Here is a 229,737-nt window from a genome sequence, read left to right as displayed (position 1 = left end):
GCTTTAAAACGTGACCTTCAAGTAATAAAGTCACTATTTCATTTGTCCACAAGGTGTCCTCAGAGAGCTGACTGTGTTGCTTGCTATAACTAAGCTGCTCTTAAATAACTACACTTTTTGAAAATTATTGACTTGCGCTGTCAGATGTTAATTATACACGTGCAAGCGAAGCACACTTGTGAGTTGGGAATTTTTAAATATGGCCAAACTGAAAAATTATCCCAGCTGGGATCATTTTGTGGTTTTAAGTTCAGGCAGCACTCATTTCATCTTAACAAATATGAAAACATGTTTAGTGTTCCGACTGTAGACAATGTGTATTAACAGATCACACAGACACAGAGATTTGTTTTAAGTAACAATGTAAAACATGTCATGTGTGTACAACTCGGTGGCTATGAACAAAAATTAAACCAGATCTAAAAGACGACAGAAGTGTGTCATTTCACCTTTGTTTAAAATGTGAAACATCACATTTTAAGTTTGGGTCTGATCTGTGAAGGTGTATATATGTATGGTCTTTAACTCAGCTTCTCAAGATGTGGTGACTGCTACACTGGCCCACAAACCAACTGGCAAGGAGACTATTTTTACAAGCACAAACTGTCCAATCACATGATAGTCTGTCCAGTTACATGTTTTGGCCCTTCATGGAAAAGAATTTGGCTCTAACTATTTTAGTTAAGACCTTTAAGAAGTACTCTTTAACTGTAAGTCTTGCAGTCATTGGAAGTAGTTCTGAGACAAAATACACAATACAAAGAGCTTTTTGTTCAGTTTTTTAATAACCATACAGCCACTTTTCATACAAGAATGCCTTCCACTTATTTCTATCTTCTATCCTCTCCAAACAATCCTTTCATTATTTAAATTCTGAGCATAACTTACAGTTTCCTTCTTCATTCTTGTCTTATTTTGTAGTAGTAATAAATATTACACTGCAGTAACCAGCAGATTCCAATGCTAGGGAAATAGTTTTACTAATACTAACATTTTGACCTTCATAAATACAATGATGATTCCTGGGAAACAGTAAAACATTCAGTTTTATTTATTTACTATGCTTTGCATCCAAACTTTATGTTTCAGGGTATCATCCCATCCCTCCTATTTGGCTTTCTGGGTATTTTGAAACTGGTACAGTGGAATAAGGAACTTCCACGATTCGTCCCAACCTATGAGTTTCTTGAAGTATCTCTGCCTTTTCAAAGTACTGGGCCCAACCAAAAACCTCCAAGATTCTGCCCACTCTTCAAAGAACATGGCATCGGCATTGTCTTCAGGCTTGAGCTTCTTTGCAGAACCAGGGCCCTTCTTGGGACGTGGTTGGGTTTTACCCAGAAGGTGGCATCCTGCCCACTTTTTTTCAAATTGTTTGTCCTTTTCAGTGTTGGAGTGCAAATGTTGCATTCGTTTGGGCGTTTGGTGCTTAGTCATAATCACCCTCGGGTCAGTGGACTCTCTGGACTTACCTTTGTTGCTCTGTGTAAAGGCCTGCTGCAGAAAATGATGAGAGTTTCCCCAAAGCTTGAGGGTTGCAGGGTTGCCAAAGTTGGTTATGGCAGTGTTTTGCTTTCTCTCTCTTTTTGACCACATGCCTGAATAGAAACAGGGATTAGCATAGGACTCCACCCAGGGTTGATCCATTTTGGGCATGGGGTTGGCAAGCCTGAAGGACCTTCCCCACCTGGATCCATACTCATTTGCAAGTTGATGCTGAATAGTGTTTTTGAAGCTCTGTCCAGTTGCTCCTGAAGATCCATGTTGATTTGATTGGTGTTTGAGAAGCGACCCAGCTCTCCATGAACTACTCCACTCTTTCTCAGGGTATCTTTCCCTGAACATGTGGTGGTCAAAAGACCGGCTCATTTTAGCATTGGCTCTCTGCAAGGAAAACTTCTCTTTCATAGGCCGGAGCTCCATTAATTCATTCACCCAGTTCTCTCTTTGCATCACCCAGTTCTCTCTTTGCATCTGTTCAGTCCATGGCTGTGTGTGGTAGACAGACCACTTCCAGGATTCCCACCACTGAATCAGGGAGGGTTTGTCATGGTGGAACTGAGTTTCTGAGACCATCCAGGCTGCCTGCCAGTCTGTAGTGCGCCTATAATGTCTTCTTTGTGCCCAGGAAAATTCATTGTCCTGAGAGACAACACCTAAGTTTCCCTGGCTCATTTGGGTCTTTCCTACTCCAGCTTCTGATCTATGCTTCTTTCTTGAAAATCTCCATGATTCTCCCCAACTCTGCTCTGCAGTTGGCCCATTTTTAGGGAAAGGTGCAACATGGTTCTGGACCCTTGCCCCATTTTCACGAGTTTGAGCTATGATGGCCCAATCCTGCTGCCACTGGTCAGGCTCCTGATGCAAAGGCTTGCAAGTGAATTTCCATGAGTCTTTCCATTCTGAGACATTGGGCTTTAAGTCCTTATCTGATTCTCTGAACGGCTTCAAAGGGTTTGGCCTCATTTGTCTTTTCTCCATCCTCATTCTATGCTTTATCATCTTCCACGAGTCTCTCCATTCTGAGAGAGGCATGGTTTTTTCCAGGTGTTTCAAAAGAAACAGCTTAGACTGAGGGAATTCTCTCTTTGGTCGATATATTATGTCATGTTTTAGCTTCTCGTAGCGTGGGTCTGCTTTCTCTGGTGTTGAATTTTGCATCTTGGGGATCTTCTCAACTTCCTGAGCCTCTGAAGAAGTCTCTATCTTTGGCAGTGGTGCCTTCAGGACTTTTTCTATTTCTGCACTTGGTTTGGAGTTGTTTTTAGTCATTTGCCATGACTTGTTCCACTCAGAGAGCCCCTTAAATTCAGAGCAGAGCTGCATGTACAGTTGTCTGAACTTCTCCTCACGAGACACAGGCATGTTTTGAAAAGAGGACTGTTTGTGCTGACTGCGATCACCATAGGTATTCATATGATCTTCCTGCAGAGAGGGATCTGTATCCTCCCGGTTACTAAGGACCATAGTGGCTGCTTTCCATGAACAGGCCCACTCTGGACTGAGAGATTTTTTAGGTTGAGTGACCTCAAATGTGTTGCCACTGTGGTGATTGACGAACCTCCAACTTTCTTCCCATTTGGAGCTCATCTCATTATCCATACTTTGGTTGTTAGTAACAGACTGACTCATCGAACTGTCGTTTGAATCTGTAAAATGACCCTGCTGATTGGCAGGCTTTGTGGCTCTCCAACCCTCGCTCCACTCTGATGAACACCGGACTTCATTGTGGTGCTGAGACTCCACAAGCATGGTGAAGAACCCTGGATGGAAGCCATTTTCTCCTTTGTTGTCCTTGTTTTGGTTTTCAGATTTTTTCCAGGACACCTCCCACTCATTATTAGGAAGAACTAAGTCTAGCTCCTGTGATTCCACCTCCCTGTAATCAGGCTTTCTCCAGAGATGAAGGTTGTGATGATCAATCATGTTGGGCTCATTTGACCAAGGCTGACCTGCTTCTGAGCAAGGCTGCTGGGTAGCGAACATCCAGCACCGGCCCCAGTCTGTGGGGGCCTCTGCAAGTGGAGGCAAAGACTTGTTGTACTTCCATGACTTTCCCCACACCATAGCTGATGGTTGAGTTTGGGAGATGTACATGAGTAACTGTTGCTTGATGAGATTCTTGTCCTGTACTGGTTTTTCCTTGTCAGTACGAGCTGGAGTGGGCAAACCTCTGCTCTGACCTACCGGTCTGCCAAATTGACCTGAACCTCCTACACGAGGAGGACGAGGAGCTGGAGGTTGCTTACTCTTCCAGGTGGTGTTGTCTGTTGGAGTCTCAGGAGGTTTGGCCTTCCTCTCTACTCTTTTGTATCCCCCCAATTTGGCAGCTAAGCGACCTGCCCAGTCCTTGTTAATGCTGTGAAAACAAATGCAAGACAAAACATATATATAAGAATCACTTTTCACACAGTATTTTTTTAATGATGATGAGATTGTCACGTAAAATGTTTAAATCATGGGCAGTCCTCCAGGTAAGGTTCCCCAGGATTAGACCCCTAATCCTAACCAAAACTCTAGCAGAACATGAGCTGACACAGGAGACCAGATGATATCCCATCTCCATTCATGACAGCTGAGGCGGTACTGAGCAGAGGATAAAAATGATGGCCCGGTTCCTCTGCCTCACTGCCAAAGTCCTCTCTGAAGAGATATTTATGTCTGTGTCAACGCAGCTCTACTCAAAGGAGGCGATAGATGCCACTGCATTGAGGGTTACACCCAAAGTCCAGCACCCTGACACCACAAGCAATGAAATGAGGGTGTAAGGATTAGAGCAGCTATTCAAAATAAAACAAGGTGCGTCCTTAGATACATCTGGACAGTGCTTAAAATCCTAAGAGAGCGCCTCAGTCAGTAGGAGACAGGAGGAGGAGGATATTTGTAAAAAAAAAAAAAAAAAGGCGAAATGCCATAATGCATTTTCAGCCAAATGACTAACACCAAGACATAACCCTAACCCAGGGCCCAGAAAAGGCCACCAGGAGGCAGACTGGCACATAGTAACTGGGTGTATGAGCACAGGAACATTTTGGCTGAACATGAGTCGGGAGTCAGAAGTCTCTATTCCAATGGGATAAATCATTCAAAGTGGTTCAGAATAAAGTTCCAAGGATTCTGCTGGAGTGCAAATTCTAGAGCAGCAACATGACATAGTGTCCAACAGCAAAGATACTGAAAATACCCCCATACTCTTTGGGCTCTAGTTAAGGACACCCATCGGCATTCAGCAGCTAATACTGGCCACACCCTCATATGTACACTGTATTACATAACAGCGGATGTATGGTAGCTATACTAGAGTTTGCCACTGTGATTTATTCCTACTCAGTTTAGGAGTGGTTACAGGATGGCTGTACGGTTTATATTTAGACCTGAAGGGACACTTGCTGTAGGGTGAGGTAATGTTACTGAGTGATGCACTGATAAAAATAAGGTGCTAGCACTTTATTAACACCACAGTATTTATGTGAAAGTAGGTCAATACTACTGCAATGGATCGCACTGCTTCTTCCTCCCATCTACAATGACATCTACCCATCTCCCATCTACTGGACATTGCCAGTCTATTGCAGGGCTAACATATGGTTCAGTAAAATGGATTGGACCTTAAGATGGAAAACAATGAGATCAACTGTCATCATTATGCAAAAGACCCTTTGATACAGTCATGGCCTGAAGAGTTTGAGTCTGCTTTTTGATGAACTCCACCCCTGAACTAAATGCTCTATTTATGTGACTTTGTTCAATATTCATTACATCTCCCACCAAATCTGTTCATCTATCCAAGCAACTAAAAGGTTGTGACCTCCGCTGCATTCTAACACATGTATCTCCTGTCTGTGCTCTGGTGTCAAAGTTAACTGCTGACCTTTTAGTGTGCTGATAGATCCAATTCCCTTTACAGGACACCTTCATTTACACCTCTTTGGGTGTAAGGCTTTGACTTTATTGCAGAATAAACAGTAAAAGAGGTGTTTCTATTCATAAATTATCAAAATTCAAACACACCTCATAAAGAACAAACCACATGTGACTCTTTTATTTCTGTCAGTCATTGTCCTATCCTTATCACAGATGGATGAAGTCCTGGTTCTGTGTTTGACACATATTGATCCTTACAGCCAACCTCTTCAATACAAGATTAAAGAGGACACAAGTCACAGAATGCAAGGTGGTTCTGTGATTTATTCTTGATTGAATTGTGATTTTTATGAGCAGTTGGAATTCTTTATTCAATTATAGTTAAACTACAGTATAAAAGGTTAGCAGAAGTAGTAGGACGGAACACGAAGGAGAAAAAACTCACTGTCAACCTCTTAATGTCAGGAAAACTACTCCTGATTCAGAGAGCACACAGAATGGCATGCACACTGCAGTGTCTACTTAGCACATATGTGTTATGTTGGTAAGTTTGGCGACTGGTTGCAATGTTGTATAGGTACCACCCCCTTCCCAATATGATGGATGGGAGATAACCCTACCATGCACTGTAGTAAACTGGTAATTTATCCAGGGTCAAGTCGCTGAGACAGCAGCCTAAACAGGGAAGCCCAGACCTCCCTCTTCCCAGCTACCCCCTCTAGCTCCCCTTGGAGACTACAGAGGAATTCCCAGTCTAGCCAAATTTTGGCTGATTATACTTGATAAAACTTCAAATTAAGTTTTGTTAGATAGCTTTGCAAACAGACAGCTGCCAAAACAATGAACTTTTAGTTGTTTTACTACTTTTCTTGCTTGGATTCCACTTGAAGGAAGCATGCACGGTGGACTGGGATGTATCGCCTAACACACACAAAAGCCACATGGTTGTCTGCACTCACTCTCACTTATTTCCATGAAGACATGGAAGTTATACAGACAATAAAGTATTATTATTATTATTTTGGACATACTGACATTAGTCATTACCAGTAGGTGGCAGTAATGCATCTATAATTGTTTGCTAATTGCCTGGTGAAGAAGAAGAACATGCTGCTTCTACCAGATGCAAGTTAAGAGATCACATTGTTTTGGAAATAGATGCCATGCACAAAGTTTGGTGTAAAAGTAATGTAAATAAGGTCAAAGCGAGCATCTAATCATTCTCCCACAGCAATACACAGTTATTTTGGACCAAAGGTCTGTCCACAGATCAGCATGATTAGCCTGTCACCAAACCAAGTAAAGTTAAATGTTTTACATGCAGAGCAACTCAGCTGCACTCAAGTCAATGATAACTCACAAGTTTTGTTGATGGGAAGGGTGAGTGCATTCAAAGAGGTTTACAGACGGGCCGTGCACAGACAGACAGTTTAGTCCTTACGAGGGCAAAGCACTCTTCTCCAGCCTTTCCAGCTCCAGCTGAATCTTCAGTGCATACTCTCGCTCCCTGATCTCCCAGACATTCTTCATGATGGAGGCATCGCAGCCAACCACCTCTGGGTTCTTCTCAGAAGACATCTTGAAATGACTTCAAAGTCCCTGCACACACAGAAAAAAAAGACCCACTGAAGACTTATTACATCCACGCGTTTTTACCCCGAGCCCTGCAAAGATTGAGTTGCTGTACCTTGGTGATAATCTGTGTCCTGTGTGGAGGCGTCCGCTGACAGCTCTGCTTTTATATGTCACTGCAAGAGCCATTAACCTGCTGTTAGATATTTTAGGGGCTGTCCTATCTAAAAATATAACACCCTCCAACACACAGCAAATTCTGCTGTCCACCGACTACATGCACACATGCCTGCTGCATAACTGGAAGAGGTGGTACCCTGCAACTGTAACCAAGATTTTATTTATTAAATAATCTATACTTGTGCATCCTGAAAATGTGGTTTAAAACTGTGCCACAAGTTACACATATGAAGACACTCTTGACAGTGACAACCCTTTTGGTGATGGTGACGTATAGTAGCCTATATAAGGCTAAATAGTTTACTGTCAGTTTCTGTATGTGCAAAAAAATAAAGTGCATATCTTTAATTTATGATTGAAACATTGACTAAGATTCATAGTTTTTCCAAAATGATGAAATTGTTAATTCTACTTTGCAGGAAATGTAATGCTAATGTAACGCTATTGATGTCAGTCATATGCTGTTAAATGTCATCATATTTGATTGTAAAACAGATGATATTGTGTGTGATTTTCTTTAGTTTTTAACACTAAAATCTTCAGGTCTGTATCCAATTCTATTGAAATAGGTAATGAAACCTGCAGTTCCTAAAATGGCCACTTGAGGCTGTCTCTAAAAGTGAGTCAGTCGCCGTGGATCTACATGTGAAAATGTCCAACTTCACAGCAGAAATAAACATCATTATAGCCTGACTGTAATGTTCTGGTGTCTTTTATATATACCATATATATATATTGCAAAATAAATGCTAATGCTATTAGTGACAGATGGGTACCTATTCAGATAACAAGCTATGTATTTAGCTATATATAGCATACAAATAAAATTTAATTAATATAAAAATGATGACACTGATATTTTTTCTCAACATTTTTCCTGTCATGCCTCATCTCAGCATCTTTACATGCACACTAGGCCCTCACCCTACCCTAAGTGGCATAAACCATATTTATTTAGACAAGCATTGAAAAAATGCCAAACTATTCACTTGCTAAATATAACTGAAGATGATGCAAAGCTGTTGTTATTTTACTCAAACTGTAACTAAACACTGCATGGCTCTGTGGTCACATGTTCACAGATGCCCTCAGTGTTTTATTACAGCACAGTGGGCATGCCTTTGTCATTGTCATGTGATATCATGTCGCACAGATCCCTGTAACAGTCCCAGCACTAGTCGCATGGGTAGTATGTGTACTGCTGAAGTGAATTAAAAGTAAAAATCAAGCACATAAATAAATAAAAAAAGTACAAGTCCCTATCTTTAAGAGATCATATTGTTTTAAAGACCTGACTCTAAGAGTCTGATGGCTGGATGGGGATCGTCTTCACTAACTGAGCGGGTCTAAATGATTCCTTCAGCTCAGTCATCTTTGGTTGCCTGTGCTGCTCTGCTGCTGCTGGTCTGTATAAGGAGGATATAAGGAGGATATATCCAGCTCACACTCTGAAGCTCACTCCTTCAGCCATAAATGATCATGCAGTTCAGCACGCTAGGAATATCAGCCAACTAAAACGTCCACCTGTGACTGCCTCATTTCACTTTTGGCAGAATAATAGAACATTTTTAGAGTACAACCTGTGGTTTTGTGTGTTTGTGATGCACATACCTCTTTCTTTGGGTGTCTCTAAAGCACCACCTCTTGTCGGAGTACTCTGACCTCTGACCCCCGAAGTGTGACTGTATGTTCAGTATGCAGGTCTGTCATGGGAACAGCATTTTAGGAATTTATTGTCTGAAAATAAAGTAGCACTACAATAGAAAAAATAACTTCTTTACAGCTGACTCTAGTAATACTTTATATGGATTCAAACACAAATATGAGGCCTATTTTTTTCTCACTGTTACTGCACAAAGAATCTGAAAGAATCAAGGTGACCTGATACATCCTGGACAAACATGACAGATTCAAATATGGAGACCAGGTCAGTTAGGCTGCAGCCTCTGCATTTGATATTTCTACCTCTTCCTATCACAACCAAGAGAAATAATAAATAAATAATAAAATGTTTTATTATATATGACCTATATCAGACAGTTTAATAGTACAGCATGCGTGCATGAGGGACATGATATGCACCTCTATTTATATAACAGCCCCACTTGCTGTCAGTATATCTGTCATTACAGATAAATATGTGTGCTGTCATTGTAATGTATATCTATGTTGGGGGTCATAAAACGGTACATACTGTTCAGTTTCTGTTCCAACTGCACTCCGTCTTCCCATAGTTTCTCAAACAGACTTAATAATATTAATAATAAATATCTATAATAATTGGGAAATACAATAATTTAACTGAACATCAGTGACATAACACGTAAACTGTGTATGCACCTGACAATAAAGCTAATTCTGATTCCAACAATAAAGTGCACTATCTCACACCTACTACATTTAAACTAAAATTTGAGGTCATTACTGCTGAATTAAATACTTTTGTAAAAGTGTATCTTCAATCAGATTAATTTTCCTTGTGGTACTAAGCTTTCATGCCCTAAAAATTCAGCAAACAGAAAGCGCACTGTTGTCAAATATTTAGTGTGTTTACTGCAAAGCCCACAAGAGGGCGACAGATGTGTCGCTGTGCTGCCGAGTGTCACGTCATCCTTCAGCATTCCCTCCATGGCTGACGCTCCAAAACGGTAGGTGGCGGTACTGAGCCCTCCCTCACGCTGCATCATTAAATACGTAGTAGAAGAAGAAGACTCGCCTCCAGAGTTGGCAACAGAGCGGTAGAGATGGCTGCGCGCACGGAGCGGGGCCACGGTGGAGGTGGAGGGCTCGCAGGGTGTCCGCGGACGGCGAGGTCTACGTGGCGGTTCGCGGTGCTCCTGCTCTCCCTGTCCTCCCTGCCGGCGGTCACGGCGCTGGTGGAGGGTCTGTACTGCGGCAGGGAGGTGTGCTACGATGTGCTTGGTGTCGACAGGGAGGCCTCCAAAGCTGAGATAGCTCGGGCTTACCGGCAGCTGGCCCGCCGGTACCACCCGGACCGGTACAGGCCGGGAGAGCCCGGCTGGGAAGGAGAGACCCAGGAGTCCTTACACAAGAAGTTTCTGCTTATAGCGACCGCCTATGAGACGTTAAAGGTCGGTCAAAGAAGTCAGACTGTGTAAAGTTTTAGTGCTAACTGTTCTTAGAGTTATAGTTCTTATGTTGTTATAACTTCTTTTAAAGCTGAAGAAATGTCCTTTATGACGCCACAATGTCCTCATTCAGTACACACCTAGCTGATGGTCCTAGCATGTGAACTGTTGGTTCATAAAATGATGTACCAATATAATCTATTTAGGGGACCATGAAGGCAGCACATGATGCGTTCCAGTGATATGTATTGTATTATACAGCATTATTGGCTTAATGACAGTTTTAACACACAATACCTCAGCCAGCCTTATAAAGATGTCATTAGGAGTTTCTGTTTTGCTTCCTTATTAATACACATAATACATACATGGCTAAAACAAGTAATCAGTCATTACATTAAATGTCCGATGGCATTTGAAAGCCTCTTATAAAACCACTATTCTGTGTGCAGGATGAGGACACGCGGCGGGACTATGACTACATGCTGGACCACCCTGAGGAATATTACCAGCACTACTATGCCTACTACCGCCGACAGCTAACCCCCAAAGTGGACGTCAGGGTCGTCATCCTTGTCACCATCTGTGCCATCTCCATTTTCCAGGTACAACTGTGCATTCTGCATGGTCAGACACTATTCTGAGCTGCAGATTAACCATAGTACCACTTTCTCCTGCAGTACTACAGCTGGCACAGCAGCTACAACGAGGCTATCAACTACCTGGTGACTGTGCCCAAGTACAGAATCCAGGCCACAGAGATTGCCAAGCAGCAGGGCCTCCTCAACCGCACCAAGGAAAAGGGCAAGAACCGCCGCTCCAAAGAGGAGATCAGGGAGCAGGAGGAGGAGGTGATCCGCGATATAATCAAAAACAAGATCGACATCAAAGGAGGTTACCAGAAGCCCAACCTGTCGGACATCCTGCTGTGTCAGATCGTCCTGTTTCCCTACTACCTGACAAACTATGTGACCTGGTACGTCTCCTGGGTTTACCGATTCACCATTCGCAGGGAGGAGTATGGAGACGAGGAGAAGCTGTACCTCATCAGGTCAGTTCCTGCACAAAGCATGACAGCTGTTTATTTTGTACGTGTTCCTGACCTCAGTGTTTTAAATTCTAAGGAGATACATGAAGATGTCTCAGTCTCAGTTTGACAGTCTGGAAGAAAACACCAAACAGACCTTCCTAGAGAAACATCTCTGGATCAAAGACAACTTTGAGGTTTGTCACATCAGATCTCTGTAGATTATCTTATTATTAGATATTATATATACAGGCACATGCTCGCATAGATTTACTTATGTTATACAACACAAAGACATGTTTTAGTCCTCTCTATAATTAATTAAAGTGCAGAATTTGGTAATTTGGTTATTTTGAAAATATAATACTGTCATTCTTCTAACATATTTTGGCCGTGTCTTTCAGCTTTACAGAAAACAGCAGGAAGAAGAGATGAAGGTGAAGATGGCGACTGACCCGAGGATGAAGAGGTACCGCCGCTGGATGAAGAATGAAGGACCAGGTCGCCTGACCTTCGTCGATGACTGATGGTGGCGGAATCCATCCATAGTAAACACATCTGCCTCAGTGCCAACACACACGGACGATGCACGCGTGCTGTGTGGAGAAGTACCTGTTCAGACTGATTAACTATGCCTGTTTATATAATGAGAGAGAGATATTTTCACAGCAATCAGGCCTCAGAAAAGTGGGGACTGAAATGATCTGGGAGCTGAAGTGTCAGACTTTTGAGTAATTCATGCCATTTTATTTTTTTTTGATTTCGAAGTCTATTCACCTTTAATGCAAATGATGAATCTGTCATTTCTTCCAGCTGTGTTCTCCTGCTGGTAACAACAGATTGATCAGTTCTGTGCCTGAGTCCTTGTGAGATGATCTCTGCTGGATCAGTGACCAGACCTTTGGTGAGACAGTGACGCACAGGGTGCTGCTATAAAACTGGTTCAGTACATAATAGATGGTTAACACTGGTACTTTCCTCCAGAGCTTTTCTGCTCGCATCTGCGTTGTTGCTTTCATTTCCGAAAAGGAACACATTTCTGCTTTTTGATCAGTCTTGTTGAAGCCAAAGTAACAGCTGTTCATCTATAAATTGCACAGCCACAGATGTATATCACGCTGGGACTATTATCGTGGTTTCCGCTGTCTCTTTAGAAGCTCAGGAGGCTGCTGACTGCATTTAAAAAAAACTTGGCTGGTATTTTCACCTTGTGTGTGTGTGTGTGTGTGTGTCATCTTGGCAAAATGTGTTGGAAGTACCACAACAGGCATTTTGACAGAAGGCATTTATACTGTACGTCTGTTTTGATGCGTGTGGAAATGACATTTTTTATGTGATGGCATTGCAACTGTGCAAGATAAAAGTCACAATGCTACAAATTTTGATAGTGTAATAGTGGCTGATTTGTTTTTGTTTGTAGTCATCACAATGACAAGTTGAAATACTACAGTGTGTGCAAGTGGAGGCAAACCCAGCATTTTTAATGCTGTATCTTGTTTTCCGTAAGGGAGCTATTTGTAATAATGTGAGTTTAATAAATTAAGACTTTAAAAATAACTTAAGTTATCAACAAAATGTGAAGAAGTAACAGCTATGCCATTATGCCTAAGGCCTCAGTGTTCTTTGCAAAGATATATATATTGAAGCTAGCATGCTAACCAGAGCGTTGGACAGTACAGTGGGTTAATACTACTACCGGTACATGGTTTCGCAAATTAGCCTCTTGCCCTAAAAAAAAAAAAAAACATGATGTCACCTGCAGGTTTGTTTTTTTCAGCCTCAGCATCTGAGCCCACCTTGTCTCCTGGTTAATCCACATACAGGCAAATAGGTGGATGGGCAAGTGGAGCAGAGCTGAGAGGGCAGGCAAATAATTACAAGAGCGTCTTACTTCCAAAACCTGAAAAAGAATCAAGATGGAAAAAAGACGCTACACTCCTTGTGAGGATTTCCATTAATAAAAATTATTAACATATATTTTTAAACATACAAAAACAAACAATACAAGGCAGAAGGATGATAGAAGGCCCATGTCATTCCAACATTAACCACAATAATCTGGTATCATAATAGCAAAATGAACTGGACATTACCTGGCTGGGAATCAAGTCTTAGTAACAACGCATGATTTTGTTAACTGCCTGCTGAGATGATCACAATCATACTTCTCTTTAATGACAAACAAAACAGATACACAAGTGCAGAGACGTACAGATCTCAGGGAGAGTCTGCCTTTTTTTTTTTGTTTGAGAACGGTTATAATAAGAGCTGCAATCTGCCGCGCCAACTAACTACATCACAGGATGTGCACACACTGAAGGTTTTACATGGACGATTCTGTACCGTAAACCTCATAATTGGCTTTATTCAGTTTTCTTTTTTAATTCTTACGTATGTTCAATTGTTTGAGAACATAAACGAAAAACAATAATGCATGGATCGCTTAACCTTCAGAACCTGAAGCAATGCTTTGAGTCCAGTGTTAGTAGATGTGGGCTCATTGTTCACTGCTGCATAAAGTCTTACACCTGTACGGAAACAGTGCAATCACGGCTAGAGAGAACTATAGCGCAGTAAAATAAAAACTAAAAGTTAAATATCTGATTTTACAAACTTGAATATAAACTGGAATCTGTATGTATAACATATTTTTAAGTGCCCATAATTATCAGCAGTCTTGGAGGAAACAACCTGGGAACTCCACATGTTCTAGGAATTTTAACTATATACGGAGGAATTATTATTTATTCTGCTCTATTCTGCACAAAAACATGCAGACTAGTCAAAAAGTATATATATTCTTTGTCACATAACTGCTGGACATGTGAGTGAATCAAATATTCCTTGCTGCAGTGAGGAGTGCAGAATTGTTTTGTGCATCCTGTTGATACAAATGGTTGAACTAAATTTGTAATGCTGCATTCTAGCAAAGCATTCTTACAATAGACTCTGTTCGGTCAACTTTGGTGTGCAGACAGCGAAAGCCCAAATAATTGAAGTTAAATTTGATGCTGGATGGTGAAATACTGAGAGCACAGTGCAAATTGAATACTTTAAGTCAAATCAGAACAGAATACAGGTGTGTGGAAAACCTTCAGTGTGGAGTACATCCAAAGAAAATAAAGGTACATCTGTGAAAACCGAAATTCAAACCTTCACTGGTTGTTAATCTCTTCATATACTAAGCACAACCTTTCTTACTGCATACATGCTATGGAACGGAGCTAATTATCTCATGAGCTCATCTTCTGATACCCAGGAGAACATTAGATCCACCCCATGAGGAGTCTATAACCTTTGTGGGAGAGTTTAGTGAAACACAATCAGGCTCCCAACACAGGCTGAAAGCTCGAGTGAAGAGCTACAGCAGATTTGTTTTGTTCTCTTTGTCGGTCCCACAAAAACAGTCCAAGGAGAATTCTTCCTGTCGCTCCATGTGGATTTTTAAGCCACGTTTTCCCCCTCCACATATCCACCAATTGCGACATCACTGTGTTCACTGGGTTCCAAATAATCACAGATCCAGGTGTCCACCGTTTGTAACCAGGTATTAAAACAAATCTCATAAGGACAGAAAGGACTTTAGCCAAGGTTTCAGTTTTGTTTTCTCCGCCCTGTACCTCCTTCATAGACCACTTAGAAAAGACAACACGAGAATAAATCCAAAGGCTTCAGTGAAATCACAAGAAAAAGCTGTCCGATCGTCTTTTTAACATCAAACAACTTCACAACAGGAAGGGGTTTTGGCAATGGTTAAAGCAAAATGCAAAAAAGCCCTGTCTTTTTTCTTCTTTTTCTTCAGTCACAGTTTTGATCTGCAGATGAGGACTGTTGACCTTCATGAATGCTGATATGGAGCGTGTATAAGAAGCACACTACGTGATGAGAAAAATCTTCTTTGCTCTGTACAACAACCAGAAGTTCCGCTCTGTACCAACACCAATCAGGTTTTTCATGTTTCCCATAGTTCCTCTTTCAGAGAGGTAAAACCCTTATGTGTTTTTCTTTTTTGAGCCAACAGTATTTTTGATGAGCTTCAGAGAGTCCAACTTTAACCGAAAACTGCAAAATTATTTTGCTTATCGCCTACTGGATCTCTGTTAAAAAGGAAGCCCATTTTTACAGAGGAGAAAAACAGATAAAAAGTCAGGAATGGGGACCATTGTATATTCTGGCTTAGCCAGAATGACCAGATATGACCCTGTTTCTACAGGACTTAACGATTAAATATAGAGATGCCATAAGTGGCCTAAAAAAGTGCCTTAAAATTGTAGAAGTACGATGTGTAACACAAAATTTAAAGAAAAAAAACTAAGAGAATTATGCTACAATTCTAAATTCTGACATGATATACAGTAAGTGCCAACATATAAGCACTAAATCCCCAAAACTGTATACATTATCAATATATCATAATACTGATTTACCTTGATTTTGTGTTATTATCATTCCTAACTGATCATCAGCTTTTTCCCTTTTTGTGGCACAAATGGGCTTCCATACTGCTGTTGCTGCCGGTCCATAGGGACCTGACAGCTTATATAAGATTATCATCTACACTGAGCTGAGACCATTTGATCTTGTCTATCTGTCCCAACATATGCTGTTTCAGGAATCCTTCTTCTTCTTGTAATTGTTTTGAGTTGTAGTTTCAAATTAGGCCCCATCCACCATCTGGCTCCAGGCTACATATCTTCACTGGGAGTTTGCTCATTTTTCTGTGGTCAGATTTGTTGACGGCTACTCCAGTAATGTTCCAGGATTGTAGTGACCACTTGTTCTTTCTTGTCTTCAGCAGAAAGGAAGAGGAGTTGGCAACAATGAATCTGTTCACTAATTCACATATCAACTTTTTGTAAAACTTCTTACTGCAAAAAGTTGGACACCCTTACTTTAGAAATGTATTATCGGGTCTAAAATGTTTTGGACCTGTTAAAGGTGACATACAACCGTTTTTTAAGGGTTTATAGAAAGTCTTTTTTCTCTTAAACATTCCAGTAGATCCTTTCTTTATCTGCTGTGATTTTTTTCGAGTGTTTATTTTCTGTCTTTGATGGTCTGAGGAACAAGTGCTGGGTTAAGTGCTTCAGATGTTTCAACATGTGCTGCGTTTTGTTTCTGTCACACACGGGGGAGGGCCTCAGGACGTCCACAGAGTCTTATGAAGTTTTGACCAGATCATACACGTAAATGAGGAAGTCGTCGTCAAACTTGATGAAGTAGACGGACGGTTTGGCCTCCACCTGGTGGATGACCATGCCCGTCCGTTTGCCGCCGTCTTCTTTGGCGTACTCAACCTGTTTGCCCACCAGGCTGTCCACCACTTCACCCGGTTCCCTTTCCGCCGGGACGCTGTCATCTGCAGGCAGCAGAAGCTGGTATCAGCATGATATATATCTTTTCATAATTTTTCGCCAAACTGTGCAGGGACAAATGTAAACAACTACAATTTCACATTACTCACTTGAGTCAGGCATGATACGCAGGTCTCCTTCTTTATAGTCGTCCAGCAGCTGGTACATGTAAAGGACGGGCTCTTTCTCATAGGTGATATAAAACCAGGTTGTCATGATGGGAGCTCGGGCCAGAACCATCCCCCTCCACTCCTCCTTTGGACCCTCCTCTGTCTCGAACATGTGCTCCACCGCTTTTCCTATCATGGCATCTGCCAGGTTGACGTCTGTCAGGCGGGATTTAGCTGCGGCGATAATTCACAACAGATGATTAAAATGCTAATTAACATTAAATTTTAGTACACTGTAGCATGTTTGTGTATTCACTAGAATGCCACACAATTTGCTACATGTTATCATCATGCATCAGTCTTACCCAGTCTGTCCGGGAGAACCTCCAGTCCCTGAACCCTCTCATCTTTATGAAGCTCTAAGCCATAAACACAGTCGAAGCCATCATATTTTATCAGATACAGAGAGGGGTTCACTGGCACCTAGTGGACAGAAATACACTTTACACTACTTATTTTGACAAAGATACCCAGATCAACACACAGGATGAGCAGACAAATGAACAGTGTGTGTAGTACATGTGAATATACATGTGCCAGTTGGTGGGTTCTTGGCCCTCGGGTTACCTGGTCAAGCACCGTTCCTTTCCAGACCACATGCCCTCCTCCTTCCTTCCAGACATGTTGGATCCTGCAGCCCACTATGTTGCGCCGTGGCTGTGACAGTACTTTGGTTGTCGGGCCGAGACTGCTCTTATGTTTTCTTTATAAGGACATAAAAACAGTCAATGCTCTTGATTTCCTCCTGTGGGTGTAATTATTTAGCCCATAACAAAATCAATAAAACCCAAAGCATCGTAACTCACTTGTGTGGATTCTTTTTCTTCATCATATTTGCAGAAACACCTGCATGCCCTGTTAAAACAAAAGTACACTGTGTGCAAAATGACAACAAAGCTTCACTACTAGACTGTGTAAGTAAAGTGAAGTGTAAATAATGCTGTTAGCATGCTGCAAATAATACAGAATGTATGAGCACTGAAGTATAAATGGTTTATGTTATTGCTTTAAAATGTGAGATGGCAAATCCTGTTGTGAGAAAGTTTTTTTTTTGTCTTTTATATCCATAGCTCTGTGTGTTTGTTGGTGTCCTCTGACCTGTATCAGCTGTGTCTCTGTGTCCCGGAGTGCTCTTCATTCATCTGGAGGCAGGGGGGCAGCCAGGCTGCCCGGCCACACAGCTACAATACGGACCTGTCCAGGGCTGGAACACATTGTACACGTTATCTTCAAAATTACCACTGCACACAAATAGAATCTTTAACCTTTACTGACGTCTGCTGGTGGCAAATGTGCTCTACAGCACATAACCATTAAGACATTATGTCAGCGTCCAAGACACGCTTTGCATAGGTAAGCACAAAGAATGCAAGCAGAAGAAAAACAGACCGCCAAACAGGAAAGAATATACCTTTTTTTTCCTGTGAATTATATTTAACTGCAACATTGCCAACAACTAAGCACCAGCATACTAGATTGTGACACTGGACAACATTACCATGCAGGTAGAATTACATATTATGGAAATGTGAGTATTGTTTACATTTTGTGAAACTGATATCTAGCTCTATTCAAAGGGCAGGATCACTGTTGATTCTGATACACCCATTATACACACATTGGTCTTTATGACAGTGATAGTCAAATGGTCATTACAACGACAATTATCAAAACATGGTGACATGCTTACCCAGTCTCCAGAAGAAGTGTTGATGAGATATTTGCAGTTTTCTGTCTAGCTCTGTGCTGCTATGACAAAAGCAGTATCAAACCTGTAAAAAAACACAAAAGTATTTAAAAAAACTGAACAATTATTATCACAGGCGCAACATTATACTATTATATTATTGAGAAGATGACAAATATTGTGTCTACTGTTCAATTCTGCCCTGAATGCTGGCTCCACGATTCATCAGACATCTTTGTGTTTCATTTATGTAACCGAGTTTGTGACCCAGCACATCTGTCAGTTTGGGACAGTGGCCACCGGCATTTTAAATACATATACTTCAGAGGAAGAAGAAGCACATAGTAAGTGTGTCCAATAACAACACAAATATGTGGGCCTCTACCCACACTACAATGAGCCAAAATGTCACAAAATTTACAAGTCAGAGATAATAAACTAAAGATAATATGTAACCAGCACCAGAACACACAGTATCCTCTAGGTCAAGTGCCAAAAACAAGCAAGAGTACAGCGTCATTTTAACCAAAAGCATCCAAAAGGTTCAACACCCTGAACATGAGATTTTAATTATTGATCAGTGGAGCCTGTGAGAAAGGCCTGCAGTGTATTATTTATCTGCAGGCAAGGTGTTATGTAACACATCTGACCCTCTGAGTGCTCAAAGTCTGTTCCGCTCAAGGACTTGGAAGCAGGAAGTGTAAGAAGCATAAAGGAACACTGAAAACTACAGAACAGCGTGGGTTCTCGAGGACCTTGCAGCTGTTTTGATAACCCAGCCTAAGATCAGAGTGTGTTTCATTAAAGCACTGCTATGGGTAGCAATAACATGTCAGCTGAGCAGCAGACATTCTAACCTAAAACACTCGCATTCACTTTTGCTCACCTGCAGAGGAAACTAACCAGAAACACAAGAGTTTGGCTGCAGCTGGTGGTGATTTTCTTCTTGTTGCCCAGAGCAACACATGATTAGTCATCTGTAGGCCTGAGGGGCCAGCGACTCTGGACAGCAAAAACTCTACGTCATCCTGCCCTTCTTATAACTTCAACATGCCTAACCCAGACAGGCGGAGCGCAGCTGGAACTGAGAGTAGAACTACAGTGCATCCTCCTTTGCACAGAGTCATGGTTGCACCAATTTATAACATTACTCTGGCCTACATCTATAGAGAGCGTTATCTGCATGTTAGCATCATACTTAACCAAGGTTTCAACTGAAAATGAATATTTTAGCTAATGGGACCTGGTTTTTGTCTCAAGAAGAAACAGGGTATGTAGACACATTTACCATTAACCACAAACACACACACACTGTAATAAACCCGGACTGAAAAAATAAAAGTCACCGAAACGTTCTCTCTGTCCTCCCCCAAACATCTGGATTACATAAAGCACTGCCCAAGTGTTCTTCTGGTCCGTCATTCAGTGAGCATGAAAAAACTAGTTCATCCTCAGTTAAGGAAGAAGTTAATTTACACATTAATACATAAACACTGAAACCAATGGAGCAGATGGATTTATTAATCCCTGTTAATCTGGCACTTTGCCAAGGATACTTAGGTCTATGAAGCATCTGTCAATCAATCACACATCACCAAAGAAGAAACACCAAATGCCACAAAGCTAGAAAATTGGTGGACAATCAATGCAGTCTTTGCAGAACAATATGGGGGAAAATAAGCAATTAAACTATTAACCAATGGAAACAAAGTGTTGATGTACTAAACAGCCACTTCTCGCTGTCATCACGCTCATAGCTGCCAGTCCTTCCTCGCTGCAAAGACAAAACCTGTCACAGAGGTGCCGAATACTGCAGATCTCCACAGACCTCCACCTTAAAAATGTCCAAATACACAGCACATGTTTACAGCCTGTTTACACTGTTTCGGTTTGTGTTGATAATTTCTACATTTATGCTTTTTTTTTTTTGGTCATACAGGTCGCAACAAGTGATAGAATTGTTTATGCTCTGAAAGGTGCCAATATTAACATTAGCATCATGGCTAATCATGTATTGATACTGTAATACACAAGTTAGCATTTGTTGTAATAACTGAGCTATCATCTTTTTTCTCTTTGTAGTCTTTGTTGTGGAAAGACAAGTGCGCTGCAGATGTGGTGACATTCACTGGCAGTGGTGCAGATTATTATTACTCCACATCTTTTAATGTGTTTAGTGGGACAGGAGCATCAAGCAGGTGAGCAGGATCAGACCACAGACGGCTTCTGCTTTGATTTGGTTACACCATTGATAAAGGGGGGCGGGGGTGTAGAGCTGGAGCATCCAGATCAGCATTCTACAACAAACATGCATACAATAGATTTCTATTCATTTCTTGGCTGCATGTGAATGAGACAGTGCATCAAATGCTGCTGTGAGAAGCTGTGCCAAAACCAGACCATGAGTTCAAAACACAGGTTTTTTCAGTCCACAGCCTGACAGCCTGTCGTTCTCCAACCCCACTACTACCAGTAGAAGGGGCTGCTAGGCTGACCTCCATGTAAAAACTACCTACATGTAAAATAATAATATACAGTCAAAACGACCAAGCAGGTTCTGCAGGGCCAGCGTCAGCCATATTGCTCGCTTTTCCCCCCTTACTATTATTTACCCGATTACAGAAGGAAGGAGCGGGCAGGAGCCTCAGACCAGCAGACCAGGGAGGGTCGGAACGACAGCATTTCTGCGGAAAGGGCAGAAATGTCCCAGACAGAAAGACAGCAGCAGACTGGGTTCGGTCCTTGCCTGTCTGCTGCTGCTGCTTCCCCCGCCCCTCCCCCTCGGCGGGAGAACGCAACTGACAAAACGAACGCTCAGTGTGTGTTGCTTTTGGTTGTTTACCTGCGGACTGACGAGCTAGCTAGCAGGCAGGTGCATGTTCGCTTCTGTCTTACCGTTCTTATATTTTGTAAAAATGGAGGCTGAAGCGGACCGTGAAGGGGTTTCTCGGCTCCTGCTGTCTGTCCACAGAGCTCGTTTCGACTTCACAGGAACCACAGAGACTCTACGGCCATCTCCCCATGAAAAGTCAAGCTGCAGCTAACGAGATTATACACGTCGCTCAACCCTTTCACAATAAAAGCGCAAAGAGTAATTTACTACATCTTATATATACATAGTACATTAAGCAAAGCGGGTAAATTATTCAAGTAAATAATAATGCTAATTATTAATATATTACTATTATATAACCTTAAACCAGTAAATATAAAATATCCAATGTCCAAATAAAAGAAATGGCTCTGAGATCCTTGTTTTTTAAATAGCTATCACATTTCTTTTAATATATACAATGTATGAAAAGTAAACAATGAACCTTGTTTTTTATATGTTGATATGTCTGTTGTGTTTATTTAAACAAATATTTTACACAAAGTTTATTAGGGTGCCTTTATTCATCATTTATTAACCTCAATATTCATTATCTATTCTTTTTTTCTTTTTTTAAAATAAAATATCTGAATCATTAACTATATCAAGTATTGTTTTTTTACGTTTTTAGAGTCCATGGCTGAAAACTTACAACTTTTATTTTCGCTTTATTGCCACACTTCCGGCCGTATTGCCGCAACCTTGACGCTCATCGGTTCCTCTCCCCGCCCCTGCCTCTCTTTGCCAAATACTGCAACCGAGAGGAAATACAAGGACACCGACTGGCGCATTACGCTGTTTTTCCTTGCTTAATAGTGATCTGTCCTTCTGTTGAATGCGACAGTGGAGGAGACAGACAGAGGGAACTGTGCTGCTGTCAATAACTGGACTTTACTGTGCACTCTTCAGTGGCTTTGAGAAATCGGTGCCAATTGATGTTTCTTTCAGTCCAAATACAGTGCTAACATGAAGCCATGCTGTTTTTGATGAAGTGCTGTCATCTGAAAATTAGAAAAATGTAGTAACCTAAGCAACGTGCATTGTGTTGATCAGATACACACCAGCAGGTTTGGTTGGTGCATGCACCAAGTCAAATAAAATAGATAGTCTGACCATAGGTGTATATTGACTGCAGGAACTACAAGGTAGTCCTGTTTTAGAGCAGGCTGCCTATTTGTGCAGGCTCCCAGAACTGGAACTTTCCCTATAGGGGCTCTTTCTGGGTCATTTTAGGGGACAGCAGTGAGGGTAAGCATTTCCTTTGAAAAACAAGGCTTGGTTGTCTCCTGTGTTCTCTTTTATTTTTTTTATTATTATTTTGGAGGCAACCCTAACCCTCAGAAAAGTCTCTGCTCAGGAACTGAACCCAGTGTGTGTTACACTGGGACCCGATACTGGATGACATTCCATCAGATAAATAATGTGAATGATCTTATTCTGCTTTTTGCTGTGACTTAAGGAGGTGGTGTTGCCTGCAGCTGCTGCACTTCATGGTTCAGTGAAGTGAATGGTTTAAAAAAAGCAAACATCACATCTTATTGTTAGCTCAACTGGAAATAATTTGCAAACAGACAAACAAGAAAATACATAAATCTCATAGTGAGACTTCATTACCCATAATGCACTGCGGAACAACAGTACAAATGTGGATGATGATAACAAAGTACACCATGTCACCAGCGTCTTAGTGGTAACCATGGTAACAACATCAATCCTGTTTTCTTCACATTTTTAAAAACATTTTTTGAACAAAAGGAACAACATAATTCTATCTATCTATCTATCTATCACATTCCTTTGAACTGCTGCATGATGGACAGGAGATGCTCGCTGCGTTTCTGGATGCTACTCTGCTCTTCCTTCAGCTTCTCCTGCTCCTGCAACATCTCCTCCTGTGGACGAAAACCCATCCAATAGACAAACTGTTATACAATTTGAACCCTATTGATCATCTCTGTAAATTAAGAAGTCTGTGTTTTTTGAGAAATAAATGCACAGTTGAATAACAAATCTGTATAGGGAGCAGGCTGTAAGTGAAGCGCTAATTACTGACAACTTGCTCAACAGCAGTAAAGGACCCTCTCCCTTTTACAGGTGTGTTGTTGATGTCTGCATGTGTGTGTTCCTTGAAGGTGTGTGTGTGTGTGTGTGTGTTTACTGACTCGAAGTCTGCAGAGTTCCCGTCTCTCTCTGTCGTTCTCCTCAGCTCTTGCACGGAGCCATGCTTCATTCTGAGATCGATGCCTGTCCAGCATCTCCTGCAGCTCCTGACACACACACACACACACACACAGACACACAGACACACACGTAGATCATTATACTGTCAATACTACTACATAACAAATGAAGTCCATGACTTAAAGAAGCTTAATACTATTGGTATATCAGATATGAGCAAAATGTCTATATTGTGCATCATTGGATATTTAGGTCCACCTGTTGCTGTTGTTGTCTGCGTGCTTCGTAACTTTCTTTCTCTCTTTGCAGCAGAGCAGCAGCTTTAGCCAGCTCTGACTTCTCTCTGGAATAAAAGAGTGCATCAGTATTTTACAGGAGTTAAAACGATGGTGTAATGACATGAAGCAAACTAAACAAAGGTAAATACAAGTAAGCAAAAATGTACAAGTACCGATCCAGTTTCTGGAACTCCTGGTCCAGCAGAGTGAACGCTGTCTGGATCATCTTCATGGCCTGATCTCGTACTGCACTGAAGTCTCTGTGGACAAATACCTGAGGCAGGAAATATAAGACTGAATATGTTAGTGACTAGTATTCTAACCCCTCTTCCCTCTAGAGGTCCCCTACCTGCCATTTTCAAAGTAGGAAACTTGACTTTCATCTAATGCAATATGAGTGCAATTACATTTGCTCAAGCACCCTGCTGTACTGTAAGTGTGTGTTGTCACCTCATGTGCATTAGCTGCAGTGTTTCTTGGCAGGTTGAATGGAGCAGAATGACTCAGCTCATAGCGGACGTTGGGAACCTTTGTAGGAGTGAAGCTGTTGACAGTCAAAACCAAAATGAAACCCATGTGTTAAAACTGAGAGATGAGGCTCAAACGGAGCATGACTACAGACAGAAACTGCAGACCACGCGTATGAAATGATAAACACAGGTGTGTAGACCAGCTGCTGACCTGTGGCTGACACCCTGGAGGCCAAACTCTGACAGAATCTCCTTCATCACTGCAGAGAAAAAGTTGACTCACACAGTCAAGTGCTTTGTGTTAAGAACTAATTAAAGATGAAATGCAGTATTGGTTCATTCTTAGTCATATTCACCTTAAAGGTAGGGTAGGAGATTTCATTCTGATGCACTTTTTTGTTAAATTAGTGTAACTTCTCTTTACAATCCGATAGCAACCAATTAGGCAGTTTCGCGACGAAGAATATGAATCATCTGTGGAAGCTATAAAACACTAAAAACATCAGCCAATCCTGCGAGGCGCACCTGCGCGGAGGATTGGCTGGTTGTTACTCTCTTCCTGCTCTGCACGCACCAAAGAGGTACGTGCATGATGGCCGAAGTCACAGACTGGTTGGGAGGCGTGGCTTCGGGGTGAGCTCCGAGAGAAAGGGGCGTGTGTTTACTTTCACTTACTGGCTGACTGAGTTTTCAAAATCTCCTACCCTGCCTTTAAAGACCCTGTGACCTGTCCTCTGACAGGACAAACTTCACATACAGCTCTACCACCGTATGCTGCATCCATGAGACAGCTACACACCTGCTGTATTTCTCATACTAACTTGAAGTCCGCCTGCACTGCTGCACAGTGGATGGATGTTTGAGTAAACAGTCCAACTGACATTAAATTCCCTTTCCTCCAACCTCCGCTACAGATGTGGGCTCCAAATGTTATCTTGACATAGTTTCTTTCCAGAGTTCGTGGTTACATTTGTGCATGCACAGATGGTGCTTTTGCAGCAAGTGTAACCACGCAGACACCTGCGATCATCTTCTGATGACATTCACGCAGATGCAGGAAGTATTGATTGAGCTTTAGAATGAAGGAAATGTATATGTATGTATACCTTAGAGTAATATTCTGTATTCTGTACCTGGTTGTCTCTCTGAAGGGTTAATAAGTTTCATCACTTTCAGGTCATTAAAATCCTGTTCTTCGTTCTTCCCTCCAAACACATACAACTGTCAACAAGTCAAATACACAAGTATGTTATATAATTTATGACATGACCTTACATGAAAAAATCATAAAATGTTAATAGGTGTTCGGCAGCATGCTAACATGACTGTGGAGGATGAAGGCGGTGTGTCCGTGTCGGCGGGTTGGAGGAATCCCAACGTACAGCGGGAGCTTCCATTTCATCTTAGCTGGTGAGAATAAGACACACATGTGAGAAATATTTGGTCTGCAAACACGTGTAGACAAATCTGCAGCAACACACTCACCAATACTGAGCTTATGGATTTCATTGGATGATGTCACTGTGCCGTCTTCATTTACGCTTTTGCCTCCAAACAGGTAAATGTCCTGTATAGAAATTGAGAGCACTCGGGAAAATCATGAGAACAGCACATACATGCATAAAGACTTTTCTTCATGTCTTTTGGACATTATTTTTTGGATGTCTCATAGTCCTCTATCCCAGATATTTGTCTAAATTTCTTTTCTGGATGCCTTATAACTCACTTTTCCAGACATCTTATAGATGTATTTTTGACATCATATAGATGGAGTTTAACAGATGTTTTTATTTGGACATCAAAAAGAAATCTTTTCCAAGCGACTAAAAGACTTTTATTTTCTTGACAATGTGTGTGTACCTTATCATGGTGTGCAGTGAGTGTTTGTCCGCTGCAGGCTGCAGGTGATTCTCCTTTTACCTCCCATTGCTGCCACAGCAGGTTTTCTAAAAGCAAAATTAAATAAATAAATACATAGAAATTCAAAGGCATAACTGTCTGATGTTGGCATTTGTTCATTTTAAGTAAGGAACTTATTATATACCATTTACATAACACTTCACACTTCATTGTTGTTGATTGTATTAATGTGCTTTTGTTTTGTGTAACATGAACACAACATAATGTTGTTGTACAATTGTTTAAATTATGTTGTATTGCAAGCACAGGTCACATATTGGTGTATTTACCTGTATTAAGAACATACAGGTCTTTACAGAAGTCTCCTTCAGCTCCATAACCACCAAACATAAACACCTGCTGGTCAGCAACCTGAGCAAAACTCTGACCCCATCTACACACAAGGCAGAATCATGTGGTGCATGTCATACTTTGAAACAATAAAAAATCGGCCTCACAGGCTGTAATGTAAAACATAAAGACTAAAGAAGAAAGTGACTCACAAGGCAGGAGGCAAAGCTCCACTTGTTCTGACAGGCGTCCAGGTGAGGGAAACTAAAACAGAGCAGAGAGGAAGTCCACATCCGAATCTTGAGGCACAGTGCGGAACATTTTGACATAAATGAATAAACATTGTAACACTGATGTGTGCATTTGACCTGTGTTGAAGACCATGAGGTCATCTATCGGATTTCCCTCCAGAAAGCCTCCGTACACATAGATGTTGTCTCCGACAGCTACAGAGCTGTGTCTGAGGGCTCTGAGGGCCACACCACCGACTGAAAGGCTTTCCCAGGTCAGAGACACTGTTTTAAAATGGATCGGATTATTGTTTGGCTTTCAGTCAAAGAACAGCCAGAAAAACTACATACGACATTCTCACCTATATCAAAACTGTGGACCCCTGGGAGACATTCGGTGGCATCGCGGCTGGAGGCTCCTCCGAACAGATACAGCCTCCCTTTCACAACACTGAGAAGGAAATAAAACACAGCAGCGTGTCAGGTGTTCTTGTGTTATCTGCGGATACAAAAACATGCCTGCAAATGTGTGTTCAATGTTTTATGTCATATTATGTAAAGCACTCAGAGATGCATTCGTTTACCAGAGCGTATGTCCTTCTCTGGCAGGAGGAACCTCACCACTCTGAGGAATCTCCTCCCACATTACATCATCAGGAGTGACTGCAGACAAAAATACCAGATATGACTGTAAGTCACAACATCATGGATGTAAAACATGGACGATTCTGTGCACTTGTACCTGTTAGCATGTAGAAGTCATTGTAGTAAACACAACTGTCCTACATACATCAGAGGAGAAAGAAAATTAAAGATGACAAACACCCAGATTCCAATAAAAATCCACTGGTTGAAAATCACCTCTTGATTGATGGAGCAGGCTCCTCCGAAGAGAAAGGCAACGTTTCCTGCTACAGCTAAAGCATGGCCATGTCTGTAAGATGAAAAAAGGAGCGCAAACACATCTGTTGGAGTTTGATTCCTTAATGGCATAATGTAAAGGCAACAAAGCTGTTGACGAGGAGCAAACACCAAAGTAAGGGGCAGCAGTGGCTCAGTGGTAGAGCAGGGTTGTCCAATAACCGGAAGGTTGGTGGTTCGATCTCAACTCCTCCCTAGTCACTGTTGTGTGTCCTTGGGCAAGGCACTTTACCCGCATAGCTTCCAGTGTACTCACTGGTGTATGGCGCTCTTTGCGATTTCCCCATTGTGGGACTAATAAAGGTTTCTTAAGTAACAAAATCAGTGGGAGCATTAAAAACATCTTAAAAACAACACAACTCACCTGGGACTCGGACTCTCCCCCCTCATCTCTTTTTCCAGCCAGTGACCACTGGCTAATGCCATCTTCACGTCTGACTCCACACCACACACACAAACATACACACAGTGTGAATGGATCATTTCACCTGTAGGTGACGCTACAGCAGCACAATAACACAACTTCAGGATAACGTGAGCCGGATAGAGTCTACCTGTTGGAATTTATCTCCGTCAGGAAGTTGGCGTCTTTGTTTCCTACTGCTGATGTGGTTTTATTGAAGCAGCATTAGGCAGCAGATGAGTCATCTCAGCTCTCAGCTACGAGTGCTGTCCTCTGTGTCTCAGCTTACAGGTAAGCTACACGCCTCCCTCTCTGTAGGTACAGCTGTTTCCAGGCAACACCTCCAAACACAGCGGCTCATTTGACATGGCACAGCTGAATACACCGAATAAAATCATCACCATCACCGACACAACCTATGCTATATACAGATATAATGATAAGGCCATTAAATCCTGTACTATCATGTGATGCGTTCACCAGTGCATTTTTTTCCTTTTATTTAAGGATGGGGCTTTACTGACACCATCTTCATCAATCACTGTCATTTACTTAAAATGTATTGCAGTACAAAACCCATCAGCTGCAATGAAACTATGTAATGTGGTGTGTGGCTGAAAATAGACACACAGGCATGCAGTTATTAGCAAGGACAACAGAGGGCGACAAACTCACAGTGTAAAGGAAACAGGACAGAGAGCCAAGAGAGAGGAGGCTTGCTTGTGTGTGTGTGTGTGTGTGTGCTTTTTTTTTTTTTTTTTTTTTTTACAGATAACATGTAGACCACTGATACTCACCATGTCCCCAGTGCAGGCATCAAAAATGAAGTCACTACAGTGCTTAGCAAGTGTCTAGAGTGTGGACACATTTCCACTTAATTTCATAGACCATCAAAAATTGAAAAAATAAATGTATTTTTATGGCTTAATGTGGTGGTGCTGAGAGATGGAGAAATAAAATACAATGATTTTCATGTGAATATAAGAAAAGGGATCCTACATGTTGACAATGGTCAGTGTCAACACATTGCCTGCCAGTGAATATGTTTCAGGAGATACCAGATTTTTGTGCCAATACGACGAATCAATGACTGCATAATATGTTAAAGATGGTCTAAAAGTGTTTTTATTTGTGAATCTCAGAATTCTGGGAGGAGAAAAAGAGATTTAAGTCAGAAGTTTATATTATAGTGATGCTCTGAGAAGCGAGACCCCGCGTCCTCTGAGAGACCACAGAAAGGTCAAATCTTTCTTTTTATGACCCACACAGGATGAAACGGTGGCAGCTTCAAAGATCAACTCTGGTTCTGTGAACTGAGTCTCTCCTGATTGATGATGTAAGGAAGACGGTGGGTCACGTTTCCCTGTCACCACTCTGATTTAATATCATGTTTTATTCACACACACACACACACACACACACACACACACACACACACACACACACACACACACACACACACACACGTGCACGTGCACGCATTACCACAGCCGCCCACACGTGATCTTCCTGTCCTCGTGCCACCGTCAAACCACCGGAATGAAGAATTATTTTCAAAATAAAAACCCACCATGTTGGCTAAACCTTGAATAGGCTGCAATTATTTTCAGTCTGATTGTGAAAGTCTCTGAGTCAAGCCTTTGGGCAGATTTCGAATTATCTATGAGGAATAAAGGTTGTTCCACAGTGTTTTTGTTTTGTTTTGTTTTGTTTTGTTTTGCATTAAATACTTTTACTGCGAAGGCGGGATTTCAGGCGGGAAGTGAATGCGTCGGGTACCTGCGAAAGGGATGTTGTGAGTCCGCTGTATGTGATGTCATCTTTATAAATCAAACGCACCCTGTCTGGACTGGTCTATGGTCCATGTTCTGCATCATGGACGGTCATTTCAGACCGGTTCGGTTCTGTAAAAGCCGTATGGGATCGAAGCACACAGCGAAAAGAGTGCATCAAGCTCAGCTGATGAGACCGGAAGAACGAGTTGGCTTTCAAAATAAATAGTAAAAGCACGTTTCTATAAAAAGAGAATATTTCAGGTTATTGTCAGACTGTGGCAGATTAAATTTACGCGGTAACGTCATTTTGTAACCAAACCATAAACTGCTGAAGTTGGCTGTATAGATGAATAAAATCTACTCAGCTCAACAAATATGTAACAAAGAGTATAAACTAAGACAATACGTGTAAATGTGGGTTTTAAATATATTAGGGTACACTAGCCTATGTTATTGTTGACCTATGAAAGACAAAACACCAATACCTGGGATCTTGAATAATGATTAATTGAATAAAATATATATTCACAGAACCTTTCACAACAAAGAAATTAGTATTGATGAGAACTGAGAGCCTGTTCAGCTAACAAGCTCGTTCATCTACAGATGACGTGTTGTTAGGCAAAATAAATCAACGTAAACGTTTTCTCTTTAAAAATATTGCGACAATAATAATCGAGTTATTAATGTAAAGCTGAGGACAAATATTTCTGGCAGTGCAGGTTAAGCATGTCGGATTTGCGCACATCACCCTTTTATTCTGAAAAGAACCAAAGCCGGAAGTTCCTCCCTGCCTCAGTCTAACTTGACGGTGTCAGGGAGCTTAGGGTCCAAGCTGCGGACTGTGTGACTGAACCTGACGGCGGATCTACCGGGAGACAGAGTGGATGTTATCTATCACGGTTTATATTTTTGTTATTACCCGTTAGCTCGGTTCAGCCTCTTCGAGGCTTTATCAAGGAGGCATCCTGGAAGCAGCCGGAGAACCGCGGATATCTACGCGGCATGGATGCTTCGTGACCCGCGGCAGATGTGAAGAGATGGCGGGGGAGCCTCCGGCGACCACCGGCCGAGTGGTGCTGGTCAAGAAGATCATCATGAAGGACGGGGCAGCGGTGGGTGGACAGCCCGCCATTTTATTATACACTTTTCAACATGTAGCCTACCAATGTTTGTTTAATTATGGGGAATTATACTTTTTTTTTGTACTAAATTGTGCGCGTTGAATGGCTGCATTCATTTGAGTTCAACCACACACTGTAAAACTATGGTACACACGTTATATACGCGGTAATTTCCGTATATAAATAAATAAAACGGGCCCTTATGTGTATGACATAACAGTGTAGGCCTGTTAATACATGTGACGTACGCCTCTATAATAAATTCTGCGTTGCTTGAAAAGCGGACATTTTGTAATTTACAAACAAAAACGTATAGCTAGACCTTTAAAGCCGTTACAATATATTTATGTGAAGGACACTGTGATAGAACTGCGATGATGTCACATATGATTAAAAAAAAGAATGAATCCATCGAAAGTAACGAGCCCGAACAGAGCAGGTCTGGTCCAAAATGGCTGAGCGGTTCTGCTGGAGGTGAGCACCGTGTAATGGAGCCGCAGCAGAGCCGCAGACGGCTCGGCTTAGTGCGATGCTGATGTGGTCAGGATGGATCCATTATCTGTTACATAACAGCTCCCTGCCTGGAACACAGCCAGGGCGGCAGAGACTGCAGATTCAACAGCGTCCATTTTAACATCCTTCATCAAAACAAAAAACAAAAACACATTTAGATGGCGACGATTGAAAAACACCCGGCAGAAATATAATATCAGAAAAACAGAAATTTAAAGGAACTTTATCTATAAGGTTGATAAACGTGTTGCTGCATTTTCTGATTACATTGTTTATTGTTTTATTGTAAAGTTTTTAATCTTTAGATTTTCAAGTGAAATATTTTTTTTAAATAATCTGAATTAGGGTATTGATCAGTAAATTAATGTTTTTCCTCTGGTAAATCGGGGTGACTACAGAAAGCCGATAGGCCTTTATGATCAGACCTCAACCATTCATTCAGCAAGACAAACATGGTGACTCACTGAGATACAACAGATTTGTGTAGTCTCTGACCCAAAGCAGGACTCAAAGGCCTGGTATACATCACAGGTATATTGGTGTTTGAGTTAGGCCAATCTAAAAACATGTTTTATGGATCATAATACAGAACAATACAGAACGATGGGTATGTTGTAATCACACTGTTTGATGGTGAGTTGCTAAGCTGGAAAGTCAATTAGCAGTGACATCATCATTTTTTTTCCTTTTCAGTACAGTAACTATAACAACCATCCCAGCATGGCAGCTTTTATGTTTCTTATGCTGTCATCAGCTGATCAATATGCTCATTGCTAGGTTTGTCATATCAGTCATCACTATTAAACAAAGCAGTTTCCCTCATTTTTAAGTACTGAATTTGGCAAATGTGCCTTTATCCAGATTCATTTTTGTACCTTAGTAAATGCTGCTAACAGAGTCAGTAATTGTCTGCCAACCAACAGAACATGATGTCTTGCTCATAATACACCAGTCAAAAAGCAAAAATGGGAAAAAAATTATGATGAAAAATTATGGTCCAAAAAAATCTGAAAGTGAAACTAGTCTGAAGCCCTGCAATGACCCTCTTTTAATATGAGAGTGAAATTAAGGGTGCAGAAGAGCAGCAAAGGTCAACTCATTATCTAACTAGATTTAAATCTGTGTTAGTAGAACCTGTTATTATTCGGGCTAAAGATAGAAAATGGTCCTAAATCCTGTGTATGTGTGTCAGTAGGTTGATTATCATTTCACATGCTCCACTTTTGATAATTGCTCTGTTTTCAGAAGATGTCTGTTCATATCTGTTCTGTGCATTCTCCTATGAAATGGTCTCAGCTACAGGTTGAATAGACACGGCTGGTACTTCATGGCAAGAAGCAACAGAAGTACAAATATGATCAAAAAATAAATCCAGATGTCATCTCTGAAAGTCATCTCTGCTCTTAATAACATCTATATGTGGCCCACTGCAATGTAGTATTTATGAGAAATAAACTATGTTGCTGCTGGTCTCTCTGTCAGTAGAAGAAAAGCGTCAGGAGTGGAAGCTGATTCTAAATAATCTGATTTTCCTAATGCTTGGAAGTGCTTTGTTATCATAACACTAGCTCACCTCATCCTCTGCCTGAGCAGCAGGTTTCATAAATGACTATTTACAAACACCCTCTGGAGCCACATCTTTGCATGTCATGTGATGATTTAGTTTCAATTTATGTAGTAGTTTATGAAAAGTGAGCCCAAGCAAAGATAATCCTTTAAATGTTACAGTTTTACAATTTCAGTTAAAAATGGAGACCAACAACTACTTACTATGATTAAGTGTATGTTTTATTGATGTTCATTTCAAAATGCAACTGTGTTTATAACGTGTGTGCTGTGTTTTGTTTTTCAGCTCCAGCAGGGCATTGGCAGGCCCAGCGTGTATCATGCAGTGGTGGTCATCTTCCTGGAGTTCTTTGCTTGGGGTTTACTCACCACGCCTATGCTCACTGTGAGTAACACTGTATGCTGGTGGGAATGTGATGTTTTATGTCATTCTAAGCTACTAAATGAGTTCTGAAAATCCAATCCAAAGAGATTTTGCACGGAATTCCTTTGTATTAAAAGGGGATTCACTGGCATTTAATCCACAATTTAATCTGTTGAGGTGTAATTTGAAATTTTATTACATTATGGTAGATCTCAGTGACTGGAACAACATGCACCTGTTATGTTTTGATTTTACAGATAATATTGCTCCTTTTTTGTAGGTTTTACATGAAACCTTTCCACAGCACACATTCCTAATGAACGGACTCATCCAGGGTGTGAAGGTAAGAACTTCAGCTGCTCACCAGTGACTCAGATCTAGAATTTATTAATCATCTTTCATTTAATGTTAGATGCTGTTTCGTGTAAAATTGAATGGCATAGCTATTGTATTTCACTGTTGCAGACACATTTTACATCAGTTATGGTTATTTATATCGTCACTTACTCTGCCTCTTTTTCTAAAGGGTCTGCTGTCCTTCATGTCTGCTCCTCTGATTGGTGCGTTATCGGACGTATGGGGCAGGCGGTCCTTCCTTTTGGTCACTGTATTCTTCACCTGTGCTCCAATCCCTCTGATGAGGCTCAGCCCCTGGTGGGTATCATCATTCTATCAAAATAGAGAGATACAGGCAAAACATTAACATGAAGTCCAATTTTCAGTCTTCCTTCAATTAAAGTACCTGAACAGAACAGTTAGAGTAATCTAAGTTCTCCTCAAATTCAACCAAACTGCCTATAACAGATGTTGTTTTCACCCTTTCGTCGCCCAGGTGGTACTTCGCCATGATCTCCATGTCTGGCGCTTTTTCTGTCACCTTCTCAGTCATCTTTGCCTATGTGGCTGATGTGACGGAGGAAAGAGAGAGGAGTACAGCCTATGGTCTGGTAAGGACCCCTGATTGTAACCAGAATATTGTATGACATCACTTAGTGTTCTAATCGTCTCAAAATGACCTCAAACTGTCAGACAGACAGCTGTAGTGATGATGGTGGTGTTGAATTGCTGACACAGAATCGGGAACCTAAGAAGAAGAAAAAGAAATGGACATGTCAGCTTAATTGCAGCGGAGACATCAGATCAGAACAGAGAAATACATTTCTTATGTATTAATCCTTGGAAAAAGATTTAACATCCTTTAGATGAAAAAGTGATACAATAACAATATCCCCTTTATACATTCTGACAAACAGTAGCTGGCCAGCACTAGGCCTCTTTCTTTGACTTCCTTTTGAAAAAGACAAGATAGCATCATGAGAAATGGTTCACATTGTTGATACAGTTACGTATCTACCATGTGACTAGTCTGGCTGAAATTCATCCTTTCTGTCTTCCTAACTCTCTAGGTGTCGGCCACCTTTGCAGCCAGTCTGGTGACGAGTCCAGCTATCGGTGCTTACTTGTCGGCCTGGTATGGAGACAACCTGGTGGTCCTGGTGGCTACGCTGATTGCTTTGGCTGACATCTGTTTCATCCTGCTTGCTGTCCCTGAATCTCTGCCAGACAAAATGAGGCTCAACACCTGGGGAGCACCCATCTCCTGGGAGCAGGCTGACCCTTTTGCTGTCAGTACCTTATCATTTACATCACAGTATCTGAATAGGTGGTGAGATAATGAGCTCGTAGCAGATCGCTCTGTTTCTCTTAAGTATTTGATTCTCTTCTCTGTTTTTGGACACAGTATGTAGAGTAGAGACATGGGCGTAGGCGCCTCAGTGTTCCTCAACACAGTAACATTACTTTAATAATGCTATAAGATTGCTGTCTAAATGGAAGCCTACTATTAGGAAATTAGATATGAGTCATTTGCACTTTACAGACGTTTGCCCTTTGTGTCACACTGTCTGACAGAGCTGGTGTTGTATTTTCTGTCTGTCTTTTCTCCTCCAGTCTCTGAGGAAGGTGGGTCAGGACCCAACAGTCTTGCTGATCTGTATCACCGTTTTCCTGTCTTACCTGCCTGAGGCTGGCCAGTACTCCAGCTTCTTCCTTTACCTGAGACAGGTGAGACACACTGCCGCCTAATGCACCATTTTCCCAGGAATACTAGCAGTATGCTTGTAGGATCACTATGTTTGCTATGACTGCCTTTTGAGATTTGCAAAAGAAGTTGTATCCATAGATTGCCAGATGATGGTAGTTATTTCTTCAGACTGCCCACAAGGGTGAGCAAACAGGATTTTATGTTTATGTAGGAGAATACTGATGGATTGAGTTGTGTGAAAGGCCATGGGTTGCGGTATGGATCCTTGATCTGCCATAGCTTCCTGGCAGATTCTGAGGGAAAGCCCTGCTATGAAGAGCATGGTGACAGAAGTTTTGAAGGTTGTTACAGATGTTTAAATAGTTTGTATGTGTCAGCATTCTATGACTTGATTAGTCGGTCTTGGTCTTCTATGGTTGAAGCAGAGGAAATGATCAGATAGGTTCTGGACTTGTTAGAGGGCTGAGGTGGCATGTGATGAGGAGGTAAACCTTCAAGCACAGTGGACTAACACTGATTCTTGGGTATTTTCCAAGTGGTTGGACATACTTTGTAGAAGGAATCAACTATAACAAGATTGTTGTTGCGGATTTGAATGTAGTCGACAGGGTAGCACAGCAGGGCACATGGTGATCCTCTGTCTAAGGATGGATAGTTTAGGTTTATGTTGGCCAATTTCAGGAAGTTAAATGACTAACTGCAGTGTAATGAGCCACTACATTTTATTCATGGTTACTGAGCCTGTGTATCTACAGATTCTCCTCCCTGAGTGGAGTTCACAAGAAGAGAATCATTGTTTGTACCGGTAACTTCTACAGGTGGTCGATCTACCATGGGAGAAACATCCAAAGGTTGTAATTGCGGGGGAAGGTGAGCGATCAGAATCGAATGGTGTAGAAAGAATAATGTTTGGAAATAGATGGGACTACAAGATGTTCTGCTGGAGTCATGCTGAAGAAATCCTCATCAGATGGGGTGAGGGACAAGAGATCCATGTTAAACACAACTGAGGACAGGTGAGCCGTTTTATTCTACCATGTATGTGCAGATACATATTTGGTTTGCAAAAAGGCATTCTGGGGATCCATACACGGGAAACAAAAGATGTGGCAGGAAGGAGTGAGTGAGGTGTGGTCCTGCTTTTGACCATTGTTCATATTTACGCTGATGATGCCATCTTGTCTTAGTAATGCAAAAAAATAAGGCTGTTAGATAATCAGATAGATATTCCTGGGAAAAATGTATTTTTAACAACCTACATACTAAAACGCTATGTGTTGTCTTGAAAAGAAACAGTAATAAAAATATTTTCTGTCTCTTTCTCCAGGTCATAAACTTCTCATCCACAACCATTGCAGTTTTTATAGGAGTGGTGGGCATCTTGTCCATTGTAGCACAGGTAACTCATACAAATGCTTTATAGGGCATTTAGATCTTTTTTCAGCTATTTAAATGCATTTTATCATTAATGAAACATTTTCAGAATGTAACACCTTTTTCTCTTCTCTGTTCCTAGACACTCTTTCTCACTCTGCTGATGAGGACTCTAGGTAATAAAAATACTGTCCTGCTGGGTTTGGGCTTCCAGATCCTTCAGCTTGCCTGGTATGGCTTCGGATCAGATCCATGGTGAGACCTCAGTGTGTCTGTGTGCGTAGCAACACAGTTAGTCGTGTGCTTTCTGATTTTTTTTTTGTTGATTTATTGGCAGAAGTTGAAAATTTTAAGCCACATTTCATGTCCTCTGAACAGGATATAAAGAGTAGAATACTAAGAAAGTCCAAAGGTTCCCAGCCTAAGGCTTTCTTTGTAATGTTATTTCTTTCAGTTCACTGTCATACATACTCACCTTTATCATATGTGTGTCTGTGTATGTGAACAGGATGATGTGGGCGGCTGGTGCTGTAGCAGCAATGTCCTCCATCACCTTCCCAGCAGTCTCTGCTCTGGTGTCTCAGTCTGCTGATCCCGATAAACAAGGTGACAAATTAAACTTCTTTCTTTGCTTAATCGGATCAATAGATCCGTGTGATGATTTTTCAGATAGAACTCACCCAACCAGGCAGTGGATCCACTTCCAGTGAAACTTATTAGCAGATCAGTGTTCACATTTTGTCAGCAGTAACGCTGTGTCTTCAGTACCCTGACCTGCATCTTCTCCCTGCAGGTGTGGTCCAGGGGATGATCACAGGGATCAGAGGTCTGTGTAATGGTCTGGGTCCGGCTCTGTATGGATTTGTCTTCTTCCTGTTCAACGTTGAGCTTAACACCATGGACCCCATCCAGGGAGACTACAACATCGACCCCCTGCCTCAGCACAGTCCCACTGAGGTAGCGAACATTTGATTCATTTTACACCATATTTGCATACAGCAGAAACAAATGGCTTTACGATAGATATGTAGGATGTAAATTTACCTGCAGAATGTTTTATCTCTCCGCCTCCTGCTGGGGTGCACCTTGTGTCTGGTCAATGAAAACTAAAACAAGTGATCTCTCCTCTTTCTCAGCATGCACTCATTCCCGGCCCGCCCTTCCTACTGGGGGCGTGCACCGTGGTCATCGCCTTTCTTGTCGCCCTTTTTATTCCTGAGAAGCCCTCTTGCTCCTCCTCTTCCTCCCAGCTGTCCCTTAGTGACAAGCCTCGCCCAGACAGCAAAGACTCAATGTCCTCATTGGCCGGCGTCCACATTAACACGCCCCTCCCAGGCAGCGATGAGGAAAGCCCTCCAACCGCCAGTGACGAGGACTTTGAGCCACTGCTGCAGGACAGCATCGTTTGATTGATTGACAGTTTGTGTCAAAAACAAAGAACACATTTTTGTTGCCACACGGCAGAACTAAGTGTACTTTTATTGTCAGAAGATTGTGAGAAGCAGCAAGAAGCTCTGACTGCATCGTGTCTTTGCTAGAAGGTGGGACTTGTCTTCACTGACCAGGGGAAGAAGACGTAACATCTTCTGACCAATAAGGTTGTTTCTTTAATGAGAGGAGAGAGCAAAGAGCTGCAAATAAGATGTCATCGGACTGAAGAGGAGGGGCTCGTCCACCAACTTTAAAGGAACCCATCATTTGACTGACAAGAGAAGGAGCCAAAAGGGTTTTTTTTTTTTAAACTGAAGGGTGGTGCTGGGACTTAACAGATTTTCATGGAAGGATTTTGTTCATCTTTAAGCTTGAAGTTGTTGATTGTTTCACAAAAAAAGGTGTTTTTGCCTTCAGCTGTATCATTTTAAAGCTGTATTTTAATGCTGTGTTCTATTGGGTTATTGTACATGTCTGCAACAGTTTTATGGCAGCCAAAACATCATATTGATTTATACTCTTGTATTGTTGTTTAAGAAAAGTATTTTTATTCTTTTAAAGTGCACAGTATCTATGAGCTAACTAGGTATGAATGTGACAAACCGAGGGATGCATCAACCACCTGAAATCCAACATAATAAAACTTTTTTTATTTTCTTAACAGAACTACAAAGCGGACAAAAATTAAGAAGAACAAAATAATCTATACAGAGAACCACCTCACCTTTTTATTATACCAGTTAGTATGTGTTTGTCACTCTACCTCACATGAGTGTTGTTTTTTTTTTCTTAACAAAACCACAACCTGAATTTACTGTCCATCGTTTGTGTTTTATTTTTATATCAAAGTCACTTTATGAAAGTGCTGCTGGCAGTGGGGAATCCTCACAGCACCAATAGAAGTTTTATGTTTAATAAAAATCACATCGCCTTTTTGGCCCTTCTTCTATTTAAAGTCAAGCTGGGTGCTCGGACCTCAGTATACATTCTTGCAAATATTCATTTTATTACAAAAATGTTGCTGATGTGAGTTTTTTTCCTGTCAGCAGCAATACTCCTGTGAATGAACGTATACTTAAAGCAGGAGACAGATTTTATGAGAGTTTTAGCAAATACTTAGAATTATGCTGAAGATGTTTAAAAGTATATAACTGGCACAGAGTGTACATAGTTACTTGCTTTATGACCTTAAAATGTAAATGTACATGTGAATGATATTATGGTTTGTAAATAATGTAAGTGAAGTGTGGGATTGGCTTGCTTGTTGTTGTTATTATCAAGGTTGTTGTTTGTGTAGCTCAGTGACACGGGTACAGCTCATTTTCATGTTTTCATGACTATGAGACAGACAGCCCCTCTTCACATGCACACTCTTATCCTGGTAACCAGTATTATTCTGACATGACTTCATACAGAACATCATCTTTAAATGAAATTCAGTGGTGCTGAAATAAAATCTACTTATCCATTACAGGTTCTGATTTCTCCTATTTTCTAGGTGGTTCATCAAGAAATTTCATTTCATGATGACTGATAATGTATTTTTTGTAGTATGTTTGCAGATTACATGGAGGATATTAGTGTGTGTGAATAATCTGAGCTGCACCTGCTCAGCACAGCAACAGCAGCAAAATCTGACTCAGTACAGTGTAAATATTGTACATGGATTGGATGTCTACATGTGAAGAAATGAGATGTACATGCAGTTCACTGTAAATATATGTTGTCTGTTGTCTTGTCTGGAAGACAATTGTTGGTTATTAGAAATTAAAACAGTACAACACTTGATATCTGCATAAATAATGTAATTTTTTTGCCCAAAGCTCGATGGTGGTGGAAACATATTGTATACTAGTGTAATCACCAAGATCATCTCAAAACAGATGCGTTTGTGCTCATTGAAGTTTGTCACTATCCGACAGTGACATCTACCGGGCAATATGGGTTATTGTTTGGGAATTTCTTGGATTCATCCAATCACGATTCTGTATTCTGGGTCATGTGACCTGCAGCCAAATAGAAGAGGGACGAAATGGCTACAACAAACATGGAGGTTTGTCCGTTCAGCTTCACCCCGGAGAGGTACTGGACGGAGGAGAAAGAGAGGGCACTCATATCGTTTTTCTCCAGTAAGTCACACACTGTAAAGTGATGACGTTTCATTTCCAAGTTTGAAGTATTTAAAAAGTTGCCGTTTTCCCCGATGTGTTGTCGGAAACGGCAACATTTGAGGGCAACCGTTGCTCGATGAGACCAATGGCTGCTAGCAATGAGCAATAGTGACATATAACACCAATGGCGACTAGCAACTGAAGTCAAGTTAGCTACTTTCTCCTAAAATACGCCAGATATCATTTGACAGCGTCTCTTATGTTTTAAGAACTTTTAAACTGTACGTCTGCACACAAACGGATGAAATAACCCAGGTTTATCAGCTTTATAATTTAATTGATGTAAATTTGGAAACGAAGAGAAAGTAAAAAAAATACGTAACTGTTTTTTTTCTTATACAACTACAAATGTATGCTATATTTTTTTAATGACAGTAGTGTTTATGCTATACAGTGAGTGTTTATAATTAGGTATGTCGTATGAGTTTAGTTGTAAGAGATTAGTTGTAAACCTGACCTTTCACCTTTCTGTATTGTTGTTTTACAAGTGTTGTGGTCATTTTACTTCACTTTTGTTTTAATTGATTTCATGGCTGCATTTTTCCAAAAAACATATATAGAAAGTGAAATTAGTATAAAATGTGTTGTATCAGTGGTGACACAACTAAAGCCTAATTCAAAAAGAAATAGACTGGACAGTTTATGATGTCTTGTCATACTCTCAGAGCACAGTTGTCTGTGGAACCACAAGTCAGAGAGCTACAAGAACAGACAGCTACGATGGAAAACACTGGAACGCTTGAGAATCCTTCTGTCAGCTCACCCACCTCCTGTTCCTTTCACAGGTGAGCTCCTGACATCCAACACCACAGCCTTTGTATGTATTTATTTGAGCATTAGTATTCCGCTTAATTATCTTATCCTGGATTTGATCATAGCATTATGTCATAACATGACATCAGTGGTTTCTCCACTGGGTATGCAGGTAGAAAAACTTAATAAAAAAAATTAATTTCACAGGAAAGTTTGTTGTGTGTAGGCTACAGAGCTGCTTACAAGCTGTGGTCCAATTCAGAGACCGCATCATTTGAGGAATGCCATCTACTGAGGTGTGTGCTTTGTAGACTGCAGGCATAGCCCTCGAAGGTCACATCAACAGTTGTTAAATGGGACAGTCTAGACTTCCTGTGATCACGCTGTGCTTCTCCTGTCACCTAGCAACTTATATACAAATGCCATCTTTGAACGATTGGAACGCTGCTTCTGATTGGAAGTACAAAAGTCACGTTATACTGTTTTTCTCTCTAGTGGAAGACATCAAGAACAAATTCAAGAACCTGCGGACCACCTTTCAGCGTCAGTACAAAATGGTCAAAGCGAGCAAAGTGTGCAATTCTGATGACGTGTTCGTGCCGCAGTGGAAGCATTACCAGCAGCTGATGTTCCTGCAGGGCTGCTGCGACCAGGACGACAGTGCCGATGGCCCTCCGCTGTCTCCATTGATTGTTTCACAGGAGGAGAGCCAGTCTGTCCTCCCCTCCTCAGGACTGATCATCTCCTTCCTCCCCACACCATCCACCTCAACAACCTCCACCACGTCCTCCTCAGTCCCCTCCAGCATCCTGGTTAAATGTTACTGGACTGAAGAGAGGGAGCGTGCACTGATATCTTTCTATGCCGGTAAGCAAAAAATGGATTTAATCTTCAACTTAAAAACACATAATAGTTTGTATTCTGAAGTGTTTCATAGCTGATGGGAGTTCCTATGGTGTGTTTGTGTGCGCAGAGCACAGCTGTTTATGGAGCAAGAAGTCTGAAAACCACAACAACCGTCAACTCAGAATGAGGCTGCTGGAGGCGCTGAGGAGCCAGCTGTCTGACCACACGGTGTCTTTCTCAGGTAAACATCACACATCCAACACAGACATAGCTCCAGTATTTAAAATACTGCAACAACCACTAACATCTGGCCATTTGTGTTTAGTGGGAACGGGTGTAATGAGCATGTATTTATCAGCTCCAGCTCTGATTAACAGTGATGCTGAAGTGACTCCTTTGTTGCTATTTTGCAGTTGAAGACATAAAGTGCAAATTCAAGAACCTGCGAACAGTTTTTAACCGTGAATACAAGGCGGTCCAGGCCAGCAGGAGCTCTGACAAACCCTACACGTCTAAGTGGAAACACTACCAGCAGCTGCTCTTTATCTGCGAGTCCTGTGATGAAGACGACGGCACAGACGATGTGCAGATTATCATTCCACAAGAAAACAAGGATCTGGAACATGTGAACCAGACTCTGTCTTCCACTCTGAGCAACCTTTCTAGACCACCCAACAGCACCAAGCTCTCCAACACCTCTGTTCCCTGCAGCTCCAGTCAGAGCGACACCAAAACCAGCAGTAGCACTGTGTACCAAATCTTCCTTTCTGATAATCACGTGCTGTCTGGCCAAACAGCCATTTCCACACTGCCGGCCTCACCATCCAGTTCACTGCCAGACACAAAATCAAGTGCCAATCCCTCCCCTTTAAACGTCTCCGCAACTGGTTCAGTTCAGTCAGACAGCAGGCTAAGCACAGACTCCCGCTGCCTTTGGAATGAAGCCAAAGTTCAGCAGCTCATATCATTTTACTCTGGTTAGTGGAATCATCATGTCATGTTAGTTCACAAAACGGTTTTTAACCACATTTTAACAGGTGTTCTATATTTAGTAATTCCTCTTTCTGTTCCAGAGCACACCTGTCTGTGGAACCACAAGTCCGAGGGTTACCGGAACCGTCTGCTGAGACAGAGCTTGTTGGAGACTCTGAGCAACCTCCTGTCACCCAATGAGCCAGTCCCATTCACAGGTAATGCTTCATTGTAAGCTTGTACTTATAGTATGAACACATCAGTAACTGCAAGTAAGTCGTCACAAACCTGTGATTTAGAAGAGCAGGTTTGAAAGCTTTTGAAAGTGTTGGAGATTCTGGGCGTCACGTCTTGGCTGTGCTGGCAGTCTGTCCTCTCCTGGTTATTCTGTTTTAAATTAAGGAGATCTTTTCTAGAGGAACTGCACTTATCTCCACTTCCACATTACTCTCTCAGCCCCTGAATATATGTATTATTAATACTAAGGGGCAACATCTGAAGAACTAGTGCTCAAATCAACACACATCACACCATCTATGCAGATGTTTCATATATGTCGAGGCTAACGGGTTCTGTTATTTCTTATTCTTCAGTGGAGGACATAAAGACAAAGTTCAGGAACTTGCGAACCATCTTCCAACGTGAGCACAAAGCGGTGAGCTCCAACAAAACCTGTGGTTCAGAGGACTTCTACCTCCCAAAGTGGAAACACTACAGGGAGCTGATGTTCCTCTGCGACTCCTGCGACGAGGATGAGCCTGATGACGTCCACTTCCATGAACCACAGGAGTCCAGCCTCCTCCACCTGGACAGCCAAAGCCCTCTCTCTTCCTCTCTGCACTACCGTGCTGCCAACCAAACTGCTACCAAACTGAACATCAGATCGCGTTTCCTCGAGGCCCCGCCCTCACCTACTCCCCCAGACTCCCAGCACTCTTCCCCCTCCTCGTCCCCTTCCACATCATCTTCTCTCACAGACGGCAGACTGTCCGGGCGCAAGAGGGCTGGCGGCCGGGCGGCGTCCACCACCAGCGAGGTGCTGGACTTAATGAGGACGCTCTGTAAAAACCAAACAGAGTCACCTCATGCAGGGTTCCTGAAGTACATAGAGGAGTGTTTGAATGAGACGCCACAGGACAAGGTGAAGAAACTGAAGAAGAAAATAATAGAGACGATCCATACCATGGCAGAGGATGTTTAGTGTGCGGCGTATTGATTTTCTCCAGTCTGCATCATTCACTTTATATAGACCCCTGTGCTCTATTAGTCCAATACACATGATGTTTTTACTGTAATTATCCCTCCTGTTTTCAGAACAGCTTCAGATGGGCTTTTGGTCGAAACAAAAGCCAGACCCAGATGTGTGCTGTCAGATCACAGAACTGCACTTTTTCAGCCTTTGCTAGGCTTCGACTTTGATATGAGGGGTCATGGTAACATTAGATGCTAGTGAACATTGACAGACCTCTAAAATATATGTAACATTTGTACATAGTTTAAAAATTGTTGTAAAAAGAAATCCTGTATCGTATGAATATAACAAGCTGCAGATAACTAATTTGCCAAAGGTTGCACCTTAAAGACATCCTGTCAATTTGGGATGTATTTTTAAACACTAAAATATAAAAAAACCTGACAATAGTTGTTGCCAAAGCACCGTCCAAAGCCTTCACAAAACAACATGAGACTAGTAAGGACAGTCGTTTACAGGTGGCTTCTGTAAACTTTTTATACTTTTTAAGGACAAATCTGTCAGAGAATTCAGCCACAGTCTCTGTGCTACATTTGAAAGAATAAAAGGATGTCACAACTTGTAAAGAAAGGACAGATCCTGTAACAATGTAATCAGATTTTTAAAGTGCACCTTCATTATTTAACGTTATAAATGAAAATATGTAGGTACTGTATGTCTTTGTCTTCTATATGTTACATGTACATAATTTGTTTTTGTTATATAGCCATCGGAAATTTTCACATCACTTTTTCTTTGTTAACTTTGAATTTATTTTTCTCGTTTCAGTTGTGTAATGAAATAATTACTGTGCTACAGGAATTAAGATGTGTTGCTGCGGAGCACTGTTGTAGTTTGTTGTCATGTGTTAGGCTAATTATGTTCTTAAACATTCTTTCATGACTGTGTCTTGCTGTCATATTTTGTTTGCAAACTGAGGGTACATTTACTACATGTGTAAGCACGACTAGTAATTAAAGTTATTTTAAAAAACCACAAACACAAAAAAGTGTTGTTTTTTTTTATAAATGTGTATGTAGTTTGCATTACCTGAAAAAAGTGTTTAGCTCGCCTTATCAGAATCACAATAAAAAAAGATTGCATATTGTTTACTTATGGTTAAAACACTTACACGTGTAAGTGTTCTGATAAAACATCCTGTCAGCTAAGGAAGAGCACAGAAAATCTATTCACACCTGAAGGGAAAAGGAGGCTGCCTTTTCCTGTTTCCTCTAAGCTCTCTGGTCTGGCAGGTTGTCCTGTATGCATGCTTTAATTAATCTACAATACCGGGGTAGTTTTAACTAAAAACAAAAAATAAAGAATTTCACAAGTGTGTTTTATTCACAGCTGATCCCTCAGTTACAAATTGGAACAATTCAGTCCAAACTTCCACCAGGCATAAAACAAATACCAAATTAGTAAAAATATATATAGTGAAGTGTATGGACTGACACCTTTGTCTGAATATCAAATGAACAAAAGATTATGAACACACAAGAACAATGAGACGACAGCATTTAAAGATCTTCATGGTACATAAACTATGCAAACAGGAAGAAATCATCTTTTTATTCTAAAACTAAAATCAGTTTCTCAGACTGATGTTCCTGTTGCAGGCAGTGTGATAAACCAGGTCCCATTTTCAGATCACAACAAATAAAAATGTAAAACTGTGAAGTGCATTAAAAGGATCTCTTTGGGTTTCAGCCAATTAAAAGGCGTTTTTTTTTATCTAATTCAGATGATTCAGTCTGTTGTAAACAGGAATGATTCAAAAAATTCAAGAGTCTGTGTGTGTGTGTGTGTGTGTGTAATCATGTATGCTTATAATTACCATGCTGACCTTTTTGCCTAACTGATACAGTTTTTTAAGCCACAAAAAACACAAAATATAAATATGTTTATATCAATGTTTCATTGGACACAAATATAACAAAGATAAATGAAACAGAAAATGTGTCAGCTGTTTTTTATAAAAATCATGTGAATTTTGTGAATTTAATCTCTTTTTTCAAGTGCTGTTGTCGTACTGCAGCTTTGGGTTTATTAGACAGAATAATGAAACCAGGATGCAGAATGTGCTGAAAGTGTGATGCAGGAAGTAAAAACATGCAAAACCACCCGTGTGGTCCTATGAGGCTGTACGATCTTCACAGTGTTATCAACATTCACCCACTCAGAAGTGTCAACGTTTGACCTGGAATCCAGGCAGCTTCACCCTGTGCACCAAGAGTTAAACTCTGCACTGTGTGGGCCCCTGCGTACCTCCTTGTCACAGGCTCTGTGACTCCTCCACCTCCTCGCGGATGGTGCGGTAGTGCTGAGGTTTATTCTGAGCCAGGGGGGAGTCTGTTTGAGTGAACAGGACCTGTCTCTTCAGGGGTCGCTTCAGCAGGAACTTTCGAGACGTCACCAGATCACCATAGCCCTGGGAGTGGGAGAAGGCGTAGCCTGACCTGCGGGTGCTGATGCGCCTGGCAGGGCGGCGAGGAGCGGGTGCAGGCAGTGCCTCCTTTCCTACCTTATGCCTCACCTTAACCGAAGAAACAGGGACAGGATTGTAGACTTGTTGCCGACACTTATTAATGACTTTACGTGTGATTCCTCTGCCTACCTTGTCATTGATGGTGGGCCGAAGCTGTATGAAGATGAAGCGGAACGCCACCACGGGCAGAATACAGAGGAGGGTTGTCAGGAAAATGGTCAGCCACACATTCGGCTGGTTCAAAGAGTTCCTTGCTGTGCCTGAAATCAAATAAAATCCCCAGCAGCTGTCAGACACACTAATGCACAATGGAAACAAATGGAATCTAGTTTTGGTCAAGTATGGAAAGTAGATTTTTCACACTTGAATAGATTTATGATGTGTAAAAAAAACTCTCTCGAATCTTACATCTCATCCTTGCATTTTGTGTAATACAACGCTAACTTTAACTCAGCCTGGAATACTTGGTTGCTTAGTAACTCACTTATGCATGCGCACACAGCTATCTTTGTGAGGACATTCATTGATATAATACATTCCCGAGCCCCTTACCCTAACTTTATTCATCACAACTAAGTCCCTCACCCTGATCTAAATCCAATTCATAAGTCATATCCCTCAAATAGCTACTTGAAAGGGAAGGGGTTTAAAAAAGATTGAGGACTGGACAAAATGTCCTCACTGCAGTCGTCTAACGCTCAATGTGTTTCTCACAAAGATAGCTAGAGCGAGCGCACACACACACACACACGCAAAAGGGTGATTTTGTAAATCTGTGACATCTGTCGTGAGTAAGACACACCAACAACCGACCAACAACATTTGTGCCTCCATAAATCTACCTACCAATGAAGGGGAAAGCGGAGGTGAAGATCAGAAACATGCCGTTGCTATACATGGTGAATGTGATGGCAAAGTATGCGGCCAGGCTGCCCCACACAAAGAACTGGTTGATTGCTGTCCAGTAATGAGTGTCCAGACACAGCTGACGATTGGAAAACAAAATCAGAGGTTGTACATATTGTTTTTTTCTGATTGTGAACATCATTTATGCCACAAGTGAGCATCACCTGCATGTTCACCACGATGAGCAGGCAGGTCTGTGCCAGCAGAGCGAAGGACTGATAGTCTGCGATGTCTTTGCCGTCGTCTCTGACCGTGTCGTGCATGGCAGCCCACGGGATGAAGAAGAGGATGAGGGAGCTGTAGCAGCTGTGCATCATGCAGCGCACAAAGGCCCTTTTACTGAAGTACATGTTCTGCTGGCCTGGAGAGTAGAGCTGAGGGTACTGGAAACTCCAGCGGTCATTTACATCCTGCAAAAACACGAGAGGTTGAATATATGATGAGATAAAAAAAAGTTTCCATCAGTGCATACCTGGTCGAAGATGCTGAGGCCGAGGACAGGAAGAGACGTGTACACCAGGTTGTACAAGGTGATGAACCACTCGTCGTACACGGTCTATAAACAACATGAACACATTTCTTTTTTCCATCATGCATGAAAGCCCAGAAAATGACATGATATGACTGTGATGCATGTCTCCTCACCTGTGCGGAGAAACCACAAAAGAAGGCATACCAGAAATGCACAAAGGTGAAGGTGAAGTTCTTGTAAAAAAAGTAGCACAGGAACTTGCACATGCGCAGGTAGGACCAGCGGCCGTGCACCAGCAGGAGGCGCTGGAGGTAACGGAACTGTGCGAAGGAGAAGTCACTAGAGAGGACTGCCTGCATGCCCTCCTGACCGCTGATACCCACACCGATGTGAGCGGCTGGACAGCAAAAACAATCAATGCACAATATGGATCAGTGAACAGACACAGATGTATTTTCTGAGGTGCCACAGGTATGTCGATGTCCTAAATATGTCTTCTTTTTCCTCACCCTTGATCATGCTGACATCATTGGCCCCATCACCAATGGCGAGAGTGATGGCCTGCTTGTATTTCTTAACCAGCTCCACCACCTGGGCCTTTTGGAGAGGGGTGACCCGGCAGCAGATCACCGTCTGACACATGCACGCCGTCCGGAGGAGCTCCAGCTCCAAGTCCTTCTCCAGTCCAAAGGCCTGAAGAAGAACGGGAAGAAGAAGAAGAGGTGATTACAGGGTTGTACAGTGAGATCGGTCAGGACATGAGAGATTGTAGACAAATGTTCTTCTTTGTTCAAATTCTCACCAAACTGTGTCCGTTTATAACGAGGCCGTACTCTCCGTCCACTTTCTCATCCTGCACTGTCTCGGTCTTCTTGAGCCAGAACAGGCCAGCACGGGACCTCATCACCACTGGTTCCTCTGCTCCTTCTGGACACATTTTCCTTCTAGCATTCCTGAAACACGAACAGGAACACATACATTTTGTGTAGAAGGCTTAATAGGTTTTATAAACCAGGACGGAGACGAGGCGAGACGGACTTACTGCAGCTCCTCTTTGACTCCTTCTGCTGTGTTGGCCGCCACGATGAAAATGTCTTTCATCTCCTCTCTCAGCATGTTGCAGGAATAGCCGATATTTTCTGCTGTCTCTACAGAGGGGACATGAGTTTGCAGAATCCTGAACCATTTCCCTTTCAAATGTGATTTCAAATACGAACTGACAGCCACACTAACCTTGTTTATCTCCGGTTAACACCCAGATTTTAATATCAGCTTTTGCCAGTTGCTCTATGGTCTGTGGAACTCCATCTTGCAACTTGTCCTCCACAGCTGAGGCCCCCAACAGCTAAAAGGAGATTACAATTTGTGAAGCGACCACATGTGATGCTACTTTAACTGGAGATGCATTCTTTGGACTCACCACCATGTCTTTCTCTATCTCCTCATAAAGCTGGTCTAGCCTCTCCTCGCGTCCCTCCATGGCGGTGCTGGCCTCGTGGTGGCGCTGTCTCCACTCCTCCAAGTAGCCTTCGTCTAAGTTCTTGTAGGCTAGAACCAGTGTGCGGAGGCCGTCGCCGGCATACTCCTGTTTCAGTTCAATTTAATGCAGTTAGAAAACATGTAACAGAGAACAGTGGTAGAATGTAGCTATAATAAAACATCCTTACATTGAGGTGCCCGGTGGTGACTTTCTTCAGTTTGTCACAGGAGGGGTGCAGCCGTTCGTAGATGATGGTGTCCGCTCCTTTGCAGAACAGAGTTATCTTCCCCTGTGGGCTGCGGACTGCAAATCACAGCTGTGATGTGTGTGTTGTTGAAAATATCTAAACATCAAACTCACACCTCTTCCTCTCTCTCACCTATCACTGACATCCTCTTCCTCACATTATTGAAATCCAGCACAGCCACCAGCTCATAGACGACCTGTCTGCCCATCTCCATGACAGTGATGGTCTCTGGTGTGCGCGAGCGGAATACAAAGCCAAAGTTTCTTGCTGCAGTCACCAGAGCGCCCTCATCAGGAGACTGAGCCTGGTAGTAGAGCTCTCCTACACCAGAATAAAAGAGAGGAACTATATTATTATGCTTCCAGTGAAGACATCATCTTGAGGCTGGGAGGCAAACGCTAGATAAGAACTTGGACATGCTATGGAGTAATATAGTAACATTAACTGTTACACTCTGCATTTTTTATACTATCATTCTGATCTAGATGTGTTGTACTGCCTGTTACCACCTCCATGTGGTAATGCTGATGTCCGTAAGGGGACGCTCACCTTCTTTCTTTTCCTCCGACATGACAGTGTGGCACAGAGCGAGCAGGCGGAAGAAGGCCTCAGCCTCCGGGTTTCCCTCCTTCATCGTCTCCTGCAGACTGTGGTCATGAAAAACGAACTTCGGATCTGCCAGCGGGTTCCGGGAAAAGTCCACTTTCTGTGTCTTCTGTGAAGATCAATAAAAACCATACATGAACATACACTGAATTCACATACAAAAACACGGGGGAACTGGTTCTCCTCTCACCTCTGTTATTTCCACCCTCTGTCCAGAGAAGTCATACAGGTCCCCTGTTTGACAGAGAATCACATCAGTCATCCAGTCTATATGCATGGGTTCATTGTTCTACAAAAGTTTAGCTGCTCACCGTACGCTTGGCCGTTAATGGAGCACTTGTTGAAAGTCATGATGTTCTGTGTCAGTGTGCCGGTCTTGTCGCTGAAGATGTATTTGATCTGGCCGAGCTCCTCGTTGAGGGTGGTGGTCCTGGCCTGGGCTGGAGTGTCATTCTTCGGGTAATACATTTTCCTGTCCCAGTCTATGAAGAAGCTGTTTCCCAGACGGATGATCTCCACACTGACATTATAAAGCGCACAAAGTGTCAGAGCTAGAAACACTGAAATACTCCCTTTTCTGATCATTCTCCTGTGTTTGGAACTTCACCTGACATAGAGGGAGATGGGCACCACAGTGTTCAGGACGATGATGTAGGACCAGAAGGACAGGAAGGATGAAAGAGTAGCATTCACGCCGGCTTCATATGGAAGAAACGCTAGGAACACAGAACCCTCCCTTGCCTCCCAGATGGCATTGCCGATGGCCATGACGGAGCACATGAATGCCAGGAAACCAAAGATCTGACAGAACACAGATACTCAGGTATGACGAACACTATGCCCTGTATCTGTGAATTTGTGTGTGTGTGTAAACTCACACACAACACCAGCACGTTCATCAGGTGATCAATGCTTGTCCGCTTGAATGTCGTCTTTCCACTGTTCTGCATCAGCTTGGTGTCAGGACCTGGAGAAGTTCAATAAATACTTAGCACCAATGCAGGCTAGGCAGGCACAGACCATCAGGATAGAATACCTCCAAAGATAACCAGGCCGAAGCACCACTCCGTGTTTCTGAGTGTACATCCTCTGAGCAGCACTTTGTCATTGTCCAGGGCGTAGGTCTGCTCCTTCAGAGTCAGGGTCCCTTTGAATTTGTCCAAGCGGTTGTTGGGAGGCTCACATCGCACTTCACCTGAAAAAACAAAGAGGTCAGAGGTCACCAACATGCAAGTCGCAAGAAGTCTTTGTGTCTCTGTCACACAGCAGGTTGCTGCATTCACTTCTCACCATCAAAGGCAGCCAGTTCATCGATGTTGTCTCCCATTTCTCCAGTTACAGTCAGAGCCTGCTTCACCTTCAGATTGGTTTCACTGAGGGAGACCAAGAGGACATGTGAAGGATGTGACTGACGGGAAATCCAAGATGAGTGTGAGCCAATAGCTGCCAGTCTCTCTCTCTCCTTCACACACACACACAGAGACACACACACACACACACACAGACACAAACAGACACACACACACAGACACACACAGACACACACACAGACACACACACACAGACACACACACACACACAGACACACACAGACACACACACACACAGACACACACACAGAGACACACACACGCTGCACACTCACCCATCTAATTCAGCTGTTTCCACATAGACCAGATTGAGAGGTTCACTGCTGGACAGCAGCAGAAGGTCGGCCTAGGATGAACACATTAAGCACAGAGCAGAGACGCACAGATGAGACGATTAGATAAGACAGACTTTATTATACACGTGGGGACTTTGAATTGACATCTTCTTACTTACTGTGACAAACTGATTATTCTCCAGTCTGATTATGTCCCCAACCTGCACATTCATCCATTTTTCTTTTCTAAGTCTGCCAAAAAAATCATCATGAAATCAAAACACTGCAGATTATGTACACTTATAATTCATTTAAATGTTAACTAACTCACTCTCCATCGATGAGGACCTCCACCTTCCTGTTATTCACCTGATTGTCGCTTTTGTGTCTGTTCTACTCAGTTGATATGAGAAAAAAAAAACATGTTATAAGTGAGACTCCTCTTTAGCTTTGTAAAGACAACCTTTTATTTTTGATCACTACAGCTTACTATATCATCGGTGGCATCTTTGACCGCTGTAATGGACAACACAAGCACCAGAGGGACGGCTGTGGTGTACCAGGACAGAGAGGAGACTTGTGGGATCAGCTGTCCAGACAAAAACAGAAGCAGTTTCAGATACAAAATTGTGTGTGTGTTTGTGTGTTGATTGATCAAATTTAGATGTTTCTTTTCTTGTTATGTGTATTTGAGCTACCAGGACACTGTGGTGACATGCATGGCAACAGTTGATGGTAGCAAAACGCACAAGAGAAATGCTTACCTGGAGAAAAAACAGGAAGAGGAAGTAGGCATTGGCGAGCCTCCTGAACTGCTCAAAGAGGTTCAGTGGCAGGAAAGTGAAAATGTTGTATTTGGAGGTCCTGATGGCATTGTTCTGAAGAGGGGGACAGATTACATGCATGTGCAGTTTAATAATAACCACAAGGTAAAAATGCTTTAATATACTTACAACATAGTGGTAAGAAAGGTTAAATTGTCGGTCATTCGCTCGCAGGAGCCTCTCCTCCTCTGAGGACAAAAGAAAGAAGCAAACGCAGGGTTATGTATGGCGTTGTTTATATACGTGTATCTATTGGATCTCACCTTTCTTTTTCTCTTCCACACACAAGCGGCGAAAACACGACACGACTGATCCCATCTTCAGCTCAGTTTCTCCATATTTCACAGCTGAGGAAAATGTGAGTTTATTGTGCAATGATCCTTTATAGAAACAGAAAGAGGAAAGTGGCAGGGGTAAGAAGGGAACCAGGAAATATTTCAGACAACAATTAGCAGACATAAAAGTTGTAAACGACAAGCAAATATCAAAACTGTACACTACTTCCTGTTTAGTGGTGTGATACTGTGACTAGAAATGTCTGACAGAGGGCATGGCTACAAATGTCATTGATGATTTTAAGGTACCGTATGTTTGTGTTTTTCTTCTTACAACATTTGCCATCTCCTTCAAACATAATCTGTACTCCAAAGCTGTAAAGACATGGAGCCGCTCCTTTCTTAACCCTTTGTACCACTGTAAAATGTTAGGCAGTTAATCCATAAACACAAAGATTAAGAAGGTGATACCACGCTGACGGCTATTGATCCTCAACTGATCATTTATCATCAGCATTTGGTGCAATATAGTAATTAGTAAAGAATTAAACTTCCACAACTATAGCACCATGACACTATTCTGCTGCTGCATAAAAGAAAGCTATGAAAACCACAGTGTCTTTTACTGTGACGCTGAGGAATCGGATCAAATGTGTATCAAATTTTAAAGGTAAACTTCTTTGTCCACAAAAACACTGAACATCAATATATTTAGTGTCTTAAGGCTAATGAAACTCAGCCACATACCTCAGTTCTAAAAGTGATTTCTGGAGTCCTCTTTTGTTCAGAGCACACAGACAAGGATCAAACACAGGAGCCGGAAAATGCTGCAGCCCTCTCTGTGCTTCCCGTTCAGATAAGGCAAAGCCAGGCCTCTGCTCTGCTCGGTGTGGCCGGCCAGGTGCCGATCTAATCCCAGACAGAGAAAGAGGGTTCGACTGGGGCCTCCAGCCGGATGAAAGACAGCATGGACGACAGGTGAAGTGTTGTAGTGCTGAGAGAGGTGCCTGATGTGGAGGTTTCAGGTTCAGGCTGGAAAAGCAGGAGTCCCCCCCCAGCACCTAACAGCTCAGGCCTTGAGCAAACAGTGCAGTGCTCTTTGGACCTGGATGGTGAGGCGGTGCAGGAGTGGAAGAGCAGTAAAATAACAGTTGAGGTGAAGAGCTCCAGCCAATCAGAGCCAACATGATGGCTGTGATCAGGGCGGTCAGGTATGGAACACACCCTGTGATGGATGCGCATGCTCACACTCAGGAGTTTTCCTTAAATTCAATTCACATTGTTAAATTGTTAAAAGAAGAACATGTGAGTTATGACAGCTCGGAACATGCTGACTTTGTGACTGAGGTGCTTTTACAAATGGAATTTAATACCTTTGCTCGGACACAAAGGAACCCTCTGTAGTCCAGGTGACCTCAGCATGAACTGCTTACTAAATTAGTTATTGTGTTAATGTGTGTGTGTGCTCTCTGTGTGCAGACACACAGGCATGGATGCATGCACACATCTGCACAAATTTCTACCCGATGAAGTGCATGAAAACATGTATATGCAATGGTTTAAATTAAAACAAAGTATGTTGTGATTCAGCAGCATGGGGGACCTGCCCCTCGGGGAGGAAGTAATCTGTTCATTAAAAGTCTGTTCTAAAGTCACTGTTCTCTTATGTTTATAGGTTTAAAGTAGGTTTACCCTTTTCTTAGGTTTTGTTGTTGTAATGCTCTATTTGGCCACAAGAGGCTGAAGTGTACCACCACTTCTGGTCTGAAGGATTCATGATTAAAATGTCCAGCATTTGTACAATGTGTTGCTGTAAACTTGTAAAAATCATTTATAGCTCAACTCAACAAGTGTTGGCAGTGTCAACATCAATTGTCTGTGGGCACCACAGAGTCAGAGTTTGCACAAATAAAATTACAGTCTGTGTACAGATTTATTTTTGAGAATTTTGCTGGAAGTTGTCTGATGTTTAAATGGCTGTGAGTGAAAGAAATATAGTATTATAGTAATCAGACACACAGTCTAGACATTGTTAATGTGGTAAATGAGTATTCTAGTTAGCAAAGGCTGTTTTTAATAGAATATATACAAAGGTATACAGAGGCCCTTTTCCAGCAACCATCACATTATGTTCTAATGGTACATTGTGTTAGCTAATCGTGTTAAAAAGGCTGATTGATGATTAGAAAACTCCTGTGAAATGATGTTAGCACAGCTGAACTGTTAAGCTGATCAGAGAAGCTGTAGAACTGGCCTGGTGAACCCAGACTTTTGAACGGTAGTGTGTATATTAAATAATAGATATTACATTGAACTTCTACAAACTATTTTTCCAGCTTTACTCTGGACATTAACTGCTGAGAGACGACCAGGAACTTGCTAATTTGTTTGTTGTTGTCTTTTTTGCAGAATTGTGTGAGATAGACAATAATTAATAATAATTTTAATTTTTTGGTATATCAAGTGTATTGAACCATAGGTCACATTCTGCCTTCTTTTGTCATTTCTTGATTTGTTTTAATGAACATGCACTGGTAGGTTTGGGGGTTCAGAGGGTTCAACTTAATTTGGCTATTATGAATTCATTTTATGTGAATGGGATTTATGTGAAAAAAGTTGTGCTTAATGATAATATTTTTAACATTAAACTCCCATTTCATCACCAGTGAACCTTAACACTATATGAAGTCTAACCATCACCACTAGCCACCAAAGTGCTGATTAACAAACTCTACTCTTTACTTACAGGTGGCCTCTTCTTGCTGAACTGGGCGACAGCTTCCTACTGTAGCAGAAAAAAGGCAGATAAGCACATTTATAGATACTTCTCAAATACTTTATACAAAATTCATTCATTGGAGTTTACATAGTGACACAAACGTTTCAAAGTAGTGACAAAACGAAGAAAACGCCACAAAAACTCTGTTACTGTGACTGTTGTACTCTTCTTGTTAACTATTGCAGTGATTTTAGTGATAGTGCAAGGGTTAACAAACTTAGAAAATATACAATGATAATAAAAAAAAGTGAACAATTGCAACTTGGCACAAGGAACATGTATCGTACAGGATGGCTATGAAACATCTGCCCTCATAAATCAATAACATTCACAGGGGCTAGTAACAGAGAGGAGCCTGATTCAGTGGTTTCCATAATACAGCAATATTCATCCTTCATCAATACGTTTAATATTTCTTCGATCAGTTAAGATAAATTCACAGACATTGAACTCCAATATCATGTCAAACTGTTAAAAGAGGAAACATTAACAAAACATCAGGAGAACAGGTAAATATAACTGATTACAAAGAAAACAGCCTAGATAAACTTACAATGTCCTCAGAGATATGAAATATAAAACTATAAGGAACATCACCTGGAAAACATTTGTTGATATTACTGTGGGTAAAGTTCATAAGGTGGGAATTACAAAAAAAAAAGTTTTTTTCATCAAAGTAAGGCCACTCATACGAAGAAGAAAACTGAGCAGGAAGATGTGTAAACCTTATTACTGCTCTCCTTATCAGCTGAGGAGCTGGTGTCCAAATATTATTTTTGGAACATAGTATGTAATATGTCTTTACTACTAATGAACAATCCTCATTTATTCTGAGGGTCCGCATCTCATTGTATGAAGATGCTGCAGTTTATTCCCACCTTGACTGTGCAAATTTAAAACACACACACACACACACTATCCAAGCAAACACTTCTGATCCCAGCAGTAAACAACATTTTACATCGCAAAATAAATATGTATAAAAAATAAATAAAATGCTTACACAGCCCAACAACAGCTGTTAGCGGAGGTTTTAAATAAATATGGCCAGAGACTCTCCTTTAACACACAGTCAGTATTTCATGCTGTTTGTGGGAACACAAGAGTGAAAACACGACATGGCAAGGCACGCTGACCGATCCTTAAATTAAGCGGTACAATGACGAGTTGTTACTTCAAGTACCTGCTTCACTTAGAACCTTTGAAAACCTCCTAGCTATGTGCCATTCATTCATAAAAAAAGAAACATCACATTTACTCACAGTGGAGCTATAGAACAGGGTTAACTACTTCACACATTCACAGTTCGCAGAGTGTAAGGCTGAAACACTTGGCCACAGGTAGAGGGGGGAGGTGAGGTTATTGCACAATGACACGGGGGGTGGTGGTGGGGAGGTGAGGGGGTGAGGATACAGCGTGCGCACTGTGCCACTCCGGCTGATGAGTAATAGGCTAAAAAAAACAGTTAAATAGAGAAAGTGATAAAACAGCTGGTGAGTATGAGGCCTGACTGAACAGGAGGCTGTGTGCTGTACAGTAGCTTGGTGATTAATATGTGTTTGAGGAACATGAAATACCCAGAGTGAGCTTGTGACAGTGTGCCGGTGAGCTTGGCAAGGCGCCACCAAACAGTCAACAGCAGCTAAGACACATTAAAAGGTCTAAGAAAGAATCCACATAGAATCCACACGTTTATGGTAAAATCCCCTCCATCGTTTTTTTCCTGGTGTCCTCATCTGCCCTCCTCCACTGATCGAGTCTCTGACTTCAGCCTCACAAACTCCTTGGCGACGTCATCGTTGGAGCGCTGGGAGAGGATCCGCATGGCGGTGAGGCCCGTGTCGTCCATGTGGATGCGCTGGCCCAGTGGGCACCAGCAGGCGCAGTTGCCCTTTTCCATGATGTCTCTCAATTGAATGACAGCCAAACCAACCACCCGGTCGGCCCGGCCGAAACAGTAGTCTTTGACGCAGACTTGCAGCTCGTAGCACTCAAAGCCATCCTGGTTACCCAGCACGCTGTGGAGAGAGAGAACACAGTGTGAGGGAGGCGAGTATGCTGGTTGTTTTTGTTTCCATTCATTAAAAAAGGGCGGGTTGTTATGCTTACAAGTGGAAGGTTTCGTTGAACTTCGGGGACCAGCTGTTGTTTTTAGATTTGGTCTGGAATTTGCGCTTCTTGTCGCTGAGGTGAGGCCCGATCATGGTGATCTCAATGAAGGGCCGGAACATGCCAGACGTCTGCCATTTCAAGTCACTGGCTCCCACAACTGTAGTAATACACATGGAAAAAATGACGATGATGTAACCAGACGAGTCAACGCTGACCTTTGACGGTAACAACAAACTGACCTTTGACGTTAACTTTCCGCTCCCCGTTGGAAGGATGAGTGTACAGCTCAATCTGGACAGACACTTCCCCGATTGGCTTGTCTACACCTGAGCCTGGTTTAATACAGACACATACAGTAAGCTTACATCATATTGGATATAATAATGATAATGCGTCAGAACGAGAGGGGAATGCAGGTGATGACCTGTTTCACACAGAGACAAAACTAAAATGTAGAGAGGTGAATGTGGACGGGGGAGAAGAGGAGGGGAAACCTACCCCTGCTGGGCTGTATTTTTTCATTGGGAGTTAACCTAATACCCTTTCCATTGTGCACTGGCACAGAGGCAGCACAGGAGATAAAGAGAAGACAGCAGAATAATATGTCAACAAATCCCAATATTAAAAACACTGAACACACAAAAAAATACAGATTTCATGTAGAGGTCAGGTCATACAGTGCCCTCTACTGGTCTACTTTGAGAAAGGACTTCTGTCCAGAAAGTACATTTAGTCATAACTACCTTGTGCGTGTTGTGTGGTCACAAAGGTCTTGATGAGTGTGTCTGTAGTCTGTGTGTAGAGGGACAGAGCGTGGCGTAGGGAGGACAGCTCGGGACTCTTCTCAAGGAAGGCCTTCTTCAGCCCGTTCCCTCCTGCATGGAAATATTGCTGCAAAGCAAAGACAGTAGTATATAAATGGCAGAATGAACAACTTTTCTGGGTACAATATCATTCAATGTTTCAGGCTATGTATTCTCTAAGTGTTAATGATCTTTAAAGTTAGGGTAAAACCATTATTACCCTTTACCTGTAGCCCGTTTAACAAGGTTATACACACAGATCACTCACTCTACTGTGCCTGGTTTAAATGTTGTAGTGTCTGTATTTTTGTATTTTTAAATACAAATGAATGGATCCTATTAGATAAGAGGCATGGACACAGAATACAAGGCCTGAAAATTATTTGTTTAAAGTTGCATATGTTTGAACCAGCCAAAGACGGGGCTCATCCTTTTTGTGATGTCACATGGGGATAGGCATGGCTGAATGTTCTTAGACAAACTTTTTTTAATGATCTAGAGGTGGTCTAAATATAAAAAGAAAGAATGAAAAAAAGGAAACACTTTGCACCACATGTGCCCTTTAAAAACATCTGATTTTTTCCTTGTCCATGTTATTCCTCGTGGCCTGTTCAAATCAAAACCTTTGGGCACAACCTGCCTACATAACCTTCCTGGGCAGCTGATTAATTGATGAATAGTTGATGAAGCTAATTCGACCCCCATCCTAATGAAACCAAAACCTGCTGTATAAACTGACCTTGATAGTGTCCAGTGCCACATCCATGACAGCGCACTGCCTGGGAGACAGGCTTTTAGCCTCCCCTGCCATGTGATCCTGCACAACCCAAAGAGATGAGTTGAGAAAAATAGACCCACACACTCTTGACTGAATACATCCATGGTCACTTTTTTATGCAGGTAATGAGGCGTTAGCATACCTTAAGTTTGGAGAGCTGGCCCAGTTCTTTAGCAGCTGAGAGGATCTGTGCTCCCTGGAATAAAAAGCAGTTACTATTCCCTCTCTCTCCCTCTCTTATATGTGGAACCACTTTACAAAACAGTCAAAATAACTCACAAAGGTGTCATTGCCCTGTGGCAGGACTATAGTCTTTTCCAGGCTGCTCATTACGATCCTCCACAGCTCCTTGAGCACGCGCTTCAATACCGTCTTCTCACACACAGTGGCAAACAGCGTCAGTCTGCATTCACACACAAATAGAGTTATGGAGACACAAATACCAAGAAGATCATTTGAATTCATATGTCAAAAGTGTCAACTCAAACATCATCAAAAAACAAAGGATTTGTCTCTTGCCATTGACCACCATTACTCATTTGCTTAAATAAAGTTGCACTGAAAGATCCGTAACTTTGGGTATGTAATAACAAGAACCATGTAAGGAGACAAACAGCTCTCTACTAGCCATTTCACCAAACAAAACCCTGTCTTGAAAGTCCTATTAGTGCCACCTACTTTCCATCCAGGAAGTCCATGAGTGGCCGCAGCATGTTGTCAGAGTCGCCCTCCACCAGGTTTTTGTTGTTGGCATTAAGTGGTCCTTTGATCTGGTACAGCAAAGATGCCATCTGCCGCATACAGTCGTTGATACGGCTCTGGAAACTGGGAATAAAAAAAAAAAAAAAACAGTCAGTGCAATCAGTGCTGTCCAAAAGAATGTGAGGTTACAGAAAAGGTGTACACTATAGTGTATTTACCTGTTCCCAAATGTACTGCTGAGCTCATCCAGCACGTTGTTTAGCCTCACCTGCAGGTCGTTCAGTAAGTCGCTGGCTTCTGTGTCCATCTGTAGAAAAGAAGACAGACAGAGGGAGAGGGAGAGTTCAGGTAAAATTAGAGAGAGGACCATTTGTTGCAGGAGTACATTTATATGAACCTTTTAGAAAAAAAACATTGTTTTTGTCAAAGACTATTTTCTAAAAAGTTGCACTTTACAGCAAAACTAGGAGCTACAGAATGAAGAACATGTTATTTTTATCAAGACCCACCTTTTCCTCCACCGTCTCCAACTTTCAAAGGGAGAACATTGAAAAAAGTTAAATACTGTAGTGTGTCTTACAAGTAGTGAGACTCACACGCACAATGAAAGGGAACAACTGGGAAAGATCCATCAATTACCTCCAGTATACCTAACCCAGGTATACTTAGGCATCATCTAAATAAGCACTGCCTAGAGGGGAGTGGAGGACATATGGATGAAGCCACGGTGTGTCTCATTAAGTCAATGATCCAATGGCCTTTGGATTCATGGCCTGTCAGAGTTACCACAACTGAGGAGGAACCCAGAGGTTTGTGCTGCGCAGCACAAACGGAAAGCTTGAGGGCGGAAAAGGCGATCAAGGATGGATTGTGTTCTGTTTGTAATGTGCCGTGCGAGGTGTTTCTTTTGTTTGTGTGCACATAAATATTAATAAGCATGTGTCTGTGCACCCGGACTTTTTGTTTTCATATAAACTTTCAGTCTGAGGTGGTGACACAGAGAGGTAGGAGGATAACACGGGATAAACATATTTAAATATTATGAATTAGGTGATGGAGGCAGCGCATAGAACAGATGTCTACCTTTTTTACAGGTGAATCCATCTTTGTGTGATTGGAGAGATAAATTAAAAAAAAAAATCAAATAAAGCTACTCTGTTGTTAAAAAGACCACAACAAAATCTAGTCAACTCAGGGTTATTGAAAAAGGACTTAACATGAGCAATATGAACACCCACCTTTTCTTTTTCATTTTCCTTTTCACGGAAATCAAAGGGAACAAAAGACAAATTAAAGAAAAGGCACAAAAAAAAAACTAATTTCAAGGAAAATGATTTTTAGGAGGACCAGGAAAAATGCCACTGATCGAGGGTGTATATTGGATGCAGAAATCCCCACAGATGACAAGAAAATGAGACGCAATGAGCTCCACCAAGGATGTCTTGTGTTAGTCGGTGTGAGTATGACTGTGATGTTGCTGGGAGAAGGTAGAACAGGGAAACTGCGTACGAGAATGGTTTGGACATTGGGATTCAACAAACCTCAACCTCTATTTTCTCCCCTTCCTCCCCTATTTCCTCATCTTCCTCACTCTCCTGGGAGTGGCAGGAAAAAGATACAACAGTTTTTAATCACCAAAAACAGATTAAGATTTCTCTTTTAGTTGCTCTTGTTGTCTTTATTGTTGAAATTCTGGATTTGAGTATATGCAGTCATGCATGAGAACATGCATGCATATACAGTGAACTTGCCTGCCATGCTAGTATTTTGTTGTTGAGCTAGAAAAGAGGAAAAATATCAACTTCAATAAACGATTTTTGTTCCAGCCTCCCACTTCTTCTGCATCAGGACATGGCACTTTACCGCTCACTTTACACATCACTCAGATCAAAGATAAATTAATGGTTAACAAAATAATTACCATGATCAACAATATTAACTCTGGTATCTGGTAGTGTATCATTTTGCAGAGGAATCGCAACTCATGAAAAAATGTTTTTCCATTACAAAACAACATACAAAAGAACAACCTTGGTGAAGATGCAGGCCCCATGAGCCTACTTTGATAGGAGGAAGATAAGAACCTAACAACCAACCTGCCATATCTCAGACAATACACAGTGTTACATACTATGTGGCCACACTACGCAAGCTACATCCGCAGTACTTGTATCTGGAAAGCACTAGAGCAGTTCAGATAATGTGTACACTAAATAGGGGCTGTCTATGTTAGTCCTACATTTTATTCATAGTACCCACCACAGGCTTTGTTTCCTCATCCTTGGTTACAACCTTCTGTCCAAGCCAGAGGAAGAAGGAAATGATCACTGCACACCAGGAATATCTACTGTACTTTCATATTTGCCTTAAACAACCCATGGAAACCTACCTCCTCCCCTGCCTCTTCCTCCTCCTCCTCCTCCTCTTCTTCTACCAATTCATTTTGCTTTAATGGTAAAGTGAACACTGGTTGAAAATTAATCCTAAAATCCACCAAAAACTACACACAAATACCGCACTACAGCTACTAGGTCTATAATAAATAACAACCAGTGTGGGAGGGGTTATAAAAAAACTATAGATTATCATTCCTGTAAACTAAAACGCTGATAGAGAGGTCTCTGCATCAATAAGCTCTTTTAGGCAGCACAGGACTGAATCACCATTACTACCACTGTACAACTACAGCTGCATTTTTCATCACAACATCCCTTGACTCACATTCATTCATAAATAACATCCATTTAAGCCCAGTCTAGACTACCAGCAACCATCTACTTCAGTCTAAACTATCAAGACTGTACAAACCTGTGCTTCCTCTATTGCGATCTGATACACAAGAGACACAAATACAACTGTTGTACAAGCAGTTACCAAGCTGATGGATACCGTCACGCACACAGTGTGACAGTTTAGCTTGTCTTCAGGCCACACCTTATGTCCTCAGACTCACCTGTTTGGCACCCATCGACTCAAACATCTTCTCAAGCTGGATTCTTAGCTGCTGCACATTATTCATCAGGACACACGGCTGCAAGAGGGCACAAGAAAAAGAGTGTGAGACACATTACCACCTTTGGCAAAGCAGGGGCTAGCAAGGCTAGATGCTACACAGGTGAGTACAAATTGCCAGTGCTGAAAAACAAAGTGTAGCTACTCACAATCTTCTCTTTGTCGATATAAGAAGGAAAACTCTTGGTCAGGATGGCACTGTACTGCACAAGAACTTTGGCAATAGTCTGCAAAAGAGAAAAGGACAATGAAAATGTATACATATTGATTCATGAGAATGACAGGAAAAAATTCTTTTGTGAAATGATATAAGATGTCCTTGTATGTATTCTTCCCTAACATGAAACTGGACTGACTACTTTTTCCACAAGAGGTAAGAGCAAACATGATTACTGAAACTTCTTTCATGGGCAATCATTTCAATATATTTGTGTTTAATATATTGAGATTAAACACAAACTTAAACTTGAACTATAGCCAGTTTTTACATCTAGGTTGCAATGTCGAGTACAGCAGGTTACCTTGGAGAAACGCCGGCTGTACTGAGCCATGACGTTTGGATCAGGACATTCCAGTTTCCTGATGATCTCAAAGCTCTGGTTGAGCTGGGTGAAGATGTCCACCACAGAGCAGGAGAACAGAGCATGCTCAGAGGTCTGCTGGAACTGAGGGGAGCACAAAAACAATGGATAGATATGATCATTTCACAGTCATATACAGGAAGAGCAGTCAGTCACAGCATTTAGCAGACATAATCACATAAGGAGGTGAAATTGAAATGTTCTTACTCCATCTTTTTTGTCCCTCTCCAGGGCTCCATGCATAAACTCCATAGATACGTCTTCGTTTTCATCCAACCACTGCAGCACAAACTGTACAAACCATCTAAAAGAGAAATGAAGAGGTTTTTTTTTTCTTTTCCCAAAGCAATAACGGGGTTAATACTCAATTAACTACATGAATACAATGAAATGAAATTTTTTTTCAATACGAGATTTAAGATTTACTTCCCCTGAGTTGTCAAATGTACTTACGATGGGTAGTCGGGAACAATGCCCTTAAAGGTCTGCAGGTCCTTGACATATTCATTGTAGAGCCACTTGACCTTGAAGTGCAGGTTCATGTAGTCAGTGCTCTTACACAGTCTGTGCTTCTCGTGCTCTGCAGGTATAAAGACATAATGAGCTGTGGGGTTTTTCCAACCCTTGCTGAAGTCATTGTTCTGAGAGCGCTGTACAAAGTTGTTGTACTGTAAAGTACAATATAGACAACTTTCGAGGGAGTTGGTAACATTGCTATGGTTGTCTCTGTTTCTGTGTGCATCATAAAATGTATAGGGTCAAGACGTTTGGGAGTGTATGGCTCATACTAGGCACTGAAGTCCTGTCTCTCCTCATTCCAAACACAAAACACCTTTTCCTCTGATTAATAGTCTGTTTAATACTCAGTACACTAATAATTTCATGTGTGTATCTGATGGAAGTGGCTTGACAGTGATGCTACTCTTTAAGTTTTTAACGTGTTTACACATACTTTAAAATCATACAGTTGCTCAAATACCTCTGCACTCACATGGGTTCACTCACTGAGCATTAATACATTTGTGTATGAATCCTAAATGATCTAACAGAAGCCACCAAGAACACTTTGGTAGAATCAGAATGGAGCTAAATGTCCTCATTTTCAGTAACTCTATTCATTCAGATTGAAATTGAAGGGGTTTCTGTATTCTGTGAAACAGATATTACACATTGCTAGTCTCTGCAGGGGATTCATCTTGAGGACAAGCACTAGAATAAAAGGCCAACTGCCTCTGGGGACCAGTGGTGTTACACTACAGCACAGGAAAAAGTGCTGAAATGCTCTTGGGAGACATAAGCAGCTTTAAAACCCTTCACAGTTATTTGAACTCTTCAGTTCCACTGTATCACTTCTACCCACAAAATGCTCTTCTCTTCTGATCATTTACAGTTTCTCTTCTCATCTACTGATTTTTAGCTTATAAAACTTTTTTTTCCTTCACATCAAATGTAAGAATAATAGCTATAACTATAAAGAACTTGTGGGAAAAAAAAGATACAGACATGACACCAGGACCTACCTTCCATAGCATACTTCATATCTTGGGCAAACAAAGTCCACATGACCTCTGCTGACACCTTTCCTACATTCAGTTCTTGAGGAAACCTAAGACAGAGGACACATTGTGATGTGAAGGTCCCGTTTAAACATCTGATGTTGATGATGTATTTGATATAAACTGCAGGATTACTAACTGGTTGAGCACTGGTGTGTAGGAGTTCCTGTCTTCTTCAATGATGGAGACTATAAGCATGATGAGTTTGGGCCAAAAGTCCAAATTCTTGACACTGGGCCCTTGCTCCTCCAAAGGGAGCTCCTCCTTGTTCTGAAAAACAAAAAACAAAAACACAAAACAAAATCCAATTTAATAGAAATTATGTCGCTTTATCAAGTGTCTGAAATTGTCTAAAAAAAGCAAAGATATCAGTCGATAAGTATTCTCTAAGTATTAGCTACGACATACAATATACTGTATACTAGAGGTGTTAATTGTAAAAACTTCAATCAAGTTTTTCTATTTATTTATCCTATACTTACTAAAACAGTAAAAAAACACAATGTACCCTACCAATCCCTAGTATGACAACAGCTGTATGTGACTCACCGTGTCGACAGGTTGGTACTGTCTGCTGTACAGCTCGTGGCAGTTATTGAAGATGTAGTCGTATGTGGAGTTGAGGCAGGCCTTGACACAGTCCCTCACCACCTGGCTGGCTCTGGGTGGAGACTGCAACTCCTGCACCTGAACATCAGATGAAGCAAACAATCAATGGGCCATCAGTGCTGAGTTTAACATATAAAGAATAAATAAATAGCTATGGCTAAGACTGATATAGTACATAAAACATTTGTTGGCTACCTTCATCCTGAAGAAGGTGATGCTGGTCAGAAGGTCCACAGTGGATTTCAAATCTTGTAGGCGATCCTTGCTGCTGGCAGGGAAATGATTCTAGAGAAGACAGACGGGTTTCATTTCAAACGTGCCAGGAAAGAATTTGAAGTATCAATGTAATATTTGAGAAAAGCATTACTTGCAGTAATGAAATATGAGAATCTTACCCTATAGGTTGACAGGTCTATGCGCAAAGAATTGTGTAACTGGTCCAAGAGCTTGACAAAGCGTTCTTTCTGTATTGGGAGGGGTGAAAGGAGTATATATTGCATTATATTAACACATACTGAAGGAAAAATACAGAAATGACTGCATGTGTATATGCATGTGTATATATATATAGATATATATATATATCTATCTGTGTGTGTGTATATTTTTATGTGTGTCTGTGTCAGTACAAACCCCAAAATTGGAAGCAGCGAAACGATCAGAGGCGGACACATTGGTGGATGCAGTTGTGTGGGCGTAGAAGGCATTGATGTTGGCCAGCAGGGTGCTCATCACTGCAGGAACTCCAGGACACATGTACTTAGATGACAAACAGGCAAAGTGCCTGGAAAGAGAAGCAGGAGTACAGTTTGGTAGAGATTTGGGCAGCATGTGTCCTCTCTGGGGTCTTGTTTTCCCTTAATGCTCCCTTAATGTTCATTTCACCTTATTATCAGCTACCTGGCACATATAGGTTAAAGTATGGCCCAGTAAGTGTGCTTCCTGAGAAACAAAGGTCCAGATAACAGACATGTTTATGGGTTATGGGGTCTTATATATCACACACTCACGTCATGGCCTGGTAGATTGACTCAATCCCATAGCGCATGGCAAACTCATCGACTACTTCCTGCGCCACATCGTCATAGTAGACTTTCCAGGAATCGTCTCCACGAGGCTCGGGGATTTTCACCACACCTTGACCGAGCACATCAGTCGAATGGTGGAAAAGGTTCTGTTATAAGCAGAGCAAATGTGATTCAAATGGACTGTAGAGCTCAGTGGAGAGGAACAAAATGATGAGGATGTGGGAATTTCTGCTCAATTGTACTTTAACACAGGATTTGTGTGGTATAGACATTGAGGGGTTAAAACCTTGTGGCTTTTCCGATTATAGGATTTTCTGTTTTATAAGCTGGGGTTAAGTGCTTTGAGCCACATTCAAAATTCAATTTGGATAGGTTTTTTAGGAGAGAGGTGGGATTATGAAGAAAGTATCTCTGCGATTTTAATCCTGTCCAAATCAGTCACATCTGCAGTCAATCTGCACCACATGTTACAAATAATAGCCATTTCTTTATTGTCTTGAAATGTGCTGAATATGCTGTATATTTAAGATACTGACACAACAGCAATGACTGATATACCTCATGCAAACAGGTGTACTGCACGTGATATGGCGCCACTTTCTCCTCTCCCTTGATTTCCACGCTGATCTGGAGACGAATGGCACCTGACACCGCTGACTTGTCTGTTCTTTTCTCTGTAATTAAAACACAAACATGGTCATGCAGAGAACACGGCGAACGCAAACATCTCAATTCATATCTCCAATCCCAACCTGTGACAGGCAGGCACATATAGCCAGGTCTGATAACCCAACACTAATTACAGACTATTTAACGTGGCAGTTCTATTGTAGGGGGTTCTGTTTCTACAGTCTGATGGCAGTGTAGAGGCGCCAACACTAATATAAGTCCTCCAGCTGATAGTGAGCGAAACAATGGCAGTGGGCTGTATGGATCTGCGCCAGAGGCAAAGACATTTAAGCTGGAGCTTCTCTGGAGGTGGAGTGCCTTGGCAGCTCGGCCTTGCTATTTGCCATGACAGGCACATCATTAGGGGTAATTTGTACATGTCAGTGGGGCAGTCGATTTCCGACTGGAGTGCTGCTACTTGATAATCAGAAGGGAAAAGATAAGAGTGGAGAGCAAAAGGAGACAGAGGAACAGTCTGAAATGGACCAGATTGCTCATTTTGCATTTGCTGGTCAGCAATGACACCCATCCAGATGATATAGCAAGCAGACAAGTATATTTCATATTCTTATATTTAAAAGAAACAGCAGATGTATAGGTCCACTCATATTCAGTAGCATTTTGTCCTAGAGGAAAATTTAGTATAACTACAGTGAAGCCAGTTTTAATCAAGTAAATAACTTACACATATTGCACGTGCAAAGATAGATGCAAAAATGAAAACTGCTTTATAGTTTTTATAGAGAAGTCTCTAATGTCATTTCACTTTTGAGGTATTTACACAATAACAGTTGATCAAACTGAGATATTAACTAAAAAATGTGATTCCAAAGACAATGTGATTCTGCAAGATCCGCATCTATTTATACAGTGCAACCAGGGCTCACGCAACTGAGCAACAGAGACTGACAAATCCCCACTTGTGTGCATGTAAATTACAGTATTCAGGCCCCATCTTCATGGAATGCTCTCTGCACACCAGGGGATAGTACGAGGGATTATCATTACACATTTTTTAGATGAGTGCAACTGTTAGCTAGTGCAAAAGTAAATTTAGAGGAAGCTCATCAGGGAAAGGTGGTGCAGACCACTATACGCCCTGAGGCAGCTCTGGGCCTGTGTTTGAAAAAAGAAAGAAAGAAAGTAATAACAGGACAGAAATTGTTAAGGAAGGTTTCACTAGGGGTAACACTAAATGACCCAGACAGTAGAAAACTGTCAGACTTGTGGTTTCTCATGTGCTGTACTTTATAAGGACAGAAAGGCACACTGACCTAGATTGTACCAGACGTCCATTTCTCCACTCAGCGTTCGGACTTCGATGATGCTCTGGCCCAGGAAATCATCCGACTCTCTCTTCAGACGCTGCTTCACCCTGGACTTGATGTCGTCGTCTTCATCCCATACGCGCACTTTGATTCGATCTGAAGAATTGTGGCACTCACTAGTGATGAACAAAAATACACATATGAGCTATGGAATAATACACTGTTTATAGACAATAATAGAATTAGAGATATTGAGACATATTTTATAATTGAGACGTTTTGGCGACTTACAAGTGGTACTTCTCGTCCCAGACTGGATTAAGGTTGCCATAAATCGTCTTGGTTCTCTTCTTGGTCTTGCCCACCTGAACAGTGACATAAGGATCACTGGATCCTGTCTTGTCCTTTGCCTGAAGTCCTTGAGCACAAACAACTTGTGGTGACAGAAAAACAGGACATAACAAGACCAAGGATCATTACAAATGAACAGGTTGCACAGGTGAGACTGATGCTGCGGAGTGAAGTTGTGGCTGAGTTGATTTGATCAGTGGTATACCTGTGATGGTGATCTTGGCTGACCACTTTGAGGTACCATCCAATACGCTCTGTTTGATGGTCTTCATCTGCTGCGCATGAATGGCTTTGCTGATGACAAATACTTCTCTGATTAGCTCAAAGATTTCTGGTTTGTTCCTTTCTCTGATCTTCATTCTGTCCTTCATGGCCATGATGATGTTTTGAGTTCGGTCCTCAGCTCCATGCTTGGAGCTCTTCTCCGCGGCACCTAAACAATAAACATTAAAATGTTAAATTATGGTGGTGCTGCGGCTATCCGTGATTTACGACATTACTCACGTTGCAGGCAGTCTGCATTTAGGAGTTCTTGGCACTTTTCGTGGCACTTCACCCCACACTCGGAGCAACGCATGCCTTGGCGGGCAATTCCCCACAGCAGCCCCTCACACTCATAGCAGTATGTGGGTGTAGTGGCAGTCCACACCTCAAAGTTGTGTGGTGTAGTGCAAGATATGGGGTATATTAAAGCCTGCAGAGTCTTCTTGTACACATGGTTTTTCTACAGAAGAAAAGTTTTAGTGTGAGAAACTCCTCAGTTATCAAAAGATAGATCACAGATTTTTTTTTCAAAGGGAGGGTGGAGAAGATTAAATGTGCCATACTCACCAGCTCCTCGTCCTTGATTGAGGACCTTGCAGCCATAGCAGATGCAATTCCTGCCTTTCTGGCTTGGACAAGGGACTAAACAACAGACAAGAACTTTTTTTAGCTATCTCTGCATTTCATAAACAGATATATGTACAACCCACAACCAAGCACACCGCCAAAGTATTACCATAACAGTGGAGGTCAGGGGGGGGGCTTATAATGGTAGGTAGTAGGGGTTAGGCTTGTTTTCCGTTTTGGTAGAGTCTTACCAAAAGATCAGAAAACCCATGTGAGTAGTGTTAGTTTAAAGCAATTTAAACCAATGTAAACATTATAAAAGACTAACAGGATGTTGTTAGTAGTGGATGTGCATCTCTTTTTATTATTTGTGTGTTAGTGGCCCAGAAAGTGAGGATGCTATCCAAAAAAGTAGGGAGCGGGTGAATTTTCAAATACTATGTTTAAATGGTTATACAAAGTAGGAAAGAAAGCTACCCAGGAACCAGAGGATGCATGCAAATGTTATTTGTGTGATCAAAATGATCCACATGCTATATAGACATACAACTACTGCTTTATATTGGTCCTACTTGATATTTTGCACTTTAGCGGAAAGGGAGTGGCAACTCGTTTCTAGAACTTACCATAGCCTGACCAAGGAGAGTGAATGCATTCAAGAGAGTTGTGGGGAATAGTTTCAGGTTTAAGAGAGGAGGGAGAGAGAAATTAGCAGTCTTGATTTCATTATATGTCTCCATTTCCTGATAACAAATCTCATCCCAAATTCTGATAAAAGAATAACTGTAACTTCTGTGATGGTCTCACACACAGAAAGACATGCGTACACAAAGAAAGTACAAAACATACAGCATGTAGCAATGACAGGTTAGTACTGACCACATCGCTGACCAATGGGATGGGCTTCTTTTTACGTAGGTCTGGCATGCTGTCAATTCCATACAGACCCGAACCGCCACTACACACCAAGAAAACAGTGTTAGAGTGAATCAAAAGCCCTCATATACAAAAGTACAGCATGCACAAGAGGGATCAGAAAACAAAGTAATGCAACACAAACCATCACTTCACTACTTACCCTGGTTTGACCCAGGCTTGTCTAACATTGGGCTCCTCATCGCGAACCTGTAAGATTCCAAATGTGTGAATTTAGGCAGACATATACAGGGGTATATGATAAGAAGTGTGGAAAGAAATCTGGTTGAGTTTCACCTCTCTGATGTCACAGAACATGCAAAGTCAAATAAAGCAAAATGTTATAATACCTTTCAAATAAGGCTGTATTTAATACAGATGTTCCTTTTAACTCTACAAGTTATGTGAAATGAAATGATGGCCCACAATTTTAGTACTGACACACAAAACCACAACGAGACACTTCAGATGGCTTAAAAAAAGGATAAAAACAAAACTTTGAAAGGATTTTCCAAAAGAGAACTGGTAAAGAAAAACACATGCACACAAAGTCTTTTTCTTCCTCCATGAGGACCAAGTCTTTCATCCTTTCAAGAACTGAGAGTGTGGATCCACCTGGGATTTACTCTCAGAGTGTGAGGTTTGCTACGAGTCTGAAAAACTTCTGGGGCAAATATAGGGCAGCTGCATTAGAAGTAGCACTAGAAACAAAAGAATCTCAAAGCAAAGCTCAAACAAGCCAATAATGAACAACAGAAATGTAATGAATGGATGAGATTAACATCCTCTCCCTGCTGACTAAATCATCTTTTCAATAAATACACACATTCATTCTGAAATTGCATTTATATAGCAATATATAATAGCCCTTTGTTGATTTATGAGCACTGTCCCCATGAAATAAATGCATAAATCAATTGAGATCTGTATTAATAAATACTGGGGGAAAACAGAAATGGGAGACAAAAACTACAAACAATTATTTAACAACAATTAAAATGGAATTAACAAAAAAGACAAATGAGGAAAAAATAAAAATGGAGCTAATATTATATGAATAACCTGGTTATCTTCTCTCCCAAACTCTGCAAAGAGAACACAGAACAATCAGCAGATTGATCATACATAAGCTATTGCTGTACATTATATTATAACTAGATATAAGGTTTATTTTTTGCTGTTATCACTGGGCTTGCTAGAAATAAAATTTATAATAAAAGATCCTAGAAAATACCTGGGATAAACTCGTCTTGAGATTGGGATCCCTGAGATCCTTGAGAGCCATGTGACCCCACCGATCCCTGAGTAGATCTGGACAGTCTGTGACGGGTCTGCCTCTTTTCTCTCAGAATGCGTTGGAAATTTGCGATACGTTCTTTGTGACTGGGATCGGTCGACTTTGCTTGGCATTCCTCATCAAGATCGTGGTTTTCTCTAATAGGACTTAACCGCACCTCGTCTGTGCTGAGCACTGGAACCAGCAGACTTTCACTCTGCCTCGTTGGACAGTGGTCAGGTGTTGAATCCAGGTCGGAAAGCTCCCCTTCTTTTGGATATTCTTTTTCTTGTGTGATTTCTACAGAGGGGCAGTCAGCTGGGGTGCAGGGAGAGTGATCTTCTTTGTGAGGAGATGCCTGAAGGGAGCACGACAGACTCTCATGTGTTTTGTCACAATCCACATAAACGGAATCCTCACTTTCCTCCTTTGGAGTGACAAACTGAGTATGACTTTCTGTCAAACTAACCTCTTCCTCTGTGCACTCTGTGCTGCCCGGCTCCTCCTTGGGATCACTTGTTTGTCTGATTGGAGATTTAGATGCTTCAGTCCCACTGTCATCTGTCACACCTTCAAGGTTTGAGCCTTCTAACTTCTTAAAAGCCCCTTTCAGAGCTGACCTGAAAGTGAGTACAGCCTTGCTGATTGTTGTTACATCAAAACCCACATTGGGGGTTTTGGGTGGGGTTTCAGTGCCTATTTCAGATGACTGCTGGGAGAAAGGTTCTCCCAGATCCTCCCTGGAAATGCTGGGATCTGTCCACTCCCTGTCCAAACTTTCAGCAGACCCCAGATCAAGAGTGTCCCCTGATGAAGGACAATCATCGCAAGGTGATTGTGGCTCTAGGTAAACATCATCACAGTCTGTCAGCAGCACAGTGGAGCAGCTCAGGCTCCTGGAAGGTTCACTGCCAAGATCATTTCCACAGGCATCCATGGTGTGGTAACCAGAACTACGTGAAAACGGGCAGTTTGCAGCACAGTCGCAGTCACAGTTCTCTTCCTCGGTTTGATGTCTGAGGGGCCTCCAATCCCTCATACTGGAAGAACTGGAAGAAGAATTGTAATGCTGTCCAAACAACAATGAGAGGTGCTCTGAACTAGTGTGTGACGAATGACCCGGTGTGCTGCTTTGCAGTTCCTCTGTGACACACCTGTTCCACACATCTAGACGATTTTCCAGCTCTTCTCCACTGTTTGTACAAGAGGAGATGTCTTCCTCACTCCATCCTCCTCCACTTATACTGTGCAGCATATCAGTAGAAGGCCACGTGTCATACTCTGTGTCACCGGAAAGAAAGCCTGCTTCTGGACAGTTGGAGCTGTGACATGATGACAAAGAGCTGGTGCTTTGGTAGTTGTGACCAGAATGAAGCTCTGGGTAGCAAAGGTCAGGATGTCTATGGCTTAGCATATGCATGTTTAAACTCTGCTCTGACTTCTCTTGGTCTGCTTGGTGAACTGATCTGGGAGCAGCTTCATCAGCTTGCCATTGTTTGGCTGATCTATGAGATGACACAGATCCTGAATCTTTTCCAGAATCTTTGCGATCTAGCAGTGGACTCGGGTGAAGAGAGGAAACAGCGTTCTGTCTACCCAGGCTTCCACGTCTGGTCTGTGGTGTTTGAGAGACAGGGCTAGGATGAGGTGCAGCTGAAGCCCCGCAATACAGCTCCCCTATTTCACTGAGTACTGCATCAACGCAACAAGATACTTCATCCACTGAGCCTCGCACAGAGGTCAGGTACTGCCTCAGGTCAGATATTTCCTCCTGGATCTTGTTGATGCCTTTCAGCTCTTTAAGGATATGTTCCACTATGTTACTCGAGCCTTGCTCTGTTTCCTCATCCTCCGTGTTCTCCTTCTTTTCATCATTTCTGATCCTTTCAGGAAGCCTAGGCATAGCATTCTCTGTAACTGCCCCTCCATCCTGGCAAGGAGAACATCTGTTTTCCCCAGATGGAGCAAGGTTAACTGTGGTGCTGGTAATGTCAGCTGGTGACAGATCATTATGGGGATCATCTTCTGCCCCCTGTAGGCACTTCTGCAGCTTTCTGCGAAGGCTTTTTGCCACATTGGGGCTCTGCGATCGGTTCTTCTGCAGATCTGGCCGTTTGGGTGAGGGTAGCTCTGCCTTGTGGGGTTCATCCTGTCCACTGAGGTGTCCTCTGGGGATCATCCCTGAGAAGTGGCACTCTTTAACAGCTGTTCCAACACATGGGCCAACCACTGCCTCTGACTCCTCTTTAGTGTGGCCTATGCATGACCCAGCCTCTTAAACAGCCTTTATGTGTGTACCTGCACCATAACTGAGAGGAGAAAAACTTGATGTGGCTGCATGTGCACTTTCATTTATCACATCCCAATATGAATAAGGCATTTGCTGTGTTGTTACATTTATATTTCTCTGTTTAATTATTTTTTTGGAAGTGGAATGAACACTGAGATAAATACACATACACTATCCAACTTAAACCATCTGCTTTTTTTTTTTTTACTTATTCCTGTATGAGCAAATGACCAGACATTATAAGAAAGAGGGGATTTCTAACCTCTGACACTGTGCTTAGACGGTAGAAGATAAAAAAAAAAAATTCTATAGTACAGAGATGAGACGGACATAGAAAAGTGACCTTCTCTTAGAGTGGCAGAATAAAGACAATGCATCCGCTTAGATCTCTGTAATTAGGATGCTTTGGAAAGACAGCATGGTAATTAGATGGCAGGTCATTTCTTTCCTTTAAGGCCATGCCATTCCTTCACACCCATACCAGCTGCAAGTCTTGATGGCTCTGACCCATGGCCTTCAGTGTACACACTACAGAGATTTTCGAATACCATTAAAAGCCATCTTTTTATGTTATTAACAACATGACATGATTCTGATAACATACTTAACACAGCTCGCAAATGTCATTTTGTCGACTAAGCATTATTGTTATTGTTGTGTATACATAATTTACATATACACATCAGAAAAATTGAGATTTTCTACATAAGAGACAATATATGCAGATCACAATGTAGATCTCATTCTAATTTCGCATGTTTGACTTGGTAGGATTTCTTTTTGTAACACCTTTAAAATAAATAAAATAAAATAACTTCTTTTTTTAATATCTGTACGGCTACAGCTGTACAGATGTACTCACTGTACAGGAAAGTTTGAATTACCAAAGACCAAAGAATAATGTATGCTAAATCATTTTTTCCTATTCCATTAACTTTTGCAGAGACTATGTAATTGCTAACTGCATTAACTCCCTCTGCACTTGGGGTCTCCAATAATACTTGAGCACTGAAGGTGTGTGCTAGCCTGATAAGGGTTGTGTGGGAACTATAAGTATAATCAAGCCGATCAGAACAGAATGTTTTAACCACTGTTCTGAATATGAAAATAAGCTGATGAATGCATCAGCTACATAGAATCAGCCTGTAGTTGTGCTTTCCATTAAAATATCATATATATATCTTATGTATTTTGGCACTCTTCTGCGTTTTTTACTCCAATATTAACATCAATATTATCTGGAATTAATTTTAATGTATGACACAAATAATATAATGATTTAGCAACTCATGTTAGAGAGAAAGCCGTAATAGGTGATTTGTTCATTAACTCTCCTGGATAGAAAAAAAGTTGAGGGGTTTAATGGAATTGTGCCTATTTTCCAGGCACATCGTGGTAATAACCTGCAGCAAACATCCTCAGTTTCTTCTGTTCTGAATAAATGGTCTGTGGCCTAAATAAAAAAGGACATTTTGGTCTTGAAAATTTGAATTTGGCAAAAATTATAACACGCGCAGCTGTGGTTCACTGTACAAACATTCAACAACAATTGCAGTTAATGCACCACTTAATACTGAAACACACCAAAATCAAGTAGCAACATATTACAGCACAAGATGTTTCATTAAATTATTTTTAAGTCAAACGTAACTTGTATTAACACATATCTTTAGTCCAAGTCTGCCTGACTTTGAAGTACTTGTGTATGTATAATATCTACTATAGCCTTACCTTAATTGAGTAAACAACAACCTGTAGATATCATCCTGACAAAGACTGATTACATCCACATGAGGGTTGTTTAGTAGCTCCGCAATAGCAATTTCCCTTTCTTTTATCAAAATATAATCCCAGGTGTATTTACAGAATGTGTCAAGAAGATACGCTCTAAACTGACTAAACACAAAAAAGCCAGACCCTTCATTTCTACTCCTGGAATGCCAATCATGATAGGAGTAGACTACAGCATCACACAGCGGTTCACCCTTGGTTAAGTAGCCATCCCTACTTCCCTCCCACCCTCTTGTATGCTTTCTCTGCCCCTTCTCTCTCTCTCTCTCTCTCTCTCTCTCTCTCCTTGTCCTCTGACAATGTATTCCAGCACAAAGCTAATCCGACGTTGTAAGACTTCCAGCTTTCACACCCATTCAGCCGTTTCCACATCTGTCTGCTGAAATGCAATGAATCTCTTATAATGTTCACTGTTTGGGAAAGTGAGGAATCTTAGTCAGATTTGCTCTCTTTTTCAAGAACACTAAGCACACATTTCATGCCGTGCTATTCCTTGGATGTAAACAAGCATGTGAAAAATATTACTGAATGGCGTCTCCCACTCTTATTATGCTGTCACTGCAACAGCTTGACAGATTAACAACCAATTCTTAATCATTACAGCCTTTTCAGCATTCAACCTTGTGTCATAAGTGTTTCCCTATGTCCGGTAATAAATGGCAGTTAGACAGCTTTCACCTTCAGGTTTAATACTGGTGTTTTTAATCAGCCATTTACAGTTCATGTTCATCTCAACTGGTCCATGCAAGCCAATCATCATAATGGAGCCATGCCAAGGCTACATGTGCTACTCCTGTACTGCGATGCTGTAAACACCTAATCAAGAGGGTGGACACCAGTTAGGACTGATAGACTTTGATGCTTTCATCACAAACAGTTTCTAAAGTCCAAAGCACACCCCCCCTCCATCAAAAAAAATTTGGATTACATACACTAGGGATCAATGGAAAATGTATATCTACCATCTGTTTTTTTAACAAAGGACACTGGCAGACAAATGTGCCTCAGTGTGAGAGCTCGTACCTATTGACATGAAATTGATATGCGATTAACAGCTCTAATGACGAAACTGCCACACATTCTAATCCTCTCATTAGATCATTAAAACACTGAGATAATAGCTTAAAGGTAAGGTTTCTTATGTTTGCATGGAATCTAATCAAATGCAGTGATGACCTTTCAACAAATAAATAAAATGTTGACCACCAACAGGGACACTATTAATACAAATTATGCCTTCCTTAAGCACTGAGTGATGGACCTATGTCAACAGAGGGATGCTATACTTTAACCTTATAATTACAGGGGCACATGAAGAGATTACCCACTAAAGACAGAGGTCGAGAGAAAGCAGAGAGTGACTCTGAAATGAGCTGAAATTACAACAATAATAATAAAAAAGCATGATCTCACCTTTCTTGATCACCTGTATCACAAAGGAACCATCTGGCAGCATATACTCACCTCTACTTTATATAAGGCACTGAATCTCAAGCAGTTCTACAAGCACTACTTGTTTGTGTTTGTTGAACTGCTTGTTTGTTTTAGTGTTGCATTTTTAAAATTCTGTTTAAACATTCAGAGAGGTTAAACTCAACCAGTGTTAAAAAGAAGTGTTTGCACGCAAGGTGATGAGGAGATGTGGAGAAAGGTTACAGGCTGCCTACCTCACGGAGTTGAACCCTGACTTTATTGATGGCCTTTAACCAGCGGACTCTAGATGGAGAAAAGGGTAGCGGTGGTCCATCATCGTGGAACCTGAGTTAACACAGAAATGCAAACATTCTCTCAGTTCCTATGCATTTTTATTATAGCACAAAACAGAGTTGATTTTAAGCAAAAATTGTACCTTTGGAGTTTAGAGGATCCCCTCTCTGCCGGAGTATCATTTTTCAAGCCCCGTCCTCCTTCAGGGGACAGCCTATGTATCTCCTGATCATCGACCTTTGAGTGTGCATTCGTGGACAGATGCCCATTTGTACGTAGATGCCCATTGGTGGAGGGGTGGAATCCAGTACTATGGTAGGAGTGGAAGGACTCCTCCAGCTCTGAACCAGCGGTGCTCTCGTGGCCAGTCTCACTAAGCTGGGAGCTGGTCTGGCTCAGGTTTCCTGATGACCCAAAGCGACTACTTTCCACTGGACTACAATGGTGAAAGAGGAAAGTATTTAGATTCAGAAATAGGGTAAAACAACATTAGTTCACATGTTTTCTACTACAGAGTACCAGCTGAGTGGGAACGGGTTTTTAGTCATTCTTAAAAATAGCGTCAGCTTTATTGAAATATATTGAAATAAAAATATAGCAAAACAATGTTGTTTATGCTAAAATAAAATGCAGCTATTTGATAAATTATATATCGTTTAAGTATTTAAAATAGTCTAATCAATAATCTCTCCTAAGGATTATTTGGAATCATATGCGCACACCACTTTATGACCTAAGATACTCAACCTTGCAAGGAGGCTGCTGCATGTTGAAAAATAATTAAAATATGAAAACTGTAATCATGCATCTGCTTTTCTACTTGCAGTTCCAGCACAGAATTTGAAAGTAGATCTGCATATTTTACAGTCATTTTTAGGTTTGTACAAGACAGAACACATGAACACTGTGGACAATGGCAGTAAATTTACAGAGACACATGGACAAATGTATGATGACAATAAAATATGCAGAGTTAATATGTATGAAATCAAAAAAGGAGTCAATTAACATTTTTAGAGAGAAGAATACAGATAAACTACATTTATAAAATTGGAATGTGGATTTTTGGGTTCAAATCTAACACTTAAAATAATGTAAAATCAAATCAGAATTCCATTCTCAAATCGAATTTGCATTATTTATATAACTGCAGAGAGACATGCTTATGTTTATTCCTGTCCACACAAAATAGAAAATAATTTGTCAAACAGCTTTGATTAAACATTTTTGGAATTCTGCTTTGAAGTGAAGCATGGATTTAGAAAAAGCTACACACAAACAACACACACGTACACACATAGGCTAAACTAATGAGAGTGGACTGCAGAACTGGACAGAAAAGGTATGTTTTAAACTGTCATTGCATTATAAATGGTGCAAGGGGTGGCCATTTATTATGCTTTTACTAGCCTTTTTGCATTCAATAGCTCCTTCTGGGACTGGTTGTCCAGCTGCACTCCAGAGGTAGGACCTGCAGGGGAGTATGTTTCTACAAGCCCTTCCTTCTCCTTTGGGGTCAGGGATGCTGAAGGATCTACTTCAGGAGTGGTGATGCATATCTGGGGTTTTTCTAGATCATCGGTGGAACCTACCGGTTGAGTTTTTTGGGCATCAGATGTTACAACCTTTTGTACAGTATGTGTTTGACCAGTAGTTGTCGTGCTGTTTGTTTTTGGTTGAGATGTTATAACTGGGGCAGCTTGTGGTGTGGGTGACTCTGTCTGCCAGGGAAAGCTTATTTTTGTCCCAAATAATGAAGTGGTAGGTGGCTCTTGTTTTCCAGCAATAGGTTTTTCCTCTTGAAATAGGCCTCCAGACAGGGTTTTTAATCCTGAAAGTAGTCCACTGCTTGCCTCTGTTTGAGGCAAAGATGAAGCAACTGATGGCATTGTTGAAAACAGGGATCCAAGAGATTTTCCAGCATCACTCTGTGCTGATACAAAACCAAACAGAGACTTTGCCTGAGACTGTTCTGTACTATTGGGCAACTGATCAGCTGGGGAAGCTACACCCACACCACCAGTGTCTATGATATCAGGTGGGACTGATTTGTCATTTTCTTTACTCTCTGGGTCTCCTTTAATGACCATGGGCTTCTCATGTATCACCTCTTCCTCAGCAACTGACCTTTCTTTTTCAGTGTTGTCTCCCTGTTTGGTAAGGTCATTGGTCGCGCTTACTGGCTCACCTGTGACGTTAGAGGTTTTTGGACAAGCAGACTCGGATTCCAGAGCACTATTACTAAGGGTTAGGTTCCCAGATTTTACTTGTTCATTATCTGGTGGTTTTGAGTCCACAGATGTTCCTGTAGCGACACAGCTAGATGGAAGTACTTTTGGTAACACACTTTCATTTTTCACTTGTGACTGTGGAGTAATGGTGGGTGTTGATTTAGGTACAGGTGGCTCTGATTCAGATTGCTTAGGTGGTGGTCCCATACCCCCAAATAAAGATCCACCTATTCCACCAAGTATGGATGCTCCAGTTTGTGGTCCTGTGGTCTGGCCAGTAGCTCCTCCAAACACTCCTCCAAGTAAAGAACCACCAGGCTGTTGTGTTACTCCCACTCCTCCAAACATCCCACCCAATAATGATCCACCACTTTGGGAACCCGCAGACTTGGCAGCGGATCCTCCTCCAAACATGCCTCCCAATATTGACCCTGCGGCAGCAGGGGTGGCAGGTTGAGGACCAGACTGAGGGGCAGCACTTTTGAATAAACCTCCTAGTAATGATCCGCCTGTTTGGGGTGTTGCTGAGGGTGCATTTGACCCTCCAAAAATGCCTCCTAATAGTGATGGTCCAGTCTGACTGGTAGCGGCTTGGGGTGCTGTTCCTCCTAGCCCAAACAACGAAGAGTTCTGCTGTTGTTGTTGAGGACCTTCAGTAGGACCTGGTGTTGGTTTGAAAAGAGAAGACATGAAGCCTGTAACTGCATCTGCTGCTGAATCAATAGCAGCTTTGTTTGGCTCTGGAGGCTTCTCTTGCAGTTGTGAAACAGGACTTGCAGACTGAGTAGGCAGTGTTTCCCCTTCTAATTTAGGCGGTGTTGTACCCCGATTCAACTGATCACTCACAATCTCTGGTCTTGCAGGTTGTTGTGCACCTGCACATATGTCAGATTCTTTAGCCTTAAGATCTTCAGCTAAAGCAGTTGGCTTGTCAGGTTCTTGGCAACTAACGTCTTTGACAAGACTGCAATCAGGCTTGGACAAGCATGCCTCAACACTATGAACTGTGATATCAGATTGCTGTAGAGTATCCACCTGCTCTTTGGTTTTGGTAGAGGTATCAACTACACCTGTTTCAGCAGCAGCTGGGGCAGATGTACTATTATCAGTGGGTTTTGGTAAAACAGTTAAATCTGATGTAGTGTCAGAAAGGGATGTAGTTAATGTTTTCTTGTCATTATCAGATGTTGGTGCAGCTGTTGCAGTTGGTGCTGTAGGTGGAACAGATCCTCCAAACATTGAAAGCAATCCTTTGCTAGAGCTCTCAGCAGAAGTAGAAGCTCCAGGTAAAATGCCACCCAGAAGAGATGCACCTGTAGTTTGAGATCCACCCAATATTCCCCCCAATATAGAGCTGCTATTTTGAGTTGTAGCAGATTGGGTGGGGGCACTTGCCTGAGGTACTGCTGACGAAGCTGCTGGTCCTCCAAAAATCCCACCCAAAATAGACGGTCCGGTCTGAGACCCAGCAGCCTGTGGAGCAGATCCTCCAAATAAACCTCCAAGTATTGAGGTCCCCACCTGAGGTCCAGCAGTTTGAGCAGAACCTCCAGTTTTGGTGGAACCATCTTGTGAAGAAGTCATAGGTGCAGATCCTCCAAACAACCCACCCAACAATGATCCTCCTGTTTGTGAAGCTGGCGTTTGGGGTGGTCCTCCAAACACTGCCCCTAATAGAGAGCTTCCAGGCTGTGAAGAGGGCTGTGGGGAGGAACCTCCAAACACAGAGAACAATCCTTTTCCTGGTTGGTCCTTGGGGCCAGATGATACAGGTGTAGGTCCTGTAGGTGAAGGACCCTGCTGGCTAGAACTTGCCTCTGTGATGGGTGAGAATAAAGAAAGGAAACCTTTTCCTGGACCATCTCCAGTTGAAGAGGACTGTGGGCCTGATCCACTGAGCATAGATAACAGACTAGAAGCTGGAGATTCTATAGGCGGAGCAGGTTGTTTGGGTGCATTATCTGTGATAGTTTCCTTATGCACACTTCCTGAATTAAGGTCCACAGATGTAGTATCAGAGCCTTTAATTGTGACATCCTCTTTGTTTGATGTAGCAACAGAAGCATCAGTAGATGAGGCTGGATGCACTTCACTTGAATTACTTTGAGCTTTGGTCTCTGAGGTGTCACATGAGATTTCACTGGTAGTTGCCGGCTCTGAAACATGGCTCATAGGAACAGATTTTTGGGAAGAACTTTGTTGTAAAGAAGTAGTAAGTGGCTCTTTGGTAGTGGTACCAATAACAGATGATGAATTAGGGCTTTGTTGTGGAGGTGACACAGCGTCATTAAAAACAGAAAGCACACTTTTAGCAGGTGGTTTGGGTGATGCTGTCCCTGTTGCAGAAGATGTATTTGCACTTCCACCAGCTTCTGGTGTTTGAGGAGTACTGGGGCCACTAAACATGGAGAACAAAGATTTTCTTGGACTTTCACTAGAGGCAGACAAGCCACCCAATATACCCCCAAGAACAGAGGGGGCAGTCTGTCCTTGTGGTTGAGACTGTTCTTGTGGTTTAGATTGCATCTGAATTTCACTTTGTTGTTGTGTTTGTGACTGAGATACTCGTTGAGGTGGGACTGTTGGTGGCTGAGACTGTGGAGGACTGGGATCAGTAAAGGCTGAAAACAGTCCCTTCATCGGGCTTTCAGTTGAACTTGATGTCCCAGCTAATATTCCTCCAAGAAAAGATCCTGTTTGGCCTTGAGGCTGTTGGGTGCTGGGACCTCCAAAGATAGAAAGGAATCCTGTAGATGGAGGATCCTTTGGAGGAACAGTTTCTTGTTGTGGGGCCTGGGCAGTTGGCTTTGTTTGATTAGAAGGCTGAGGGGGACTTGGTCCTCCAAACATTGATAACAAACTTTTACCAAGTGTTTCCTGTTGAGGGGCTTGTTGAGCAGTACTTGGGGGATGTGTTTGAGTTGGTGGCCCAGTTTTAGGTGCAGCTTGTTGAGGACCTGGGCCAGTAAACATTGAAAGTATACTTTTACCAAGTGATTCTTCTTGTGGAGCGGTAGCTGGTGTCTGAGGAATAGGACCAGGCTGAGCAGAAGGTGTTGGACCTGAAAGCATCTCTCCAATTGAAAATCCAAACAGTCCACCAGATGGTTTAGTCCCTGCTTCAGGTTTTGTTTGTTCTGCAAGAGGCTTAGTTTCTGACTGGCCTACTGCAGGGCCTGTGGTTAAATTGGGAGAAGATGCTTGAGGTATATTTTTGTTCAAAGACTGGCCTTGTGTAGATTGAATCGTACCACTTTGGTCCATGGTTTGCCTCTGAGATCTTGATGCTGATGTCAGTGAACTGTCTGTAACGCTAGTTTTCATTTGTTGTGGTGGTGGGGAGGGCTCAGTGCTAAATAAGCTGCTAAAGGATCCAAAGAGATTTGACACTCCTGTAGCCTCTTTATTTGCAGTGGTGTTGCCTGGTAAGGAAGAGGTGCTGCCAGATTTGCTCTGTTGATTGGTGTATGTCTGTGGAGATCTCTGTGCATCAGGTTTGGGTTCTTCCATTCCTACTGCAGATTTAAGAATGTTCATGAAGCCTGTCTGTGGTTGTTCAGTTGGCTTATCCACTGGTTTATCTACTGGCTTCTCCACTGGTTTATCTGTTGCAAGGTGTCCAGGTGGTGCAGGTTTTACAAGAGATTCTTTTGGTCCTATTGGTACTTTGGCAGTGGGCATTGTTGGGGGAGCTGCTTGTTGAACCATGGTGCTCTGACGTGACAGTCTAGGCTTTTGTGAAGTTGTATGTGAATAAGCTGATGGTGTTGTCACTTGAGTTGTCGGTACTGTGGGCAGAATTCTTCCCTGTGTAGTAGCTGGCCTCTGAATTTGTTGTTTAACATTATCTGGCTGTGTCACAACTACAGAAGAGTCTTCTTTAATAATCTTAGACTTCAGACTTTGGAAACCTGATGAGAGAATGTTCTTGGTATGTTTGTCAGAGGACTGATCAGTAGATGAAGTGCTAGCTTTGCTCGATTCTACCTGTGTTGATTTGCCAACAAAGGAGGATATTAATGAAGAAATCTTTTTCACTTGACGGTTAGGCTGTTCTTCTCCTGGAGAGACTAGTTTTCTCCATTCATCCTCTGATACATCATCTACATGTTTTACAGTGACAACAGATGATGAACGCCGTCGTTGGTTGGGTCGGTAGCAGTTAGGAATTAGCTGCTGATTTAAATAAGCAGTTGGAGTAGTGTTTAAGGAAACTGCAACTTTTCGAGCAAGAAATGACTTGATTTCCTGGTTATTCCAATAAGGACTAACGGGGTCTCTGTTATGACATGAAAGGTCAATGACATCATTGTAGTAATTATCATATACATAACTAGGTTGTCTTGGATCCATCCTGACTTTATTTAGTCTGTAAGATGTTAAATCGACACCCTGTTGCCCTTCTGACAAAAAGGAATTTTCAAACATTTGAGAGAACTGCTCAAGATTTAAATTCATGATCTGATTTCCTTTTCTATATGCAGCTGACAAATCTAAGGGTGCATTCAATAGTTGAGAATTACATTGATCTTGCCCAGGAAGCCAAAGCAGCTCATCCTCATTGTAAAGTGGAATTTTAAATCCACAGACTAAAACCATTTCGTTGTGCAGCCAAGCACTTGGAAAACTACCGAGTTTCTGTGCATCACCTGAGGGTTCGCCCTCAGGGGCACATGCATACACATATTCGCCTGCTGCATCTGTAAGCAAGGCATAAATGTACTCATGATCTGTGTAAACAAAGTAGCCACAGTCACCATCGTCTGCAGGCCACCACATTCCTTGCTCTAATAGTGCAAGCCACTGCTGATACCATTCACTGTCTTCCAGGAACAGTGAGTCTTCTGTCTCAGTATTGGCAACAGGAGGACAGTGTGAATCTGTTGGTCTGTTAAAATGAAACTGGCTCTGATGAATCATACCAGATGAATCATCTGTATATAAATGTTGTACACCTGCATTATCCATTCCGTACTGCCAGTTTGCTGAATAAGATAAGCTTGGTGCAGTCTCCTCATAATAACCTTCATGATATGAAACACCATTCAAGCTGTAAGTACTGCCCTCATTAAATGAATTACATGTTCCAAATGTAGTATTATTCTCTTTAGTTGTTAAGTTCAACACACATTCCTCATTAGGTGAATATTCTACATTTCCCAAGTCTTCATAACTGTTCCATAATTGCCTCTTGGGATATGGATCAACACTGAAGTTTTCCTCAAACTGATAGGGTGTAATTTGCTCTTGGTGGCAAACAGCACCTTGCCATGGTGTACTGCTAATTGTCTCATTGAGATTTGATGGGGTGCAGTGAAGAGCAGATGCTTGTATTGATGCACCTTCACAGCTCTGTCTATAACCTTCATCCTCTCCCTGCAAATGACAATTCAGTGATTCATTCTGAAACTGCTGCCATATAGCACTTGCACGGATCCACTGGTTTTCGTCATAAGAGGGACTCATTCCATAAGGGGACAACTGACTTTGGTAAAAGGTTTGACTTGTGTCTCTATACAAAGTGGGACTGCTTCCACTAATATATGGCTGCATGGTCATGGTTGGCAGAGTTGCATGACTCTGTAGAAGGGAATGAATGTTTCCTGTACTATAAGCCATTGGCTTAACTGACTGAAGTGAACCAGAATAGTGTAACTGTGATAAATCACCTGTGCTTATGGAGGAGTAGGTTGCTTGACTCTGAAGTGATCTTGCAAAAGTAGCTGATGTTCGCAAGTCTAAACTCTCCCTATCAATTGACACAGGTGCTCTAATTAAAGCATGTCTGCTAGGTCCTGGACCTAGAGAATCTGGAACAACATTTCGTAAACTCTCTCTTCCAAAGTCTGAAGTTGCACTTTTCAATACACCAGCATGCATCTCTGTGAAGTTCTTTGAGACTGTCTGTTCTGTAATCTGACCTGAAATCTCTGCTTGTTTAGGAGAAGGGTCCTCAGTTATATTTTTGCTAAATAATCCAGATATAAATCCGTGCTGGGCAGTCCGTGGATTCCTCTTGTCTTGCTCTAAATGTTCTTGTGAAAACTGTTGGTTTGCATGTTGTTGCTTTTGCAATGGTGCCTTCATTGTGTGTATATGACTCACATTCTGTTGTGGTGATTGTATTGATGATGTATTGGAGGTTGACTGAATGCCTTCAGAAGGTTTTGTCAGCTTGTTAAACAATCCTGAGAGCACTCCGGATTGATTAACTGTCTCAGATTGTGTTTGACCAGTCTGACTACATGATGCTCTGATTTGTTGTTGAGGCTCATAGATGTTTTCACACTGCTGCTGTTGGTGCTGTGGTTGTGCTACTTTATCTGATGAGGATTTGAATAGCCCAGAAAACAGCCCACCTGCTTCGGTTGTTTTTTGTGTTGAGCTATTTTGTGGTGGATTTTGGTTGGAATTTGGGACAATCTTTGGCCTTGTTTGCTCATAGCTGGATTTACTTTGGGTCATTTCAGGCTGTTGAGATGTTGGTTGGATTTCTGTGTTTATATTGTCTGCTGAAGAAAACTTAAAAAGACCAGACAAGAGTCCACTTTTGTGGGATGGTGGATGTTGAAGTGGAACAGTTTGTTGCCGAGTAAAGCCTGGTTTACTTGTCTCCTGTTGGACACCATGCTGACTTGTGGTTCTGTTCCTGAGAGGTGGACCTCGGTTTGGACCTTGGGTATTCTGTTGATTAAAACCTGGGGGATTATGCTGAATATTGCCATGTTGAGGAACAGTTTGACTGCTTGAAATGCTGTCAGAGGATGTGAATTTAAGAAAGCCAGACAATATCCCTTTCTGCTGTCCTTGCGTTTCATCTGAGGTCTCTTTCTGACCAGAGTAACAACCAGGAATGTTCTTCTGCCTTTCACTTTGAGAAGGTTGGACATTTTGTTGTAAATTTTCTGTTGATGAGAATTTCAACAGTCCTGAGAGAAGGCCCCCAGTCTGTGGTGTTGAAGAATTTTGTTGAGGGGGAGGGTGATGAGGAAACTGTGAGGGATTGTTGCTCTTAGGTGGTTGATTGTTGTTGTGCTGTGGCACACTACCAGACAGGTCACCGGTAGAGCCAAATTTAAGGAGTCCAGACAGCACTCCTCCTTGTTTGGGTTGATTTGAACCCATATGAGAGACATCATCAGTCGAGCTGCCTTTAAACAAACCTGTCAAAAAACCTTGTGATTCAGGCTGATTGGGAATTTGATGCTGCGTTCCATGTGGGGCTGCTGATTTTTTATTTGATGCATGCTGCACATTTGAGCTGGGGGGCACTTTGCTGATGTGAGATTGTTGATTGCTGACAAGATTCTGATTTGAACCAGAGGGAGAGGCAGGGTTAAATATGCTGGAGAACCATCCTTTCTCAGTGTTTTCTTGTGGCACAGCAGTATTCCGAGTTGCTGAGGCAGTTGCTTGCTGAGGATTAGGTGTGTTCACGGAGGCACTAACATCTTCACTGGATGCAAACTTTAAAAAACCAGAAAGCAAGCCTCCCTCTGCTTTAGGATTTTGCTGAGTGGAGATGTTTTCAGAGGACTGGAAAGGTATTTTAAGTATACTACCTGAGGGGTCCTCCACTGGTTTCTCTAGTTTAGGATCTTCTGTGGTTCTAAAAACTGGATAAACAGCCACAGGAGGGGGTCCTTGAGGTGGAATGTGAGCAGTAGGTGCGATTAGTGAACTCAAAGACTTTTTAAAAGGGCTAAAGAATCCAGTATTTGTGGATTGTGTGGATTGTGCTTGGCTAGTTGATCTATCTGGCTGTGGAACAGGCACATTTTCTTGTTTGTGAGTCACTGGATTTTGTCTTCCATATAAATTGTTGTCATAATTTTGTCTCAACTGATTCTCTTGTGATAAGCTTCTTAATTTTTCTGATTTTCTACCTGCTTCTGCTGTCCATTTGTCCTGTACACAGTTTTCAACCCACTTCTCATCCCACTGTGTATGAGAATTTGTGCACTCTGATGCTTGTTTGTATTCAGCAGAGCTCCCATTATCTCCTGCCGAAAACATCTTTAAAGGATTCAATTTACCTAAGACTGAATTTGCTGGAGCACTTTGAGGTTTGGTAACAAACTCTGGTACATGTTCTTTTGTATGTGTTTGGGTCTGACTCCTAATGGGTTTTTTTGATTCTTGATAATGTGCTTGAGTTTTGGCATCACATGATGGCTGAGAAGGCAAAGAATGGAATGATTTTTCAGGAGATGCTTCTACTGGGGATACAACAGCTACAGGAGCTGGGCTATTTGACTTAGGAATAAAGGACAACAGTTTTGTTAGTCCAGATTGAGAAGGTTGTGCAGATGGTGCTGGTGGAGATGAGCCAGGCTGTTTGGGACCTCCTCCAACTTTGTCACTGAGAGAACTAAACAATGAAGTCATGGCATTTTTTACACCAGAGATACTTTGATCAGAAGGAGTGTGCGATTGAGATTCTCTAGGATCCTTTGAGGAACTATTTTGGTCTTCTCCGATAGAATCTGTTCTATAGCTACCCTGAGAAGAAAGCCTAGATTTGCTTGTTTTAGGAAGGGAACCATACTTGCTAATTTCCTCTTCTTTTTCAGCAAGGTATTCAGAAACTGTTTCTACTAGACACTGCAGCTCATCCATGGGGTCTACATATTCATCACTTGGTTCCTCTACAGGAGAAAGCATTGCTTCTGAAACCCATCCTCCACTTTTAGATTTTCCACACTTCTTCTCTCGCAGGCCCTGAGAATTTTCTATGTGGCCTTCACAGGAAAAATACCTGTCATTGTAATGTTTTGCATTCCCTGAGTGAAAATCTTCAGCCATAAAGGCAAAATCATCAATCCCCTCCTCTGCTCTTATGGGGTAGTGTATATCCTGAGGAGACTCAAATTCAAAATCAAACCGTGCCCTCATTCTTGCCTCTTGCTCTTTTTTGTATGCCACGTAATTCTCCAAAGTGTGGTCCAGCTCAGTTTTAGCCCACATCCTTGTTTTGTAGAGAAGCCCATTTTTGTATGGCCTAAGGCATGGTGTCATACGCTCCTCCTCTTCCTGCATCTCTGCTACCTGCCGCAGAAACAGCTCTCCTCTCTTTTCACGAAGAACTGCAAGATCAGAAGGAAAGGTCTCCTCTCTCATTTTGTCTTCCTCTGAACTAAACATCCCTCCTGGATCTGTTATCTTTTTCTTTCGTCGCCGATCAATAGTGTCGTAGCCTTCTGGATAGGTGGCAGGCAGACATCCACTGCGTTTTGTATTTGGATGGATAGGTGTGTGGGATGGCTCAGCGTAGGGTCTTCCCATTTGATAGAGAACACTGTCTTCCTCACCATCTAAGAAGTCACTCAACTGAGGTTTACTCCTCCCTTTGTATTTTTTTTCCCAGTCTTCCACCCCCATGCCAGAATCTACAGGTATAATTCTGACTCTTCCTTTTTGGTTTAAAGATCTAATATAGTTAAAAAATATATATATTTAAATAAGAATGGGAATGGAAAGAGGGACAGGAAAGAAGCAAGCAAAAAGAAAAAAATACAAACAAAAAACACAAGTTAAGCAGAATGAAAAATGGCAAAATTAAGACAGAAATAGTTTCATGCAAATGTATAGAAACACTTATGTTCTTTGGCTAACCTCTGTTAAAAAAGATTAAAAAGAAACAAAAAGACATGCGAATTATTTGTAAGCAATGACTGATGATCAACATAAAGCCAAGCTAAAAAAATACCTTATACATTAGAGTGGCACAAGTTGAAATGTTGAAATGTGAGATGGTGTGTGTCCTCCTATGTTTGCACGTTCAGTGAAATTAGATCTTTGTAACACCCCACAGCAACAGTCATGCTTATCAGCACGTCAACACACAGCCTACATAATGTTCAAATGAAACGGATGCTAAATCACAAGCTTTTGGTGTGAAGATGTCTCTAATCACCAGAGAAAGGCATGTGTCTTCCACTGACCAACATCCTCCAGAGGTTTGACAGATGGATTTCATTTGTGATTGCAAAGGGCTAAAAAAAATTCTGACTACCAGGAACTTTACACAACACAACAGACCTTCAAGACAAAAAGAAACATGAACAATAAGCTTTTCCTGGCTGTAATCCCATTTTTTTTCTGATGTAGAATTATCCGGATAAACTCCCTATCAGTCAACACAGGCAGAATTGTAGCAGTCCCAATGCTGCACATTCTCTCTATGACAAGTGCACAGGATTAAAGTCCATGCACCAAGAACATTTGTCCAATGGAACAAATATAGCCTGTAAACACTAGACTTTAACATAATACATGTATAAAAGAACCCCCCTTAATGTAAATGTATATTATACACAGAGACTTATAGTCACTTCTAACTGACTGTTGCAGTGGGAGAACAGTTTCCCTCACATAAATCTGTGAAACTGTGAGAACCTTTACTTGAAAATGAGTGAAAAACATTTGTACTCCACAGTCTACCTGCTTCCTCTCTGGTCCCTGTAGTCCAGCTCAAAACTGTGGACAGAGTCTGTGCAGCAGTCTGGGTGGTGCTGTGGTCGATGTCCCATGGGATACTGGTGCATGGAGGAGTTGGGTTGAGCTGTTGTGTGGTAACGTGGGGGCAGACTGTTGCTCGTCTCACTGCGGTAGTCACTATCCCTGTCATCCACAGCACTGTCCTGGTCATCCAAAGCTGCATTAGGAAAAGAACACAAGATGAATTATTGATCATTCTTGAAACACTGCAAGAATATAGTAGTTAGCATGTTTCATATGATGGCAAGCCTTTAACCAATCCTTGTTTGTACGAGGAGGATGCATCTTTGTTTGAATTCTTTTATCCCTAAAAAATGAGATAAGCTGATGCAAGGTTCAAGGGTGGTTAGAAATGCAAGCTTCGTGCACTTCTTAAACATTTTTTTTTACTGTGACAATCATATCAAAGCACCCCACAATATATGAAAATAGCTTTACTTTAAATTAACTTTAAATTATTTAGTTGTCTGTATAGTGCAGAGCAGCATGACCTAAACACAAAAGAACACAAGTGTTCCTTTTCAGCTCTACTTCCACTGTATCTATAACATTATAAGCGTCTCTTCTGACATGGCAAACTGTGACACTTTAATTACTTTTGGATATATGCAGAACTGTATTGTGATTTACTATGAAAACCACCAAGGGGGGAAGACCATGCATATGGGCATTGCAATCTAGCATAGCCCTGCAAAATACTAACAGTAATCTATGTTTAGACTTATACATTACTTTGTGGAAAATAACCACACAAGAGATTCAGAGAGGGAGATATAGTGCAGGTTTCTTGAATATTTTATATATGCCAACCATTATTGTAATGATATATAATGTATGTTATTAAACTATTGGATAAAGCTCACTGTAGAACACAAGAAAACACAACAATAAAAGGGATTCAAGGAAAGCAGTAAGGAAGTTAGAATGAAATAATGTGAATAAAATGCATGGAGACTTTATTGATTACATTATACTAGGGGATATGGGACCGAGTGACATGCAGAAGAAACGGAGGGTTGGCCAGGGGGAGAATTTTATCAAAGTGTGTTACATACTTAGTGGGTCGGCCCATCCGAAATAGTTGCCTGGTGAAAGTGCAGACGTTACAAGTGAGAGGTAAGACAGAAGAGGCAGGGTTTGTGCAAACAAACAAAAAAAGAGTCCGTGTGTTGTAACAGTGGGAAAACAGGTGAATCTGTTCAGTAGTTGTCAGAGTGAAAAATGAACTGTTGAGTGAGAAAAGATTTTAGATGCATATGGGCTCAGACGGCCCGAATTTGAAATGAACAGTACTTCATTTTCAACTCTGAGTCAACTATTGCCACATCGTGCAGCAGAGCAACAGGATAAAGGAGGAGAAAATAAGTCAGCCAGAAAGCTAGGAAGGTGGAGATTTGGCTCCATCTAGAGGGCGAAAGGAGTATGAGCAGGCGGGCACACTCACAGCACTGGGAAGCTGCAAACGGCAGTGGGCGACTCTGAACATCATCCTGAAGAGAATACTACAGAAACAGAAGAAAACAGCAGGTATGTCTTTTCGTCATGCTTCATGTATTTCATATTGTTGGCGATTTTGATCATCGACTTTGATAGACAGAGGCTAAAACTGGGATATGAAGGCATGTTTTTATAGACCCTCTCTCATATACAAAGCAGATTAAATGGCATTATACCTCATCGTGGATCCCCATGGTGTTGATGCGTTCCAGCTTGCCTGTCCAATACTGCGCCTCGTCATCTGGGATGTCTAGTGGCAAAACAAAACAAACCTTTTAAGCATCATATTCCAGGATGTCATCATAATACATTTATGTCTGATAAATGTTTAAAAGGCTGCATGGGAATACAGAAATAAAAATAGTTATAACAATACAGAATGTCTGTTTGTTAGAGCGAAATGCAGCTGGGAAAATTTTTTCTGCCTTGTCCCGACTTCCATTAAATATCTATTACCTGAGACATGATTACTGTTCTGTGTGAGACCAGGCACTCTTAATTTTCCCACTTTTAAGGGGGATTTGTGCTGCACAGCAGACGGATGCACATTAAAGGCCACACACACAAAGGCCAGAGCTTCAAAGACACACCGACCCACAGCTTTAATGAACAGCTTTGGTGGCAGAGTCATGACGGGCTCCTGCAACCTTGAAAGGGCTCCTTTTTAAAACACAGAAAAAGTCTCTCTCTCTCCCACTCGACACAGTCACGCAGCTTTAACTTTGATGCCCTTTCATCACAAGGCTTCAGCTGTATATATTACACTATACAGTGCCCAAATAATAATCCTGTAGGGAGAGCAATGGTCAAGGACAGAAAGGGCTTGAAGAGAACAAAGGGCACTTTACCTTGTACTATTGCATGAATTAACTCTTAATTATGAGAGAGACATTTATTTTGAAAATGTTATAATTGTTATTGGTAATTAGTCAGACACATTTTATGCTGCCTGTTAACAAGCTGGCCGACTTGTTTTCACAAATTGTCAAAGCTTATTATGCTCTTTATCTGTTAGATATAAACCGGTAAGTCTGAACATATTAGCACTGATGTACACTGTATGTCAGAGTTATAGGTGTAGTGCTGTCAGAGTGCACCGGTAAGGCACTCTACTAAGTGTGGAATAAAGACTATTGGCATTTTTGCATGGGACAGCTTAAACTGATTCAAATTCTAGCAGTAAAGTCCTATAAATACAGTTGCTGCAGATGTTGTGGGGCATGTGCACAACTGTGTTCCTTAGAAAGTGCTGGTATGATCCTGCTGCTGCAACCGTCTAAACCTTTGAAAACTGATGATGTTATGAGCGCTTCATAAATTTAGACAAACATCTGATTGTGTGATCTGGTTGAGTATGTACCTAAACCTGCCACAAAAAGACTACTGTGCCTGCATATAGGTACAAACAGCATTTGGTTATTTTCTGCCCCTAAGCAGGTGTGGATGTTTCCAGAACAATGACTAAGCGGCTAATGGGTCTCACAGTCATACTATTCTCTTCTTCAAGTAGAAGCATTCTTAATGGTTTCTTAATCCTGTTGGCCACAGTGAAATACCCTAGACAAAGACGAAATGATATTTACTGAACCTTAAGTTAATAAAGAAGAGCCCTCAGTGCCCTCAATTTCTGCAGGACAAGAATTGGTGGAAGAATCCCCAGTGGTACTACAAAATCCTACAGTTTAACGTTTTTGCATTTTATAAGCATTAATTGCTACTTCTTGCAATAAAATAATTTTATGTATGGTATGGTTCAATTTCATATAGGCGAAATGTCTCTTTGTTCATGTGTATGTCATATGATCAATGCCAGCTACAGTATGCTTGCACACCAGGTCACACAGTGTCACCAGTTTTTTTACACAGTGCCGCGGGCTGGATGGTTCTTCCTGTGTAGCCTCAGAAATCGACTGCTGACATTTCAGCTGTAAACACTTGTGGCCTCTGTAACTCAGTGGATCAAGGTTTGATTTGCCCCAAGGTATCCAGGATCACCAATGTACTGTCTGCAGGACATTGGTGTACAGGATTGCAGAACATCTTACATAAACACCCTTTGTGCATTTTAATCGTACAGTTAAAATCTCACCGAACGGCAGCTCGAAGCGGGTATCCAGCAGGACTCGGTGAGGCGTTGGGTTCTTTGTGCCATATATCTCATCTGCTTTCATCAGGACCTCTGCATCCAAGAAAATCCAATCACCCGAGCCCTCCTGCAATCAGATAGTTATATCTATCAATCCATTTTCTTTTTTTTTGTACATAACATGTTTGCCTTGGAGAATATTCAGACCTCCTCTGATTGTTGGACACTCTTTAGAGGGATCCAGGCAGTCCCAACCATAGTGTCCCAGATGAGGCCTTTGTTCCACACCTCAACAATGAGGCCGAGATCCAGCCGGTTGATCTCACTAGGAAAAAAGGCAAATAATTTATTCAAGTATTAAGTAATATCACTTAAAATCATCCATCCTAGAAAATGTTAGTGGATTTAAAAAAAATGACAGTACAGTTAGAAACTTTGCTGCCAGAATGAAAAAAAAACAAGAAAATGTCCAGTTTGACATCCTGTTCATATTCATTGAACCAGACATTTCTACATAATTACTGAACCTACAACAGCGTGCTAACAAAAGCTACTTCCTCTTTTGTTGTGTATGAGCTGTCATAATTCATTCCAGCCTTGTTTTGTCATACAACACAGTATTCAAAGGGCTCAAAAACAGCTTGATGACAGCAATAAAATGGCATATCAATTCTGAAAGGAGCAGTGTGACAAGGGCATTTGCATATTCTCATCTGTGGCAGTTTACAACTATCGACAGGCCAGACAAAAGGAAGATGAGAGAAAAGATAATCAAAGAGAGCAGATAACTGAGAGAAGAGCAGCGCTGAGTAGCCAGGGTGTCCAGGTGCAGAGATAAAGGCTTCCCAAATCATCTGCTCATACAAAAATGGCACTGAATGAACACAGGCACCAAAAGGTGGATCATTTTAACAAACTCCTGTTGTTTATGTTGCTATTTTTGTAGATTCCATCTGTCAGATTTGTCAAATTTAATTTCATAATCATCATTCATGCTTTTTAAAGAGCATACTATGTAAGCAGTAGCAGTATAAAAGATTTCCACATCACTTAATGCAATTCAGAAATGCATTAAGCTTAATTATGGGCCCATTCTATTCTAGAGCAAATAGAGCAATTTCAGGGCACATTTCCTAAAGAAACAAGGCTTTAATATATATAGTAGGAACAGATCGGCATGAAATTTAACAACAAAATATAACATTTTCAAAAATATTTTAAGGAACCCGTCAGTTATTTATATCAAAAACATATTAACAGGTTTTGAGCCGTTTACAGTACCATTGTAAATTATATATATATAAAAATCTAAATGCTTCAGCTCTAAGCTGACCACTAAGATTAGAAACAGCCAGCCTAGATTTTGTTTCCAGGATGAGCAGTATCCCCCTACCAGAAATTGTAAAGTTTAGTTATTAACACTAAATCTAGCTACAAATTTGTAATTGATTTTCCTTGAGCCACATCATTGTAACAGGTGGAGGTGAGCATTGGCTGGAAATGCTGATGAAAGACCATGTTTTATGTTAAATTACACTTCATCATTAATGGACAGTAGAAGGATGAAGGTCTGGAAAAACAAACACTGTCGCAATGAACGAGTTCACAAAAGACAAACAATGACACACATGCAACAACATGTTGGCTCTCTTGTCACCATAGATACCTTTCAAAGGGAAAGAGAAATGGGCCAATTAAACCAACGGATTACAAAGAGGAAATGAACAACAGCTGTGGAAGAAAGGAGTTTCTTAGAAAGACTTCCACAGGTAAAGTCAATTTAAATAATTTGGCCTTCTTTGAACAGGTTAGACATCACAATATGGATATGTTGTTGGGTCACAAGATACACCAAATGTCTGTAAGTGAGCAATAACTTACAACATGAAATCTTGTTCCCAGCAGGGCTGGTCCCCACGCACGGTGATCGTTGTGCTTTTAACATTCTGCACCTTCAGCGTCACATAGGTGTTGAACTTATCTGAAACACAGGAGAAGGGAGACTACACTCAGGACATATTAAAATCCACATAAATGAGTCAGTGAGTGGAAGAGATGATATTCACAGCAGAAATATTGGCAGTAACCAGGACACTTCTACAGCAGCTTTATAGAGAATAAGACATTAAGAGTGCCAGTGAGAGTGAAAGCAGATAAGACTCCTCCCTCCCATCCATGTCAAGCCAAGCCAGGCCAGCAAACTGACCCTGTTAATCTCCAGTGAGAGCAGATACAACTACAGGATCCAACTGCCTGATACGTCTCTCCTGCACTTGTATTTAACCTTCTCATATTTGCCCCATAGTGTGTAACAAAGGGAGCTGATGATGTAATTTATTGGAAGTCTCTCTTAACCTGTGAGGATTACAGAAAAGGTCTCTGTCAGCACCGATACCATCAATACAGGAATTTATATAATTTAGCCAGTTCAAAGGTGTCATTGAATTTTTCTGTTTGCGACTACCACTGCAAACCATGTGATTTTCAAGTGAATCTGACAGGTGGCCATTTTTTTTTTATAGAGCAACCACTGGCTGTTGAAACTGTCAGCGGAGACATGAATTCAAGGGCCTGTCTGTCAGCGTGATACTACTTTCACACCCAGTGATCTCCGTCAGCCTCCTCGCAGCCAGTTGTGCCGGACAGTGGAGTCACAACTGTCTGCACCAGCTGTCATCGTTGGAGGGGTGAGAGGTGGTGGTGGCAGTGGAAAGGGATTAGAAGGCCCATGTCACAACCACCAGCTTTTCATTTGCTGCAGTAGGATAAGGGAGATACAACACGTGCCAGCTGATGTGCTTAGTTTTTGCCTGAGAAGTCAACAGTGCAGCAAAACTGAAGTCCTTCCTACAAACACACCATTCAAGAGCATGTTTCATTTTCCCTGTAGGGGCCACTCAGCACACACTAGCTAGCACTACCATCCTCTTTTAGACTATGGGAAACAAAAGCAAGGAATCAGCTGTTCGTTTGTAGACTGATCACCTGACCACACTAAACAAAGATTTCCCTTGGTCACCCCAGCAACATACTGAAACATTTACCCTGCACATAGCTTTTCACATAGCAGCCAGATAAGTAAACTCACACACACACACACAATGAGACCGTAAAGAGTTGACACAGGACAACATTTGAACGACATGCAACACAAATCAGAAACCTGAAAGTACACAGAAAAAAACCCTGCTATGACCCCTGAAAGTGCGATCAATCCCACAATCACCATGATTGACAAGACACAAACCTTGTTAGTGTAGCAACAAAACACAGACAATATTACAAAGGAGCCTGGGGGATGCTCAAGCCTTTCCCTAATTAGATAGGCTATGCCTTGTGCCACACTTGGGCCAGCTCCCATGAATAGCAGAGATGAGATAAGGGAAGAGGATGTATGGATTAGATAAGAGCCACTTAGTGGATGTGGGCCCTTTATAGCAGACGCTGATGGCTATATGCCTGATACAATCTGCACCGTTAAGGAAGAAGCACTCTGTAAAAACACAAAATATGCATCGGCACACAAATGCCAACCCTTTACTGGATTTGTAAGGCTAATACCAATATTGCTATTTGAGGAAAATCAAAATCCAATGGGTCAATATTCCATTAAAAATACAGACACAATAAAAAACTATAGCTTGGTGCTGATGAACTAGCCTTTATTAGCTTGGTGAGGTTTAAGGATAATAACTGAAGTATGCAGGCTGATGATGAGAAGATGGAGTAGAGCGAAAACAACCTGATTTTCCACCTTTAAAAAGTACTGCTTAGCAATTAATCCAGCACCTAGTGCCTAAGTTCAAGTTAATGAGTTTAGAGGAGATTGGTGCTAAACCGTAGGATGTGTTGTCACTAATACTGTTGTCCGTGTAAATGATTTTGTCTCATGAGGCTGTAGTATGTTTGTATGTGGGTTCATAAAACCAAAACAAAACAAAAAAAACTTTTGTAAGATTTCTCCATCCTCTAGCTTGGTCACTCTTTCTTTGGTCTCTCATATGTTCCTTGCATTGTTGGCCATGTGTGACATATTACTGGGAAACTGAAATGGGATGATATACACGACCCCTGCCTGTGAACCACCCACTCACTGTGATCTCAGTCAAATGTCTTCATTCGTTATTGATTGAAGATGAGTTTTTTTCAGTAAATTAGTCAGGAAAACGCATGCAGTTGGAAGGTTGACATTTCAAATTCAGACCACTCATTAATGTTGCATGCAACCGAAGACATAAATCTATTGGAAGACTTTCCCTACCAATGCTGTGAGATTGCTTCTACAACACAGACTTCTTAACTGAATACAACATGTACAATAAAACTTGGAGGCTTGGTCTTGTAGAAAAAAAATAAATACAATTTCACTGTCAGGCTAAACACACCCACAAATCCAGCAATGCAGAGTCATTATCCAGCCCCGGTTTCCTGTGGTAATCGGTTGAAAACATGACAGCTGGCCGCTGGCCCATCCAAGGTCACCTTCAGTTCAGCTCCACAAAACTTAAATACAAGGCCTAAAACTATCCAGCTGCAGGTGTGGTGAAAACACAATGGAAACACCCGTCCTGGACCAGCCTTATGTAAACTCTGATGTCTCTTCCACGCACTTCTTCCTATGCAGGCCAGGCTAATCATGAGGAAAGAGAAGTGATAAATAATATGCTCAGCAAATAAACCTGAATAAACAGATCTAACCAAGCCTGTTCCTTCCTGCACGGAAGAGTGGGAAAAAGGGTGATAAAATGGACATAAAGTGCAAACATCTGACCTCATAATGCCACTACAGCAAGTTAAAGGAAGTTAAAGAGCTGTACAGCAGAATATATAGCTCAAGTTATATTGAGTGTGTGTGTGTGAGTTCTGAGCAGATGTAGCATCTAAGTTTGGAAAATTAGATATTATCTCAAAGACATTAAATTTGAAAGCTACTACTGGAGTTGTGATATACTGACTTTACATATGCACAACAGAAACATCATATATATCTTATTTTGTCATCTTTTAATAACAGTTTGTCAGAACATATTTATAAAGTGTAATATAATATACTGAAGAAGTCACTGCTGCCCACACACTAAGCTGAAAGCGAAATTACAGCGTGCAATTACTATGTCCTGTCATTTCAACACACTGTATACTGTATACTGTGACTGGCCTGAAAATGTTTTTTAAGCTTCTATCACACAGAGATTCTACCCTAGCTGTTCTGAAACTAGCCGATTTGCTTCTTCGATCACAGCTGCTGGCTCAGAGGCACAACAAAATGTGCCTATTCCCTGCCTTTCACAGACAGGCAAAGGCACAACAGCCCCATTTTAAACACGCTGTGTACATTTTCTAAATTTACACACTTAGTTCAGAGGTTGTGCAGCATATGGGACCCTTCTATGTAGAAGTTTGTATGTCAGGGAAGTGGCAGTACCCATCACCACAGTAGACTGGTAATTTTCTTAATGAAAGGGCTTGTGTGATGTCAGCTGTCCTTATCAAGTCTTCTGATTTTTTTTAGCAGAGCTCAGTATAGAAGGCCCCTGCATTAATATGACTAATCCAGGGAGTCTACATAAAACAACAGAAGCCATCACCTTGAAAACCAGAGACTCTCAGTATTCACACAGTTCCCATTGTCATGTTACATCCTGGCTGCACTCCCTCACTACAAATGGAATCATCTAAAAGAGTTCAACCTGCACATAAAAGCCGTACAACGTATCTCCTTCTCCCTTAGGTCCAAAACTTATCAATAACTGCTTGAGGGTCATTTATTTTGTGACACAATGCAGCAGCATCGTGTGAAATTAACCAATGTCTACAGTATTATAATATTTGGCATTGTAAATCTTTTACAGGACAGTGTCTGATAAATCTCTCTTTGCCCAGTAGCAAAACAAAAACACAAGGAAAGAAGTGACTGATGTTTACATTTCCCCTCAGAGAGACGACTGACTTAACTGAGTTATCTCTATGTTTGCTCTGGGACAGGTGTCACATGTGGTGCAGAGAGGAGGGAGGAGGTCACAGAGAGGGCCAGCAAAGCCTTACAATTAAAATCCAATATATCAGAGTACCAGAGCAACACAATCACACCATACAGAAACCCCACTGAGTGTGACGTTTTATCACAAGTGACAGACGAAGGTGGAGGAAAATGCAGAGTAATTAACTTTACAGGGGTCAGCTAGGGACAGGGAATGAGAGCAAATAATCACCGTCACCACCAAAGTCGGAGGTGACTTTCTAAGAGTGCTCCTGTCTGCTTCTTGCCAGAAATGTCACAGGGCTTAAAAGTAGGCGTGAGTCTGAACACTAGAGGGATTTGCAAAGGTAGAGAGCATGGGGATTTGGACTTAGCCACCGATCTAAGCTTACCTGTGTAGGGCCTGGCAAAGAAGGACTCGGAGTTACATAACGCAGAATCAACCCCAACTTTTAGTGACTTGCCAGAATGTAAGTGATTAACCCACATGGGAAAATGCGGCATGTTTCCAACAACTACAACATAAATTGAATTAGCATTTACAAGAAAGCTTCTAAGTGAGCTGGAGTCGTAAGTTACAGATGGTCTGATAACTGGGTTACTGGAGCAGAGTTAATTTACCTACAGCTCAGCCTTGTATCTTTGTAATACCACATACAATAAACAATTATACAACAACCACCCTGAAGATTCCATGGGATATGAAGTTTCCAAAGTCTATGTTAACATGTAACTTGATAATTATAGGCGATACTGGTTAAGTAGGTAGATGAATAAAGTGCTTACCTGGTGGTCCCTGAAGCTTGGCTTTTTTCACTGCAAGACAAAAAAAAGAATAATGATTAGGCTACTGACATTTAATCTTTGTTGACTACTTCTTTTAAGATAAAGGAGTGAAAATATGCGCACAATCCTGGGTTTATAAAATTGAACAGGGAAGCAGAGGAAATCCCACAAGTGATAAGGCTAAAAAGATGTGATAGTCATGAACTCCAGACAGGTTTCTCTAGAGGGAACCACTACATGGGCTAGGCAGGATTAATGGAATCTAATCTATTGTCAGTGAACACGGTTTGCCTCTGCATCCACAGATGCGAGGGGAAACTCAACAACACAACAGAGTAAAAAAAAAAAAAGAACCTATGCATGAAAAATAGTCATGATTTGTTTATGCGTCTCGTGACACTTGAATCGTGCGAACACGTCATGTTGTCTGCAAGAACTGGAACACATGAGCTATTAATGTGTTTTGGTGTGCTGCTGTGGATCATAATAACATTAAAACACAAAAAGATCCCAGCGTTGAGGCTAAATACATGCGTCATCCTGCCAGACTTTTGATTATTTCCCACTTTAACTCTTCCATATGAAGTACCACTGGAGAGCTTATTCCTATTAAACTTCCTGATATGTCATTCATCCTTACAGAGCACTAAAGCAGGGCGAGTACTCTCCATAACCATATTTCCATAACTATCTTCAACATTATGCCATTCAAGCTTCATTATCAGCTTTCATGTGTAAATGTTTTTGGCTATAAAAAGTTTATGTTTTGATGCATAGCATCAATGACAAATACTAATTAACACGCAGATAATCTCTGAATTATATCAGTGAAAAATAAGATACTAAAGATAAGCAATGCCCTTTTATTGGAGCTGCAATTACATTTTATTTGATTGCACAGCACCAGCTTTAATATAATCATGAACCTTCAGCCTAGACAGATGCACCACAAAGCACAACATCTGGTAAACAAACTCACTAGTAACAATGGAAAAGGGGAGTGAAGCAGATGGACATTAAAACAAAACAAAACACTTTTAAAACCTCTAACAATTATTTAAAGGGGGGGAAAACACGCTTGCTGCTGTCTTTTCGTTTATTTTTAGCACTGACATGTCTAGTCCCTTGATGCATCTATATACAATAATGTTTATGGGATTGTGAAGCGCTTTGGAGGGGATTAATTGCGATTGCTGTGGCGGGGTTATGTGTTCAGGCATACAACCTACTAAACCTCTGGAGCCTGAGATGGCAGATGGGCAGGACGGGATGATGGAGGCACCACCGACGTTTTCATTTTTTCATGTGACACGCCCTCTCTCTCTCTCTCTCTCTCTCTCTCGCTTCGCTGTTTGTGCACTCAAAACAGCAATAAGGATAAAATTTTGTTGCGTTTTCTGTTTTGGACATAACCACCAGTGGAGATGGAAAGTAACCAGCAGTTTGATTCCTGGCTTTGCACTGAGCTGGCACAGTGGCCTTATGTTCTAATTTGCATGACGCTATTCATGACAGTGGTGCACAGGGCAGGGGGGGGGGGCATTATAGTGGAAACTGATGCTTATCATTTTCTCTCTGTGACTTTAGAGGCCATTTAGCTTTCTGTTAGGGACACATAAGCAATTACCCTGTTAACCTACTGGTTTCTTTCTTTTCCTTTCCTTCTATTTTTAACCTTTTATCTTGCTTACTTTATTCTGAACATGTCAGTTTTGAAATATAGGTCAGCAAGTGTAAAGTTTACATTTTTCATGTCTCCATTGGTGGTAATTCCTTGCTAACGCATTGCTACTTGGCATTTAATGATACACATATCCAAGGTAACACAGTACCTCACTGTGGTTTGACGCAACAAATCACACTAAGAGTTAAAAATGTAAATCTGCTAATCTGCTCCAATAGCAGCATGTGCCTGTTTGTGGCTTGATTTAATCAGATTTATACACAAAAGCTCTGTAACTGATTTAGTTTAAAATAATAAACTCTGGTTGGTGTACAGGTGAAAAATATATATTTAATCTTGCCTTGTATGTTTCAAGCCAGAGATAAAACTGAAACTATGTTCCAAATAACAGGACATCATCATTGGAAGGCTGTGCAGAAAACAGGATAGTAAGAACAGGAAGTGACACGGGAATCTCGTAGTGCTGCAAGCAGCGGTTTACTTCCGTTTTGTGTTGCCTGTTGGATCTGATCAGGTGAAGTCAGTGTAAGAGGGAGAGAGAGAGAGAGAGAGAGCGAGCAACAGATGGCCAGGGGATTACTCCCACAATCTCTAAAGCGCTGTCTCTCTGCCTCACTCTGCCTCTTTCTCTCATAATTCCACTACTCTGCTGCTCACCACACTCAACCACTCAGCTCCATCACTGTCTCTCATCCTTTAAAAAATGTTTTTCCTTTAATGCCTAGTTGGTCTCTGACTCAAAGCGTGTTGTGTTGATGCAATTTTTGTTTAACAAATGTGCTCTTTACCTGTGGTTTGAATACTTACATGAATGTGTTGGGACAAAGAACTGCTGCTGAGTTCAACTGCCTTACGATGCATGAATCAAGCGTCACTTACTGCATATTGTTCAATATAAAGGGGACATTGCAAGAAGCCATCTTACCAAGCACTAAATGAGCAGCTTTTTATTGATAATTAGAGCTACTACAACAGAACGTGAATCATCACCTGAATCAGCTCCTTAGATGTTTAAATCTGAATCATGAATCCGAATCCGAAGACAAAGGGTGTCATATGTTGCACAGGTTATATGCCGCTATGAGGCAAATGTTTCATTTGTGGTATCATATATTTATATAAATAAAAAAACTACCTTGATTTGATTTGAAATAAAAAACTGCCTTGATTTGAAACAGCAAAGACCCATATTTGCCTGTCTATTAATCCCATCTAACTGCATTAGTTGCTTAAATGTCACATCCAAACAGCCTCCAACAGTGCTGGGTTATTGTCTGCCTCCTGTTATTCCAAGCAGATCATTGTCTGTCAGCTGATTGACAGCAAAGCAAATAGTGCTAAGAAAACAGTCGACAGTCACGTCGCTCATCAACTTGTGGTAGACCACACAACTCTCTCTAGAGCAGGATCTGCCGATGCCACAAATGCTTTATTCTACAGTTTTTCAGAACGATAAAGACTTGGCTACAGAGTTGCCAGGTATTATGCGTTTGCGGCATCGGTGCATCTCCAGTGGTGCTACATCATGGTGTCCATGTGAGCCATTGTTTTTTTTCACTCAACCCTGCTCTGATCCACAGCAGGAGTCTCCCCCACATGTCCACTTGTAAGGACAACCACTTATCTGTTGTGTAAAGACATCACCATGGAGATGAAGCATCTCAACTAGCAATAAATAGGCAACACTGTCAAGCTGTGCTATCAGGGGATGAGTCACAACATCAGCTAATCACAGAACCCCTGCCTGAGCACCCCTTATTCTGTCATTTATTGGCTGCACAACTCCTACTGGCTTTAATTTCACTAATCAATGAATGGATAGTCTGAAAGCTCTGGAGTAAAATGCTCCCTTTTAGTTAAAATAAGTCATGATTGCGAGGGCCATTGATCTCAACTTTTTTTTAGTGGCAGCAAAGTGACTTGCTTCTTTGTGACCTTTCCCGTGCCAAGAGCCTTTCTCTTTCTCAGCTTGGTGCATTGATTGCTGAATCCCTCCGGAGGCTAATTGTTTTTGATTGAACAACACTTCATGAAAACACCTCTTTTTACTTTTACATCTCTCTCACACAAAAAGTTATTTTCCCTGCTGCTTTTGTAGCAGTAAAAGGAGGATGTGAGAGGGTGGTTTGAAATTTTCGATCTACAAAAAATATTAATTAAAGGTTGAATATGTTATGATATATATATCCTTCTGTTTTATCGTGAAGCCACCACATCAAAGCTGGATGAAAGTGTAGGTATAATAATAGTATTTGACGAAACAATAAAATGATGATGAGCCATTTTCATTGTCATTTCCTGGAAAATGATGACTCATCCTGCACTAAGGGGCATGTACTACTGTCTACTGAAACCCTCCCTGCCCCGCTCCTCTCCTGCTATATTGAAAGTTGTGAGTAAGTTGCCACTTGTTGACACAAGGTTGCTAGGTTCATCCAGTCATTCAGCTGCTAGTGAATCCTACTGGGTGATGTAACGGCAGGTTTGGTTTTTGCTTCATCATGGAGGATGATTCCTGCTCTAATGTACGACTTGAGGTGAGGGTTGTGACCTAGATAGATTTACAAAGGCATTAAAGTAACTTAAGATCATGGCAGAAGGTGTTTGCTTGATTGTGTAATCACTCTGTGGAGGGATCTGGATCATATTTGAACAGTATTACATGGGTATGTGATGAGGCTTTAAGTTCTGTCTCTGTTTTCCCCAAAGATTGTTTGGATAGAAAAGTCACCCATACATGCTGGGCATATAAGGCGTGAAAAGGATCTCAAGCAAATATCACTCTCAGACTGAGGCTGTGACTGTAAATCCTTCCTGCAAACAATTGGATGTATTTATTTATTAGAGATGACGTTTAGGGTGCAGCTGTTAGCTTCAAGACGTTTCAGGAAGACAGGAAGAGGCTGAAAAGTCACGAGTCCTTCCCTAACTAAACCTCTGTTATTTCAGATAATCACCTTGTTTTCACGCTCTTTGACCTTAAAGCTCAATGTTTTTTTTTCTTCTGTAAGAGGGAACAATAACTTTAAGCAACACGCAAATCTAGTGAATCAAACCCAGTGATTGCCATGGCAAGTACACGTCACTAACCCTCCTAACTTATATTCAGGCCTAAAGCTATGCAAAAGGAAGCCTTTAAATGACAGAGGGATGATGTCACAGAGAGCTAGCCGTCTGTCCATCTCAGCTCTACTCATGCTTTACCTCCGTTTCTACAATATCGTTTTTACAATATCTACAGTGCCACCATGGTTATTTATCTTTGATGATATGGTTACATATTCATAACAAAACACATTTTCCATAGACTGAAATACATTTCTTTTAATTCCTGTCATTTCATTAAATTACACATTTATTTAAGTTTTTAGAGCTGTCAAAAAAAAAAATCTAAAATGACATGATATACACAAAGCTCTTTTTTTTTGGCTTGTTGGATGTTGTCATTCGCTCTTTCCCCCTGCCCGCACTTTGCATCATTGGACTACACTGCTGGGCATTGGTCTTGTTACAGAATTGGATATTGCATAATATGCTTAACTGCTGTAAAGGATGCTAGAGCAGGAGTTTGTTTGTTTTTGTGTTGCTGTAGCTGATTTGCCTCACTAAACATGAAACATGTCCATATAAAGGGGACTATAACCATGCGTACAGTGCAGCATTATATTATCATTTGGTCACTGTTGTGTTTTGCTGTTGCTTTATATTTGATCATGTTTTGGTTTATTAAGAGCATAAGACAGCAGGTACACCCATAATAAATCCTTGTTTTATAATATGAAGCACTGTATGAAATAACTACATTTTATTCAATATTTAATTTAACACTGAGGCCCCAGCATGACCATAATATGGGCCCCTGAGTCTTTAAGTCTGGGACCAGTTTAAGAATCCAAGCTTGTCATTTTGAACTCTTGCTATGAAGTCAAATGTAAACTTTTATTCAAGTGTACTGTTTGTATCTATTTTATTCATTTTTATAAACCACAGATTAGTGGTGTAGCCTGTGTGAGGCTAAAACAGCTGGTATGGTTGCTGCCATTCTCCATGAAGATAAAATGCAGCTCTACTATTTAGGATAGCTACATCTGAAATAAATCTGTTTGTTATTGTCTGTTTAAAGTTTGTTTTTAAATCGTAAAATCACAACAGGACAAACATAGCTACTTTTTTAAGTTAAATACTCCCTGAGGGAGCATAACAAATGTTCTGTAGGATTTTATTGACATTAAATTGAGCAAACTTAGCGATAAAACGGAGAACAATGACACCAGCTAACTACATAAAGTGAAAATAAAAAAGAAAACGTACCTCTGACACACAGTAACGACATGACAAAGCGCCTCCAGCGTCAAGCCAGTAGTTTCACACAGTTTGTACAGCAGGCTCTGTCAGCGGAGATTTACCGTGAGAAGTAACATGATAACATCCATTAAATGACTTTTTTTGAAGCGCTCCTCGTCGAGGTTTACAGGTGGTTTTCTGGAGCAGAACTTGTGCAGAGAGCAGCAGCAGCAGTAGCCCCCCGCCACGGCCACGCCATTATTAAAACTCTCATCACAGGTTCCAGCCTGACGGACAGCCAGACGGCACTGAGAGAAGGGAGGGGCCGAGGCACCTGCTACTGACGTCCGGCTGGTCCAATCAGAACGCAGGTCTGTACTGAAAGGTGGAGCCTCTCAAATAATTCCAACCAATCGCTGAAAAGGATAAGTTGTAGGAAGACACAGGTGACGCACACAGATCCTACAAACCAAACACCTGCAACTTTTTCTCATTGGACCGAGTTTGCAGTTTTATTATACTTTTATCAGTTAATTTAGAAGACTATAGGATTAAATTACCATACATATAATTCTGTCATTGCAAGTAAAATATTTAGAGCGCATAAATGCTTTAGGGATGCAATGTACAAATATAGATTATCTTCTGGTCAACAGACAGTTTACTTAATCGAAACTATTTTAATGAATCCAGCATTCATTGCTGCATAATTGTTTGTATTTATTAATTTGCTTGCATCAAAATGACTTCAACAGCTGTGGTTTGAACAGAAGATCCCAAAGCGAAAACAAACTGAACAGCACCACCCCCTGGATTTAGATGATCATTACATTGACTCCTGAGGCATTTACTTCATTATTTGAATTTTAACAAAACAAAGATTCAATAATCCTGAACAGATCCGTTAGACAATAGACAGAAAAAAAATCTACATCACTACGTTTTTTGTTATTTTTCAAGGCAGATATCGTAATTTGGCTACTAGCGGAACCATAGACGTGCGATTCCTGTTGTTCTGGGGGGAGTTTTTTTTAGCATTGCACCACTGATGTAACTTTCATTTCCTGGTTGGTGAGGGTCACTCACATGAATGCAGAGTTTGGATAGAGTCCTGTTAACTAAGCCGAATTTTCTTAATACAGCCACTTTATAATATTTAAAATGATGTTACGATCGCTATGTCGGACCGGCGGGGCCATTTTGCAGGTAATTTAAAGCATTGCCGCCTTGTTAGCTCGTGGAAACCTTATATATAGCGCTGTCCCTGTCCATGGTTAAAGTGGATGTCATTCAGCGAGCATCCGCCTACTAATAATACTAAATAATTATTATGTCACTCCGTATACTGAAAGAAGTGTAACTTAGTCCGTGCTAAGTTAGCAAGAGATGAACTCTAGCTAAGTGATGTAGCACATGTTCAATATTATTTCCGGGTAGAAAACTATTAACAGTATGCTGATGAAATACAACGTTGACACACTGTAACACAAACTCCTCTCCATTGATATGTTATGCTGAAATACGTCGGGGGATTAGGCCAATATATATGGATATATTAGCATAATTTTATTTTAATTAAAAAAAAACAAAGGATTATAATTATTTTATTTATGTATGTGTGTTTTGTTGTTGATTGTTCACAGCCCTTCGATCAGCACTTTAATTGTCAAGAAAGATAAAGATCAATGGCTTAAACAGTAATAGTATCAACATTTAATCAGTGAATTGTACAAGAAAAAGCAGATTAAAATCCATCCCAACCACTATTGTCTTAATAACATGGAATACATTCTATAAAATTTAGTCTGAGTCGTTTGCTTAACTTTGCTTAAGTCTTACTGTCTGTTGCCTTGTTGCAGTCATGCCACCTGTTGAGATTAGTGATTTTTTTTGTTTTACAGCAAACCCAGCGGACTGTGCCGAGGCTGTGGGTCACACCAGCCCAGCAGCGATGGGCGTCCAGCCTGCCCATGAACACCGTGGTCCTGTTTGTGCCTCAACAGGAGGCATGGGTGGTGGAGAGGATGGGTCGCTTTCACCGCATCTTAGAGCCGGTATGATCCAACAGCAAATAGAAAAAGATCACCTAAAAACAACTCTTATATTATAAGGGACATCTTCATTGACTCATTCAACTCACTTTCATTCACTTTACAGCACAGTTATTTTATCATCTTTAAAATAACGCAACCATATAAGGTGCTGCAATAACTAACAATTTTCTTTCTTTTTGTTTTTGCATCTAGGGTTTAAACTTCCTCATACCCATACTTGACAAAATCCGCTATGTGCAAAGCCTCAAAGAGATTGTGATTGATGTCCCAGAGCAGTCTGCAGTATCCCTAGGTAAGGAGCACATTGCTCTTTCTAGTTACTCACAGGAGGATGAGCATGATGTATCTGTCATTTTCTAAATGAATATGCTGTTCAACCTTTGTGGTATAGTTTCCCTGGTTTCCCTGTTCTTTCACTGTCCTCCTTTCTATAGATAATGTGACCCTACAGATTGATGGAGTACTTTACTTAAGGATCCTAGACCCCTTTAAGGTATGCTGTAAACTCCTCAAGTGATTTGGACCAAAGCAAAGGCAGTGATATATCTTATATGTTATTTCCAGCTTCCTTTTGTTAATCACCTTGATCTGTTCCTAGGCCAGCTATGGTGTTGAGGATCCAGAATATGCCGTCACACAGCTGGCACAGACCACCATGCGTTCAGAACTGGGCAAACTCACACTGGACAAAGTGTTCAGGGTAAAGACAAAAGACTTCTTACAGCTTCCAGTTCTTTTTTGTAATGAAATGCATTGTTGTATTTATATTTATATTTAATTCCAAGGAAAGAGAGTCCCTCAATTCCAACATCGTCCACTCCATCAACCAAGCATCAGATGAGTGGGGGATCCGTTGCCTACGTTATGAAATCAAAGACATACATGTTCCACCTCGGGTCAAAGAGTCCATGCAAATGCAGGTGAGTAGATAACCAATGTCTTTATGAAACAATGGAAACTCTTCTGTAGCAGTGGCAAGTCTGAATTTTTAAAGTGTTGTAACAACACACACTTTTTTTTTTGCTGTGTGTAGGTGGAAGCTGAGCGTAAAAAGAGAGCCACAGTATTAGAGTCTGAAGGGACGAGAGAAGCAGCCATTAATGTTGCTGAGGGTCGTAAACAAGCTCAGATTCTGGCCTCGGAGGGTCAAAAAGCAGAGCAGATCAATAAGGCAGCAGGTATTGCATTTACCGGCATCACTCTTTTATGTTTGTGGTTTTTATCCAGCTACTCTGCTTTGCAAAAAACACATATCTGTTGCTCTTAGGTATGTTTTAAACTTGAATTGGTAGCTCGAAAGTGCTGCACTATGTACTGTATTGATTAATCCGTGCCCTGCAGGTGAAGCCCAGGCAGTCTTAGCCAAAGCTGAGGCAAAATCCAAGGCCATCCGTCTGCTGTCAGATGCTCTGACTGAACAAGTAAATGTGTTCCTTTACGAAATGGAGACTGTTTTTTTAAAGTTCATATTCATTTAATTGGAATTGTTTTGTGCACCATACAGAATGGAAATGCGGCAGCTTCACTTAGTGTAGCAGAGCAGTACGTGTCTGCTTTCTCCAACCTCGCCAAAGAGACTAACACCATCCTTCTGCCCTCGAACACTGGTGACATTAGCGGAATGGTCTCACAGGTATGTAGACATGTGTGCGTTAATAATCAGAACACTCCTTCTTGATTAAGTATTACTAAAGATGACATTTTCTTCTTTTCCCCCTGGCCAGGCTATGACTATTTACAGTACACTGGCAAAGACCAGCACCAAAGTCCCAGCACAGGAGGTGGAGGAGAAGAGTGAAGAGGATGTGAACCAATCTGTGCCACCTCAATAGCAGAGGACTTAGTCAATGAACTCAAAATATTAAATGTTAATGTCGAAGTTGTTCAAGCAACTTCAAGCAATCACTGTGTCAGTGGTACCTTCTATTGGCAGGACTAAAGGAAAGAACACAACCTTCACAACCTTTCTGATGTCTGGCCTTGGAGAAAATTACATTTTCTAAGAGGACTTGTATGACTGTTGATGTTTTTGTTGTTGATTTAGGAATTAACACCACCATAGCAGCAGTAGGATTTGAAATCTGAAATGTTCTGCTTAAGAAAAGGCCATTAGCCACAGATTGGAAAAATGTCCCAGACATGAATGCAAAAGTATCCTTCTCAAATCTGCATTATTACTATTATTATAACTCTTTCACCTTTGTGTCCAATGTTAAATTGACACATTTTGTATTTAATCTGTCCTGTCCTTCTAAGGCTGTCCTGAATGTTTACATTCTGTGAGATCATTAATATTCACGTGATCACAGCCATACTATCTGATCTTCACTGAGTTATCTACAGCATCGGGTGGGACCAGTGACTCCTGTCTGGAGTAGCCTGATAAAAAGTGTTGTAAATGTTTAGCTCTTCTGCTGTAAAGCAAAGTTAGCATCTGCTTTAAAATGGTTTTGAGTACCATTGAAAATGATTTGGAAACATCTCAGATGTTCTCGTCTTCTACATTTGTATTTACCTCTAAAGTGGTATGGGGTGTATTTATGAAGTATACTGGTTCTCTGCTAAGACAAGTCCAGATTGTCATGTCATCGTTACTCGGATTTTAGTATGTTTACGCAGTGGTGGAACGGGATTCGGTTAAGCTCTAAACTGTTGGAAAATGTTGACTATTAATAAAAATGCAAAAAAATAAATAAATGAAAAAAAACACATTTATGTACTATTTGTATGTTTAATAGTTTTTGCACATCTATTTATGTGTTGGTTTTAATTTATTTATCGTATTTAATATTACAAGAATCAAGTCATAGAAAAAAGACACAATTTTACAAAAATAAAGTCATTATTTGAATAAAGTACTGATTTTACGAATATAAGTATTACGAGAATAAAACGTAGACCGTATAATAAATATTAAAAATAATAAAACGCGTTAATTAAGATTAAGATTAATTAAGATTATTAATTGCGACTTTTTTAAAAGAATTATTATTAATTATTATTATTATTTAATAATTGTTATACGGTCTATGCGAGGTGGACCCTTTTCGAGTGGGTGTAGGGAGTCGGATCTGAATTGTGCCTCGGCGTTACAAAGTAAATCGTCCGCCGCTGATTTCCGCCGGGCACTTTGCACGCTGAAGTTCCTATCTGTGACCAGCCATCTAATCTCATTGTACCGGAGTCCCAATGAAGGTGAGCGTGTCCCCTCGTTCTCTGTTTACCTGAGACACTTGTGCCCCTGTGTTATTAGTACACACACCCACGTCCGCCCTCCAGCCGAGAGAGGACGGAGAAACAACAGCTACAAGGTCAGTAACAAAGCGAGGCGAGCTAGCCACTGCTAAGAGTGTTAACTTACTATCGTCTTCTTTTAGCTTGTAGTGCCTGAACGTATAGCAAGGTATGTAATTAATTTACTTTCAATTTGGAGTTTATGTTCAGTTAGCATCATTAGCATTCTCTGTGCGCCGCTGGTGTCCTTCATACATAACGGATACTTTGACTCTCTACTTTGATGTGAAACAAGTGTGCCTGAATTCCACCTGTACTGCTGTCACCTGTGCGCACAGGATGAAGGGGCTTCCAGTGCTGTCTCTGCTCCTCTGGATGTGTGCAGTGTACTTTGTGGGCATCTACATCTTCGTGGGTGGGTTCCTGCTAGTGAGGCTGGAAGTAAACAGGACTAGCACATGCGGAGACGTGCTGGAGCCCAGAGATGAGTCGGTGGACTTCTGTCGCGCCCAGCCGCGTTTCCGCAGGGTTGTCCTTCTCATCATAGACGCCTTGAAAATCGACTTCGCCCGGTTTGACCCCAACAACACGGCGCCGCGGCCTTATGAAAACAAGCTGCCTGTGCTGGAGAAGACGGTCTCATCCAAGCCTCTTCAGAGCCGCCTGTACCCCTTCCGTGCTGATCCACCCACCACTACCATGCAGAGGATCAAGGGCTTCACCACTGGATCCTTGCCCACTTTTGTGGATGTGGGTAACAACTTTGCATCAAGTGCCATCCTGGAGGACAACCTTATCCACCAGCTTGGTCAAGCAGGTGAGTTCCAGACATATACATGATCTTTATCACTACATATTATTTGTGGAGGTTAGGAGTGTTAGGTCAAATTGCTGTGTTTACAGCTATGACATCTGAGAATGTAGCATGTTGGCTTAAAGTCCAAAGAGCTCTGAAAGAATATTGTTATTTGTAAAACTAGAATATACTAGAATATACTTTATTAATCCCTTCGGGAACGTCCCTCAGGGGTATTCGGGGTAGAACTACATTTCAGCAAATGTTTTGTTTTGCATCTCCTTGCAGGCAAACGGGTGGTGTTCATGGGTGATGATACCTGGGAGAGTCTGTTTCCTAAGAAGTTCTACCGCTCTCTCCCCTTCCCTTCTTTCAACGTAAAGGATCTGCACACTGTGGATGATGGGATCCTGCGGCACCTCTACACAACCAGTATATGCTTATATTTGTGCACTCCCACATTAGCTTCATGTTTCTGCTGTAGACATTGCTGTTTGACAGACTTTGTGCTTCATGTGTCTGTTGCTGGTGGTTTTAACAGTGGTAGGTGATGACTGGGATGTCCTAGTTGCCCATTTCCTCGGGGTGGATCACTGTGGTCACAGGTTTGGTCCCGACCACCCTGCCATGGCTGAGAAGCTCACGCAGATGGATGGAGTCATCAGGTAAGACAGTAGTTCAGCTGCTACACACTGCTGAGATATGTCCGTTATTAGCAAAAAAGACAATACTTTTATAGGGTAAGGACCCAAATGACTGTCTCTAATCTGATTTCCTGTGTTCGTCTAGGTCTGTGATTGACCGGCTGCAGAATGACACTCTCCTGGTGGTGATGGGAGACCATGGAATGACAGACACTGGTGATCACGGCGGTGAAAGTGTGAAAGAGACAGATGCTGCTATTTTCCTCTACAGTCCTTCTCCTGTCTTTCCTGGACCTCCATCACCGGTGGGTTAAGTAGCTGCTTTTGTAGCCCAGTTTAACCCTAACCTGTTTGTTGCATTGTTAATGAAGCCCTACTATTGCTTAAAGTAGTTCACATTGAGCTGGGAGGAGCACAGTGGTTGCCTATGATGGTGTATTTGGGCCATATATAAAAAAGGCTGTAGGATCTGATTTGTAAAGGGTGTCAACATTTACAGTTTAAAGATGCACATTTATGAGAAATAGCCATGGGTATTTTCTAGAGTTATAAAGTCAAATAATTTGCTATACTTGGCTGTTTAAACCTCATCACGAGATGCCACCAGTAACAAGGAATACCATGCACATATGTTAGGAAGTGGGATACATCCTGGACCAGACACCAACACACTTATGCCTCAAATGCCTCATAGAGGCAGTGGCCCGGAGGCTTGCTCCAATCTTTTTGCTAAATTTCCCAGCTTGGGGTAAATAAAGTATTTCTATGTCTATTTCTATAGAGTCAGATACTAACCAAACATGCACATATTTGTAATTTGGATAGAAGGAGGAGGTGAGAACTGTGGCATGGAGAACATGTAAACTCCACACACATCTTGCATTTTTAATGCAATTTAGCCAAAGAAAGCAAATTTGTTGTTCCTCTTATTTGTGACTTCATAATGTCAGAAAATACTGAATTGTCTTTTATAATTTTTTATATATATATAAAGTTTTTTTCCCCTCCTAACTTGTTTTTTCCCCATATAAGTTTATGACTACTTTTTCCCTCAGCTCCTCACTCCATTAAGGTGTCATTTTTTTAACATTTCCAGAATTATGCAGTGAGTTTAGTTAGAAGGTAGGAAGAAGTTGAGCCAAAATCACAGCAAAATGAATACATTTATTTTATTTTCATCTGTTCGGGTTAGTCTTTATCTCATCAGCAAGTGCCCATTTCCATCATGTTGATGTCTGAGAATCACCAGAATGGTTGCAGCGTAATAAATATCAAGCCATTCATGCGTGCACATTTCTGTTTATGGTTGGCTGTGCAGCTGCCTGAATCCATTAAATTGATGCTGGCAGGTGGTCTCTGCTGTTTTCAGAGATAAAAACGGATCTTGCTTTGAAAAGTGAACTCCACTGCTGATTTCTATAATTGCAGTGCAATTGGAGTTATATAATGCATTGTGGAAAAATAATGAGTTACAAGGGAGGAATACCACTCTCATGAAGAAAGCAGAAATTAGTAGACACAATTATCTGTTGCACACAGTGTTACTCAACATTTGGATGAACACTGGCTGATGTTCTGGCTTGTATTTGACTCCTACCAGGTGAAGATACATGTCAGTGAAGCGACTCCACAGAGTAGGATATCTCTGAAATTCTGAGCAGTAATCTGATGTTGTCCTCTCTTTTTCATAGAACGAACTAGACGTGGTGCCCCAGACTGACCTAGTACCCACCCTTGCTCTGCTCCTGGGCATTCCTATCCCATACAGCAGTGTGGGCCAGGTTCTCCTGCCCTTGTTCCCCTCACACAAGCAACCAGAAGGTGCAGTTGCACGTCTCAGCCAGTTGGAGGCACTGTGGATCAACGCAAAACAGGTAGTGCCCTTTATTAGAAAAGATAGAAGTTTTTTATGTTTCTACACACAAAAGGTTTCGTGCTACACATATCCTGGAGCATGTTCAGTGATTGTGTGTTTTTTTTTTTTTCTCCCGGTGCATTTCATTCTACCTCTGAAGGTCAATCGTTTCCTGGAGACTTACTCTGGCATGGCCAAAGACATTCCTCCAGAGAGCCTCTCTCGGTTGAAGGATGAATTTGCCCACCTCTCCTCTGAGTACCTCACCGCTGTTAGAGAGGGTCGGTCACCCTCCCCACAGCTGACCTCTTCTCTGCAGGCCTACCTCACCTCTGTTAGAGACACTTGCCGATCCACCTGGGCCCGATTCAGCCCGCTGAAAATGGCAGCAGGTTTAGTCATCTTGGCGTTTGCCTGCCTTATGTGTTTCCTCCTGTCTGAACTGTCCCTTCTGTTGATCAGGGAGAATGGTGCTGGACTGAAAGCCCCACTTGTTGTGGCTCTAACAGCAGGGGTCAGTATTGCTGCTGCTCAGCTGCTCACGCAGGGCTACATTGATATGGTGTGGTGCCTGGCAGCTGGAGCTTTCAGCTCTGAAATTCTGTTTTTCTGGAGGGTTCGTCGACTGAGTACCCCTACGGTGTTGAAGAACGGGACTAAAGGTCCAAAGAGTTCTAGTTGGCTGACCCCAGGCTGCCTCCTTGTCCCTTCCCTCTTGGTGCCACTCCTTCGCTGTGCCTCCCTGCTCTCAGATAGCTATGTGATCGCTGAAGGCCGGGTTGTGACCTTTCTGGTATTCTCCCTGGCCCTCTATATTCCTGTCCATCTCAACTGGGATGGCCTGCTTTTGCCCCCAAGCCATGACCCACTGAAGTCTGCCGGGCTTCTGCCTTCCCCTGCCTTATCTCCATCAGCTGTGAGAAAAGAAAGCGGCACCCTCCTAGCCTGCTTAGGGCTCCTTGTTGGCAGCCTGTATCTCTCCCTCTCCTTCCACAGCTGCCGAGAAGAGCAAGGTTCCTGTCAGCCATCGCCGTTCCTGTCTCCTCTTTCTCGGTTACAGGACAGTCAGATGAAGAACCTGCACTACATCCTCTCTGTCATTTCTCTCAGCTTGTGGACATATTTGCTGAGACGCTGCCTCTGCCACTACGGTAATCTCAACTCTACAAGTGGGACAGTATTCACAGCTCGCTGGATCCTGCCGCTGCTCTCTGTATGTCTGGGATTGCACTGGGCCGTTAGTGCCACTCCAGAGGACAGCTTCAGGAATCTGGCTGAGCTGATCCGCCTGGCACAGCTGGCCCTCCCCAGGGCTGCCTTCTGCCTCCTGGGACTGGGGCTGTGTCTGATCTGGCTGGACCCTCTCACTGTGTTCGTGAAAACCAGGGCTGCAGCCTCAGCCAGGAGTTCTTCTCTCCCTCCGGCCCGCTACCGAGCAAGCACCGGTATGAGCCCCCAAGCCGAGTTGCACCATCTCATCCCACAGATCTACCAACGGATGCGTCGTTCACTAGATGATGGAGAGCTGAGCAGGGACAGCGAGGTGGACAACAGGCCTGCTGTAGAGGCCTACGGGCTGGGAACAGTGTACTCTGCCCCTGTGCTGTTGTTCTGTGGCCTGCTGGGAATTGGTCTGCTGCTGTTGCACCCAGAGGGCATGGCTCTGTCTTTCCTCCTTCTGATGCTAGAAATGGGAGCTCTGCTGCACATTCACGCCTCCTCCACAACCCTTAGCAGTCTGCACGGAGCATATTCTGGTAAGACATTCAGAATATTCTCCTTTCCCCGTCAATGTTTCACTCCTTTCACCCACCTCTCACCGTTTTCCCCTCAGGTGGATTTAACGTGCCCTGGACTCCAGTTGTGCTGTGGGCCCTGGCTGCCACACAGTTCTTTCATGCCACAGGCCATCTGCCTACCTTCCCCTCCATCCAATGGAGTGCTGCTTTTGTGGGATTCCCTGATGGACACACAGGCACCACTCTGCCTGCTTCGCTGGTTACCCTCAACACCTTTGCCTCACACATCCTGTTCGCAGGTAGACAAAAATAAACACATATCTTGTTTTGACAGTGTGTACCTTTTTCCTGAAGCTTGATCTTGAAAGCATAGGTCCTTAACATTATATAACCCCTGTGCTCTCCACACCAGATGCTAAATTCAAAGGTGTGCAAAAGATGTTTTTGGCAGTGTGAAGGATAGGGCTCTAAACCCTGTGTCACTTGCATTTAAGCTTGTTTGGTAAAGCCGATTTGTCACACCAGATTATGCAGTTAGTCATAAATTAAATTTTTTAGTTGTTATGTTATTACATCCTCTTCATGCAGCAGAAATACATTCATATAGGAGATATTAATCTAACAAGAAACCAAGCAACTAAACTGGATAATCATCTCCTCTGTGTGTAGCTTTCTGATTCGTATTTGTGTTGCTGTTTTCAGTGGGTTGTCCACTGCTGCTGTTCTGGCCCCTGGTGCGTGAGGTACGCGGCAGCAGAGGACGAGCATGCGGGGACGAAGAAGAGGACGCCGTCATGGAGATGAGGCTGAGAGAAAACCCTCAGCAGTTCAGCTCCGCTCTGCTCCAACTCTCAACACGCTACCTCTTTATTCATGGGGCACAGGTTCGTCAGTCCAGTACTCACATTACACAGTACAGTAGTAGTCACCAGAGTAGCACGATGATAAGTTGTTGTCATCGCGTTGTGTTCGATTCGTATCATATTGTTTCAGTTCTTTGGCTCGATTCCACTTTAGATTGTGTATTAGTATCACTCTGTGTCTCTCCTCTCTTCACAGGTCTTCGCTTCAGTCTGTGCTGCTGCTATCCTCAGGAGACACCTAATGGTGTGGAAGGTTTTCGCACCCAAGTAAGTGCCTGAATGGATTTTCCAGCTCTCTCACACACTCACTGACAGTAAAGGCTTTTCAGGATATGGACATGGTATGACATCCAACCATCCCCATCAGGACTGTTCTTTCCACTGTAATATCTGCACATTTAGATCTTGAATCTCTCTATTTATTATAGTTATGTGTCTTTATGATTTAAAAAAAAACATCTGTATCTCATTCTCTTTCTTACCCCTTCAGGTTAATGTTCGAGGCCTCCGGCTTCCTGGTGAGCAGTGTGTTCCTGTTGATCGGGGTCACATTAGTGCTTAGAGTAGACGTGGCTGTGGGCCGGTGGTTTAAGAGACTCATCCCAGATACATCCAGGTAGCGACGGTGCTGCTGCTGATGATGCGGCTTCTTTTACCGGGGCCCGCCAGAGCTCACTGTGCCACAAAGAACATGGCGATCACTGTAAAGATTTTCTACACAGAAACAGTGACAATTAAGATCCCCACAAAAATGTGATGCGAGATTGCCTCTTGTTATATCTCTCGAGGGCTATGTTGTGCATTATTGAGGGACTAAAGGATATCAGATCTTGGACTGATCAAGTGTTTGAATTTTTTTATAGAAGTATTTTTGATTAAACTGCCAACACAGGTTAAAAGCCTTTGAGGTCCACAGTTGCATGAATGTTTCTTCTTAACTAGTGTTTTCTAACTTGTGGATGTAACCAAGCCAGTCAGTCCGAAAACTTCACTATATACATACAGTTTACATACAAAAAGAATATTTGGCCTTGATTTATGTGCAGCGTTGTGGTAGGATGGACATCTTAATGTTGATGGAGAGCATGTCATTTTAATCTCCAGAGCAGGTGGGAGTTCAGTGTCTTACTGCACAACAGAGGCCATCCACCTCTGCCATCAGGTGCTGCGTCAGTCCAACATTACAACATGTCTGTCTGCCATGTGTCTGCTCAGATTGTTTTGTATTTTTCAGTACGTTATGAAATAACCAGTGAGTCTGGTTACTGCCAAGTCCGTGTGGTTATTAATGTTTTTTACACGGTTCCGGGTTTTTCTTTTAGTGTTTGGATTCCTAACTCTAATGGATATGAATATTTCATATTTTTTTAATCACTGATAATTTGTTTTTATTCTCAAATCAAACTTTTTTCCCCACAGTATAGGTGCCTGGCTTTAATGAATGCCTTTTTCTTTGTGTGTGTGTGTGTGTGTGTACAATGTCACTAAGTTAACAGGATCATTAAATAAACGGTCAGTTAATTTATTTCTGCAGGATGTCTTAAGTCTAAGATCTGTTACTGTACTGCAGCTGTAGTCAGCAGCTAAAGCTCATTAGCTAATGTATGATATTGAAGGGATGCGAAGCTCAGGTTGAATTAGCTTACAATGGAATAGTACTAAATTGCTCAGGCTGCTGTATGGGAGCCATCAGTCGTTTTCAAGTGACTGCTGCTGCAGTGACGGCAACCTAGGTGGGTAATGATGGGGCACATTTTTTTCTGTTTTTAAAATGTTTAATATATAAATAACTGTTTAATTAAAATTATTTTACATTCTGTGCAACCTGTAATAAAACTTTTCTACTTGATGTCTTAGTCTTAATCATTCAGATGTAATAAATAATAAGGAGATGGCTGCTGCCCCAGGTCCGATCACTTAGGGTGCTTCATGCATTATTCAGCAGGGCGTTCCAGATTTCAGATTTCATTTTTTTTCTTTCTCTTAATTGTCTCTGTTGTCATTGTGATTTATGGGCAAAAGTCAAAAAATCATGCTTTAATGCTGAAACTATAGATCAAAAGATGATAATTCAGCAGCACAGATTATGATTTGACAGATGTTAATCACAAACTTTTTTTTATTCTTAAAAGATATTCATATTCCCTGCTAAAATAAATCATATTTTATAACACCTTTATAAATAAAACATCCATAACCCTGCTTTTTACTATGCACCTCTGAATTCTCTAAAGGGTCACTACTGCTGTTTGTGGTATGTGTTAAAGCAAAATGGTGGATGCCACATCATTGAATGGGGTTTTTCTTTAATTACCTAAAACATAAAAAATGTCTCCTTATATTGAAAACAGATCTCTTTATTTTGACCTCTTAAAACGTATTTGGAGTACATCCCAACAGACGTCTAATGTCCTAAAGTGCGCCTTAAGGATGGGCTGTAGACTTGGCTCCATATAGAAATTCACTGTGCTAAACCAAAACTGAATCAATATGGCTGATTACATAAACTCAAGTGTTGCACATTTGAACCAAGCAGGCCCTAATATTATCCAATTATGATGTCATATGGGGCTCTAAACATTCATTTTAATTGACATAGAAAAGAAACAAGCCTTTTCTCTTTAGTAGTGGGTCTGCAGAAACACACTGCGAATTAAAGCCATGTTATTTATATGGGTCCCTTTAACTGATGCTGATTATTTTTGTGCTGTGTGACCATTAAAAAAAAAATTTACAGCACCTGAAAACTTTTCCCCCTCTCCTATCTTTTGCTCATTAGCAGAAAACCAACTGGGGTCACGTGGGGTCAGTTTCTAACAGCATCGAGCCCACAGACAGGGACACTTTAATGAGTCAAGCTGATAAGCTGCTTTGCTTCCTGTATGAATTTAGCAAATAAGTGTTTGAAAAAGGCCTCTTATTATTCTTGCATTATTATTTGTGGGCTTAAAATCTCTGATTACATAATGAGATAGCCATGGTTGCTATGACTCTGGCTGTGCCACATTCATTTATAATGAATGCTCATGCAGTACAGTTTCAGATGTGTCAGCTGCTACACTACCGAGGATCAAACCGGTGCCATGTTGTGGTTGTCCTGGCTGAGCTTTGCACCACAGCGCTACTGAACTCCTGCAATGTGTATTAAATGCACTGCAGGTTACAGTAGGGTACAGTGCAGTTGGAAGTGTCAATGATATACCACAGATTTAACAAGCAAACAGCTCGCAGCTTGTTTGCAGAGCATTGATCAGCTACAAGCATATCACTGAAAAAATAGTGCAAATTGACACAAAATATTTTGTTAAAACGTGCACAAATGTAAAAAAATATAACCTTTAGTGGTTCTATAGTTCCACAAACAAGACATCTGCCATAGAAAACTATGCTATCAGAATAAATCAACAAGCCCTATTTGTGTTTTAAGATGGGTCTTCTTTGTATTTTCATGGTGGGTTTTGACTGTTTCCTGTTTTACTTTGAAAGTTTTGTCAGTTTTACTTCCTCCTTCGTGATTGCCTGCCCTGCCCTGATTGTTTGTGTCTTGTTTCCCATTGTGTGTTCCTTGTCCTCCCCTTGGTCGTTGGTTTCTTCATGTGTTTCTATTTGTTCACTGTTTGTTTGGTAGTTTTGTTACTTTTGCAGCCTTTGTCAGTAGCTTTTTGTATTTTTTCAGTCTTTACCTTTTGATGGTTTTTGGCTTTATTTTTCACCTTTTGTTTGACATATCTGGTTTTTAACGAGAGTCTGCATTTTGCAACCCGTCCGAACTGATCTTTAAACAATAAGGGGCCCTTGGCGTAACAATGAGTTGAAAAACTCTTCACAGTAACATCCATGATTACACTGCTGTAGCTGTGGGGAGCGATTGTATTATTTTAAAATGTGAAATGCCATTATGTCCCCTGCTACTGTAATTGCTCATCACTACCATGTCTTTGGGCAATAATCCAGCTGTTTGTGCTCAAAACTAAGAAAGAAAGGACTTAGGCTGTTCACAGGGAATCAGATATAAAATGGTGTTTATTCACCGTTAAAGAGGGAGGGGATGTGATTTGTGAAACCAGTGACTTTAATGTAGAAACATTTTTAGATACCTATAGTATACAACATGTAGTACATTGAGCACAATAAATAAAATATTGATATCTATTATATAAATACAAGCTTAAGATGCCTGACAGCATATTAACCATTATTATTATTAATATTATTAAGTTTAATGCTACAAACCTGGCTCCAAGGAGGACATGTAGAGTATCTTTGTGGCTCTTGTCTCTGCTTTAGATGGAAACCCATCAACAGAGGGGAAATGGGAGTTTGGACAGAACACCTCTGGGAGGAAATAAATGTCAGCGAACCACCACCTACAACCAACAAGTCAGGACTCCGCTGTGTGCCTGACTGATGCTGCGAGCAAGAAGAAAGGACACAGTTAGATAGATGATAAGACTCCCTCTCTCTCTCTCACGCACACACACACTGTGAAACTGGGTGACAGAATCCTTAGAGCAAAGCCGTATACAAGAGACTTTCAGCGAAAATCATTTTTGAAAAAGAAAGCTGGAGGATGATGTGTCATTGGCGAAACCGATACAGCTAAGAGACAGTGTATGTGGTCACCAAATCACTGAACAGGAAAATAAAGAAGAATGGTGTTCAAGAATAAGAACACTAAAAAGTACAAAAAAATTCCACACCTCACCCTCCTGCTGACAGTCCCGACTCCCCACACACACACACACACTATGGTGATGTTCTGTACATGAGTGCCTCAACCAAAGGTCTTTATTCTCTGGATACTGTTTATCACTGCGCTTTGAGGTTTGGAAGGACTGGCTCCACTGTACCTGCAGGATCTGACAGCTCAATATATTTCTAATAGAACACTCAGATCAGAGTGCAGGTTTACTTGTAGTTCCTAGGATTCATAAAAGTAGAATGGGAGGACCAGGCACCACTACCATGGAAGCAGTTACCAATCTGGGTCTGAGAGGCAGACACTGCCTCCACCTTTAAGACCAGATTTAAAACCTTTCTGTTTAGTAAAGCGTATAGTTAGCCTTAAGCAAAGTGTGCAGGGCTGATAGGTATAGTTATAGTCATTTAGACTAAGAGGCTGACTACCTCTTAGTCTTTAAACTCTGTCTTTAAACTTTATCACAGCTAAGCTGCTATAGGCCCACGCTGCCTGGGGACACAAACATGATCCACCAGCAGTTCCCCCACCTCCTCAACCCCACCACCATCTCTATTCCTCCACCTCCTCTCCTCTTCTTCTTCTCCCCTCATGAGGCTGACGTATGATCCATTATTTCACGAAAGTATCTTTATGTCCAGGTTTCCTCGTAGGTTTTTGGAGCTTTTTGTTCATTCTTAAATGACTGACCATGGAACAGTGCCAGTGCTTTTCAATTTGCAAATCTGTACATGAACCTACAGCAGCAGAGGGTTTTTAGTGTGTTGTGTGAGACATTGTGTTTCCTGAATCCTCCTGAGCAGGAAGGTCAGCAGTCACCTCCTGTTAGGCTGTGCTGTGTGCAGAAATAGGACATCTAACCAACACTGACACTCAGTCTCCTGTGTGTGTACAGTGTTACTGATCAAATTTAACATGCTCTTCTTTAAGGTGAAGAAATCTTTATTATCGATTCCTTATAGCAGCACTTAAACGCAACAAAGAGATGTTTGTAAATAACTATAGAGTGTATAGCAATTTGTGTGAGCACAGCTGCAATTGTCAAGTTGGTTGGAGGGGCCCCATGTACATTTTTGTCCAGGGCCCCAAAAGACTGCTAAACTTGCTTTAACTTCTATTCAAGTCATTTTCAGCATATTTTTGTTTTTGCATCTAAGTCTTGCATCTAAGTTTTTTATGTATTTCTTGTACTTCCTGTTTTATTTTGGAAGTGAAGTTCCCTTCCTGTTTTACTTCCTGTCTCTTTCCCATCAGTGTGATTGCCTGCCGCGCTCATTGTTTTCACCTGTTACCCTTAGCTTATAGATGATGATAGACGACTTATAGGTGATTTTTTTCAGTTTTATCTTTATCTAGTCATTTTTGTAATCTGCATTTTAGGTCCATCTCACACTGAAATTATAACAGTAAAAAATACATATATATATATAACAGAAAACAAGATGATAACACAAGGACACAGGTCTCAAATCAGTATGTGTAACGCAAAGGATCCAGTGCACTGATAGCTGCTAACTAGTCTGTTATTCATCCATCCTTATGTGCAGTGTATGTTCCAGCAGTACCTTTTTTGAAGTCAACGCCACTGTGGTTGAGCAGTTGTTACAGTGTACCTGTGAGCTAATTCAGATGTTATCTGCCTCCTGATTCACTCTGTAATACAAACACGTTTGCCATAGTTGCACACTGGAATATAAAGTGTACGCAGCACCCGCACAGACTCTGGATGTATTCCAGCTGAGGGTTAATGGCCTTGACTTACACAAAATTGGATCCTGACACCTAGAATGAGTGAGTTTAATGCTTAAAGGAATACATAGCAGCGGGCCGGGACCTGGCCAATCAGCTGGATTACAGCTGCTGCACACATAAACAACGCAGGAATACGCAGAGGGGCTATAAAGCATGATGTGTTTGCACATCACTGGGCTCCTGTTGGCTTTTTTCCTCCGCTGGGCATCTCTCTGTAGGTAAAGTGTGTCAAAGCCAAGGAGATTTACTCACTAAAGGTTGCAGTGTGCTGGGGATGTGTGGTATTTGAGTGCTCAAAGAAGCCTTTTAAATGTAACCACTTTGCAATCAGCCTTTATAAACGACTTGGATGTGCTGTTTAAACATTTAAGCTTGTCTTACCTCTGAGGTGTGACTGATGCAACTTGTGTTGAATTCAATTTTATTCAATTAATTGTTGTCAGCATCTGATGCTGTGTTTCAAACACAGTTGGAACAAAACTCATTCCCATTCAGGTTGGTATAAAGTTCTCATCATCATCTAAAAGGGATTCTGTATGTCTATAGAATGAGAGCTGATCTCTGAGACCCTGTTCACTAGGGGTGAACTTATCCAGCTTAAAGGCTATCCGGATTCAATCCCACTCTAGCTGGATTTGACTTTCTCCAGTGTGAACAGGGGGCCTGAGTCTCAGTTCACACATGGCATTTATATGTGTGCTGGCTGATCTGACCACAGCCTTAAGCATGATCCACATCACACCTGGTGTCAGAACATGACAGAATGTGTCTTGATGGTATCACTCAGCCCTGATCTATATACAGTTAAATACCTATAATGATAATAATAGGTCTGCACTGTGAATGCCGATGTTCCCCTTTGTTTAAACCTGTAACACCATGCTAATGCTTTGTATGAGAGGAGGGCTCCAGCAGGGAGTCAGTGTGTATTTGATATTACAGAGGGATAAGACAGATGGGCATACTACAGACTATAATACCCATGCTGCTGGTAGTGGGTTTGATCTGATACATACACAACAAAAAACGTTGACATTCAAGCATCCCTTGATCTATAACGTGACCAATGTGCCAACCACATCACACATCTTCTTTTTTTAAAACAAATAAATAAATAAAAATCTCACTAGTAATCACGATTATTCACACATTGTCCTCAGCCTCTTTATAAATGGATTGTCCCAGGAGTGTGATATCATCCAGGACCAAGAAAAGAGACGCAGAACAAAAACAGAATCACAACAGGCAAAAGGTTTAAGACTTGGAGAGCGTCTGTTTGTAGGCGTCTGAAGGTTGAATGAAAAGCTTTGCCTGCGATAAGATCTCATCCGACATCTCTTTGTGTAAATATGAGGCATGGTTTCATCGCTGCCTTAAAGGTTGTCAGTGGTCATGAGAGACCTCTTCCTGTCTTATGTCTGTGCCCTACTTTTTTAAAGGTCACAGAGCTGAGGAGATCCAACCAGCAGCTGCGTAACACTTTCTTACATCACTGGCGATGCTGTGAAATGGAGGACAGAACACATGGATTCAGAGCTGCCGTTACAATAAAATTGTGATTTATAATTGATTCTCTTTAGGACAAAGGGCGATAAGCTGTGGCTTGAACCGCAACTTGGATTTGCTGCCTAATATTCTAGCGGGATGCGCAGGCTGAGGTCACTGTATTAGGCCAAATTACAGTGTCAGAGAAGTCATATAGAATAAGCTCACATCTGAATTGTGTGATATCAGAGCAGAAAACCGAGCACAGCGTTTGACACAGATGATTCAGAGCACTGTCAGGATATTCCTGACTTCTCACACCTCAGATAGAAATATTGAGCTACTCGCTTTCTCCTTCAGGGTGTGCAGAAATGACTAAATTTGGGCATGTGTTGAGCTAGATGTACAGGAAAACTGCATGTGGTTAAATACTTCACTATTGCACCTCCAAACTAAACAAGTCCAACTTATTGAATTGTATAATATCCCCATATCTACACAATGATTTATTAATCCTTTATGCTAATAATAAATGTCCTTATGGTCATAATCATCATTTTCTTGATCAAAAATGACATAATTTATTTGATCATAATCATCATCATCATTCAATTATTCACTTGATTATTAATGATTGTCAGCATTAATGTGCTTTTTTGCAATAACTCAGATTACACTCTACAATCTGATCTATTTCACCGTCTGATGAAGTTGAACAGAGCAGGGATCACTTCCATATTTACACATCATTTTCATAATGACAACAAATAAAATACAGATTTTTTTTTACACATGTCATATTTTCCTCTAAAATATTAGCTATTGTATTATATGTTAGAGCTTTTGGTCCATTTTGTGTGTGCTAACAGTGCCAACAGTCCATAGAAAATGTAAAATAATAATAATAATAATAATAAATGCTATATACTGTACAGTAAAATATGCATTTTATATTTCTGCCTTTTGGTAAAATTAAATAAGTATTTGTTGCCATATGGCACCACTGTGCAATGGAGTGTTAGGTTGTACTGTTTGATTTAGCATTGAAAGTATACAGAGGCTCAGCGACACACAAGCTGAAGGAAAGGTTGAGAAACAACAAAGATGTCTGCAGGCAAGGAGTGAATCAACAAAGAAGCATCGCTCGAAAGGCACAATTTACTGTGGGCACACTATGCCGGAGAGATAATGAAGGAACTGAGAACATGTGTGCTGGCAGGTGTAGAGAGATCAGGTGATGATGACGGGTGGGAATACAGAAAAGAAGAGCCATGGAAGCTCATTGCTTCAGTGTCGGTGTGCTGCCCTGGTGTCTGGGAGATCTGTTGTTAATGTTATTTCTAACACCTGTGCTGTTCCTGCCATGACAAGTCAAAACTCCTGCTGTGAAACAAGCCTCTGAGAGATTAGTGACTGGCACACTGACAAGATGCTGCTTCTGAAATAACGCCCTATTTCACTGCACTATATTTACCCTCTACCCGGTTTATGATGGTGGCCTCAAAAATGCACACAGCATGGGACTTTTCTGTTTTTAGTAAATAAACTGTTATTGATATATATAGTCCTTTAATTAGTTAAACTGAGAGACCAGACAGACTTTTTACAGTGTGTGCTCAGAGGCTGCTGGCTGTCACCCTTCTCAATGCAAATTATGAAAAATAGAATCATACATGATATGTAAATATACCTAAAAACCATTATAAATCATCATCATGTGTTCTAACATTGTCTTTATTTTCTATCCTCCTTGAGATTATCTGAGTAAAATGACCAAAAAAAGTGACATTTTTCGAGCTTGCAGCTGTTGTTACTGTATAATGTGGTCTCATGTGAGCTGTCTTATGGCAGCTCAGTCTGTGCAGAGGATTGTGGGAAAGATGTGCCTGTGTATGGCACAAATGTATGCTGGCTTGTGTACTATGAAGTCAGCTGTAGTACAACATTCTGATACTTTTACCGTCCTGCATCCAACATGTTATTTATTGGAACGTTTTATTTTTCTCTAAAAATAAAAACGTATGAAATGCATGAAATCACCTTGAAATTACAAAACAAAAAAAAACTTGTGAGAGATGTGTCAGGAGCATAGAGCAACTGCCAAGACCCCAGTGAAGGATTTAACCAAGTCTGGATTTGAAGGATCAGTGAAGTCAAGTGAGTGCACAGAAATGGACTGCCAAGTTACAGACCAGGAAAAACTTCTGCAGAAAAGACACTACCAAGCCAGGCTGAAGCATGCTAGGGACAACTTGCGAAAATATTACACATACTGGAAGTTTGGCTATTTGATCAGATGAAACAAAACTGGAGCTCTTTGGTCACAGAGATGCTGCCTTTGTATGGAGAAAGAAAGGAGAAGGCTATAACCCAAAGAACACGGCTCCTACTGACAAACATGGTACATGCAGTACAATGCTTCAGTGAATCTTTCATGAAAGAAATCATGAAAAAAGAAGAATATTATCGCACACACTGCTTAAAGGATGTGAGCGATGCTGATGCTTAATGAGTTTTAGGTGCATTCAAAAACTAGCATTTTTACTGAGTTTAAAGACCTTCGGAAATATTTTTACCCTTCATCAAAATGAAGCTTTCCCTTTAGTAAAAAAACGACACAGCCCTCACGACCCTCTTTCTGCTCTCTTGCACAATGTCCTTAGAGGTCGGTGGAAGCTGCCTCACCTGGTCAGTACAGGAAAAACAACCTTTTATCTCCACCTGCTGCATCGTTCCTGAATTTGCTTTCGGCTGTCTGTCTATCACCCTGGCAGGAAGAAAAATCCGAAGCCTGACAAAGCAACTAGATGTGCCCTGCAGCACCTGTGAAATAAACATAAAAGATGCACATACAAATATGAATTGCAAATTAGAGTAATTACAGAGTAAAACTCTCGAGTTGTTTGCTGTGTTACTTTCACCCCCAGCTGCCAGGTAATCTGAGGAATTAGTCTCAGCTGTTCCTTCTTCTTCTCTGGGGGAAATATTTTTTTTTCTTCCCTATGGCTTCTGACATCCCAGGCATCCTAGACTGTGGACACACACACACACTTCAGACACATGTTTACTGCCTGAAGCAAATGCTCTAGTCAAATATGTCCCTGTTTTCACAGAAAAATAAAATTATTCCTGATGACAAGCTAATGGTGTAGTTAGGACAAAAAACTGTTCATCATTCTGTGTCTGCACCTTGATTATAAGCAGTGTTGACGTACACCTGCCTACAAAGAACTTTGATGCTCTGCCAAGAAACCTCTTCCTCCCCTCGCATGTTTCCTGGTGGTAACTGTAACACATGGAAGAATGCGTTTAATGAGGTTTCTGCGAAATGAATTCCCCGAAGAGATACTCAAATGTTTGAGGCCCATTTTGTGCCCACCTGGAAAACTGGGAGGCTGAACTAATGACCCCCATTACTTTTAGACGTGTGTTGATGTCATTGAATGTGTGTTTGTGCAAACTGGCACCAATCATTTTCCTGACAGTCAGCACGATGAGCCACAATCTTATCATGTAGCTCTCAGTGAAAGTTCAGTCATGAAGACTCTATTTCACATCATCCACCTCCTTACCTCTATCCGCTTCCCTCTTCACCATCCTCGCACTCTCTCTCTTTCACTGCACTGCACTCCCTCTAGTGACCTCCCACAGTCAGGTGTTTAATAGATGGCACCTCCCTCACCAATCAGCTGTCGATCCGTCCCTCTCCTGCTCAATCACAGCGTAGCAAGAAATTTAAAAGCCTCTGTCTCTTCTCCAGCTGCCTCCTGATCGAATCTGGCAACCCTCCTCCACCCCAAGCACCACCAGATCCATGCAGTTCAAGGTCTCCCCCTTTCCTGCTTCTACACCACCACCAGGTGTAGACCCTTCTTCTGATCAGCGGCCTCTCCGCTCGAGCTTTCCCCCTTTCGGACGTGGTCCTCACGACGGGGTCTAGGACGCCAATGCACATTTACAATCATCGTATTAATAAATTCTTTTTCATTCAGTTTGCCGAGTCTCTCATGATCGAAATGTTTTTAACGCCTACTATATACTTAATGTATACACATCTGTATAAAGGTGTAGCTCAGTATCACTTTCATTGATTTGGAGACCAAAGATAGAACTTACAGAAGTGACATTTGACATGCTGTCCAAAAACAGGTACACATATTCATTGTGTTTGACTTTGGGCTGCGTGTGTGGAAGAGTCCCTGCCTTCGATTCAATATAATACCTGAAGGCAGAGTTTGAATTCTGCAGCTTTTCTGTGGTCACCATGTAGCAGTGTGTCTGGAGGTAAGGCGAGCAGCAGCTGAAGGATGGAGATGTAAGCTGTCAATCAAACTGGCACTGCCCTATATTATAACACGAGTCATATAAAAATCCACAGCTGTCGTGAACAGAAAATAAATATTTAAAGAGACTAAAACTGCCTTTTTACCACTTTTGCATTAGTGTAAAGCCTCAGTCCAAAGCTGGCTGCACTCATAGAACCTGGAGTTACAGTACTTTACTGCTGCTGAATGAACAGCAGTCGCATCCCATACCTGAAATATTCAAGAAATTCAGTCTAATATTTCACACACACTGACCCAGCACATCCACTGTTATTTTTTAATACAAATGATCACATTGAAAACATTGTACAGCTTCAGGTTGTGGAGCAGGTATGAAGCACAATTCCAATTGAAATCCATTACCTATAAATTATATACGTTTAGAATTACTTGACTGTTTCACATTATTGCATGAGATTATAACATAAAATTCTAAAAAAGTCTTAAAAAAATTTAAAAGCAAACGTTTTGGAGGATCTCTTTCTTGGTTAAACACCAGTTCATGCTAACACTCTGGGCAGTGATGGTTTCTTCACTGGTTTGAGACGAGTGCCCCTGTTGGTGTCACCCCCCTTTGTAGCCAGACTCTACCACAGAGCTCTTGTGACCAGTATTCAGCAGGACAGCCTCACTCCGACAGCTCTCTCACTCTCCTGCAGCGTGACAGGTGAATCCAGGTTGGTCTTTCTGTGATGCAGACAGCAGTAGGCGTAGATAGCGGCAAGCAAGCATAGAGCTCGGAGTCACGGTTCTGTGTGAAACAGCACAGACAGATGTGTTCACTTCATTCATGAAGTTAAAGAAATCCAAAGCACGGTGTCCCCTCGTGTGTTTACCTTTTGCTGGTGTGGCTGTCAGACATCTGATGACTGTCCTGGATCTGTTTCTCATCCGTTTCTTCCTGCAGCTGTTGCTTCATTACTCTTCATGGTGTCGGCTTGTGGAGGTGCCCAGAGACAGCTCTGACGGAAAAAAGACACACAAATGTTCTGAGATGGTTACATACTAAACCCTGACACCATGTGTGTGTAGGATTTAGATTACCAGCTCACTGTGGTCCTCCACACCGTCTGTTGTTCCTTTTTGGCTTCCTGGGTTGGTCCTCCTGGGTTGATCCTCCTGGGTTGGTCCTCCTGGGTTGATCCTCCTGGGTTGGTCCTCCTGGGTTGGTCCTCCTGGGTTGGTCCTCCTGGGTTGATCCTCCTGGGTTGGTCCTCCTGGGTTGATCCTCCTGTCTACATGTCACTCTCTTCTGGTTGGCTCAGTCAGTCTGTTTCTGTTTGGAATCAAATTGAATAGTATCAGTTCAATATTTTTCATGTCCAATCAGTAGGTTAATGTAAAGTATAAATGACGAAACTCACCTGTTTGCTGCTGAATGACACTTCCTTTCAGGGAACCCATCATGTGAACTGTGGGAAGGAGACATTCTTACCTGTTGAGGGAACTTCTCCCAGAGTCCACCATGATGAGCTCCCATCAGATGATGATGATACAACGATGCTACAACTATGTTACAATAAAATCAAATGAACTATGTACAAGGCGGATCCAATCAATAAATACAAAAAAATTCCGCCGCCAAATTAATTAAAATGTGAACTAAACTATTTAGCTCACTGGGCCCAGAAGCTTGAGGCACGCAACCTCTTGCGCTGCTTCAAGGCCTGTCTCATCTTCCTGGCCCACTTTGGCACTGGACCAGCTGGAACCACACAAGGTCTGGTTGGAGGCTGTGGAGGCGAGTGGATGACAGGTCCAACCTGACCTTGTGGTACATGGGAAATCCGTGCTCGTCCAGCGACCACTGTGGGCTGGCTGGAGGTCTGGGCTGAGGAGGAGCTGCATGAGGAGGGTGATCTACCGGGCAGGCTGGGGCTGGGAGAGGGCGTCTGAAAAACAGGAAGAAATTCACCATGTAAAGAACTGTAAAGATGTTCTGTTACAAAACAGAGAGGAGACACATGGATCACAGTACCAACCTGACAGGCTGCCCCTGTTGGCTGCCTCAAGAGGACGATCCGCGTCGGGCCTTCAGTCGGCACCAGCGTCCAGACTCCACCTGCAGGAGACCTGCAAAGAGTGGAGTCAGTGGAGGAAGATGAGCAGGGGGAGGAAGAGGAGCTGGAGGAGGAAGATGAGCAGGAGGAGGAAGAGGAGCTGGACGAGGAAGAGGAGCTGGAGGAGTGGAGAAAGGGAGTGGGAGAGGGAGGCAAGGGGCTAAGAGGAGTTAGAGGAAAAGAATAAAGATCAGAAAGAAATTTAGAGAGAGAAGAAGAAGAGCTGGGGGAGCGTGAAGGGGAGGGGGCAGCTGGGACTCTCCTCAGAATCACTCTGCTGGGCCGGTCTGGGTCCTTCAGGCAGCTCAATCTCCAACGTCGCTGAGGCTGAGAAGAAGAAACAAAGTCACCGTTTGAACTGGTGCTGCATGAAGACACATCCACGTTTCCCCCTGATGACTTTCTGCTCCTCTCATCATCACATTTATATCATAAATCTGCATCAAACTTGCTGTTTCACATCACTCAGCATTTTCTATCAACTAGATGCACAATTATGAAATCCAAAAATATCACCTGCAGTTAAATCAGGAACATGAAAGTAATTAGAAATAGACCTAAAATGAAAACTCTACATCTGTGTGCTTTCTAGGCCTCGTGTTCACTAAATAAACCTTCTTCTAAAAATCAGCTGAATTTACTGAGAGAAAATATTGATCAGAGAAGAGATGATGGATCCTGTCTGCAGCCTCAGTAACATACAACTGTAAGGATGGTTTATTATGTCTGATGTAATGAATTAATGATGTTCATTTAGCTCAAATATTTTTGCTTTTAAAATGTGAGCAGCAAAAGCAGCAGCATGATGATTACATGGTGATATGTTGTGAGTCCTTGTTGATGAGGTTATCTGTGCTCCTTTAAACCTGCTGTAAACTCTGTAAAGCCTCTCTGGTCTAAAAAGTCATTTTTTTTCATTTACAGTGTCTTTAATGAGCAGTAAAACACAAAGAATGCCAGGCGAGTAAAGTCCCCAAAAACACCCTTAGACCTTGAAGGGCTTTATTAATCAGTGAACAGTGAACTTACAGCCTCCATGCCGGAACGGTCCTGGTCCATGGTCCTTGTCGTCAGTCCGTCTGCGCAGTCGCTGTCCGGGATGCAGGTCGTCTCCGTGAAGAAGTCGTTCGCTCAAATATTTCTCTGCTAAACTGCTGCGAAATGGCTGCTGCTTGTGCGCGTGAGAGTTTTGAGTCAAAACATGTTGTTGTCAAAAAACAACATAGCAACGATAGAATGCATAATGCACGCGTCTGAATCGTGGCGTCTGCAGAAGTGACGTCAGTAAAACAGCGTTTCATCCTGAAAAGTTGACTTTCAGTCTTCAGGGATTTTCTGCGTGCAGCTTCATAACTGCAGCATGTTTGCATCTATACATTTACACTGTAAACTTATTTTATAATTCATACCGCGTGTGTGGGTGTAAAGACGTTCAGTCAGGTGTTATGAGACAGAATAATGTCAGAAGACATCAGGTGTTTGAGCTCTTACTGTGGGAGTCACTGACAGCATATTGATGTTAAACGATGTCAACAAGAACCTTCTAATAATGAATGACTTGAGAACAATTTAATACTCTGCAGCTGCTCTGCTGAACAACAAACAGTCACAGTAAACAAATAATGTCGCCTAATTAAAGATGTAGTTTTGTGCTCACCGTCATCAATTGTCTTTTTTTTTGTTATTTACATTTTTATTACGTGTTAAGAAATATAAATGAACATAGGGTCACAATACGACAATTAGGTTTTGTTTTTGGTGTAGACCATCTCTGACATGCCATATAACAAAAAAAAATAAGAGTAAACATTTAAAGCAAATTTCACATTAGAAGAAATCCACATCCTGGAAATCCAGTCCATTAAGTAAGGTGCAAGAGAGCGTTGCTTTTAGCCTCTAATTCCAGTGTTTTTATCAGTCTTTGCATACTTCCAAAAATGTTCCCAAGGACACGTCCTTTCCTCCATGTTGTCCTTTAGTCTACAAAGCATATCGTAGGATGCTGTCTCCACCATTGCATCCATCCAGTCCTTCAAACTGGGGGAGACTGCTGTTTTCCAGTGTCTTAGAATTACTCTTGAAGCTGTAACTAGGCCCACCATAATGACAGAAAACATTCCCTTTGATACTGTTGGTAGTTGAGATCTGTCCCCTAGCAGACACATAACAGGAGTAAGGGGGATTTTTAAACCAGACCACCCACTCAGGAAGTCCACCACTTTTTCCCAGAATTGAGCCACCAGTGTACACTCGTCATCAATTGTCTTTATATTTCTGGGGTTTTGTCTTTAATATTACGATGAATGAACACTAACCAGACCTTACAGGAGCCCCTCAAAGGGCGGAGGGCACGTATAGAAAAGTTTGCTGCATGTAATGGTTAAAAGTTTTCGGTTCGCTTAATATTGGTTGACAGCGCTTTTTATTAAATGTACTGAACGTTGACTTGTAGGAGCTTCCACCGCGATCGTACTATTGAGCGAAAGGAGCTTTGTGTTCAGCTACCGAGAGGAATCGGTGTTTGTTCAAAGCTAACGTTAGCATTAGCCGCTTCATTTGTTTTGTATTGATTTGTTAGCCGCGAGCTATTTAAATGCTACCGCTAGCCTAGCGTGTGTGCGTGTGTGTGTGTGTAAAGCACTTAGTGGCAGCACCGTGTGGGAGCAGGTGTCGCTTGCATTTCTTTTGCAAACTTCTCTTAATTGCAGAGCCTTGGTGGAACTATAGACAGGGGAAAAAAATTAATATTGAGGCCACATCTTACTATATTGGGCGCTCCAACGCTATTGGAGGATGCAAAGTGCTTCCATGTTTTGATTAATTTGTTGCCATTCAGCAGAGAGGCAGCACAGCAGAACAACAATTCTCTGCACCTGCTCCTTCAGATGTAAACATACTAAAAAAACATTATATAAGGAAAGGAATATAAGAAAAAATATACCCTCATATACAGGTGCACAGAAATTCCTACACACTTAAAGTCTATAAACTCCCAAAGGAGTTAAAATAATATTGAGATTTCAAGATTGTCCTTTTTCAGCTTCCGTAGTTTTGGATCTTGAAGAATAACATCAGTCTCTATGTCAGTGTTTACTAAAAGTTTTTGGAGAGCCCACTTTAAAAACAGAAAACCATCCTGACTCAATTCACAACAAGCCGTGTCTATAAATTGTAAAAAAACACCACACTTATCTTTATTTTTTATCCATGTATCCATCACCTTACAACATCCTCTGCATATAAAGTTAATGTAATAAATGTATATAACATTCATAGATTTTCTTATTTAGCATGAAATATTATACAAACTGTAAAAATATAACTGAAATATGTCATACTTGAACAACTAATTAAACAGGCTTTGTGAAAAATCACATATAATCACAAATTAGCCTACCAAAGTGCTTTTATCCACTGTGATCATAAACAATCATATAACAACAACCTCAACATTCTTCTCTTGGCACCCAAATGTTTGCACCTCTTCCTCTTTTATAGGCTCTTTGCAGTGAGGAAGAAGATATGCCACAGCTGTTATTGACCAATAAAAGGGCCTATTATTGGCAGGAAGTTGCTAATAAACCTTCCAGCTGGGAGCGCTTACTCCACTAAAAGGACTGTCCAGGTGTGACACAGGAACAGGACATAGTGGAACACTGCTATATTTAAAGTTGGCAAGGTGAAGAAAACAAACAAAAATATGTCTGTGAAATGAACCGAATGTTAACGTAGCCTATGTAAGCTTTCAAACAACGTATAGCATGTTCATACTGCCGATGTTTTAACCTGGATATTCTGAAAACACTCATATACCTACCACTGCTTACATCCCAGCAGTCAGCAGGAGATTCTCACTTTTATCATGAAGTGTGTGATGTCTCATTTGCATGGCTAATCATCACATGTTTGCATATTTACATATTTGCAACCCAGAGCAGTGAGCTCTGGACCTTTAAGCTACACTGACAGCTGTGAGGCATATGCTGCCGTGGCTGCAGCAGATGCCAGGAAAAACCAATGACACATGCTGTGGATGACGGTGGACTCATACAAATGTGTCATCAGAATTATGGCCTTTGTTAGAAAGCACATAATTTCTCTTTGGTAACGTCAGCATTCGTAAGAGATGAGTATTTTTTTTAAATCATTTACATTCTGTATTAGCAGTCTTATCTTTGGAGGAGATCAAAAACTAATAAATATATGCACACCCCTCTCTGGTGCAATGACACAGCCCGATTTAGATTCTTAGTCAGCCATGGAACCTTTCATCTTCCTTTCAGAAAGGGAATATTGTTGACAGAGGAGCCATAACTCTCTAACACAATGTGATATTTGTTTCCCTCTCTCTCTCTCTAAACATAACAGAGAGGTGAAAAGAAGAAAGCATGACAAAGTAGTCATTGGGGCATTGAGGGGATTGGGTATTGAGTGGAAAAGAACACATTAAGCTAATGGAAAAAGCCAATGGACTGCTCTTCAACCCCCACAGTCTCCAAACTCCATCTGCAACCTCTGCACGCTAATGTATCATTCATCCAAGGTGTCCCGGACAATTGATATCCTCCCTAAGAGATTGTATGAGATGCTAGAGCTTGTGTATGATTACGACCCATATTATAATATCAAAAATATTATAAAGGAAAAAAATGTCTGTCAAGAAGAGAGTGGAGAAAGAGGTTGATATTGCCAGTCCTTTGAAATGACCACTACATCACTACACTACACCGTCTGGTGCCCCCCTGTGGTGATATCTAAACAGTGCATGTCAAATCTGTGACTGGAAAATGTTGTGAAAGTGTTTGTTTTAACCCTTACCATAACCAAAACCTGATTCTGTTGTTTTCTCTCCACCAACCAGTAATCTCTGTGTATCACTAGCCTACCGCACATCTTGTGGTATTAAGTAATTGTACGGTCTAGGGTTAGCTTAGAAATGGGTTGCACTGATGAAGGTGGCTTGACAAGTCCTACTGATATGGCCTTTTCTGTATTTTTAGAACTCACCGTAACTGTTGCGAATGCAATCTCACTGAAGCTTCACAGAGAATTAGCGTCACCTTTCAGAAATAAAACTTTCATATATAGTGGGGACAGAATCCTGCCTCTCAGTAAAGACAAGGACAAAGGTGGCATCATGAGACATCAGATTATTTTCAGAGCTGACAGGTGACAGCACAGGCCCTGTGGGTTTTCTGTAAACTGAGCAAAATTATTGATATGTGGTTAGTTTCTTTGACATACCCATTGGGAAGGTGCAGGTAAATTCACCTTGACTCAAGTTGGGCTGACAGCAAGCTGTGCAACATGGAGCCGGCTTCTCTTCTAAGCTGTTGATGCATCCATGAAAATGACTTCTGGGAGGCAAACAACATGTGCAGCCAGACTTTGATGTGAGTTTTTGTGTTGAGCTCATTTAATGGCAGCTCCCAGACTCTTAACTTGTTTGGGCAGCAGTTGCAGAAAGGATAACATTAGCACTGACACACTGAAACGGGCTTTTAAATCGATGATAATGCTCGTCAGCTATGATAGGGACATATATGTCTCATGCTTTTATGTGAATAATTACCACAATTAGACAAAATCAGCAGGAAATGGCTGCCTGCGTAGCCCATCGTGATCTAAGGCTGGTGCCTCGTTTGTCATGCTCCCCAAGTGCATTTTTCTCATCCAGCTGGCACACTGTTAGCAGTCAGGCTTGTTGGCTTTTAGAGTGATGCTCTCTTAAGACCCACTGAATGCACTTGTGCTTAAAAGTCAAAGGTTGCACAGGCAGCGGACTGTAATAAATTGTTTATCTTATTGGGAGCCTGTAAGTCAAACGTCTGGCATAAGAAGAAAATGGGTACCTACTCAGTCCCTTATTTCCTACTACCATTTTAAGGGCTCTTGAGAAGTCATGACAGCATATTGGCAGAGCTGATCTCAGTCTCACATGGCCTCGGGGGGTTATAATCACAATAAAGACCATGCATTGGGGAATGGGGCCAACGTGGCCAGGAGCGGTCTGTCACTTTCACATTGTTACTGCTGCTAAAGGGACGACTCAGACAGACGCAAAGGGAAAACAACATGGTGGAGGCTCTCTCTCGCCACTTATTTCCAGATGGAAAGAAGATCAATAGAGTTAGTGTGATTTACCACAGCGAGAAGAAAGAGAAGAAAGATCATTAAGCCTGAGCTGGACAGCGTTTTCTTCTTTCACTCAGTGTTTCTGTCTGTTAGATTGGAAAAACCATTGGCTCCTGCAGCTGATATTGTATCAGAAACGTTGTTTCTGTGATGGAACTGTCAATCCTGGTACAGGTTTTATTTGATATATGGAGCACTGTGTTAAAAATAATAGTCAAAACAAGTGTTGAAGTGAAGAAAACTCTAACTGATTAGATTGACATACAGTATTATTTTGGTTTCAGCACAGACTGAGGGGAATGCCGACCGATGACAATGCTTCAGAAGCTACTCAAACCAAAGGTCAGAGTGTGATGAAGTTATTCCTAGCATTCTATACATTCCATACAGGATAATGTAATTATTTTTTGCAGAGGAGGTCATGTGAATGATATTTTTTATTCAACCAAAGCCAAAAACGAATTCATTCTGCTAACTTATTGGTTGTACTGAATGTCCATGTCCTGACTAATATGGGACGAATAGACGGTATGTATGGTGAAATGAATGACTCGGTTGCAAGAGTGCACAGTCAGCAGGTTTTGCTCTTTTACTGAAACCCTTTGGCTTTTATTGTGAAAATCTTGGCACCGTGAGTAGGCAGGAGAGTCTTGCACCTGTCAGCTAAAAGCACGGTGTTAATAGAAATCCACATTGATTAGTGTGGTTTAGTCCAACTTTTCAATCAGCTTCAGTCAGCTTTGATGAGATGTTTTTCTGTCTCTTGGCTGCAGTGACTGTCCAATTTTTGTCGTAATTGATGGCGGTCATTGTATTAAGGCATGCTAACTTAACATCGCTTTATTCATCCCAAGCTGGAACATTTCACTTTAAATTAAATTGTTTTTTTATGAACAAACATATATAAACACACGTGTGTTTATAGCACAGTAAAATCCTGTCTTTAATCAATTAAATTCTGCGATCTTCTGCCGTTGATCCTATTTATAAATCAGCCTCCTAACCTTTTGACCATTTTGCATCCAATCTGGCAGCAGCCAGGGCGGCTTTGCTCAAGAAACAAGACATCTATAACAGAGCATCAGCCATAAGTGGCAGTCCATTTCCTTTCACATTAGGCCTCGGCCAAAGGAAACATTTTTTTTTCTCCTCTTCCCATTGTGCACAGCAGCATATCCGTCTTTCATCTAACCCTGCGACTCGGATCAATTATGCATGCAGGCTAAGCACGCCTTTCTTATACTCAAGCACATGAGAGCATCACGGCTGAAACGGTGCTGCGGCGCCGAGGTATTTGTGTGTAATGACAGGGTGTCATCCCGTCGCTTTATTCTCCTGCTTGTGGCCAGAGCGTCAATTACAAGTGTCAGTGCAGCAGTGTGGAGTTTTATACAGACATTTGACATTTTGGGTGGGTGTAAGCTTCAGTTTATGTTCACCGAGGCTGAAAAGGCTGCAACAAAAGGAATTTTTATTCTGAATGCCACAGTATGTTTTACAATTGCTGATAGATAGAAGTCCCTGGAGGCCATTTTTTCCTCAATTACCTTCTTACAATAAGAAGTTAGGTTCAATAATAAATGCACATTTTTACGTGTTTTAGGGGTTTCTTGTCTTGATGCACCAATTGCATTTCCATTGAAACTCTTTCCATAATAATGCTCTGACTACAGTGATTCCCCTTCCTTAAAAGTGTATATTTGATTTCTTTGTAGTTATTGTATTAGTTTTTAACCTTAGTCAAATATTTTGAGGTATGAACTAAAACCCAGGCTGCTGATATCAGAATATTTTAGGACAGACGGCCGGGATTTGCTCCCAATAAGAAGTTGGCCAGTGCTTTATGCCAGAGCTGTTGGAATTGAATTTCATCGCTCTGTGTAGGCCAGGAGTAATCTCTCACAGCAAACTATGAAAACAAAAAACCCAAAACATTTCTTTAATCATATATTTGGATGCTCTATTACATCATTTTTTTGTTATAAGAACGGAGGAGTTCACGTGGAGCTCATATTAACCAGGCTGTTAGGCAACCAGCAACTTTGTTTCACTCTAATAGAGTTGTAGCATGATGTTGTACTTATTAACATGCCCAGTGAGTTGGGCGGCAGCTGTACTGTAATTGTGGAGGAAGACAGTAATTAGATCATTGCGAGGCTGTGTTGTGCCTGCAGTTGTCTGTTTTTCATTAATTTGTTTTTTGAAATAGGTCGTCAGATTTCTCCTTCTTTGCCCGCACAGACGGTTCAATTAAATTTTTATTTGTGTATGATAATTTACTGAGCATTGACTGATGGCTGCTGTGCACTGGGTATGGCAGCAGGTGCCCACAGGGGTGTATTTAAATTAAGAAGAGGACAGCTATGATGATGATGATGATGATGATGTTTTGGAGTGCAGCGTCTCTTTTTGCCTGTTGTCTATATGTTAATAATTTCACCGTGCGTTTGTTTCTTGTTTTGATGCATCTGTTTCTGCTACAGAAAGAGGTCCTATCAAATATTGAATTGTGCTAAAATGCATTGTTGGATTGCTGCCATGGAAATATGGACAAGTCATTTGTACTCGTAACATTATCTACTTCTGATTTCAGGATGATTGTCTGCTCACAAATGAGGCAGGGTGGAGGTTCTTATGCACTGCTAATGGCTTTTCCTTTCATTACTGCCTTCCTAGGGCGTACACAGAAATGAACCACCATATATTAAAACTCTAAAAAAAACAACAGGAGGAAGCCTCTTTGAACACTTCCCCAGGTTAGAAGGCTGAACTTGACTCTCTAGCCTCTCTGCCTCATCTCTGGTGGTCTCAGATGTTCTGTTTCTGTCACTTCATCTCTAATTAATCAACCCTGCCAGGTCCTTTTAGAGTCCTTCACCAGCAGAAGCAGGTTACCTTGGTAGCTGCTGATCACAGTGTGTGTGTGTGTGTGTACACATGATGGTGAAGCAACTAAACATTTTGTCTTTGCAGAAGTGTTTATAGTCACACTAATTTCACTATTTCAGATAAAAGAGAAACATACATGGCTGTTGTTTTCCTTTATGGCCTCATTAGTTATTTAACATCATCAAGTAACTCCTTTATATGTGACGATTATAAGGTAACTTAACTCTTGTCTGGCTGTTGTCCAACACCGAGACCCACCCAACTTACATCTTGATTCTACACAAGGGCAAAACTTGGAAGGTGGAAAAATAATACATCACTTAGAAATAACACATTTATTTTAAATAACACACCATTGTGCTGTTTTTAGCCAAGCACAGTCCTGCTAACTTCCTAAAATGATAACAAAAGACATCTTTTTCCTTTGAGGACAACAATGTCCACATTTTAGACAGAGAGGAAAGATGGTTTGAAAGAGGAGTCAAGGAAGCCATCTATGTTAAGCTGGAAAAACCTTCCCTTAACAGAGGTGGTGGTCTCAGACATCATCTTTCTACCACATACAATGCGGTGATTCCATCCATTCCCAGGTGGTTTCACACCAGTTGCATGCTCACAGCAAGAACAAAGAGCTGTCTACCAGTCTATAGTCGTTAGCCAGTCTTTAGACACACCTGGCACAGTCAGCCAGACCAACACAGGTAAGTATGGAAACATTTAGACCCCGTTTACACATAGCCGGGTATTTTGAAAAATAATAACTCAGTTTTTCTCCATTTTTGTCAGTTCACATTAAAATGCGAATATGCCATTTTTTCCAAAATCTCCACTTTTGCCAGAGTTTTTAGAAAGATTAGTTTTCAGAGGCGAAAACTCAGTTTATGTAAAAATGAAAGGCACAAACGAAGGGAAAAGTCTCAGTTTTTCAAAATACCCGTGTATATGTAAACGGGGTGTTAGTGCTATTGTTTGTGTTTTTCACCCAGACCCACCCACTGAGGTCTGCCGCCACATATAAACCATGTTTCTCCACCAAACAGTTAGAACTGATGAACTGATGGATGAGCAGCGAAACGTCTTCCAGGCGCCTTGTTTCAATCTTCTCTACATCTTTTTACAGTTTTTCACACCCATCTGGTCTACAGCAGATGCAGGGCCAGCTTCATGTACATGATGTCTAAGGTTGTCAAAGATTAGATAATAATAGATGTTGTTTAAATGCAGTACAGCACAGTGATTCCACTGTGGAGTGGAACACATTCTATCTATATCTATAGGATGTTGTCTCTGTCCTAAGTGAAACTTGAATCTATGTCTTCATTTTGATCTGCAGCAAACTACTGTATACCCCTTAACATAAAACATAATACAGAAAACAAGACATGAATGATTATCAAATGAATATTTCAGAAGAGATCCATTTTTTTGTCAGACAAAAGCTCGCTCTGCTTCTGACTCTCTTGGATAATGTGTGCTTTTTCCCAGCGTAGATTGATCATCGCTGCCAGAAAATGAACTTCATTTTGTTGCAAATGCTTAGATAAATCTAATATGGATCCATAAAGTCTCCCTCTGATTTATTATTGTCTAGTACAGTTTGAAGATGATGTGATGGATTCATGCTTTTTGTTCTTCACAAATATTGGATGCATATCTAAGAAACTTCCTAAATCCTTGAACATATGCTGATGCTTCTTTTCTTTCTAACCATTCATTTGTTTTGCAAGTGTGGCATCTTGTTAAAAGAAACTGATTTTGTGTTCACAGTGGGAGATAAATGAGGTAAATTTTCTTGCTGCGCTCGCAGCATAGGCTGTCCTTATTACTACATCCAGGCCATAAATAGGCAGGAACCTGTGACACATTTAATTAAATTCAAAAGCTCAAGCTGTCAGACGTTGTGTTTGGCCCTCCCCTTCTTTTGCCCTTAATGGATCCTTGTGGTCCATAATGCCTTGTTGCCAAATCCACTGTGTCAGCGCCGGGGATTGATGCTGAATAATGGGGCATTGTCAGATCTGGTAATAAATCTACACTGCCAAATGAGGCCGTCAAATTGTCAGTGGACAGCAATACATCTACGAATCATTAATCAAATTGGAGGATTTATTGAGGATTAATACATGCATGTTTTAAATTCACTTTAAAAAAAGCGATTGTGTGTCACGTGATGGATACTTTGCTAAAGCAAACGGTAAACAATGGCCAGCATGTTAAAGCAAATCCTCTGATCTGGGTTTGATGAGGAGGGGAGAGGACAGTGTTTCTGATTTAATGGGAAGGCTAGCCCAGCGTCCGTTGGCAGCTAGTATCTGGATAAAATCCATTGACAGTAAAAACTATAGACAGAGCTTCCGTGACGTCAACCGCTTGTTTCTGAAGAGCCGTTTTGAGGCTTGGTGGGAGGCTCCGGGACGCGCTGACCGCCGCCATGTTGGCAGCGTCAAGTCCGCCAGAACTCCAAATATGGACAAAGAGGGGGAGCATGAGTGGAGTTTAGGGGGGCTGGCGATCGTGGAAGCAGGAAACTCGCACTGTAATACGGCAACCGTCTGTCGCTCAAGTGGCAACGCCCATAATTATGTGTAATTCATATTTCAAATAAGTCCAAATACAATTAAAACGAGTGAGTTGTAAAAAATTCATCCCCCGTACAATTGACACTAAAAGAGAACCTATCATTTGAGATGAGAATGGTTTTTTCTACCAGGCTGTAAACATGTTCATTTCTGCTGTGAAGTCGGCCATTTAAACACGGGAGTCTATGGGAAATGACTCGCTGCTGGAGCCAGCCCCCAGTGGTTGCGACGTGAATTACAAGTTTTGACACTTCGCATGGGCTTCAAGTCTGAGCCCCGAAGGTTGCTGCTTGATAAAATCACACCAACTGTGCTTATAGTCAGAAGGTAAGATGCAAGTCTCCCAATGAACCTTGCAATGTGACAAAAAGCAGCTGCACTCCAGATTAGAGGGTGTTCTTCATCTCTGCTTTGTCATACTGCTCTGTGGAGATGGACAGGTAGATACCAGATTAGCATTTGGCAGCAAGTCTATCGGATTTCAGAGCCAGGTTGGAAATCCAATTACCACTTCATTCTATCGTATCATTGAGGGGTATGCGAGTGAGGGATAAGCCACTCCAGAGACATTAAGAGTAATCTTAAAGGAGACAAACATTCAATTTGAAGCTACAATAAGCAGTCATTTTCACTTCTAAATATCAATAATGTTGTTAGCATCTTTAGCCCTGATGTCTTCCTTGTGAACCAGCAGGATGTAGTTTCAGGAAGGCCTTGATTGGATTGTTCAGGGCTTTAATTTGATTTCTCAAATGCGCCTTACACAGCATGTGTGAGGAGACTTTAGACTTTACTTCAAATTTGTGTTTAGGTGCCATACATCTAACTTAACATGGCATCTTAACCTGACCTGATATAACTCCGGTTTGGAATTAGAAAGTCTCAGCTGGAGAGTTCTAATGATGTCTGCTGTACAAAAACACAAATGCCCAAAAGAAATGGATATGTGAGCAGCTGTCACTCGGTTCTTGTAACAGCATAATTGTCACCAGTTCAAAGTGGTGAAGAAATCACATCAAATGTACCCTTTGATGTATTGGTTACTGAAAACAGCCTTGATCTGCGGCTTCAGGGACCCATGCATGTATACATGGATTGCATTTTTTCGAACTTAGCAAGTTTCATAACGTATCCCCCTGACATGTTTAGATACATGCACCAACACGTTCCCCCTTTATAATGTGGATATAGTCACTTATTGGTGGTTTAAGACTGGAATAATTCTAGATTTGGTTGGTTCTTTTCTTCTCCTCTTCCTCTTTTGGAATCTCGAGCTGGTAAAATGCCTGAACAAAATTACTACAAAAACAGACTCTAAAACTTCTACTTATATATGCTGAAGGTGGATGTGACAATAAACTACTACTCCTTACTAGAAATGCAGTTGTGATAGTTGGTATATGAAATTGCTTCTACTCCTGATGCCAAATATAAAATGGGTTTGAGACTTCTCTCACAATGGCATCGACATTTTTGTGTGTTTAAAATCAGACACAAACATTGGAACATCAAATTGGCAGATTCAAACTCTCACTAAATCTGCTTTGAGACTGATCAGTTGCCTGGCAACAGTGTTGGTATTGACATATTTTACAAAACCAGTATTTAAAAACATGCTTAGGGCAACCACACGTGACCATAGGTACAGTAAACACCACCAACATATGTTCAAAAATAAATGTAGCTTTTTCCATCCTTCTCTTCTGATGCCTGCTGCGTGCGTCGAGTCATCTCCCTGTCAATCTCATCAGGCTGGAACATCAATTAAAGTTTTATCAGAAAAAAACATCATCCTTTGTGATTTTTTTTGCCCCTTGTTGGAGTTTTACTTTTTTTATTTAAGCACCACTTGGTTAGGTTTAGGGAAAAAAGGGTTTACATGCACTTTACAATGCAAATCCCACCTGCAGCATCTTAACTACCATACTGATAAATGCTGCAAAAGATTTTGTGTATGTAGTAAATACCACTTTTATTCATCTTACAAATGTATTACTATTTTTGACTTATTATTTTATTTAGAGAGCATTCCTGAGACAATAAATAGAGTGAATGGAATATTTATACCTTGTGCTAATTATCTATCAATACTAATGCATGCAGTACATTCTCTTGTTTGTTTTTTCATTCATTAGGAACAATGTGTTCAAAAGCACTTGCACAAAACTGGAGTACTTGGCCTTGTTTAAGTGTCTGAGCAAATGAAGAGAATTGTGTTTGTCCTTTCAGTGTTGAGTAATATATTCAGCCTCTTTCAAGAAAAGGTTTTCCATGACAGCGGAGATTCTTGAAATCATTAGTGCTAAAAATACAACTACAATGCAGGACATACACATCGTGTGAGTACGGTACATACAACCCTACAGCAAGCATGAATTATTCATTGGAAAACAATGAAACAGCAGTGTTTGGAAGAACATATGAGAATACATTAGATGAGCATACAGAAAGTAACATTTCAGACATTGAATTGACAGTGATGCCAGATTATATATTTATCATTTGCTTTGAATCTGCAAGTTTGTATTCCCATGCAACTAAGCCTTCATTGGAGCCATTTACAGTTCTGTCTCCAGGGACTTCCCACCTCCTCAGATCCATCTTGTGGCAACTTTAATTTAAAAGTGAATTTGTAAACCCTGTGTAATTGGAACAGTGTTTTTGGAAAGTAAAACATATTAATAATGTTACTTTGAACTCCAAACAGTGAGCACTTCCGATTATTTAGCTAATTTGTTATTACTGTAACAGACTGATGGCTAAAACACTGATTGAAATGAACACAACTCCTAGGTGGCTAAGTTAGCTTAGCACAAAAACTGTAAACGAAAAGGGTATCTTGGCTCTTAATAAAACAGTGTGTATATGAGCAAACTCTTCGGGATGCCACCCATAGGTGTCCTGAAGAGCAGCAGTGTGCAAAATAAAGGTAAGGTCTTTATGTTAAAATAAACCCATCATCTATTAACCCACTGTATCCTGCAGTGCAGGGTCACGGGGGGCTGGAGCCTATCCCAGCTTACTATGGGTGAGAGGCGGGGTACATCCTGGACAGGTCACCAGTCCATCACAGGGCAACATACAGACAGACGACCATTCACACTCACCCACACTCCCTCAGTATCCTTCCCTCCTTTTTCAGTGTTTTCTCTTTCTTTGTCTGTGTGTGTACGTGGCCCACACCACTATACAAGTTAGTCTCAAAAGTAGCTGGATTTGTGAATGACATTCTTTTATACGAATGTCAAGAGGGTCAATGTTGTAGTGTTGCTTTGTGCTCCAGTTGTATGCATACTCAGTAGGCACAGTACCTTGTCTTTTCAGATTATACTGTCTCCCATTGTGCTTCAGCAACACATGTCAGGTCAACTGCCTTTTCAAGTAAAATTGCTCTTTATGATTTTTTTCTTCTAGCTATTAATCATGCATCTCTTGTGTGCTGGTTGTTGCTGTGCCAGCTTGCCAAGTCACACATTCAAACACACTATCTCTTCTCTGCTGTCTCGCCCGCCTGCCCACTCTTCACCACCATTTCAAGGTGCTGCAAAGATCTCTCCAGGCTCTCATCAGCTCATCATCGTTTGAACCATCAGATCTCAGTGTTCACATTTTGGCTTCAGTCCTGCATGATTGCTAAATAAATTATATATAATTCATCCCTGGTGTCACAGAGAGAAGTTATTTTTTATACATTTATTTTGGTGTCTGCAGTTGAAGTCAGACTCAAGTAGCCATTTGAGGGACTGCAGCTATTGGCACTTCCACATCAGCTTCATTTTGATGCTTGGTTCTCCTCTCTCTAAAAAGAGAAGTTTGCCAATTTTGACCCAGCTTTGCATCATTTCAAAATAATCAGTATGCAGACAGCGTCCACTTTCTTTTGAATTAATACAATTTACATTCGAAACAGGAATACTTTGTGCCACACATAGACAAGGCAGTGCAGGACGAATGTTGTAGAACAGAGTATGCTAATAGTAATAGTAACAAGCCACAAAAAGTAAAGAGCGCAGTGCAGGATCAGTGTTTTACAAGATCTTTTGCAAGGGAACCACACGGCCTCTTCTCAAAGTGTCACTTTAAGCTAACATGTTGCTTGGGTGGCCTTATTTCCAGCCCCTGTGCTAAGCTAACATAAGACTTTTCTGTGTATTTTCAAGTGTCTGAGCATGTGATATAACAGATAAAATTCATGCTGTTCTCAAAAAAGACACAGCATAGGCATAGCACTATATAACTGATGAGTGTTTTCAGTCACTCAAGCTCCTGATTCTATTAGCGACTCTGGTGCTCTGTATATTCACTTGGCTCAAAGGTTCAGCAGCATTCAGTCTTCAGAAACCAACGGTGACATCACCATCCTTATTCTGCAATACTGCAGTACACTCACCAGCACTACAGATTCAGAAAAAATATGTGACTAGCAGGGTGATTTATAACATGACAGCTACTGCTTAAGGGGTCATTTCTTTAATTGGTGTTCTTGCAGTGAAACCGCCTTTATGTAAGAAAAAACAGAAGAGGAAGGAACAATTACTACTCACCTAAATGGACCAATCAGGTTCCATCAGGTCCATTGTTCACATTCACAGAGCAAGGAAGACCAAGTAATTCAGTGCTGAAAAGACTGTGATTGCAGCACTCCAAAAAATCCAAGCCCAGATCCCCAGGATTGCCATTAAGCATGCAACCGGACTGTGAATGGACTGTTAATACTGACAGACTGCTCCACAGAGACCATTACAACTCGGTTCCTCTTTCAGGGTATCCCAGGCCATTTCTACCAGCCTAATTTTTGAAACCTTCTGGCTTCACTTCTGTCTTCATTTAGAGGCCATTACTATAAAAATTAATACTAATACGGATTTGTTTTGTTGTCTCTAGTTTAGTTCCATCATAAGGCTTAATATTTAAATAAAGAACAGATATAATGTTTGTGTTATAATCCATGGTAACAAAAAAGTCCATTACCTGTGTACACAGGTGACCACGGCTGGGCGGAGTTGTCGCCCACATGGTAGATGATAGGTCAGGTTACCCTTTTGACACACTACAGCTGACCATTTCTGCCTCTTTCCCCCTCCCACTGAGAAAAGAGGCCAAACATCTTAAGACCTGTGGGTCATTGTGCACTCACATCTTCATTCATAATTCATGGCTTTCCATTTGAACCAGCACATTTTGGAACAACACAGCGAGACCCGACGCATACAGTTATTCATACATTAAACATACGCTCTGCTGTGGATAGCCACTGGAGAACCTACCTTTCAAACTGCTGTAATGATCCTGACTCAGCTTTTAGCTTTGTGGGCTGTCACTCCACATGTAGTTTATAGTCTGACAAGGGAATCTGCTATATAGATGTATGGCTTTTTTTCCTGATACTAATGTGAAGGATTGAGGTAATCATCTTGTATTAATCACTTTTGATCAATGCTGGATGTGTTAAAGGATCCAGCTCACTTATTGATTCCTCCTATAGCTCACAATGATTGTTAAGTATGTGATTATTGTGGTGAAAGACAATTCCTGTTGTCAGATTCTCATGCCGAATCTTGTTGATTTTCTCATGTAGCTGTCTCAAAAAATCAGAAAAATGAAAGCTGATATTTTTCCTTAGAGGATGAAGCTGTTGTGAGTATTTCTCTGCACCTTTAGAGGACATTGTTATGAGACATGTTTGACAACACAGAATGATCAAGAGTAATAATGAGGAATAATATTGTGGTTTCAAATCATAAAGCATTAGCCTGCAGCTGTGTGTTTAATCTGCTCTGTGCAGATGCAGCCCTGCATGCATCAGATGCCTCCATGTAACACATAGGCTATGCAAAAAATTCTGTAATTCTCCCCATCAAGCTGCACACTGATTCTCAAAATGATCACCCATTTAAATACCCGCGTGAAATAATTGGCTGAGAAAGCTTTTTTTTTTTTTTTTAAACCAACGTCATTTTTTGGGAACAGCCAATCAAGACGCTCCGGGTTCAAGAAGACTTGAGGAGCCCACAAGTTATTAACCCTAAACGATCACGGCTGACTCACATGGGTTCTCAGGAGAGGGCGGGAGGGAGGAGGAGGAGGACGGCTGCGAATATGATGGTCATAAATCTGTGATTTAACTTCAGTGGCCGTCTGTGAGTCTGCACCAAGGTCTGTGTCTCAGGAAGGAGGGTGGAGGAGAGAGAGGAAAAACAAGAAAAGATTTCAGCACCGGAGCTGTCCGCGGCTGCCTCGGAGAAGACTGTTACTGCTTGAACGCTGGAAGCTGCTGTAGATTGTTCTCTGTGAGGGCAAAGGGATCATAAACTGCTGCTGTGCCGTTCAGTCCACCCCGCCGGGGCTAACGCGCAACATCCGAGCCAAGCAAGTCTTGCCATGCTGGACGGCCGGGCTTGAGACAGGAAGGATAAAGTCCCCCCTCAGCAAGTCGCGGTGAACACCAGCCTTTTTTTTACGGTGAGTCCACACGTTGCTCTTCAAAATGTTACATAACAAACTGAAAACTGCAAGCCGGGACGGTGTTCTCTTTCACACAGACTCTGTTGCAGGCGCACGCAGGAAAGCCTCGTTCACAGATATGGTAAGAATATTTAGGTCAGTACGCATATGGGTGTGGATGCGCGTCGCGGTTGGTATCAAACTACAGGAGTTCTTATTACGATCCCTGATTGCTTTTTTCAAAAAAATCAGCAGAAACTGGAAAAAGAGGGGAGTTTTTAGCGCATGTGCGTCACTGTGAAAAGCTGTTTCTTCTGCAGTAAGTTGTATCAAAGGGAGATTGTGCAACTAATGGCCCGGCTGGATCATTTGGAGCACTAATTGTAGTTTGCTCTGTCCACTTTTCACCGGCACTGTCCCACAGGGGGAGTGTGCTGCTGCTGTCCATTAGGCTCTCCATCTGTCTTTGTTTACAACCCCCTCCTCTCCCATTTGTTTTCTTCTGAGCCCATATAGCGACGCAAACAAGCCAATTTTTGGTGTTATAACCTTGGAGTGAGCGCTGCCTCTCGGTCTGTGACAGATCCCTGCATCCCTGCCTGAGCTGCTTCACTGCTCTGTGCTTATTGTCAAACTCTCTCTCTTTGGCTGGCACAGGCTCTCTCAGCCTGGCAGCTCCTGAATGCCAACATGATGTCTCCAATCTAACCATGCATTGAGATTTAAATTCCTCCTCCATTCAGGCACTTGTTCTTTTTTTGGGGGGGTTCTTTCACAGGCTGAATTTTTAACCCCTATGTGCATTTGCTGGGCCTTGTGGATAAAATGCCAGAGGGAGAGTTGTTGTGTCGTACACATAGCAGTGCATTTCCTCCAGAAGCGAAGCCAGAGACCCGTCTCCTCGGCCCTTTGATTTGATTTCTCATATCTGTGTGTCTGAGTGCACGTACATCTGTGCAATTTGGATGGTTGTTAATGATCCCACTTGCTGGCTATTACAGAGATCTGGGTGAACCTCGTTAGTGTAATTAGTTCCAGGTCTTTGCTTCCCTGGTTTGTGGTTGAGATCTTCAGCTAGAGGCGGATTCATTCCCACGAAAAAGCGTGCTTTGTGGTGCCTCCATTCAAAAAGTCCCCCACCCCCGTCCCCCTTTCGCCCTCTCTCTCTCTCTCTCTCTTCCTAAAACATGGAATGAAAGGGATGGCTGGTTGGGATTCTAATCAGCACATACCAGTGACATCCAACAGCTTTGGGAAAGGGAATAGTACAGTCAGAGAAACATACACCCACACAATCGGAGAGAGTTTAGCATGCTTTAGTGTGCTGGACAAGTGCTGGAAGATGGTTACATTTAGCTCTTTTCTTGTAAAGCATTGGGTGCATTTACTGCTCCAAACCTCTGTAAAGGCCCCAAAGGAAACAATCCAGGGAGAGAAATGCTCTGCTAACAAGGCATGTCCACACTGTGAGGAGCAAACATGCTTGTTTTAAGAGATCACAAGCCAACAAGCAATCTCTTAAACTTGGCCAAGTAAGCAGCTAAATAGCTAAATATGCTCCTTTGTCACACACAGTTATCACACTGAATTATTAATTAGTATTAATCCAATGATCAATTAAACACACCTGTGTATATAGTATGTAATAGATGTTTCATTTCAGCTGCAGGTGTGCTTTGACGTGGATGATGACAATTCTCCTCAAGGTGATAAATGGCTGCTGTATGAGCTCCTGCATATCTCAATAACTTCTGCACGGTGACACTTGGACCGCAGAGCTCTGAATACTAATATAGACTTTTAAGGTGTCCCTGAGAAAATGGCCTTCATATCAAACTAAAATTAATTTCCTTTTTTAAAAGCACGCTGCAAAATGATATCAGGTGGAATTAGGAAGTAAAGCCAGATCAGCAGCAATCGGTTTATGGACTTACAGTATATGGTGGACGATGCAAGTATGCACATGAACAGCAGAACTGAAAGGGGAGTGGCGAAATATCATCCAAGCTTATAATCCATACTTCTCTATAGGGGCTTTGCTACTAATGTACATTATGTATATGAAAGCTTATGTCAAAAAATGATGAAAATACCTGAATTGTTTTTGGCCTAGATCTCTGAAGGTCCCATTTTACATCGCCCCCTTGTGGATAGGAGGTTCAGACATTGGGCCTTCTCTCCATATAGAAAGTCTGTTATTGACACAGCTGAGTCTCTATTGCAAATGTGGTTTAAATAGCAGGCATTTCACATGGTCTGGTAGTGTTAACCTGAAGAGTGAACTGTAGATAGATTAAAAAAAAAGAGGGATTACTCAGAGGAGCAGAAAAAAATCACAAGGATTTGAAGAGCACTTTGTGCTACTTCCCTCTGAAATTATCAATATTTAATTAAACCAAGATGCTCCTGAGTGCTTCATCATCTGAGCTCGTCATCGCTGCCATGAATTAAGAGCTGGAACAGCCACTGAACCTAAAATTTACACTGTGAAAAAGGTGCATAAATTGTCTCAGAAAAATGAATGATTCACTTCTCCGTATTTTACAAACGGGTGTTTCGCCTCAGAATACAGATGAATGCTAGAGGATACCGACAAAACATATAACTGAGCTGCTGATACATTTCACCATCTCTCGAATGTTCAGTTGTACTGCAGCTGGACGGAACAACATTTCCAGAGCCATATATGTCAAGTTTTGCTCCAAGGAGTGACCCTGTTTTTCCTGCCTGCGCCCAGATCCTTTTTTTATCCAGGGGCATTTAAATCATTCAGAGGGGTCCGGGAAAGAGAGCAGAGCAGCAGAGGCAGCTGTTCCTGAAGGAGCCCAGTGATCGTCAAGCCTAAGGGAGCTTTAATCTGTCCCCCTTAACTTGGATCACCTAACAAATCCATTTTTTTATAATGTTTGAAAGGAAATTTGAAATAGAAATTAGTACAGTGAAGTGTGATATTGAATGAAATGGGAGTAAAAGAGGACATTTAGTTTTCTCTTGTAACTCCACCACTACACTGTAAGAACACGGTGTGTAGTCTGATCCCAGCCTAAGGGTGTCAAGTCAGGTGAATAGGACATGCTGGATGAGTTCAGATCCACATTTCTAGATAGCAACTATCATCATTGTGGACCTGCAGAATAGTAGAATAGCATCCTAGGTCGCCCACAAGCAGCACAAAATGGAGACCATCACCTTGATGCTAACCTCCCAATCTGGCTTTTCTTGGGGAGACTTTAGGTGGTTCCACAGATTGGATTGTTTTTGGTATTTGTGGTCTGATCGGTCGGTACAAAAGTCAGAAGAAATCTGTCTCAAAAATGGCAGATTATCTTTTGACGAAGTCTGAATCTGCCTTACATCATGCTCGATGAGTTTTTATGCCCCAGTTAAGGTTTGCAGTCCTGGAACATTGTTCTGTTCAACAATCTGTCAAAAACATTCGATCTTGTGTGTGGTGATGGTAACTGGTCTTTCTCTTGTGGTGTTACCATGTCTTTGGAGACTTAAATGATCCACCCATAGTTCTCAATCTGCTTTGTTCTGTTCAGGGTCACACAGGGGGGCCTGGATCCTTTCCTTAGAAAGACATAGACATGAGGTGGGGTACACCCTAGATAGGCTGCCAGTCTAGCTCTGATAGCTGACTTGGGTGATACGCCCTTAAAATCTAGGTAGCAGATGACTGCAGATTGCCAATATTTTACGTTATGTTAGACTTGAATTTTATTTTTTTATCCAAAGCATGAGTACGTCTGACTTTCAAGCTCTCTGCATAATGATTCAAAACATGACGTAACTCACCTCTTGCAATCTCGCACTTATTTTTAGCAATTTAATGAAGCCTCACCTTTGCAGAAAAACATGTCTGATTGACACATCCTCTCCATAAACTATTTGCTGCCGATATTCAGCAGCAAAGTGTAGAGGATGGAAAACAAATACATCATCTCATGTCTCATGTGAGTAGGACGCACACGCAGGTGTTGCGCTGCACAAACGTTGCTGTCAGTCACTGCAGGAAAAGAGGAGGTTGATCAGCTTGACAGGCCTGGTGGTCGGATCTCAGACTTGCAAGGCAACAGAGTGGCAGTGCTATCTAATGCACTGAGGTATCAAAGCCAGGCACTGACCCATTTGTGTCAGAATCAACTTGGGGAAAATAAACTTAAGGCCCCTTATTTAAAATTCATAAGTTAACCTGAAAATGACAAGGTCTCCTGTGCGCTCAGATATTTGCCCATCATTGTGCTGTTTGGAGAATGCAAATGCTGGGAAGTGGATGCTTTTTCTTCTTCGCTCTGGCACGATCAAATTTTATAATACATGAGTGTAGAAATATTTTATTAAATTGTAGAGAAAAACTAATTTATTAATAAGGATAATATTGCTTAAAGTGTTTCCTTTCTTTTTTCATTTATATTAAGCGACAATAGATGTTGACTTCCAAATGATATTGACATTATTCCATTTATGCTGGTATTGATTTGAAGGAGTGCATAAAGACCTTGGGGCTTGTAATGGCACCTTACTTCTTGTTTCTGAAGCCCATTCACTTTACTGGCCATTAAAGAACAATTTGTATCCTGTTTATTATCTCATTTAAAATAGCACACCCCATTACCTGCACTGGGGCAATAAGTGAGTATCCAGCTGCAGCATTTAACCAACATATCAACCATGGTTATTTTAAAGCATCACCTCGGTTTGTTAATGTGATGGACTGCTGGTCTTTGCAGGCATCCCTGGCATACTGAGGCTGCTACTGTCTAAACATCTGTGCCAGCACTAATCCTGAGTGGGAAGGTTACTTCAGTGGATAATTAGGTCTCTATAATAATAATTACTGTGCCATCCTGTGCTGTGATCACCACAGTTTCCTCTGTTTACAGGCCAGTTATGAGCCGTCGGCTAGTTAAGACATTTTTACATACTCCAGCCTCCGTGTGCTCTCTGGATCTCTACACTTTATTGGAAACTGTAAGGTGAGACAGGACATAGGGTGAGCATGACATGCAACAAAGGCCCGGACAGTGAACCATGGAGTGTTTGTTACGTGATACTCAGCCACACATGACCCATCACCGACTTTCCTACTATCAGTCTATAGGCTGTCTTGCTAGTTGGCTAGCCTATGCTAATACAAGAAATTGCTATTGCAAAATACAGAGAGGATAGCAGCATCTATTTGAACTCTCCAGACTAATTTGACTGCATGCAAATGGGTTTAGTTGCAAAATCAGCAATGCATGGGAAATGTGGTGTAGCTAAGTTACAGCTAAGCTTATAGTGTATTTGCTTAGAATTAGCAAAATATTGTTTGAGTTGATTTGCAATGCTTTTCCTGGTAGTGAGCTGGCTGCTATTTTGGCTAGCTTGTCATTGGGTGATATCCTTTTGGATGCTGCAAAGCTTTGCAACATAGCTGCACTGTACCCACATGTAGTGATCTGTTCACTGTGTGTTCCCTCCTAATCTTATCCACATTAATACATACACTACACTTTCTTTTGTCTAGAAAATAAAATACATTTGAATGGGGGACTTAACAGAGAGCCACGCTATGTATTTGACAGGGCATTGTTTAATAACAATGATTGGATAATAATCGTTTCTGTTACTTATTTACTGCCCGCAAACACTCATTATATTCAAGTATCTTTGTATTTCCCCGTTAACCCAAAAACCAATTTCAGCAACCCGTGCATTAAAATAATGAAACAGGACCTTTCAGCCTAAGCTCATCTCCACTAAAAGACAACCTGCTGAGCTGATTGTCATGCCTGCAGTTAGGATAACAGTCTATTCAGTATTCTGCAAGCCTGAATATGTGTATATTCACAGCGTGTTTTTGCCATTTGTTAGGCTGCAGGTTGATGCTATTAACACATATCTTTTAAAGGAAGTGGTTGCCCTTGAGAAAAGACATTAAGTGGGTATCAAATGTTTCACAGAACATAATCCGGGGGTTTAAAGTAAAGTTAAAATTCAAAATGAAGTTATTTTTAAAAATAATGTTTTTATTTTCAGGTCTTTTGTCCTCTGTGCCAACTTTGAGATGTATAATAGAATGTGAATTCCATTCACAGCATTCAGCATGCAATTAGTAGGATGAACACAGCTAATAAAACCCTATACCTGCTGTAGGAATATGTCTCAGCTAAGTCCAAAAGTTTAAATCGAGGCATGACTATGACCTGGAGCATCCCCAGACACATGTCTCGGCTAACTTGACCTTTGACCTTATATTAGGAAAAAGGCCATTAACTACAGATTTTCTGTGCAGTGATCTATAACGTATCACTTTGCCTCTGTTTTGTGGCATTAACACATCATTTTATCATTTGTATCTTAAATGCTGAGGTCTGTGTGATACACATATGAGCACTGTGAAGTATGAGCCCATCCTGAGAACATAAGGCCCGGGCAGGCTATTAGAGTCCTAGCCCTGGGAAGGAAGAGTGAGGGAGTGACTTCCATTTCACTCAAGATAAATGCGATTAAATTTCTCACAAGCACTTATGTGGAGCATGGACGGATGGTATTGCATTTCAGTGCAAAGACACATGTCCCATAAGTACCATGTAATCAACTTGAATCTGCAATGCTAACATTTTTTTTCGACAATGCAATTCACGGGTGCGTCTCACTTAAGTGAAAATATGGACTAAGTCAATTTCTGTATTTTTTTTCCCCTTCCTGTATTCACTGCACAATGTAGCACCTTTTACAGTGCATGATTTCACATAATACATTTAGGCATTATGCAGTCATTTGAAAATATGTAGTATAGAGTTCCATAGAAACGCAGGAGAGGCAGTGCTTGTGCAGGATCTGTGCCACAGATTTGATATTATACTGAGTCTATATGCTCTTAATTGACAGGCATCACTCTTTTATTGGCATCCTTTGGACAAATGGAAGCTACTGACTTTGAAAAACCCTGTGTAGTTATTTAACTGCATGAGTATCAATAATCTTTTTTGAATAATTTATTTTATCTGTGGACAGATATGTTTGAAGTTAAATAAAAAAACAATGTCCAATGTCTGCAAAAGGGTGATAAAAAGGTTTGACAGTGGAGGTGAACTTGTTTTCCACTGAAATTGGGCCTACTGACAAAATAATGGGATGTTCATTTACTGATAAAGAATGAAGGGATGTATCTGCAGACTTACAGGCCGAAGAGCGTGACCTTTTTATCAGAGGAACACCGCAACATAAATCCCACAAGCAATGTAGGAAAAACGGTTGGTTGCAAGGGCCTAAAAAAAAAAAAAACCTTTGTCAGCTTAAAAGTTTTCCTGATACATATGATATATATGCTGAGAAAAGAATCCATATGTAGCACAATTTCCATGCTTCAAGACATTTAACTGCATGCTTCACACACTAGACATATTTATTTGCACTGACATGTCAAATATTTTGCTTTTAAAATCCCCACCTTTGAGGTTTCTGCCTCTGGAGTGTATGTGAATGGAGCTGCTCTGAGGACTTAACATTTATCTATGCTCAGCAGATTCCATAGGGACATTTTCTCTTCTGTAGTACTTATAAAGTCGGGCACAAAAGACATGCTGCTGGTCTCTTTTTCAATGCTGTGGGCATTACAAGCAAATCCCATTCTTCTACATTGCCCTGGGATGGAAGCAGACTAATCTTCATAAATAAAACCAAGTGTGCTCATTTTTCTGTCACTTCAATAGTTTGATTTATGTCATTTCAAGCAATCAAACTTGTCATATCAAGTATTTGTAGTTGTTAGGATTAGTCTGAGACACAGATACTGATATTGGTCAATCTTGGTATATGACCTGATGCACCACAGGAGCTGAGATGGGCAGTTAAGAAAGTAGGAAAGAGGTGATCTGAGTTGTCACCTGCTACACTGCTACATGACACACGCATGCATTATCAGTACTTTCACATAAATGAGACTTGTCAAACTTCAAGAATGTGAGGGTACATTAACTTTCATACCATCACACGTCTTAACAATGCGGCAGATTGACTTATACATATTGATGCAGACTAGGGTCATCCTTGATGTGACACATCAGGGCACAGAATAGATTTGTGTGTTGATATATTCTGGCCCACATTAACATGAAGATGAACCTCCCTGTGAGGAGCCCTGAGGTCTTGTTATGGGCTTTGAATCCATTCTCCTGGGATGTATAAAACAAGCATTTTCTCTTCATGAGTTGTGGGATGTGCTGGTCTTCATATTTCTATTTGCCAGCCTCAGTCAATATCTGTGTGTGGATTGAACTATTATATGAAATACTAGCAGTGGGCCCCCAGAGATGTGAGAACAGGAGCAGATGGGCAGGGGGTTATTAGTAATAAGAAGAGATCAGGGACACTTTTGCTGACAGAATGATTTGATTTGGATGGACTAGGCTGCAGAGCAGTGCACCTGATGTGCAAGCGAACCCAAATACAACCTAAATGGCCTCAAGAATGTGGACAGTAAGCCTCTATATGTTTCATTGCCTCTATTTTCTCTTTCTGTTTGTCCATAGCCATGGGAGTGCTCATGTCAAAGAAGCAGCAGGTGGAGAAGGTGCAGAAGTGCAGTGCCGTTGTCTCTGCCTTCCAAGCGGGCCTCAAGGATCGTGCTGCCTCAGTCAAACAGGCAGAAGAAGAAGCAGAGGAAGGTGAAGGCCCCACCCAGGCTTCAGCTAACTCTGACGAGAAAAAAACAGAGGAGGCAGTGCAAGAGGACCCGGACTGTAGCACCGGTCCGTCAACCTCCCATCAGGCCTCAGCTCCGACAAAAGACGAGTGCAAAATCAACCAAGAGGCCTGGTCGAGATTACGGGATGGGAAAGGGGTGGAGCCAGAGGATCTTGACAAGAGCCATCAGCTCACACCTCCGGCTTTTGTGCGCCCCAAAAGAGAAACTGACGATGATAAGCCTGTGGAGGTGGAGCTGGACAAGAAAGAACAGGTAATAAATTACAGCCAGAGGTAGCCCTTTGTGCGGTATCGCTGAGAATACACGGCCAGTTTAAATCAAACACACCTCTGGCAATATACACTCTATAAATCCCATAGGATTAAAGAGATGACTGCAGGATGTCAAAGAATCACCATGGCAACATCAGCATTATTTCCCTTTTCCTCCCTTGTGTTAGGCATTATGATAAAGCAGCTCAGGCGGGCTAAGCTTTATCTAAACACCCTTGTTGAAGGTGAGAAAGTGTTTGAAATTCTTCTCTGAAAAGCTTTTTTATTTTCACACTAGCTGCGACATGTTGTTGATGTGTGTGAGGGCTCTTCACAGCGAGCATCCTGTGGGCGGGCTGCTTCGGCTGGCTCCGAAAGGTGAACATATTCATGCTGACTAACAGGGAACAGAGTTCATAAGAACGTTGACACCATCAGGTTTTTTAATTTTGCGAGTAAACAGTGAACAGCAACTTGCTTTTTGGCTAAACAGGAAACTGAAATTAAAGTGATCATCTTATAGTGAAATTGAATATGTATCCGTATACAGGATGCTACAGGTCAGTTAATACTTGGCCTTGAAAGTAAGTAAATATGATGGTATGTTGTCTTTTTGCTGTTCTATCTCTACATTTGTAACACCAATGGGCATAATAATAAAACAGTGCTAAGCCTAAGAATGGGACTGCCCATTAACGTTCAAAACATGCTACATATCGCTACATATTGGTCCCACCAAATGTCAAAATCTTACAGTTCATGTCTTCTTTCTTGGTAAATCTATTTTCAGTGTACAACCCTGCAATTGTTTCTGTGGGATGCTGACAACTCTGACAGCCAGCGTTTCACCTCCTTTAAGGACAGCAGTAAACACTGCCAACATGTTTGAAAACCATGCTGTACAAAGTCAGTCAAATTGATTTTCAGAGAGATTTTTTGACAACTTGATGAATGACATTCTTTAGCACTTATAGCCCCCGTTAAAAGCCCAGCTCTGTCTTTGACTGGAATAGTAATGGTAGAGGCTTGTAGAAGCAGATGGAGTCATCAGGTCAAACAAGGTGGGCGGTAACTAGCAGATAAACACTTGTAGTCTCATCTGGGATTTGTCTACAACCCTGAGGCCAGGACTGTGCTACTGATAAGGAGATATTAAACTGACAGTGTGCGGTTAACCAGCCATCAACTGATATCCAACAGATATCATATCGAAACTGTCAGCTCAGTTTCATCTTCCATCTGTCATTGCCTCTTAGTATTTGGGGGGTAATTATGTCCCTAATTAATCAGGAAAATCAAGCATATTCACACTGGTGCCTATAACAAGAACAAAATACTGGTTTTCTAGGGTGTTTAGTAGGCAGAGTTTGTAGTTAAAGGGCAATATTTTGGTGTCAGAAGCTCTCTGGTTTCCATCTGAAGTCTAAGTTGTTGCATTGACCAATTACATTTCAGCAGGGCTGGGTTGGAACACCGCTAAAGGACTGTACATAACACATTTTGTGACTGATGGTATGATGGCTGATTTGAGTGAGTGAGGCTCTTTTTTTTCCCTCCTTCAGCCCCCGAGCGATGAGATGTGTGACGTGTGTGAGGTCTGGACGGCCGACGACCTGTACCCCTGCAGGACCTGCACCCGGGTCTTCCATGATGGCTGCCTTAGGGAGCTCGGCTACCTGAGCACCGAGGCCCTGCAGGAGATGAGAGATACAGCCCACACTGTCACCGGCTGGAGCTGTTACTACTGTGTAAGTAACTATAATTATAACATGGATTATGTTTGGTTGGTGTTTTTTTTTATTATTATTCTTTTCATTTTAAGTACAGCTATTTTCTTCTTTGTGGGCCACATATGCAGAATATAGGGTATTATCTCACAACCTTAGAGCTTATCCTAAACAAATAAAATATGACATGATAATCCAAATTTAGTAACGAGGTTTTCTTTAAGCCACTGGTGGCTCTGCACAGTGTAGTCAGTCATTTTTACCACATGTATTCTGACTTAGAGGTGGAACTAATGTTGTTATTGGTGGCTGTGTTCTTCATCAGTGATTTAGTCACATTAATTAGCTATAGCTGAGTAAATCTGGTGCTGCCTTAAACATTCACATGTTACAGCTTGTTATACGCTTATGTAAGTTACAATTAAAACATGTAATGTTAACATTGAAATCCAGATGTTGGGCCATGCTTACTATAAAGTGCAGTACTGTACTCGTTGGATAGTCATCTGATCATGACACAATAAAGCCACAAACGCCCCTATTGCTTTGGTAATACAAAAATCCAATATACTAGATCATAGCCATACCTAGCCTAACAATTTAAAACAACACATTGTTTGGCTAGACCATTTTTGGATCCTTTTAAGCCAGCACTAGAGTGTAGCAGCACCGTTTAAGCTGCTACACTCTAGTGCACAATATGAAGCTGCGGGATTTTATTGTGGAAATGTTTTCAAAAAGAGTTCAAATACAGTGAGTCAATATTTGGCAGTTTTCAGTGTTTTTTTTTTTTAAACAATAGAGCGAACGGCAGCCTCTCATCACAAATTCAATGCCCATGCCAAAAAAAATCAATGACTCTCCGGTGATCATCGCCCTGTGAGAGGCATAATGCTAACTGCTTGAATTCAAGCATAAACAGCTGAAGAGGGCTTTTGCAGGAGGACACTTCAGAGTGGAGAAGGGACTTCACTTTTTTCCCCAGACCTGAGAAATAAAATCACATGCCACAGTTGTGTTTAGCTGTGCTGGAGGAATGAGGAGTAGCGGAGGAGAGAGAAATTTAAACTGCAAGTCTTCATACTGTAGCTAAAGAAACCAGCTATTTAGTTAGCACATCGCAGTCAGCTGAACAAATCCCCCCCTCCTCCCTCACGTCACATCTGACATTTAATTTCACAGAGGCACTACAGGCAGGCAGATGGGCTGAGTTTCCCTTGAAAGTGGATTTACAGGCAGCCATCAAAGCAGCACACTTCAAGAATGGCTCGATCCCAGCCAAGCAGATGCAGAAAAGGGTTCATGCACACAACTGACCCTGGCATCAAGTGGGTACATTTTGATGCCAGCCCTGGGGGTGGGTAGGGTTAGAGGTATCACACTCACAAGTTGACGTCATGTAATTCACCCATTCATGCAATACAGTTAAACACTGTTATAATCTCCTCTCTTATAGAGATAGGAGGCCCTATCAAAAAAGTGAGCCCAAAAGAGCGTTGGGCTCAGCTAATATATGAGTTATAGCAGCTGCTTTATGTATTTGGCTATGGTTATATTAAAATGATCACTCAAAGAGAACATGTCCTCTGACAGTCATTTACACCTACACTACTGTTCAGAAGTTTGGGGTCACCAGCCCAGTTCTACAGCTTCTCTGATCAGCATAACAGTTCAGCTGTGCTAACATCATTTCACAGGAGTTTTTTAATCATCAATTAGCCTTTTTAACACGATTAGCTAACACAATGTACCATTAGAACATAGAAATGATGGTTGCTGGAAAAGGGTCTCTGTATACCTTTGTATATATTCCATTAAAAATCAGCCTTTTCTAACTAGAATAGTCATTTACCACATTAACAATGTCTAGACTGTATGTCTGAGTACTTTAAAAATAAAGACATTTACAAGTGACCCCAAACATTTGAACGGTAGTGTATGTGCTTCTAACCCTAACTCTGGATGGACACTCACATTACAGTCACCATGATCTCAATACATCTGCTTCCCCCTTTATTTATGCTTTATCACCATAAGTGGACGTTAGCCGCCTTCTACAGCAGAAATGAACATGAAATGTGTGCGATGTGTGTATAGAGCTAGCTATCTGGCTAATCTAGTTAAGGTACCCACCTGTGATGCGTGATATCACAGCCTGTTTGTCTAAAAAAAAGTCATGAATAGAGACATTTAGGGGTTTTATCTTATCCAAATTAGAGGTTAAGTGTTAAAGCTGTGCGCTTACTGGGTCTACATGTTCCCATGCATTGAATAGCAAACCACTACAGAATATAAGTGCAAATATCAAGTCATCATGGTTTCTGGATTGGATTTATTAGAAACATTTGCTTCCCCTGCAGCTCGCATTGAGGTTAATGAGTGTGATTTTGTCAAAAAGTGATACATCTCTCAGGGGAATTGCATTGACCGCTTCACATCATGCACTCTTTGTTTTAACACTGACATCTTTTTTTTTTCTCGCAGCTTCTGTTTATTTTTGAACTTCCTGCTTTGCTGCAAAGCCTAACAGCAGGTTATTTAAAGCTATTTGCACTCAATACATCACCAACACTGACATTATTTTTTCAAACAAAACCATCTCAAATAACTACTCGTGCAAGCTGTGAGCATTAAATTTAGAACATGCGACTATTTTTATACTTCCTCAGAGAACATTTATCCAGATACTGTCAGGAGATGCTACAAACTCTTACATCAATTTGAACGATACTCTGAATATAAAGTGGGTTAAAAAATGTTATTAGGTAGACAATACCCATGGCAGATGGACAGTTTCATTGCTGTGCAGACAGTCGGTGTTACTAAGGGTAACGCCCGATGAACAAATTTGATTAGAGATGCGTGGAGCTGAAGTCTGGCAAACAAAGCAAGCAGCTTCCTGATCACAGCAAGATAATGTGTTTTAATATTGTTTGCTGATTCCTAATTCACTTTTAGAATGACAGGTAAAAAAATGATCAGATATGTGATTAATTAGTTCAGGAAGGTGTTAATTTCTGATTATTTATTTATTCAGTGTATCGTCAATGGCCATCTAATGTGTAGTCTGCCATCAGCTTGGGCACTTTATAGTGATAATTCCTCTTTGTCACAGGGACACACTGTATATCATGATATTAAGAAGGGCACAGTGCCCCAGACATGAGCGTTGCCAACAGTTTATTATCCTGGTTTATTATTGTTTCATTGTCTTGTCTCGTCCTATGTCCAGAGTGCCTTAAATTGAAGGACACTCGACCATATATCAGAAGAAATGTGTTCAAAAATGCAGTAAAGTAATAATTACACACACTATATGGTATTGATCCATACAAGTGGTGTTGGGAGGTGCGGCCATTTATTGTGACAGGTTAAAATAATGCTGGAGGTTGCCATTAATCATGTAGGTGGCCATGGTTAGCGCCCACATGGCTGATATAATGAGACTGTGTCCCTGTTTGGGGCAATATGTCATGCTATGGGAAAATTAAAGGGTAGCTCCGTGCACTTCTCATCTTATTTATTGTGGACTCACACACACACACACACACACACACACACCACGTGTATTATCTTTTAAAACATAGATCAAACACATGTTCTTAGTGCTATAGCTCATACTGTAGCATATCTAATATTGTTTTTTTTGTATTTACATGTAATAAGGCAGGCCTGACAGATTGAACGGGTGATTAAGTGCTAAGTAAATAAATTAACATTGACATACTTCAGTATTCCCAGAGAGACCATTAAAATTTCATCAACGCTGCTTATCTGATAAATAATGTACACAACAAAATGTAAATGTTATAAAGAGCGTCTCAAGTGATTTTTTTTTTGATCCACTGATGTTTCAACCAAAAATGTAAATATTGCACGCTTTCTAACCACGCTTAACTCTTTAGTTGAGGAGAAAGCTACTCTCTACTAGAGGAAAAGTCATTTTTCATCATATGTTTATCTCTCTCTCACTTCTCATAATAGAAGTGAGTTTATCTCTCACTTCTAATATGAAACCTTCCTACTCCTTTTCTTTCTTTTACTTATGATACCATTATGAACAAAATGTGAAAAAGAACAGCACATCATGAAATCACCTAGGAAACACAATAGTCTCTGAAACAGATTCACAGTTCAATAATTTGTGTGCTTGCGGCTAATTGCTTGTTTGAGCCGTTTTAACATTTAGACAGTGTTCTACTAAGTAATGGAACAAAATAAAAAAGTGACGCTATTATGAGGTGTGACCCGTGTGTAACCATATGCCCCCCCCCTCTTCTGCAGGACAATCTGAATCTACTTCTAACAGAAGAAGAGATGTACAGCCTCATGGAGACCTTCAAGCAGTGCAAGATCATCCCAGGTGAGTGACTTCATTTTTGTCACAAAAAGGTCAAATATCTAATCATACTGTATGTATCTACACAGACATTTTCTGAATGTCTTCATCACTGAGCTGAAGAAAAATGACATAAAACATAAAATGATTTGCTGCACATTTATTCAGAAATGTGAGTTCCCCTGTGTGCAGGCAGGCTATTATACTGTACCTGCACATGCACGTGCACATGCACAAACAAGTTGTATTCTTCGTAAAGATGCCATTCACACAGAAGCTAAGCCATATATGCTCATTGCTGAAAAACCTCAGTGTTTACACAGTGTTGTATGGTAGGATATAGGATATGGGGGGGGGATTCCATGAGCAATTATCTATAATCATTAAAATTCAACCAAAACAGGGTGAAAATACGTCACTTTACATGTAAATGGAAATTTTGCCCTATAAATAACTGTTATGTTTAATGCAATTTCATGAGACCAATGTCTGTATTATTTTCTTTCTTAATATAGAGCATAATGTAAAAAATGTAAGCATGTATGAATATGAATTGATAGAGAACATCAGGACAGCCTACAAATGCACACAAACATGTATTGCTGCCACTTCAAGTGACCAACATACGAGCCTGAATCAAACATAAATATGGCTCAATGTGCACTGGACAAGCAAAACAAAGCAAACCTCTCTTGTCTCCATCCATTTAAGGCAAACATTGGAGAGTTTAATAAATACTTATTCTGTTGAGTGCAGGATTTTGCATAGCACGATAAAGTTGTTTTTCTTCTGATTAGGGATAGCCTGCTTAACATCAGCAAGCAGACATAGTCATTGATGCTGACATTCTTTAGCTCTCAGGCTCAGAGAACGGCCTGTAGTCAAATCGTAATTCATTTAATGAGAAGAAATCAAATTCTGGGACTCTTTGCTCTGTTCTATTATTCTGTTTATGTTAGAGCGGTGTAAAAATCATGAAGATTCTTTGAATTAAAGCCTAATACTTAAAAAAAAAAAAAGTTTGTCGTGAGTGTCAGCCACAATAAGCCGCAATCTCCCAATGCTGCCCTTTTCTCTTGCTTGCCCACATGTTGACATTAAACACAAGCCATGCAGTAAGATGAATGTTTGACTGCCTGCCTGGCTTCCCTGGTCAGAGACGTGTACATTGCCCACACCGCGTTGTTCCCTCGAGTTATTACATTATTTGCCCTCAGTCTGCTTCAGAATGTGCCTTAATATCCTGCGGCCTGGCAGGGCGGCAGTCAGCGGTCCGGCCTTTTGTTGAAGCTGAGTCACCCTAAGTTAATCACATCCGAATGACTGCTATAGGTGCCTAATTACACCTGATGTGATGAATTGCTCTTTGCTGATGCAGAGTCGTGCCTGGTGTCTGATGAGCTGCTGCAGTACCGCCACTACGCATCCAAGCAGCAGTTTGACAAGGACCTCACCGACGAGCAGGAGGAGGAAGTCCTGGCCCAGTTTGCTGCACTGGATCCCGAGAAGAAGGGTCACATCGAATGGTCCGACTTTCTCTACTTTGAATCTCTGGGAGTGTTGAGGAAGTTTCGCACAGAGGTAGAGTATTAGTTTGAGAAGGACAATTTTAATGATACACCTTACAAAGGCTGTCATATAGAAGAACTATGTGAATAGATAAGAAAAAGTCTGAGGGAGGGTATCTCTGAGCATTCATCTCAGAGCACACCTTCCTCCAGGCAGCCAAATAGAATGATATCAGCCTCTGTGGTTTTAGCACAAGCAGCAGAGTATTAATGCCACTGTGTTCATATAATTCACATTTTTAAAACTTTTCAAATCTAGTAAAAATACATTTCTATAACTGTAAGTATTATCACACACCATGAGGTATTTTACACCATCCATCTTGAAACAAGCTGCAGAGAGCAGCAGAGCCACTGTAGAGATACAGAGCTGAGGAATCTGCCATACGGAAGGATCGGTTGCAGTCTTACTTGACTAATCTGCATTTATTAGTAAAATGCATGTTTTGGGTAAAATTAAATAAGACAGGGGAAAGGAACATTTGTCTATTTTCAATTCAGTTCTGATGGATAATCAATACTGCAGGTCTTTTTTCTGCCATGAACAAGGTAAAGGGTTTGTGACATGGACTGCACAATGAATTCATGATCAATATTTCTAGCATCTCTAAATTAATGGTCTCTTGCATCCATGCCGTTATGACATCAGTGTAGTTTGATTCCTCGCATTCTCTTCACAAACCACTAATGTCTACGCCTCCAACATATCCCCTCAAGACTAGTTCACTATTTTAATTTTGTTTTGCTTACATTTAGTAGAATGACTCAGGTACCAAACTTTGGGCTCGTATCCACCAACCTGAATGTCTGATTTCTCAATCCTCACTGAGCAGTTTAGATGTTGTTTAACGCTTTGAGGGATTAGTTGTAGTCTGTGGGTGGCACGCGTTACATCAGGCAATGCTAATGTGATTGAGTACAACCATCAAATCTCAAATTTGTTGGATTTGCTTTTCCCAGAACTCGCTGGTCCGTCTGTTGACCGGCAAGGAGAGAGACAAGGCAAGGTCAGTGTTCCTGGGTCTGGCCCAGGATAAAGATGGTGTGATCACAAGAGCGGAGTGTCGCCAGGCCCAACAGTCCTGGTTCCACAAGCTCAACAAAGACTCACAGTCCTGCAACGTGAGGTGAGTGCACCACATATCATTTCTGAGCAGTGAGTTTAGGGTTTGTGTGAGGCTCTCACCTGTATGCAAACTGCAGCCAGGACAGGCCAAAAATAAGGTTTTCTCATGACTTATTCCTTTTTTTGTTCTGCATAAATTCACAGATAATGTCCATTTTTATTGCTTTGCAGATGATACCTAGGTTTACTTTTCCAATATGATAAAATCACTGTTTAAGAAAGGTTTAGAACTTTGCGAGTGAGAGTGTGTTCACCAGTGTGAGCATTTATTATTTATCATGCTCTCTGGCCGGTGTAGAAAATCAAAAGGCAGTGCTGTGTCGCCGCAGAGATAATATGCTCTGACTCAAGGTTGTGCAGAGCGCACAAATCTCACACAGGCCTTAGAGATCTGATTACAATCTGCACTGAGAAGGACTTTTTGTTTACATCTCTTTCCTATGCTGACAATGAAAATGTATGACCTCCCAGTGTGCACAGAGACAGACAGGCAGTTTGGCATTAGTTAAGCTTAAACATTAGAGGAAAAATACTTAATATGACTGACTTCCTGCAATTAAACAAATGGGTAAATATAGTAAGGGAAGAAGAAATACAAACTATAGGGCAGCTTTATGTCACAGGTACTGAAGCTTTTTTTTTAAAATCAGATCAAAGGAAGAGTTTTTCACAATATAACGCAATCTAGTGCAACATCAAGTACACCCACAAATGTGACTTTGAGGTGAAATCACCTTTCTGATGAAGTTATGATATAAAATCTCAAGCTGAAAACAAGAACATCTTAGTGTATTTTTTTGTGTTTTTTATGTGTCTCCTGAATTTTAGTATGTCTTACACTATTATTTCTAACACATTTGTCATTTTTCCCCTTGTAAACATGAGTTTAGTTCTCATATAATATTTACCCTACCTTTGTTTTTTTTCTAACAAATGTGAGAGTCTAGTAATTATGGATTTTGTTCCACTAAAACAATGTTTGTGTGACATTGTGTGTGTCCAAAGTGGAGCAAGTATTCAGATCCTTTACACATCTAAAAGCAGCCATGTTGTTGATATACCAATAAAAATACCCTGGAAACATCTTTTTTTGAGTAAAGGATCTATATTTGCGTTGTGATAAATGTGCTTTCTGTTGCTGTGTAGCTGTGTGTGCATGTGCTTGTTTACTGCTTTAACCTCTTGTGTTGTCACATCTCCTCTGCTGCACCATTCCACCCCTGTCATCTATTCACCATGCGGCATTCCCCACAGACTCATGGGATTCTGCTCTCCTATGAATTGTGGGTGAGTGTGACTCAGCGCTGCATGGCTCGTCTCACTTCAACACCCTCCTCGAGTACCCTCAGACAACTCCTTGATTTAGCTTTCACTCGAATGTAACCCTTGCTCTGAAAACGACTCACTCATTCTGAACATAAAGCAATCAAAAAACACATGCAGCCCTGAATGAGCTTTAATGAGCATAATGCGGGCTCTTCAGACAGAGCACGGATAAGATTCGAACTGGCCTCTAATTACAGGGATCAAAAGAAAGCCTTTTGTACTCATAAGGAGAGACAGTCTTTTAAAAGCTTCACTTTATAGGACACCCTGGATGGATGAAAGTGCTCTCAGTGTGCATCCGGTCCACACGTAACATTAAAGTGCAGCCTCATTAAAAAGTAAATAAATATCCAACGAGTCAGAAGACTCTGCTCCCTTTGATCCTGGGATTATAGACATTAATAAGAGACAGTTTGGAGGTGAGTTTTTCATCCTCAGTCAAAAATAAGTCAAATCATAAAGGTGTGACATGAGGATGGAAATGGAAATCTTTGACCTGGCATCCTAAAAAGGAGTTTACATTTTAGACTAAAAATGTTGTCTTGATGTTGCATTTACCTTTTCCTGTCCCTCCATCATCCACTGTTGTACCAACTACAGCATCTAATACTTTCCCTCTATGTCTTTTTGGTACAGTATAAGTCATGTTGGCCCCATATGCGAGAGCAGTCCAGCCAGCTCCGACAGCGATAGGAGCAAGACTGATGAAAGCAGGTTAGTCCTCTTTTATTCCTACGTGACTAGACATGGTGGAGAAAAAATAATAAGGAACAACATACTGGACTTGCTGTGGCAAAATTTACAACACATTTCACACATTTCTATGTCCTTCTCCTGGTGGACATGGTAGTCGTGCCCTTGCTGTATTCCCCTCTGTTAAAAGACGTCTTCTCGGGCAGCAGGGGTGGGATTAATTTTGAGTGAAACAATGCAGCCCACAAAGCAGACAGGGATGACCTGTCAGCTTCAGGCTCCGCTGCCCCTGTAGATGTCTTCCAACTTTCAATTTCTACCTGTCACTACCCAGTAAAAGGGGAATCCTCCTCCTCTATCAGGAATTTTTTTAAAGACTTTTTCTTCCAGGAACATTGCATGATTTTGCAATTATCACAGCTTAATGCACTACAGAAACCAGCAAGAGTCATATTAAGCTGCATTCTAATTAGCAAAACGTGCTTAGACAGGCTTTAAAATTGGATTTTCAAAGCAACGTGAGGCACATTACAGCAGAACAGAGCCTAGATGTAATGATATTACAGTATTATGAAGCAGTGTATGTTATCATGAAGAACCACCTGAAGACTACGCCGCCTGTTCTTACCAAATACACTAATAAAATGTCAATTTCTTCAATGATAGATTTTTTTATACATCTGTTGCAAAATAGGAAACAACTGCTTGCCACAGAAAATATTTACAAACTGTTAGGGCTGCAAAGGGTTACTTGTTATCTATGGACGTTACGGTTGTTAGTAAAAGTAAATATACTTAATTTTTACTTCTTTCATAGGAGATATGTGTAGTAAGAACACATCTGCACCAATATAACCCCAATTTCTTTCTCCTTTCTGTATTCAACAGGCCAGTGACATGGGCAGACTTTTTAAGGGAGAGTGGCATCTATATTCTGGCCGCACGGCCCAATAGTTCTGCCATGCACATCCGATTGCCTCTATAGTCCTGGATCCTCCACTGTACCCAGCAGAGAGAGAGAGAGAGAGTGAGAGAGAGAGGTAGAGGGAGGGTGTACCCTAAAGTCTTACTGATGAGCAGGGAGAAGACAGACACGCTGACACAACAACATGGCAACCGAGAAAGCCAGATGAAGCACTGAGAGGTAGTGGATCAAGCCATCGACAGAATCACTCCTCCTCTGCATCGCCGCAACATCGCACCAACAGACATCACACACGCTGACTGACACACCGACGGCAGCAGCTGTCGCAGGTCCTCAACTCCAAAACCTGACAGCTTTCAACAAATGTGAGGGACAAGGCGAGGAAGACATCCACCCACTCGCGACGAAGTCAGTCGGTGATATTTCTCTGAAACTTTTGACTGAGTACCACGCTCACAGTCAGACAGGCACCTAGGGATGCGATATAAAACACCTTTCCAAGTGGTACATTAGTGTGACAGGCTCTCACTCTTTCAAGTATTCATTCCTTTGGGTGTCATCATGTCCTAATAATAACCACATGCTGTAATGGGATTGTGTTATTCACCATCAGAATTGTTAATCATGCTACACACAAGCACATGTAAACGCATTACTGGTCCTATAGGATTTCTGGAAATAGATTATCAGAACATATATAAAAACATGAATGAAAGCTATCTGCATACATTATATTATAAGACAACTGCATACCAGTATAAATTATTCTGCATTAAAGCTGTATTTATTCCTGTATCCTATGATGTATCCTCCGTTTCCCCCATTTTCATCCAAGATCTGTGTTCCTCTGAAGTACTAACTGTGAAAAAAGGATGTGAAATGAATGTTAATGAAAGCTAACCCTGTAAGTGACATGTATATACTGCCATATAGTACATTTTGTTCCTGTCGTGCTCTCTGAGCTGCACTATAACAAGGTGGAAACAGCCGATCCTCCTGTTCTAATGTCTAATTATCTGCGCTGTGGAAATGACATGTAGTTGGACTACTGAGTGACATAATCACTGTAATAAAATACTGAAAGACAATGTGAGATGTGGAGCAAATCTATTCGTTCTTTTTTTTTTCGGAAAACAAGATTGTCTAATCTACAAGGATTTAAATGCACATGAATTTGCCCCTAGAATCACTGAAACATACTGTAACAAGTAGGACTTGATGTAGTGTTTATGCCATGTAATGAACCAAGTCCTTTATTGAATGATGACATGGTCTGAGGGATATGTCACAATGCTGAAATAAACGCATGGCATTTAGACTCTGACTTATGTCTTTTGTCCATCTATCTATCTATCTATCTATCTATCTATCTATCTATCTATCTATCTATCTATCTATCTATCTATCTATCTATCTATCTATCTATCTATCTGTCTGTCTGTCTGTCTGTCTGTCTGTCTGTCTGTCTGTCTGTCTGTCCTTCACTTTTCTTCATCACATTTGGCATGTGTATTGATGGGTAGCCAATTAAATGCAGTGCCAAGGCTGAGGTCTGTTGAAGGAGGGGTTGTTATAGTTTTTGCTCTAAAAAACGTTGCTCCCTAATTTTCTGGCTATTTAGCCTTAGCACTAATTGACAGGCTACTCTGAGTCTGAGGCCCACTTTTATTCTGACGTCTAGGAGGATTAGATGCTTTAGTATTCATGTTTTTAAAGCCACCGTATGCATGTTTAAGATTTTAAAATTGAAGAGCCTTTGTGTTTATTTGTGTTCACTTACCAGCTCAGAACTGAGCCTTAAACTTAAACGTTATACTAGCCTCAAACACGTCTGCTCAGATTTCATGAAGTGTAAAGAGCTTCCTCTGGGCCCATAAAATCTCAATGTCAAGAGGGTCGTTGCCGCAGCAACAATCAAAAGTGGCAATCACAGAGAGGACAGAAGTGTCTGTCTAGGAGTATCATAGCCACTGGACCTTTCACCTAACTCTAATTAAAATGAAAAGGATTGCCTCTCATACCAACAAGAGCTTACATTCTTTCAAACAGAGGATTGGACAGGAAGTGTGCTTTGCCTCAACAGGTTTGATAAGCTTTACAGACTACTGTATAACCACACGCTCCCTCTAAAGCTTGTGTAAGGCCAGCTGCTCCATATGTCTAAATGTTAAACTGAAGTTCAAACTGTTGAAAAGGGGAAGAGAACGACGCATGCAGGGAAAAGGGAGAGAGAGAGAGAGAGAGAGAGAGAGAGACAAAGAAAAGAATCCCACAGACAGTGTGGGGGAGGGAGATCATTTAAATGAGGATGTTATGCAATTGTTTCATAACTGATTCAATCATGATGTTCTTTGACCAGACTAATTGCTGCATTAAATGCTGAGTCAAATGCGAAATCCGAGCTCAGAATTAGTTCAATGTTATCCCCACCCAAACATCCTCCCAGATGACTGAGCTGAAGAGAAGGATTTTCGTGATGGAGCTCTCATGTCATTTGCAATGTTAAGCATATGAGCAACATCAAAAGGTTGCTGTTTTAAAGCTGATATTTTACACAGGTTCTGGTGAGTTTATTTTAAAATTCAGATTTTTTTCCCTCACAATTCTCAAATGAGAGGTCACAACGTTCAGATTGAAGCTTGGAAAATGTGTGAACTGTGTGAATTATGTGAAATTTGTCTTTTCTGACATTTCCTTGAACAAAAAAAAAGTTTCGAATCGTGGGATTAAAGTCAAAACACAAGTGGCCCAAAATCATCTTCAATACTATTGTGATTATAGGCCCTGTCTCTTCTTTCATATATATATATATATATATATATATATATATATATATATATATATATATATATATATATATATATATATATATATATATATATATATATATAAGGCATGTGACTTTAAACCCTGACAGTGTGCTGTGAATCGTAAAGCCTGAAGAGTCGTAAATAAATAAAAATGTCAGTGACTGTCTGGTGACCTGTGTGGTCCAGAGGAGTGCCAGTCAGGAGTTGTTCCAGTTAATTTCATCTTCTAGCAGCAAATTTTGACAAGATGTATGGGCAATTGGCCAATCAAGCTCTCAAGCAAGCTGGGTAGAGTACACAGAATATGACGTGTATTATAGAAGCAATGCTCTGAGCTATGCTGTGCAGTTTCCACCTTAGTATCAATACACTTCTAAAAATAGTTCCCATCAAACACAACACACCAGAGGCTCTTGTTAGAGTCATGGTAAGAATGCGTTTGCGACCTGCTTGCATACTTCTTTTTATTAGCATAGAGCCACAGAGAATGAAGTAAAAGGGTTGAGGCCAATAAATACAAAAAAAATATTCTAACAACAGTGAGGCACAAAGGAGCATCAAGTGCATTGCAGGCACAGATGTCAGCCTGTATGAGTGCCAGGGAAACAAGTGTGAGTTTTCTGAGTCATCTCTCCCCATGTGTAATCCATAGGAGCCCAGTACAAAGGTTATTTGGCATGTCCTACAGAGAGTGTGTCACAGCCAGCTGCTGGCAGAGGTGCTGCGTGGCTGCTGTTGTGTGATGGCTTCACCCAGCGGGGGATGAGTGATGGTAAACAAGGGTAGCAGTGCGGCCACAGCTCTGGGGAAGCCGCGCCAGAGTCCGAGCCACAGTAAAATGTCAGCACATCAGTGCCATCACAGAGTTCATTGGTAGGTTTGTGAGCGATAGAGGATTTCTAATGAGGTTGGCCTTCAGCTTTAGTTTGTTCTGGGTTTGGAGGATAGATGGTGTAGAGGGAAGTGGATGTAGACAGGATGATGTCACACAGTGGTTACTGGACTAATGTATGGGTGATCATATAGCAATCATATACTGTGTATAAATATAGGGGAACCTATTGTAACATCACACATGTTTCTGAGGAGTTGGTTCGAGTCCAGCTATCACCCTGAATCCACCTCAAATAATCCAAATACAGGTATGGAAAATCTGCCATAAATAAGGGTGTTGAGCCCACCCTAGCTAGGTCTATCCATATTTTCACTTAGCTACATAATATATAGTCCTTGCGCACAGTTTGTATACAACTGGAACAACCCTCCTGCTCACCTAATAAAATGGTTGATGCTACTTTTTTTATATCTAAAATCCAACAAAATGACATTTGTTGAGCTCACAGAAATCTGCCAGCACACTGTTGTCTCATATCTGCTTACATTGCAGCCAAGTCATGTGACCAGAGGAGCCAGGAAATGTATGTTGACCTGCATACTACGAAATGAGACCAGAACATTCTTGTTGCTTTTGCTATACTGCATCACATACTATGTATTGGAACACACTAATTACTTTTCTGGCACACTAAATAGTACAGAATTATGCACATTGGCTCACAGCCTCAGGGTTGTGCTGACATACACCAACATGGTGATGATCTGAGCCTTTTATCCAGGATGAAAACCGCTTTTTCTGAATCTAATGGGTAATCTGATGACAGTCAACATGCCCACACAAGGTAGCAGCTTCAACCCAACTCTAATTTTCAAACTGAACATCAAGCTGTACTGAAGAAGACATTGAAACCTTAGAAAAAGTGAGTATAAGGTAGAAAGTATAAGCTAATCTTCATCCTCGTACAATTACTGTTCATTTGGCACCCCAGTTGTACCGCTGCTGGCCATTACATTGAAAAATCCCATCTAGGAACAGATGGCACTTGTCATGAAAATGATCCAGCATCAGATATTACATACCTCCACCTTACTCCTCCTTTTCAACACATCAAACCGAACAGCATTCAGCTCCAATCCCATTTTTAGATCCACCCCCGCATACAAGAAAAAAAAAAAATCACATCCCACCTCCACCGGTGAGGCCAACTTCATCCTTGGAGCCCACTCAGTCTCTGCAGCTGACATGAGCCAATTACAGGCGTCTGCTTTCAGGACAGTCTTCTTTGTTTTGTTTTTTTAAATTGTATTTGTTGAAGCACTTGAGGGATGCATCAGTCTCCAACAGTGTCAAATGCACACAAACTGAACCATACACTAACACTTCTCTTGTTTTCACGTTTGAAGGAAAACTAACAATAGAAGGCTATTATTATAAGCAGCCATAAACGCTGTGAAGGGAAAAATGTAATCTGTGTAATTGAACACCCAGTGTGACCTAACATCTGTGAACTGTGATCATGTGTGACTGCACCCATAATTTGGGACTGTGTCTGCTGGTCTTGTGAAATGTAAATTTTTCTGGTCCAGTGAACTCAAACCTCCCTTCAGTTCTTCAACATCTCTGCTGGGCACTTTTTTTTATTTAGGTCCTCATTATATTCTAAAGTCTTCATGCATGCACTGCCCCCTGTGTCTGGAGTGTTGTTTCGGGGGTGATGAACACAGTTAACTGTTAAATCTGAGTTTAAGAAAAAAGACTTGGACAAAACAAAGATGAAAAGATCTTTTTGTTTTTTTTTGCTTCTGTGTGATCCTGCTAACAGAATATGCTGGTGGTTAGGTTTAGTTTGACTGAGAGAACTCACTGCACTGAAAATAGGCAAAACATCAGCAGACTATCACAACATCTTCATCAACCAGACAACCCATGAGCTGCACTATACATCCTCACAAATGAATGACACATTGGGCCAACAATTGCCTGTCTCAGAAACAACACATGCTTATACTGGATGCCATTCAGCCACCCAGCATATACAGCATACTCTCAAAAGTCTATGTTGCTATGTGTGACTTTGCTGGTAATGATGGTCTGGTGCTCCAGTCCCTCACTACAAAACGAAATACAAAAATCAATGCAAGCCATTTCAACACAACAGGAATGTCCTCAGGGACCCTAAAGGGTGACAGAACTTTATTTATTGGTAAGCCATTGTTTTTGTTACCAAACATAATGCAGAAAAAGGTGCTTTAGGTATGACATAGTCTGAGCTGCTTCAGCTGCATTGGTTGTGATAGTCTGTCTGCAGCATGTGGAGCAGCCTCACAGCTGAGCAGATGGTGCTGCAGTGAGTCATACAGTGTCTTCAGAGAAAGTCCAACAAAACTCTGTTCCTGACAACTTCCTCATCACTGATGAAGGAAATGACATCATTATTCATTAGCAGTTTTGCTTATTGTTAGCATTAGCTTTTAAGGACCCAGGAAACAATTCTGTTGTGTTTGCATTGTGTCACTTTCTTATTGATTGCCAAACATTTGTATTCAAAGAAGAAATGTTACAAGTTAGCAGTGATTTGTTGTTTGCTTCATGACTCATGCCTGCATTGTATTTTATATTAGCTCCACAGCTGTCTTGTGCATGCTGGAAAACCTGCTTTTTTCAGTGCTTTCTTGGCATGTCAGGTAAATGATCGACATGACTTGTCTACTCACGATCCAGTCGCATTAGGCAGTGTGACATCTGCTGCTGTCTACTCTGACCTTTTCTGTGCATGTGTGTGAGCTTGTGACCACATTATCCCTGCAGGTTCACCTTGAGTGAGTGACAACTGCAAATAATCAAATGGGATTCATGTATGCATGAATGGCCGAGTTAAGTGTGTTCAAGCAACTGAGCATGTGCAGGATTGAGTTACTCCTGTGCATACAGGTGTGCATTAGCCATCCTTGTGAGTAAGGGTATCAGCTATATTCTAGTGAACCTAGTGATTCTTATGTGAATTTAGTATAATTAACCTAATATAACATATCAGCTAAACAAACTACATCTTTTATAGCATTACAATTATAACAACCTGTCATATACTCTGTAATGTATATTTATTGCATGTCTCTCTCTCTCTCCTTCATCCTCTCTGTCCTGTCTACCTCTTCTCCTCCTCTACCCGGCCGGCTATCAGCAGGAAGGTTCTGCCTTGTTAGCCGGGTCCTGCTCAAGGTTTCTTCCTGTTAATAGGGAGTTTTTCCTTGCCACTGTCTGCTTGCTCGGGGTTCAGACTCTGGGTTTCGGTAGAGAGAATTCTGCCTGTAAAAGGTGCTGTATAAATTGAATTGAATTGAATTGAATTGAATTTAATTGAAAACATAATATTTGAGAAAACAAAATAGGGACAATCAGAGCTGGCTCTAGCCATTTAGGTGACCTATAGGTGAGAATATGGTACAATGTGTTTTCAGCAGTGACTTGTTTTGACAGTGAAAGGTGTTCAGCTTTTCATTCTAACATCATTTTCAACTATGAATAAAAACAATGCAAAGGCCATTTCACTGGTATTAAAAATACTACCACTGTAACAAGACTGCTGTGTTTTCTTTCAAATCCAACATGGCTAAATGACAACCTTCACTCTGTGTTCAGTGGACTTTTCTTGATGTTTTATGTCCTGTGTAGCCGGTCTTTACTAAAAGATTTTTTTTAATAATCTGACCAATGTTTCGCTCAGTCACCCAGTGACTCAACTAAAAAAACACAGCACAATGTGCTTTTGTCAATACCAGCACTGAAAAAATATCCAGTCTTTGTCCCTCACATAATCTGTTCCAGACAGTGATGATGTTGGAAACTCTGAGAAATACTGTTCCCTCCGATATGAAGAAATGCATTTGGTTGAAGTACTAATCCATATCTTCCACTGTTGTGCACCTTTCCAGTTCCAAACCTATAAACCTAAGAGCTTACGCAAGGACCCCTCATCTCTGCAGCCCATGAGTCTGGTGATAAAGTGGTGTATCATAGTGTCACTGATGACTCTACATCTCAGGAGCGCAGTAAAGTACATCTAAAATGTTACTATGACAAGTGGTTAAGATCTAACACTGGCTAACACTCTGAGCAGAGACACAAACATCCATCATGTCAGGCACCGGAGGTCGTGACTATACAACACAGAAAGAACATCATTCACATCATGACAGTATGATTTGGAAAAACAAACTATTGCAGTCTATGCAGCGTGCACTGGGCAGTACAGAGCGGTAAAACCGCGTGGCTCTGCAGTCACCCAGATATTTATTAGGAATGGCAGGTGACAAGAGCAGAACTCTTTTTATGCCTTTTGCTGCACTGAGGTGCATGATATCTGTGACTGTGAGGTGGGCAGACAGAAGAAGAGACCTTGCTTCCTGTAAATGAAGCTGATTCTCTGCAACACCTGATGTATCCATATAAAGAATTAGGGTTCATTTTTTTGGGCTGTGGTGGGTTTCGGTTCAATATGAGCTTGATTTGATTCGACTGAATTATCTGTCAAACTAATCTAACTAAATTAATAAATACAATAGCACAAAGAAACACTGCTGTGTGGCGCTGCTGTGAGAGACTCATTCATTGGCTTACTCTACATAATACTCAGACTGTACTTGGCTCACGCTTCCATCTAGTGTTGAAAGCATAAAATTACACCTCTCAATTCAGAGAGCCTACCATAGAATTTTATCAGAAAACATCAGAAAACTCTAAAAGGGTATGTTTAACAAGGACACGCACATAAAAACATCTATTTGCTTGTGAATTATGGTAATAATACGCAATGTTTTCATGAGGTATTTTATTTCCGCATAATCTTCTACGCACGCGCAAGAGGGGGGCGGGTTTGATAAGCATCACCAATGTTTTGTTTGTCCTGCTGTTTAAATGGAGTGGATGAGTGTACACCGGTAGCTACGACTTCAATCGTTCCTCAGGTAAAACCTAAATATATGTCTGCATTCAGAGTCTCTGCTCTCATTCTCACAGTGGTGTTGCATACGCGGAGCAGCCAGCAGCGCTGTAGGTATAGGGACGTATACAGGACGTCCAGCTGGCTGCTTAACACAGCGATGCTAGCTGCTGTGTAGCGTTAGCTTCAGTGAACCATGCAACGTTATCTCAGGTTTCAGTTCGGGTGGGAAGTACAGTACACCTAGTGCAGTCACTAGAAGCGAACTGAGCCGTTACTTTACAGAATTACACAACGGAGCGCACTCACGCAAGGTTTTAAGGTAACTTAATGCAGCATTAGCATTGCTAACTACATCGAATTTCTAACTGTAAACATAATTGTGAGACGAAGTCATGAACAGTGGCAGTGCCCTCATGTCAGTTAAGTACAGCACACACTTGCACCGTATTACATCTCCTTCATAGTGCATTACGGTAAATATTATCGTAACATCATGACTACTACTGTCTATGAAAAGATCACTGCATTATAATCCAACGTCAACAGTAGAAATCCACAGGAATGCACTCAGACTTACAGTGAATGAATTATTTCATTTTATAATCCGACACTGACAAAAATACGTTTGAGCCATTGAACATCGACCTCCACATAAATGCATTGTGCAAATACATATAGAATACAAGTACTTGTGTGCAAGTACAGTGTGCAATTTTGAAAAGCTAACCTTGTGCAAAGTCAGTTACAACAATCTACGTATATATATATATATATATATATATATATATATATATATATATATATATATATATATATATATATATTTGTAAGCCCTCTGGGTCATCATAGAGTATAAATCTTCATCAAAATAAGATTTCCAGTGTCACCGCAGGCAGATTGAGTGGAACTGAGTGGAATGTATTTGGCACTGAGAAACATAATAGGTAAGCCATTTTTCTAAATGCTACTCCTGCTTCTATTGGATCAAGGTCATGTTGTGGCGGCCTACTTGTAAAAATAGCAGTGCAGATTGGCAAAACTTGAAAGACTTTATTCATAATATGCAGGAATTATATATAAGATAAGAGGAGCTAAAGAGTAAAGTCAATATTTGTCCAGTGTGAACGGTTTCCTGTGTCAAAAAGAAGCTTATGGTCCCTGCATGTATATTTGCTTTACCCTTATGTAAAAAAAACCAAACTATTATACAATGTTCAATAATGATGTATAAAATATCAGCACAAGTGAAAATGTAATCACTCAAACACACTTGTGCTTTGTACAGATAAGCTCTCATGCTTAAAGAAATGTTATGTTAGGATCATGTTGAACAAAAGATAACACTCGAAAAAAAGAAGAAATTCTCCCCACTGCTGTTGAGTTCCTAGCTGCAGGGATTCTTGTATGATCGTACAGTTAATAAACAATATCATACTACTTGTACCCTTGAGTGATACATATGATATGTTGTTAAAAATTGTGTTGATGAAGTTATCTTAAAGTATTTCATGTCTAAGCTCTAGGACCTAAAATGTCTCTTTTAAAACATTATGTTTAGTTGTCAGCAGCAGTTATTCATGATAATAACCTTGTCCAAAATTTGCCTGAACTTATGCAGTCTTTTCTGAATTTTCTACTCAGCTGGCTCAACTCCGCTTACAGTGACCTTCTAACAGACACCTCGAAAACAGAGCCATGGGGAATACAAGCAGTGAGAGGGCTGCAATGGGCCATGGGGAAAAGGCTCAGCGGAGAGACAGCCGAGGTACTAAAGAGGGCGAGAGGCCCAAAATCCTGATGGATAGCCCAGAGGATGCAGATATTTTTCACGGGGAAGACATGAAGGTAAGTAATGCTGCTCTCTCTGTGATACAGTATCTATTACAAACATTCATGCTGTGGTGCATTCCTTGCACTAGCATGGACTGTTAGGCTTTGCCTGTTTTGAAAATTGTTTCTTCAAACCCCTATTCTTAAGATAATGTAAATATCTTATCATGGGTCTGCTGGGTATTCCAGGCTCCTTTAGAGAAAGAGGAGTTCCTTGCATGGCAGCAAGACCTGGAAGCAGACGACAAAGCACCAACTTTAGATCGGCCGACAGTCTTTCGCTGGACTGGAGATGGAAAGGAAGTCTACCTGTCTGGATCCTTCAACAACTGGGCCAACAAGATACCACTCATTAGAAGGTGAGATTATCACATTTACCAGGAAAATGCTAGTCTGGTGAGCAGATACATATTTTTTTACTTATTCACCTGCATGCTATGTTTTCTCTTGTTTCACAGTCAGAACACCTTTGTGGCAATTGTTGATCTACCTGAAGGGGAGCATCAATACAAGTTTTATGTGGACGGCCAGTGGACACATGATCCAGCTGAGGTCAGCTGTTACTTGTCATACTGGTCCAACAAGTCCTTTGATCACCCACTGTATACCGCCCTTCTCACACTGTGTATACTCTCCCTGGAAAAATCCCATGACATTTCCTTGAATTGTTATCACCAGCATCTGAAAATAAATGTGCTGCAGCCCTGTTACAACTCAGAGATATGAAAAAACAAAAGCATATTTTGACTGCATGACCCATAAATAATAAGTGAGAATGAGCTGTAGGGTTCCTTCTATCACCACCTACATTTTAAGTTGAAGTTCTCTTATGATAGAAATTACAGTGTGTTGTGTATGGCTTGTCAATGACGTGTATTTATTGAACTGCTTTTCCAAACAGCCTGTTGTAACCAGCCAGCTTGGCACAGTCAACAATATCATCCAGGTGAAGAAAACTGACTTTGAGGTGTTTGATGCTCTGATGGTGGACTCACAGAAATGTTCTGACATGTCAGGTAAGTGCTGGCAGCCACTGGTAGTAAGAAGTTAAGTAAAATAGTTGAAACTTGTCTAAATGTTTTTTAATATATATTGAATTCTTCCGTTATGTAAACAAATACGGGAGTCTGCTAAATCTTCCTCTTTTTTTTGTCATACTCTTCTGCCCTTTCTTCCATTAGACCTCTCCAGCTCTCCTCCTGGACCTTATCATCAGGATGCTTATGTTCCTAAACAGGATGAGAAGTTTAAGTCTCCACCCATACTTCCTCCTCACCTCCTGCAGGTCATCCTCAACAAAGACACTGGAATATCTGTAAGTAGCTGTGATGCAGTTAAGTTCATGAATGTCATTTTCTATGTGGGTTTTTTTCAAACATATACAATAATCTGAAATAATCTGGTGTAACATGCTTTTGTTTTGTTTTTTTATAATCCAGTGTGACCCTGCACTTCTCCCCGAACCCAACCATGTCATGCTGAACCACCTCTACGCTCTTTCAATTAAGGTAAGGCTTAGTGCACAATAAAGGGACACCAAAATCAGATGTGTTCTGATATTTTTAAGCACCATGTGGCTGCTGACGTGTGGGAATGGACCAGCTTGGTTGGCATTTTTTTTAATACAAAGTGTGAGCCTCTGCTGCTGTTATCGAGCCAGCACATACTTAGCCGGCACACCAGATCTTATCTGAGGAATGCCAACAACGATAACAAGATGTTAAGAGGACAGATGAAAAGACTGAAGGACAGATAAACGTCCTTTCAACATTGTAACAGGAAAAGCAAAGTAAACATAAATGTCAAGATATCACGTCGGATTCAGACTAAATGCAGAAAAAAAACAAGAAAAAATAGAACACACTTGTGGCTTGTTTGTTGGCTCCCATCTAATTTACACAGTGTTTTCCATTTCAGTGACATCTGGTCAGATAGGCATTTATTTGCTTTCTGATAATTTCTGGTTTAGTGTGTGCCACTCACACACACACAAGAGTAGATGTTAGTATATTTATTTCCATGTATATATTAAAAAAAAAACAAAAACATTTTTCTAAAACTTTCAGACTAAAAAATATCACAGATCTCTCTCTACATCTGATGTATGCTATTAAATAAACACCAGATGATGATAACAATCTACCACAGCAGACTAAAACAAGCCTAACAAACACATTTTGTAGACAGAACAATAGAAGTAACAAAAATGTGTCGTGTGCTTTAAAATAAAATTTCAGTCGTTTTTTTTAATGCTCTGTAGTGTAACGTAAACCAGAGCCCACAAGTATGGATATGTTGCTATGCAACAGCAGGGAGTTCTTGACCAAGAATGACCCAGATGTGGTCCCATACTGATCACATGCATTCTTGGGCATATGCAACATTTTTCTTTAACTGCAGGGCTTAACATTAAAATCATGTTGATTCTGCCTTAATACCTTACAAATAATTTGTAAATTATTTTCTAATTCTCTATATTCTTTCTTCCTCTGTGTTGTCTTTCTCTGTCACAGGATGGAGTGATGGTGCTCAGTGCAACACATCGCTACAAGAAGAAGTATGTGACCACCTTACTATATAAGCCCATCTGAGTGGAGGGTTATCTCTTCAGAGCTACCCCAGTGTGTAAACTGTACACCGAGTGTACAAAATAATAAGCTCCATTTATTTTGTCAATAACAAGGAGAGAGACCTGCTGAAGCCGGCCTTGTATCATTCCCAGGTTTCACATGGTAAAATCCATCTTGACTTGAATTTCTCAACGAGGTGGTGTTAACGAAATTAAGAATATTGAAGTTGAACATGGGCTCAATAATAAAATTAGACACACACATGTACAAAAACAATCTAAGAATGCCCATATAAATCTGCTAGAAGCGGTAAGTTCAGTGATGATCATGGCCTAAGCTCATCTTTACCCAAACTTCAAAAAGGTCAACAGACACCTGCATGAATCAGTAATTATATAACTTCTACACTCTTTGTATATCCAGGTAATGTACATTGTTTTGGATGGTAAACGTCACTCCTCTCCTACATAATCTGCCTTTTTTGACTGCCCCTGTAGTTTTTTTTACCAACACAACCTTTCCTTAGTAGGACACAAAGACAATAATGTAGGGGTAGTACGCCAACGTGTTTGTAATAACAACAGGCACAATGTCAGGCAGCGAAATGATTAGGAATGCTGGGAAAATGTGACTGACAGTTGTTTGATAAATGCTGTCTTTTTCATAGTTGACAACAGTGGTTCACTCAGAATGTAAATGTTGAGGTCAAAGAAGGAAAGAAAATGCACTGCAGTAGCGTTCCACTGTCCTTCTTTTGCTGTTTAAGTTTATTCAGATAAGATTTATTTAGTGGTGATCTCACACTACGTAGATATCTTCTATGAAGTATTAAGTTATGTATCTTTTCCTATTCCGTAGTTGTGTTGTCACAGATTGTCTTATGAAATAAGTTGCAGTGTTGTGGTGGCCATAACCATTCCAGTGAAGTGTCTTAGCACCTAACTTATTTTCTAATGTAGGATATGTATTTTCACAGCACAGAACAATGTATTTGAAGAATAATACAGGCACATACTCTCACATATATTTTTCCTTCTTTTTATACTGTGTGAATGCATCCAACAAATATAGGAGCACTTGTTATGCCATAGAATACTTCAGGTCTTCATTTCAATGGTCATTAAGGGCATATAAAGGATTCATAATTATGATAACTAAAAATGGATTATGTTAGCTTAACATGAGCCCTTCATGTCCACATGAAATCCCTGTGCTATTTGATAGTGTGGTGTTACTGAGGATTCCTGTTATAATGAATTAAGTTCTTTTGTGCACTTTACGGTCTGTGTAGATTTCATTTAAGGAATGTGTTTTAAATGTACGACTTGAACCAACATCAGCGTGTCATCGCCAAACAGTTGTATAATGTAGGTTTGATTGCCACATGTTATTATTTTTATTCTGCAGAGTATAGGATAAGGTTTCATTTGTTTCAGAATAGTGATGACTTATTGATGTTAAGACATTTAAATAAAATGCAGTATCATTAAAATGTTCTTGAGTCTTTGAACCATACTTTTCCTATATATACATATATATACACACACACATCAATAAAACTACCAAAATGAATCTGTAGTGGACCTAAAGTGATTCCATCATTGTCTTACAAATAACTGGTGTCTAGAGCACTGGCCGATCTTGATTAGTGCATTTTCTCCTTTATATATGTCATATATATACCTTCGCATAACACATTAATAGATTCATGATAATGCAAAGCTTAAAAATGCCTGAGTGAGGTTTCCCAGCCCTCTCTGACCCATGGTCTGACCTTCAGGCCATGGCCTTGGCAGGAGCTTTCAAATGCTAATGTGGCTTTGAGCGTTGATTAATTTGCATGAGCGGAGCCCACGCAGATTGCACTGAGGACAGAACATTATTATTCAGAGAATGCATACTGTACATACTGTACATTGATCGAGGCTTCTCTGTCCTCAGTATATGGACATGTGACTCATTGTATCACATGTAATTCCTAACTGCTACATTCAAAGACAATGTGTATTAACGTACTGTATAATATAGCCCTGTGTGTTTTCCCAGTACTAAGTAGCAATCAAAGGCTACTCATATCATAAACACACACGTTTGACCAGACAGCACTTCATAATAAATTTGTAAAGTGAATGGCTTTTCATTGGTTTGTCTAGACAGAAGAAATATGGCACTGAGTTCAGACGAGGTCACACAGTGTGTGAGAATAATCCCCTTTTTTTGCATATGCTGGTTTGTCTTTGGATCTCCTTTCCAAGTCCATGTGACCCTGTGCAGTGTGAACAGCTGACAGATTGGTCTCATACTTGATGCTGCATATAAAAGAAGCTCGATCTTTGACTGAGGGAAACTTTGTGAAGAATCGACTGGTTCACATTAATGAATTCTCTCCAGACTCTGTTTCTCTTGGCTGTAGGCCTCTCTGTAGGTGAGTACAACTTAACAGCATCTCTACACACACATATAGCCTTGAACAGAATCCAAAATCATCATTTTCTCTTGATCTACTATCTTAGCCCAGTCTATGGACTACAGGGCCCTCAGCCAGTTCAGGAAGATGATCCTGTGTGTAATCCCTGGTAGCTGGCCTGTCCTTGAATATGCCGACTATGGCTGCTACTGTGGAAAGGGAGGCTCTGGCACACCTGTGGATGATGTTGATAGGTTGTGATTCATAACTGCTTCATATACAAAAAAAAAGAATACAAAAAGAGAAGGTTGTTTTAAATGACTTCTTAACTCATAGGTGCTGCCAAGTGCATGATCTGTGTTACCACGATTCTATGCAGCACCCTGAGTGCTGGCCCATCATAGACAACCCTTACACTGAGTACTATGCCTATAGCTGCGATAAGGAAAACAGGAAGGTCACCTGTGGCAGTGAGTAGACTGAGCAATCAATAGTCATGCGACTTGCTCCTTTGTTAATCACAGTGTGCAGTCAGTGCTCTCTGCTTCCTCATCCCCAGGCAATAACAATGAATGCGAGATGTTCATCTGCGAGTGCGACAGGAAGGCTGCCGAGTGTTTTGGCAGATCAACTTGGAACCCTGACCACAATCACCTGCCCAGCGACCGGTGTAAAGACCAGTAAAGACCTACGACTGTTTATGTTCACATCCGTCTCTTAGTTATCTTGTCAGAGATTTTAGTATCAATACACTCATATTCATATGCTCATTCATTGCAGTCAATAAAGATTCCACTATTACCTCCACTCTGTGTTGTTGGGTTAACAATAAATAATAAATGACCCTGTCCTGTATATTATCTTCACATTCTGTTTATTGATGGCCAATCGGAAAATATGTCACCAGCAGAGGGCACTATTTCTTGTTTTTCTGTTGTATTTTATGTGAATGGAGAGTTTTGCACCGTTTTATTGCATAAATCGCATATTGATGATTATCCTCAGAGCTTAATAATGCTGCTATTGAACTTAGCTTGTGAGCAAGTGTTAAATAAATAGTAGCATTTTTATTCCCCTTCAAAAACACATTGATAAATGCAAATCTGCAGAAAAGCTTTCTATAACACATAATATGACTTGAAGCTACTTTTAACCAACTAAACATAGACTAATATTATTCCTCCCAATTCCTCCTCTACAACATTTTTTTTCCACAACTCTTTGGATTTCACTGATTAAATAGTGTGAACAGATCATTACCAGCCACTGCCAGTGGTAATGACAAGATCTGCTCAGGGAGCTGCCAAAAGATCACAAAGGGGGCGTGCAGCTTTGTGTGCTCTAGGGTTGTTAGGTTTGCCAATATCAATACAATTTGTTACCTCTTTACTCATAAATATAAGTACAAGCATAAACAAAATGAAGGAAAATCAAACCTTTTCTGTATTATTGGACTGTACTTATACTTACCTATATTTAAAGTCTATGGACTGCACTTACTTTTATTGTTACAGAAAGCTTTGGCATCTAGCTGCTGCAGCCCACCGTCTTGCTTTCAGCAAGCCACCTCTGTTAGCTGCCCATAGCTCATTCGTCGTGATCACAGCTGTGACTGCAGCCCATTGGATCAGTCTTCAGGCTATTGTTCAGACAACAGAAGCGTCAGCACTCTAAGCACCCGCAGCTGGTAGCTGGCTGCTGGCCACCATCCATCTGTGCCTGCTGCTACCTAAAAGATAAAAATGAGAGAAACATGACAAATTGTAAGGACCAAAAGTGACCAGTGAAAAAGCTTCAGTCTCAAACCTGATACCCACTGTGGGTGTGTGGTAATTATGTGCTGTTGTCTTGGTGGGCGTACTGCTGACCAAGAGACAGAAACAAACTAATGATGTTTGCACAGGAAGATGTTTATTATCATCTGTTTCTATTTTTTCCTGAGCAGGCGCAGCTCAGGTACCCATGATTATTGATTCAACTATGTATCAGTTTGTGTGTGTTTTTTTTCTCTTTAGCTCATCTTACACAGGATATAAAGAAACGCTGAAAACCAACACCTAACACCAGCCAAAGACTAGTGCCTAATAAATAAATGAGTGCTTTGGGCCACAAGGTGTTAATCTCTCACCTGTGACATTCAGTTAACAGTTAACCCAGCTGCAACAATTCCCAAGGGTACGCATCCAGGGATGACACCACCCTGTGAAAAAGACAAGCACAAAAAGACCGGGGTGATTAAGAAGGCGTGGGGCAAGAGAAACATGGAGACAGACAGAGACTTTCTCACTGTGCTACAGTGTCTAACGATGAGTGACTCCACCCTTGCATGTAAACACAAGCCCACGCATTATCCAAGAGTACACGGCGGCCCCAGTGCTGCCATGGTTATTTCTCTGTTTGCTATGCCAGTCATGCACAATAAAAGAAGTAACAATTCCCAACGTGTTAGTCAAGTTCTTACAGCAGCCGAGGGAGTGTCTGAAACACACTGTCCCTTTCACACCTTGCCTGAGACTTTGCCAAGGCTTCCAGTTTGTTAACTTAATCTGTCTGGTATGTGTGATGTACACACCCAGGATCTGAGGCTGAGCTAAATGCAACACTGTTTTACATGATGAGCACGCTGCAGGACATTCACTGTGTGAGAAAATAGGTTAGTAGTTTTGTTTCACAAAACATAATGCAATGCAACAACTGTAATGATGAGGCTTTAGGACGGCTCAGAGGCAAAAAAGAGTTTTTAATAACAGATTTAATCAGAATATTAACACAAAACTCACATTTCAGCAGGGTTTAGGAAGGTGCACTAAAAATGTTCTGTTCATAAACTTTCTTAAATATTTATCATGACATTGTTAAAGTTCTAACTAGCCGAACACAGCTGAACACACTCTGCTTGATAATGTCCCTGCTTGATCAGTAGAGCCTAGCGTGCTGGTAGACAGCTTTGAAGGCCACGAGGGTGGCCATTGTTTTGGAAGTGTTGGGTAGTAGCAGTTCGTTTTTCCTTTTGGTTCCATTTCAAAGCATATTCTGTAATTCTGTCCCCTGTTGTCATCCCACTTTGGCGTGGAGCCTAACGTTGGTGTGAATGATACGCAAAACTCGATTCGCTCCTTTGGATCTAGCGTCTTTGGTAAGCTCAGGTCAAAGGTGAAAACGTCCACGTCAGAACCGCCACAGCGCCGCTGCTCAAAGAACATGCAAGGAACGTCATGGTGGCTCCGCCAAGAGTCAAAGGTCACTCTTATGTGTGCAGAGCTTTCATTGCTGACCCGGGAAGCACACACTTTGCCACTCAATGAGTGCTCTGAAATGTTGCAGCTATCCAGCTGCACATGCATCTCTCGCAGACGTGCAAGGAAAGCTTTGAAGTCCAGCGTCGGCTGAGGGAAACCCAGCCGCAGCTTGTGCAGTTTGTTCAACGGCGACTGATGCCTTTCCTGCTTGAGCACAGAAGGCCTCATCATCAGGGTAGAGGCGCGTGAAGACGGCTCAGGGATGAACAGACGCACAGCGGTGAGTGCCAATCCTTTGGCATCCGCAAAGACCACACGCTTCTTGTTCACACCGCAGCTGTCCCTGCGGAAGCAGCTCCGAGGCTGTGAGGGCGCATGAGTGGAGGGCAGAGATAAGGATGGCAATGAGGAGCGCAAGGACGGATGTGGAGAGTAAAAGCTGGTCCTCGGTGGACACTTGGTTGGCTGTGTGAGAGGAGACATGGACAGCAGCTGATAAAGAGGCTGGCGTTGGCTCAGGAACATGGCCAGGTCAACTGGTATCACAGCAGGCTGGGGGTGACTGAAGGCATGGAGAACTCTGAGAGGAAAAACATGATGGGGTCACCAGAGATGTTCTCATACAAATACAAGACCAGCAGTGATATAGAGGTTATGTGTCATATAAATGGGATTAACAGCAGCTCACCTTGTGCAATTCATTGTCAGGTGTTACAATCAAAGTCTGTAAACTCAGTGTGATCTAAAGGCATAAAACACACATAATAAACATTTCAACTTCATGACAATATAGCATTCATAAAAACCAAGGTGACAGGGCAGAATACTCACATACTGTTGTGTTGATGTTGCTTGTGTTCATCAAAAACATGAGAGAGGAAATGAGAGGAGTCAGCGCTGTCTGCTCTGCTCTCTGGGAAGCTCTGAGAATGACTGCACCTTCTGAGACTGCACATTTGCATGTGGGATTAGCCAATCGAGCAAAGCTGGAGCACTCATTGTCCTGCCCCTAAAGGGTTGAATTGTTGTGCAGCAATATAGCCTCAAATGTTTCCTGTTAGGGAATTCCTCTGTTATGTATATACATGTGTGTAAATATTCAGTAAAAGGTCTAGTTTTTTTTTAGTTAATGTTTTTGTAGAAACAGGAATTATTCGCAGGAAGTACCATCCAAAGAAGCCCCCTCAGCTGATAATCAGTGTTTCTGTAACTGCTGTTTAACGCACTAAATGGTTAATGTATCACTAGTTTTGACTACATCTGTGGTGTTTATAGTTGTTATCGGAAAGGGATCACTAAGGAAAACGATGATTATGTTATATTTGGACTGAGGCTTAGAGTCTGAGGCGTTTTACCCCCTGGCCTCTGGAGAAAGTGACTCCAAAAGTGAGTCAATTCCCATAGACTTGTGTTAAAATGTCCGATTTTACAGCAGAAATAAACATATGCATAAAATGTGTTTGTAGGTAATACATTATTTAGTCTGTGAGGGTTTAGTGGTTAGTTCTAAAAATTTGTTTGTACATTTCTTTTAGTGTTTGTCATCACTTGCACTACATAAGAAGACGACAAGTCACAAAAATGATCATGTGTCATGATAATATTTCTTAAAACAAGTTCAGTGTTCAGACCAGTTCAGGAGTTCCTGCACTGGTGCCCCAGGCAGGTTCATAGCAGTGTTATGTTTTGTGAGAACAAGATGAATTCTTGGTACCTTCACCCTTCACTTCACCTAATTCTCGGTAGCAGCCATTGTTTTTAGATGTTCAGTGTGTTCTGTGAACTCCCCGTTGAGTGCCAGCTGTTGTTTCACCCTGAGGAATGTCTGTTGCATCACTCCGTTATCATAGACTTGTGTGTGCGAAACACCGGACACCTCAGCCAACATTCTGTCCTTAATTTGAAATGTGAATCTGTCTCGTGCCGTCATGGTTGAGGTGCGGCGTGTTTTTACTTGTAGTCAGAGGTAGAGGTAGATCAAGAGTCATGGAGGTGGTATCAAGGACTGGGGAAGCCAAAGGACCTTGTGGTCTAGTGAAGCAACAATTCCTTATATGTACCTTCAGCTTCAGTCACTTTCTATGACTTCAGTTCATGTGGGCCTGTGTGGCACATGATGACAAAACATCACATTAGTTAATGAAAAAGTTATGTGTGCTGTCTTTATACCAGGCCATGAATCGAAGACTTTCTATTTACAATATTTCAGAACTATATATTATCTTACTCTCTTGAAACAGTATGTGCTTCCAGTGAAAAACTGTTCCTTTTCTTTTCAACAAGCAGTTTAGTCCAGCTTCCCACAGCCCTTCACCCCCCTCCTGCACACAATATGAATGAAAGTGAAGGACCCCTGTGTGTGAGAAATAAATGCTCACAGCAAGAGGAGCCTGAGTAAATTCACGAAACGCTTACATTCTGAATTCGGTGAATGTACGGAGAATCAATTGTACACCGCTTCAACAGTCTCTGTGAACTCCATCTCCTCTTTCTGTGTTTAAATAATACATATTTGTGCTGTAGCCTCGTATCATATTAACCCATAATTCCCTCAGAGTCGTATTACTTATGCAGCATGGAAGAAATACGGACACTTATTTTTCCAATTCAGCACAAAACAATAAGGCCTCAAGTGCTTGCATTATTATTTTCACATTTTCAAAATGACTTCACATGGCTAGCATGTATTTATGATAATCAGTATGAGTGTCTATGCATTTCCACCCTTTCATCTGGCTGTTTGACTCTAACCACACATGTACTGTATATAACAAAAAAAGTAGGACATATGCTAAAATAAATGGTTTTCCCCAATCTGGTCTCCCTCCATCCCGTCACCGAGAGGAAAAAAAGTAAAAAAAAAAGCCATGATCCAAAAGTCATGATGCATACCAATGGACTGGTGTCTGCTGTATGCAGATGTTCAGTGAGCTCAGATAGAGTCATACAGCATGCCTCATTAATCTCAGTTTTTATAGCGTCTGTCTGTCTGTGTGAATTACTGGCCGTCTTGCCTGTCTGTTCATGGTTTGTCATCGCTATAGAGTCTGAAGTGAATTTAAAGAGGAAATCTGTTTTTTTATCTTTGTAAGTTAAACGAGTGCAGTACACTCTACCCCCCCCCCACCCTCTGCTCATAAAAACACCTCCTGTCACTAATTGCCACTAATGTGTCCATAATGCATTCAGAGTACATGTTAGCTGAGCTGAGCTGTTTGTTCTGATGCAGCAGGGAGCTGTGGAAGGTTCACTGTCTGGTAACACAACAAATTAGGCTCGTGTTGAAAGGCTGGGATGTAAAAATGAGTCTCTGAGTGTTTAGTTATGAATACAAAAAGATATGAGGAAAATGAACTAAACATGAAAGTTGGCAATAATCTAAACATTTCTAATATTAAAAATATATTCAGTATTTTTACCCTCACCTTATTTATTCATTGTGTATAATAAACTAATGCTTAAGGACTTCCTTTCAAATGTTAACATGATTGCCAAACCTTATGTTATATATAAAAGTATCATTGCTTAACCTGTTGATATAGATAGCTCAATTACCTATTGGTATAATTGCATAGGATTGCAAGGAAAACAATGCACAGCACAGAAATGATAAACAACAAAGAAATGCAGATCAGTACAATATTCCTGTGCTCTAATTGTGGTGTGGAATTATCCAATAAGCATGAGTGAAAGTTCAATCAGAAGTTGCACGGCTTCTCCTAACCTATGACGTCTGGGGTCAAAGTGCATCCATCAACAATCGGGAAGAGAGGCAGACATGGAAAAACCTGTTTGAGAAGACATTTTCAGCAAATTGGGTATTAATGAATATTAAGGCAAGGGCTGAGAGAGAGAGAGAGAGAGAGAGAGAGGGGAAGGATTGGTTTGTTTGGTCAAAGTAACAGTAGACATGTTTGAAGTTATTTTGTGGCTCTGAACATTCAATCACTGACTTTAACTCAAATGTCTTTCTCTTTTGAAAGATTGAAATAAGATCACATGAGGCCACTGGTCTGACAGTTGTGATGGTAAAAAAACATAACAGCTTTCCCCAGCTCCTCCTGGTGCGTCACTAACTGTCACCAAGTCAGCCGGGAGATGTCATCCTATTGGTCGATCCTGGGTTTGCCTTGGTGGTCTCCACCTAGATGGCTGTGCCTCTTACACCTCTAAAAGGAGGCGCCCATGCGGCATTCTAAATTCCAATCAATCTTTACAACAATCTTCATTATCTCATTCTATATTATTCTGTCTTTATCAGTTTTATTTCTTATTTATACTATATTTTTCAAGAAAAACCCCTTTCTAACAGTTATTTTCTGAAAAAATACAGACAACCTAAATACACTGTTACTAACCAATTTGTTGGATTTGCTGCTTAAAACACTTTTGAAGTTTTAATTTCGAATCTGAAATGCCTCAGACAATTTTTAAGTCCATTCTGTGGGAAAAATAAATAAATAAATATAGCTGTAATAATAGTATCTTCAAAGCCAAAACTTTATTTCTGTGCTGAAAAAAAAAATACCATCTTCAAAGCCAAAACTATATTTCTGCTGGCAGAACGATTAGGATTCTGCTTTTAAGAGGAATGATGAGAGGGGCTGATGTAAGCTTGCAGGGGTAGAGCGGCAAATTGCACACTGTAACCCCATTACCACCCTCGGCTGACTGGAGATAGCACCCTGCAGGACCTCTATCATCATTTGTGCTGGCTTCCTGTATAGCTAGAAGGCATGAGGGAGGAGCACCCCCATGTGGGGAGAGAAGGGAGGACTCCTCATCGCTGTGAGGGGCAGACTAAAGAATGTTTGTAATTATCGCTCCTTGAGATGTTGCCGGGACAAAAGGCAATCATAATCTCTGTATGTGGCAGAGATACCTGTGAGAAACCTGTATTATTTGGCTTTTTTCAAACATTTCTCTCCTTTTTTTGTATTATAAACAGCAGTGTTTAGGCCCCATTTCAAAAAACTTTCAAAGAAAAACTTCTTACTAAAACAATTGTAAGACATTATTTTAGTTTACATTTGTGATTATTTATAATAATGTTTTTTTTTATAATAAATTTGTGTTATTACTGCAGCTTTGTTTGTGCTTTTATGCAAAATAATTCTTATAAAACACCATTAAAAAAACAAAAAAAATTCTTTAGGCATCATACCCATTTAAAAAAAGCCAAAAACTGATTTCAGGACATTGGAACCTGAGGTGCTAAAATGCATTGTGGGTTTGGACTATAATTCCCAGAGCATTCATTAACCCTAATGTACTGCTCTTCTCTTCTGCTTTTGCTGTATAGTGAAGGAAATGTGTAAATTAAATGATTAATTCAATTAAATGATTAAAAATTAAAGTTAACCATGGGCAAAAACAAAACAGCTTGCAGTGTCAGGGGCACTCAAACTGCAGACTCCTGAGTGAGAGTGAGCTACATTGCCTGTGTTACCACGACCCCCAACCAACTATCTTCCATTGACTTTGGCAGCTTTATGGGTCCCATTATTGGACAGCAATATGATCATATTATATGATCCCATTAGCGTGGACGTACCACAATGTCATCAGGCAGTATGGCCCTATGTCTTCTTGGCATAGATGTCACCATGTGTCATATCTGGTGGTAGGTGCTATTGAACATTTGTGAGGTCCTCCAAGAATCACATTTGAACTTGAACTCAGTATCTTTTCACTTTATGGAATCCATATGCTACATATTACAACAGGGTTCCTTTTATGAGGAAAACATGTCTAATGTAAGATCGACATGTCAAATTCGCTGCATACATTTGGTCTTACAAAAGAAAGTCAACCTCCTGGGAGACGTGAAATCTTTTAATATGGGTCTCTGTGTGTGGGGAATCGAGATTAGATTAACTGGTGAGATAGATTTTCTTGTTCTTTATTGTTATTGAAATAATCATATTCAATCTGATCTGTAGATCTGTGCTGTTTACCCTTGCCGGCTGCACTTTAGTGGTAGAGAAAGTAGCAGGACTGAGCTGAGTGCAGCTGTGGGTGTGCTCGGTTGAAGCAGCAGCTGAGACACTCGAGAGCAGCTCAGCTGTTGTAAAGGCCACAGCCAGATGTAATGTTCAGAATGGGGAGTCTAGCCACTCATATTCCTTAATCAGGTACAGCAGTTTCCCATCTAGCTCTTTAATCATCTTCACATGAACTGGGCCAGAGACATACTCCATCTGCTGCAGCGACCTGAGAAAATTCACCTTTAGAAGACACACTGTGAGTAGTGATGCCCTTTATCAATAACATTAAGCTGAAAACAGGCAGGTTTTGTTTTACTTACAGGCTAATTCAACCTTAGTGCATACTTTCAGTTTGCATTTGTCAAACATCATCGTGTTATAGTACCAGCAACCTTCCTCAGGAGCATATTGTTTGCACAGAAAGGAGTGTTGAAATATCATAAAAATGGGTTTTGAATGAGACCATAAAAGTACCAGACAAGAGGCAGCCATGCCAAATTGAATATTTTTGGCACAAGTCAGAATTCTGTCAATGCTGGGAGAAACCGTTACAGCTGCATACAGTGTAAAATAAATCCAGTGGGGCACAAAGGGAGGATGACAGATAGGTAGACTGGCAGCGCTACAAAAAAAACCAAAAAAAGCAAATAAAATCTTCTAAAAGGAATTCAAAAGGGAAAACAGATGAAATGCTAAACCGCAGGTAGACATGACATTAACTGTGACACAATAATTGTAATGTTGAAGAGTAAAATATATCAAATTTATTGAACTGATAAAGGCACCTACTGTGTTTGTTGTGATCAGCCTTCAAATGGCACTTCTTTTTTTAACATGCATTTACATGATCATTTTTAATCATTTAATTTTCCACCCCTCATTAAAAAGTAATGTACCTCAGAGAGATAAAGGTTCATGTGTTAATGAGTTTATATGGAGGGGAACATTTAGTGGGCTGTAAAATATATGCATGTGACGCATGTCTATTACAACAAAGTAGGCTACACTGTGACAAAAACTAGGGCCGGATTTAGACTGTTGTTTATTTTTAGCATACGTTATTGACTCACACTCACACAGGCACCTCAAATTTAATAAACCTATGGTTTGACTGTATTATTAGTCTCTCCTCTCACCTTCCAAATGTCACATTTTTCACCTTCTTTTGAAAGCTTTTCTTTTAAACGCTGCTTTGTCATTTCCAAAAAAAAAAAGAAAAAGAAATTTAAAACCTATTTATGAGCCGTGTGTTTATTTTAATAATGCCACATTCTTACTTTGCAATCATTGCATCACCACATGATCCATCACAGCATATGGCTATTATGTGCCCATCTGGCATTAAATTGAAGATGCTGAGAGGATTCTTTTGGATTCTTGGGACTTTTGTTTCTACACCAAGGGTTACTTAGACATTGTCTTCAGTTCCAACAGCAACATTTGTTCCTTTTGAGTGCGTATTTAGAGGTTATACCAAAACCAGATGTGTCCTAATTTACAGATGTCTTAGCATCTGTGAGCAGCAAAGCATTTTGTGCTCAGTGCACTTCACCAGCTTGGGAGGAAGCAGATTGGTCAGGTGAGTCCTGGTGAGATTTGTTAACCTTCACGGGCTTTAACCAGATTAATCCCAAAGAATCATTATGGAAAAAGAGAGAAGGCCTGATTTATTTGTACTTTATTTGTATGAAACTGATCTTCAATGTGTCAATATGATCTTAACCTCCGCATTTTTTTTAAAATCTATACATTACACAGCACTTCTAATCTAGAGTGTGTCACACTTTGCAATCTCTAGCACCTCCACTGGATGGCAGTAGAGTATCAATCATAACAACTACAGGTTGCTCCATTTTTATTCTGCATCATTAAGTGCCTACACAAAAACTTAAGCACAATAAAAGCTGTGCTGTAGACTCTTTATTATGAACCCCACACAGCCACACAGCCACGCTGAACTGAAGCCCACAGGTGCGTTTGTGGCTTTGGCTTCAGCTCAATCGGCCCAATAGAGCCTCATGAAATACTTTCCACAAACGCAAGCACTTCTGTAACCTTGGACGGAATATCAGCAAATGATGTATGTTGTTGAGAACTTTAACAACTGGAGTAGGTCCTCTGCCAGGCGCACACTGCAGGCATCAGCCTGACACTCTCACACACATGTTTTGTTTTGCTAATGACCTGTAGATGTTCTTGAGCTGTGATATTAATACATTATGCTAATAAAAAATTATGCAGACTGCAGTCTGTCTCATTTATGCTAGTATGAGACATAGCCCCTGGTGCAATAGTAGAACACACAAGTCTCAAGTGCATAAGCACAGAGATGAGAGTGCACATACAGTATTTATTGCATGAAAGAAAGTTCCCATGTGGTGCAAGCAATTGCAGGTAAATAATGGATTTTTGTCCTGCAGAGCACCAGGACGGAGTCTCCAGTGCTATTGCTCACTTCGACCCATTTGCAATTGCATGATACACTACACCGACCTTGCAGAGGGCAAATTGGGATAGCTTATTTCCTATAATGCATGTCGTGATCCCATAGGCATTGCATGGCTGAGCCTTGTAGTGATCCAGTGGATTTCTGCAATATTGAAAGGCCTTACATCACCAGAGCCATGGCTGTATTAAAGTCTGAGGACATTGGAGGTGTTGTTTTTATCACTTTAGGTTTTGGGTATGCATGTACTTCTGCTTATCAGTAAGAATCAAAAGAAAAAAAAAGAGTTTTGCAGCTCCTCTTCTTGCGATCCTCTCAAAGGTTGTAAATCTCGTAACATAACCCCGGGAAAGAGGCTGCAGAGAAATAGAAGCAGCTGGGCACAAGTATGTTCTGAGCAGTAATGCAATCTGTTGAGCTAATATATCTGATGTTACTGTTCTCCATGTCAGTGTGAGTAAGTCATCCTTTGCCGTGAAGAGATGCAGTCGGGTTTCGGGCTGCTTTCAGCTGAAAGAGATGGCGAGTGAATTAGCCACGCTGGAAAGGAAGGCAGGCAGAGATGTATTAAAAATTCTTCCTTACTTCCTCATTCCCTGTGATGCCGTTTGATCTCGCCCTTTTATTCTTTGTTCCCTCGTTCATCACCCCTACCACACATTTTTCTCAGCCCCAAGGTTCGAAAATGGATTCTAATCATCCAGGGAGGTAAATTCCAGACATTCCTAGGTTTCTTAATTTGGGTAATGTCCATGTAAGCCATTCTTTACATTCACTTACATTCTGTAGTACAGACCTAATGGTATTCTTACCTGTTCTCCAACAATATTATTATTTTATATTTTATTAAGATATGTCTCTAGTCTAATGATTAATCTGATCATTAGATCCGATAATCTTTTCCTAAAATTTTAGTATAAGATCAGTATAAAATCTTGAATCTAAATCCTCTCATGTAAAAGTGTGAAAACTTCTAACAAACTTTTATTCCCATTTTTCTGAAAAAAAAATATTACTGAATGATAAACTGCAGTCAGTGTTTGTGACCTGAGGGCACAGATAACACTGTTATTTTCCAAGAAAGCTTTGTTGTACCCGCCTTCATATCTGCTCCATTCAAACAAACTAACTGTGAACATCTGCACTTAGTGGCACCATCAAAGGATGAGTCATATTGAAAGCACCTCAATGTCGGGCCTTTGACAACACTTGTTTGAGACGATAAGGAAGTGAAATCTGAAATTGGAAAAAAGTATAATAAAAGATGTTGAATCTTTTTGAACTCTTGCATTATTGTTAGTAAAGCATAAACTTATACAAACTAAATATATGTGGATATTGTAAAAATCGTCTGATACTAGAAAAGTAGTGTAGACATTGCTGCAAAAAGAATATCTGATGATGAATCCATAAATCACTTCACGTAGCCATTATTGGCAGAAGTAACATTTCACCAGCCAATGTGCAGTTCTCTGCACAACCTCTAGAGGCTGATTCCAAAAGTGACCCTAACCCGCTTCGTCCTGCTGTGAGAGGCGGGGTACTCCCTGGACAGGTCACCAGCCCATCGCAGGGCAACATACAGACAGACAACCATTCACACATACAATCACACCTACGGCAATTTAGAGTCACCAATTGACCTAACAAGCACGTCTTTAGAATGTGGGAGGCTGGAGCACTTAGGAGTACCCGGAGAAAACCCACGCAGGCACAGGGAGAACATGCAAACTCCACACAGAAAGGCCCCAGTCAGAATCCATGTTGAATATCTTAAGACTTAATATTGCACATTATTTCGGGTGCTTATTGGTTTACAAGCTGCCTGATTGCAGTGGCATGATGGTGCAGCGCTTAGCATTGTTGCCAAGAAGGTTCCCGACTGGACGCTGCTTGGGGCCTTTCTGTGGAGTCTGCACATTGTCCCATTACTCTGGTTTCCTCCACATAGGCTTGCAATAGACTGGCGACCCTTCCTCAATCCCATTGACAGCTGGGCCAGCCCCCCCTCTGACCTACAGTAAAGAAAATACAGATGGATGGATGGAAGCTGCCTGGTTATTTGACCGCCTGCTCATTTCCTGTGTTTTATTTACACTCTGTCTTTGGTCTGTGGTGGAGACTATAGGGGTGTTTGGTGTCCCTTTTTGTTTTGGTAATCAGTATGCCACACCACAAGGAGGCAGTATCAATTTTTTAACCTCTACAAACAAAGCAATCAGAATCAGAATCAGAATCAGAATCAGAAATACTTTATTGATCCCAGGGGGAAATTGCTTTCATTCCAGGTGCTCCAAGACAGGAGAAACGAACAAGGTATGTGCAATATATTATTTAGGCAACATGTGTAAATTCCAATGTCCAGGTGCTAAAATACTCTCATATTTTTCTCAAAAACGTATGTTTTAAAGCAAAAAAAATGCATTTGTATGGTTGCAGCCTAAGGGCTAAGCTATGCTACTTTGCTGCTGGCAGTTCATATTTACTGCAGTGGTGTGTACGTGTGGAATTTGTTATTAAACTACCTGCAAGATAGCAGTGTGGTGTTTTATTAATGCTACAATTGGCTCTTTAAATGTAGCTGCCTTTAATGTACTCTGTCAGATCACAGATTGAGTTTTGTTTGCTCTAATCAGGAGTTGGGTTAAGATGAGTTCAGAGACAAGCGTTACTGTGGATTCATACTTTACCGTTCAGCACTCATTACTTACAGTTCACGTCCTTTCACAGTGTATCCAGGTTTATTATAAATTAAATTAAGTACTGGTTTGGTGAACATATCTTGACTTATATGAAGTAAATTGGCTTGATATAAAAGAAAATGCTAAGCCCTATATAAATATATATATAAGAGGCTTTCCCTGGATCATAGCATCTAGTCTGAAAATCTTATCTCACTTTCAATTTTTCCATGGCATATTGGCATAAGTTAATTCCGTGCCTCCTTCTTTTCTCCATCTGAAATTCATTGTGTCTGCCTAATCAGCCAGAAGCAGAAATGATCTGCTAACATTTCATTTCTCCATGAATATTTGATTGTCAAAAATTGTCCTGAGGGAACGAACTGGGCCCAAGGTTCGGTTTTGATTTGCGATTAAACTATCAAGGAATCAATTTCATCTGCTTTGAATAATTCAGGGTTTAATGGAATGAGAAATGGCAAAAAGGGGCATGGGTTATGAGATGGTCTGTAGGGTGTGTATGTGTGGTGTTGGTGTGTGTGTGTGCTGCTCAAAATGAAAGCAGGGGCTCTGCACTGCGGTGGTGTGAGGTGACTTGGGAGCTACTGTCATTTCACCTGTACTGCTGGTGTGGCATGTCAATAAGGTGTCTGTGTCAGTAATTCACACATTGCTGTGGACAGATGTTGTGTTGCCTTCTCCTGTAGATCAAGTGAAAAATGCAGAAGGAAGATTTTTCTGTTAAACTCGTGCTATAATTGGTCTAAGAAAAGCTTTCATGTTGTGCGGGCCAGCAGTCACTGATTATTTCACTCCCTTTGAGAAATCTTAACTGGTGTTATTAGCCCCGAGTTAAGATCCTTATAAGGAAAACACAAATGAAAGAAATAAGTGCAGAGAAGAAGAAAAGAAAGGGGCTGAGTTACTTCAAGGCCTGAAAAAGATTTCCTCATAAAGTTTTTTTCTCATCTCCCAAATGAGCACCTAATGGCAAAGGTTCAGATAGATTCTTTGATGCCATCTTGTTGCTCAGAACCCGTCCCACAGTGGCGTGCACAAATATGTCACTGTCTCCTCTTGTCAGTTCAAAAAGAATGGCAGTGCTGGTTGTTTCTTGATGAGACACAAATAAATGGAGCTGCCGCTGAGTGCGCGCAGCCCGATCCTGACAGTCTCTGAATTAAAAAGGTGGCTGTGTTGTCAGAAGGCTAAGATGGCTTGTACCAAGCTGGAGCCCATAGTTTTGACTCCAGCGGAGCTTGTCAAACTGTTCACTGTTTTTATTTGAAAAAAAGTTAGTAAGCTAACTCCAACGAGCCAACTTTAGCTTCTGTTTGTCACTTTTTTTATTTTAAGTTCTCACCTCCTGGGTTTTGATTCCGAGGACTGGCAAAAATAATTATGAGACGGTGGATGCTTTGAAAGAAAGATTCTCAAAGCATCCTATTTCGGGGGGCTAATAACTTGCTAGATAGGTAGCACGTCAAAGACAGTGACATATGCTACGGAAATATCCTGGAAACATTGCGATATGGGGAGCACAAGCATCAAGAGTCTTTGAGTTTCATTGAAGAGAAAGCAGGTCAGAGTCAACATGTTGACTGTAAGATTGTGATCACACTGCAGCGCTGTATGACGTCAACCGGTCTTTATGAGCCACTGAGGTGTCATCAAATGAGACCACAGCAGTGGACAAAAGTGGCTCAGTGTTTACAAGAAAATAGACTTTACAGTTGATATGAGGTCCAGAGAAGGTGCTGTAGTTATGAAAACATGTTCCAATGACTATACATTTACATAATTACTGTAAAATCAGTGTTATATTAAAGGTAAGGCAGGAGATTTTTATAGCTTCCACAGATGATTAATATTCTTTGTTTTAATTTAAAACTGCCTAACTAATTGGTTGATATCGGATTGTAAAGAGAAGTTACCCCAATTTCACAAAAAGTGCATCAGAATAACATCTCCTACCCTCCCTTTAACATTGAAAGTCGTAGTTTGCTGGCCACTTTAGTGGCTCTTGAGCTGGTGTTATTGGGGGGAAAAACTGTTGTTCTGTCTAGTCGCTGTTAGCAATCTTTTTAACAATGTACTACACTACATTTTGCACAAACCCTGCAGAAATATGTCCAGAGAACACCTCCTCACAAAAAACACCACGTATGGTCAATTATATATCTGGTAGATACAAAACATGGTTATGTTTTTGCTAACAGAACATATGGACATATTGCCCAACATCATCTGTTCATGGGACAGATACAGGGTTCAAGTCCCCCTGACACCATGAGCTGTTTAGTTTTCACCTACTGTTAAGCTTTGCAGTTTAATCACTGTTGAAAACACATAGGCATTAAAACAGGAGAAATTAGGTAAAGATCCATGAAATTTGATTACTAAACATATTATACATTGAAAACCGCTTACATCGCTGTTTGTATGCATCCTATACCAAATCTATTCATAAATGCCAATTTCACCTCCTCATGGCCAAGCTGAGGGTTATAAGCTGACATTCAACCTTCCCATATTTAATGTCTGAAAAAGAAACTCTATGTTAGCTTTAGTATTTAAACTCCCATCATATATTAAGATGCTGCACACATGTCATTTTCTGGTATACATAAATGCCAAACTAAATTGCCTACATAGTAAACCATCGATAATGATACTACCACAGCGAAAGATATTTTAAACTGGCCCTAATAAATAATGAATCGGTTGCTTCACTTTCCCTTCTCACTATTTTAAAACCTGTTCTGCTATATGACAGGTACAGTGCATTACTGTGGATCACATCTAGTTTATTTTTCTTCTTGGTCTATTTCCATCTCCAAAATTTTCTAGCCTGCTTTTAAATTGCTCTGCCTCCTCTCCCCTTTGTGATAAGGCAGCAATATGCATTTAAGTAGTCCATTTTGGGCATTTGCTGTGGGAGGATAACTAGCAGAGTGGCTCATTTAAATGCACACTTTTGTAATATTTCATAACTCGACTTCTGACCTCTTGTCAACAGTTTCTTCGCTCTTGATTGCCGAGACTACAATGATTAAAATTGAGGAGAAAGTGCAAGCTTTTATGGATGCTGAGTATGAATACAAAATTAGCGATGCAGCTCAAGAACAGTTTGGGAAATAGGACTGACAAGGAGTGTTGACACATCATCAAACTGAGACTGATTGCTTGAATAATTGGTTTGTACCTAATTATATTAGAGTGCCCTCTTGGGCGCGTGTATGATTATGTGTGGTGGCGCTTTCTGTGTTCCTTAGCTGCCTTGTGTACTGGGATCCGGGGCTGGCTGGCTGGGTGGGGTTGGGAGGGTGCGGTGGGGTGTGGGGGGAGCTTTTGCTCTAAGGAAACCGGCAGATTTGATTTCTAGCGGGGGCTTCGATCAAATTCACAAAGCAATTCTCCAGAAGCTCAATTAAATTTTAAAAGTTCACAATCATGTTAGGGAGCTGTAGAGAAAGAGGGAAGCGCTGGAAGGGCGACCTGGTGTTTTTGTTCTGAGCCTGTGATAAGAAGGCAGCCTCTAAGTGAGTTAAATGAGAAATAGCATTGGCACAGCTGTTGTTCCATTAAAGGCCCCCTGAGGAGGCTTTAGAGGGGGGTCTGAGAGGATCAGATATGGGCAGTGCGCCAGCAGCCCTCGCTGCATCTGTTACTGATTGTTAGTTTGGCTAGAGTTTCGCATTTGCTGGGTGACCATGACCCATTCACTTAGACTTTTGTAACGGTCACTGAGAATTTGTCATGCTCATTCCTGCATTTATTCATTTGGCTGAGCGTTCTTTGAAGCATTTCTGTTTAGCAATCATGCTCGCAAAGTAATAGAATTTTTTTTTAAGGAAAAAAAGTGAGTGATTTCTATCTGGTGTTTGTTGCATTATATTATAGGCGGATCTTGTTTCCCTGCCTGTGTGGAACTCTTGATCCTATATAACGGCGAGCTCCTGCAGGAAAATGGGGAGCTTTGCAGTGCTGATATGAGTGCTATGCTCCAAAAATGTGACCTGAATGGGAATGTGCAGTTTTCTGTCCATTTTTCCTTTCCTGCAGTACTACTACAGTAATCAATATATTTCTTTAATAACGCTGAATCAAAGCACAGTGATGATAAATGTCAGTTAGGCCAATATCAACAAACTCTGCAGGTCCCTCAGCTCTGCTCAGCGTTTTAGGGTATTGCAGCTCATTGTTTTTGGTTTCAGACAAGTAGACAATAGAGGAGGTGATGTTTAAAGCTATGTGTGTTATGATATGGCGAATGAAAAAAATAAAATAAACTTCCTGTGATAAAATCCACAGGTTTCTGAGGAGCAGTCACTTCCGGGTGATGCTGACCTGAGGTGTGTGGGCAGGAAGGAGGTGCAGAAGCAGGAAGTTTGTAATGTGCATCAACAACCAGCTGTCACTCAAAGTCCTAAGTGATGCACAATTTTGATGATATAAATTAATATGATTAAAATGGGTTATAAAACCCCTCAGAGAGAAACTTTTAGGCAGAGATGAAACCTTTTTTCTGCTGTAAAATGGACATTTTAACATGGAGGTCTATGGGGACTGATTTACTTTTGGGGTATAAATTAATAAATATATAAATATATAATATATAAATATATTATAATAGAAATTTTTCATAATCAATCATAAGCTCACCGTGTATATGTCTGATGTCTGAGCAAACGTTCCATTGTTATTGATGACCCACATATTTTCCTGTTTCAACCCCAGAAGTTAGGTTGCTGACATTTTTCGGCAAGATAGATGACCTTAGCTTTAAGGCAGCTTTAAGTTTCAGCAACTTTGTTTGTCGATCTATCGATGTTTTTCAAAGGTTGTCTTATTACATTCCTTGTAGCTGAGTGACAAAGTAGGTAGGGGCAAGAAGACACTTGACATCTATACCTACAGTATCTATAAGATCTTTACCAGGTAGATTGACACTTCCTCAGTATGTGGACTTCGGCATGTTGACATCACTTAATCTTATATGTCATACTTGGAATGATTGTTTAAGTTCTAAAACATTCACTAATTTCTTGCTATGGAGGTATGTGCAGATGTTTTGAAAACTTAGTCCTACTTCTACTTTAGTTCTGTGTTCATGCATGAAATTCTCCCCAGGGTTCAAACTACACAGAGAGCGCCTTAAATCCAGCTCTTACTCAGACTGCTAAAGATATCTGTGTCAGAAGCACACACACACACACACACACACACACACACACACACACACACACACATATTTATATACATTCATATCTTGAGCCCCCCCGTGACCATAAAACTATCCAAGCATGTAGGAATCTCTCCTTATGAGTAATTTCTTCGTGGGCTATTATCTTGATTTCCTCTCATGTCTGAATAACACTGAGCCCAGCACACAACCATCCTAATTGTAGAAATTATATCTGACTTTGCTGCCTGAACTCATCTCCCCCCCCTCTTATCCTTGAGCTTACATCTGAAAGTGATAAAAAAGAATCCTACACTATTTTCCTCCCTACAGTATTTCTGGTTCACTTTCATTATTTCACTTTTTTATGTCCAAAAGCCTTTTCAAAAAATGTACACAGGCCAAAATATGCTTTTTTTTCTTCGTGCCTTGTCTACAATTATAATTTGTTTTCTGGCTTTTGCATTGTTTATGACAACACGGTTGCACTCAGCACTTTAAGCATTGCTATGGTGTTGTCTGCCGATGTATCCTTTCATCTGTTTTTAGTCCTGACAAGTCTGTGTTTACGGTCACTTTCCAGCCATGCATACCAAATTTGTCTTTTTCCCTAAACAGGGTAAGATCCATTTAGATATGTCAGACAGGAATGAGTTGTACCATCCCCAAGGCTACTTCTTTAACACCCCCCACCCTTATTTTTCCTTTTTTTCAGTTTGGAGAAAAGACTTTCACCATCTCAAGAATGCTATGTTCTCCCAGTGATTTGTTCTTATAATAGTTTGTTCTGTACATTTGCCATGCTTGCTTGTAACACACGGTGCCACATGTAGCATCCCGCTGTTCCATGAACCCCTCAAAATGAGCAAAGACAAACTTGTGACAAGACTTGTAATTTACAAGCAATAAAGACAAAATGCACATTTGGAAATATTTGACACAAGAATTATTTGCAGTCGGTTCAGCAGAAATAAAATTACTCCGTCTAAGCATAATGCCTCCCACAGCGAGGAGCGTAGAGAGCGCACTGCTGGGGATTAGCGTCTGTAATGGGGTTTTGAGGATAGCCAGGATTTCAGATCTGGAGCGATATGGTGCCAGGGGTAAACACCAGGCGAGGGACTAGAGGATTTAGTCGGCGAAGGCTTCCCTCTCCACGTGGACCTAGTATCACTGTGTTCTAAAGTACACCAATTTCCCACGGTCATTTACTCAAGCATCTCCAGTGGGGATTTGGTTATCATCTCTGAAAGGGCACTGTAGTCTTATAAAGCTGCCCCTGCACGAGCCGGGGTGAGAGGGAGGGAGATAGATGATTCATCGGGAGGGAGAGATGAACAGAAAGTCACAAACAGAACAAGATACTGGGGGGACCAATAAGATATTAGAGTGAGACCTCACGTGGCTCTGTGTGTTCTTAAAACAAGTATAAGAAATTGCTTGGACTCAGCTGCTGCACTGACTGTGAGGAAGTTTTGTTTTATATGTGTTTTTTATGTGCTATCATGATTAAATGCATATTAGAGGGTCCATTTGTTTTGTAGATACTCACTCCTAAAATAAAAAAATGTTTTTTTTTTATTTTTTCAGTATCGTCATTCTTTTATTCACTCTAACATCCTTCCATAGTGAAAATCAAGTGTAGTTATTAATCCTATCAAACAGCTGCATATACATTAATGACTAAAGATTATATTGTTATCCAGTGTAATATTAGGATTTTATACTTATCTATAACAGTCTTATGCAGCTTATTTTGTGCTTTATTTCAATATCTTGGGTAATGCTTCCACACATACTTTAGTAACTGTACTGCCTGTGCTCATCAGAAAACCAGTGGGGGTGTTGCATTTAAGGGCCGGCTCCCTTTATCATTGTTGCCAGGATAATAGCGGAGGAGAGTGTTTAGCAATCTTTGTTATTTTCTTAAACCTGACCAAGTAGTCCCCACCAGGAGAATGTGAAAAGAAGTGGATATTTCCAGGCTTTTGAAATTAGTGGCACTAATGTCTACTCTAGATGGTGCTTGTCAAGTGTTGTTGGGTTGTGACCAAGCGGCAACCTTCGGGGCTCAAAGTTGAAGCCCATGCGGACGTTTCAAACCTTGTAATTTACGCCGCAACTGCTGGGGGCTGGCTCCAAAAGCGAGTAATTTCCCATAGACTCCCATGTTAAAATGGCCGACTTCACAGCAGAAAAGAACATGTTTACAGCCTGGTACAAAAAACCACTCTAGTCTCAAATGATAGGTTCTCTTCTAGTGTCAATTGTACGGGGGCTGAATTTTTTTACAACCCACTCGTTTCAATTGTATTCGGACTTTAAAATTACGCATAATTATGGGCGTTGCCGCTTGAGTGACAGACAGTTGAGGTATCACAGCATGAGTTTCCTGCTTCCACGATCGCCCGACCCCCTAAACCCTGCTCGTGCTCCCCCTCTTTGTCAGTACGTCCGGGAGCCTCCCACCGAGCCTCAAAACGGCTCTTCAGAAACAAACGGGTGACGTCACGGAAGCTCTGTCCATAGTTTTTGCTGTCAATGGTTGTGACTCACCACCATGATAGCTGAGGATCTTGTCTGTTTTAACCCAAACAATGCTCTTTTTTTTTTTAAATCTAAACACCTGACTATAATATGGACAGTGTTTGAATACAGTGTGAAAGCATGAGCTACCATACAGATGGAGGAACACCGGCATGCACTTGTAAAATATTAAGGAATTATGCCAAGTATGTCGTGTGAGGTCATATATGCATAATTTTTGATAGTGTTTATGTATTTTTCTACTCTTTATTTTTATTAAAAAACAAAATTATTGCCTACCATGTAAGCCAGTTTTTGTGCAATATTCATGTAAATGTAAAAATAAAAAAAGTAAGTGCGTCTTTAGTCTTTAAAAGAAATAGTGCTAAGGCATTTTATATGGGACTGTTCACTCTGCACTCTCTGCCGACCCCACTTGTTCGAAAGCCTGGGGCACCAACCTTTCCACATTGCTTGCTTTTCCTTACAAGGTTACTTTGGTAACCTCCAGAGTTCAGATCCTGCAACACTGATCACTTTAGTTCCCTCAGCAGGGGGCACACTCCCACTCCCTGGACCTCGAGGTGCTGATGCCGTGTTTTATCCTGTGATTGGCTCAAGATCACTAAAAAACCTCTGCGATACAGCAGCTCAAGCAGACATGTTTGGAGACAGATGGAGTCAGAGAGCGTGTCGGGACTGTCTGAGATGAGCTTCACATCTGCCGCTCACAAGGAATCGGGCCACAGACGGTGGGGAGATTACACGGTGCAAAAGAGGGAGTCAGTAAGAATTTAAGTTCAACTTTAACCTCTCTGACCCCGGAGGTGGTTAGAGAGTCAAGCGGCAGGGCAGAAAAAAGCCGGAGAGACGGGTCAGGTTGGGAAATAAAGTGAATGCGGCCATGCACGGAGGGTGAGATGAGATTTGTGCAGGCTGATTTGGATGCGGATGGTTGTTACCCTCAAGACTTTATTTAGTTAATGAGATTAAAAAAAACACATATTGTAAATGACACATTTTTTTTCAAACACATTTGTCATAATTGAACACAATGTGTTTGAGTAATTGGGAAGTGTTGGGGTTTAACTGTACACAGCAGAGAAGTGAACATGATTGTCCGTGCTCTGTGTTCATCAGAGGACAATAGAAAACTATTTTTATTAAATATCTTGCAGTCAGCCGAAAAAATGCATATGATAATAAAATATACCGATAATATAATGTAAATCCATTAGTGAAATGATTAAGAAACACTGAATTTCACTGTGCAACTCAAGAAAGTAAAGCATGCCTGAGTTTATATTTGCTGCACCTGTGATCAAAAATGAAAGGGAATGAATCTTTTTCCTGTGCCTTTGTGGAAAGGATGCTTTTCCTGGTGTTCAGCAGAATCGCAACTCATTTCACTTTGAATTTAAAATTGGCCCACATGCAGAACCTTCTCCTCAAAGCTATTTATGGTAAGCAACGGAAGCATTCGACGATGTGCCCGGACTTTGAAGAACACACAGAATGCCACCCAGCAGATTTTCACACCTACTCTAAACACGTGCAGCCGGTTAAAGGCCAGCTGAGGATGAACGAAGACAACTCGAAAGTTGGACGTTGCTTTCGGGGGACAGGTGGCTGGATCACGAGAGCTTCTGGTGTGTGTTTTGAGTGATAGGTGGAGACAGACCTGAATGACAGGTTGAAGCAGCACTGACAGTGACAGCGACACAGCAGATTTGGGTTCATGACATTAGGTTTCAACTGTAAAATATCAAGTACGAAACGAAAATACAGCTTAGCAAAGGGGAAGCATAGTGCTGTGTGCATATAGTGCAAACGTGTTGTCTGCGGCTAAATGTTGGCAATAGATGGGAAATAAAGACAACAAAGACAGGAAGCTCAGACTCCTGCGTAAAAGCGTGCAGCAGGATTCTCCTGTATCAGTCCTGTGATCAGATAACATACACCCAGATGTGTCCAGCATAACCATAAACGTGTGGTGGCCGAGAGGGCTCATAGTACTGCACACAGACATGGAAACAGGAAGATAATGCAATATTATGAATACAGACAAAACAAACAAATATACAAACACATTAGAAATACTGACACATTAAACCTAATTTGAATTAAGCAAAGGAAATGATTCAACCAAGTCTTAAACCAAGACTCTTGCACCCAAAGCAATAATCATACCCCTAGACTACAAGCCCGAGAGTCATTGACAGCCCTAATACATACATATCCAAGTACTGAGCAGGAGGTAACGTCAGATTCCGATTAAGTCTAAACCACCTAATCTGGCCTGATTTCTGATCACATTATCGGATCTGCACATCCCTAGGAATAATACACCTCTTAGTATTTGCACTCCCCCTCCAAAAACATCACATGTGGTTAATAATATATGGTCATATATGGACAGATTGTTATGTTTATTATCCAGGAAGATAGTTATGGACATATTGTCTGACATATGATATGTTTACGTTAATGGAACATATGATTGTTTTGCCCAAAATCTTCTGATCATGGGACCAATACAGCCACAAAATATCTATGTGAGGTGTCAGGAGGCTTGAGGTTCAAGTCCCCTGCACACCATGAGCTGTTGTGGTTTCACACAATGTTAGGCTTAGTTGTTGCCTGTGGTTAAGTCTCTTTTGAACAATATGCTTTCGATTTGTCAGCTTTAAAGCTTTTGCATTTAGATAGGTCTTCTTGACATTAATTTATTCTACTTGCAGTATCATTTGACATAACATTTCCCTCGTAGACAGTTGATAATTAGCTGTATAAAGCCAGAAATACCTGATGTACCTGAATAGTTTGCACATTTCTTATAAAACATCCAAATGAAAAGTTCAAATATTGTAGAAAGCTGAATCTTTCATGATATTTTTCCCCTCTCTGCATTAGGTTTTAAAAAAGAGGATCTGGACTGTGTATTAAGACCCATCTCCTTTAAGCCTTTTAAACAGATCTTAGTCTCCAGGGAGTTCTCTCTCCCTAATACACGGAGTAAAGCATACTGAAGGTCACCTCTAATATCCCACCAGTGGCAGAAGTGAAAATAATAAGAAAATAACCAGCCAACTGGCAACCACAAACATCACTGAGATTCCTATCCATATATCCTAAACCCTTGGACAAACATCCTCATTACTGGATTTGTAAGACCTTACTGGTTCATTAACGGCGGCATTAATAAGTTGTTTGTAGGTCAAGTGTTTGATGCACTTGGAAGAGACCTTTGATTTACTGAATCACGGGATGAAAAGTCGCAGCCTTTTATGTGCTTGGAGAGGCTTGTATGGATTGGCAGACAGCCAGAGGAGCAAGATCGGGACAACGAGCTACACGGTGACCCCTCACCTCACAGCTCCTTGACCAGAGTCCCCCTAATTGGCTGCTTTTCTCCCTCAGACTGCATTACCCATCCCAATTACACTTGCTGTTTGCATTCTGCTGAGCACACTGCAGACAGATCAGGCAGGAAGAAAGAAATCAGACACTGGTGCAAAGATTTAGATGAACAAAGAGAAAGATAGACGACGAATTGAGTTTAGTCATGCACTCTGCTTACATTTTTTAGGTAAGCTGTTATTGAATTTTTTTCTGCTTTGTTTTGAACTGCAAATATTGTGCTTTTTTTTCTGACAGCTGTATGTCACATTGCAAAATCATGTTTTACATTCAAAACCCCATCAGCATGTGAATGATGATGGATATTCAATGACCCTGGATATATAGCTCCATCTTGAATGGAGCGCAGCGTTAGCTCAGGCAGAGCACTGAGGTCTGACCCGCATTAGCTGATTGGCATCAGCTACTTAATTCATGCTCCACCAGCAGCTTGGCTACCAGCTGACTGCACCGTCCAATCATGCACAGCACAGCCATATCCTGACACTGCTCACTGCTAATCCGCTGTCACACCCATGACAATGTCTTTTCAGGTCCCTCTTCCACTCTAATCATCTGCTGATGCACTGGTGTGTGTTTTTCTTTTCTTTTTTTTTCTTATTCAGTGTATCTTGCTGGATTACAAATCAGATTTTATGTATCCATTTTTAAAATTTTCAGGCTATGACGTTAGAGTGCGACAAAAGGTGCAAAGGTGCAGTTTGCTAATACTAACTACATCGGTCATCTTGCTCCATATATGTCATCAAAACTAATATGGCCGCCTCCTTGGCACATCATGTTAAAACAAAGACAGTTTGGGTAGGTAGATTGCCTCTCCGCCTGAAAAGAAGTGAGCTTCACTACAGAAATTAACCCCTGTTGGCATCATTGGCACACCTCTATCGCTCTCAAAAACTTTACAATCCTTTACAGTTACCTTCCTCAAGGTTCGATCTTGGGTTCTTATTATTCAATATCTACCTCCCATACCTCCTTAGACAATCTGGTATCCATTTGCATTTCTCCATTTTTGATAGCACCCAGCTACAACATTAAAAAACTATTAGGGTAAGGTATACCTTCCTACCAAACTACTTCAGCTCTATCTTCCTTTTTTTATTGGTTTACTGGTCTACTGGTTTTCATGTAACTTACTCAATAATAAGTGTTTTGTACTTAATAAGTGTTTTGTACTTAACTGTATTATTTGCATTGTTAAATCACTTTTAGGCTATGGAGGTATTTTTCAGGTTTTTATTTAAAAAAAGAAATCTCATACTCTCAAGCCCCAAGGAGAGAGCTCGGTGACCCATGAAGGAATGAAATGAAAGAGAGAAGAAACAGCAGGGCTCAGAATCTATTCAGACCCGGGTAACATCTGTCCCCTTTAAAAAAAAAAAAAAATTGGACTAAGAGAGAAATGAAGGACAAAGGTGGATGGAAAAGGAAATGGAGAGCACCACAGAAAGGGCGATGGGAGAGAGGGAGAGAGAGAGAGAGCGCAAATAAGAAATCTTAACACAGGAAGGGGAAGATGGAAGTAGAAATGAATAAGTGCGGGCAGTCAGTGAGTCGTCTGATCAGGAGGACGGACTCCTATCACACACATGCTGTCAGTGAGAGAAGGAGACAGGCCTGATGGATTTGTATGATAGATGTGTGGATGCATGGAGCCGCGGCCCCAGCTGCTGGGCTTAATGAAATGTGTCCCACTACAAGATAGAGCGCTCTGATTTAAACACATCCTGCCACGCTATTCCTCTTCTCCCTAATGCAGCCAGAAAGAGCCGACGCCACCATCAGGCCCCTCTGTCTGTTTGTCTTCCTATTTGAAAGTCAGCTTTTTCATTTGGAACCAATCCGCTGTCGCTCGCTCGCCCCTGAAATGAATCATGCGTCTATTCTGTGCACCTGTAGATCATTGACAAGTCAAAGTTGATCTAAAATACGCTCTGTTGTTTTTGTTTTTATGCCCGAGTCTCATCTTCTGCTCCAGTGTGCCTTGTGTGTGTCAGCTATTTATTCTAAATCAATATTTTAATGAACTGAGAACATAAAAGTCAAGAGTGTGGATTTCTTTTTTGAAAGGTAGATGCACCGAGACAGGGTTTCCCCCTGCTTCTCTGCTGGCTCTCATTCCTTCTCCCCTGTAGCATCCATCTTTTCCCTGTTGCCTCCTCTCCTCTCCCTGCTCATGTCCCTCTCTGTCACTTCGCCCTCACTCCTTCTGCCTCTCGTTCTCTCTGTGCATGTTCTCCCTTGGGGCTCCATAGTCCTGTTTTTCTGCAGGAGTTCAGGGCATAAGGCCAAGGAGAGTCCTCGTCAACCAAGTGTTTACAAAGCTTTCTGCCATGTCAACAAGGACAAACAGTTTCTCTCTCTTACTTCCCAGATACCAAATTCCAACATGGCTGTCCACCTTTTTTTTTTCTTAACTTGAAGGCCAGTCTACAATATCTACAATCCGTGTCCTTCGCTGCCTCATCTGTGTGTGTGACGTGTGCTTGTGTGGACGGGGCTCGCCGAAAGCTTCGCTTCCTCCCCGGAATAATTGATTTAACAAATTGCCAGCCATGTTTCATTCTGAGGAAGTGACAGGAGCAAAGCGGGGAGACGGAGCCAGGAGATTAATTAGGAAACAAAGTCATCTTTATGGAAATTAAATGCATCCTCTGATGATAGCCTTCCTTTCCCATCAGTCTGCCGGGTTTCGTCCCTTGTGCATGATAAAGCACTGGGAGGCCTCCAAAACATCACAGAGAGAAGACTGTTGGCTCCAGAGCCCAGCGCCTACACAGCACCCTTTAGCGATGCCAACTCCGGCCTCCACTTTTCATGGGTGATGTGCTCGGGCTAAATCATTGAAAACCACTGAACCCAGGAAAAACAGCTGCTCCTGCAAACAATGCACTATCATCTTACAGTAATGCAGTAAAACAGAGGTCTGCACAAAAAAACCTTGTCACACAGGCAGTTCCTGCATACCTTCATGGATCTCTTTACAGCTTTTGATATAACAGCCTCCCAGGAGACAGCCCATCATATGCATGAATGCACATGGTAAAACTAATATCCATTAAGTTTAGTGCATATTTTCACGTGACACTGTGCCCTTATAACAGTAGGTGTGGGATTAACTCTGCTCAGCAGCTTTCAAACATCCGGTCCACTCGATAAGTTGCTGCACAGACTTTAAATGCTTGGTTTAGTATTTTTAAATAAAAATAACTTACCTGGATGCATCGGTCGACCATGACACCAGCTACAATATATAGAAGACTCAAACAAGGACATTGCCAACAAAGAACTGACGGATCAATATGTATCTGTCCAAATATTTTTTTTTTCTTTTCTTCTGACATGGTTTGATAAAAGCAGTCATCCAAACTCCTCTCAGATTTTAAAGGTAGGCCATTACCAGAGACAAAATCAATGGAAAGAAGTGTGTGTGTTATTGTGCAAGTGTGTCATTAAGTGCAACACACACAAATAAAAAAAAAGCAAACAATATATATAGCTGGAGATGCCTACAATTATATGCACCACACATTGTAGCACGTGAGCACTTTTCCAGCAGAGTCGGATCAGTTTCATTCAGCCCACTATTTTGTGTAATTGCACAAAATAATGTCATTTTCACTTATTTGATAATTGGTGCTCTATAACTGAAGCCTGTCTATGCAGCACTGGAGGAGCTCTTTGAACTCATTAACACCAAAAACTGTATGTGGCTATTGAAGATATTCCTTAGACCGAATCCAGGCTTCATTTCTCTACATCTGGTGATTTAAACTAATTTAGATTTTGGCTGTCTGGGAGTCATTTTACTCGGACGTTGGTGGATAAAAGTCACCAACGTGAACGATGTGACTGGGTAAATGGAAAAGAAAAATAACTACTATTTACAATACTTTGCTAGAACTTCACTAAAGCAATTTGTCACTTTCAAAAAAGATTTTAAAATTGTTGCAAGACCCTCATCTGAGTGGCTCTCGCATTGACTCGCTAAGGCTACAGCAATTTTGGAAATTGTAACAAAAACAACCAAACAAACAAAAAAAAAAAATCAAAGATTACTGTTCAGTATCACTGATCTCCCTGGAGAAATGTTTTCTTAGCAATACACTCTATAAGACATATGGACCTCAAGGGTGTCAGAGCCCAGAGTGATGTTTGCGTGAGGATTATCCGTGCGAAGCAGTAGTTCGTGTGGGTGTGTGTGTTAATGTTCCTAGGAGCTCATGTGATCATGCAAAATTGGAGAAACAAAGGGCCAATTAGAATAACCATCATTACGCCCTAATCATCTGGGGTTACACAGCGAGAAATGAAAATTAGGATTGTGCTGAGTTTGCCTGTCCCCAGGGGTCTTGGGAGCATCTCTGCTGCACTGCCTTCCAAGCTGTTTCTGTGTCTCACTGTGCCACTTCAGCGCTGGCTTTTTCCTCCCCAGTCCCCAGTCCCCAGTCCCTTTTCTTCAGTGTCTATTTCATTTCTCCTTCCCCCACTTTTTTTGTTTTTTATTGTCCCCAGCCACTCACAAGCTGTTCTAGTGGTTTCGTTTAGGAAGATCTTTCAGGTGCAATTTCTCCCCTGGTAAATAAGTGTTGTGACAGGAGACAGGTTGAAGAGATGCTGAGTCCAATAACAGGGAAGAAACACCATGGAATTCCTCCTACAGCAGTGTCCCAAGGCTTGTTTTTCTGGTGTGGCTGTGTCTACCTCTGTGTGTGTGTGTATTTGCCTTGTTGTGCAACAATCTATATACAAGCCAAACAAATGACTATAATGGAAAATAATTCAAGGGATGTAATGGACAACTGTAGCTGTTTTAATTGATAAGGAAGTGCAACAGAGATCAAAGGAACATTTAAACAGTGAGACAATGAACACACAGTGCAATCAGTATGCAGCACAGAAAATAACTTTCCTCTGCTGTGTCGGGGCACCTCATCATAACTCTTATGGCACTTAACACAGCCAAATTCCACTCTTTTAATCCATAGTTAGGCAGTGTTCTTAGTCCGATTGGAGCCTATCAGAAAATACAATCTGAATGAAGGGCCTGAATTTACCTTAAATATCAGTGACTGACTTGAAGTGGAATGTCATGATTAATTTAGTCATGAAGCACCCTTTAATGCTGAAGTGCACTTAATCAAAGTACTTCCTGCTTAGTATCCACTAGTTAATAATGTGAGCTTACACATTTTACTGACTAAAATGCACTTTGAGATGCCATCAGCTCTTTAAATGTGAATATAATCTTTAAAAGTCAATGCTATATGTGCTGAAAATACACAACAATAGTAATTAGGTAGCCTATATTTGAACTGCATATGAATATGATCCGCCTTTGCATGCACAGTCATTCAATCAATCAATTAATCATCCTTTATTTATAAAGCGCCTTACTACAGAGCTTGCCCAAAGCACTTTATACATTAAACAAAATTAAAAACAGTGCAGAATTAACAGGTCAATCTATATTTTACTCCACAGGTCCATGATGGCCGAAGTCACAGACTGGTTGGGAGGTGTGGCTTCGGGGTGAGCTCCGAGAAAAAGGGGCGTGTGTTTACTTTCAAAATCTGGCTGACTCTCACTGAGTTTTCAAAATCTCCTACCCTACCTTTAAAAGACACTGGAGTCAATTATTCTCTTGGAATTTAGTAGAGTTATCTTGCTCTAAACTCAAAATTTATATAATGATGATATTTGACATAATTATAATGGTGTGAATAAATGTAAGTTTAATCAACACATAAAGTTTCTTCAAACTGTAAATGGAAACCATCTGTAGCATTTGTGTCACTGAGCAGTTCTCTGTTTCCATTTATGTTTTAATTAATAACCATATTTCCTCAACTTGGAGTTATCGTTTTACATTTTCAAAACTCATAAGGCAACTTTGAGCTTATTCAACATAATCAACCTAATTATTATTATTAAAGCTAATTATTCAAGTTCAGTTAACTCCCACTTTGGGCTTGCCGAGGAATGCTTGACCTGTTTTTCAAGCCCCAATGAGTCAATTAAGGTCTGATGAACTTCTCAGACTCAAACTTGTGCATATGCCACACTTACTGTAATACATCAGTGTGGGAAAGATGTTTAAGGTCTGCTGCAGGAGTTTCTTTCTTACTAATGAGACAAATGTACAGTTTATAGAAAGGGTGTGCATGTTTGTATTTTGTGGTTATGCTCTTGCTTCTATCAGGAAATGAAAAAATGTATGTATTATAGCTGACACAGTTACAGTTTTAATCACAAATACTTAATCACCTGAATGTACGCTTGAGTCCCTTGAGATCTTGTTCTTAAGCTTGTAGTTCTTTTGGTTTCATTGACAGTGATTAAGCAAATATCTGCTTCACTCACAGACCCCAATTCTCCTCATCCAGACCCAGTTACTGACCTACATTCTCGTATATTTTGTATTTACAAACTGTTTGTTTGGTATATAAGCTAATATGATCAAAGCTTCATTAAAAGTGTTGTACTGACTGTGTTAAAAATGTCCTCCTCCCGCTGCTGTGTGCCGTTACAAGATTAAAAGCTGCCAAGGTGTAAGCGTAAGACCTGATCAGGCTCCAGGTGAAAGATCGGAGGCAGGTTTTTTGTTTTTTGAGGTTCAATCCATTTTTCGAAGTCAGGATGTGTTGTCTTGTTTTAACTTTGCAGTCAAAAAACAGGAGACGTCTCACCAGGGAGACACTAGCGTCTGAACAACAGTGAATTTCCAGAACAAGACAGCCATAAAATAAATAAAAAGAACTCTAAATGAAAGACAACTTTTAGGGGGTAACAGCCGCTCCAATGCACACACTCAAACTTGCAAGCACACCCAGGGAGAGAGATAAAGAGAAGGGGAGAGATGGACAGATGCTGAACCAGAAACATGCTAAATAAGTGATGAAATGGTCTGCTCTCAGAGAGAGGAGATGAAATGGAAAATGTGTACAGCAGCAGTAGACTACATGCTTTGTGAAGGTTCGGGTCAATAACGTCCCCTTTCATTTAGAGCCAAAAGTCATTGACAGCTAAGGTAGAGAATACGAGTCTCCTTCATTAAAAGACTTTTGGTGGTAACACTGTCATGCATATAGACACAATGTGTCACTTCTCCACATGTTATTGAAAAATGCTTAAAAGTTATAATAATAATAATAAAGTTCACATTCAAGTTAGTAAAACATTGGATTTCCTTTAAGTCCAGTTGATCAGCATGCATTAGTAATATATTAGAATGTTCTAGCCTGCCTACATCATTGTGTGGGTTTGTGCATGGTGAAAGAACATTATATTGGATGCTATATACTTCAAAAAAAAGGAAAAAAGAAAGTGTTTGGGCCTTGACTTCCCATGACTTGACCTAGTAAATTTGTATGTTATAGTAAGAATGAATAATGACAACCAATTGTCAACCTAGCCGATCTAGTTTATTGTCAACCAGGAGTACAGTATAATTTCTTCTTTTATTCCCATAAACAGCACTTGCGCTCAAGGTCCTCACATAATAAAGCACACTGAATTGAAGAACTGGTAAATATAGCTGTAACAGAGTCCGCTGCTGGGCACCCTAGCAACTCAAAAAGTACACGCTGTATGAAATGTCAGTGCACTTGGTCAAGTTGAAAAGAATGAAAAAATACTAACAAAAACTAAAGGTCATGATAATTACTCTAAAGCACAGTTGAGCTATGGAGAGTCCTCTAACCTGCAGTCCTTTTTTTAATTATAGTCATATGCCTCTATTGTGGTTCTCTTATTTCATACTAGGAAATGTAACTGCTGCAAGAGTATTTAATCGTTTCCCAGCGATCACTATCTGCTCCGAGAGACAAAGAGGCAGATATACCTCGTATGAATATTTGAGTATGTGTGTCAAACTATCTCTTTAAGTATTAAAACAACAACCATGGTCCTTGGTGGTTTACACAGCAAACAGATCCAAAGAAACAAAGCATGCATGTTATCTGTTGCATGAAGTAACTCCTTATTGTCAAGCAGTTATAGAGATACGGAGACATAGAGGCACTTAATCAAAACCCATGTTCTATCAATTTCATTTATTAGCACTTTATTTTTTAATCTTTACAATCCTTAACTTCAGTGAACTGTAAGACGAAGAGCTGCACACATCCAACTCCAAAACAGCTTCACAGCGCCCTCCTGCCCTACAGCATTAAATCAGATTGTGGCTCTAATTATTATTGACTGACTTATTAAAACACAACCATACGTTTGTTTGGCTGAATTGTTCCTCACGTGCACTATTATCTCTTCTCTTGTCTTTCTGGAAATAGCTGGAGGAGTAAGGTGTAAGGCAGCCTGTAAATGGTAAAAATTGCTGTAATTTTAAAAGGAAACCACTTTTGTCTGTTAGTAAATGATGATTGGCCCCCTGCCCTCCAGTCATCCACCCTGACCTCCTGTTCACAGCTTTGAGAAACTGGCCATTTGTGGATAAGTTTGTTAAAGAGACGAGCTGCTCTGATAGTAATACATCCTATATCAAGCACAGGACTTAAAATCAGCCACTCTGGTCTTGCACAGGACTCAGTGAGTCACCTGCACACTACACACACACACACACACACCTGGGTAATTTAGGCAATCACATGTGCACAACGATAACTCAATCACGCCTACAAGTCCCACACGTGCATGGCTCAGTGGCATATGCTCGAGCGCTCATGTAAGGTTATGTAAATATTCAGATGGATAAAACATTAAATTTGATCAGTCAAACTTTAAAAACAGTGTAGAATAAATACCTAAAAAAGAATTTAAATAAACTACATTTAGATGAACAAAATGCTACTATTATTAAAAGTAAAAGTGACTAAAAACCAAACAAATATGCGCAAAGAAAGTACAGTAACATAAAAAAATACAAAACGTACGTCAGTAAAGCTGATGAAGAAGAAGATGAGGAATATGAGAAAAAAATCTGTGTATTGTATCTGGTGAAAATGAAAATGATGAACAAGAGAATTGTTAGGACATCACAAAGGCATAACCACCACACACATAGTGTTTGGAGCTGAATGTGCCGTTATTGGCAGCTGATATTGAAACCGTATTACACCCATTACATTATCATGTCAATACAATTCAGCAATGAGAGTCGGCAAAGACTTTAAAGAACTTTTTGGAAAAAGAATAAATTGTGAAGCAGAAGGAACGGCAGCCACCATTACTGTAAAATACCTCAGTTTTTCTCATCTGCTCTTCTGCTAATGAAAATTCTGCTGGACATATCTGGGAGAAAGAATCTCCTCTATTAATTTCATCCTGCTCCCTCTTTATTGGTCCACCCACTGAACCCAAATGAAATAACCCTGTCAGGTCTAATTCTGGTAAGACATCGCTCTCCCGGCACAAAGGACACACACCCGTATGTTACCGAGGTGTATCTTATGAATAACCGGTCAGGATTTGTTGCTTGACATTTCGGCGAAGCTCCAAAGAATGAAGCACTGAAATCAAACGGGGTGTCTTATATATAGTATTGATCAGAGTTTTTAATCAAAGGGATCAGCTCTGCGCCTATATTTGTTATGGTTTATATATCAAGAGTCAAAACAGGTGACTGCTGGATGGAATGTGAGCACTCTGAGCACTCCTCTCAGGTACATTTGTTATTGGTGACCTTGTTTTACCGACTGGTGTAAAGTGCGTTTGTTTATCTTAGTCTATAAATACTATTTTCAAGATCAGGATTATTGATGTTTGCAGTAGTTGTGTGTGTTTAGAGATCCACCAGGGACCATATGAGAGCTACACCCTCTCGTCCTTGGAGCTAAGAATTAATGATGATTATAAAATGACTTTTCATTTTAGTCTATAATATTTCCCTTTGTGTTCCTACCTGTGCTTAGGTGGTGTGGAGGTGTGCAGAGGAGAGGTCAGCTTAGTTGAAATATCATGGTACAGTTAAAGCAGATAATTGTAGCCAGTAATATCCTCATCCTTTCTCTGCCTATAAGTCTTCAGCCTGGAATGAGGGCAATCCTTATTATTGTTATGAAAGTTCCTCTGTAAAGCCCAGGGGTGGGTGTATATCTCCTTTAGGCAGCTCCAGTGTGCCGTTGTAGCAGGACAGGCGGGAAGGTAGGTAGTGTGAAAAACTGGGTCAGATTGGTGAGTGATTATAATGTTAGTCAGAATTCTTCTTCTGGAGTGGGACAGTGTCTGTTACAGACTTAAGTAAAAAAACAAGATGGTGTGTTACTGTTCATTTCCTGCCAACAGTCAACCCACTGAGAATCTACACCCAATCGCACCACCCCTTTAAGGGTCCTAGCTGCTTTTAGCTCATTGCTTTTGCTTCACTGCCCTGTAGTCACTGTATAGCTGCCTTCCCAGAGGATCTCACCAACTTTCCTCATATACAACTGTAGACAGCTGTTTTCCAGCCTGCAAACAATCCCAGACAAACTGACTTTTGGAAACATCCATAATACAAGAGGTGAAGGCAACATTGTAGAGCAAGACAAGAAGTGTTGGGATTCTAAGAATCACATGAACGTTTGCAACAATGCATCGCATTTGCAACAAGCATTTGTGCACAGTGCTCCATGCTAGAACATGTCAGAAATGTGTTTTATGAATGAATATAGATGTAGATCGGGTATTTAGATGTGTTGTTAACCTGTCCACCAGGGTATACCCCACCTCTCATCTGTAGATACCTGGGATAGGCTCCAGCCCCCCGTGACCCTGGATAGCAGGACCAAGTGGGTTCCGATGATGGATGGATGGATGAATGGAGTTATTGTTATTGTATTTGTGTGGTTAGGAGTTCTCACCTCGCCATCAGACTACAAAATTTCCAACTTGAGCTGTTTCTTTATTTTTGTATTATTCCTATACCTTTATAGAGGCTGCCCAGTTTTGTGCCACTACATCATTTGAGTTCTAGTGCTTTCATCCTCTGCTGGTCTTCTGCTGCACATTCAGACCTCTGTGTAAGTCTGGAGCTCCCTGGAGGCAGCGACTGTGTTTGCACAGCAGTGGTGAGCCGGCTGCCCTTGGAGTGCTTTCCCCCAGAGTCTTGAGATTCCGATTTCAACTTGTGTTTTACATTGCGGTACTTATTAATTCTGCAGCTTGCTGCTGTGATGTGAGAGCTTGGAGTTATGAGCTCCTAGCTCTCAAGTGGCTATTAGAAGTAACCTGGAAGTGGGTTCTGAGTTCTGCCTCTGGTGAAAGGGTTTGACAGGTGTGCAGCGTAAAATCAAAGTGGAATGCAGAAAGGAATGTGGCCTCAAAAAGTACCAGAAGGCAGGGTTCTACTTCTAGGTGGGAAAAAAGATGACTGTGAAGGCACACTCTATCAACTCAAGTCTGTCCTCAAAGAGTCTTGCAATCCAAAGGAAGTGCCTTGTCTTGTTGGACACATGGTCAGTGTTGCTTGTATGATGCTCTTTACTTGTGCCTTTCCCACTATTTTAAACTGCCTTCACTCTCCATTTGGTTGGGTTTACGCATAGAACTCCATGGCTGTATTAAACTACAGGGGTAGTTGTTAGTCACTATGGTTACGAGTCCCACCCCTTCCTACAACATGTCAGCTGCATAGTTGCTGTTTTGCCCATTCATCTACCCACCTACCCACTACAATGGCAAGCACACCCCTCCCTCAACTTATTGTTGTTTAGCTTTGCTCCTTCATTGGCTGTTGACTACAATGGTACTAAGCTTAAGAGAAATGAGCATTTAAACACAGCTCATTGTGATAAAAACTAACATGTCATAAACCATCTCTGGCAAAGATTTACTGCTTTTAGTTTTTAGTTGGATTTGTATCCTATCCACTCACATGGAGGAGGCAGGGTTTATGACATATACTGCAGCCAGGCACCGGGTGGCTACCAGGATGTTTTGGGGAGCTGTCATGTTGTCCATCATTATCTATGTCTATCTATGGTCTGTACCTGTGGCATAAGCACTTCCACTGGAGTCTATGGCCTAACCCTGCTTGTTAAAAAAGATGCCAAAACACTTTCAGCTTCACATACGATACGAGATGCTTTCAGACCTTTACCCTTTGTCTGTATGTGACATTGTGGGAATGGGAATGCTGTTAGTATGTAATGTAGAAAGGAACTGTCCAAGGTGCTGAAACTTTAACACACATTGTATTAGTACTAGATGAAAGCCGAATGTGACCTGAAACCCTGTAACGAGTACCAAGCACTAAGCTTTCGTTTGTTGAATTTGTCACATTACCTCATAAGCAAGATAAATTCTTTCATTTGTTGACTCTGATAGTTAGTTTAGTGCGAGGCAGCTCCCCCCTGCCTCACTATTCTACCCTTTTCCCTTGTCTCCTACCTTATTTTTCTCCCCTTGATGTTTCATTAGCCAATGGAACCAGAATGTAAATTATCTGGAGACACCACCTTTTTATGCACCTCCGAATAAACTCACAGGGCACACTGCATTTGAGAGGCACAATTAAATTGGCCCTATATTTCAAGATGAAAGGTTTTCCAAAATAAAAAAGAATTCAACCCCCTTTCTTACTCTTAATGCACTCGCAGATCATTTTAACAGAATAAAAATATGAATAATTGTCTGATGACTGGAAGTTGTTTGAGTTGCTTCATGTTGCTAAGTTAAGTGTATTTTTTAATGAGGAGAGCCACATGATAAGCCCTCCAGGCTTTCCTTCTCCGTGAGCACTCAGACTTGCATGTTGAACAAATAAGTTATCAACATGGTGAGTTAAAGCATTTGTTTATAATGATGGACGAGCTCATCATGCGTAAGTCATCGACAGCAACGATGTTTGGATTAGATTTTGTCAGCGCTTGTTAAGAGCTTTTAAAAGTAGATAGACAAGAAAAGTTTAACATTAAACATTGCTCTGATTCACATGCCAAAGGCAGAATCTGTATGATTATTTGTTGTGTGTTGCTGAATAAAGAACGCAGGTTTAATATATGGAAATCTAACAGACAATATCTCGCCTAAAGTGCAGCTTTATAGGAAACTACTTCAAAAGTGTAGCCTCTGGCCCAGATTTTGTAAATCTGGAAAGGTTGTTTACCCAACACTGCAGGAGAGGTTAACAGACAGAGGCAAAAATAACAAATCTCTAAGATGTAGGTCCTCATGCAGTTGGCAACTTTGCTCTCTAATCCTGTTGCTAACTTTTACCTGCAGTGTCAAACAATGAAACGACACTCCAAGCAGCACACATAGTTACAGCTGCACTCTTTACCAGTCTGGATGTTCCCCCTTTTTACATTCTGCTCATGAGTCAAACCTCACCGATCTGCCACTTGAGACTTGATGTATCATTCAGCAATCATTCTCAGAGACACCAGTGGAGCTGCTGTGTCTCCTACCTCAAGCACCAAATTGAAATTACTTGCAGTGAGTTTGATGTGCTGAAAAGCATCCTGCTCTTTGACCGTCTGTGAGCGAGCCTGTTTTTTCAGTCTGAACTGTGTCTTTGCCCTCATCTTTTTCCAGCAGGTAACTGCATTTTTTTTTTGGGTGAGTTTGTCTTTCAGCTGCTGTAGGATGAAGACAAGCGTGGAATTATAAGCCTGTACCTGTAACAGGTGGGTCCTGAGGGAAGAAAAACAAATCACGACTCAAGTGGAACAAATTAATTCAATTTATAATCGCTCAGCCTTACTGAGACCACTTGTCTTTGTGTAATTTTTCCATCTGAATAACCAGTCCTCCACTGAAAAAGTACAGACAGAATATTTATGGTAATATTGAGCTGTCTCCTTAACAAGTTAAATGTACGTGTAAAAGAGGTCATTTTCCCTTTTTGTGCAGTAAAAACTACACTATCCACACAGGAGGCTGGGGTTCATGTGCAGCATTGGACTGTCACTTTACTTTCATTTTGACTGTTTGGAAGAGATGAGGCATCAAAGCTAGTTTAGAGATACTGCATGTGAGAGATAATAGTTTGGGTTAAAGCCAACCACATAAATATGGATGAATCTCTGGATGACATCACCCATGGTCTTCTGAGGAGATTTAATATGTGTGGGATCTTGGCATTGTTTTGTCTGTCACTCAAAGCATCACAGCTCTCCACCCATCCACTTGCTTAACCCATTTTGTCCTGCACAGGGTGAGAGGCAGGTTACACCCAAGCACAGGCAGAATGTGCAAACTCCACAAATAAAGGCCCCACCTAGATTTAGACCAAGAACCTGTACTTTGAGGCAATAGTGTTAATAATACCACTATGCCATTCCAAAAATTCTTTACATAATTCTATATCTATAGACTGTAAACATGTTTGTTTCTACTGTAAAGTTGGACATTTTAACACGGAGGTCTATGAGGATTGACTCACTTGTGGAGCCAGCCTCCAGAGGCTGTGTGGGGAACTGCAGTTTTGGAGTCCTACAATGATTGCTAATTTCACATGCACATCATTAACATGGCTGAAGGAAAACAATATATCTGACATTTGATTACTACTATTTGTCCATTGTGCCTATTTTAACCCTTCTTTTTCTGTCTTTGGATTGCATTTGGTTCCCTTTTTTTAACTGAGCTGTAACAAAAGTTTTTTACTAATAATTCCACTCACGATTGTCATGTCTGACTCACTCATCTTGTTTTGTGTATTTTATGCAGAATCACTTCATCTTCAGCCAAACATTAGAATGACTTTTTCTCAGCTGCAAGCAGCAAGACAGTTTTTTTATATTTTAGTGCCGGATAGTTAATATTAAAACCCCAAATGATCAATTGAACAAAAAAAAAACTAACACTTATAATTTTATATAACATTGTGAAGTATAAGTCATTAAGATTTCAATCAGATACACAAAAGGGTAATTAAATGATGGCACTTATCAGCGTAGATATTAATTAAGGTTCACCATACATGGCAAAAGGTGTGTGAAAGAAGTTAATCCTGAGGATAAAACTTTTTTTTAATTGAAGGCTGTGTAGATTCACCTCTGTTATAAAGACACACCACACAGTTACAACAGAATTGTATTGTTTATGGTTGCTAAGGCAACTGTTGGTTACCAAGGTCATTTTTTTGATACTTGTTCCTCTAAGCCTGATGTTAAACTGGCAAAAAACCTTACCTTAAATTAGTGAAATCTGTTCTCATTTTAATACAAAATTAAGCTTTTTGTTTAAGGTCTTGCCCACAGTTGTTTTGGATAATTGCAGTTATCTTTTATGTAGCCTTTTCTCTGCAAAACCCTTGAGGTTCATTTGACATAAGGTGAGGGTCACAGAGGTCCATTCTCACTAAGTCTATTACAAAATCTTTTGTCTTCTTTAATTGAGAGGGTGAGTCAGTGGTCAACCCCGTGTACAGCTAAGTGTCACTCATTATGGACCAATTTACCAGCCTAGGGGAAAAAAACAGAAGACTTGTGATATTCACTTCAAAAAGCCTTTGTAATCCCTCTTGGTCCCAAGTGTTCAAACCTCTTTCTGCAGTAGCTTCAGTATGCCACTTGATTATCAAGATAGCAATATGCAACCTGCACCTTACTCAGACTGGCTGCTTGTAAAGCCTGACACAAGGGAAAAGCAGAGGCTCTGTTGTGAGATTACAAACCAGCACGCCGGTTCCGTTGTGCCTCTTGTTCCTTCAGAAATAACAGCTTGTATATTTCCTTTTTTATCGTTTGATTTCAGCTTCCATGGCCTTCAATCACAGATAGCAGATTGTACAGGAGATGACATTTTGTCCTTGCTGATCTTCAGCATGCAACTGTGTATTCTTTGTGTGATTACCTTGGTAAAGTCTTTTGAGTCCACTTCTTTAAAAAAAAATATATCAATTTGGCCTTCCTGAGCCTAGAGTTTTTAAAATATCAATTGTATTTTTTTCTGTCCAATTTAGTGCATCTAGTCAACTAATAACCTGAACGGATGCAAACATGCAGAGCTGTTTTTTCTGTATGGATTATTGTGTCTGCTGGCAAACCATTTCTTGTCTGTCTACAGAAGCCCCCAAACACTTGGCTTCAAAGTATTTGATATTAACATGATCAGATTTGACTGAATGTGCATGAAACATATGCAAACTTCCATCCCATTTTGAATCAAGTGTTGCATGTGGCATCACATTTTCCATGTGAGATTTGAAAGAATGCCATTGCAGAAGTAGAAAATAAGCTGTGTGTATGTATTAATGCATGTCTGCATTGTTAAAGAAACCCATTTACGAAGTCAGTCACAGGAACCTTCATGTATGCGTATGTCCAGATAAATAGAATATACAGCATGTACATTCAAAGGCATTTATCTGCTTTCTGATAACAGCCTGGTGCTAGGGACATACACAAGCACACTATCAAACATGCTTTGGTGAACAATCTGTCAGTGGCTATTAGCTTGTTGGCTAACTAGCAGTACTACTGCTGTGCGGTTTACTTAATGGAGAGCACTAAAAGAACAGGAAGAAGTGACGGTAGTAATGGAAGTTGGGTTTTTGCCTATGCTTTTTTTTAACAACTGCTTAACAGGACCTGCAATCTTGCAGAGCTACTGTATCCTTTTTTGCTGTAGAGCTACTGTGTATGCCTGTAGGATGCCTGATTTAAAACTCTGCTATACCACAAACTATAGCGACATACCTGCCACTAACAGACTTAGCCTGTCCAGCCATCTAAATTCTTTTTCTATTCTATACAAAGAATCAGTCTGGTCTCTGGATTTGAGTTGGGTTTCCAGTTGGCAGAACAAACAGACACAACATAAGACTTTTAGACATATAGACATACAAAGAAGCATGTTATGCAGGCAGAGCGACAACCAAACTAGTATCAAGAAAAAAACAAAAACACCAAAAATGGAGTGCAGTGGAGCTGGCATGCCTGTGATTGACTGTCAGACTATTTCTGAACGAGGCAAACAGTAAGTCATCACATGAAGCCTGCCCCATTTTAGACAAACGGTTATGATTGGTGGAAGTGGAAGCCATGAAGGAGAGAGAATTCAGACCTATTTGATGGGGTCTGACTTACCTAGATCGCTGTGGCTAGACTTAATCAACAATATGTTAATTTGTTCAGCCAGACCTTGAATGTAACATATGTTTGTATATGTATGTATATGTAGAAGTGCTGCTAGATGTAGTTGCTTTTTCTTCTTCTTCTCAGATTTCTTATATAAATCCATAATTTCAGATTTTGTTTAATTTCAGATTTAGCTGCCTCTGCTTCTATCTTTCCTTCACAAATCAGCTTAAAAACTATGGTTTTACTACCCAGCTGTAGTTGAAAAGAGGTTTGTGTAATTAATTGTGCTTAATATTACATTACTTCACTGTATAGTCACAATCTACTTCCTCTCTCATAACACACAATATTTTGTTCACAATTCCCCCTAAGTGAAGTGAAATACCAAACTGCAATAGCTCCTGTCACCTGAGGTTATCACCAGCACGAGGAGACAGATTTTCAAAACAGTGCACGGACCATGAATGTGATAGCGTGAAACG

General features: G+C 41.1%; 13 protein-coding genes across 21 annotated transcripts; 8 read left to right on the top strand and 5 right to left on the bottom strand.

The window, feature by feature from the left end:
- Positions 1 to 1,028: 1,028 nt before the first annotated feature.
- On the bottom strand, positions 1,029 to 7,112 carry LOC114443750 (uncharacterized). The gene is made up of 3 exons (XM_028418050.1): positions 7,052 to 7,112; positions 6,806 to 6,963; positions 1,029 to 3,859 (listed from the first exon to the last, which is right to left on the bottom strand). Exons 2-3 carry the CDS (start codon positions 6,940 to 6,942, stop codon positions 1,108 to 1,110), a joined length of 2,889 nt encoding a protein of 962 aa, XP_028273851.1. The 5' UTR covers positions 6,943 to 6,963; positions 7,052 to 7,112; the 3' UTR covers positions 1,029 to 1,107.
- A 2,714-nt stretch (positions 7,113 to 9,826) lies between these two features.
- On the top strand, positions 9,827 to 12,789 carry dnajc25 (DnaJ (Hsp40) homolog, subfamily C, member 25). The gene is made up of 5 exons (XM_028417808.1): positions 9,827 to 10,208; positions 10,658 to 10,810; positions 10,886 to 11,256; positions 11,330 to 11,429; positions 11,637 to 12,789. The coding sequence occupies exons 1-5, from the start codon at positions 9,861 to 9,863 to the stop codon at positions 11,757 to 11,759; spliced, it is 1,095 nt and encodes a 364-aa protein (XP_028273609.1). The 5' UTR covers positions 9,827 to 9,860; the 3' UTR covers positions 11,760 to 12,789.
- A 391-nt stretch (positions 12,790 to 13,180) lies between these two features.
- On the bottom strand, positions 13,181 to 21,471 carry spina (spindlin a). Its single transcript, XM_028417809.1, has 8 exons — positions 21,339 to 21,471; positions 18,447 to 18,528; positions 17,855 to 17,960; positions 17,563 to 17,611; positions 17,324 to 17,459; positions 17,062 to 17,179; positions 16,697 to 16,930; positions 13,181 to 16,591 (listed from the first exon to the last, which is right to left on the bottom strand). The coding sequence occupies exons 3-8, from the start codon at positions 17,892 to 17,894 to the stop codon at positions 16,392 to 16,394; spliced, it is 777 nt and encodes a 258-aa protein (XP_028273610.1). The 5' UTR covers positions 17,895 to 17,960; positions 18,447 to 18,528; positions 21,339 to 21,471; the 3' UTR covers positions 13,181 to 16,391.
- A 9,110-nt stretch (positions 21,472 to 30,581) lies between these two features.
- On the top strand, positions 30,582 to 39,967 carry mfsd14ba (major facilitator superfamily domain containing 14Ba). The gene is made up of 12 exons (XM_028417487.1): positions 30,582 to 30,878; positions 33,253 to 33,351; positions 33,611 to 33,673; positions 33,857 to 33,984; positions 34,163 to 34,277; positions 34,737 to 34,955; positions 35,281 to 35,394; positions 36,702 to 36,773; positions 36,891 to 37,003; positions 37,257 to 37,354; positions 37,542 to 37,705; positions 37,885 to 39,967. The coding sequence occupies exons 1-12, from the start codon at positions 30,804 to 30,806 to the stop codon at positions 38,155 to 38,157; spliced, it is 1,533 nt and encodes a 510-aa protein (XP_028273288.1). The 5' UTR covers positions 30,582 to 30,803; the 3' UTR covers positions 38,158 to 39,967.
- A 233-nt stretch (positions 39,968 to 40,200) lies between these two features.
- LOC114443450 (uncharacterized) lies at positions 40,201 to 45,111 on the top strand. The gene is made up of 7 exons (XM_028417486.1): positions 40,201 to 40,308; positions 41,016 to 41,135; positions 41,599 to 41,970; positions 42,077 to 42,190; positions 42,363 to 42,926; positions 43,023 to 43,139; positions 43,515 to 45,111. The coding sequence occupies exons 1-7, from the start codon at positions 40,212 to 40,214 to the stop codon at positions 44,120 to 44,122; spliced, it is 1,992 nt and encodes a 663-aa protein (XP_028273287.1). The 5' UTR covers positions 40,201 to 40,211; the 3' UTR covers positions 44,123 to 45,111.
- A 366-nt stretch (positions 45,112 to 45,477) lies between these two features.
- On the bottom strand, positions 45,478 to 54,199 carry LOC114443449 (phospholipid-transporting ATPase ID-like). Of its 2 annotated transcripts, none has more exons than XM_028417485.1 (28): positions 53,843 to 54,199; positions 53,084 to 53,167; positions 52,950 to 53,008; positions 52,761 to 52,874; positions 52,487 to 52,585; positions 52,328 to 52,389; positions 52,176 to 52,248; positions 51,997 to 52,067; positions 51,642 to 51,724; positions 51,388 to 51,546; positions 51,230 to 51,318; positions 50,959 to 51,152; positions 50,663 to 50,871; positions 50,542 to 50,585; positions 50,295 to 50,460; positions 49,878 to 50,066; positions 49,686 to 49,801; positions 49,439 to 49,603; positions 49,252 to 49,363; positions 49,061 to 49,166; positions 48,821 to 48,971; positions 48,528 to 48,711; positions 48,192 to 48,415; positions 48,019 to 48,102; positions 47,711 to 47,956; positions 47,487 to 47,625; positions 46,770 to 46,900; positions 45,478 to 46,688 (listed from the first exon to the last, which is right to left on the bottom strand). In XM_028417485.1, the coding sequence occupies exons 2-28, from the start codon at positions 53,136 to 53,138 to the stop codon at positions 46,428 to 46,430; spliced, it is 3,585 nt and encodes a 1,194-aa protein (XP_028273286.1). In that variant the 5' UTR covers positions 53,139 to 53,167; positions 53,843 to 54,199; the 3' UTR covers positions 45,478 to 46,427. The 2 variants fall into 2 exon arrangements, with proteins under 2 accessions (XP_028273286.1, XP_028273285.1); XM_028417484.1 differs by having other exon boundaries at positions 45,955 to 46,688; positions 53,084 to 53,200.
- A 1,836-nt stretch (positions 54,200 to 56,035) lies between these two features.
- Positions 56,036 to 107,488, bottom strand: unc13bb (unc-13 homolog Bb (C. elegans)). Of its 4 annotated transcripts, XM_028418015.1 has the most exons (41): positions 107,229 to 107,488; positions 101,234 to 101,263; positions 96,349 to 96,448; positions 94,675 to 94,792; positions 94,471 to 94,594; positions 92,558 to 92,631; positions 92,329 to 92,386; positions 90,828 to 91,041; positions 78,296 to 78,589; positions 78,114 to 78,204; positions 71,253 to 71,299; positions 71,054 to 71,132; positions 70,801 to 70,806; positions 70,175 to 70,249; positions 69,848 to 70,067; positions 69,549 to 69,776; positions 69,284 to 69,425; positions 68,999 to 69,168; positions 67,614 to 67,729; positions 67,038 to 67,201; positions 66,661 to 66,811; positions 66,423 to 66,491; positions 66,223 to 66,312; positions 65,968 to 66,105; positions 65,558 to 65,688; positions 65,383 to 65,468; positions 64,316 to 64,442; positions 64,070 to 64,166; positions 63,803 to 63,946; positions 63,431 to 63,508; positions 63,223 to 63,300; positions 60,488 to 60,576; positions 60,246 to 60,392; positions 59,847 to 59,970; positions 59,710 to 59,763; positions 59,529 to 59,606; positions 58,730 to 58,877; positions 58,485 to 58,541; positions 58,226 to 58,318; positions 57,984 to 58,143; positions 56,036 to 57,892 (listed from the first exon to the last, which is right to left on the bottom strand). In XM_028418015.1, the coding sequence occupies exons 1-41, from the start codon at positions 107,248 to 107,250 to the stop codon at positions 57,607 to 57,609; spliced, it is 4,797 nt and encodes a 1,598-aa protein (XP_028273816.1). In that variant the 5' UTR covers positions 107,251 to 107,488; the 3' UTR covers positions 56,036 to 57,606. The 4 variants fall into 4 exon arrangements, with proteins under 4 accessions (XP_028273816.1, XP_028273818.1, XP_028273817.1 ...); XM_028418017.1 differs by lacking the exon at positions 58,485 to 58,541; XM_028418016.1 differs by lacking the exon at positions 70,801 to 70,806.
- A 768-nt stretch (positions 107,489 to 108,256) lies between these two features.
- On the top strand, positions 108,257 to 111,911 carry stoml2 (stomatin (EPB72)-like 2). Its single transcript, XM_028417915.1, has 10 exons — positions 108,257 to 108,407; positions 109,103 to 109,255; positions 109,448 to 109,547; positions 109,690 to 109,748; positions 109,854 to 109,955; positions 110,041 to 110,175; positions 110,289 to 110,433; positions 110,597 to 110,676; positions 110,760 to 110,888; positions 110,980 to 111,911. Exons 1-10 carry the CDS (start codon positions 108,363 to 108,365, stop codon positions 111,085 to 111,087), a joined length of 1,056 nt encoding a protein of 351 aa, XP_028273716.1. The 5' UTR covers positions 108,257 to 108,362; the 3' UTR covers positions 111,088 to 111,911.
- A 453-nt stretch (positions 111,912 to 112,364) lies between these two features.
- pigo (phosphatidylinositol glycan anchor biosynthesis, class O) lies at positions 112,365 to 119,777 on the top strand. Of its 3 annotated transcripts, none has more exons than XM_028418584.1 (11): positions 112,365 to 112,450; positions 112,828 to 113,306; positions 113,574 to 113,717; positions 113,827 to 113,950; positions 114,075 to 114,234; positions 115,621 to 115,803; positions 115,945 to 117,541; positions 117,619 to 117,822; positions 118,226 to 118,407; positions 118,583 to 118,653; positions 118,877 to 119,777. In XM_028418584.1, the coding sequence occupies exons 2-11, from the start codon at positions 112,829 to 112,831 to the stop codon at positions 119,004 to 119,006; spliced, it is 3,273 nt and encodes a 1,090-aa protein (XP_028274385.1). In that variant the 5' UTR covers positions 112,365 to 112,450; position 112,828; the 3' UTR covers positions 119,007 to 119,777. The 3 variants fall into 3 exon arrangements, with proteins under 3 accessions (XP_028274385.1, XP_028274384.1, XP_028274386.1); XM_028418583.1 differs by having other exon boundaries at positions 112,390 to 112,566; XM_028418585.1 differs by lacking the exon at positions 112,365 to 112,450 and adding an exon at positions 112,583 to 112,658.
- A 30,623-nt stretch (positions 119,778 to 150,400) lies between these two features.
- On the top strand, positions 150,401 to 172,725 carry phf24 (PHD finger protein 24). Of its 2 annotated transcripts, XM_028417983.1 has the most exons (9): positions 150,401 to 150,772; positions 159,277 to 159,704; positions 161,266 to 161,451; positions 165,715 to 165,793; positions 167,148 to 167,350; positions 168,298 to 168,464; positions 169,718 to 169,750; positions 170,426 to 170,503; positions 171,371 to 172,725. In XM_028417983.1, the coding sequence occupies exons 2-9, from the start codon at positions 159,279 to 159,281 to the stop codon at positions 171,465 to 171,467; spliced, it is 1,269 nt and encodes a 422-aa protein (XP_028273784.1). In that variant the 5' UTR covers positions 150,401 to 150,772; positions 159,277 to 159,278; the 3' UTR covers positions 171,468 to 172,725. The 2 variants fall into 2 exon arrangements, with proteins under 2 accessions (XP_028273784.1, XP_028273785.1); XM_028417984.1 differs by lacking the exon at positions 169,718 to 169,750.
- A 7,199-nt stretch (positions 172,726 to 179,924) lies between these two features.
- On the top strand, positions 179,925 to 185,892 carry prkab1a (protein kinase, AMP-activated, beta 1 non-catalytic subunit, a). The gene is made up of 8 exons (XM_028417985.1): positions 179,925 to 180,019; positions 181,639 to 181,842; positions 182,017 to 182,186; positions 182,286 to 182,379; positions 182,729 to 182,843; positions 183,009 to 183,142; positions 183,267 to 183,335; positions 184,341 to 185,892. The coding sequence occupies exons 2-8, from the start codon at positions 181,693 to 181,695 to the stop codon at positions 184,416 to 184,418; spliced, it is 810 nt and encodes a 269-aa protein (XP_028273786.1). The 5' UTR covers positions 179,925 to 180,019; positions 181,639 to 181,692; the 3' UTR covers positions 184,419 to 185,892.
- Positions 185,893 to 186,681: 789 nt separating this feature from the next.
- Positions 186,682 to 187,659, top strand: LOC114443710 (phospholipase A2, minor isoenzyme-like). The gene is made up of 4 exons (XM_028417986.1): positions 186,682 to 186,822; positions 186,911 to 187,058; positions 187,141 to 187,274; positions 187,364 to 187,659. The coding sequence occupies exons 1-4, from the start codon at positions 186,774 to 186,776 to the stop codon at positions 187,486 to 187,488; spliced, it is 456 nt and encodes a 151-aa protein (XP_028273787.1). The 5' UTR covers positions 186,682 to 186,773; the 3' UTR covers positions 187,489 to 187,659.
- A 1,865-nt stretch (positions 187,660 to 189,524) lies between these two features.
- ppp1r3c2a (protein phosphatase 1 regulatory subunit 3C2, duplicate a) lies at positions 189,525 to 190,997 on the bottom strand. 2 transcript variants are annotated; one of them, XM_028418179.1, is made up of 3 exons: positions 190,875 to 190,997; positions 190,732 to 190,785; positions 189,525 to 190,623 (listed from the first exon to the last, which is right to left on the bottom strand). In XM_028418179.1, exons 2-3 carry the CDS (start codon positions 190,743 to 190,745, stop codon positions 189,672 to 189,674), a joined length of 966 nt encoding a protein of 321 aa, XP_028273980.1. In that variant the 5' UTR covers positions 190,746 to 190,785; positions 190,875 to 190,997; the 3' UTR covers positions 189,525 to 189,671. The 2 variants fall into 2 exon arrangements, with proteins under 2 accessions (XP_028273980.1, XP_028273981.1); XM_028418180.1 differs by having other exon boundaries at positions 190,879 to 190,977.
- Positions 190,998 to 229,737: the final 38,740 nt, after the last annotated feature.

This window comes from Parambassis ranga, chromosome 12 (assembly GCF_900634625.1).
Source record: "Parambassis ranga chromosome 12, fParRan2.1, whole genome shotgun sequence".
NCBI classification, from domain to species: Eukaryota; Metazoa; Chordata; class Actinopteri; family Ambassidae; genus Parambassis; species Parambassis ranga.
The sequence above is the reverse complement of the archived record's forward strand: the minus strand, read 5'-3'. Positions and strand labels throughout refer to the sequence as shown.

Excerpts from the sequence above, each read along its gene's own strand:
- LOC114443449 (XM_028417485.1), bottom strand. The coding sequence starts at position 53,138 with ATGGGATCAGTCGTGTCGTGTTTTCGCCGCTTGTGTGTGGAAGAGAAA. Across the intron at positions 51,725-51,996 it reads GAAACAGCTGAATTAGATGG|TGAAACCAATCTGAAGGTGA; the intron begins GTGAGTGTGCAG and ends GGTCTCCCTCAG. Across the intron at positions 48,712-48,820 it reads TTATAAACGGACACAGTTTG|GCCTTTGGACTGGAGAAGGA; the intron begins GTGAGAATTTGA and ends GTTCTTCTTCAG.
- LOC114443750 (XM_028418050.1), bottom strand. The coding sequence starts at position 6,942 with ATGTCTTCTGAGAAGAACCCAGAGGTGGTTGGCTGCGATGCCTCCATC. Across the intron at positions 3,860-6,805 it reads GAGAAGAGTGCTTTGCCCTC|CATTAACAAGGACTGGGCAG; the intron begins GTAAGGACTAAA and ends TTGTTTTCACAG.
- spina (XM_028417809.1), bottom strand. The coding sequence starts at position 17,894 with ATGAAGAGCACTCCGGGACACAGAGACACAGCTGATACAG. Across the intron at positions 17,612-17,854 it reads CAGAGACACAGCTGATACAG|GGCATGCAGGTGTTTCTGCA; the intron begins GTCAGAGGACAC and ends TTGTTTTAACAG. Across the intron at positions 16,931-17,061 it reads GGTTCTCCCGGACAGACTGG|CTAAATCCCGCCTGACAGAC; the intron begins GTAAGACTGATG and ends TTATCGCCGCAG.
- unc13bb (XM_028418015.1), bottom strand. The coding sequence starts at position 107,250 with ATGTCGTTACTGTGTGTCAGAG. Across the intron at positions 78,205-78,295 it reads GGATCCTCTAAACTCCAAAG|GTTCCACGATGATGGACCAC; the intron begins GTACAATTTTTG and ends GTGTTAACTCAG. Across the intron at positions 66,106-66,222 it reads TCACCTTCTTCAGGATGAAG|GTGCAGGAGTTGCAGTCTCC; the intron begins GTAGCCAACAAA and ends TCTGATGTTCAG.
- prkab1a (XM_028417985.1), top strand. The coding sequence starts at position 181,693 with ATGGGGAATACAAGCAGTGAGAGGGCTGCAATGGGCCATGGGGAAAAG. Across the intron at positions 182,844-183,008 it reads GAAATGTTCTGACATGTCAG|ACCTCTCCAGCTCTCCTCCT; the intron begins GTAAGTGCTGGC and ends TTCTTCCATTAG. Across the intron at positions 183,336-184,340 it reads TCTACGCTCTTTCAATTAAG|GATGGAGTGATGGTGCTCAG; the intron begins GTAAGGCTTAGT and ends TCTCTGTCACAG.
- dnajc25 (XM_028417808.1), top strand. The coding sequence starts at position 9,861 with ATGGCTGCGCGCACGGAGCGGGGCCACGGTGGAGGTGGAGGGCTCGCA. Across the intron at positions 10,811-10,885 it reads GTGCCATCTCCATTTTCCAG|TACTACAGCTGGCACAGCAG; the intron begins GTACAACTGTGC and ends TTTCTCCTGCAG. Across the intron at positions 11,430-11,636 it reads GGATCAAAGACAACTTTGAG|CTTTACAGAAAACAGCAGGA; the intron begins GTTTGTCACATC and ends CGTGTCTTTCAG.
- phf24 (XM_028417983.1), top strand. The coding sequence starts at position 159,279 with ATGGGAGTGCTCATGTCAAAGAAGCAGCAGGTGGAGAAGGTGCAGAAG. Across the intron at positions 159,705-161,265 it reads AGCTGGACAAGAAAGAACAG|CCCCCGAGCGATGAGATGTG; the intron begins GTAATAAATTAC and ends TCCCTCCTTCAG. Across the intron at positions 169,751-170,425 it reads TGCTCTCCTATGAATTGTGG|TATAAGTCATGTTGGCCCCA; the intron begins GTGAGTGTGACT and ends TTTTTGGTACAG.
- LOC114443710 (XM_028417986.1), top strand. The coding sequence starts at position 186,774 with ATGAATTCTCTCCAGACTCTGTTTCTCTTGGCTGTAGGCCTCTCTGTA. Across the intron at positions 186,823-186,910 it reads GGCTGTAGGCCTCTCTGTAG|CCCAGTCTATGGACTACAGG; the intron begins GTGAGTACAACT and ends CTACTATCTTAG. Across the intron at positions 187,059-187,140 it reads CCTGTGGATGATGTTGATAG|GTGCTGCCAAGTGCATGATC; the intron begins GTTGTGATTCAT and ends CTTAACTCATAG.
- LOC114443450 (XM_028417486.1), top strand. The coding sequence starts at position 40,212 with ATGGCTACAACAAACATGGAGGTTTGTCCGTTCAGCTTCACCCCGGAG. Across the intron at positions 40,309-41,015 it reads ACTCATATCGTTTTTCTCCA|AGCACAGTTGTCTGTGGAAC; the intron begins GTAAGTCACACA and ends TCATACTCTCAG. Across the intron at positions 41,136-41,598 it reads ACCTCCTGTTCCTTTCACAG|TGGAAGACATCAAGAACAAA; the intron begins GTGAGCTCCTGA and ends TTTTCTCTCTAG.
- mfsd14ba (XM_028417487.1), top strand. The coding sequence starts at position 30,804 with ATGGCGGGGGAGCCTCCGGCGACCACCGGCCGAGTGGTGCTGGTCAAG. Across the intron at positions 33,352-33,610 it reads TCACCACGCCTATGCTCACT|GTTTTACATGAAACCTTTCC; the intron begins GTGAGTAACACT and ends CCTTTTTTGTAG. Across the intron at positions 37,706-37,884 it reads CTCAGCACAGTCCCACTGAG|CATGCACTCATTCCCGGCCC; the intron begins GTAGCGAACATT and ends CCTCTTTCTCAG.
- stoml2 (XM_028417915.1), top strand. The coding sequence starts at position 108,363 with ATGATGTTACGATCGCTATGTCGGACCGGCGGGGCCATTTTGCAG. Across the intron at positions 109,548-109,689 it reads GCAGTCTGCAGTATCCCTAG|ATAATGTGACCCTACAGATT; the intron begins GTAAGGAGCACA and ends TCCTTTCTATAG. Across the intron at positions 110,677-110,759 it reads CAGATGCTCTGACTGAACAA|AATGGAAATGCGGCAGCTTC; the intron begins GTAAATGTGTTC and ends TGCACCATACAG.
- pigo (XM_028418584.1), top strand. The coding sequence starts at position 112,829 with ATGAAGGGGCTTCCAGTGCTGTCTCTGCTCCTCTGGATGTGTGCAGTG. Across the intron at positions 113,718-113,826 it reads GCGGCACCTCTACACAACCA|TGGTAGGTGATGACTGGGAT; the intron begins GTATATGCTTAT and ends TGGTTTTAACAG. Across the intron at positions 114,235-115,620 it reads TTCCTGGACCTCCATCACCG|AACGAACTAGACGTGGTGCC; the intron begins GTGGGTTAAGTA and ends TCTTTTTCATAG.